The sequence below is a fragment of the Xiphophorus maculatus genome, chromosome 12 (genome assembly GCF_002775205.1).
Source record: "Xiphophorus maculatus strain JP 163 A chromosome 12, X_maculatus-5.0-male, whole genome shotgun sequence".
NCBI classification, from domain to species: domain Eukaryota; kingdom Metazoa; phylum Chordata; class Actinopteri; order Cyprinodontiformes; family Poeciliidae; genus Xiphophorus; species Xiphophorus maculatus.
The window spans coordinates 7,749,654-8,025,952 of record NC_036454.1 but is presented as its reverse complement, the minus strand read 5'-3'; the positions used below and the strand labels follow the sequence as shown (position 1 = coordinate 8,025,952).

Genomic DNA, 276,299 nt, shown 5'->3' with positions numbered 1-276,299 from the left:
ATTACACTCAAGTAAGAGTAGAAATTCCTCAACTTGTATTTATTTAAGTAAAAGTAAAAAGTAGCCGTCCAAGAAAGTGCGTAAGTATTTGGTAAAATCACTACTCAAAGTATTGAGTATCTGATCTAAACATCAATCATTTAATATTTAAGAATTGCTCAGCAAAGTAAATAAAACACATATTAAATTTTTCATTTCAAATAGTAAGAGGGTATAAGGGATATAGTAGTTTACTTTAGCATAATCACAGGTAGAGTTAAACTCACATTCAAATTCAGTCAAATTTCTTCCAGATATATAAACTATTTCCGGTTAAATTTGTTACCTTAACCGGAATCATTTAAGTTAAGTTGGAAACAGAGCAAAATTGATTATGTATGAGACAAAATTTGTAAAACAAAAATTAAGATAGTCCACAAGAAACCGCTTTTAAACTTGCACTGTGTTACATGACCACTAGGGGGAGACCAATCAAAAGTATTGCGATAGGAAAGAACCTTAAGTAGAAAATTCCTCTTTTATCACTTGATTTATTACCTCTTTGTCTTCAGACTTTTTGTTTTAACATATTTTCTGCTGTTTATTGTTGAGTCTGTGAATTGTGGTCACACTTTGAGAAAAACTGGCAATAAAGTGCAAGGTTGCACAAGTCACCACCACGATTTAGGCGTTGTCAGCTTTAACAGCAGCACATTCAGTTTGCAGACAATGTGCAATTAAAAACAAACGATACTGAAAATAGTTTGAAAACCATTGCATCACATTATCACGCGTTTAGTCTTTATGCGCTTAAATTTGATTAATTAAGACAGTGAAATATCCTCTTCTTGTTGAGGAAACAATAACTTTACAGTTTGAAACTTATGTGATTGTTCTCTGTATGTATTGTGTTCTCTGACTCCATGTGGTTTCAACAGTCTTCATTAGGGTGTTTCAGATAAAAATCACAAATAGACGTCAAACTCCACTTTAATAATCAATTTCTATTGACTTATTGTTTGGTTTGTAATATTAGTCAGACTCATCAGGAGTCAGACCTTCTAATAATATTTTCAAGCAGCCTCAAGGAATAGTTTTATCAATCTGTCAGACTACAGACACATTCAATACATTTTAATATTATTGAAAAGTTAATTTATTTCAGTAGCCTCATCACAAAGTGAGACGCATAAATTAATTAGATGGAGACAGATACCTTTATTTCTCTTACTCATGATGATTTTCTGCTAACAGATAATAAAATCACTACATTTAAAATCAGAACATTACAAAAGATCAATAAAGAACTATTTTTAAAAACTGGTCGGTGGATTAAGTGAAAAAGATTCTTAATTTTATACTTTCAATCTGACAAATGATACTCACCATGATGCATCTTCTAATTTACTAAAAAAAAACAATATTCTTTTGGGTTTTGGCTGGTTTCTCATAATATATAATTTTTTAGAGATTCTGTAAAGTTCTCTTAGCATCTTGCAGTCTGCTCTCAGGGTGAAGTTGGTTGGATGGTTAAATATTAGCATCTTAGCAGAGGTTTTTGCACGTCCTTTACTTTCAGACTGTTTCCAGTGCAATGCAGTGTCCAATTTCAGATTATTTCAAGATCTTTTTTATAACATTCACAGATTTATAGGGTGTTAAATATGAATATTTTCATTTAAGAGCACATGTTGCTAAATCAGGAAAAACTCTTTCAAAGTAATAATTTTCTAATGATGTGTAGCTGTTATGGTGTGTCTTTGTGTTTGTTTGTTTTGTTTTTTGCCATTTTAAGAGGGAATTTATGTGTGGGGTGTCCTAACTTATTCCTCACCAGATTTTTTAAATCACATTGTTTCATTTTTCCGTTGTTACTTATATATAGTAATTAAATTTCTCAGTTTTGTTAAAATGTACATTAACTAACCATATGTCCACATATGTTAGAGAAACACATCTTACAAAGTTCTAATTTGTTTGCAGAAATTGTACATACATGAACAATGAGTTAGTTCACAAAAACATAAATAAATAACGATAACATGAAAAAGATTTGATGGCCAGATTAGTTTCAGCCAAAGAGCTTTGCTGCTGCTGCCTTCCTGGTACAATAAAGCTGCCAAACGCTGAGCTGGAAGAGTTTTAATCTGAATCCAAAAGGAAATTAAACTGTTATGCCTGTAGCATTTGCGTATAAACTTCCAGTTTACAGACTAAATAGTATAATAGTTTTCCAGCTGTCTCTGTTTTTAATTTGGCTTTAGTGCCGCTCAGCTGTTGGAAGCATAAATATTAATGTTGGACCACCTGAGATTGTTTATCTGTGAACAACAAAAGAAAAGTGCTGGAATCAATGTGCAAACACTCTAAAACAATTATCCAACAGGAAATAAACTCACACAAAACACATAAAACAGGATTTCTACACTTTTCCCACAGTAAAATTCGACTGTTTTTAAGCACTTCCAATGAATTTTCAAACTTTCCCAACATCCTGGAAATAAAACAATAGAAATGAACTAAAGAAGGTAATTTCACTTCACTATTATATGACATAATTTATTACTGGTAATAATGTCCTGTGATGGTATTCTATCAGCGACAAAGTAAAGTAAAATATAGCAACATTTTATGTTTTAAAAACTCTCCCTCACTCCTTATAGACCAACGTGGTCTGAGAACAAAACACAAATTTAACAATAACGGAAAGAAAAATCCCCAGTTTAGTTAACTTTACTTAAAAACAATGTAAAACCACCTTCACTTCAGTTACACGGATCAATTAGGATTAATAAATGTTCAGGAAATCAAATCGGTTCAGATTAAATGCTGAAACACAATATAAATAATCACTTGACTTTCTTTTAGTCAGCTCTCCTAAAAGTTTATTACAACTTTACTACAAATCTGTGCTGTCAAGGACTTCGTACAGAAATCAAGCACTTTCCAAACCTTATAAACACCTTATTCAAGTATTTTCAAGGATTTCAAGCACCTGTATGAACCCTGTAAAATGTCATGCAGTAATCATTCTATATTTTCTAGTAGCTAAATGCAATTCAAGTAAGTAGCTGCTTTTTAATTTACCACACAATTGCACAATGTGACATTTTAAAAACAAATCTGTTTAATGGAAACACAATTAGCTAAATATTTAGTTTCAAACTAAATGCTTAAGTCTGAGCTAACTATTTAATTTTCAAATTTAATATTTAGCTTGCAAACTAGATATTTAGTTCAACTACATATTTAATTCACAAACTAAATATTAGCCTTTCAAACTAAATATTGAGTTTTCAAACTCAATATTTAGTTCCAAACTAAATATTTAATTCACAAACTGAATGTTTGCCTTTCAAACTAAATATTTAGTTCTAAACTAAATAATTAGTTTCGACCTTGATGTTTAAATCTGGGCTAAATATTTAGCTTTCACATTGAATATTTAGTTTTTTAAATAAATATTTAGTTCCAAACTAAATGTTTAAGTCTCAGCTAAATATTTAGTTTTCAAGCTAAATATTTAGTTCAGAACTATATTTAGTTTGAAACTCTGACATTTATAAATGTGGGTGACTTTTAGAAATGAACACCAATTTTTTTTTTTTACCTATTTGACAGACTAAATAAACCAAATATCGAAGTTAATTTTTTACAGTGGGACTTTACGAACGGTACATAAGAAATTACCCAGGATGTTCAGACATTGCTTCATTTTCTGAGAGCAGGATCTGTACGTTGGTTGCACAGATTCATCTCCAGGCTCAAACCATCCTTACCAGTTCTTCAAAGCAGCCTCTTAGTTTTGTAAAATGGATAGCATAAATCCCTTCATATCTCATATTGTTTTCATTCCTCAAAGGAGGATTTCACAAGCGCAACTTTCTAACATTCCTCCTCCATCTTTTTATTTTTTCTTCTTCCTCCAGAGAGCAGCCAATCCAGCGGCCGAGCGGGGAATCGATGCCCCGATACAAGATTCAGCCTAATGAGGATCAGAAACATCTTAATAAAGACCCATAATCCACCACTTAATCCCTCATTACAGAATCATCTGCATTTTCTGGTGGTGCTCCATAAACCGGCGCAATGATGGCGCATTCAGGCCCATTGTTCTGGCTGGCCTCATCTCTCACCCAGGGCTACGACTCCCTTTGTCTCCCCTTGGTGTCAGTTTTATTTGATCCGCTCTCATTAGACTTTCAGACTAGCTGAGCAGAAGGGCCTGAAAATAGTGCTTTTGTGTGCACTTCTATGTTATCTCTTGTCTGAAATGGAAAACCAGACATATGTTTAATGAGGATGGGATGGACTGGGACCTGCCGTCCGACAGACAGATAGAGGAGCGCGTTGTGGAGAAGGTGCTGTGACCGATTACTGTTAAAGGACACGCTTCCCAAGCAATGTCTAATTATGACTTATGAGAAATTACTCTGAAGTGGGACAGAAAGATTAATCTGGGCCGCAGAGAGATTCATAAAAGTATCACAATAAAAGTTTTACTCAAGTTTAAAGGGGATCTATTGTGCAAAATTCACATTTTGACTTTTGTGTTTCTAACAAAAGTCAAAACACTTAAAAAAAAAACAACCAATAAGTGGCAATAAGTTAAACCACTTAATAGCCTTCTTTCCTTCCTTCCTTCCTTCCTTCCTTCCTTCCTTCCTTCCTTCCTTCCTTCCTTCCTTCCTTCCTTCCTTCCTTCCTTCCTTCCTTCCTTCCTTCCTTCCTTCCTTCCTTCCTTCCTTCCTTCCTTCCTTCCTTCCTTCCTTCCTTCCTTCCTTCCTTCCTTCCTTCCTTCCTTCCTTCCTTCCTTCCTTCCTTCCTTCCTTCCTTCCTTCCTTCCTTCCTTCCTTCCTTCCTTCCATCCTTCCTTCCTTCCTTCCTTCCTTCCTTCCCCCGTCTTCCTATCTTCCTTTCTTTTGTTTCTTCTTTAATAATTTAACCTTATAAATTCATAATTCCAATATAATTTCTACTGTAACAGAATCACAGTTATACACATATGTTGATGAAGGATTATGGTTTCCTTGTTCCAACTGGGATTATGGAGGAAAATGTTTATTTAAACACTCAGCAGTAATAAGGCAGCCTGCTCTGCTTGCTAGTTTCAAGGAATAGTTAACAAATAAGATGCCAAAGAAAAATAACCACATGCAAACAGACAGACACTAACAAAGAGGGTTGAAACTGAATTATGGGAAGAGAGGGAGAGGAATCTCTTTTTCCTTTAGGTGAAGCTGAGAGACAATGCTTGATCCACAGGGTTGGATAATTAGCCCCATGAAGGAGAGGCTGGCTTTTATCCTGCACTAGCTCTGCTTCATCATTACTTGGTGCGCTAAGGTGAGTGGGAGGTGGAGGGGGATGAAACAAAACAAATAAAACTCATTAAAGGTGCCGGAGTGGATACAAATCCCCCCTCTGCAGCCTGCTCAGGCGCTGCAGAAGCTTCATTAGCTGTGGTGAAAGGAGCCATCGTTATTCTGCCTGGATATGAACACAGATCAAAGTCTGCGATAGTTCACCGTCTTTTAACCTGAGGCGGGATTCTCAAAATCACAGCTCTCTGTTTGGCAGTTTTTCCATTTTTCCTGCCTCGATTTGGCCTGTGGAGTTGAAGAAAATCACTCTACACAGAAAGAGCAAATCTTCAGATTAAGAAATATTTTACTTTTCTTCTCTCCTATCGTTCACCTATGCGAATATCCTGGCAGCAAAGAGTTCAGGTAACTTTTGAAGTTACAAATTAGATGAGGGATCATCTGAAAGGTAAAGCTAGCTACTATAAAATGACAAATTTATTACTTTGTTGGAGAATTTTCTACTTTAAAAGCATTATTTTTAGACACTATAGATATAAATACAGTCAGTGCTGTCAAATACTGATATATTTAATCTAATTAACACCTTCCATCACATTTTTTGACACTCCATGATCAGGATGAGTAAAAAAGGCTTTAAAGGGGATTTATTAAGCAAAATTTTTGTTCTTCCATTGCAAATGTTTTTTGGCAATATGTTAATGTTTTTTGGTGTCTGGAAAATTAGCCGTTTCCTCCAGAATGTAACATTGCTGTGGTTACCTAGCAACCACAGCAAAGCCCACCCCGTTACCTGGCAACCATTTGGAGCTCTAGCACGTTTTGTCGGCTGGTTTGTCCTGTACAATGGCTGCTGGAAAATTCAAGTGTTCAGTTGTTGACTTACCATCCAGAAACCACTGGATGGTTATCTGTGTTGCCGCGCACGCCGCTCTGATCTGCTCGTTACCTGGCCGCGATCCTGGAATCGAAGGCTCATGATGGCTGCCTTCTAGTGCCTTAAAACCTTTGGACTTCTTTCAACAAGAAGTCCAGCATTCTTGTTGATTTTGCAGGAGGCTCCACTTCTGCTTTTCAAAGATGTACTGTTGAATAATTGTCCATCTGTTTGCAGACATTTTCATGTGCAAGTGTAAACATTGAGTTGTGGGGAGCGTGGCCAGGAGCTGCTTATTTGAATTTAAAGTGACAAGAGACCCTAAAACAGCTCAAAATAGGCAAAATTGAGCAGACTAAAATTTCATTATCTGAGAATGATTTTGTACAAAAAATGTAATGAACATAATTTCTATAGACCATAGAACACCTTTCACATCTAAAGACCCCAACCTCCTGCATTATGTCCCTCACACTTGCATCAGTAAGTAATTGAAACTCGTTCCAGCGATCCTGGCGATCTGCTACGTCAAATAAGAGAAAGGTCTTTCTTCAGATGACCTCTGTGCTCCCTGACAACTTGATCTCTTTTCTGCAAATCAGTCCTGCTCAGAAAGGCTGTTTACACTGTAGCAGAGGCAGGTGCAGCAGTTTTCTCCTCAGGGCAGCTTAATGCTGTAACTGTTACCAAACAGAGAAACTGAGGAGGAACATGTGCCAACATATTTGCTCTTTGCTAATTGTAGTAATAATATCTCCAGCTAACAGACAGCAGACACACGTTGGAGGCCTCAGGCACTAACTGGGCAACATACTGAATGAAGAACTACATGCCTGAAAAATGTTAAAATGATTTAGGATTACCTTAAAGGTGATCTATTCTTTGAACAGCTCTGTAGGCTGTACAAAATATGTTCATTACATTTTTTGCACAAAATCATTCTTAGTTAATGAGATTTCAGTCTGCTCCCGTCAGAATGAGATGTTTTAGTGCCTCCTGTCACTTTAAATTCAAATAAACTGCTTGACACCCCCCCCACACACCTCAACGTTTACACTCACACATGAAAATTGCTGCAACCAGATCAAATAACCATATGTCATTGAAAAGCAGAAGTAGAGCCTCCTGCACAATCAACAAGAATGCAGCAAGGGATTTCTGGTTGGTAAGTCAATAACAAAACACTTGATTTTTCCAGCCGCCATTGTAAAACCATCTGACTGAACATCTTTTAGCTCCACTTGGGTTGGTAGGTAACAAGCTGGGCATGGCTGGGGTTGCTAGGTAACGACTGTGACTTAACAATTGGGAGGTTTATGAAACGGCTCATTTTCCAGACACCAACAAACGTTAATATTTCCAAAAAATGGCTGGGTGGGTTTTTTTAAGTGCTTCGGCTGTTTTTATAAATAGTTGAGACCCAACTGAAAGAATATAAATGTACAAAAAGTGAATTTTGTGCGATAGGTCCCCTTTAAAGCACAGTGTGGAATGTAAGTTAATGGAAATCATTTGTACCTTTTGACAGCTCAAAAGGTATCAGACGTTTCTGCTACAGTTCCACTCGAATGCTAACTCTGGTTCCTTTGGGTTACAGAACCATTTCCTTCACTTGTCTCAGCCATTGCTGATTAGCTTTTTAGGAGGAATGTCAGCTCTGGCGCTTTGCGTTTCCCTTTCTGTGTTTGTTCTCCGTCCTCATGTTTGTTCCAGCAGGGAGAAACAAACACTGCAGCCCACTGATGTCATCCCTCCACATGCCCGGGAAGTGGAGAGTGAATTTTGTAGTGATGGGGCAAAGCTGATACTATTGTGTGGTGTGCCACCCTCCCTTCCCCAATACAAGCACACCATGAAGCACTGGAGGTTGGTGGGGTCAGGTGGTGACCTCTGATGCGACCTTTTAGAGCCAATTGACTTACTACGGTGCAGTAATGTAATAAAATCAGGCTTCAAAATGTAACAAAATGTCATTAAAACGTGAACTACGCAAAAGAAAATCAGATTTCAGAAAAAATCTGAATTGAGTGTTTCTTCGTATTTCTTCATTTGCATATGAAGAAACGTATTTCTTCATACGTATAATTATATGACTATAAGTTATTTTTGTTTTTGGATTCTTCATTTAACCAAGAGACCTAACCTGACGTAAATCCAAATCACAAAGATAAAATATTTCTGAAGAAAAAACAAAGTTTTCCATTTTGTTACCAAATTAAACCAGATGAAATTAAACTTTTTCTGGCCTTTTAAAGTTGTTATTGTTTCCACAATCAATAGTCTCAAGTCTCCATTTCACTCTAATGAGGTTGACATGTTGGGTTTTAACTTTCTGACCCACATGCAGAATCAATAAAGTCCAAGTTAAGTAATTGGTTTTATTTTCAAAAGAATAAGCAACAATTTACAGATCTTCTTGATCTTTCTGGGAAGTGGTAAGTGTCACGCGATTGGTGGGGCTTAGGATGGCTCTGGGTGAAGCGTGGGGGAAAGGTGCCCAGGGTCCTGTGTGGAGAATGGTTGATGGTGATTCCTGAGACGAGTGTGAGGAAGGTGGTGACACAGAGAGCCAGAGGTCTGATGGAGCGGAGTGGAGAAGGGGGGAACAGCGGTAGGATCCACAGAAGGAGAAAACAGTTCAACTGATCCCTCTTGGAAAATCCAGTGACAAATGTAGAGGCAGCAAACACAAGGACTATGAACCTTCTGGTAAATGCTCAAGAGACAGATCAAAGCTTGTGGCAGCTGACTACAAGAGGAGGCCAGAGCGATGACCAGTAAACGTTAATCAACCAGCACTGAGTGAAGGCTCTGCTGCTCCTTTATCCCCAGCACTCTGATGCGGCTGATGAGCTCCACCTGTGTAGGCTGCCCAGGTTCTCCACCAAGATCTTCGCTGGAAAAGATGCATCACTCGCTCACACACACAGGAACACTGACAGAGGAGCTAGTTTACTTGAGGGGAATGCTTTTTGTCCTGGGAGCTCGCTTCAGTGGATTAACCTTTGACCTTTGCCACATTAGCCCCTGTTAGTTGAGAACAAACACTTTAAAGACCAGTACGTTTGTTAACTGGGCTTAAAAGTCAAAGTTAACCATTAACACCAGGACGTATCAATTTCAGTCTAATCTTTGAATTCTCCTTTTGAACTTTAAACTATAATTTTAACATTAAATGTGTTTTTCATGCATTTCAGTAACTGGATACAAATAAACTTTAAAGTTGCCCTCTAGCTAGTGACAGCAGACCTTTGACTTTAAGGAGCTTGTTTAATTTCTTTGTGCAGATAAACTGAGAAATTCACAGCAAAGCTTTTTGTCTGCAGTTGTGATGGGAAGAAATTTACGAGCCTCTACTGACCTTCAGTGACCTCTGACCTGGGTCCAGACCCTTTAATAAAACCAGCAGATACAATCCATATGGGGATTTAAAATAAACGCCATTTAAAGTTATTTAATTAGAGCTCCACACATTTTTGTGTGAGTAGAGGATCCAAAAAGTGAAACTTTATTAGTGTAAACATTAACTGTTCATTTCAAGAATTTGTGTGTATTATAAACTGATCTGGGATCTGGTATCTTCCCTCCGTAACACATTATAACATTATCAGTCTCTGGCGCGGGTCTTGTTGTTGACACAGCTGCCTTGTGGGTGTAAACTAACATAGCCAGGATGCACCTCCCTGCTGCCCAGCCCACCAAAAAATAATACAGCAGCTGGAAGATAACTCCTAACTTTCTTTGACTTGTAAAGAAAAATCTCACAGATTTTAGAACAGAAAAATAGCTAACGCTGCACAAATTCCCATAGGATCTTCATTAAGCATTCTCTTCTCAGTTCGGACGGCTTTATGTGACTTTTGTATTTTCTCAAGTTTACAGATGTTACAAGATGTGGATGACGTGAAATATTTAGGTGTGACAAAAAGCAAAACAGAAAAAAAATCAGTTGTAAAACTAACTGTTTGAGGAAAAATGAAAGTAGTTTTCATGCGGCTCTCTGTCTCATAATTGTTTTAGTGATAGTTTATGGTTACTTACATCATTTCTATAGATCAACATTTGCTAATAAATGAATTTAAGAACTTTATGAATAGTCAAGCAGTCATAATCCAACACTTTTAGTGAAAATCAGTGCCTCTAAAAAAAAAAGAAATGTCAGGATATACCTTGCATGGCCAGAAGGAGGCAGTAGAGTCATTACTCACTCTTTTTGATTATTTATTAATTTTTTTAAATTCTGAAGATTAGAAACAAACCTTGACATCTAAACTCAACCCTCCACTGCTGTGTGATGCTGGCAGGATTTTTCTGTCACAGTTTCAGCAGTGATGATGAAGCAGAGAGGAAGGCACCCTGGTGGGGCAAACTACCCTGTGTTTGACCCACTCACCTCCTGCTAAAGCTGCACTCATACATTCAGCCTGGTGTGACTTTACCCAGAGACAATAGTGTCAGATAGTCGCTCCACAGGGACAAGTGCTCTGAGGTCTATATTTAATGCCGTGTTTGTGCTCCAGAGGAGCGCAGCGTTGTCTGTATTGTGATGTGGAGGTCAGAGGCTGGAGGATAAGAGAACATCCTCCCTGCAATGTGTAACAGGTGCTGCAGAAAGTGGTGTTCCCCCACAGGGGCCGAAGGGGGAAAAACTCTGAGCTCTGCAGTTCACATGATTGTAAAAATGTCCATGTATGGAAGAGGATCAGTGCCACTGAGTGTTTTTCTCAGAATCAGATAGAGATGAGATTAAAGTCAGAATTCTGATAATAAAGCTTCAGTATGTAATTTTTATATACTGGTATATATATATATATATATATATATATATATATATATATATATATATATATATATATATATATCTCCTTGGAGGAGGAAATGTTCAGAAACATTGTCAAACTCACAGCTGATGGGTTTCTGTATCTTATGTTTTCTCCTACATATAATGTTGTTTTTAAGTTATTTAAGTGCCCAAAGGTCTGTATTATTATTATTATTATTATTATTATTATTATTATTATTATTATTATTATTGTTGTTGTTTTCTTTTCATATATATATATATATATATATATATATATATATATATATATATATATAATTTTTTTTACATATTTGTCGAAACTGCCACCATGTTGTGACAGTATGGTATGAGACTGATAATCTGTGAAAAAATTAGCTCCTCTGCTTTCTCTTAGTGCTTAGGTGTGTGTTAGTGCTGTCAATCACAATGTTGTATGACGCTGCTCATCCCTGTTTTGATCCCCCCCCTTGCACTTTGCTACTGCTACAGGTTTTTCCTATCAGCAAGGCAAAATAGCATGGCCACAGATGATGGCAGATTTTCTTAGCCATTAGCATTCAGCAGCAAGTACATGATAATGAGTGACAGCGTTAAGACCCTCCTCCTGGCTCTGATTGGTTGTTTTATTGCCGATAACAGTGAATTTCTTTATTAGGCAATAGTAGCTCAAGGAAGGAGATTAATCTTTTACAGATCACCTATCTCATAACAAACTGTCACAACATGATGAGAGTTTTAATAAATTCGTTAGTCAGAATTTTGATGTTAAATAAGTCTGAATTTTCAGGAAAAAGAAAGTCAGAATTTTGATACTTATCAGAATTTTGAAAAAAGTCAGAATTCTGAGGTTAAAGTCAGAATTATGAAAAAGAAAGTCAGAATAATGTCAGAATTCTGAGATTAACGCTCAAATTCTGAGAATAATCTGTTTTAATAGTAACTGTTTAAATAATTCTGAGAATAATCTCAGAATCCTGAAAATCTCATTATTCCAACGCCAGATATCTAATTTTTAAAAAAGTAAGAATTCTGATTTTACAATCAATCAGAATTCTGATTATAAAAAAGTAAGAATTCTCAGATTAAAGTCACAATTCTGAGAACGATTCAGAATCTGTTTTAGTTTTTTAAAAATCTCTAGTGGCCCTTACCTTCCTCCGTAGGCAACAGCTCTCCTGATCTCAAATGGTCCGTTTTACAGTAACCATATCTTAGGGGATCTGAGCTCATTTCCTGTTTGTTGTTCCTGATGCAATCAAGCTACAAAACGCTCTGCAGTGGTTTCCCAAAGATCCAGGAAGCCATTTCCTAATTTGTTACGCTTCCATCACCTCTTTTTCCTCTAACTCCCGGTAACAACACGGCACAAAGAGCCGGCTGGTTCTTATCAGTGTGGGACTTTAAACATGGTTATTTACAGACCGTCAGAGGCCTCGGAGGAAGACGCCCGCTGGCCTTCAGACTCTGAGAGGTAGTCCCTCGGCGAAGCGTCGGAGGCCTCGCTCCGGCTGCCATGTTTGATGGGTGTCGACAGCCACTTAACAAGACTTCAAAGAGGAATGTTGCAGATGTGTGACTGCTCTCAGGCTCCTAATCTGTTCAGAGGAGAGAGGGCATCCAGGCCGGATCTGTTTCATCCAGCCGCACAGAGGCAGGGCTTTTTTCCGAGAGTCCTGCTGTAATGTGGTGCATTAGCGAGATAAAGGCCTCTCCTCACAGCTGTCTCATGCTGACAGACTCTTGGAAAAACTGATCCCTTCCCTCTCCGCCGCCGTATCTCCTCTTCAGGTCTCTGCAGCCTCACACTTTCCTGAGCTCAGTCTTCACTTTTACCCTGAAAACTCTTTAATCATCCGACTCCTTGAGGTTTCGGGTTCATAACACAGTTCACCTCTCCGCAAGGCCTCAGCAATTTTTCAAGAGTTTCTCAGACACGAGAATTATCAAAGATGTGAGTCTTCTTTATCCGTTTGCCACATAAGGACTTATATTTAGGTTTAAAATAAAAAAAGAACTTTTACGTTCCTTTATGGAAAAGTAGAGCTGCCACCCCAACAAAATAAGAACTGATTACAAACGTTCATTGTTCAAAATACATCCTCATATTTATATAATACATCATGTTACTGCAATAGATTGCAACGTCATAAATAGCTTTTATAATTACATGAAAGGACAATAAATCCCAAAACAGTTTTCAAAAATGTTTACCTGCTAGTTAAAACAGCAACTGTTCAAGACCCTGCTTATATTTTGGATGGACAAGAATTTATTGATTCATTTACTATAAAACTACTTTGCTTTATTATAATATTGCCTATTCAGAATATGGTAAGTCTTAAGAAATAAACGTGGCGCTTGAGTGCTTTCAATTTAACATTTTTGGCCCAAATGGCAAAATGTCATTTTTCCCCAAAAGATGATTTAAGTAGTTCTACTTAAAAAGGCATTATTTTAAAAAAAAATATACCGCTGTAGTTTAATAGTTATCGGTAATATAACGATGTATTTTTAATGAGGGCACTGAGACAGATTATTTATTGTAAATATCTGGTTAAAACAGTTAAGTCAGACTTTTTAAATGTTACTCAATAAAATATTCTTATCTAACTCAAGACAATGTTCCTTCCGTGTTTTGAAGTTTACGGTTTGACTTTCCATTAGCAGAGTAAATATGTCATGTAGACATTTTTGTAGTTGTATTTAACAAATAAAAAAAACCTTGTGCAAAATATCATGTCAGAGTACTTTTAGGGAGGAATTATTGGTCAAATAGTGTCAGATGGGCTCATGGTAATCACAACCAGTTGGAGAACATGGAGGACCATCCATAATAGACAGCATGGGCCAATACCACCCAAGATGGGTTTTTTTTTCTTGTCTTAACAATTTAAATCTTACATAAATTTGACATGTTCTGCCCCACAAAATTGAAATAAACCAGTAAAAGGGAGACACAGAAGTTAAAATTCAGTCTTCTTGTGGCTCAGACACTCAGTCCATTAAACCCGGTGACATCAAAAGCTGCCTGCAGCTTGTGAGCAAACAGCTGTTTCGAAGCAAACAGTGACACAGACCCGTTTATCCACCCTGGAGCTGTTGGCTCTGACACATATTAGCTCACTTTATTATTTACTGTCCTCATATGTTCAGGGATGTAACAAGCATCATAAAGCATGTCGAAAATGATTGATAAATAACAGATCAAGTGTTAGATACCTCAAAAATAAATCCATTTGACAAATTAAATATATTTTAATGGGTTCAAACTTTTTTTGCCCATTTTGCTTCCTTGAACAGGTTAGAATAGGTCTGCTGGGTGTACAAAATGTGTTTTAACTGTGAGCTCCTTTAAGAATGATCTGTTTTAGGGCCTCTTATCTCTTTAAATCCAAATAAGCCCCTCAACTCAATGTTTACACTGGCACAAACATGGCAGCAAACAGATGCCCAATTAAACAACCGTAGATCTTTGAAAAGCAAAAATACAGCCTCGTGTACAACCAACAAGAATTCAGCAAGTGATTTCTGGATGGTAAAGTTTACAACAAAACACTTTTCTTTTTCAGCAGCCGGTAAAACCAAATGTGCTGGAATTCAGGTTAGGTTGCTAGGTAACAGGACTGGGCTTGGTTGAGGTTGCTAGGTAACGGCACCCTCAGCCCCTGGAATGTAACTTAAGAATCAGGAGAAAAACCATTAATTCATTGCCCAAAAACACTGCTAGGTCTCTTATTTAAACACTTGGGCTGTTTTCAAAAGCACTTTAGACCCAAATGGACCCAAAACCGCTCAAAATGTGAATTAAATAAATGATATTTTTCCACATGAAAAAGTCAAAGATAAGAATAAAAGAAAGCAAATATTGTTTTTATAGCACATCTATGTGCAGTTTGCACTGTTCAAAATGCTTTACATAATATCTAATACTCATTTAGTTTTGTTTTAGTATCAGCAAAGTATTTTTGAATTAAAATAATTGAAAAAAACATTACAAAAGACAACAACAAAAGAGAAAAGCAATCTGGAAAAAAAAGAAACAATAGATTAAGACTGTGTCACTGCTGGGAAGTAAACTATGAGTCTCTTCTATAGTAAAGAGCATAAAGTGATGGATTAGAAACCATTTTGATTTAGTCTGACAAACTGGGACATGGAGGAGCGATATTCAGGCTGGAGAGGAAGAGAAGCAGAGATGAAGCGAAGGAGGTTGGCCCCTAGACTTCACATCTGCCACCACTGCACCCCAGGGGCCTCCAGGGCATGGGAACCATGCTCATCCACACCCCCAGTGCTCTTACTGGTCTCTGCGCAGAAATGGGTCCCCACCACTCTCACTTGTTTCCGTGTGACACATTTCAGTCTTTGCCTCTTGTATTTGTGCTGCTGATCAGCAAAATTCTCCACGGGTCAGCCCTTCCCTCGGTCTTATCTGTCTCTTATCAAATGTTTTCAAAGTCAGGGCTTTGCCTTGGTTATTTAACCTTAGAAAACTAAAGTGCTACCTTTTAATTTCAGCTTACATTATACATCTGGATTCATTTTAGTTCTATATGATCTATGGATTTGTTGTTTAAAACCCAGCTTAGGGTTAAAAAGACAAACCAGAAGATAAGAGACAGAAAACGATCTAACTGAAGACCGGACTTAAGGGAAAAAGTGTCACAAGTTTCCCATTATTTCCACTCCTCCCAGTACCGCCTTCCCTGTTTGTGTCATGGAAAATGAAAATACTTTTTCTTTTTTCTCTTGGGAAATAGCCAACTTTGACAAAACAGCAGTATTTGACTCCATGGGAATGAAAAGTTTAATTTTATCCAAGGCTCCTTTTTCAGGAAAGAGTTACAGACAAACAAGGACATGAGATTCAAAAAGAGAAGTTGAAGCGTATTAGAGAATAGATTTAAAATTTAATGATTTTAAAACCAAAATATAAGTTAGTCATATTTAATGAGATAACTGTATGGTAAAAAGAAGCTTCTTATTCTAATGCTCTGTCCAGCTAATGCTTAGAAAAAACACAAATTATGTTTGTATTTGACTTACTCCTCTGGTGATTCAGCTATAGGATTTGAGTCATTTTCTGCTGAAAGACCCAATTATTATTCTTTTATTTTTAAATGCCAGGATTTATGATAAAGCACACTGGAACAACATTCCAAGTCCTTTAGTTTCATTTTGTGCTGTTCTCTTAGCCACAGCTGCATCACATTTCCGCTGATTAGCTCATCTGAATCTTTGTGATTTTCCACATCTGCCTATGTATTAAAGTTTTTTATTTAAGCATTTTATTATTTAAGCACTCTGTTTCAGCCATATTTTACTGTGCATTTGGGTGCTATAAACATGACAGAGTATGTGCAGGTCTCAGCCTTACCTGACCAAAATAACTGGATCCATTAAAACTGGAATAATAGAACATTAAACTCTTCATGTTAATAATCTTTGTGATACTTGGACACCAATAAGGTAGAAATTAAGGGTGTTTCCATTAAGACTCGGTTCAATTGGCGACCAAAATTGCAACATTTGTTACATTTCCAGCTGGGGTGGTGAAAAACCTGTTCACCGCCCAGCCTGTGATGGCGCTGCAACAAGAACTACTGAAGGAAATATCACGAAAAAAAACTCAGAAGAAGATACGTCTTTCTTCGTAAAATGTAAACAAAAATGGAGTAGCGTCAAATTTTAACGGTTGTAGGTTTCTCTTTTGTCTTTGTTTTTTTTTTTTTTAAATCGGAAGCCGTTTAGACTCTCGTGTTTGTTTTGGTTGTATTTACCCACAATGCCCTGCGCTACGAACCTCACTAAAGTTCACTTCAACTGAACAAAGAACTAGGTTTTTAGGTGGTTTTGGTCCACATCACAGTTCCCCAAATGAACCGCACTTTCCAGGCAAACAAACTAAAGAGGACTAAACAGGACTAGTGTGAATTTGTTGTAAGTGTTGTTTTAGATGACTTGATGAGCCAAAGAGTTTGTTCATCACTTTCAAAAACTTTTTTTTTAACCTGTGTATACCACTTTGGTACACACAAGGTAAACCTGGATGCATTTCTAGCCTTGTTAATTTAAGAAGTTAATTAAAGCTTTGTAATTATTGCTGTATTGCTGCAAGAAAACGCAGCAATACATTTTTTTGCTCTCCTTTTGTGAAAAAACTAAACCACTAACATGCATGTTTTGTTGAGAAAGAAGGAGAAACATACCTTTGTCACATCATTTGCCCCATGCTATCTTCTAGCAAACTAAAAAAGTATGTTGTGTTTGAGCATTTCCTGTCTTTTTGGTGTTATTTTCCTGCGATTTAATTTGCAAAGCAAGGATAGATAGCATTTCCTCTCACAAACACAGTATCCTTCCAAAAAAAAACTGTATAACTTTTTTTTTCACTGTGTCATTCATGATTATGTTCTTACTTGGTTACAGAGGGATTACAATGTTTTTCTTGATTTATACTTATCCCCTACAAACAAAATGAGCATTCATGCAGCATTGTTTCATTTTTTTTCACAGTTTTGACAGTCAATGTTACCACGCCACATTATCTCGCCTCCCATTGCGTGCCTAAAGTACTACAGCACTTAGATCCCTGCCAGCTGCTAACAATGGCACCCTGTGTGTGTAAAGACGTCTGTTACGGCTGTGGGCTTGCACACATGCATGCGCTGCAGCTGTCGGCAGCATGCACGGCCTGCAGTCAGTGACCACAAAACAGCAGCCAGCTGCTTGCATGGAAGCCACCTTCTTATGTTCGCAGCTAATTGCTCCAGTGGTCTGTGGCGATACTATTAGAGAAAAATTCGTTCCAGAAATCACACTTTTGCCCAATAAAGTAGTGGACGGTGACAATTTCCTTTTTTATATATCATTATTGAAGCGCAAAACACAAGGATGGAAAAGCAGCAAGATATCGGGCAGAGAAAAGATAAGATGGAAGTGTTTTCAGATTACTCAGGAGAACAGGTGAGATATTGACTCTTTTATAGTTTTCTTCTTTCAGAAAGGTGTAAAATGTTGATTATTTTGCTCATAATCATTGTTAGCTAATGAAATTTTAGTCTGATCAGTTCTGTCTATTTTGAGCTTCTTTCAGAATGAGTTGTTTTAGGGGCACTTTTCACTTAAAATCCAAATAAGCTGCTGCTGCCCATGTCAAGTTTACACCTGAGTGAAGTTGGCCCCCCCACCTTCTTCAAATTAGACAAAATTGGTGTCAATCAACTCGGCTACGTTTGTGCTGGTTTGTGCAGCAAAAATTTTCGTTTGTGCCGTTATCATTTTAAAGATATAAAGAAATGTTTTTAGAGGTCATCAAAGGTCAACCAGCCCCCCACCTTCTTCAAATCAGACGAAATTGGTGTCAATCAACTCGGCTACGTTTGTGCTGGTTTGTGCAGCAAAGATTTTTGTTTGTGCTGCTTCGGTTTTGAAGATATTAAGGAAAGGGTAAAGGTCAAAAGGTCAACCAGCCCCCCCACCTTCTTCAAATCAGACGAAATGGGTGTCAATCAACTCGGCTACATTTGTGCTGGTTTGTGCAGCAAAGATTTTCATTTGTGCAGCTATCATTTTAAAGATATTAAGAGGGCTGGTTGACCTTTGATGACCTCTAAAACATTTCTTAATATCTTCAAAACCGAAGCAGCACAAACAAAAATTTTTGCTGCACAAACCAGCACAAACGTAGCCGAGTTGATTGACACCCATTTCGTCTGATTTGAAGAAGGTGGGGGGCTGGTTGACCTTTGATGACCTCTAAAAACATTTCTTTATATCTTTAAAATGATAGCGGCACAAACGAAAATTTTTGCTGCACAAACCAGCACAAACGTAGCCGAGTTGATTGACACCAATTTTGTCTAATTTGAAGAAGGTGGGGGGGCCAACTTCACTCAGGTCAAGTTTACACTCGCATATGAAAATGGATGCAAACACTTGTACAAACTTACAGCTGCACATCTTTGAGAAGCAGAAGTGAAGCCTCCTGCACAGCCAACAATAATACAGCAAGTTGTTTCTCGATGTTAAGTCAACAACAAAGCACTCCAGCAGCCATTAGCACATACAGCAATAAAACCAGCTGACCAAATGTGCTTGAGCACAGTTTGGGTTGCAAGGTAATGGGTTTGGCTTTGCTGGGGTTGCTAGGTAATGGGCAGTGCCTGCTTATTTGGGACGTTACATTCCAGAGGTTTTTGAAACGGCTCATTTCCAGGCACCAAAAAAGTTTTTTACTTATTGCAAAAAAAAAAACAAAAAAAAAAACATCTGTGTGCTTTTTCTGTTTTTAGAAGCAAAAGAGACCTAAATGAAAATACAAAACATGAAAAAATGTAGATTTTTGAAAAATAGTTTCCCTTTAATGAGCATCTTGCGTAAGCTTAATTAAAGTGGTATATTATACCATTTTCTAGCATAATCGACTACATTACCTTCAGTTATATCAGGAATAGTTTAAAAAACTGAATGTTTTTGATGAGGAAATAACATTATGTCATGATATACAGTTTTAAAAAGTTGATTTTGCATAATACTCCCTCTTTAAAGAGGAAATCTGGTGTATGATGTTCCCTAATGATGTAGACATGTCTGTATATTAGCTTTGACACTTAAAATCTGAGAATAAATACTCAACAATATATTTGAACTTGATTATAATTTGACAGCATGGGACAGGAAACTCTGCCAGACTCAGACAAGTGCTACCCGCAACAAAACACACTCCGGCATGTGGAGAAATTCCTGTTTATCCCCCTGACAGCATCTCAGACATGCTCAGAGAAACTGGAGCATCTGTCAAATATGTCTTATGCGTTTGATGTTAATTTGTTGTGAGTCTGGCAGGAAACAGGATACCTTTATGACATCAGATGCTTCTTCCTGGCAGACAGTGGAAGATGTCAGGGACTGCAGTTTATGATGGGCGATGACCTTAACATGTTCACACAGCAAATGACAACTCTGACAGCTCAGTTTCTGTTATTCACCAAGTTTCCATGGATGATAATAAGGCAGTCACTATTTCCACCATGATGCTTTAGATTAAAATGTTTAAATTGTTATGATCTGTGGAGGTGGAGCTATAAATTTTACACAAACAAGGAAAAAATCCAATTAAAATCCCATGTGAATAAATTTGTTCACATAAGTTATTAAAAACCATGCAACGCCATAATCCTCCTACCATTTCCTGTCATCTTCTTTGTGATTTCCGCCAGTAGTTGCTTCTGTGATCCAAAAATTGTTTAGACTCCAGTTTTTAAAAAAACAACAAAAAAAACATTAATTGCACAGCTGAAAAACAAATTCACACAAGTGCAAAAACACTTCATTGAAAATTTTTATTTTTTTAAATTGTCATGTTTCCATTAAAACTGCAGTATGTAACTTTTATTTTAAAAAACTCAAAAAAACAATTAAAAACTCTGCCATTACAGGAATGTAAGGAACCCCAAACTTATTCTGTGTCTTCTGGTAGACCGACCCAGTGGACTGAATCTCAGGCAGAGATAACTGGAATAAAAACACAGCACACGGCTTTGAAATGGAATTTTTATTTCTTAAAGTTGTAGTATGTAACTTTTATAAAGAATATGTTGTTTACTGTTTTGTTTGTTGAAACTGTCACTATGCCGTGACAGGTTGTTTTAAGACAGACCATCTGTGAAAAAAATTAGCTCCTCTGCCTGCAGTGCTAACTAGAAACAACTAATCAGAGCCAGAAGGCGGGTCTTAGCGCTGTCAATCACCCTACATGTGGCACTGCTCCCTCCCCACCTTGCTCTCTGCTAAGCTGTAGCTCGCAGAGCCTGTTGTGAATGCTAGGCTAGTTAGCATGGCCATTGATAATGGCAGATACACAGTTTTCCTGTAATGGTAAGTTGTTTTTCCACCATTAGCACATTTAGCAGTGAATACATGAGCTTTATTGAGAGCACTAAGACCCTCCTCCTGACTCTGATTGGTTGTTTTTGGTCGGGAGTAGCAGATTTCTTCAGAAGGCCATAGTAGCTCAGGGAGGAGGTGGAAGAGCCTCTTCTCATAATATGGTGACGGTTTTAACCAATATGTAAAAAATAAAAAAAACATATTCTACTGTATATAAAAGCTACATACTTCAGCTTTAAGAAATACAAATTTACATTTCAAATGTGTCTTTTGTATTTATTCAGGCTTTCTTTGTCTGAGATTCAGTCCAGTGAGTCAGTCTACCAGAAGACACAGAAGTAGCATGGGGTTCCTTACATTCCTGTCATGGCAGCCATGGCTGGCGTTCAGTCAGAGGCAGACATATGCTGACAGATTAAGCCGGGTCTGAGCTCGGACATTTCTGACGTGACATAAATCACTGAGAACTCCCTCTGGAGAAAGTTAAGCAGTGTACAGTATATCCTGACTGTTCTGTAGTGCTGAGCTACTGTTAACAACAAGCCTGTCAGCTATGTTTTGGAGAAGATAAATGTACAAGATTTGGCGCCTCGTTCGTCCTGGTAGCAGGATTTTAAACATAGATAACCGCTTTATTTTACTGCAATGGTTATTGTTGTTTGGCTATTTTGTTTAAAGGTTAAACAGAAACTCTTCAGCATGATCAAAGGAATATTCTTTGAATAAAGTATGTTATTGAAGACTACTCTTTACTCTGCCCTTATTTGCTATCAGAACCTTGTAGTTTAATTTGGAGTTTAGCATTTTAAGGATGATTTATCATTCTGAGATTTAACAATAACCACTTCCTGTTTGCATAGGTTTGCTCCCTGCGTTTGATGTCCTCTCCTGATCTTACAACTTACCTCAAGCATTTCCTTTGTTCTGGGTCAGATCATCCCAAAATAAATGTTCGAGATTATTTCTAAATTTCCCTTCTTGCAACACCGTTTAAAGATATATAATCTTGTTTTTTTTCTTTCACTTAATTCACTTATAAAAAGAGAAATTATTTAGAAACATCAGAAAACATAAATCCTTTTCTAGAAAAACTCATTTATTATATAAACTGTTAAACTTTTAAAGGCAGCATTCTGTACATGCCCAGTAGCTCTGTCCTCTCTGATTAATTGTTTTGTTCACATTTCTGCAGTGAAATCAACTTTGGCTTCCTCCTGAAAGGCACCAGACTGCAAGTAGGGAACAAACTTTATACTTTCCGGAGATTTTTTATTTTTTTTTTACTCTTGAGCACAATCAAGCTTGAAATTCACCTTATCATTACAGGAACCATGACCTCAGTCAGGCTGCCAACACACAAGGAGTTGGTCCAGCAGCAACAAGCTGATGTACACACAAACTTTCACCCATAACTCTAAGCCTATTGTTTCACTTGTCTTAATGTAAAACACTAAGAAACATTGCGATTTTCATTCCAAGAAAAACAACAACTAGGCTTAAATTAAAGGGGATCTATTGTGCAAAATTCACATTTTGCATGTTTTGTACTTCCATCTGGGTTTCATCTGCTTCTGAACAAACCAGGCACTTAATGAAAACAACTGGTTGTTTTTTGGTAAAAAGTTGTTTTTTTTTTGGTGTCTGAAAAACGAGCCATTTCGAAAACCACCTCCTTGTTGAGTCACAATCAAAAGACACTGCCTGGGGGCGTGCCGTGGTGGCGTAGCGGTTAGCGCGACCCATATTTGGAGGCCTTGAGTCCTCGACGCGGCCGTCGCGGGTTTGACTCCCAGACCCGACGACATTTGCCGCATGTCTTCCCCCCTTTCCTTCCCCGTTTCCTGTCAGCCTACTGTCATATAAGGGACACTAGAGCCCACAAAAAGACCCCCTGGAGGGGAAAAAAAAAAAAAAAGACACTGCCTTGTTACCTAGCAGGGCTTGCTAGCATTACCTACCAGCCATTGTATTTGCTGTACAATGGCTGCTGGAAGAGACAAGTGTTTTGTTTTGGACTTACTAATCGAAAACCAGTTGCAGCATTTTTGTTGGTTGTGCAGGAGGCTCCGATTCTGCTTTTCAAAGGTGTACAGTTGTATAATTGTGCATGTATTTGCAGTCGTTTTCACGTGCGAGTGTAAACATTGAGTTGTGGGGGTGAGGGGTGTGGTGTGAAACTAGTGTATTTCGCAAAACTGCAACACTGCAAACACTTTTTTCGCATTACATGTGATCAGTAGCCAGATGTTAAAACTACTGGAAAAGACAAAATTATTCATGTTTTTTATTGTAATGGAAACACTGCAATTGTGAAGTTTTTTGTCGACATTAGCGGAAAATTGACAAGGTTTTACGTACATTTGTAATGGAAACGCAACTACTGTCTTTCTGAAAAACGAGTGCAGTCCTCCCTTCTGTCCACACAAAGAGTCGAAAGAAGCTATCAAGAAAATATACAATGTACTAAGACATAAGGAAGGAGAAACTGTAAAATTGTAAAATAAACTACATATCTTCTTGACAGAAAGTGACAAGTAACATTTGTCGAAAACAAGTCACTGTGTGATAGATGTTGAGTAATCTCTGTGTGGAGCTGAGGGAGCTGGGAGATTGGCCACTGTTCAATCACTAATGAGCACCAGTGGCTGTGACCCAGTGTCCTTTGCTCAATAAAAGTCTGAACCCCATCCTCGCCTCACTCCGGCCAGCTTTCAGCAATTAGCGAAGGGGCCGAACAGAGCTGCGATGAAAGGCGGAGAGCCTGTGTGGCTCTCACCGCCGCCGGTTCGACTGCGTCAGATCCAGGCGCCTGGCTGTTCTCGACCGGGGCCGTTTGTGCACAGTGAGAGCCTTTATTCTCAGCGTAGAGCAGACAACGATGGAGAAAATGACCAGTTCACCCCCATCAGGAGGTCATCTGCCCTGCAGAGGTCTGCACAGTTATCTGTACCAGTCTGGGGTGAGAGGGGAGCGCAACAAACATTACACTAAATGGGCATTTTTCAGATACTGAGGGTGGATAACATAAACCGTTGTTTATCTCTTGATCACTGGGAAACTATGATGAAGCATTAGGGTCATACTGAGAATTAAAAGAAAAAGAAAATTACGAGAATAAGGGGCGTGCTGTGGTGACGTAGCGGTTAGCGCGACCCGTATTTGGAGGCCTTGAGTCCTTGACGCGGCCATCACGGGTTCGACTCCCGGACCCGACGACATTTGCCGCATGTCTTCCCCCCTCTCCTTCCCCATTTCCTGTCAGCCTACTATCATTTAAGGGACACTAGAGCCCACAAAAGACCCCCTGGAGGGGTGTAAAAAAAAAAATTACAAGAATAAAGTCATAATATCACACAAATAAAGTAGTAATACAAGGAGGAAGTTGTAATAATATGAGAAGAATAAAGTCGTAATATTATGACTTAATTCTTGTAACACTAACATAATACTATTGCATTCTCGTAATTATGAAAGCCCATTTCCGCTATTCTGATAAAAAAAATTATAATATTATTAAATCATTATAGTGAGATAATGAGATATTTTTTAATCAAAGTTGCGGAAACGGGCTTTCATATGTAATAATATTTTTATTTATTTTTTCTTTTTCTTAGCGTGGCTATAATACTCCGTTGTATTAACTGAACGAATAAGATCACAAATTATTTATAAAAGGTTAAAACTGTTGAAAAATATAATAAATAAGACCAAAATATATGTTCAAACATAATGCTTGTAAAGAAATAACATCTGAAGATGACAAGGGGAAAAGAGGACGAGCTGTCAGTTACTGGTTGCTATGGTAACATAGCTAACTTACAGTATAGCGTAAATGTTAGGAAAAATAACTTTTTGACTAAACAAAATGAATTTTAAGAATCTTAAGTCAATTCGGGCAAACGTTACATCTATAATAATACTTAAATAATACTCTGTTACACTCATACCTACTGAACGTATCACAGGGAAACCAATTGGTCAACCTAGCATGTTTAGCAAAACCTGGTAACTTTATGTAGCTAGCAGAATATTCCTGAACATCATCACAAGACTGAAAAACACTGCGGATTATGTAAATTTTTTAATAAGGAAAGAAAAATGTTGGAAAGACAACTAAATCCTTTGGAGCTTTCCATCTTCAGCTGAAATAAATATTTTTGTTCTGTTGCTAAACTGACACAAAACATTTACACAGCTGAACTGTTTAATGAAATTCAGTTATGCAAAGTCACTCGGCGTTGGTGCAGTTTGAAGGATAATGTTCATGAAAATGATACCATCTGCTAGATTAGGTCATCAACTGTCTTCTGTTGCAGCCAAAGGTGGATCATATAGACGCCCTGATATTTATTTTTATTTTTACCCCCATTCAGAAGGGAGTTGTCAAACATGAGCTACGTAAAATGTAAAGGTGTGACTAGACTAATTAAAATCAAAACAAAGTGAAATCCAAGCCTTTTTCAAATCAAAAAGCTTGTTTGAACACAAACAGCAATATTATTTTCTCATGCAGGGTTTTTCCCAAAACGATTCCAGAAAGAAGAAAAAAAAAATTCCCACAAATCATGTGTACGGAGAGGTGGAAAGTTATGGGGGTTGGTGGGTAAACAATAGTGAAAACCCTCAGGCGTTTTTCCGTTATGCTGCAGGGATCACAAGCTGGGAAGAAACAAGATGGCAGGTGTCACCTCTGAGAGTACCTGTGGCGGGAAGCAAGAAGCGTTAACGCCTGACCTGATGCTGGCAGCAAAATAAATCATGCAGCGTAAGCATTCGCAAAACAACCGCAAACAGAGCAGGAATGTTGTGCTCAGCGGACGCAGTGTGGGAAACTGATGTCAGGCTAGATAAGAGCTGCTGGAGCTGCTGGAGGTGGGAATCTTACATTTTCTGCTGAACTTGGATGGTGAATCTGTCTACCAAAAACATTGTGATGTAGAAAAACACAATATCCTCAACAGCATGTGTGCTTATAAAGTTTCTTTTAATTGTTATTTTACACCTAACCTTGGCTGAAAATAGATGACCATTTCCTTTCCATTCAGCTCACGCCAGACATCTAATTTCCACCTTCTGCAGATGTTGATGGGAACTCAGACTCCCAGACACTGGAGGTCATCTATTTAATGAAAAGCTGGAGAGAGATGTCAATCATGTTTATTTGTATTGTGCATTTCAGCAACATGGCAGTCCAAACATAAAAAACCCCAAATATAGTCAACAGTTGTGAAAACCAGTAACAGACATTTTGTGAAGTCCCATCATTAAAATAATCAATAAATATCAAACATGTTAGTCAGTGTTATTATGAATCAAAAGCAACTCTGTGCAGGTGGGTTTTTAGTCTAGATCTAAAGGAAGTCAGTGTTTCAACTGTTTTGCAGTTTTCTGGAAGTTTGTTCCAGATTTGTGGCGCATAGAAGCTAAATGCTGCTTCTACTCGTTCGGTTCTTGTTCCTGGGATGCAGAGCAGACCAGACCCAGAAGACCTGAGAGGTCTGGAAGGTTGATACAACAGCAGCAGATCTTTAATGTATTGTGGTGCTAAGCCATTCAGTGATTTAGAAACTAACAGCAGTGTTTTAAAGTCTATTCTCTCAGTGCAAGGACTTTAGAACCGGGGTGATGTGCTCTGTTTTCCTGGTTTTAGTCAGAACTGCAGCAGCAGCGTTCTGGATCAGCTGCAGCTGGAGGATTGATTTTTTTATGCAGACCTATGAGGACACTGTTGCAGTAAGATAAGCACATGGATAAGTCTTTTTAGATCTTCCTGAACATTAGTCCTTTAATCCTGTAAATGTTTTTCAGGTGATAGAAGACTGACTTTGTAACTGTCTTTATCTGACTGAAGGTTCAGGTCTGAGTTCATCGCCACACCCAGATTTTGGTTGTCTCTCTTGATCGTTCCTCTTTAGGAATAACTTCAGTTTTCTTTCTGTTCAGCTGGAGAAAGTTATGGCAAATTCATGCATCTCTTCGATGCATGAATTGTAACTATGGTAACTGTACAATGGTTTGATGAATAACGAAACTTTCCACAGTTAAGCTAAAGTTTGTCAGCTCATATTTTGATTAAATAAGAAATTAACTTAAGCAAAACAACTTAATAAAATATTTTTCTTTTGCTAAACAAACTGATTTACTAGTTTAGCAGCATCACTCACAAGCTAAATTTTGGGTTGATTTGTTTTGCTATAAATGTGAATATGAGGAATTCATACAACTGAATAATTTTTCTTGTTAAAAAAGCTAAGTATGATGATAAAGTGTCAGTTGTTTTTAGGATTTTAAATGTACTGCCATGCATTTCTTTAACAGCATCTTTGATGAGTTTTGCACATTTTCCCTTTTAAAATGTCCTTAAGTTTCAAGCTGATAATTATGACAAGATATGAAAAAGCGGTTTGAGAAACAGAGGAGAGTTGTGTGATGATAAATGATAATACAGAATATCACATTGTGTTTTACTCCATTTTCTTACACATAGTAGCTCCTTCTGTTGACTGGAGGAATTATTGTGTTTGGTTGTGATGAAGTTATTGTCTTTTGTTTGCTGTTGAAGTCTGATGTTGGGAGACTGAGCCACATGTCACTGGGTCACTGCTGGTTTACATACCTTAATCAGTGTGTGAAAGCGTCGGCTGGCAGCTGGTGGGACAAGAGCTAAGAGGACTGCAGGCTGAATAATAGGCTTTATACTGAGATAGATTATAATTATCAGCTATTTGGTGCTATGTATGAGATAGATGGATGAATGAATGATTGGACAAACAGACAGATCTGAGCTACATCGGAAATAAATGTCTGCTCATCCAACTATTCAGCTTTTATTCAGTAAAAATCTCTAAACCTCATTGTTGAACTGCAGCAGAGTGTCATTTTAGGGTCACAAAGTTTCCATAGAGACGATTAGAAACCATTTCTGTGGCAACTGGTTGTTTGGGAGTCATGCAGGAAACAAACTATCACAGGAAACCTACTATCACAAACAAACAAATGCAGAGCTTATTAATGTATACCTTTACTTCGGCTTTGGTGAGATAAGACCAAAATTTAGCTTTTTGACAACAAAAAAAAAAAACAAAGTATGGATATGTGGAAAAGCATCCAATGCCCACTGTTGAGTATGGTGTGAGATTAGTGATGCTGTGGGCCTATTTCTCTTCCAAAGGCAATACAAACCTTTGCATCATGAGCTATTTGAAATACAATGTAATTTTTAATTTTCAAATTCTGTTGAAAACATGGAAGTAACCTATCCTCGTTTTACCTTTCATTTACTCTGTTACATTTACTTGAGATTTTTACTGCGCTATATGTTTTACTTTTACTTCAGTAATTTTATTAATATGAAGTATTGCTGTTTGTGTTAAAGTTTCATAAATGTTATATTGAAATAATCTGATTTTGTTATTTGTAATTATGCTCTTTATATTAATTACTTTCATTTTGGTCATTAAAATACCAACATTTCTATATACCTTCATATTTTAGTCCATCTGATGATGTAATTTTTAAGTATTAAATGATGAATGTTTTGATCATTTGCTCAGTACTTGAGTACCAAATACTTTTTAACTTTCACTTGAATAAAAATATGTTGAAGTAGAGCTACTCTTACTTCAGTACAATTTTTGAGCACTACGTATATTCTTCTCTGCACTGTGAAAAAAAGTCTCTAATTTATAGTAAAATACCAGCAGGTTACCATTTAAGTAATTATACAGTAAAATTTGTATAAATACGACTGGTGGTATTTTACAGTAATTAGAGACGGGGTTTTTTCTTCATAGTGTGCCTATAAGTAAATTAAAACAGAATCAGTGTTTGTCAATATTCCTCCAGTTGTAACTCTGTAGAAAAGCTGTGAGTTGAGCTAAAGATGAGGATAATCTTTAAAAATTGTGAAAAATATGGATGTTCCATCCTTCTGGTAGCCTGGTCCTATTAGCCAAAAAACATTGTACAAATTAAAAAGAAGTGGTGCCAATAAACGTGGAGGCTGCCGTGAATTTTAAAGACCTATTGCTGATGAGACAAATGAACTTTTTAAACCTGAAGAAAAACAGATGGTGAGTGATGCAAACTCTCATGCAAAGTCAGTGTTGGGAAAATGCTTAAAACTTCACAATGATGCATTGTTTTGTTGAAAAGTAATCACCATTTCACAGCTATTAGAAGTCATAAGATGAAACACAACTCTTTTATTCGGCTTAATGCTCACACAGCAGTAGTTTAAGGATTAACACCACTTTTTTATGTCTCCTGCTGGAAAAGGCATTTCCCACCATCGTGAGGTGGTCTTGTTCATGAGAGCCTTGAGGTGAAATTCAGACTGATTACAATCTTTTTCTCTTTTTTTTTTACTTTTGTTTCACCTTCATGATAACTATGCACGGAAGCTTCAAATAGTTATTTTCTTTTTGAGAGCAGGATTATGTACACCATTAACAGCTAGCTGGTCTGTAATTTACAAAAGAATTTTGTCAAGCCTCCAGCAGGTAAAAGGGGAAATTCGGAACAAAAGTCAGCCATATCTTTGATCCTGTGGATGCATTTATGAGAACGCAAAAACAAGAAGCCAAGAGCCTTAATTGCAGAAAGCAAACACTGACTTCCTGAGGAGTGTGTACGTGCAGCGCAGTGGGGGATTCTGTCATTTACATAAGGACGAGCAGGACCTGTTTCTGCACGCTAATGGTGCTTATTATCAAATTATAGATTATAAAAGATGAATAAAGTGGACGGAATAATTCACTTCTTATTTGCTTTAGATCTGACAATAATAGGTTGAAACATCTTTAAGGGATTTTTTTATGAATGCAGGAAGTTCCTCTCTCATCTTTAAATAAAAATAAAAAGTCGTCGTGAAAAGAGTGAAGATAAGGAAAACGAGACTAATACAATGATCACACAAACTTCTATTTCCTATTTTTAAAACCTGACTTTGAACACATCAAGAATTGTCCAAAAAATTATTTTTAAATGCAGTGTGTAAAGTTACACAGTGAACATCAAATCTGGGTTATTTAACATAAGATAAACAATTGGAGTTTCATTTTTCAAAGTCATTTTTTCACCATTTTATTCATTCTCATATCCAGCTTTTATTTTGATAATCCATTTCCCGTTATTGGCACGCAAGTAAGCTTTGATTAATAACTGCCCAATAATGTTTAGTTAGAGTTAGATACATAGCTTGCTAATTAAATAGTTAGTTTGAAACTCTGATATTTATAAAGGAATAAATAACTTGATGGAAGTTTTTTTGTATTTTTTTCTCTTTTATGATAGACTAAATAACCCAAATTATTGCTGTTAAAACAGAAAAAGAGGCAAAACACCGTTATAACTACATTTTTAAAACAGATATTACTATCAACACAAACTAAGTCAAAACCCAACACATATTATTATTAAACACAATAATTGTGTTCCTTTGCACAATTATTGTTATATGATCACATTGTGTTAAGCCCATCCCAAGCATCAATGGGGCAAAAAAGACATTTTGTAAGAGTTGATAGTATATTTTGAACTACTGTTAGCTGTGGGTGGTATTATAAAAAAAATTGAAAATAATAGGCCATAAAGGTCACAGGTTGGGCAAGTCGAGGGCACGTAGTACCAGAGGTGACCAATTTGAATTGAAGGAGAGACTTTGGGCCAGGCCTTCTCATCCAACATTAAAGTCTGACCTCCGGAAATGATTGTGGAAAAAAAAACATCCCATAAACATACTCCTAAATCTAATCTAAAGCCTTCCCAGAAGAGTTAATGCTGGTTCAGCTGAGAAGAGCATGCCAATATAATTTTAAATCCAATGGATTAAGAATAATATGTCAGTCAGGCAAGTAAATACATTTAGAAATATAGTGCATCTAGTGTAATATTTACTGATTTGCACTAAAGCTTGGACGCAGCTTGGACGGGTTGACTCTGTGGCCCTGTGGGATTGTGGGTAAATATCGGAGGTTCAGTCATGGGGATGAAATGTCCCCCATCTAGATCATAAGTTGATATACACTTATCCAGTTCATAGTTAATGCCTGGGCTGAGGGGCACTTTCTGTGTTTTCCCATTGCAAAACGTTTTATGACAAACATTTGCTGGAAAATAACTGGTTACATGAGACTTTGATGCTTTGAGAGTTTATTATCCTGAGACTAAACGTCTTCTCAGGGTTAGAACAATATAACTGCAAGCCCCAGTAATCTGCGTGTCTATGCGATGTTTGTTTGCAACACTAATCGCATAATTGCAGTTCATGGATGAGAAGGAAGAGTGAGGATTAGGGCACCTTTGTATGTTGCTGTGAACAGTGTGGGAGCTCATGACCCGATGCCACACAAAGAGAAAGGGAACCAGGTGGAACTGGGATAAAAACCACCTGTGAGCTTCAGGAAAATGTACACATCTCTCTACAACAAATGACAATGAGTAGAGTGCAATGTTAGACTGGTTCTCAGCAATTTTACAAGCCTTATGGTCTTTGACTACATTTAAAGCACAGTTTTCGAAACATATTGAATCTTATGCGATTTCTGTACCATACAAGCAACCTGAGAGCACACTATCTACCACATAAACTTTTCATAATGATAATATCACAACCACAGGTATGACACAATATCCCCTTCATAAACACAATCCTCCAGTTCTTTGTGATTTTTAGAATAAAAGTGAAAAGATTAACTTTGTACTATTGGCAAAGACACTTAAGCTATTGTAAGACAGTTTAATGATGGATACGTTTTTGATGGTTAAACAAAATTGTCATAGATACATAACATGTTATGTAATATTTTTGTAAATGGCCATATTAAAAATGTACAATGAATGTTTATTTTTCATAAAAATGGAGATCCATGTAATCAGATTAGATTTTACACATGCACAATTTATATTAGTGTTGTAGTTTGGCTGCCATCCAGAAGAGGGCTCCACTGGTAATCCTTAAACGGAGCCGGACAGTTGATACAGAATTAAAGATGGCGGATAATCCAGAACGGGTAAACTGAAACAGAGTCCGGTTTGGGGGTGGAAAAATGCACTTTATGCGATGCTGTTTTGAAATAGAAACACTCGACAAGTACCAGCCACTTCTCAATCAAAAAATACTGATTCGTTATGAAGGCGAAGGTGCGCTGACAGAAAAGCCGAGACTATAACGCTGAAAAATATGGGTGAAAAAATACATGACGCTAATTGATTGTCGTGAGATAATGCACTTCATGGTGCAAAGTTTTAACATTATCTAAAGCGCAACCACAAACAGTACTTCTGTATGAATATATCTCTACTCAGGCATATTTTACTCTTTTCATTCTTTATTTTTATATTCGGCGACCTAGATTCTTGTTTGGTTATATTTTATGTCTAAGTTTACTATTGTGATAAAACCTCATTTTTTTGTTTTTTTCAGCCAGTATTTAACCCAGTTAACACGAAATAATGTTGAAATTTAATGATGTGTCGTGTTGAAACAAAGTATATTAAGAAAAATGTAACCCTTCATGTTATGGAAAGACAGTTGCCCCCTTAAAACAAAAGAAAGCTATTTTTTTTAAGCGAATAGCCTCTTATCAATTCATTATTAGTCATTTGGTAAGATTGATCAACTTTAGATTAACTGATTAATTGATCATTTGCGTCCATAACTTGTATGTCTATGTGAATAAGAGTAAATTCACTATAAACTGAAATGTAGTTTTTCAAATACATCTCACTGGCTGTGTATTAAAAATTAAACATGAGAGAATCAAACATCTACTTTTTCGTAGAATTTTCTCATTAAGTTGATTTTCAGTGGTTAGCTTCTATCTTTCCAAATCATTCTCCGTGGTTAAAACTATCTTTATAGACCGCAGAGGACATTTTGTGACATTCTTACCGAACCCAGAGTAAAACTGCCTGTGAGATGCCAAAGTGGTAAAACCAGGAGGAATTTGTTTAATGTTGCCTATTCTTGTGTCTCCTTTCCAACTTTCTGCCTCCTCCCAATGCCAAAAATCTGATCAATTCCCCCCCTGACTTGGTTCAAAGATCTATACTCAGACTTACTCAGACTTCCAAGAAAAGCAGGTTTCTCACGTTCTACTTTTACTGCTTGTTTGCTCCATTTCCTCTGTCTGTTTAACGTCTCAAAAATGCATCCAGGACGAGGGCAGGGCTCTTTCAGAGTCATTAAAAGAAATGTGGGAAGTGCCAGGACTGGAGTGAAATGGACTGTGACTGGGGGAAAGTGACACACCTAACAGTAAAAATTAGGTGGTGGTTCCTATTCTGCAGGAAGTGATTCAGTGTTGGAGAATATGATGCTCTTTGGTGACTTCACCTTGTAAATGTTGGCATCCATGAATGGGCTTTTTAACTCTCAGATGTAACTCACTTTTATGTTCACAACCAAGATGAGGTCAACAGTAATCAAGACTGTATTTTTGCAGGTGTATTCAGAAAAGGCAAATTTTCCTAGCAAATGTTTAGCCAGACACAAAAATTACATATGAATTATATCTGCAGCCTGTGTTTTATATTTAACGAGAAGAGCTGTGATTAATAAAAAAAGAAAATTGTTTCAAACTTGGGAAAATGCCCTTTGGATTTCTGACACATGGCATGAAAGTTGGGTGTGTAGGAGTAAAACAGTCCTGGAAAGAGAGGAGAAGGAATAAAGCAGAGGAAAGTAAATTACATCAATATGGCAGAGGTAAAGGTAAAGCAGAATATTGGAGAGACTGGGTGTGAATGATGGAGGAAGCAGTGGAGGCAAAGTGGGATTATGCTCCATTGGGAAAATCCACATAAGGGAAAGGCCACATACTTCTCAAACTCCTTCACACACTGCAGTTCTTTTCCTGACTCACCACACTAATGTTTGGGAAACCAACATTTTAAGCAACACTTAATCCCCTTGGGAAGCCTTTTCATCCTAAAAAACAGAGCTTCTGATATTACTTTTTCCGTTAATCTACACGCTCCTCCCAAAACGGGGTTTTTACATAATGGCTGAGACTTTCCACAATGTAAACAGTCAGATGAATTCACAGCAGACAGAGCCCAGACAGTTAAAGGTGACATATTGTGCTTCTATGAACAGGTCAGGATAGCTCTATGGGCTACAAAAACATGTTCATCACATTTTTATGCACAAAATCATTCTCAGATGACGTTTCAGTCTGTTCAGTTCTGCCTATTCGGAGCTCCTTCCAGAATGAGCTGTTATAGGGCCTTGCGTCACTTTAAATCCAAATAATGTGCTGCTGGCCACGCCCCCAACTAAACCTTTACACTCACAGGTGAAAATGGAGGCAAACAGAGGCACAAATTTACAATTGTACATCTGTGAAAAGCAGAAGTAGAGCTTTCTGCACAACCAAAAAGAATGCAGCAAGTGGTTTCTTAATGGTAAGTCGACAACAAAACACTTTTCTTTTCACTTAACTCTTATCAGCTTGGGTTGTTAGGTAACAGTGCCGGTCAAATATGACTTAATGATTGGGAGGTATTTGAAACCTCTCATTTTTCAGACACCCAAAAACATTCATTTATTGCCCAAAAATGACTAGATGTTCTTTTTACGCACTTGGACTGTTTTCAGGACTCAAATAGAAGTATACAAATGTGCAAAATATGAATTTGGCATGATAGGTCCCCTTTTAACGCAGGTTGGTATGCAGAGAAAGGGATAAGCATCTCCTATAAGCATCTAATATTTAGGGAACAATAGATGGTAGATTGAGCTCATTAGACAAAATATAAATGCTTTTCTTGTGTAAATAAATCTTTTGTGTGGTTCTCTAAACTGCTTTATGTGTTAAATATTTTTTGCAGTTTCCAGAGAGGGCTGCTTGAAATCCAATGAACTGATCTTCAGGGTGAGTTTCCTTGGCTGTGTGCTCTCAAAAGAAAGTTAAGTTTTCTAACAAATCCACAAAAACAAAGTGATCCAAAATTGATTTTTAGATGAACAGTTGAAACACAAAAGCAAATTCTTTGGGATTAAAATAGCCATTTCCTTTCATTTTAGCAGTTGTAACTGCTTTGATAGCAAACACTCCAGTACAGTCATTTTAAAACTACAAACTAATTTAAACAACCAGAACTTGAAGGAAAGATAAAGTGAGAAACATTCAGAAAACAAGAACACATTGTTGGTTTGGCTCAAGGCACTTTGCAACATTTTTAAAACTATTTTAAAAAGAATGCTGAGATACAATAATGACAGAAAGTTCATCCCAGACAGACAGTGCAATTGTAAGAACTAGTTCAGTAATGTGCTGATTTTATTTTTCCTATCCCAGATTTTTAATTGACAAAATTTTGGGAGCAAAGAGTTTCAACAACGGGGGTAAAGTGAAGCTGGGGCAACAAAACACTTTGCCTTTGAGACTCTAATTCAACCCCCCTACCCGTAAACAAAGGGAGGAAGTGGCGCTGTGTGACTGGTTTGCAGTGACTTCCTGTTTGTGATTATGTGTCCAAAAACAGAACCAGGGTCTCTGGACCTCCCACGACTCTCCACTTGAGGCCAGGCAGCCGCTGACCCACTGCGTCTAGCTGTCCGCGCATTGTGCTCGGTAACCGGGGCGCCACAATACTGGGAAGCAGCTGCAGCTAACAGGAACGTGGCAAATGCATGGCATTCACCATCTATCGTTACAAGTTTAATGTGTATTATTAAACTAGTCCGGTCTTTTAACAAGCTGGCACAGACAGTGTCACTGTTGTACTGTGACCTTATTCAATGGAATATTTGGAAAGAATAGCGAAAGCAAGTGACTTTTAGTTAATTTAATTGAAGTTTTACAGAAATTTCAGGCAAAATATTAGAGAAAAACGCCCAGAAATGCAAGACTTATAACCGAATTAATAATTTTCAAAAAACATAAAAAAATTAATTCAAACATTAATTAAGGTATGACCATACACTAAAAATAATTGAAAGTTATCTAACTAACCAAATTAAATATACAAAACTGTAAATTGTAAAAATAAATAATTAAAAAAAGCCCAAAACAAATAAAAACATATTTGAACTGAACAGACTCATCAAAAGCTAACCTAAATTCCCCCCAAAACAAATCATATGATATAAAAATATAATTGTCACAATAACAAATTATGCTGGGTGAAAGATTGTCCCAGAAGCTATTTTGATAAACTATAATATTGTTGTTTTGAGATCATTTTCATATATTATAATGCTAATGGCGTCATAATTAAAGAAAACGTTGTCAAAGATCAACAAACTTTATATTCTAATGAACATTTAACACTGGAGCTGGAAGATATTTTACATGAAAATGATTAAGTTTGTTTTTATTTATCATGCGATTAATTGATTTATTCCTTATTATTTCAACAAAATCACCAGGTAAATGCAAAACTAAATTAAAACTCAGAATTTAAATAGAAAAAATCTTTTTAAACTCAAATTCTGGGAGAGTATTGCTGGGGTCTTCTTTTAATAATCACAATTATTAAAATTGTGATTATTTATAGCAATCATGCAGGTTCCTGCCTATCTCTAGGCATCTCTAGCATGACTGCTAGGCAGGAACCTGCAAGGACAAGCAGGTGTAGACAATAGATGGATGGACGGATGACTTTATTTATATACAAAAACTGTGGGAAAACTCTCGCTGCAGCAGTAACTAAGGCATTTTTTTCCAGGCTTTTAGAAGGTCAGGACTGACCTGTAGAAATCCAGCCCAGTCAATTTGAGATTTTCCAAACTTTCCCAACAAAACCTCTTTGCTTCCAGACTATCTGCTTCCCATAACCTTGCAACTGCAGGAAAACAGGAGCCAGGGACCCTCGCCTGCATTTCCTCACATTGGGAAACATAATCCACAATTCAGCTTTAAAGTCATTATCAGTCGTTAATAAGAACAATACAGCAACACCAGGATACATTAATCCCCGTTTGAAACACTAAGGAAATAATACAACTGCAATACAATGGCCAATTTTCCTTCCCTCAGCTCAGCTTTGGGCACCGTTCCTTTAAGAACTCTCTGTCCTGGATGTGAGGTGGATTTTGTTAAATGTATGGCCCTGAACATGGCAGCTTGGTTTAGTGGGAAAGAGGAAACAAGCAGCCTTTCTACGTTTCTCATACTTTGATTTTTATAGATAAAATGTGAAATGAAGCCTAGGCGCAAATTCAAACTGGAAGACTCTTTTATCCCCACCGGGACCCATTAATTGAAGCGACCTGCCCACAATCGTCGACCTATCAACGCCGGACCAAGCCACGTCACGTCCAATCATTGACCAAGTCCCAGCTGATAAGGACCTTCATTCATGGCGTCCTTCGCTCTCCAGCCGAGCTCAACCCACCACCACCCCTTCTCCTCCATTCGCCCGGTCCTGAGGCCCGCACCCTTCTTCAATCTCCACCACCAGTGCCGGGCCCTGGGGGATGACGTTCCTAACAGCATCGGGAATGCTCATCTGAAGCCTATCGCTAACGCTGCGATAACCGTTATCCCCAGCCGGGGCCCGAGCGCCAAAGACTTTAAATTCTGTTTGTCAATAAACTCTTCTAATTGTCTTCTTATCTCCGTCTCTCCAGATTGAACTAAAGTTATCCTGTTTCATCACTTTGCACAACATTGCTTCTGAAAAATTAATTTAAAAATGGTTTCTTCTTGCATTATTTAAAGGTGCTTAATTTTTTACATGTTATAAATCATTCTTAGTGGGATGTTAGTCTAAAAAGTTCTGCCTATTTTGATCTCATTTCATAATGAGCTGTTTTAGTGCGTCTTGTCACTTTAAATCCCAATAATTTGCTGATGGCCACGCCCCTCAACTCAGTGTTTACACTTGCACATGAAAATTGCTGCAAATGGATGCACAATGCTACAACTGTACATCTTTGAAAAGCAAAAGTGGAGCCTGCTGCACAACCAACAAGAATACAGCAAATGGTTTCTGTTTCGCCTGCACTCTTTTTCAGGAGGGATCGTCTCGAATAACCAAGAAACAGATTTAAAAGCAGTAATCCAATTTGTTCAAGCAAAAATAAGTAAAAATACTTTATGGAATTAACAGAGAAATAGTTCACCGTTTCCCTGTGACGTAATTTCCTTAACCTTACATATGTATGTACATGCGTGGATGAAAACAAGAACTTAACATAACAAAAACTTAAGCAAGTAAAAACCTGAACATGCAAACAAAATCCTACAACATTTTTGAAAGTCAACAACTAAATACTCGTCTCTTCCAACAGCCATTGCATATTATATACAGCGGTAAAACCAGCTGACCAAACGTCCTGTGGCTCTGCTAGGTGACAAGCTAGCTGTCACAACTGTACACAACTGTACAAGCTAGCTGTCACCTAGCTTGGGTTGCTAGGTGACAGGCTGAACTCAGCTGTGGTTGCTAGGTAACGGAGAAATGCCTGTCGAATGTGACTAAACAATCAGGATATTTTTGAAACGTCTCATTTTCCAGGCAGCAAAAAAAACATTAACTTGTTCCCAAAAACCTTCTGGGTGTTTTTTTAAAGTTGTTTTAGAAGCAGTAAAAATCCAAATAAAAGTATAAACTCAAGTCCCCTTTAAGTTTTTGCATATGTCATGATTAAAACGTTAAAAACACGAGTAAACATTTCCTTAAAATGATTCACCACTGAACCGTCTTAAATGTTTTTGGTTGGTCTAGCGAAACACATCACTTTTAAATGTGCTTTGAGCTCAGAAAAAAAACAAAACAAACTGAGCTAAGAAGTGAAAGTCCCTCAAGGACTGGGAAGTGATGAAGGTTGTACATTTTTTCCAGTCATTCACTTTTTAACAAGCCATTAAAACTGCAAGTGGTAAACAAGACTGTGTAATTAACATTAAAAACTGAGACCAACTCATTAAAAAGCATAGCTCCAGTAATTTGATGGAAAATAAACAAAATCACAATGTTCCCAATAAAGCAACAGGGAGCTTTGGACTATGAGACATCTGTGTTCTAATGGTTGACTTTATATTTAACTTTATCCAGTGGACTGTAATAGTATTCACCCTCCGTTTTTTGTGCTTATCATTGTTTAAAAGCTGATCATAACCATTTCACGACCATTCTATACATTTTTCCCCTTAATTTAGCGCGCACTGAAATGTGTTATAGCCATGACAGTTGGAAACTAGGCAAATCATTTTTTTTTTCTATTTGTTTTTTATCGCCCCTCAAGGGGTCTTTTTGTGGGCTCTAGTGTCAATTTTTCAAAGTAGGCTGACAAGAAAGGGGGAAGACATGCGGTAAACGTCGTCAAGTCCGGGAGTTGAACCCGCGACAGCCGCGTCGAGGCCACGTTGCCTCTGAATGTGGGTCGCACTAACTCCTCCGCCACCACGGCACGCCCAGCGATTAATTTTTAATATTAAAAATAAGTATTTTTGCAGATAAAGCACACTCCAACACTAAACTAACAAAATAGTTGCATACAAAATAGTTTCATATAATCAGCTTAATAGAGCTGCGATTAATCACGATTACATATGCTTAACTTTGTACGCTAGGAAATATACAAAATCCATGAAAATGTTTTTTTCTTAAACCAAACATTTCAGATTTCCAGGTTTTCATATTTTGGTAGGGTTTAAAAGAAATATATATTTTTTCAGACTTAATTTAAATACTATGAGCTGGTTGTGCTTTGGTGGACGGATAATTCACCGTTGCAATAAGTTGGCTTCATACTACATTGACTTTAACCAAACGTTTAATAATAACCATGCTTCCCTTTGGCTGAAAACGGTGTGAAGCTAATTAGCTTCACTGGTCCATACATCAGTCACCACGTCGTCCTGCTGTTGCTTTCCAATGATCACAACTCCTGATTGGTTGGCCCCTACCATTTTGTCCATTTTAATCTGTAAGTCAGGATGGTGACTCCCACTTCGACCTATAAAGGTCTGCAGTTTGTATCCCACACGGATAGTTTAGTACAATATACCAGCTGCTTTGTTCTGGGACTCCATGTTTTCCTTTCTTAGTGGCATCTTACGTGTAACTATAATATAGCACTGACAAATAGGAACTCAAATAGCCCCTTGTATTAAACCAATTTATTTAAAAGTGCCAAATTTAGATTTTTATTGCTGAACCAAAAAAATAATAATAACTTCTTTAAAAAAAAAAAAAAGAATTTTATTAGGAACAAGGAGCAGAAAGGTTGGACTGTTCAAGTTTATCTTATGACATTTATTATTTTAGCTAAAGGAGGCTAAAAGGAGGAAAATTACTGGATTGGTTTGTGGTAAAAGCCTGGAGAAAGCTTTAGTGGGGAAAGCTGCAGATGTTTGGTGAGGCCACTTACAATTAAAAGAAATTACAAGTAATTTGTACTTTTTCTCTAATCTAAAGCCTGACTTATTAAAAATTTGGATTCCTTCTAAATAATGCAGTCTTCTCAGCAGGTAAACAGATATAGAACAACTAAAATATAAACCATGTCTATTATTTATCATGCAAATCAAATATTTTTCAGTTTTTAGCAGAAATTAAGAAATATCGTTGTTGTTGCTTTGCACGACGTGGACTGAATAAGCATGACAGACTTGAGCGGATGTGCGAACATGCCCAGAATTGTCCCTTTATGCGCCACATCTGCCGCTGCAGGCCGGCGAGGAGACGGCCACCCACACTCCTCTCAAACAGAGGGCCATTTTGCAAAGCAGTATTAACTTTTTACACTCTTGGCATTAGCAGTGAATTCATATGTACAGTCAGTGCAGCCAGTTTAAATTATGTCACCAGCAGCTGCTGGGATCCTAAATGTTCAAATGCAACCATGAATCCTCCTGATGAACTGTACAATTGATTTTTGTTTAAAAAGGACCTTTTTAACACTGAACAGTCATGCAAGAGATTTTGTAAGGGTGGAATTATATTCAATAAATTAAAAAAAGTTGTTTTAATAACTAAATGAAACTCGTTACATAGATTAGTTACACGCAGAATCATGTTTTTAATACATTAATGTTTTTAATTAGGAAGATTTTCAGCTTACAGCTAATGAAAATACCACATTCAGTTTTGTGGTCTGCTTCAGAGTTTGATTACACGTTCACATCTCACCAAACAAACTGGACTTCCTGGAAATCAAAGCAGACTAAACAGGGCTGGCGTGAATGCACCCTTTTTGTGAAAATTGACAAAGACGGTTTTAGGTTTTAGTGACAAAACATTTTTGAGATTTGAGTTGTCCTGAGGTTATCAATATTATAATTTAACCAGAAAAGCTGGTTAAAATTCGGAACTATCACTTGAACTTGAAAGTATTTTGAAAGTTTGAGTTCTTCTATAAAAATCAGTAAATAAATCAAACGTTCTTGTGTAGACTACATACATAAGACGTAGATAAAGTAGCAAAACATATAAACAGATTAGTTCTCTCTTCGCCTCCTGACTATTGTCAAACAGAAAAATCATGACCATTATGTCTTTAGGACTGGCATGGATCGTAGAGCTTCTCACATGATTACATATGGATGAGGATGCAGGCCACAGCATCATCAGTCAGATTATAGTGTGTTTTCATCCAGCAATTAGCAGATGCTTGTTTTTTATGGTAATAAAGTGGAACAGGTCCTTCCATCTGTGCTGTATCAGTCGGAGGGAAAAACCTCAACCCCCCAGTTTAACACAATGAAAAGGAAATCAACACAAATCCTGTTTACTCTCCACAAAACAATGTGATGCAATAAACACATTTCCCCCATTTTCCCACAGTAAACAGAAGCACAATAGATATGTCAGTATAACACAGATTTTGTGAAGCCTGAAAAGTTTAAGAATAAATGTGAAGCTTATAAATAGCAATATTTGCGACTGTATTGTAGTGTTGTGTTACAGCGGTGCAGTTAGATCTGGCACTGGTTGAGCTTTAAGATGATAGTCACTGAAAAATGTTTTCATAATACTCATAAAATGACAAAATGACCCTGATAAACAGCTCAGTTGGACCTTGGGTCGAGCTCAGTGCTGAACAGTGTGTGTGGATCACACATCATCTGTTTATTTTTGATATTATGGTTTGTCAATATATTATTTGTAAAACTTTTCATATGAAGTACTCATAGTAACTAACCAAAGCTGATTATACACTTAATGTAACAAAGACAGTCAAACTCAACAATCTGCATTACAATGATCTTATGTGCCTCAATCAGTGTGGGTGTATATAATTTCATGTCTGCGGTTAACATCTTTCTCTTATTTTCATGTCTTCTAGCACACACTCGGTTCTGCATGCCTCTCCCCATGGTGGTTCAGTCAGGTAAAAATAATAAAACCCTGTTAAAACTAATTTTTTTAAAGAAATGTTCACATACTTATATCTCATCATTTTGCTGTTATCTTTCTGGGAAAGAAAGTGACTTAACTAGATTAGCTCCCATGACTACCTATGATACGCAGCTCTGCATTACGATGTCACCAGGTGACTCTGAACCCATCTAAGCACTGAACAGATTCTTAGAACAGATAAATGTGTGGATGTGACAAAACTTTCTCCAGCTGAACGGAAACAAAACTGAAGTTATTATTTTTGGACCTAAAGAGGAACAATTTAGAGTCAATGCACAGCTTCAGTTATTACAACTGAAAACCAGAGATCAGGGACAAAATTCATATGTAGTGTTGGATTCTGACCTGAACATTCAGAACCACATAAAGACAGTTACAAAGTCGGCCTTCTGTCACCTCAAGAACATTTAGGACTAATGTACCACCAAGATCTAGAGAAAATCATCCATGCGTTTATCTTTAGTCGCATTGATTATTGCAACAATGTTTTCACAGGTCTGCCTAAGAAAATCCATCCTCCAGCTGCAGCTGATCCAGAACGCTGCTGCTGGAGTTCTGACTAAAACCAGAAAAACAGAGCACATCACCCCATTGGCTCCCTGTAGCTCAGAGAATGGACTTAAAAATACTGTTGTTAGTTTATAAATCACTGAACGGCTTCGATACAACAGCATTAAAGATCTGCTGTTGTTGTATCGACATTCCAGACCTCTCAGGTCTTCTGGAATGTCGTTACAACATCGACATTCCATGTTGTATCGACATGGTGCATGTGGTCTGCAACAAATCTGCAACAAACACCAGAAAACTGAAAAACAGCCGAAACAGTTCCTATAAATCTAGACTAAAAACCCACCTGTTTGAAGTTGCTTTTGAAACATTATAAATGAAACAATCAACGTTCTGATGTGTAACGATGGCAAAATGTAATGTTTCAATTGTTGACTGTGTTTCTATGACTTTGTAATGTTCCTTTTTTTTACAATGTAAAGCACTTTGAAATGCCTAGTTGCTTAAATGTTCTGTACAAATAAGCCTGATTGATTGATAATTACAGGTATAAACCCCAATTAACCCTGTTTCAGTAAAAAAAAAGTGTGTTTACTAACTAAGTTGAGACGACTGACACCGATGCCCGTTGCTGCTGTTTCTAACTCATTGTGCTGCTCTTGTGGGCTCAATGTTGGTGCACAAGACGTAACCGACAGAATCCGGTTAAAGGATTTTCAAAATAAAAGATTCTCCATTTCTTGCGCGGCCCGGTACCAATTGGTCCACGGACCGGTACCGGTCTGCGGTCCGGGGGTTGGGGACCACGGGTCTAAACAGTTTTTGTGTCCAGAATGTGTGGGGTCTGCAGTGAGCTGCCATTTTTTTAGGCATGTATATCTCTTGGCTGGAAGGAAGGTCAGCTTCAAAGATGCTCTGTGCAGTAATTGTTTGTTCTAAGATAGTACTATGAGTTTTCTCTATAAAATTACTTCTCATTGGAGAAATCATTTGGATTAGTTTAATAGGTTAATAGATTCATACAAATCCCCTCCTTTGCTCCAGAGATGATATCAGATAATTACTCCAATAGAATGTAATGCCACATGCTGTAAATTTGTTATCGGTCTATTTTGTTTATGACTGTGAGGCTCCTAAAAGTGTATTCATACACCACCTGATGGGAATGTTCTCCAGCTTCTGCTGACTTTCTGAACTTACTCAGTGAAACTCGTTTTAGGCACCGTCAGCATTTATTTATCAGATCCTAACAGGTGACACAATTTCTTCCCAGCATTTGTCAGGGTGGGTGAGAGATGGGCAGATAAATGTGTGCAAACACAAGATTATTTGAATATCACTTGGATTCAAATCAGGTCATCATTTATGTTTTATTTACGTCTATCCATGTAAATACTGCTTTCTTTTTGTTATGTTGGTGCTTTTTATGGAGGAAATAATCTACAATGTTTTTGTAACAAAAGTCTAACTGATAAATATATTAATTTTACTAGATAATCATCAAATAAAAGCTTTAATAAACCTAAATCTGTTACCTATTATGGTTGCCAGTTCCTTGAAGGTGAAGATTAAATGCAGATTGAAGAATTTTTGTAACAATTCTTGTTAAAAAGGTAAAGAAATTGTATATTTCACTGACAAAAATCACAAAAAACTTCACAAAAACAACAAGAAAAGAATAAATAAATTATATGAGATGGATAATTTAAAACAAGTACGCAATAGAATTTTTAAAAAAGAAAATCAGGAGTGTTGCACAAATCTAGGAGACCTCCCTGAAGAACAACAGCATAATAATAATAGACTTGACACATATTTCTTATTCCTCTATGTGGGAATAAAATGCATTTCCCAATAAATTTGCGAGTCACTAGTAAAAGGATTTTGAGCCTTTCTCTAAAAAACACACTGTTATTATTTTGAATGCAACTGTATGCAGTTTAATCCAAAGAAAAATAATTGAAACAGAAATTGGAGAAAGAGGCTGTTTTTTATGAACTCAGTTATTGTACAAACCAAACAAATGTTTGAAAATGTATGTTTCCACATTTTGTAATGGAGTAGATAAAGTCTGTGGGTTGGTCTGGACCAAAGCTGATCCATGGCACTGGCAAGTTAAGCGGCTGCTTAGAAACTCCGCACCAACAGGGGCCCCCGAAGAGCACCAAGCTAGCATGATAGCATGATATGGGGTGCTACAAATGAAAATATAAGTAGGGTCCCAAAAGGATCAGCTGGCCCTGGGCTGGCCACTCCATGATATTATTCATGTCGCTGTGGACACAAGATTATTTGGTTACCGGTTTGGTCTGGATGATTGTCTTTTTGAAACACCTACTTAATGCTGCAGTACGTAACTTTTACAGAAATATGTTGTTTTGTCTCTTTGTTAAAATTGTCACCATGTGGCGACAGTACAATACGAGACAGATAAGATTTGAAAAGATCAAGCCGCTCCACCTTCTCTCTGCAGAAAGCAGAGCTACTATTTGCCATATGAAGAATTGCATCGTTCTTGGACAAAAACAACCAATCAGAGCATGGAGAAGCCATTTAACTCGTTGAATCATTGCTGCTAAATGTGCTAAAGGCTGCGAAAGAGCTTACCATTCCACTAAAACCGTTCATTCATCATCGGTGGCCATGCTAACTAGACTTAGCATTTCTAGCTGGCTATGCAAGAGTGATTGACAGCACTAAGACCCTCCTCCTATCTCTGGTTGTTTCTGGCTGAGTGACTTATTAATGCAGTTCCTACTAGGAAAAAAATATTATTCTAATAATTTTAACAAATGTGTCAAAAAAAGTATATATTTTAATAAAAGTGACATATTGTAGCCACATTTAAATGATAAAAGAAAGATTTGCAAAATTTAACAGTACCCTAAATTAAAAAAATATCAGATAGCCTACATTATTTTAAAAGACTACAAAAGTAATTTAGTAAACTTTGACTTCATCTGATATAAAATGGTCAAGAACATAAATGTAGAGCCTAACTTGACATTTATATTTTTACTGTTTTTATGTAGCATCTAGCCTGAGCTAGCATCTCAGCAGCTAGCATCTTGAGGAAAACCTGTGGCGCTGATGTTCCACAAGTGTCAGCTAATTAACCGTTTACTACGTGGGAAAACCGCTGGGGGACACAAAAAAACAAACTCCCTGCTATCTCTTCATCAAGCTGCACAGCTTGTGCCTGTCTGGGGAACAACTATGTGATTGTTAGCGTATCGGTGTGGAAGAAAAACGCCCCTTCAGAGCGAAGAGCAGCGGATGGAGACTTTCGTCCCTCAAATCATTTCCAACTCGGGACTTGAAGTGACGACGTCTCATGCCGGGTGTCCGCTTCACTTTCCCCCCCCAACTCTCTGTGGATATACTCTTGGGTGAACGTAAAGGGTTTGTTTTTTTCCCTGTCAAGGAGGAAGACATAATATTGGATCTATGAAAAAACCCACGTGGATTTTTATAATCTTTTTAAACCAGAAGGAATGCATATTTTTTTGTTAGTGAAACTAACTTTCCTGCTGTCGCTGATAGGAGTAACACGAGGTGAGTGACGGGAAGCTTTCGGTTCGTTAATGCCTCAAAATATATTTGAGAAAGTGTAGTTTTGTTGTAACTTCGGTACAATCTCAACCTGTTTTTTTAAACTTTCGTGTCAACCTGGGAATCTTTCTCCAACTTCCTGAACACACGCCGCAGATTTGTTAGACTGAGCTGTCAACATAGATTCTTTTAAATTCACTTTTGTGGCATGTTGCACTTGTTGTCTTATTAATATTAAAAGCACGTCTTTTCCTAAACTCACCTCTCCTGGGAAAGTTTTCGCGCTCCTTTTTTGCTCAGGCAGCTGTTCCAGACTTATCCAGCAAAAACCAAAAACTTTTTTTTTCCTCACTAGTGTGTGAATGTAAGCTTCTGCGGTTTGGTTAGTGTTTTGTTGCGATTGCACTGTTGTGTTACTCATATTTTTCAACTTCTGTCAAGCTGCGTTTTAGAGCATGCTGATGTCAAACTACACTCTAAGGTAGCAGGAGATGTCGCAGGTAGACATCACATTTAAGAAGCATTACCGGGGCAATTTCAAATATTTGTGTGAGAAGCAAATCTTCCATTGCTTTTTCTGCTACCTTAGCTCAAAACTCTGCTTTGTTAAAAATAAACTCAGGGTGTTTTGCAGAGTACACATGTGTTAAAATGTTGCTTTTGCAGGTCTGAGATGCTCCATGCCCACAGAGTCTTGTTTGAACCAGGGGAGGTGTGAAGCTACTCCAGATGGCAATGGAGAGTGCAAGTAAGTTTAATGTCCACGTCTGTCTTGTGATTGTGCAAGTTATGACGAATGCCTGCACAGAAGAGCTGGAATGTGGGATTGTGGCGACTGAAATGACTCAGAGGTTTTGGGGTTTGCATGTGAAGGAGATGAAGCGGTGTGCGCTCACACTGCTGGAGCTATTTCTGGGTGGCAAATGGTCAGAGGATGTGGAGTGAAATGAGTGGTGGACTCTGATGAGGGCAGGGGGTCACCGTGAGATACTGTGTTTGGGTATGTGTTACTGCCGCCACATTCTGTCGTCTCTCCAGCCAAACTCCTCTCCGGCCCTAAATCTTGTTTTTCTTTTCTTTCACGGAGCGACAGCTGGGTTTGCCAGAAGCTCGGCGACCATTGTTCTGCTCTGCGATTAATTCTGTGTGACTAATCTGGGAGAGGCTTCCCAGAGAGACCCTCAAACCCCGTCCCTTTGCCACCCCCCACACACCCTTCTCTTGGGAGTTTGTCCCCTCCTCAAAAGCCCTCAGTGCTCACTCTCTCTGATTGCCCAAGACAGATGGCTTGACGCTTTACAACCCATTAAAAACATGGAGAAAAGGTTTCTAGATTTGTATTTTTTAAAGTTTAAGTGTAAACCCAAACTTTCTTTTGCTTTCTTGTTTAAATGCCCACATTGGTGAGCAGCAGCAGTCAGGTTCACTCCCTACTGAATGATTGTGCCGACCGGGTCAAAGCTTCGGACAGCAACAAGTGGGCAGTCATCTTGGCCCCCCGCCACATCTTAATTTGGCCCAGTCATGTATTCACTCGTCGCTCACACACACACACACACACCACCTTCCCACTGGGCCACAAAGCCATCATTGTGCCCCTGCACTGTCCCACTCCTCAGACGTCTCCAATTATACACGGAGATGGACATTGGGTCGGGTTTGAGCGGGCACACAAGGCCAAGCGAGTGATTGTGTATTTCAGTGTTACACTCTTGTTGTGATGGTTGTTATTGTAGCAATGAATTATCAGTAAAAGGATTGTCAAAACTTGGGCAGATTTTCAAAGTTTGGATACTTTGATTATTTTAGCTGCTGATAATTTGTCCCTTTACATTTTCTCAAAGATTATTAACTAACAAGCTTAAGATCTGCTTTCATATTAATCAGCCATTCAGTGATGCCTTCTGAAGGCGGGAACTGAGCTGAAGCAGTCCAGACCAGAAATAATATCTTGCAGATTCCAGTAGTACAATGGATGACCCAAATCAAAGCAGTTCAGGGCAGAGCTTCTTTCTGTCCAGGGAGATGAGAGGTATCGGGCCAACTCGATGTAGGGCGAGGAAGGATGCTGTTGAGGGATCACATACCTCCTTTGGCACTGTGTTGATTGCAGACTGATGTGAACTGGTGATGATGGGATTGATTTGGTGCTTGAAAACCAAAGCTTCAAGTTTTGTAGGTTGTTTCATATTTCATACATTCGTACAAAACTGAAAAAGTTGTAACCCACCTTTAATATCTTTATTTTGTTAAGAATGTTAAGTTATTTAATCACTAATATCTCTTGTTTTTAAAATTTTTATGTTGATTTTGTCATATTTTTCACCATTTTATGTCCACTACCTGCACCTGAATGTGAAAACACATTTTTATCTTCCTTATCTTTGAATCTGTGATTGTTTTAACCGCTCTTGGTGATACAAACAATGAGCACCAAGTGAATGGCTCCTGGATTGGCTGCTTTGCAAGTGCTAGCCTATAGCATGTTATGTAGCTTTTCACCTATGTATTTCAGTTTTCCCAGCCACATATTCTTACAATATTTTAAATACGCTCCACATAAACATAGTCAAATTGCCCACAAATAATTGCGTTGCATTAAAAAAGAGAAATATGCAAATACTGAACCAGTGGGGCTCTACTGTATTACAGTAGATAACTCTATTGGCATTTTTAATTTGTGTAAGCTAATAGTTGATCTAAGGCTAAGCCAACCATTAGATCAACTTCATTTTATGTTTTAGACAAGAACAATGCTGGTAGCGCACTGCCTTCTGCCTATGATACGACAATATGGCTGAAAAAGGTGTCACTGCGCAAACGTTTCATACAAGTGGATGTTTCGATAATTATTGATTAGTTTTTTGTTTTAAATATTTGAAATACTGCCAAAATGATGACATTAATTTACCAGTTTTATCTGCTATTTCCTCTCGAGCTCGTGTGCTTATTTTCTCCCTTCACTCTACGAGGTTCTGTATTTTTAAGCAGTTATGAGGCACGATGGTGAAACCTGAAACTGCTCTGTAACCACTCAACAGACTGTTGCTAGGTAACCACAAGTTACTCAACAAGTTGTTGCTAGGTAACCAAAGAGTGAGTGAGTTAGTTGATACCACCAGCCTTGCTTAGCTGGCCGTGAGAGTCTGAGATTTATTTATTCTTTTCAAAATGACAAGAGTGATGAACTGCAGGAAGTTGCTAGATGCTTATGACTTTTTAAAAAAAAACCTCACCTGGAAGAAGTTAAAGAAGAAGTTAAACCTCCCCTGTAAGTTGATCATCTGCTGTTTTGCCAACTTTTTAGCCAGTAGCTCTTCAGGGATCATTTTCATGGTACTAAATGCTATTTTTTATTTTTTTTGCAAAACTGTTACATTTGGAACTGTTTAGATTTAGCTAAAAAAAAAAAGAGACAATCAGACTGTGTCCTTGTAACAAGATGTTAGTGGCAAAAGTACGTAACTCTCCGATTTAAAACTGGTTCTCTCTTAAATTGCCTTTTGTGTTGTGACAGTACCCTGGTGTATCCCTAGGGGAATCTAGCAGACTTTCTACTGCTGGATAATTCATAAGTTAAAGTGAAAATGTGAAAAATTTGGTGTGTGAAAAAGCTTCCAGTCTACAGGAAAACATTATAAAACCTTACTAAAAAACGGGCCAACGTTAGGACTTCTGCAAACTATTTTATGTAAATGTGACCTAAGCAGACACTGGAGTTCTCAGTTGTGTAAGACTCACCTCAGTTGACCTGATTGTTGAAAGCATCTGTTTGCGCCTTTCGTTTAAGTTGTCATGCATGGAAAGTATTGGAAAGTTTTCCGGAGGAAGTCACTAATTTGACACAAGATTAAGATTTCAACAAAAAAGAAATAATTTATTAAATTTTAGATAAATGAACCCTTAACTAACATAGTTCAAACTCCTGTTGCTGCAGGAGTGTCTAGCAGTCGTAGTTGTTCCTCTTTTTGGGGGGGATTTATAAGGTGGGATTTGAGGTGTCAAGAAGAGCAGGAGCCATTAAGGGTTTAAAAACCTGAGGGCTTAAATTTTACTGCTAAAACCTGTTGACTTTTTAGGGGTTTGAGCAAGTGATGCCTCCGATAACAATCTGAGCCATTAATTCCTCACTGGTATGTGTCCCTGCTACAGTATTCATTTACCTCAATGAAAGTGAGCCCTTGTCCCTCCAGTTCTGAGCATTCTTCAATGGCACCTCTGTTTGCCCCAGTCAGATGAGTCTATCTTAACTCCCCCTCACGTCCTGCGGTTCCCCCTCTGCGCTCCTATTCAGAGTCAGGAAGCAGCCTCGAAGTGGCCTGAGGGAAGAAAAGGTGGCGTATCTGATCATATCATCACACAAGCAGAAGCACATAGTGCAAGGCTTTTTATGGTCGCCGTCGCCAGTGTTAGGTTCCCTTTGGCTGTTGAGAGGAGTTTTCTGGCCGAAAGAAGCGACTTGGTGGTAGGGATCCTCTGTGCAGTGGATATTTGAGCCTTTGTGTTTGGCATATATGCCAAGACAAATCATATAAACTCTGATTGGAGTTACTGACAGTCGGCGTAAGGGTGTGTGTGTGTGTGTGTGTGTGTGTGTGTGTGTGTGGGTGTGTGTGTGTGTGTGCGTGTGTGTGTGTGTGTGTGTTTGAGAAACAAAGGTACTCCGAGCCGCACTTCCTCTTTTCTATTATTTTCCTCATCCCAGACCACCTGCTTGTGGGTTGAAGTGTAACAACCATGTGGGCCATCCACTCATTCAGACAGCAGTGTGCTCCTTAATACCCATGATTACTTGTGGTTTTTGCCCATTGGGCTCCACACAAAACGGGTTGATGATGTCTGCCAGGTGTTTTTTAGCTTTTAGTCACTCTCACTACCGGACGCAAGTCATTCTCTGAATATTTAGGAGAAAGGGATGAGATGGGCTTTTATGGAAATCAATTGTAAATTAAACAATTATTTTAATTTTACAGGATGGGATCAATCATCCAGGGTTTTACAATCTCCTCCATTATTATAAATGAGATTAACTATCCAAACGACAAGCACATTGCTTAAGGGTGCATTCACACCCACCCATTTAGTCCATTTTAACTGAACTCTAGTTTGTTTGTCTATAAAGTTTGCTTTGTTTGGGGAGGTGTGAATGCGTTATCAAACTCTGAAGCAGACCAAAAAAGCGAACTCTGGTCCACCTAAATACACAGGTCTCTGTTTTGTTGAAGTGAACTCTGGCGAATTCGAGTTAATATATGAATGCTAAGTGGACCAGAAACCACTCCAAAAGCAGGAATCGGGCTTTAGTACAGGGCATTCTGAGTAAATGCAACCAAAACAAATGCTTGTGTCTAGCGTAAAGGGAGAAATGACTCGTGGTCTTTTACCACAGACAAATCCTACAACCACTAAAATCTGATGCCACTCCACTTTTGTTTACATTTCTTGAAGAAGGAAGTCATATTCAGTGTCTTCTTTACAGGTTTTTGTGTAATTTCTTTCAGTAGTTCTTGCTGCAGCGCCCCCACAGGCGAGTGGGGAGACAAGTTTTTCAATTAATTTGGATCGTTTGACACAGTGCAGTGTGAACGTTAACCGCACCGGCTGAAAATGTAACAAATGTTTGGATTTTGCTCCAGAATCGAACAGAGTCCACTGTGACTGTGAGAATATTTTTAAAATTAGGCGGTTTGCTTAATTTAACTGTTACACTTCAGTCAGAAAACATATTAGAAAACTTGAGAAACTACAGGCAGAGGTACACCGATTGCAGTTTTCTAGCCAATCTGAAATTACTGATCTTTAAGTAGCCTTTCTTGACGATGCTGATTTTGGACAATGCTGATTGTTTTGTCTGAAATGTTGCTAAATATAGCAAAGTTGCAGAGCTGGCAGCAATAGGGTGATTATTGTTGATTATGAACGTGCAGACACGACCTTTTGGGTCTGTCAGTTAAAACTCTCTCACGGCAGAGCAAATAAAGACAGCGGCTGATTTTCAGACCTTTGCCGAGGCAGATGAGCTGAGTGGATAAGATTGGCTTCTCAAGTGTTGGTCAATCACAGATCTCTGAAAAATAAGGAATTCGAGGTCAATTCATCAGTGCATCCCTAATTACAACACTTAATGTTATTTAGGATTAGAGTTTGTACTCACACCAAGAATAGCACTACAAAACATGATCTCTAATCTGCAACTGCTGAAAATGACAGATTGTAACGAATGAGTAAAGTTTCCTCACTGTTAAAGTAACAAAAACAGATGTGGATAACTGGTAAACTGGCATAGAGATATGTAAATATCTGCCATTAAATTAACGGATGTATATTAGGGCTGAAACAATTAATTGGATTAATCAGTTACTGACAAAATCGCCAACTAATTTAGTAATTGAATAATCTTTAACTGGAGTATACAGACCCCAAAAAAGCCATTTGTTGAAAGAGCAACATACTCAGAACAGTAATTAAGCCACAAAACATACATTTTGTTGATCTGTTGATTAATTATTTGAAAAATTAATCAACAGATCATCTCTACACAGTATTGATGTTGAGTCTGAAAGGTCTGAGCTTTTCACATGTTGATATTAGGAGTATGTTTTAGCTGCAGATGTATTTGCTACAAATCGTCAAGCATGCACTAAAGAAATGCTATGTGTTGCATTATAGGTAATAAAACCCTTATTTTCTTATTTAAAAAAGGAATTTAATTATTTATTTGCCATTTTTATGTATTTTTAACAAATAACATTAAACAACAATAAGTTGTTAAATGAAAACTCTGCAGAACTTTCCAATTTTTTTATTCGATTACTCGATTAATCATCAGAATAATCAATAGGAAACTTGATTACTATGGTAATCCTTAGCTGCAACTTTAATATATATCCACTGGGAAAAAAATTGAGTCATTTAGCATAGACAAGAAGTAAAGATGGAATTTTTCTCCTCAACACATACATTAACATCCCGAGGGTTCAGTGTCACCTTTAGACTTCCGGAAGGCCTATAAGTGGTTCCCAGCCTCGTAAAACTGTGTGGCAGAAGTCATTAGGGCGACTGTGACTCTCAAAAAACACTTACTCACACACACACACAAGCTAAGTGTTTGGTCCCTGGGGGGAGCTGCTTCTTTCCCATGGGCTGCATCCCGTGTTGCGCTGAGATTCACAGGGTCACTAATGAAGGCTGCCAGATGTGGGCCGGCCAGGTCAGCTCTCCTGTACGATTACAGAGGAAGGAAAAAAGTGATGAACATAAGAAGAGGGCAAGAGCTGGAGAGTCCTGTAATTTCTGCGGCCAGTTGGGATTCAGCGGTAAATTCAGTTCCCCTAAAAACAGTCAAGGATTTTCCAACAGAACTAGTTCTGCTCAGCAAGCTATTTTTATCCCAATAGAGTCAATTTGTGCGATTGCAGCTAAATCTAACTTTCTTCTCTTGTGGTGGTAAAGTTGACACTCTGGTTGGCCATGATACACACTGCTGGGAAAGCACAAGAGAGGGCAGGAAAAGGGGAGAAAAACAGGGAGGAGAGGCCCCTCTCCCCTTGGGCGAAGCTTTTAAAACAGATCAGACAAGACTAAAGAGGACTTAGCCGAGGCACAGAAGCAAACGGCCAGGAAATGAGAAGTAGTGGGGTGGTGGTGGGGGACAGACAGGATGAAGGGAAGGGAAGTCAGAGGTACAAACATGGTCCACTAACCCAGTTTGACTCCCAGATGAAGACACCTGAGACATCAAAGAAAAAAACGCCGGGTTATTAAATCACAGCCAATGTGAGACATAAAAACCAGACTATTGACATGAGGCTGTACGGCCTAAGTACGTTTTCCAAACAGATGACAGTAACTACCATCCCTACTGCTGCTAAAAAACCTGTTGTTTATTATAACTGTAATGATGTCAAAAACCTTAATTATTATTTCTTGATTTTTATAGTTAGACTTAAGCGAAAATGTAAAAAAAAATAAGCCCCACTAAAGTTAGCAGTGGCTTTTAATTGCGCAGAACATCATTTTCTAGATACTCTGCTAACATTTGTGCTATGCAAAACTAGTAAGATAAGATTAGTAAGTTAGTCAGGTTATCTGCCACTTGCTGCTTGCTAGCTGTGGTTTAAAGCAATGCTAATTATTGGCAGCTTTTGTGGCCAATCCAGTGTCTGTGTTTTTTTGCAAAAAACATTGCCCTCTAATATATTCACGGTTCAGGATACAAGGATTTACTTATTCGCTAATTTTTCTGTGGAACGTAACTAAATTATAAGCTGAAAATTTGCCTACCTTAAAATATTCAAATGGAAATGCAGCTTGGAAAACTGGAAACCTTGGTGCAATGCTATTCGATATGCTACTAGCTGGCATTTGCAAAACAGCCAATCCAGGAGCGCCATTCATTTTCCTTGGCATTGATTGACTGAACTCCCAAGAGCAGAGATGAGGAATACCGTGGATGCTAGTTTCTACTTCTGTTAGTATACACTATGTGGACTGATGCATATTAAGGTGTATTTGATGTTTGAACAATGAAAATAGGGGGTTTTAGGCATTTTTTAGAATGTCCTTCAAGGATTTGTAGCTATTCCTGGGTAGTTGAAGTATTACACCAACCCTGTTTACTTCACTTTAATCAAACTCTTGTTTGTTTGCCAAGAAAGTCTAGTTTGTTTGGGAACGTGTGAATGCTCAATCAAACTCTTCTGCGGAACAAGAAAGGAAATTTGAAAGGAAACTCTGGTCTGTCTGCAAACCTTGGTCTTGGTTTGGTTGAAATGGACCAAATGAATTCATATGTGAACACCAAGTGAACTATAGACTGCACCAAAAGCAGGAAGCAAACTATAATGCAGGGTATTTTGGCTAAATACAACCAAAACAAACACAAGAGTTTAACTCTAGATTAAGAAATAGCTTGTGGTCTTTTACCAAAGACCAAAGAGAAATCCTACAACCACTGAATTCTCATGCCACTCCATTTCTGTTTAGATTTTGTGATGAAGGAAGTTGCGCTCTGTGTCTTCGTTAGATTGTTTTGTGACATTTCCTTCAGTAGTTCTTGGTTCAGCGCCACCACAGGCAAGAAGGGGAACAGGTTTTTCAATTAGTTTGGATTGTTTGACACAGTGCAGTGAAAAAATGAATCTCTCCTGCTGAAAATGTTACGAATGTTACAATTTTGGTTCCCAGTTGAACCGAGTTCGGACTATGAGTTGTGAAAACAGCCTGACATTTTAGTGAAAGCCCTTTAAATCTTGGGACCACCATGATTGCAGAAATGAGCATTTTGAAAGCGTTCCTTTGTGAAACCTGTTTTGGCAACCTGTTAAGATGTAATTACACCAATGAGAAAACTGGAGAATTACAGAAAACAGACCAGGTATATGTGTGAGAAAACCCAAAGACAAACAATAAAGTAATTGTATCTTGTTGGGTTGAACGTTTAAGAAATGTTCCAGTAAAACAGCGGCTTCCCTGGTTGATGTCTGGCCAGACCCATTCTTTGGCACATTTCCTGCCCAAATCTTTTCCTTTAGTTGGGCAAATTATTCTGTACATTCAGTAATTTAATATTGTAATAATCCAAATTAAAATCTAAATTACAAGACAGATTAAATAAGTTTGTTTTAACTTGAAATGTTTTCGCTTTAACTTGTCAGTGTTGTCTGAGTATTAGTCACATTTCAACAGTTATTAATAAAATTAGGGAATATTTACTGTACATGTAACCAGACGCAGACTTTGTGTCCCACAGAGCTTTACATGTCACAATAATTGAATAAATAGACAACCTAATTCACTAAGCTTCTTAAAAAGCATCCAAAGCGATCTCCATGCAGCTGCCTGAATCTGTGTACTCACTCTGGGCTTTTATTTGTGTACAGTGCACATATGTAGCCCACATATTACATCTCTCCATCTGCGTGTGACCTCAGAAAGATGGCAGATGGCAGATTGGCCCGGCAGTCAGGAAAACCCCTTTAAGAGTGACGCCAGGCCCGGGGTCAGATGTCACCACAACATCTGCTGCAGGCTCGAGCCGCCGCCCCGGCGCTCTCGTGTGTCCCGTCCGTGGCGGCGACAGACCTGTTGCCACGGGCTACCGCGGGAGCATGTGAAGAAGAGAAGTGAGCGCAGAGGAGAACAATGACGGCAGCCGGGTTCAGGGATGACAGAGGAGATAGTAACAGTATCGTCCTTACCGCGGAGATAGCTCCACTGCTGTCCTGCAGTTACATTATACCTCCCAAACACCTGATATTTGCTCAGCTTCTGATTTGTGCCTGTCTTTTCATGTCTTCTTTATTTACCTTTACCTGCCGTTGTTGAGATTATCTGGCTCTGCAGGCCACCAGATTTCTCTTGTTGAAGCAGCTGCTTTGCTCTGTTTGCTTTGAACACAGAAAGGACTCAATAAAGAAGTCTCTGAATATCTTGTATCTTGTTCACCTTTAAGACCTTCTGGAAGCAGTTGATTTTATGTCTTTGAAAGACGTTTCGAGACAAGTGTGTTTTTTTGTGGTTTTTTTACAGGTTTTTGCCAGGTTAAAGAGCAAACTGTTAGCATTCTTTGCGCAGCGTGTGCTGCAGTTGACCGACTGTTGGCGCCTCAGCTGGAGCTTGTTTGCATAGAGCTTCCATCAACCTGAGGGTGCGGTGTCTTTCTGTTTGTCTTCTCGGCCTTGTGCAAGACTTTCTCCTGTTTTGCAGTACAATTACTACATTACAGTACTTAAGTAAATTTTTTCATGCATCTGTACTTTGTTTAAGTCAATTTATTTGTGGGTACTTTCAACTTTTACTCCACTACATTTTACATTTCTATAATGTGTTACGCCCCAAGTTAGTTTAGGCCTGTCACAATAACAAATATAGCTGGATGATAAATTCTCCTTAAAGTTATTGCGATAAACAATAATATTGTTGTCATGAGACCATTTTCAAGGAGTATAATGGTAATGACATAATAATGAAGGGGTTACTTACAGCCTCTCAAAATCAATAAACTTTAACTTCTAATGAACATTTAACACTAGGAATGAATGACATTTTAAAGATCCAAAATATATAAACACATGGAACAGTAAATAAAGTGAGGTCTCTTGAAACAAAACGTCCAGGTTAATAGTTACCAGACTGAAGAATTTTGTCATCCAGTCCTTAGTGGAAAGTGGAAAGAAAAAACAAACAATAACCCAAATGAAAATTAAGTGTCTGGTTTTACTTTATTATACGATTAATTTATTGATTTATTGTGACAGGCTTAGTCACATTGCTTGTTTTTTTTATTTGTTTATGAGTTTGAAAGCAAACTCTGGTCCAAGTTTGTAATGTTGTCAGGAAATTTAAATATTGTTGACTATTGACCCTTTATTAGGCTAAACATACAGTATTTTTTAACTGAAGGACATCATCAGTTCCTATTCCTTTCTTATGTGTCTGGTGCTATTTTACTTGGACCTGTTTACTAACACATTGGTTTTGTTTTATGTTAAATAATAACCTTCAAAAGTATAATCACTTCTCTTTCTTATTTAGTTTAACTCTGCAGACGATCCCTGAAATTCTGATGCACAGTGTAAACTGTCACAAAGAGTTAACACAATAAAAACATGTATTAACTACAGGTTTGTTCATTAAAATAGCCCAACACTACTGACGTATTAAAGAAAAATATACATATGAAGGCACACGTAATCCACTGCAAAAACACAAAATCTTACCAAGTAATTTTGGTCTACTTTCTAGTGCAAATATCTTAGTACACTTGAAATAAGACAAAACTAACTTACAAGTAACTTTAATTTCTTAATATTGATTAAGAAGTCCTTGTTCTTTTGTCAGATTATTTCGCTTATAACAATAAATCTTATTAAATAATCTTATCTTATTACCCATATTATAAGTGAAATAATCTGCCAGTGAAGTAGTACTTTTTTATCAATATTAAGGAGTTATTCACTTAAAACAAGCTCCTATTACTTTCTGAAAAGTTACTTACTCTTAATTCAAGTGTACTAAGATATTTGCACTAAAAATAGACCAAAATATTTGCTACATTTTTATGTTTTTGCAATTATTGTGCTTTAACATCAACCTGCCAGTTAGACCAGAGATGGAAATTAGCCATCTAGCTTATTTCCATTTCACACTAGAAACTAAACCAAAAATACTTCAGATTTTCTGTTTTTGTCGTGTGGTACTGCGTTAGGGGATACGTTAAGCAAGTACTTTTACTTTCAATACTTTAATTATTTTTAAAAGCACATATTTGTTTACTTTCTGTTTACTTGTACTTTGAATTAAAGTGTTTGAGTACTTCACTGCTGTTTTGTAAAGTTTCAAAGCCTCTAAAATGTTTTTTTTTTCAGGAAACACGATTTGCAGCTGCTCACGAGCTTCTATTGAGGTTAAAAATCAGGCCAGGAGACTCTTTAGAGTAAAAATTCCTTCTCAACCAGCTTCCCCTTTCTCCTTTTGAGAGCCCTACCGAGCCCGTTCCAGTTGCCTTTCTTCCAGACTCTTTTGTTTCTCCCGCTGTTTGTGTGTGTTTTGGATTTTCAGCTTTGGTTTCGCTTGCTCTTGGCCCCAGACACTTAAAGAAAAGTGCAGGATCTATTCGGAGTCACTTGGACGAAAGTCTGAGGAGGGCATTTAGCATCAGTTATAAATCTGAATGTGATGTCTCACCAGTGAAAAGAGGCGGTTAGACAGGAGTGGAGCGAACTGGTTTTGGCGGGAAGGAAGGTGCACTGAGATGAAGGATTGGATGCCAGCAACTGTTCGGACTTTAAGAGAGGAAGTGAAACCAGCAGCGCGGGCCAGTTCAGGAACAGAGGACGTTTCATAGAAAGATTTTTCTGAGACACTGGGAGGAGAAAGAAGAGGGAAATGAGAGGAAAGAGGAGGTGTAACAGCTGAATACGCCGGGCCTGGAGCGAGCGTTGAATGGGGAATTGGGGGGTTGGCAATGGACCCACTTATGCTCCCACTTTTCTTGTTCCTCGTTTCGCTTAGAAGAACATACGCAAGAGGGCGGCCATTCAAATATCCACTCTACAGTGAAGGTCCCAGCTTGGATTCATTCCTTATTTGATATAAGAAGTGTAATAAAATTATTTTTTTGATATTATTAGGATGTGCACATAGAGGACAGTAGGATGCAGGAAGGAGGCAGATATGGGAGGCGAAGGGGGCGGAGTGGCGTGCGGGGGGGGCTGGCCGGGGCAGCAGCTGCTGTCTCCTCATTAACATGCGCACCTGCTCCCTGCGGCCTTTTTCCAGCAAGCTCGTGTGGCGCCTCACGACTCAAGCACTCGCCACCGCTGGGGTTTAACCGGACCGACCTCCCTCCCACCCCACAAGCAGAGAAGCCCCCCGCCTCAGATATGTAGCACACATGCCTCTACTGTTCTTCATGACACTCGATATGTGGAAGAATTTGACATGTTGCTGATTGTATTAGAGCAAGGGTGTCCAAACTGCAGCCTGTGGGCCATTTGTGGACCTTTTACTGACTTTTTTTGCGGCCCCCAAATTGCAATTCAAGATAAAAATTGGGGTTGATACAGATGGAGACATTTTAATTGTAATTAAGGTAAAATTATTCCCGACTAGCGGTGGGGGTTTATCGTATTGTTTATCATTTATCGTGAAAAATTCTTATCATGACGACAATAATTTTGATTTATTGCTATCTTGATAAATTTGCATTACTGTTAAACAATTATTGGATATGTTGTTTTTACTATTTTATCCACTAACTGAATTTGAAAATATGATAAAAAAAAATTTATTTGTGCATTTTTTGCTATAAATCAAACTTCTTTAGGTGCCGTCCTGAAGAACGTTTTTCAACGACAGCATTTGTGCTGGTGGCACTAAGAAAGCTAAAAATCCTAATAAAGATGTTTTTCACCATAATTTTTTTTATCACAATAGGACCACAAAATATAATGATAAAATTATTGATCTTTGGGAATTTGTTCTTGCGTTTCCATGCCATTACCATTACCTTACTTGAAAATGGTCTCAAAAGAACCATAATATCGTTTATCGCACATGGGTCAAACTCGAGGCCCGAGGGCCAAATCTGGCCCGCTTTAACTTTTTATGTGGCCCTCTAAGACTCCAAATTACACCAATAAGTCCCTCCAGTTTTTCACAAATATGCAATTCTTTTGTTGTTCACACAAAATCACACAAAATCAACAGATCCCCACGTTTCCTGTTTTTTTTTTACTGCTAATTTGTCTTAAAATTGGCCAAAAAAGTGACTGCTGCCTCAGCCTTACTTGATTAGCTTGATGTCAAGCTAATAATTAATGAAGTCACATTTAACATCATACATTAGTGCAAATATTTTAACAATTCCTTAGAAATATTTCTAAATTCCCCAAAAATCTGTGATTTTGATTTAAACAAAACACAAAAACAATCATGAAATCCTGGATGGACTGACCAAAGATGTTCATTATTATTTAATTTTAAGAAACACTTACTGAATGCTGAAACAAACAGCTATTTATTGGTATTTTAACAGTTTAGTGGATTTTATCAGTACATTATGGGACAGCCGGCCCTTTCAGAACATTCAGATTCAGAAAAATGAGTTTGACCTCCCTGGTTTATCGCAATAACTTCTGGTGTAATTTATCCTCCGGCAAAATTTATCACAGTTACAGGACTTTGTGTACAGTATGTTTTTGGTTTGTTGTTCTCAGATGCCTTTCGCCTCCATAGCTGTTTTCTTTGATTACATTTGACTCAGATTTGGCTTCCCCTTTGATCTTCTTGTTGACACCAATAACACGACAGTCAGACAAGGTCCCACGTTTCGATCTCTGCTTGATGACTTGCCACCGCTGGCTGCTACTGTTTATGTTGCATTGAGCCTAGCATGTGATGTTTTCTTTTCCTTGTCACAGTCCGAAGGCTGTGTAATCCCCTGAGAGGGGGACCCTGTGTAAACACACAACTGTCCCCACAGAGGGGCCGCAGCTCGGCCCCCACACACACAAAGGTGCTGGACGCCCTGGGAATGTTTGGGGACGCGTCCTGCCAGCCCCTCAGGGCTAACAGCCTCGCCGGGTTTAGTCAGGTATTTCAGAGCGACTTTGGGTTTTGATGTCGTGGGAAGGCCGCTGGACAGGATGTTTCTTTCATGATATTGTGTCTGCGAGAGGCTGAACTCACTACACTGTTCAAAAAAAATTGGTGTTTCAGAAATAGATAAAAAAGTCAATAGACATTTGTATTTATTAATAAACATGAACATGTGCCTAACTTCTATCTCCAATCTCATTTGTTGGCTCATTTTAAAGTTTAATAACTGCAAAAACATAAAATCTTAGTAAGTATTTTGGTTTAGTTTCTAGTGCAAATATCTTAGTACACTTGGATTAAGATGAAACTAACTTAGAGTAACTTTTCAGCAAGATGTAGGAGCTTGTTTTAAGTCAGTCATTCCGTAATATTGATGAAAAATGACTAGTTCCACATGCAGATTATTTCACCTGCAGCAAAACATTTCTTCCATATTTTAAGTAAATTAATTTGCCAGTGGAACTAATAATTTTTCTTTGATATTAAAGAATGATTGACTTAAAACAAACTCCTGTTGAAGTTACTTGTAAGTTAGTTTTGTCTTAATTCAAGTGAACTAAGATATTTCCACTAGAAAATAGAACATAAATACTTTTTGTGTTTTTGCAGTGTGATATTGCATTACAAAATACATTCAGCATGTACTGTTACTTTCATCACTTTAAGTATTTTTAAAAGCAAGTATTTGTTTACTTTGTCTATTCATTTGTACTTTTACTTTAGTGCAATGTTTGAGTACTTCTACACTGCTGTTTTGCAAAGTGTTTCCCATATTCTAAGTTAATTTATCTGCTAATAGGACACTTTTTCATCAATATTAAATAATTATTCACATAAAACAAGCCTCTACATCTGGCTGAAAAGTTACTGATCTCAGTACACCTGAAATAAGATAAAACTAACTTAAAAGTGAGATCTTTGCACTACAAACTAAATCAAAAATACTTGGTAAGGTTTTGTAGTGTACAGGGATAAAAACACAAAATGACACTACAGAATAAGAAATTCATTCTTCCTTCCTGAAGATTGACATTTTTTCATCGCCTGTCTGATGCTGGAGCAAATCCTCTCAGCGGAGGAAGGAATAAGAGCAGCGAGGTGGTGGTATAGCGCTTTGAAGTTACCATAATGTTGGCTCACAGCTCAGACACTGTGGCAAAGCCTTGTCCTCAGGATGAATGAGTGCTGACAAAAGGTCAGAATGAGCACTTTTCATCCCTGGGAGATGCTGGATGGTGCCGAGATGGCTGATTCTTTCCTGTGTCAGCTTTTGAAACAGAAAAATTTGGCAGAAGATCTGAAATACTGCAGTTTTATTGTGTTGTGTTTGTAATGATTGAGACTTGCTGGCAGATCTGCTTTGTTGAAACCAGAAAAACCTGCAAGGTCAAGACTAGAGGATCGTGGCTAGTTGAAAACAGAGCTGATATCGATGGATTTGCATGTAATTATAAGAACTGAACTGAATAACAATAAGATGCATGCAACTGTGCAAAGTTCCTGCACATTATCCCACAGTGTGTGTGCGCCGCTGTTCACTCAGACTTTAGGTGTGTGGCCCTTTTGTTGAGCCGTGTGCATCCTCTGGGGACGAGCCCTCAGCTCCCCTCGTTGTAATTGTGAATGTGTGAATGTGTCTGTGTGATCTGAGGCTCCTCTCTCAGCAGGCATTTGTTCGCTGGGGTCCGCGCAACGTTTATGACTCAGACACAACCTGTGAGAAACATCACAGGAGTTTGTCCCGCTCCCCTCCTCTCCCAGTTTTACAGCCTCGACACATTGTTCGCTGGGAGTGACGGCAGAGAGGCGGATGTGCCTTTTAAAGCAGAGGTTCTCTTGTGCTGCTGGATCTTTTTTGCTCCAGTCACTGATTTATAAGCGCAGTTGCTCACAAAGCGAAGGATATTTGCTTGTTTGAGGCATTAGTCTTGATTGGTTCTATAAAGATAGTGGAGTCTTTTTCTTTTGCTAATGTAATGATGAAATTATTTAAAGAAAAGTTAGACATTTACTGACCTACAGAAGTTGTGATTTGTTTTCACAAATGAGTTGATTTTCTAAATTTCTTCCCCCTCTCATCGGACTGGGGCCGCCGGACAGGATGTTTCCTGTCCATTTGTTATTCAAACTAGAGACGCAAGTCATTGATAAATGACTTCATTAATTGAGTTTAAAAAATGAGTGTTTTCCTATGGGTTGTTAGAACTGCCAGTTCAGCCTACTGTGTAGTGTTGTGTTTGATTGTTTGTTTGTAAAAGTTGAACTGCGATATTAATCTTACAAAAAATAATGTGTGATGACAAGAAATGTAATCTGATCTAATCTTATAAATCAACTAATAGTTGCTTGATAGGCGGGAATTTTCTTAAAAACTTGCATTTTTTCTTGTATGAAGAATTTTTGTCTTAATATGCTGAATTTAAAAAAGTACCTTTTATTTTAGCAATTTGTTGTGGCAGCTGTAATAAATACAAGCTAAATATTGTGGTTTTCTCACACATTGTTCACTAAGACATAAATAAAATCTATAAAAACTGTAACTTAAGTTGCTTAATAGAAAAGAAAGATTAACAGAATAAAATATATAAAACACTTACGGTAATCCTTATTGTCCCAAGAATTATTGCGATAAACGACAATAATGTTGTTTTGAGACCTTTGCCAAGTAATATAAGAGTAATGGCATAATAAAGAGAGAACACATTCTTAACGATCAAAAAACTTTAAATTATAAAGAATATTTAAAACTGGAACTGGAAGACATTTAAAATATCCAAAATACATGAATAAAACAACAAAAACAAACAAAATTAATTACGAAGTAAACAAATTGTCAGGTGTAGTTGAGATCAAATCTCCAGACTGAAGACTGTTGTCATCCAGTTTTTGATAGAAATTGAGAGAGAAAAGAGAAAAACGACAAATTATGCAAATGGAAATTATTGAGTTTGTTTAAATTTATTATGCAATTAATTGATTTGTTGCATTTTGTGTCAGGCTGTTTTGCATTACATCTTGAGCATCTAAAGTCAGACACATCTGATGAAGTTACGTCCTTTAGCATTACCACATTTTAACATGGCTGACTTTTCAGTTTCAAGTTCTGAGTCGTGATTAGGCCTGAGTCCAACACTACAATCATAACCCACCCTGTTTTCAAACTCTTATAAATCATAGTTGTTGCTGACCACACTCACTGTGTATGTCCAGATGCCTGGACGGATACGTGGGGAGCAGGTGCCAGTTTCATGATCCGTGCAACAACGTGCCATGTATGAACGGAGGCACGTGTCGGGCCGTCTCCAAGGGAAACACGGTGGACTTCAACTGCACCTGCAGGGCGGGCTACTCCGACCGCCGTTGCATGACGCCCATCAATATCGCCTGCCTCAGCTCGCCGTGCCGCAACGGAGGCACCTGTGAGCCAGATGGTCTGCTGAGGTTTAGGTGCCGCTGCCCACCTGGATGGACAGGTAAGAGACGAGGGGTCTGTTGTAACAAGCTCATCACTCACAGCTAAGAGTGAATATAATTTTCCCGCGACCTCAGGTAAAGATTGCGCGACAGCCGACCCGTGTGCCTCCAACCCATGTGCCAACGGCCATTGCTCTTCTGTCGATTCCACCTTCATCTGCACATGCACCCCGTTCTTCTTCGGACAAACCTGCAACCAAGACATCAACGAGTGCGACACCATCCCGCCACGCTGCAAAAACGGCGGGCTGTGCATCAACGAGGTCGGCGGCTACAGGTGCCAGTGTCCTCCGGAGTTCACGGGGAAGCACTGCGAGAGCCGCTACCTGCCCTGCAACCCGTCGCCCTGCCTGAATGGAGGCACCTGCATCCAGAGGGGAGAAACCAGCTACGAATGCTCCTGTGTGCCAGGTAACTTTAGAGACCTTGTATTTGAAATCAATCAGTTCTAGCTACAAGCATTAAATCTCGTTCAACCTCAGGCAAATATTAAAAATACTTAATTGGTGAAACTAATTCAAATATAAATTAAGGAGTGACTGAACACTGCAAAAAAACTAAATCTTACCAAATATTTTGGTCTAGTTTCTAGTAAAAATGTCCGAAGACACTTGAAATAAGACAAAACTAACTTACAAGTAACTTTCGGCTTATTTAAACTAGATAAAACAAGCCATGCCACTTTCTACTTATAACATGGGAAGAATGTTTTCAAATGAAATAATCTGACTGTGTTAATATTAAAGGGGACCTATTATGCAAAATTCACAGGTCGCACGTTTTTCTACTTGCCTGGTGAAAAACCACCTAGACGATTTTTGGCAATGAATTAATGTTTTTTTGGTGTTTGGAAAATGAGTCATTTCAAAAACCTTTCAAATACTAATCAGCCTGCCTGTCACCTAGCAACCCCCAGCTATAGCCTGTTACCTAGCAACCCAATCGGAGCTCCAGCATGTTTGGTCTGCTGGTTTTACCGCTGTACAGTGGCTGTTTGTTGTTGACTTACTATCCAGAAACCACTTGCTGAATTCTTGTTATTTGCGCAGGAGGCTGTACTTCTGCTTTTCAAAGATGTACGGTGGCTTAATTGCACATCTGTTGTTGTGCGTGGCCAGCAGCAGCAGCTTGTTAAAACATCTCAGCCTGAAAAGAGAAAAAAATAACCTGGGCAGATTAAGATCTCATTATCTAAGAAAGATTTTGTGCAAAAAATTAACATGTTTTGTTTAGCTCATAGGCCTATACTAACCTGCTCAAGAAATATGTCACGTTTAAGGAGTTATTGATTTAAAACAAGCTCATATATCTAACTGAAAAGTTACTTGTATTAGTGTTGTCTTATTTCAAGTGTCATAAGATATTTGCAGTAGAAATTAGACCAAAAATACTTGGGAGGATTTTGTGTTTTTGCAGTGAAGTGAGTCATTTCCTATCCCAACTGAGGAGCTAAAATGATCAGGACTCCTTCTAGCTGGTTAAGCGGTGATGTCATCTAAGGCTTGGTTTTTTCCTGCTTATGTTGTGTCCTCGGTGTGCGTGTACACTCGTGTGTTTCTGCTTTTGTGTGTGAACCAAGCGGAGCAGGAAGGCATCGGGAGCTTATCGTGAGGAAATGGCCAAGGAACAACATCCGTTTCACATGGTGGAAAGAAGGAAAGCTCAGGCCTGCACAACCCTCCGCCACACAAGAACCACTTGTTTACTCTCTTTTTCCTAGTCAGTTCAGATGTTCTTGTGAAGAATCTCTGGCAGATCTCCAATCCTTCTCAGGATTATCTTCTGTTCTTTGAAACACATGAAGGCAACTTTCTGGATTATCTGAGACGTTTGCTTCTTTAAACATTTAAAGCCCAATTTTACACGATGATGCATCTTAGAGACATTATTGTCATCCATCTGTCCGTCCGTCCATCCATCGGTTTATCCATCTTTTTATCCATCCATCTGTCCGTCCGTCCATCCACCCAGCCAGCCATCCATCGGTTTATTCATCTTTTTATCCATCCATCTGTCCATCCATCCATCCATCCATCCATCGGTTTATCCATCTTTTTATCCATCCATCCATCGGTTTATCATCCATCTGTCCATCCATCCATCAGTTCATCCATCCGTCCATCCATCCATCCATCTTTTCATCCATCCATCTTTTCATCCATCCATCTGTCCGTCCATCCATCCATCCATCGGTTTATCCATCCATTGATTTATCCATCCATTGATTTATCCATCCGTCTGTCCATCCATCCATTGGTTTATCCATCTTTTTATCCATCCACCCATCCCTACATAAATTGATACATGAATAAACATTTTCATGTTTTTTTTTGTTTAAAGTTGATTAAATTTCACAGTGCATTGTGTTCTGCGTCCTGATTGGCTAAACAGCCTCTGCACTTCTTCTCTACCTCTGTGCCAATAACGTTACGGTATTTAATTGTACATAATACATCTCGGCAAATTTCATTCAGGTAATATATGCAAATACCCATCATGTTTTCAACTGAAATACAATTTTTCAGGAATAAAAAACTGTAAGGAAGTGACAGTTATGCGTTGTGTTGGTTTTACTTTGCGGGTTATGTAATCCAACACACCACCCTTTAGGTCCAGTGGTTGCTTCTGGTGCAACTGTGAAGCAGAGGGGATGTTATTACATGGCACGCTTCCCGCAGACCTCAGAAGGGCACAGCTGCCTTCTTTCTAGGGAAGGAAAAGACAGTTGACCACATTTAACTGAACAAAAGTGTCACTGCAGTTGTTGTTTCACATCAGGAGAATGAGAAACTACATTTTTGAGGTTTGCAGTGCTTAAGAGGGCAACATTTCTCTTGTTGGGTTCAGGATTTTCAGGAAAGAACTGCAACCATAACATCGATGACTGTCCGGGTCACGAGTGCCAGAATGGGGGCACGTGTGTGGACGGAGTCAACACCTACAACTGCCAGTGTAAACCAGAATTTACAGGTTTGTACAGCAACCTGACACGGAAAGTGAAATTACTTAAGAATCCATCCATTTAAGAAAGAAATAACTCCTGTTTGTTTCCCCACAGGTCAGCTCTGCCTGGATGATGTCGATGAGTGCCAGCTCATGCCTAATGCTTGCCTGAACGGCGGCACATGCCACAACACATACGGCAGCTACCAGTGCGTGTGCGTGAACGGCTGGACCGGCGACGACTGCAGCGAGAATATTGACGACTGTGCCAGCGCGGCGTGCTACCAGGGATCCACCTGCCATGACCGCGTGGCTTCTTTCTACTGCGAATGTCCCCACGGCCGCACAGGTGTGTTGGTTTGGTTTATGGGACAACTCTCCAGCTCCCATGTTATTTTGGATGTGCTTTCTTGTGCAGTTTAAAGTGTGTTATAGAAGATTGAGAAATGATTGTTTGCTGGAGGCGTGGACTCTGTTGAAGTTTTAAATTTTACCCAATCGCTAACTTTTGCCCATGACGTATGTAATTTTCCAATTTGACGCTGTAAAGCTTACCGGAAACTGCTTGCGCTGCAAACTGCAAAGAAAGAAGTGCCAGATGGCTGTTAATGTTATTTTAATATTTGGAAGCGTTACCCACATGGACAAGAACGGCTTTGTTTACTTCCTCTGCTGCCATTGCTAAAACTACAGGCAGATTACAATTTGTTCACAACGTCTTCTTCTGTTTGCTGATTGGCCCACTAGAAATTCTTTCTGAGGGAATCCAAGTCAGTGGGAGAAAGCCTGAACTGTGCTGTGAAGGGAGATGAGAATTTTGTGGAATTGTGTAGGTCAGGCCAGGAAACAGCTGGTAAACAACTTAAACAATAAGATTTTAAAATCACACCATAGTGTTTTTTTCTTGAAAATATTGCATTCCTGTTAAAAAAGGAATGATCTTTAAGGTCACAAAACCTATGAAGATCAGATCAGTTGCAGTGACTAATGCATATTCAGTGAAAAACTGGTCACTCAGGGCCCAAATAAGCAAAGGAAGAAGTCCCTGACCTCTCTCTGTGAACCCTAAAAAACTTTCAAACACCAGACCGAAACTACAGAATGCCAGTTGTCGTAAGCTGTTTTAGCTCATTCTGTCTATTATGTAGCTAATCAGCTTGAAAGGACAGCATGTAAATACACAACTCATTCAAAGAAATTAAGAAAATAAAATCATCTATTTTTGGTCTGATGTGTATAAATGTTTTAGACTTTAAACTAGAGATGATCAAATTGAAATGAGTTAAAATAGGGCTGGACGATAAAGATGAAAAATGATATATCAGTCAATATCAATAATTATTGATTAGTTTCTTGTTTTTTATATCTGATATACTTCCAAACTGGTAGCAATAGCATGACCTTTCCTGTTTATCCACAGTTTTCACTCCATGTTGTTGTTTTTTTATTTTTAAGTAGTTATGAGGCACAGTGGTAAAACTTAAGTTACTACTGTGCAGGTTACTCAGCAGCTTGTTGCTAGGTAACCACAAGTTACTCAACAAGTTGTTTCCTGTTTTATCCATAGTTTTCACTTCACAGTGGCAGAACCTTAAACTGCTGCTGTGCAAGTTACTTAATGGGCTGTTGCTAGGTTACCAAAGAGCATGTGAGTTAGTTGATGCCACCAACCTTGCTTAGCTGCCTGTGAGAGGTTGAGTTGAGGTTGCCTTTCCTCTAACTACATCCCCCAGAATGCTGTGCGGTTCTGGATTGGAGTTCAATTAAATTATTGAATATTCTCTGGAATATATTTTCTTTTGATCTTGATATTTTATGTGTTTATCATGATATATTTTGTTGTTGACTTTTTTGCCCTCTCTTAGTGTTTTGCTTTTGTTGGCATCAGGTGACTCTCACAGGAACCTCCAGTTTGGTTGATTGATGTTTGTTTGGAAAGTGAAAGCGAATGGAAATCATTAATATTCTTCTTTTTGACGCTGCTGCAGGTCTGCTGTGCCAGCTGAAGGACGCCTGCATCAGTAACCCATGTAAAAAGGACTCCAACTGCGACACCAACCCCGTCACAGGAAATCATATTTGTACCTGCCCTTCGGGATTCATCGGTCCTTCCTGTGATAAGGACGTAGACGAATGCTCTTTGGGTAAAAACCAACTCCAAAGCCATTTATTTCCCAGTAACAAAACCAGAGTTACCAACAACATACAAGCTCAGGCTCTCCTGTTATTATGGGTGTAATTGTACCCCAAATTGCAGCAAATGACACCCTCCAGGGTATTATTCCTGTAATCACACTAATGATTTTAGCTTTTTTTTTTTTCTAACATTAAACCACCAAAATGATGTAATCTCAAAGACATTGCGCTGGCTTTACCATGAAATTGCTGCTTGTTAGCAATCACCTAAAGGAAGCGAAATGAAAGCCTGGATGTGTTTTAACAGGTTCCAACCCGTGTGAGCACGCTGGGAAGTGCTTAAACACCAAGGGCTCGTTCGAGTGTAAGTGCCAGCGGGGGTACATGGGAACGCGCTGCGAGCTGGACATCAACGAGTGCAAGTCCAACCCGTGTAAGAACGAAGCCACCTGCCTGGACCAAATAGGAGACTTCCAATGCATCTGCATGCCAGGTGAGAAGCTACATTAGAAATCTGATTTGCCAGTCCAAACTTTACCAGAATGATATCTGCTTTTTTTTAATGCAAAGAAATATAGTTTTTTATTTTGTATCTGAGATTGGAAGTACAGTATTTTGATTGTAATGTAACTTTTTAATTAATCAAATTAATCAAGCACAAAAAAGTATCAAATGACACATGAAATATGCACATTAATGATGAATAGAAGAACTAATTTGTCCTCTGAAAGCCAAAAATAAATTTTTTTGAGCCGAAGTAACCTCCATGGATACTGCTTTAAGTGTTTTTGTAGATGTTTAATTTTATTTTTCAACATTTCATTTTGACATGAAATATGTAGCTGCTTTTACACAATCCAAAATATTATTGTTTTATTTCTCTATGTAAGAGTATCAAATTTGGAGAATCAACACTGTGGCTGTGTTTCTTTTACAAATGTGTGCAAAACTTTGTCCATATTCTGCCAATGGTGAAGAAACACAATTTCATATTTGCCATTAAATATGAAATGCAATTAAAATCAATTAAGTGTGACAAAAAAGAACAAAATCAAACGAGTCAATAAAAATAATTATATTTTGAGGTAACATCATCCTAAGGCATAACATCTCTGAAATCTAAATAACACACCAGTAAAACTAAAGTGAAGTAGTTTTACTTGAACCCATTTACAAGTAAAATAAAACCTTTTTCTTATTTTTTAGCTCCTTTGTTTCTTGTATTTTGAAGTAAAATATTGGAAAGAGATTGCTGTGTAGCAATAGTTTACCTCAATATAATTTGACAAGCAATTTAATAAACCTAAGGATCATTAAATGATTACTATCTACTTATACAGAGACCAGAGCTCGCTGCACTGAACCCCATTGAAAACCTCCTGGTTATTCGACCAAATACTGATTTCTGAACTCTTACTAGTTAAAACATTAGTATTGTTGTTTCTAAATGAATATGAACTTGTTTCCTTTGCACTATTTGAGGTCTGAAAGCTCTGCATCCTTTTGCTATTTTGAAAATAAAATTCTGAAAATAAAAAATACATTTTTGCTTGGAATGTCAGACATGTTGTCAGTAGTTCGTAGAATAAAAGAACAATGTTAATTTTACTCAAACATATACCTCTGAAAAGTAAAATAAGATAAACTGATGACTTTAAATGGTCTCTTAATTTTTCCCAGAGCTTTATATCTTAATTTTTGTTAATTGGTTTAATATGATATAAATAGATCAGGAAAGATAAGAAAATGTTGCCAGTTGCTTTTTGTGCAACATTTTTAATATTAAGAAACACAAATAGCTCCATGTGTTTATTATTATAAGCTTTTGTGTAAGTTAATCTTAGCTCTTTCCGTATTTCTATTACGATTTTCATAATGAATGCTTATTTAGATAGAAAATTGCTGCATTTGGCATCATGCCTCTCTCTTTGTATTTCTCCCTCCCGCTCCTCTCCTGCTAATTGGCCAGGCTACGAGGGAGAGTTCTGCGAGATCGATACGAACGAGTGCGCCACCAGCCCCTGCCTCAACAACGGCAAGTGCATCGACAAGATCAACGCTTTCGTCTGCCAGTGCCCCACAGGTGAGGCTGCCGTAGCGCCGCAGAGGGGGAGGAGATGGGAGAAAGGAGGGCGTAAGGCCAGGGGGCACAGAGGTTGAGCTCTCTCTTTCTCCGTCTGTTTTTCTCTCTCTTCGTGTTTCTTCCCTGCTCCCTCTCTTCCGCTCTCAAACACAAACACACACAAACACCTCTCCGGACGGGCACTAATCCCAGCCCTGAGGCAGGCTTACGCAGGCCCGGGCAGCCGAGCAAGGCGATGCAGTCGAGGAGGAGAGGTTAGAAAAATCTATAGGGAGAGGCTCGAGGAAGTGTGAACTTTTTTAAACAAGTTTCTTATTCCTTTCGTCAAGACTAATGATTGAGAAAAAAACTTAGATCTGTGGTTCACTGGGTTCTGCTGATGATTAGTACGGCTGGTTTGGGCTCTTCTAAAAAGCCCTAAAGAGTTACACTGCAAAAACACAACATATTGCCAAGTTTTCTACAGAAAATGTCTTAGTACACTTAAAATAAAAGAAAACTAGCCTACAAGTAACTTTTCTAAAGGATATCTGAGCTTGTTTTAAGTAAATAATTCCTTAATGTTGATGAAAAAGTGCTAGTTAATAAAACAAAATAATCTGCCAGTGGAACTAGTACTTTTTCATTAATATTGAATGATTATTTATTAAAACTAGCTCTTATATCTTGAAAAAAGTTGCGTTTGAGTTTGTTTTGTCTTATTTCAGGAGTACTAAGATATTTGCACTAGAAACTAGAGGAAAAATACTTAGTAGGAGTTTGTGTTTCTGTTCCGCAGCCCTTTTCATATAAATGCCATTTGAGATGCAAAGATTTCACAAAATCTTACCATAAGACAAAACTAATTTACAAATAAGTTTTCAGCAAGAAATAGGAGCTTTTTTAAATTAAACTAGTAGTTATAATGAAATAATCTGCCGATGGAACAAGACATTTTCCCATATTATAAGTTGAGACACTTTTTGAAACACTTTTTCATCAATATTAAGCAATTATTGACTTAAAACAAGCTCCTAATTCTTTCTGAAAAGTCACTTGTGACTTAGTTTTGTCTTATTTTAAGTGTACAAAGATATTTTCACTAGAAACTAGATGAAAAATACTTTGTAATAGTTTGTGTTTTTGCAGCCTTTTTCATATAAATGCCATTTGAGATTCAAAGATTTTATTGCAAAACCACAAAATCCTACTAAGTATTTTTGGTCTAGTTTCTAATGCAAATACCTTAGTATGGTTGAAATAAGACACAATTAACTTACATATACCTTTTCAGCAAGAAATAGAAGCTTGTTTTAAGTTAAACTACTAGATAAATGTAAAATAATCTGCCGGTGGAACAAGACTTTTTCTCACAGTTCATTTTACTAATAACAAGTACTTTTTCAGCAATTATTGACTTAAAACACGCTTCTAATTCCTTCTGAAAAGTTACTTGTAAGTTATCTTAGTCTTATTTCAGATATTTGCACTAGAAACTAGACCAAAATACTCGTTTTTGTAGAGTTTGTTCAGAAATGAAAGAATGAAGCAAGTTCATTCAAGGTAAAATAGAGTGAGCAAAAGGACGGCATTTTTACTTTCAATTCTTTTGTTGGGATCGCCAAGGTGGAAGTGATTTTTCTTTCCTCTTTCAAAGAGGAAAATTGCAAAATTGGGTGGATCAAAGACAGAAAAGCAGGATTTCTCCTAGTGGGAGAAAAAGAAATGAAAAGGGAATGACAGAAAAAAAACCATCCCAACAAGAAAGCTTTTGATTTAAAAGAAAAGAGCCAACAGAAGAGCTTAACACCTAAAAAAAACTGTTCGGCACTGAGTGAGGGTTATGCAAGGAAGCAGCTCAAACATTGGTGGTGAAAGTGTTTTTCTATCTGTGTGTGTGTGTGTGTGTGTGTGGGGGCGGGGGGTGTTGGGGTGCACAGACCGTTATGCTGAAGCAGAAGGGGTGCAACAAGGGGGAGGGATTTTAACCGCCCTGCTTGAGATGTAAATTTGTCCCTGTTGCGAGGCCTGAGGCGAGGTCCCCCTTTTCATTCCTGTACATGAAATAGCCATGGAAACCCTGCTGAGAGCCATTGAAATGTCTCGGGATAAATTCCTCTGCAGTGCTTGTGTGTTTCTGTGCACGGCTGCACCACCTTTTGTGTGTGTAAAAAAAAAAAAAGAAAAGGAAAAAAAAAGTCCTGCAGCGGATTTTTCATTCTTGAAGCCTTTATCATTTTAGACAGATCAACATAGGGGGCGCTGTTGAAAAACCTTTACATTTGATTCTACAAGCAGGGAATGTCTCAACTAAAACTCTTTCATTAACGAAGTACTAATATTATCCATTTTATTTATCACATATTCACTGCTTTCAGTCTACTGATATGAATTCAGTGAAGCACTTACTGTATTTGTTGGTGAGATATTGAAATTGGCAAAATTATTCCTAAACTAGTTTCAGCTGGTGATCAAACCCCCCAAAAATCTCATATTATTGGATGTCAGTGCATCCTTAAAAAGTTTACAATGATTTATATAAAATTAAAGCCTTAACATGTCTTAACTTTTGGGGTGGCAGGACAGTTTAATTTCATATTCTATGCAGTTTATTTTTCTTGTGGGACTTTTCTGTCAGGCAAATGTTTGAGTCGCATACAAGCATCTTCATTGCTTCTCCTAACTAGCTGGTAGCAGCTAGCTGGCTTTTGGTGTAAATTGATTGCTGCATTCATTCTCTGCAACAAACCTTTACATTACAACAGTAAAAGATATGCAATTTACATTTCTGTTGTGATACAGGTCTTAAATTTCAAGTCAATGTTGCAACAGGAAGAGTATTTTGCTTTCTCTTACTTGTGCTGTAAATCTTCCTTGACACTGCAAGGTAACCAGACCCACTATACTGTTTGATTAAGTTTACAGACACAAACTACAAGAAACAAAAAATAGTAAAAAATTATATCATTTAGTGCTTTGGCCAAATACATTTTTATATCTTGTGTTGTTTAGGTTTTTTATCCGCTTTTAGAAAAATAATCAGAGAACACAAATGGTAGCACTTGATGTAAATGCTTTGGAAAGTGCTTTCTAATCAACATTTGTTTTTTACTTTGTCAAGACATATATTTTGTTTTTTTTATTTACTTCATTTCTCACTTTTCACATCTTTAAACCTAAAAGAAGAAATAGAAACTAAAGTTTAAATTTATTGTAATATATCTGTTTACAAATTAGATGACAAAAATCTCTTGAGTTCTTTTTAAAGATTTATTGAAAACACCTTTTAAAAAATTTGCAATCAAATTTGAGATTTTATGTTGCAAAATTCCTCTGTGTTTTTAATGTTTGAAAAGTTTAATTCCACTTCCTGCATGTAAGTTCACTGTCTGCTTGCAGCTTTAACCCCACCCCACCCCAAAAAAACAGCGCCTACAGGGAGTAATCAACTCGGTATCCGCCACACAAATACTTCCTCTCCGGATTATCTTATCGCACCTGTGGGTTTCTGTGATCTTGTGGTTCAGTGGGGGGATCTGAGCACAATATCTCTTCATCAGACAACATCCTCGGACTGGGACTGAGGGGAGACGGGAATATCCGAGACGACAATAACTCCAGGAAAAAAAGGAGGAAGCCTGCTGCTAGATTCTGAATGAACGAGGAGTTTGAAAAGTTCGATGTCAGAGGTCAAGCTGGCTCTTTTCGGAGGCGGGCGGGGAGTGGAGGGAGTGGCAGGGAGGGGGTGCGACTAAGACAGGAGAATTCACATTGTGATGGAAAAGTTTTGGGGGACAAAGAAGGCAACGCGCTCAGTTTGTTTCTGTGTTGAGCAGACAGGCCCTCCTTTGTTTCTCAGACTTTAGTCAGGAGGCCTTACAACTTTCCTTCTTTCATTCTTCCCTCCATTCTTCCCCTCTGTTCTCTCCCCCCCCACTTTTAACCGAACTTGTCCCCCAGCTCTTGCCTCTCCCTGTTTTTAGCTTTGCTGAAAGGAACAGCGAAGGATAAGGGAGCGGTTGTAGTGTTGCACAGTTGCTCATTAATATGCAGATTTTGTAATGAGTTGAGAGCTCTTTAGGATGAATCCAGGATTATTTGTCGATCTGGTTTTGAACAAATTAGTCATGTTTGCACACACATACACACATTTATTCAAAACACAATAACAGCCTCTTGTTTTGTTTTCAGGCTTTACTGGGAATCTTTGCCAGATAGACATCGATGAATGTGCCAGTACACCATGCAAAAATGGCGCCAAGTGCACAGACGGGCCCAACAAGTACACTTGCAAGTGCACCGAAGGTAAACAAGCTTCAACCAAAAGTTTTTCAGGGTGACCACGTGTCTTTAAAAAGTCTTAAATCTGTGTGACTAAAATTAAGGACTTAAAAGATCTTAAATTAAAAATGTAAGTATGTGAGTCACAGGTCTTAAGTTTCACCGTAGAATGACTATTTAATCTTATATATGTAGTTTTTTGTTCTTGAGGGACTTTTTATGTTAGACAAAAGTTTGAGTTGCACGGTTGAGGCTACCGCTAACTAGCTGCTAATATACTCTTTTTAGCTAGATAGCTTTTTCCGTTTTCAGTGCAAATTTACTGCCAAATGGCCGGAGAACCTTTGTTTTCTCCACTGGCTCACTTCTGTTGTCAACCCATACGAGGCTAGATGCAAAAAACGTATTAGCTTGGCGCTATGTGTGAGAAACACAAATCCACTGCCAAGAGTAGCAAACAAACCCCAGAAGCTTGACTGTAATTCAGCAAGATCCCCCAATCATTCTCTATATTTAAAGTGGTTTGATGTCAAATTTCATTCAAGGTGGCATTAAAAGGGGTCTTAAAAAGTCTTAAATTTGACTTGCTGAAACCTGCTGATGTCAGAAATACATCTAAAGTTGGTCCAGTTGAATTCACTGGTTCAAAAGGCAACATTTGTTTCCTTCAGGTTACACTGGGAGGCACTGTGAGACGGACATCAACGAGTGTTACTCGAACCCATGCCACTACGGCTCCTGCATCGACGGCCTGGCTTCGTTCAGCTGCAGCTGCAACCCCGGGTTCACCGGCAGGCTGTGTGAGACCAACATTAACGAGTGTCTGAGCCAGCCGTGCCGGAACGGAGGCACCTGCCTGGACCGAGAGAACGCCTACATCTGCAGCTGCCCCAAGGGAACCACAGGTGGGCATTGGCCTGCACTATAAAACAAAAACAAAACAGAAAAGGACAAGTAAATCAATCAATCAAAGCTTGAAAATGATTAAAAGTGAATGTTCTCCACAGGAGTCAATTGTGAAGTCAACATTGACGACTGCAAGGGGAATCTCTGTGACTACGGGACCTGCATTGACAAAATCAATGGCTATGAGTGTATTTGTGAACCTGGCTACACTGGTAAGTAAAATAAATATATTAAAAGTTAGCTGTGGGTGAGATATCTCAAAAATAAAATCTCCAATTTCGGATTTTAATAGATTTTTTTTCTCCTCGCTTTCTTTTCTGAAAACAGAAAAGTATTTTCAAAAAGTGGCTTTTCATGTTATTCATACGACGGACTGTTAGGGCCAGGCTACAAGAAATTTTGCTCAATTGCAAGAATAATTTCAGTTAGCAGTAAAAGATGCAATTTCACCTGAATTTTTTTTAATTACAAGAAAAGGAGTAATCAACTTCTGACATGTCCAGCCCAGTCTGTGACTGAGTTTCCCTGCATGAGTTTGTCTTCAAAGGCAGAAATGTACAGCACAGACCCAACTGCAGGTTGTTAAGGTCTGGGCAACATGCAGAAAATGTATTCTTAAAAAGTCTTAAGTTTGTGTCTAAAATCATGGTCTTAAAATGTCTTGGATTTATTTTTAAAAAGGTCAGTTGGTCTTAAATAAACTATTCACAGGTCTTAAATTTTGTCATGGCAGGACTGTTTAATGGAGTGTTTTTTTCTCATGGGACTTTTTTGTCAGGAAAAACTTTCAGTGGCACGCAAACGCCGTCATTGCATTCTGTAACTTGATGCGGTTGAGGATACCCTCGCTAGGTAGCGAGATAGCTTTTTTGCCCCATCATAGTCAAAATAATCCAGGTTCACAGTTTTTTTTCCTGTGCTTGATTGGTATGCATTAAGTTTTTATATTTATAGAAATATTTTATATTTATAGAAATATAAAAACTTATATTTATATTTTATATTTACTGACCCTAAAGCCAGTCTTAGCTACACACAGAAGTTTATTCAAACGTTTACAGCCAGGTCTAGCCTTGAAAATTGCTTTGGTGTTGCTATAGCTGCAAACAGTGACAGATGCTAACAATTTATGTTTGCATGTTCTTAAAAGACAAAGTATTGTATATATTATGCTGTCATGGCTGCCGGCTGATGAATGACTTAAAAGTTCTTTTGTTTTATGTCATTATGTCTGATTGCAGTCAGTAGAAGAGATTCAGCATTGTTCGGTTACCTTTGCTTGCCATACCTGTTTACGGTCGAATTTGATTTCCTCAAATCCTCTGTTTCTGTTCCAGTTTCTGTTTCTTGTTTTCTTTTTTCACGTGTAGGTGTAGGTATGTAAATAAAGCAGCGGTTTAAGGTACAGGAATGGAGAGTTGAAGGAACGGGCAGAGGAGCTTGATTGTGGCAGAAAGTGGGGGTGACAGATGGCGAGCGAGTGAGCGCACGCTCCTCTGAGGTTTGCCCGGTGTCGCTTTGCAGCTCCACCCTGTCCCCAACCTGCTGCTGTTAGGACATGCTAGCTGCCCGCCCCACCACAAAGAAAAGGCACACACACATACTGGCACACCGAGTCGCCGGGGATTTGTGCAGGAGAAAAGATTCCCTGAAAGATTCCTGAAAGTTGAGCTTTTAAAAGCTTGGAAGCTGCTCCGTGCTGTAAAGCTCAATGGGCTGCTTTTATGTTATGCGTGGCACCGGCCTGAATGGCGTCAATGCTTCAAGTGGCCGACAAAGACGGACTTCGGATCTGCTATGCTTCTGAAAATTGATACAATCATTGCAGTGCCATATTAGTGGCATTGTGTGGAAGCCCTGTGTGCGACTTCACTGGCTGCTGTTGTGGATTCTCAGATATGTGACCAGAAAGGTCACATAAACGGCCATCTTGTTTATTTTCTGTCAGGGTTAAACACTTACTGAATATGAGTGGGAAAATATTTATAACAGTAAAGAATACATGATGGAAAAAATCACAACTAATAGATGCATTAACTAACAAAACATTGATGTTGCCTGAAGTCCATAATACTAGTTTTTCCAAACTAATTGAAGTGCCACTCTTTCTCTCTTGGACAATGTTTTTAGGGTTTATTTTTATGTATATCAAAATTTATGAGAAAAGAAAAAAGTTTGCATGCTTCACACTTGGTGTGAAATGTTTTCAGCATTTTTAAAAAAACTGATTTTCAACGATATTAAATGGAAAACGACAGGTTTACTCATTGAATCAATACCATGTTTCCACTGACTTTGCACATTTACAGATTGACTTCGTTGCACATTTTTTGGTTATAAAACAGCTCAGTCTTCATCAGAGTGGATGCAGATCATCCATGTGAATAAACTTTACAGTCTTTTTTGTATACCTTGAAGTTTTGTTTTGGTGTCATCTGATGAGAAAACTATTACTAATGTTTTCTTGTGGCTGATTGCAAATGAGAGTTATTATGCTTTTCTCTGTGTCTCTAATAACTTAATAGCTCTGCTGTAGACAAATTTGCATTAAAGTCAAAATAAAAGAGGCTAAATATATACAAACTCTCCACCCCTCTCTCAGATTATTATATTTTAAATAAATCTTTATCAGTTATATGTTATTTTGTGTCCTTCTTTCACATAAAATCCCAATCCTTAGAGGTGTAGGTAGGTACTTCTGTGAGTACGTAGTGTTGTTTTGACTACAGTTTCCTTTTGACTTCAGGTACGATGTGTAACATCAACATCGACGAGTGTGCCATCAATCCCTGCCACAACGGTGGCACCTGCATCGACGAAGTCAACGGTTTCACCTGCGTTTGTCTGGACGGCTTCCAGGATCCCACCTGCTTCTCCCAAGTCAACGAGTGCCTCAGCAACCCCTGCATCCACGGTCACTGCGAGGACAAAATTAACGGGTAGGACGCTCATCAACGCTGCAAAATCACAAAATTTGACCAAGGATTTTTGTTTAGTTTTTTGTGCAAGTATCTTTGTTTACTTGAAGTAAGACAAAAGTAATTTAGAAGTAACCTTTCTCCAAAATGCTGCCATCAGTGTGACAGAGCAGGAGCATAGATTCAGACAAAGAGACATCTTTTGATTTATTTTCTAGTTTCATGTGTTTTGACTGTTTATAAATGCCCTAAGGAGGTCTGTACTATTAATTTCATAATAGTACAGCTTATAAATCTAATCTAGGATAAAGGAGCTTGTTTAAAGTCAATAACTCCTTAAAAATGATGAAAAAGTACTTGTTCCCTTGGTAGATTGTTTCACTTATAACATGGGGAAAATGTCTTATCTGCTAATGGTACTAGTACTTTGTCATCAATATTAAGTAATTATTTACTTAAAATAATCTCCTATGTCTTGCTAAAAAGTTACTTGTAAGTTTGTTTTTCTTATTTCAAGTGTACTAAGATGTTTGCACTACAAACCAGATCAAAAAAAAGATTTTGTGTTTTTGCAGTGAACAGTGCTAATATTCATGTTTAGCCAAAGTTTTTCAGCAGACTTTAACTGAGCTTACCGCTGTCTTCTTGTTAGCTATAAATGCCTGTGTGACTCTGGCTGGAGCGGCAAAAACTGCGACATCAACAACAACGAGTGTGAGTCCAACCCTTGTATGAACGGAGGGACCTGCAAGGATATGACCAGCGGTTACGTTTGCACCTGTCGGATGGGTTTCACGGGTCAGTATCTGTTTGTGTACTCAGACCGGTGACCTTCGTCTGAACTTTAAAGAGTGTGGAGGTGATTTATTGTCTTCTCTGACCTCAGGACCAAACTGCCAGACAAACATCAACGAATGCGCCTCCAACCCCTGCCTGAACCAGGGGACCTGCATCGACGACGTCGCCGGGTACAAGTGCAACTGTGTCCTGCCGTACACCGGTATGATGTTATTATTGAAGTTATTTAATAATACATCAATCTGTCACCATGTTATTCTGGAATTTCCTTACTGAGGGGGGCAGTTTCCAACCACTTGGGTACTTTAAGTTATTTGCCAAAGAGGAAAAATATGCTGGTGATGAAATAACTGTCGAGTAAAGTTCAGTCACAAGACTTCCTCCGACCTCAAAGACGCTAAACTTTGGATTCCTCTGTGGGTCACACTTCTCCCCAAACAGATCTGGGAAATGTTTTAATGTAATCTCTCTTATTTTTTGACCAAACAGATAATGCTGGAAAGGCTAAGGGGCCGGCTGTCTTGTATTTGCAGTGTATTTTTTGGAACCCTCCACAGGATTTTAAATAATAAAAGGCCTCTTGCTGGCGTTGGGGTGGGAACATGGTGCTTGACACATTTCCTGTTTGCCTGCTTCCTGTCTCACAGAAAAGCAAATGGCTTCACAATGGCCGGAAGCCGGAGTTGGCTTCCCGTACGAGCCGAGCGTTTGTGGAAACAGATAGAGGCGTGCGTCCCCAGGCCTCTGATACTGACAGAGCCTGGAGAAAATCCTGGGATAGCACCGTTTGGTTTGGGTTATCTCCAAGCCCTGGATGAGATCACGGAGTGAAGTTTAAAAGATCCAATGTAGTTCGCTGAAGGATGTGTTTCCATGTCTTACAGGAGAAAACTGTGAGATCTTGATGGCTCCCTGCAGCTCCAAACCCTGTAAGCATGGAGGAAAATGTCAGGAGTCGGAGGACTACCTGAGCTTTTCCTGTGTCTGTCCTGAAGGATGGCAAGGTGAGCTCCCAGCATGCATCAGTGTCCCTAAGTTATCGGCAGAGAAGTTACACAGTTCTGGATACCTTGAAAGTGCTTGTTCATTGCTTTTTGAAAGTCTGAATTATCAAAATAAGATGAATCAGATCAGAACAATCTTATTTACAGGTATTGACGGGCATTCAAATTAAAACAAAATCATAAAATTAGGAAGTTAGGAGATTAAAACTTGTTTCTAGATGTAAAAGATTGTTCCTAATGTTTTCTGTGGGAAACAGTTCTGGTGGATGTATATCTAGTGCTTGACAATACATCAATAACAATATATGCTGTGATAGACATGTGGTCAAAATCAATAGATAATATGTTTGGTAAAATATCAGTAATTTCACTGAACTCCGATTCAGAACCGCACAGCATTCTGGGAGATGTAGGCAGAGGAAAAGACTTTAGCTGCTTAACCTCTCACAGCCAGCTAAGCAAAATTGGTGGCATCAACTAACTCACTCTCTCTTTGGTTACTTAGCAACAGCCCATTAAGTAACTTGCATAGCAGCAGTTTAAGGTTTTGCCACTGTTGAGTGACAACTATGGATAAAACAGGAAAGGTTGATATTAGTTTGACAGTATTTTATTTAAAACCAAAAACTAATCAATAATTATTGAGGTCAACTGATATGAAGCGTATATATCATGATAGGCTTTTCAGCCGTCCAGCTCTACGAATATCAGATATAGAGGTCAGCGGCGGAACTGATGTTTCTGAAATCTATAAAAATTAATGTTCTGGATGTTGAAATTGCAAAACAAACAAAAAACATTTTTGGTCTAAAACACTAAACTGGCTTCACTCTGTCATATACATTCTGTGATTTTGAAAGCTTAAAAAGAATTAATTCACTGCATTTTGTATGCAGTCTTATAGATCTATTTGTTTACTAATCAGGAGATATGACATTTTCAGTCTTATTTCTGACATTTTACGTTTCTATTTTTATTTTTTGCCCCTATAAGGTCAAGCATGTGAAGTTGACATCAAAGAATGCGTGAAGAATCCTTGTCGCAACGGAGCAACATGCCAAAACACTTTGGGCAGCTACCGCTGCGGCTGCAAACCGGGCTTTACTGGACGCAACTGTGAGACCGACATCGATGACTGCAATCCCAGTGAGTTAATCTGAAGTTATATTTACAGAGTTAAACCTGAAAGTCGCTTTTCTAAGTCGAGTGATTCCTCCCTCAGACCCCTGCAGCAACGGAGGCCTTTGTAAGGACGAGGTCAACAGCTTCCTGTGTTCCTGCCTGCCTGGGTTCCGGGGACTGAAGTGCGAGGAAGACATCAACGAATGCGAGAGCAATCCGTGCAGGAATGGAGCCAACTGCACCGACTGCGTGAACAGCTACACCTGCACCTGCCCGCCTGGCTTCAGTGGGATCCACTGTGAAAATAACACACCTGACTGCACAGAGAGGTAGAGCGCTGCCCCAAACTGAAACTGCACAGCTTTGACTTTGATTTGTCTGACCAACAGGTTCATTTTCTACATCAGTGTAATCCTGGTTTTCTTGTCCACTGCTGCCCCCTGTGGTGGAATTTTGTTTTGCTACAAAGCTGCACTTCCTGCAGCTGCCCTGCAAGTAGAAGTCAGAAATGTTGTTTTCTCTCACTTTGTCAAAAAGCTTAAACATAAAGTAGGTCACTGCTGTAAGAACAAAAGTGCAGATTCAGTCCTGGCAGCTCAGATTAATAAATTATTGATTCACTTTGCTACTTCTCAACCAGTTCTGGTTCTTTTTCCTTCTCAGCTCCTGTTTTAATGGAGGAACTTGCGTAGACGGCATCAACACCTTCACCTGTTTATGTCCGCCCGGCTTCACTGGCAGCTACTGCCAGCATGACATCAACGAGTGCGACTCCAAACCCTGTCTGAACGGCGGCACATGTCAAGACAGTTATGGCACATACAAGTGCACCTGTCTACATGGTTACACAGGACTCAACTGTCAGGTAAGATGAGGGGGAATTACTATCATCAAACATGTATAATGTGCATAAATGAAATAAATTGAATGTTTTTAGTCAGCTCAATGTTAAACTTCAGCTAAATGTTAGAGTCTTTCAGCTGAGTTTGTCTTTTTTATGTGTTTCAGAACTTGGTTCATTGGTGTGACACGTCTCCCTGTAAAAATGGAGGATCTTGCCGGCAGAGAGGAACCACTTACAGCTGCGATTGTGAGACTGGCTGGACTGGCCTGTACTGCGATGTCCCGAGTGTTTCCTGTGAGGTTGCAGCCAAACAAAGAGGTAAGAGGGAGATAAAACCTCAGCAGTTTCTTGTGAAAGGAAGCTAAATTTAGCTCCATCTCACCTTTTCTGCTCAGGAGTTGCTGTTTACCAACTCTGTCAAAACTCGGGTCAGTGTCTGGATGTGGGAAACCGCCACTACTGTCGCTGTCAGGTGGGATACACTGGGAGTTACTGCGAGGAGCAGGTGGACGAGTGTACGCCGAACCCCTGCCAGAACGGAGCTACTTGCACTGACTTTCTGGGTGGATACTCCTGCAAGGTGACGACCCTAAAAACAAACATGAACAGCCGGTGATCTGCTCAGATGTTCCTTCGTATTTTGCTTGTTCCTGATTTGGCTCAGCTTATGCATATGTGAATGCAAACTGAACTGGAGATTGCTGAGAAATCAGACTACAGAGCAGGGCATTCTTGGTAAATACAAACAAGAGTCTAGTGCTACAGGGAGAAGTGGCTTCTGGTTTTTTATAAAAGACAAAAGAGAAATCTTGGAACCTCTAAAATCTGACGCTACTCCACTTTTGTTTACATTTTGTGAAGAATTAAATTGCGTTCAGCATCTTTTTCTGAGTTTTTTGTGTTTTTCCTTCTGTGGTTCTTGGTGTAGTACCACCACAGGCGAGCAGGGGAACTGGTTTTTGACCAGTGCAGTGTGAAAGTGAACCACAGCAGCTGAAAATGTAAGAACTTTTGCCCCTAATCAAACGGAGTCTACCGAACTATCAGGTGTGAAAACACCCAACATGTAGGTGTAGATTATAATTTTGTAAAATTATGCCCAATTTTAACTAGGGGTGCACCGATTTTTAATTTTAGGAGATCAGTGATTGGTCGATTTTTACATGTGCAGCCGATCTTATCCGCTGATTTTATTTACCTCGGCAAAGTTCTAAAAATCAACTACTGTCCTCTTCTGGTCTGCAGTGAAAGAGTTTTGACCGATAGACTGACCCACCAGGTCATGTCTGCATGTTTATAGTTACAATAGTTAGTCCACTGTTGCCAATTTCTTCCTATATTGAGGAACATTTCAGACAAAATCAGAGGGTCAGGGTTTTTAAAAATCGGTAATCGGCGATAGTCCAGAAAACTGCAATTGGTGCACCCTTAGTTTTAACTGTGTATGGTCTTGATGTTACTGCTAATTTTTGCTGCCTCCTAATAAAGCGTCCAGTTTAATTATAGCAAGTAAACGGCTGAGTTGTGTTATTCTTCCCTGGAGAGGAGACTCTGCTGGCCTTGGCAGGAATGAATGAAGAACAGAAAACAGCAAAGTAAACAAAACCCATCTTTGTTTCATGTAAGACATTGATCAAACTCGCCTTTCTCTTCTTCCTCTCTCTGTCCCCCAGTGCATGCCAGGATACTTGGGGCCCAACTGTTCTGAGGAGATCAATGAGTGTTTCTCCCAACCGTGCCAGAATGGGGGCACCTGCATTGACCTGATCAATACCTACAAATGCTCCTGTCCCCGAGGAACCCAAGGTCAGCAGACCCCACACACACACACACTCCTCCCACATCCTTCTGTCTCCACCCACCTCCCCTTCTGCCCCCTTCCCGTCTCCACGCTTCATTAATTAGGGCTTAACAGCACCCAGGGCATTAAAACTCCCTCCTTCAAGCCTGCCTCCAACTCTTCCTCCACTTGTCAAATTTGCCATTGATTTCTCTCTCCGACATGAAGGAGATTGTGTGTTGTAGGTCAGCTCAAATTGGCAGCCAAGTTGGGAGCGTCCCAAGGCGGCCAACAGGTTTTTAGAGCTGGCTGAGGGAGTTTGTGATTCAGCTCGGCCTTTTTGCAAACATGTTTCAGTCTGTGCTTTTGTAAGTGAGGGATCTTAAAAATTAGGCAATTAAAAATTAAAAAAATTAGGACTGGACACAACTTACTTTGTTGTGTCCAGTCCATAGTCAGATATGATTTTTAAATAGGGCTGCAACTAACGATTATTTTGATGATTAATCAGATAAAAGGATTGACACTTTCTGCAGATTTTTCATCTTTTGTACAATATTAGAGATGTATTAAAAGATTCAAATAAACAAATAATTAAATTCCTTTTACAAAAGAGAAATTTAATATTTTAGTGCCGAAAATAAAAAAAACCCATAGCATTCCTTTTGTGAACATTTGTTCATTTGTAGCAAAGGATGCATATGCATCAAAAAACTGACATCAAGATGTGAAAAGCTTAGAGCTTTCTGCTTGATTTATCATCAATACAGTGCAGGGCTGATCTGTGGTTTAGTTTAGGATTAATTGATTAATAATTGGATGGCAAAAGGAGATTTTTTTCACAGAATTTAAACCTGATACCAAAGCTAAAGCTTTGTCACTTTAGTGGTTTTGCGTAGAACATGTTTATAATCAAAGATCTATTTTTATTATGAATGCAAAATGTATGGATATTTTGTACAATTTTGACTGAATTACTTCTCTTAGTGTGTTCTTCTTTCAGCAAATGACCTTTTATTTGAGTCTGCATACTCCAGTTAACAATTAATCGATTACTAAATTATTTAGTCACAATTAATCCTATTAGTTAGTGTTATTAACTTCTAATAGTTAATAACGCTTACAGTAAGCACAGAGTAAGAAACATGACAGAACACACACTGAATGAGTGAAACCTCCCTACTTCTTCCTTCACACCCCTAGGTGTTCACTGCGAGATCAACGTGGACGACTGCAACCCGTCCACCGACCCCGTCACCAAAGAACCCAAGTGCTTCAACAACGGCAGGTGTGTGGACGGCGTGGGAGGCTACCACTGCATCTGCCCCGCGGGGTACGTGGGCGAGCGATGCGAGGGGGACGTCAACGAGTGTCTGTCCAACCCCTGCGACCCGCGGGGCACGCGCAGCTGCACCCAGCTGACCAACAATTACCGCTGCGAGTGTCGCACCGGATACACAGGTACTCATGTCTGTGGCTGGAGCTCAAAGACCGCAAAAACACAGAATCTTACCAAGTTGGTTTATTTCTAGTGCAAATATCTTAGTGCACTTCAAATAAGACAAAACTTAAGTCAGCTGTTTGCTAATATTGATGAAAATGTATAAGTTTTGCTGGCATTTTATAAAGGCCTTGTATAATCTGCCAGTGGAACTAGTAATTTTTCATTAATTTTAAGGAATGATTAATTTAAAAGAAGCTTATATTTCTTGCTGAAAGGTTAATTGTAAGTTTGTTTTGTCTTTCAACTGTAATGAGACATTTGCACTAGAAACTAAACTAAAAATACTTAAGTAAGATTTTGTGTTTTTGCAGTGAATGCAGATTAAACACTTCCATTTAGTATATTTTCATTATATTGCCCTCATTTTGCTAATTGGCTGAATATACAGACCAAAAGAGTAAACAAGATAGTCGTTTTTTTCTAAATAAAACCTAATAGAAAACTTTTTTTGCCTGACTGTGTGTGTGAATGATCTCTTCGCAGGACAGCGCTGTGACCAAGTGTTTAATGGCTGTAAGGGTAAACCTTGCCGTAATGGAGGCACCTGTGCTGTAGCCAGTAACACGCCGCATGGCTTCATCTGCAAATGTCCCCCAGTGAGTAAACAAATATGTACCATTAATCTCTAAAGATATATCTTTGACTTGATATATATGTTCAGTTTAAACACTTTAAATGTCTTCATAGTTGTTACAACAACGAGAACAAATGTTGTTTTTTACCCCAAATTGTTGCTACAGTGTTACTATTTATGCGACTCTTTAAAGCGCAGATATACCTTGCCTTCGAGTCGCGAAAGCAGGGTTTACCTGCGCATCCTAACCACTGCACATCTGGGCTGGACGTGAGCGACCAGGAATAAAATGAAGTTTTATTCTCAGCTGTAGAACCTTTAGTAGCTGAAATTAACTTAATGCAGTGTGAAAGAGAACCGCATCAGCTGAAAATGCGTTTTGAAAATGTAACAAAAACAGTTTTAGTCCCCAACTGAACCGGACTATCTGGTGTGAAAATGTCCTTTATTATGAACACTGATGTTTATGCAGTTATAGAGATATTGATGTTGTGGTAAATGTTATACTGTATATTTACTTTTAATTAGTAATTAGGCTTAAAATATTCTTCCGTTGCAACTTTTTTTTTTTCAAAAGCTGCAGTACATTCATTACAGACATTGTGTTTCTCTTTAAACTTACTTCTTTCTCATTACATTTTTTTTACCATTAACTCAATATTCATTTCTGTGTTTCTTAAATAAAGGGTTTCACTGGCTCCAGCTGTGAATATGACTCTCAGGCCTGCGGCAGCCTCCATTGTCGCAACGGGGGCACCTGCATCTCTGGCCACAACAGTCCGAAGTGTTTGTGTCTGCCGTCGTTCACCGGGCCTGAGTGTCAGTACCCCACCGACAGCCTCTGCAACTCCAGCCCCTGCTACAATGGCGGCACGTGTGAATACGCCGCCGAGGCTCCGTTCTACCGTTGCGTTTGCCCCTCCAACTTCAATGGCTTCCGCTGCCACATTTTGGACTACGGCTTCCGCGGAGGCTTCGGCCAAACCATCCCGCCGCCGACGGACTACGAGGTGGCCTGCAGCATCCCAGAGTGCGAGGAGCTGAAGCACAACAAGTTCTGTGACGAGCGCTGCAACAACCACACGTGCGGCTGGGACAACGGCGACTGCTCGCTCAACTTCGACGACCCGTGGAAGAACTGCTCAGCCGCGCTGCAGTGCTGGCGATACTTCAACAACGGGAAATGCGACTCGCAGTGTGACAACGCCGGATGTCTCTACGACGGCTTTGACTGCCAGACTTTGGAGGGACAGTGCAAGTAAGCCACTTTTCTCTAATTGTACCAATAGAAATGTTTCACAGATTTTATTTTATTATTATTTATTTATTTGTTTTTGTAAGCAACTTTTTTTTAAGGAAATGTATTTAACATCATTAGTGTGGTATACCACACTAATGAAAAACAAAAATAAACAAAATCAAATCTGTGAAACGTCTCTATGAAACAGATTTTATGATTTTAGATTGTATGGTGAATTTTCTACAAGAAGGTGAAATTTAAGGAAAAACTAGTGTCTATTAGCAGCTAAACCTACAACTTCAGCTGCTACTAACGACTATTTTAGTTATCGATTAATCTTTTTATCCAAATAATCTATTATTCTGACAATTAATTGATTAATCGGAAAAAACAATTTGCACGTTGTGTTGATTTTTTTTTTTTAATTAAGCTTGTTTTATACAACAGTAGGAATGTGTTAAAACATGAAAATTTTACTTTTTAAAATAAGAGAATAAATATTCATAGCCTAAGATACAATAACAGCATTTCTTTAGTGTATGCGTGATCATTTGTAGCAAAGGATGAATCTACAGCTAGAAAATACTTCTAACATCAACATGTAAAAAGCTCAGGCCCTTCTGCTTGACTGACATAATGTGTTGATTATTTATTTAGATTAACCAGTCAATAATTGGATAGCAAAATCTGCTTTATCAGAAATTTGAATAGGAGTTTTGAGGAGAACATATTTATTGTCAAGATTTTTTTGTTTTCATCTTAAATAAAAAATATATGTGCTTTTTTTTAATGGTTTTGGCTTAATTACTGCTCTGAGTAAGTTGTATTTTCAGACAACAGAGTCATTTACCAATGAATCAATTACTAAATTAGTTGACAATTACTTCAAAAATCGATTAATCACGATTAATCAACCCAAATTAAATCCTTAATGCTAATGCTAATGTTTGTCCTCCAGTCCTCTGTATGACCAGTACTGTAAGGACCACTACGCTGACGGCCACTGTGACCAGGGCTGCAACAATGCAGAGTGCGAGTGGGACGGCTTGGACTGCGCCAACAACATGCCTGAGAAGCTCGCCGTGGGCCAGCTGGTCGTGGTCGTCCACATCACCCCCAATCATCTCCTCAACAACTCCTTCGGCTTCCTGCGCGAGCTGAGCCGCGTCCTCCGAACCAACGTCATATTCAGGAAGGACACAAAGGGGGAGATGATGGTCTACCCGTACTACGGGAACGAACACGAGCTCAAGAAGTACAACGTCAAGCGTTCGGTGGACTCTTTGTCTGAGATTCCTGACAAGGTGCTGAGTGTGATGAAGAGGAGTCCGTATGACGTGGCAGGCAGCGGCATGAGAGCCAGGAGGGAGCTTGATCATGTGCAAGTCAAAGGGTGAGAAAACAACTATATCTCACTTAAAAGTTAAGCTTTTTTCTAACAATTTTTAACATTTTGGAGCATGAAAAAGTACTTTTAATATATTTTAGCCTGTTATTCATCCATTCAATCCATTTTTTTAAAGGGGACCTATTATAAAAAAAACCACGTTGTGCATGTTTTTATACCATTTGGGTGTCTGCTACTTCTAAAAACATTACAAGCACCTACACATCAAGCCATTTCTTGGAAATAAATTAATGTTTGTTAATTGTTAAGTCATATTGGATGGGCACTACGCCATTACCTATCAAACTAACCCAACCTGAGCTCCAGCATGTTTGGTCAGCTGGTTTTACCGCTGTACAACGGCTCCTGGAAAAAACAAGTGTTTTGTTGTTGACTTATCATTTAGAAACCAGTTGCCGCATTCTTGTTGGTTGTGCAGGAGGCTCCATTATTGCTTTTCAAAGTTGTATGGTTATACATTTGTGCATTTGTTTGCAGCTAATTTCATCTACCAGTGTAAATGTTGAGTTGGGGGGGGCGTGGCCAGCAGCAGCTTATTTGGATTTAAAGTGACAAGAGGCCCTAAAACAGCTCATACTGAAAGGAGCTCAAAATAGGCAGAAGTGAGCAGACTAAAATCTCATTAACTAAGAATAATTCTGTTCAAAAATTGTAATGAACATGTTGTGTAAAGTCCACTGACCCATCCTAATCTGTTCAAAAGAATCATAATGGGTCAACGTTAAATTACATTTGGCCCGTTAACTTTGGCCCACACAGATTGTGAAGACTTATTTCTCTGTTTTCTGTTTGTCCTGAAGATCAATCGTCCACTTGGAGATGGACAACCGTCAGTGCTTCCAGCAGTCCAACGAGTGTTTCCAGAGCTCCGATGACGCCGCTGCGTTCCTCGGAGCATTGGAGTCCAGCGGCAAACTGGATGTTCCCTTTACTATTGAAGCTGTTTACAGTGAGTATTATTCACTGAAATCTCTGATCTATTGCTACAAGATCACAGGCATTTTTGATTAGTAGGTGAAATTTTAAGAATTTCTTTTCAAAATGACATCTGGGATTATTGTAAGCAGAGATAAAAAGAGGCCTGTTTTCCTAAGGCCACCTTTGAATATGGGAAAGACTAAAGTACATACAATTCATCTAAGGCAGGAAACGGATCTTAGAAAATACCCTCTGGCTGAAATACCAAATGTAGCATTTCTACAGTCAGAGAAGTAACTAGAAACAGTAAAAACTGTGACAAAAAAACACAACTCTACCTCATCTGGATCAAATCGCTCATGCTACTGCAGTAGAGGTTGTGCTTATTTTAATTACTTTTACATGTTTTTATCAAATGTCCCAATAATGTAAGCAAACAATCAGAAAGCCTTTTGCCAAGTATTTTTTCAACACAGTAAAGGAATATAGAGAGAAAGAGAGAGAGAGATTTAGATTTAAAATAATTTTATTACAATTTTCTTTCTTCTTTTGGTCTGTGGAAGGGGATTGTTTTGACAATATTATAATTATAGAGTTTTAGAAAAACTCTAGTTTTAAAATCCCCTTAAACTTGCAGAAAATGGTACAAAATATGTAAAGAAATGATAAATTAAATTTTTTTTCCAATAATTATTACATTAATTTAGCATAAATGCTGCCTCATATCTTGTGATTTTAATTGGCAATACATTTTGTAGTGAAAATTTTTATCAGGTAATTTATTATGACTATACTCATCTGATGTTGAATATATTACTAGAGAAAATTTTCTACAACAATCCAATCTTTTTATGAGGAAAACAAGCAATATTTTTCTATTAATCCGATCAAACTTTATTTAATTTCCACAGTTTAGGTTTGTTGCAGCAGCAGAGCTGCTGGACAGTTCCTTCAGCCTTTTTCTGGTCAGAAACTTTTCAATTTCTAGATTGAGTAGCAAAGCATCTTGATACATTTAACCAGCAAATAACATTTTCCCGAACTTCCCCTCTGTGGGACAATAAAGGCTATTTCTATCTTCTATCTTCGTCATTTTTTCTTATGTTTTATAATAATTATTAAAAAATAGACTACATTAGTAAAAGAAAATGTAGTCTGCAGTTCCCACTTTGAAAAACACCAAAGATGTCCTGGATTGTAAGAACAATAAAGACACTGATTTGCAAACTGTTTAGTACTTTTGTTCTAGTTTTTAGTGCAAATATCTTAGTACACTTGAAAACTAACTTTGCAACAATATATAGAAGCTTGATTTTAGTAATTAACTAGTTAATATTGATGAAGAAATACTAGTTCCATTGCCACATTATTTCACTTATAATATGGGAAAAATATCTTGTTTAATGTCAGTGAAATAATCTGCCAATGGAACCAGAACTTTTTCATTTATCTTAAGAAATAATTGACTCAAAACAAACTCCTGTATCTTGCTGAAAAGCCACTTCTGAGTTAGTTTTGTCTTATTTCAAGTGTACTAAGATATTTTCATTACAAACTAGAATAAAAATATTAGGTAAGATTTTGTGTTTCCGCAGTGTGGGATTAATATGACGTGTATTAAGTTAGAAAAAACATGAAAAGTGAGTAAAATTGTGCATAAAGCAGAAATAGATTTAGAAACACAGGCTTTATGCTAACAGGATCGGCAGCGGCCTGTGGCCGGATCCTCCCCGCAGAACTCTTTGATTGTGTATTTGTTATGCAGTAGTGAACAAATGCAATAGTGAATCTCATGGTCGAATCAATCAATCTCTTCCTCTGTGTGCAAATCCAATGGCTTCAGGCTCCAAAATGGTTAATTGCAGCAAATCAACTCATCCACACCCCCTTCACTCACTTCATAAGGGCGTCTCTGGCTTCCTCTTTCTCAGACATGTGCACCTATACGTCCTCTGACAGCGAACTCACACACACACACACACACACCCACACACGCACACACACCCACACACACACACACACACACGCACACACACACACACACACACACACACACGCCTTATCCCACATGGCGAAGGGCTGCTGCAACCTTCACCTCGCTGAATGTAATACCAGGACTTAATGTATCTCTAAGGGTTTAGGTTGGGGGAGTTTATCATTTCAAAATCGTTAGTGAAAAAAAAAAGAAAAGGAAAAATTGATCGGGAGTGTGCTAGAAGTTGGGAGTCTTTGTTATCTCGAAAATCCTAATAAATCCTTCGTCTTTACAGCTTAAAGCGCGTGCAGTAATTTGAAGTTCATTAATCCCCTCCCTCTTTTTTTCTCTTAAAGAAGAAATGGTAAAGTTGTCTCTTGGTACCCTGAGTTGAAAAGGGAGAGAGGAGGTGGTGATGCTCTTTTCTTCCCTATTTTCTTTTTTATCACGCCCCATCCCCTTTTTTTTTTGATGAAAAGTGGTTAGCTATTCTGATTATTACTGAATAGATAGAAGCTAGCTTTACAAGCAGTGAGGATCGTCAGTCTGGCTCTGGGTGCGATTTGGAGCGACGAAGAGCCGGACAGTCAGGACCTTCGCTCTTGACGATGTCGCCCCGTTTCCTGACAGGTGGCGTTGACCTGCAGCCGTCCGACGGACTCTACGCCATGTATTTGGTGCTGGGCAGCGTCGGGATACTGGCCTTCCTGGGAGTGGGAATGGTGGCAGCCCGAAAGCGGCGCCACGAGCACGGGCGCCTCTGGCTTCCCGAGGGTTTCAAGACCACAGAGACCAGCAAGAAGAAGAGACGGGAGCCCGTCGGAGAGGACTCAGTCGGACTGAAGTGAGTTCGTCCTGTTTTGGACGTTCATATTTGGACAATTTTGAATTTTACAATGATCATAAGTGAGTCTGAGACAACTTAGACGATCATTAACCTCATCTGATAGAGAGGTGGGGTAGGAATTTAATCAGTGGTATGTTGTTTTTTGGCTTAAAAGCAGCAGATTAAGTGGATTTATCCTGAATTTTCTGCGTTCACACAGGCCACTGAAAAACACCTCTGATATTTCTCTGATGGACGACAACCTGAACGAATGGGGAGAGGACGAACCCGCGGATGTGAAACGCTTCAAAGTAAGAAAATATTCATAAACTCTTAAGTTGTTTAATATTTTTTTATCAGAAATAAAAAAAATAGAAATATCCTTAATTGTCCCGCAATGGGGAAAATGACAGAATATGAAAATATATAGAAAAACAAAAAAATGAAGAGCAAAAAATTCAACATGTAGTTATAAAAAACATCATCCAATCAAGAGTAATTTGCAGCTGAATTGGTTCATTTAAAAAATGTGCATGCCTTTTTGAGCACTAAAAAAGTCTTTACAGTTAGTGACAATAAAAAGCTAAATAAAGTTGCACAGAAACCACCAGGGATGTAAGCAGTTACTGGGTTTGTTGGGAGCAGTGGTGGTTATGGTATGCTACAATTTCCCAAAGAAATATGTGGAAATGTTGAATCCACTAAAATAAAATTTACAATATTAAATTTTATCATGTGCTTGTAGGAAAACTTCAACATTTTGCTTCTTTCTTTAATTTTAACTCCTGCTGTGTGTGATTCTTTTGCAGCTTGACGAGCAGGCGGTGCTGGACGCCGACGACCAGACGGACCACCGCCAGTGGACCCAGCAGCACCTGGACGCCGCTGATCTGCGCATCCCCTCCATCGCTCCCACTCCCCCTCAGGGGGAGATCGAAAACGACTGCATGGATGTCAACGTGCGAGGGCCAGGTAGTCAACACTGTATTTATATAATCAGTCTGTCGTATTTGTGATTTGGGAGGAAAAACGAATCAAAATTAGTTAAATAACATCCTCATTACATATTTTTATTTGGTTATCTTGTAAGATCCAGACATTAAATGTATAAATTGTCTCTCCCTTAGCAACAAAAGAATGACATGTTTTCTAAATCCTGTGAAACTGTCAAAGTTTTGACTGATTTTATGGGTTCATAAGGTAAAAAATGAGCAGAAATTTCTGAGCAGATTCTTAGTGTGTGTGTGGGTGTGTGTGTGTAATTGTGCGTGAAAGAGCTGCTGAAGCCCCGCCATGTCCTCAGGGTAAAGGATCTTCTTCAAAGCAGCCAGCTGGAAACCGAGCGCCTCGGGGAAAACACTGATTCCTGATCAGATTAATCATTTGACCAGTAATGGGACTCAGTTTTTATCTGTATTCAACATTATAATAACCAACAAGGGCATGAAATGCAAACAAAGAAAAGAAATCTACCAGAATCCCTGAAGGATTCCTCAAAAAAAATCAAAGTAGTTCATTTAACAACTCGAGAGCTCACTTTTTGCCTCCGTCATGGATCGATGCACTCGAATCGACCAAATCTGTGAGATCTTGGGCTCGCTTTTCTTTTGAAGAGGAGAAAACCTTTCCAAGTCATCTGCCTGAGCTGCCTCTCTCGGTTAGAAGCTTGGTTTTATTGGAGCAGTCTGGCTTCAGCAAACCCCCAAAGCTCTGCTTTCCTTCTGAGGCTCCTGTGCTGGCGCCTGCATCAGAATCTGCTCTTGAAAGAAAAAGCAATGATGATTCAACACAGGCATAAGCGTCAAATCCACATTCGATTTGTTTGTTGCTTTGTTTTGATCTGCTCAGGGCTTTGAAGTGGAGCACTCCTGTTTTTCTCTTGCACTCACTTGGCCCGTTTCAGAGTCGTGCTGACCGTGCAAATACAGGTTCAGCCTTTCATGCCTTTCTGCTTCCTCTCCCCTCAGATGGGTTCACCCCACTGATGATCGCGTCCTGCAGCGGAGGAGGATTGGAAACGGGCAACAGCGAGGAAGAGGAGGACGCCTCTGCCAACGTCATCAACGACTTCATCTACCAGGGCGCTAACCTGCACAACCAGACCGACCGTACCGGCGAGACGGCTCTTCACCTGGCGGCTCGGTACGCCCGCTCTGACGCTGCCAAACGGCTGCTGGAGGCCAGTGCCGACGCCAACATCCAGGACAACATGGGCCGGACGCCGCTGCATGCCGCCGTGGCCGCCGACGCCCAGGGAGTCTTTCAGGTACGCCGTTTGTCTGCATCAGCAATTTAAGAGAGAAAATAATTCAAATAGTGTTTGACTACGGTCATTTTTATACACTGCAAGAACACATAATTGTCCTTTTGTTATTAGTGAAATAATCTGCCAATGGAATAAGAACCTTTTTATCAATATTAAGGAATTATGGGCTTAAATCAAGCTCCTGTAGCTTGCAGAAAAGTTACTTCTAACTTAGTTTTTTCTTCTTTTAAGTGTAATAAAATATTTGCACTGGAAAATAGAACAACATTATATATAATAGATTTTGTGTTTTTGCACTGTATTCTCTTATAATAGGAACGAAGGATGTTGGAAACTACTTAAAGGATATATATTGCAAAATTCCATTTGGGTGTAAACTGCTTCTAAAAACAGCCCAAGCAATAAAAAACACTACCCAGCCACTTTCTGACAGTAAGATAATATGTTTCGGTGTCTGGAAAAGGAGCCATTTCAAAAACCCTCCAGATATAATTTCACAAACCAGCTGGAACAGCGCCTAGCAACTCCAGCAAAGCCTAGCCTGTTACCTAGCAACCCGATTGGAGCATCAACCTGTCACCTAGCAACCCGATTGGAGCACCAACCTGTCACCTAGCAACCCAAGCTGAGCTCCAGCATGTTTGGTCAGCTGGTTTTACTGCTGTATGCTATACAATGGCTGCTGGAAAAGACAAGGGTTTTGATGTTGACTTAGCATTTAGAAACCACTTGCTGCATTCTTGTTGGTTGTGCTTTTCAAAGAGGTATGGTTCTATGATTGCTCATCTGTTTGCAGCTATTTTCACGTGTGAGTGTAAATGTTGGGTTGGGGAGTGTGGCCATCAGCAGCTTATTTGTACTAAAAATGACAAGAGGCTCTAAAATTCTAAAGCTCAGTCAGAAAGGAGCTCAGTACTGAGCAGATAAAATCTCATTATCTAAGAATGATTTTGTGCAAAAAAATTTAATTAACATCTCTTTTTAGGCCATTGAGCCATTCTAACCTGGTGAAGGAAGCATAACAGGTCACCTTTAATCTGCTTTGTGTCCCTTTAGATTCTGATCAGGAACCGCGCCACAGATCTGGACGCCCGCATGCATGATGGCACCACACCCCTGATCTTAGCTGCCAGGCTGGCAGTGGAGGGCATGGTGGAGGAGCTCATCAACTGTCACGCAGATGTGAATGCCATCGACGACTTTGGTAAAAAAAACATTAAAAAAATCAATAACTACATATATTGTGATAGATAGATGATCAAAATCGATATATAAAAGTCTGATTGAAAATTCAATATTCATTATATAGAATATTTGCTGAACTCTGATCCAGAACCGCACGGCATTCTGGGAGATGTAGGCAGAGTAAGGACTTTAGCCGCTCAAAATCTCATGTTGGTGGAAACAACTGACTGACTCATTCTTTGGTTACCTAGCAACACACTTGTCTTTTGGTTACCTAGCAACAGCCTGTTGAGTAACTGGCACTGCAGCAGTTTAAGATTTCACCACTGCGCCTCATAACTGTTTAATACAAAAACAACGGCGTTGAGTGAAAACTGTGAATATAACTGGAAAAGTTGCCTCTCCAGTTTGGCAGTATTTCAGATAGAAAAAAACTAATCAGTAATTATCAATATGGACTGATATGAAACGCTTATATTGTTATAAGTTTTTCAGCCATACTGTCCAGCTCTGGAGAGGTACCAGAGTAAAGGATTTTATCTGGAAAAGTCAGAGTGTTTAGGTCCGTTTGCTCTCAACGGTTGAATAACTCTCTTTTTTTTTTTATCTTTTCAGGTAAATCAGCTCTACACTGGGCTGCAGCAGTAAATAATGTAGAGGCTGCTATTGTTCTACTAAAGAATGGAGCCAACAAGGACATGCAGAACAACAAGGTTAAAAAATATTTAAACTCCTTCTCTTAATGTTTTCTATTGACCCTTTCCATCACCGTATCACTCAAGGCGCCATGAGGGATGTAGGAAGTGACAGACAGATTGAACAGAGCGACTGAGATTTATCCAAGTTGTTTTTTCTTGTTCGAGTCGAGCTAATTTGTCTGTGAACGTAACACACCTGGTTGGGGCTCATAGATGGTGGTATTTACAAAAGTTGGAAATAGCTAGCTTAGAAACCGACCCGTACCTCCTCCCTCCTGACGTTTTGATGAAATTGCCAACTTTGCCTGAATTGACACCATATGATATATAAACTGCATAAACTGCATTTCCCCTAAAGTCTAGATGCTTACCAGCTTTCTCTGTACATGCTAGGCTAAGTAATTGTGGGGTAATTTTTCCATGGTTACTAATGACTAAACGCTTACCTTCTCCATAAAGAATTATCATACTTACTTATATAGTATATGAACATTAGACTTCTTACATTGTAAAATCAGTTATTATGATTGACAGCTGCTATCCATCGCTGCCATATCTTTCCTCATTAAAAGTTTTACAATAAAATGACAACTTCACTTTAAAAATGTGCGTTCAGCTGCACAAACAGACAAGGACGCAAACCAAACTTAACTAAATAGAAGCAATATTAGGGAGCGCACAGGGTTTTTTTGACGACCGTCATGGCAGAGTGGGCTAAAGGCTCAATAGAACAGTATTTTTTCAGCGGCTATTGTCTCATTTAACACGTTGTCTCCTTTATGTTTCAGGAGGAAACTCCTCTGTTCCTGGCTGCCAGAGAAGGAAGCTATGAAACTGCCAAGGTCTTACTGGAACATTTCTCGAATAGAGAAATTACGGACCACATGGACCGGCTCCCCAGGGACATCGCACAGGAGCGAATGCACCATGACATCGTGAGGCTGCTGGACGAGTACAACCTGGTACGAAGCCCCCCCATGCACGGCGGCTCCCTGAGCAGCGCCCTGTCCTCCCCGCTCTGCTCACCCAGCGGCTTTCTGGGCGGCATGAAGCAGCCACAGCCTCAAAGTCAAGGCCAGGGGAAGAAAACCCGCAAGCCCAGTCACAAAGGGATTGGCTGCAAAGACGGCAAAGACATGAAGGTGAAGAAGAAGAACTCTCAGGACGGGAAGTCTGGGACTCTCCTGGACAGCTCGGCTGTCCTGTCGCCCGTAGACTCGCTGGAGTCTCCTCACGGTTACGTTTCTGACGTGGCGTCGCCGCCGATGATGACCTCCCCATTCCAGCAGTCGCCGTCCGTGTCTCTGAACCACCTGCAGGGCATGGCGGACCCCCACCTGGCCGTGAACCACATGGTGATGCCCAACAAGCAGGAGCTGGCCCGGATGCAGTTCGACCCGCTGCCTCCCCGCCTCACCCACCTGCCGGTGTCCGGCTCGGCCGCACAAGGCGCCATGGGCGGCCAGTGCGACTGGCTGGCCAGGATGCACAGCGGCATGAGCCAGGCGGGGCAGTTCAACCCTCTGAGAGCGCCCCCCGGAGGCCAAAGCGGCCTTCACCAGGGGATGATCGCAGCGCCGCTTCACAACGGCCACCCCAACTCCAGCCTGTCGCAGATGATGACCTACCAGGGCCTGCAGAACAGCCGACTGGGCCCGCAGACCCACATGATGCAGCAGATGCAGAACCTGCAGCAGCTGCATCAGCAGCACCAGAACTCTAACCCGACCAGCAGTCAGAACTTCATCAGCGGGGATCTCAGTTCCCCTGAGCTCCAGCAGGGGGCGGCCAACTCCAGCATGCCCATACACACCATCCTCCCTCAGGAGAGCCAGATCATGCCCAGCACCCAGTTCCTAACTCCTCCCTCCCAGCATAGCTACTCCGGCCCGATGGACAATACCCCCAGCCATCAGATCCAGGTGCCGGACCACCCGTTCCTGACCCCGTCACCCGGGTCCCCCGACCAGTGGTCCAGCTCGTCCCCCCACTCCAACATGTCCGACTGGTCAGAGGGCATTTCCAGCCCACCGACGAGCATGCAGTCCCAGATCGGACACATATCAGAACAGTTCAAGTAGGAAGCTGAGAGTCTCCGCACCCCAGAGGATGAGCTGCTGTATATATTTTTTATTTTGTATTAAAAAAAAAAAGCACTCGAAAAAGGAAATCAAGCAAAGCTGTAATCGAGATGTAGGACTTTTATAAATTTTTCTACTAACAGCAACATATGTGCTTCATTTACTGTTATTTGTTTTTTTTATTTATTAAGGTTGTATTTATGTTTATTTCACTGCAAAAACTCTTATCAAGTATTTTTGGTTTAGATTTTAATGCAAATATCTTATTACACTTGAAATAGGACAAAACTAACTTATAAGTAACTTTTCAGAAAAAAGGAACTTATTTTAAGTTAATAATTTGTATTATTGCTGAAAAATTACAAGTTCCACTGGCAGATTATTTCACTTACAATATGGAAAAAATGTCTAATAATCGGTCAGTGGAACTAGTAATTTTTTTTCAATATTGTTTATTGTTTAGGATCTGAATTAACTAAGCAACTACTCTTCCTGAGATCCATCATATACAGTAATTTTTTAAAAACTGTATATTTTAAGGAAAGAATGTCCTCTTTATTGCTGTAAAATTACTTCTAAGTTAGTTTTGTCTCATTTCAAGTGTACTAAGATATTTATATTAAATATATATAGTTAGGTTATAGTTAGCTGATATATATTAAATTAAAAATAGTTGGTAATATTTTGTGTTTTTGCAGTGTTTTGGGTCATACGCAGGACAGAGAAAGTCCTTTAGAGACACTTCTTTCTTTTAGAGTTTGTTTTCTGCAGCATACACACTGGGTATTTATTTCCCTAAACACTCTTGGCCTTTGTCCTTTTTCTTCTGTTTATATTTTGTATAATCCTGTTTATAATAAAAATTGTGATTAAGCTAGAGCACATTTTAAGTTTCAGTGTTATTTCAGTTTGAAAGTGTGAAGAGATTCCTGTGAAGGCATCCAAAACATCCAGTAAATCGTAGTGACGTTTTGTACATTTCGTTAAATCGACGACGCAGCGATACGCTGTGCCTTTAAAATTCGCATTATTGTGTTTTCTTGTGGTGGGGAGGTGACATGTTGTACGGCCATCTTGGAGATTGGCGGTTAACTAACGCAGGCCTGAGTTGTTGAGAGTCCTGTGGTTTTTGGAGAACTGGCCTGTTGGCCACAATGTTTGTTGTTGTCCAGAGGGAACAGGAAAATGTATTTCCTTCTCCCTTCGATTAGTTTGAGCCTATGGCTGTGTTCTTTCTTCTGTAAATATGCTTTGCATTTCCCTCGTAAGCAAGATTTTGTTTAAGAAATCTTAAGTCTTCAGCATACATCGAATTGATCCAAAAACAAATATAAAATGTAAAACAGATCAGATTATATATTTTCTATTTTTCTGGCCCAAAGGCACAAATCAATTTGAAGTATACACAAATGAATGAAATATATTGTTAGGTATTGTTTTCACAAAATGAAGAAAAAATACATAAACATTGAGGTTTTATAAATTTATATTTATTTACTGTTCTGTAACACAAAACCTCACTGAGATAACCATTTATGTATGTGCAGAAATGTTTTTTAAGCACCGCCAACTAAGTTCTCAGTTGTATCCACTTAAATATTATGTGAGATGCACTCTGTTTTGATTTTTAAAATATTATTAGGAAAAAGAATATGTTAGATTGTGGTAGCATTTTGTTTACTTCCTCTGTAAAGTTATCATTCGCATTAAATGTATTTTTGCTGTTTATTTTCATTCTGTATAAAAGTTACCTGCTATAATAAAGGACACATTAGTGTCTTAATTTCATGAAAACGCCTCTTTTGTTCATTAAAGGCTATATTATCGAATATTTGAGATTAATTGTGTGTTTTTAAGTAACAGCAGAAAGAATTTAAACGTCTTTAGCCTGTCGCCATCTAGTGGTGGAATTGAGTAACGTTCTTATTTATGCATCACAACGACTACAAGTGTAGTCTGAAGTTTATGCCAGCTACAATTAGCTAATCAACAAAATATTTAGCATTGTTCCATCCCATCTTTATTTACAAATATTGTGTAAAGTTAAGATCCTAAAGAGAACTAACTTTAGCACCATTTGCTACATTTTTAAAGTTTCATTTTGCTCTAAATACATGGCAGATAACAAGCCTGATTTTTAAAATATTTTATTTTGTTTATTTTATAGAGACAGACACGATAAACACAGATCAAGACAATCTAATATCTGCATCAAAAGTCAGAAATTTGCTGGAAAAAACAAGGACATTTTCAGATTAATTTCTGAATTTTTTGAGAAAAATAACTTAGTTTTGAAAGTAGAAAATGTTTTTAAAAAATTAAATCTCTGAAACTCAAACATTTCTATGTTTTTTCTAGAAAATTACTGAGATTAATCTAAAATTTTCAGTTTTTAGTGGAAATTTACACCTTATGGCCCTTATTCTCCATTGCAGCACAAGTTTCATACAAAACGCATATATTCTGAAAAATATGAGGGTTTTTTAAGCAGATTTTTGACTTTTAGAACGCAAAAATCCCACGTTTTTTCCCCAGAAAATGTCTGAAATTAATCTAAATATTTTGGAATTTTTCTGTCACATTTTTGACTTTTCAAACAATGAAATTTCCAGTTTTTACCTAGAAAATCTTTACAATTTATCAAAAAAAAATTCCCTCTAATCTCTCACTTTTCTGTCTAAAATCTAAAATAAAGAGCCAATAAAACCTGAAAAAAAAAACATATTTTCGGAGTTTTTCTAAAATTTTTGTAAGCTCAGAAATTTTGTTGTCTTTTCTAGATTTTTGGGGGGTAAAAATTCACTTTTTTCTATCTACAATGGCCCTAATCCCCCGTCGTATTTTGCAGTACATAACATCTTAACAACTAAAATGTTAGCGTAGTAAACTAGTTTGACCCGTTTTTCCGTTCCGCTTACATGGGACAAGCGAAACCAACTCCAACTCCCAGAATGCCCCGCCGCGAGTACAGTTGCAGTTCACAGTTCACAACATTACAGTAAAAATAGGATATTCGCTGCCTGCCGCTTATGTGCTAAACGGCAAAACCCGGCAACTTGGCGACCGGAGAACGCGTCACTCGATTCCCACCACACCGACAACCGGGCCGGGACCCCGAAAAATGGGTCTGAGCTGAGCGGTGCACCCTTCCTTTCTTTCCTGTGTTGTCGTCGGATTTACAAGCGACGGCTGGCTGGCTGGGTGCTAACGCTAGCACGCTAGCTCTCCGAGAAGAGCAGACACGGCAACAACGGCTGTCCGCCTGCCACCGTCCCCGGGCTGGTTCTCTCCGCCGCCGCCGCAGCAGCAGCAGCAGCAGCAGCTATGTTCGTGCAGGAGGAGAAGATATTCGCCGGCAAAGTGTTGAAAATACACATCTGCACGATGGACGGCACAGAGTGGCTAGAGGAGGTCACGGAAGACACCACTGTTGAAAAACTGAAGGAGAGGTGCTTGAAACATGTAGGTTTTTTTAAAAGTGGGGGGTGTTTGTGTTTTCTTCGGCATTTTTTTGTCCTGTCACTCCTCTGCCTGAGGTGTTATGTGCCTGCCATTCACTCTCTTTAAACTGTCAGTGTCAGTGTCACTGGCTTTGTATTTATAGTAACTGGGTAGACTCTGCTATTTATAATTTAGCAGGTTGGCTACCCCTCTTCAGCTAACTAACACTGTGGCCCTTTTTTGTGTCCCCAGTCAGAGAGGCATGCTGCTTCTTAGCCTTTCTATTATTATACAGCTCAACCCCTCTCTCCTTTTTTGGCCTTTTAACGTGAAACCTCATTAATATAATAGTCAACTTAAACGCTTCTGTCTTAACTTTACTACAGTGTTTATGTATAGTTTTCTCGTCTTGTAGTTGCTAAAGTTTGATTATTTCTACTATACCCAAACTTTATTCATTCATTTATTGAAACTACTCAAAAGTATTCAATTATTTCTAGTCTTAATCTATGTTTTCTTGTTTTTGTGAATCATATGAGTTCCAATATAATTTGTGTAGCTATATATGTTTTTTTGTTTTGTTTTTTTTCTTACATTGGATTGAGCTAAGCTGCCAGTTTTACTGTTTTACACAATGAAACTAAAACTAAAATTTGTAATGTCATCTAGTTGATTTTATCTAGTTGTTTTCTCACAATATTTTGTGGTACTATTTTTATAGCAATAAAAGTGATGATAAGAAATATTTATTCTTTTTTAGGGAATTGTATGGTTCTTATTGTAATCACAGATACTTATCTTGGAATATTCACATAAAGAAGTATAATTTTGTATCTCTGATCTGCACAAATATTTTAAAATTTATCGATATTTATTTATACTTTTGTTTTACTGTGGAGAATCTAGTAACACTAACAATCCTGACAATATGGACAGTTTTGAACAGGATTAACTGAAATCAAAATTTTTATCACGATAAGAAATTTAACACAATACATGATAACTGCCCACCTTTAATTAATACTTCTGGTAAATAAAGAAACGTTTATTTATTGTAATAAACTGCACAATGCAGTAAAACAGTATTTATTCTGATTTTGCTTTTTTTCACACTTAAATCAATGTTTCAGATCATCGAATATCCGGCAAAGCAGTTTTTAAACGATTATTTAATTAATTGAGGGAAAATGTATTCACATCAGCCTTGCCTTAACTAATTAGAATTTGAATAAATAGTTTTAAAATTATTCTTTTACTTCTCAATGTTTGAATTTCAGCTCACTCTTCTCTGAAAATTGTAGATTAGCTTAGGCTGCATGGTGTGAGTTGGTGTGCTTTGATAATCTTATGAACTTATTACGAAACATTTTCTTTGAGGATTTTCTGTTCGTTTAATTAAATTACATTTAATTGAACAACTTTATTTTTTCCCAAGGGAAAGTTGAAAGTGACAGTGAAGCAGCATAAACGTAATGCCGTCACTATAAACGCAACAGTTAACATGCATTGAAGTCCCCGTGATAAAAGTCATGGTTCCAACAATTACAGCAAAGCAACCACAGATCACCACACTACCACCACCATGCTCGGCTTTAGCTTGATGTTTTATTGTTTTCTTTTTTTTTTTTTATGAGAAGCTACGTATAATAAAAGGCACATCTTCCAAAAAGTTTCAGCTATGTCACATCAAGTTTAATATTTTTTAAAAGGGTAAATGCGTTTTGGCGGAAGTCAGGCGGACCTTTGTCCTGTTTTTGGTCTGCAGTGTTTTCCTGTGATGCATTTCGCCTAGTGCTTCTTTTTTGTTGAGTCATGAACACTGACCTTAGCTGAGGCAATTAGGAAAACCTGATTTTGCGATTATATTTGTTTAATATTGCAAAGACATCATTCTGTTTAATTTAATTCAAGGATAGCACATTAAGCAACATTACAATTGTTGGTTTGTACATAAATCTTCTAGCCCAGACCTTTTTTAAAAGGCATCAAAACTAAAATTAAAGATTCCTGTCACAATTTCTGTGACTAATAATGAGAAAAACATCAAAATTTATATTAGAGAAAACAAATTCTGCACAATAAAGTCGGTTTATATGTATGTGAGCACCATATTTGTTTTTGTTTTAGCTGTTCCTTCACCTAGAAATTGACTGCAATTAACCCACACCTTCTTCACTCTTCCTCTCTCTTTCACATCATCATGATGTTCCCTTCGCTCTCTCAGTAAGCTTAACATACCGCTAATGGTCGCTAAAGTCTATATTAAGTGAGAGCATTACTGAAAGTTTTCTCAAATGGCAGGATACATTATTGGTTTGATGAGTCTGGATACATTGAACTTGCTATATAATAATAGCACAACCAATATTGTATCCAAGCAATCCTTTGAAATTATGCACTGATATGTGCTGTGTTCTATTACTTTCTGGATGAGTTCCTGATGCTCTCTGTATTTCAGGGGTGTCTAAAAATGTGGCCAAGGGGCCATTTATGGCTCCTGAGCTGATTTTGTGCGGCCCACCAGCTGCAGTTTAAGAGAGATGCAAATTTGGCCCATTCAGTACAGGTGTTTGATGCAGATGGAGACTTTTTTATAAGGGTTAAATTATTACAAACATAATTTTATTACAATAAAAAATGTTAAGTACAACACAAAATATAATTTTTTTATAACTAGGCTTTATTCTCCCAAGATGGTCGTTAACAGCTTAATGAAGACGCATTGTTGTGATAACATGCTGAAAGCGGAGTGTTGGAAAGAGTAGGAGCTTCTTAAAGAGACAGAGGTGCTAAAATGCAAAGTAAAATTTTTTAAAAGTTATGTTTGATATGTACAAAATTTTAATAACAACTGAAGATACCATATTTACTTTTTTATACTATAAAATGGAACTATGTGCCAGGAAAATGCATAATACTGTTCATTTAGTTTAGTAGTTTAGACAGCAATACTCTAAGCTTTTTATATTTGAGATCAATACCTCATGTGCAGTTTCATGGGTGTAGTTTAATGTTTTTCAGTAAAATAAAACTGGAACATTGAAGGTGCTTTGGGACACTTCTGGTTACTTTTAAAAACATATTAGTGTTGGCCAAAATCCGAATCAGAAGGTCAAGGTTTGTAAAGATCAGTGTTGTAACTAGTTTGCCTGATTTGCATCTTCCATATTTAAATCCTGACCACTGTAAAAAAAAATCTTGCATAAACACATAAATGCATTTTAAGCACTGAAATAGATTAAAAGATCTGGAAAATGGAGTCTGAAGAAGCATGAAATTTTAAATCCATATGAGTTATCTTCATATTTAGTAGCTGCAATCCCAGATTTGTCTTTTGTCTGACATATTATTTTTTCCTCTATTTTTTGCAGCATGTTCATGGAAATCTAGAAGACCCCAAAACACTTACCCATCATAAACTTATACACGCTGCTACAGAAAGAGTCCTCACCGACACCAAAACTATCGCTGATGAAAACCTTAAAGACAAAGGTAGGCATTGCTCGTGTGGCATGTTTTTAAATTCGAGCAAATATGCCTTTATTATGTTTGAATATATTTGAAATATATGGGTTTGTGTGTCATTTATGTTGGCAGATGTTTTGCTGCTCATAAAGAAAAGACCGCCGCCAACCCCTCCCAAGATGGCAGATGTTAGTTCAGATGAAAAGGTAAGCTTGATCATGTTTCACTGAGAAATAACCCTAAAGTTTTCATGTTACAAACATTTTTTTTGCTGTTTGTTACAGAAGAAACAAGATACCAAAGCTCCAGATAAAGATGCTATCCTGAAAGCTACTGCCAGCCTGTCCACACGGCACACTGAGCGCACTGTTACCCAGCACAACATCAGAGATGTAAGACGAGTTAGCTTCCCTGCAGTTATACTAAAAGCAATGGATGTCTGTGAACATGTTTGTGTTTTGATGTTTGTGTTGTTCCAGTTTCAAACGGAGCTTAGAAAAATCCTGGTTTCTCTTATTGAAGTTGCACAGAAGCTTCTTGCCTTGAACCCTGATGCTGTTGAACTCTTCAAAAAGGCCAATGGTAAGCAGGAAAGTCTAGTTATGATGAGGATGCACTGATCCACTTTCTTCACTTCTGATACCGATACAGATATCTGAGGTTTAGGATCAGCTAATACTGATCCGATACAGAAAAACAGTGCTGAATGGACTAAAACCTTTTACTTTAAACACTCACTTACAAATGTATTTGATAACTGCATCAACACAGCTTGCTTAAAGACAGCGTCACAAAATAAAACAAAAAATAAAATGGAAGTAAAACTGGATTATAAAATCTCTGTAAACAAAATTGCTCTTCACTAAATATTAAAGATCAGAATGGAAGTGATCAAGCTCATTTTAATTTATTGTGCGATTAATTGATTATTTTCTTATTGCGACAGGTTTAGATCTTAGTTTATGTTTCTGCATAAAATGGACACATTTTGAGAAATCTTTATAGAAGAAAACTAAACACTCACACATTGACCATATTGATGTAGGGAAGAGGATTAGAGCCACTGAAAAATAAAATTATTATCTTGACTTTTCTGCCTTTGATTGAAAGCATCCCAAAGGCCCCAGTCGGCTTCTTTAATAACAAAAAATGTCTATAAACTGTAGTTTTTCTTCATCTTTTCTAAACTGTGTGTGCTGTTGCTTAAAACGTCTTTATTTGTTGTGTTCTGAGATATTCTGCCTTTCTTTAATTGTTTGTGTTTTGTATCAAAGCGATGTTAGATGAAGATGAGGAGGATCGTGTGGATGAATCAGCCCTCCAGCAACTCACTGAGATGGGTTTCCCTGAGAGCAGAGCCATCAAAGCGCTTAGACTCTGCCAGTAAGGCTGATGTTTAATTGTTGTCTTTATCCATTCATTTGTTAAACGGGCAGTATTATGTAAAACCAACTTTGTTTAGTTAGACATCATTTTATAATGTTATTCATTCATCAAAAATAAACATGGAGTGTTGCCTTGATTCTTTCATGCATGTTTGAAAAAGCCTTTAATCTCCTGGGCAACCATACAGGTGTGCAAAACGACTTATTGGACCTAACTCTGCCTGTCTGGTGCAGCTCCACCCCAAGCATCTGAGCTTTGGCCTTACAGATCTTGACTCCCCCACTCAGCTCCTTCAGACTAGCAGCATCAGCTGAGCTCAATATACGAGCTACTTCTCAGTGAAGCGCTGCTAAAAACGTTGTTAAAGGTTTAATAGCGGAGTGACGCTGTGATGACTTCCTGGAGTTTCAGAAAGATCAGGAGTTTTTAAAAAGACAGAGGCCCAATTTCAAAGCGTTAAATTACAAAGTAAAATTTCTTTTAACTCGTATTTGATATATTACAGCATTTTCTAACAACTGAAGGCAATATAGCTACTTAATTCTGCTATAAAATGGTGCTATGTGCCTGGAAAATTCATAATGCTGTCCCTTTAAATAAATTTAGCCTTCAGAACAGCATTATTTTTCAGCACGCATTTTATTATTATTATTATTTTTTTACTTTTTACTTTATTTTCCTGCAGCATGTCAGTGACCCAGGCCATGGAGTGGCTGATCGAACACGTAGATGATCCCACTGTGGATGCACCACTACCGGGACAGGACTCCTCTGGGGCATCAGGGGATGGGGCAGCGACGACAACGGGCCCCCCAGCTTCAGCCTCCGCTTCAGCCAACATTCTTTCCAACCTCTCAAGGCAATCGAGCTCCGACGAGAGCAGCCGGCAGGACGAACTCACAGAGATCTTCAAGAGAATACGCAGGAAAAGGGAGTTCAGGCCAGACTCCAGGGTTAGTGGTTTTATGTAACATTTAGATTTAAAAATATAAGCTTGTGGCTTATCTCTTCTTTTCTATAGGGCTCTGTTAATGTTTCTAAAAATTGTTTGTCCAATAATTACACCAAGTCTTTGATTCTCCAGGCTGTGATTGCATTGATGGAGATGGGCTTTGATGAAAAGGAAGTGATTGATGCTCTCAGAGTGAATAATAACCAACAAGATGCAGCGGTAGGTGATTACATAAACCTTGGTGTTATCACAATCAGTGTCTGCTGTTTTGCTGGAGTGCCAACAGTGTTATTATGCAAAGTTCCCATACAAGACGAAACCTTCACTGTTATTTTTGTTCATATTTACATGATTATCTCTCAGCAAGAAACTAAAGAAGACAAAAAAATCAAGACATGATAACCACACTGTTCATGGAGCTTCTCATTCCTCTCTTTGCAGTTGTTTTAATGAAAAACAAAACATTTAAAGTTAACTGTTTCAAATGAAGATGTAAAAAATTTAAAAAAGCTAATTTGTAGAATTAAACCCCTTGTTATTTATCCTCCTTTTTATAGGTACAGTAATTTTAAATTTGCTTTGGATAGAAAATGACATCGGCATGAAACATTGTACGCATCTCTTCATAATCAGTGTGAAAATCCCTTATACTTACTGACCAGGTTTTGGCTCGTTTCCTCTGGTATTTGACAATTTATTTTTGTTAATGAGGGTGGAAAGCCTTTTTGCCGTCACCCTAATATTTAGCTGACCCCACAGATTCTCTATTAGATTGAATTCGGTCAACAGATAAAATTAAGAAATAATTTCAAACCTAAATCTACCTTGAGTAGGAATAATGTTGGACTTAATTTTATTTCACAGATTACAAATTGAGATAGCAAAAATAACACGTTTCCCTAATAGATTAACGAAATGGTTTGAGTGTGTGTGTGGATTTATTTCAATATTTACTTTTTTTATGTCATAAAAATGATGATAAAAATGATGGAATTTTATTCATAGCTAATTCATATTTTTATTACCTTGTTTTGTCAACATTTTGGGTTGTTTAATGCTCAAAATTAGTAGAGCATTAAACTACATTAGTTTAATGTAGTTTAATGCTACATTAAACTAACATTGTTATATACAATCTATAACATTTCCACAAACATTTCAATGTTTGTGGAAATGTTATAGATTCATTAATTTGAGGGCAGGGGGTTATCTTATAAAATGTCATTTTTACATATCCCATTTGCTTATGTGTTTCATTCAAATTGTTTTCAAATTAAAAAACTATTAATTTATATTTTTCTTACACACTAACGCACCAGGAACTATGGTTATGTTTATTGTTTTTACTATAGTATTCTCAGATGATTCTTGTTGAGTTAGTTCTGATATACAAGTTACCTGATCAAGATTCACAAATTATTTTAATTTAGTAATTTTATATGTTGAAATTAGTTAAGATGTTTGATCATATTTATGTGTTTCAGATCAATGCGAGAAATGACGGCTCTCTTTTCTGTGTTTTTTCATTCTGCAGTGCGAGTGGCTGCTGGGAGACAGGAAACCATCTCCAGAAGATCTAGATAAAGGCATCGATACCAACAGCCCTCTGTTTCAAGCAATTCTGGAAAACCCCGTGGTCCAGTTGGGTTTAACAAATCCCAAGACTCTGCTAGGTATATTCCAGTGTGACATTGATGAAAATCCGTTATTTAGATGAACTTTGTCTTATGGGAAATTGTGTGTGACTATCTGAACTCTTTAAGTGTGACCAAAACATAAAATATAAAGGGAATTTCTAGATTACAGTTAGAGTTGGGGACATGTACAGGAAGTTGCCCTCTAAGCACCAACTCATGATGTGGCATCTCAGTATTTGTCATAAACCATCATGACATTTTAAACTCTACTGGAGTTCAATAACCCTGTGATGTGTTTTTCTTGTTTGTTTTTGTGCAGCATTTGAAGACATGCTGGAGAATCCTCTGAACAGCACCCAGTGGATGAACGACCCCGAGACCGGCCCGGTCATGCTCCAAATATCCAGAATCTTCCAGACCCTTAATCGCACATAGAGCCTCCTGATTACCCTCGTGTGATTGTGGCAGCTTGTGTGTATGTATGATCATACCAGGAAATGTGTGTATGGATGTGACACAAATAGAGTTTACTGGGTTTTTTTTTTGTTTCTTTTTTTTTTTGCCTTGTAAAGAAATAGTCATTGGAGTTAAAAGTTTGAATTAAAATGTTACACTATTTATAACAATACAGTAAAACGCCTGTACAAAACAAAGGTTATTATTATTATTATTACAGTGATAATATAAATTGAGATTTAATATGTTGTTTTTACATATTAATAAGAACAATTTACATATATGACAGACATGATTTATTTTATATCATTTCTCCATGTAAAGAAATGACATCAGGCATCAATTTAATGTTTACACTTTAAAGAACAGTTTTTGTATGATTTGCAATATTTAAATATAACAGTCTTCTCTGTTTCTTTAAAATGTTACATTTCATTATTAATGAATGTGTGGAGGAGTTCTGGTCCCGATGATGTTTGGGTTTCTACTTCTAACGTCATCAGAAGAGCAGGTTGTTGTTCGAGTCAAGCGCTCGTGAAGCTCTTTGAAAACGAGCTTTCAGATGCGGTTCTGCTCAGACGCTTACACAATCATCACTGGCATGAATGTCAGAAAAATCTTGTGCTTTTCATAATTTTTCCTCAATGGTTTTTAACATAAAAATGCAATTATTTTAAAAACTATTTGAATTATTTGTTTATCTTCTCTCATCTAAAGAAGTTCCAAATCAAAATACATGCATTCCCTGTGGTGAATGCAGGAAACATTCACCACATGTTTCCTGCAGCTATAAAAGAAGCTTCTGGTGTAAGTCTGTGGATTTTTAACCACGTTTCTTGTCATAACTGGTTGATTTTTTTGTGTTCATTTGGTTAAATTGGTTTAGTTTGAAGACACAGCTCAGCTTTTTAAGTTTAATTCACACATTTTCACAAAGGGTTGTAGGACGTCCAATATGTAACTTTGCGTTACCTGTTTCAAAACCACTTTTAAAGTGTTCCAACTATCTAGTTGTTGAATTTAGAGTAATTTAGTCAGACAGTGAGACAGTCCCACAGCATAATTCAGCCACCACCGTATTTGACAGTTGTTAGTGTTCTTTGGTTTGAATTCCTTTAAACATCTTTTTTGTGGCCAAACAGCTGAGTCTTTGTATTATTTTACTTCACAGTGTTAAATCAGGAGACAATATGCAGGCAGCTACAAATGTGTTGAGTTTGGAGAAGGGATTTCTTTCTTACTCCACAGCAAAACTTAATTTACTGTAGTCCGTAAACTGGTTTTTCAGCTGTTTCTTGTGGCTGTTTTGCTCCTGATAAGGGAATCCTGGTGGATTCCTTTATTTTAATGGCAACATTGTGGGTCACATGGATGCAACTTGGACACAATTGGTTTTCCTAACAGCATAATGATCCCAAACATTCTACAAAAGGTTTTAAGAATATAGTTAGCTGGCTAAAATGAAGATAATTTCTAAAAACCCATCCCTCAACTATGAATACAATATTTATAGTTTCCTGTCTTTGCTTAAAAGCCAAAAAACAAACTAATTTTTAATGATTCAGAAGCTTGTTAATGATGACAAAATATTTACTGTTAGTTGAGATTTGTTTATATGTTTCAAACTGTTTAGATTACAGAAAATAAACAATAGATTAAAACTTTTCCACAGTTGGTTTTTTCTTCATCCCTCTGTGGAAAAGGAACGACAATCTTTAAAAGTCCAATATTATTAATGACATTCAGGCCAGTGATGAGTGCATGTAAACTTCTGACCGGTACTGTGTTATACATTACCTCTCCTTTGACACCCGTAAATCACTGTAAGTCGTATACGTCTCACTTATTAAGAGGAAAACTTCTGTCGTCTGCGAACATAAAATCTTTTTTGCCTTTTCAGAGAGACCTCGTACTCTAAGTTGTGTCGGTCCTGATTTTCCAACAGTATGTTACAGTAGGCCTGTGTGTTTGTTGTCAATGTGGACTTGAATGTCACTATATCTGCGCTTCTTTAGCACTTGTTCACCTCTTGGAACACTGCTCACTGCGGCACAGACGAAGTCAAATCATGGATTGTCTGGAGTCGGCCAGTAAATTAAGCTGAGCCTGATCAAAATGTGGGGTTGGGGTTTGCCTTTTAAACCTTTAATTTGAATCTTTGAATGACAATGCGTTTGAATCACGCTGCTGGGACACAAGCGTCTTTATAAACACAGTTTTTGTCTCCAGTTTTCTTCAGAGAGCAATGAACACTTCATGCTATTAACCAAACCAAAATGTTCCTGTATTTCATGCCTTGTCCCTAGTTCTACCCAGTGAAGACGGGAGAAAATCTGTATTTCTGTGCAATAGTAAAAACTTAAAGATATGTATCTGACATGAGTATTAGTGATGTTTAAACTGAAAGAATTAGAGCAGGGGTGTCAAGCTCCAGTCCTCGAGGGCCACTGTCCTGCAACTTTTAGATGTGCCTCTGCTGCACCACACCTGAATAGAATAATTAGGTCATTAGCAAGGCTGGGAGAACTGATCTACACAAGGAGGAGGTAATTAAGACATTTCATTTCAGTGTTTTGTTGCTGTGGCACATCTAAAAACTGCAGGACTGCGGCCCTCGAGGACTGGAGTTTGACACCTGTGAGTTAGAGTGTTTTACAACATTAGCCTTTGCATTGAGTACTCAAAATCTCCAGTTAAAAGTTGGAGCTATTTGCCTCTTGTAGTTCTACTAAAAAACAATATGGAGGGCAGAGTTGATTGTTTTATTTTTTATTTTTTTGCCAAGCTTTTGAGTGTTTTTATTCTCTATTTAAAATGTAGTACTGATGTGACTTTCTGCTCAGGGAGGCTTAGATTGTTGTCATGGCAAACCCCTGCTCAACCGATGTTAGTTTGGCTTTAGCAAGTCTCTTCAGAGCGCAACATCAAGACATGCAATATTTAACAAAAAAAGAAAAAAAAGAAGATATTTAAATGTTTTTGGAGGGAAGTGTTTGTTTGAACTGTGTTTTATTACATTATTTATATCAAAGCCAAACTCGTAACTTGGTCTTATTTCTAACAGTTTTAGCAAACCTCGAAGCTGCACTTCAAATGTGAAAAGAGAAATGCTTCAAAGGTTGTTTTACGTCATTTTAAAGATGTTCCTATTATGAAAATTGTTGGTGAAGGTGTGATTTCAAGTGGTGTTTGAACAGGGTGGGTTGATGTGTAGAGCTGCTGAGAACTGTACATTGAGAGATTCTGCTCTTACAGAAAACATTAAACCAAAAAAAGAGAGAACATTTCCAAACATTCATCTGGAATTTAAATGAACAAAGTAAAACGTCTTTGAGGTTTCCAGCTATTTTTGCTCTGCTATGTCATGCAAAACTGACCCACATCAACAACCTATGCAATCTATTCAGTGTCTGTTCATTCAAACAGCCACAAGGCTACTGACATCTAAATCACTCTCACATTAAAGTTAATTTGTTCTGTGGCTTTGCTCGTTGGATTCTGTTTGGAGTCGATTTATGTGGCGGCTTTGTTTTGGGGAACAATAAAGATCAGTGTTGCAGACATAATAAAGTACAAACTTAAAGTGCTGTGCCTTTCAAAATAATATGTAGCCCTTAAAAGACCTACGCAATGGAGCGCATAATTACAAAGTTTAAAAAAGATGCATTGTTTTTACATTTTCTTACAGTAAAAATAAGAAAAGTGTGGCCTGTGTGTGTATTTAGTTTGTAGGACCAGATTTATTTGCTTTTACAGACAAATTTAGGTTTCTAGAAACCTCTAATTGATTTCTGACTTTTGTTTCATTGAGTAATAAATGTGACATAGTTTGTTTTGGTCCATATGGCATTTAGAAGCTGGACACGAGGAGAAGATAATCTCCAAAACTCACTATTGTAGAAAAAACATAAATATGCGAAACTCTACTGGCACTATATGTGGTACTTTGTGCTTGCAGATGAAATTAAGATTGAGCTTCTTACCAACAAATCCTCAAGGTGAGTTTAGCAAGAAGCAAAGTGTTATATTAATATTTATTGATTGGATTATTTTTTAGTGTGAAATTATGCTACTGGAATTAAAAATGGTTTTTAAAAGGGTTTTGAGCATGGCAAGTATATCCCTACGTCTGAAGAAATATAGCATAGCACAGGGTTTAAACTTCATCAAGTAAAATGTGTCTTTTACTAATACCCAGTTTTATCCTTTTCAGTGCTGAGTTTATATTTATTAAACAATGTCCATAACTAACAGCTGAAGGATTAAATGATACTGTCATTATGTACATGTCATTATGGTATAAAACAAAGTAAATGCAGTTTTTCAAAATCATAAGCAGGGATTAGTGCTGTTTACAGAATCATCTCACTGGCTGAAGTGTACATACCACATTTCCCCACTAGATGTCAGCATTGATTAAAGTCAATGCTGACATCTTGGAAAAGTGATTTTTTTTTTTCTTTTTTCCAAAGTGAACACAATTTTAAGATAAAGGTTGACAGAACGTTTGTCCCCCACAAATTTTAATATATTTACAAATATACATATTTTTGGAAAATATAAACCGAAAGTGTTCGTTATTGTCACCGTTTTACTGTTGACAGTTTGGAAGGTAATCACGCATGCGCAGCAGTCTCATTTAGAAAAGCAGGGATGAAAATGATTTTCATGGGCAGAGCGCGAACACACCGCGGGATGCGTGTGTCTCCTCTCTACCATGAAGCGTTTAATACAGAGATAGGTTCATAATCAAGAGATTACCTGCTCTTGTTATTTATTTATTTTTTAAAATTTCAATCAGAGAGTCTCGTCGCGGTTTTACTGCTTCTGTCTGGCGTCTGCGAGTCTGCCGCGGAGCGGTTGTCACACAGGCCGAGAATCGGATTCTGTTGCTGGGAGGAGACCACACAGACTCGCCTCCCTCCCTGCTAGCATTATTATTAGCTGGCTACGATGCGTGTCTGCGGCTGTTTTATTTTCTACACAGCAGACCACGTTACAACGAGGCAGGTCTTTGGCTAATTGGTTGTGTAACCCTGCAGTATCTAAAGGGTGACTTGGAAATACGCAGCACCTTTCAAGGTAATGTTCTCTCTAGCTAACGTCATTCATGGCTCCAGTGAATGCTGGGGGGGCTGTTGTATTAGCAAGCTAACAGTTAGCTGGCGATAGTTAGCCGCTATTCATTTGCATTGTCAGCCGCTTTGCTAACCCAGTTTACAGCCAATATTAATTTTCAGCTCATGGCTGTTGCTTGTAAATTAAGGCTTTGTAACACGAACATATTCTCATTATGTTGTAATTTACATAGCAGCTACCCTGCTGTTTCAGCCAGCCATTATTGGGCCGTTAATAGTTTCATTGTGGTAAAGCAGTACTGCAGGATAACGCTACAGGTTATAAAACAAGGTAAGCTAATATTAGTTTAGTCCTTTTGCAGTTTTTCTTTAGGAAAAACATTTACCTTCAGCAATGAAATAATGTCTTTTAGGTACAGGTAAAGGTAACCACTTTGTTTTGAGTTCACCTGTTAAAAGATTGTATACCTTTATATCGCTTTTAAATTATACGTTTCAACAATTTGAAGCCACAATTTAAAAAAAAAAAGAAGAAAGAAAACTACAGGGAAATCAAACTTGCTTAGAAATTAAAACTGACATCTCTTCATTGTTGTAAACCAGAAACACAAGCATGGTGAATAACTGAATTCACAGGTGCATCTCAGCTATGCAGAAAAGACTGCACCCTACACTGTCTGCTCAGATTGTTGTATTTGAGCATATCAACAGAAAGTTGACTGGAAGGAAAAAATTGTTTAAAAAGAAGTGCACAAGCAGTCTTGACAGGCAAAAAAGGGAAAAAAAAACAAGAGACTATATTTAAGAGTTTAGGGGAGATTCACAAATTGGGCTAGGTTGAATTCATTGATGCGAAAGAGGACCACACTGTTTTTCAATTGTCCAAAAGTCTTTTTTGGTGGGTTTTTTCAAGAAAACTGAATTTGGGATATTTAACATCTGAAAAATTTACAAAAATATTAACTTGAGGTATAGTACTCTGTATGTAATGTGAGTACCGTAATTAACTTTTGTATCTGTACAGATTTTACAATTGAGAGAAAATTATTTCAATGGAAAAAAATTAATAGTTCAAGCTTTTAGTTTAAACTAAAATTGTTTGCTTTTAAATCTGTCAGAAGGATTTTTTTAGACTTACTTTAGTCCACACTTAAAACACAATTCTAGCTATTGTCTCAAATTACATACAGTTATCAGACATCGTGTGGGTTGATTAGTATTTTGATCCACAGATGCCTTCCACAGTAGACATGAATATATGCTACATTTAGAACTGTTTTTGGGATTTAGTGGTCTTACTTAAATACCATGTGCGTCATAGACAGGTGTTTACTGTATAATCAATGTTTCGCCATGTGCTAAAGTGTATGGAAACAATAAAAACTTTATTTAAAGGGAATAAAAGTTATTTGGATTCATTGATTCATTACTTAATCACACTTTTGCTATTAGAAATAGCATTTTGCACTGTCCTTCCTCAGCTCTGCTTCAGTTCATCCCTCTGCCAATTTTCACCTGCATTTCATTTATACACTTTGTCATTTAATTGTGTATTGGTTGATTTCTCCTGGCAGTTGGGCATTGTCAGAGAACTAGAAAGATAAATAAATTAAAACAATACTTGGTTCTCACGCCTTTTTGTTACACCCATTTGATATTAATACACTCTTACAAAATGACAAATTAAACCAAAATTAATTCCTTTAGTGTTAGGAAAATTATCCTCCTGTTCATTTACTCATGAGTTTATTTTACAAGTTATCTTTTCATATTATTCTTTTTATATTATTCTTTTTTATATTATTACTCTCATATTATTCTTTTATTTACTTAACTTTTCTTTCTTTTGTAGTATATTATTAACTTTGTTTAGGATGTTTGCTTAGAAGCTAAAAACGTTAAACATTCATGTGTTATTAGTTCCATATGTAACTGATTAGTTGTGGTCAGCCACATGCCCTTGTAAGGGCATGTCCATAGGAGGTTCCAGAATGTAAAGACGGTTGGTCAATTCTCTGTGTGACTGTGTGAAGAAGCCCAACCTCCTTTTTCTATACAATAAAGAGAAATGCAAAGAAAGAACTGGCAGAATTGAGTCCAGACAGTGTTTGACAGCGATTCGTCGCGTCTGTTCTCAATTCTCCTATTCTGCAGAAAAGAAATCAAAAGAAACCTAATCTCTGTCTCTGGCTGATTCTTTGCAGGTTGTGACAAAATAAACCTATCATTTAGACCTCCTGCTGGTGCTTGGTTTTATCTTAGCGTAAGATAACCACTTTCTGTTAAGAACAATGTAAGCAGATGAAAGAATATAACTTTTAATCATCAGTTGTCAGAAAGAGTACAAAATGTTCAAGTAGCAAGTACAAAGTTACCCGGTACAGATAAACCTAAACTGCAAAAGTACCAAATAATGCAGTAGGAAAATAACCAACCCCTCTTTTTTCAACATGTTCAGCTTAATTTTGATGCTATATTTATTATTATTTATTTTTAAGGATGGATGTTGACTTATGCGCCGGCGGGGACGGTACCAGAAAAAAAGTGGAGTTACCTGTGGCTGCAGATGGCACAATGGATGTAGTACCTTTGGAGATGTACGACTCTGCCAGAGCAAAAATAGCTGCAAACCTGCGGTGGCTTTTTGCCAAAGCCTATGGCATCGGTAAGTTAATTTCCAATAATCCTTCACAAACTCTCACGATTTTTGTCTTTGAGAATTACTGGCAACTGCGTTGGTCGCTTGAAATCTGTATTTTCAGTCTTACAGACTTATCAAGTGACATATTTTATACCAGAGAGCATGAAACAAAACTGTAGTAAGCATTAAATCAATTAATTGCATGATAAATTAAAACAAGCTTGATCATTCCCATTTCTTTTTACTAAAGACTGGATGACAAAAGTCTTCAGTTTGTTACGTTGGTCTCAACTAACCTCTTTTTTTCAAGGGTCATTTTGCTTACAGAGGCTTCAGTATTCATTATATTTGTTTAATTTTGTTTTGGATATTTAAAAGATCATCCAGTTCCAATGTGAACAGTTTAAAATGAAAGTTTATTGGTCTTTGAGAATGTGTACGTGCATTATATTACTTGCATTCAGTTTCTATGCACCACAAATCTGGAACAAACTTCTGGAAAATTGTATAACAGCCGAAACAACGCTTTGAACGTCCTTGTGGCTGAAATGTGCTACACAAATAAAATTTGATCGATCGATTGTCTTGGAAAAATGGTCCCCAAACAACAATAAATATTATCATTTATCTCAATAACTTTTAGGATATTTTATGATCCAGCTAAATTTGTTATTGTGACAAACCTTTTTGCAATTTATTTTTCTCATCTTAACACCAAGTATTTTGATGTTGAAACTTAACGTTCTCAACACACTCAGTCAGCAGTTTGTTTGGTGCTTCAGCAGAAAAACACAATTAAAGTAAAAGCCAGAAAGAAAGCTAAAACACACATGTACTGTATTTCTAACACTAACTCCCCAATGGCAGCTGAAACCTTGCTCACTGACTCACCAGATCTTTGCCAATGGCCAATGAGATTGAACTTAAATCAGATGGAGGGACAGTCACTGATGCTTAATCTATATTTGTTACACTGTGCTCAGTGGATGGAAAATACTCATCTGCATGTCCCGTCACTCACACTCCCAGTTGAGGCTGCCTGCGTTAGTAAGAGGACCTTTAAGTTAGATGATGTTAGTTCCACCTCAAACACACTTCAGTGGAAATCCAAGAATATTACCAGTTTTAAGGGAAGGAAAAATTTTAAGATAATAGACAATAAGTCACAATTTGTTTGAGCAGGGCACCTGGCATTCAGAAAGTGTCAGATTTAATTTAAAAGTAGTTCAGGAAAAGCTCTGTGACTCACAAGAATAACAAATTGCAATAACAAAATTGCAATAACAAATTTGCTGGATTGGTATATTTTCCCAGTAATTATTTAGATAAACAATAATGTTGTCATTTTTAGACCATTTTTAATTAATATATTGATAAATTTGTCCCTCAAATATCAACAAACTTTATAGAGAACGCTTAACTCTGGAACTGGAAGACATTTTAAATATCCAAAATAAACCACCACAACTAAAAACCACAAATAAAATGGAAGTAAAAAACAAAAACAACCGAGACCATAAATTAAATGAATTATGATGTTTCTGTAAACAAAATAACTATTCAAAAAATGTTAATAGTCAGAATGGAAATTTTTGAGATCATTTTAATTTATGATGCCATTAATCATTGCTTATTGTGACAGATTTATACAGGATATCCAGTCCATAGTGTTGCCCATTGTTAATTATCAATGTCAGCCTGAATGCTTTTCTTTTCCTTTTAAACCTGGTTTTTTGCTCAGGTTGCATTTTTTCTTTGTTATTTATGTTCGTCTCTCTGCCCCGCCTCGTTAGTTTTATTGTTGTATTGATGGCTCATATTGGTGCTGTTTGGGTCTGGGCCTTTACTCCCTCCCTCTTCTCTTTGACAGACACTTTATATTTTGATTGATGTGGATTTCATAACCTGTCTTTGACTAAAATATAAAAATGTGAAACAAGTAGTAGAACATGTAGGTTAAAACAGTTTATTTTGGCATTTTAATGAGACTATTCAGAGTTTTTAGAAAACTGCGTAGCTTTATCCTCATGAGTCATTATGTACAAAAAAAGTGAGGCTTACACAAGCACTGCACAACTCACTAATATAATTTTAGACTGTTATGGTGATGAGAGAAATAGGAGTGCTGGTGTCGTGGAAACTGGAGCAAATGTTTTGTTGACTACCTGAATTATGACACAATGTTAGGGTGTGAATTACAGTTGTCATTAGCTATTCACTAGTGTGAAAAATTAACGAAGAACAGAAGTATCATTCAGTGCTTTTAAGTCTCTCCTTACAGTGCCGGTTTGTTAGATGTCCAAGGAACATTTCTTTCTGCTTCTCCTGTTGTCACTGCAAAAAAAAAGTCATCTTACCGTAAATATTAACTTTCTTGCATCAACACAAGAAATGACAGAATTTCTGGCCTTCCAGGACTCATGGAGAACTCCAACTTTATGGCTGTTGAAGATCTTTTTTCTTTTTTTGACATTTTTGACTATTTACGGTGAATGTATTGTTGCACATATATGTTGTCATAGTAGTCTGGCTACAAACGAACAATTATGTTAGTAATCGATTTATTCTGATGATTAAACAAATGTGCCAAAAGAAATTTGTCACATTCTGCAGATTTTTCATTTAACTACTTAAGCTTTTTTAATACAGTGTTAGAAATGGATTAAGATGCAAAAAAACAGAATATTTTTTAAATAAGAATATAAACATTTTGTTGGCTAATATGCAATAATGTAGCATTCCTTTAGTGTACGCTTTTATCATTTGCAGCAGGTGATGCATCTGCAGCCAAAAAAAAGAAAAAATACTTCTAACATGTGAAAAGCTCAGCCTTTTCTGCTTGACTTAACATCAATGTAGAGCTAATCTGTTTTTTTTGGGTTTTTTTGATTAACTGATTAATGATTGGATAGCCAAACATGCTCAATATGAGATTTATTTTCGTTTTTAAGAAACTGAACTGAGTGAAGCAAAAAATTTGCCACTTGTACAGTTTTGGTTTAGTTACTGATCTGAATATGTTGCTTTCTTTCATTAAATTGCCTTTTTTAGTCTGTATTCTTCAGTTAACAATTAATTGATTCCTAAATTAGTTGAGGATTATTTACGTTTAATTGCAATTAATCCGATTAATTGTTTCAGCCCTACAGAGTAGTGCAGCTTTGTTTGCAGCCTGATGCATCAGTTCCTGAATTCAGGCTTTGCATGTCTGTTACATCAGCATCATCTCTGGTCTGATTGTATGTCATTAAGCTCTCCTTCATACTCTGTGGTTTGTTATGATCATTATACAGATTTCCAAATGCCACTGAAGCATTCACTTAAAATAATGGCAGTAGAATTTGAGTTTTTGAGGTAAACAGGGTTTGGATAGAAAACTTTTTTTGTTTTTCCTTCATTGTTCATTAAGGCTTTACTTGGTTCTGTTGTTGTCAGCCATCATGAGCTTTTGGTAATGATATAGATGGATAATAGCAGCGTCTTCCTGCAGACAAAAATGATACGCTACAGCGTAGTCTGTTGTGCTTCGGAGGCCCAGAGGGAAAACAACTCTCAGGTGTACCTGCAATTACCTTCCTCCCATGGGAACTTAATAAATTAGTCCAGTTTTCTAGTTCCCCTGCGGCTCATATGGGGTCTGCTACGATGCAAATGCTGCACGGTTGTTTGTTTGGCTTGTGCCGTTTCTGGCAGATGTGAATCCTCTGGCTGTGCCGCAGCTGATCCCGGCCTTGGAAGCTGACTCTGGCTGACAGTGAGGACCAGTCGCGCTCGCAGGCAGGTCGTTAGCCCTCCGTCTGCCTCTGCTGGTGCAGATTATGGTGTGGTATCGGTCATGGTTGGCTGTGTGTGATCTACAACATCCTGGCTGTTGTTGCCAGGCTCCATCATGATGCTTCACCCCGCCCCAGTTGGTGCATTTTTGTAGCCTGCTCTGGGTTGCAGAAAGGCGGGGTCAGCTGCCACATAACATCATCGTCTGGAGAATGAACTCCAACGACAAGACCTCTTTGTTTTCTGCCACAATAAGTCCCACTGTCATGATGTTCATTCACTCCAGGAATGACAGAAACTGTTGGGTTAATTGTTTAATCATGTGCTGCAAAACTGTTGTCGATTTTTGTATATGGGGACAGAAAAATGACCCGAGCTTAAAGGTACTATAACAGTTGCTGCTCGGCTAATTATGACGAGCTTGCCCTTTAATACCATTTGTTCTCACAACAAATCTTCTGTGCATTATAGAATTGCTTCATTAAACCAAAAGCCTTTAAGAGCTTTTTAAGTTGCGTCTACTAAGACAATACAGTGAGAAGAAGGACGGAAAGGAAAACATGTCAGAAGAGCTTTAAAACCCTGAAACCTTTCACGTTAAAATACCTTTTTAGGCATTTGTTAGTAAAAATTTTTTTATGATATAGTGTTTTGATGCAAGAAATCATTATGACTATTATCTAATTGAACACATATGGCTGTATTTTTCAGTAAACTCCTATTTTTCTGCTGAGATTATATGCATAGGGCTTGAGCAAGTTAAAATTTGGAGCAGTCGAGGACTAGTTTTCTTTTATTTGCATTTAGGTGTTCTGTTCATTATGTGGACAAAATGTACAGAGAGTAATTCTCATGCTATATTTACCGTTTTACGTGTAGTGTGCTGTGTGAACGTTGTAATTGAGTGTTATAAGCAGTGCATCGTGCAGCGGATTGGTAGTTTCCAGACGGATGTTGGTTTAAGAAGTGAGCTGTAAAAATCACTGGTTTGTTTTGCTGCTGTGTTAGAGTGAACATTTGTTTTATATAAAATTTAAAAACACACTTGGATTACCAGAGATGTAGTAGATTAGAATTTATCTGTGTTGATTATGGGATAAATACAAAAAAAACTGATTTTTCTTTCTTCTAGAACTCAGCTTTTTTGGGGTTTCTTTTTTATTTATTTATTTTAATTAATTTTTTTAATCTATAGATGCATGCATCATCAATATCATGCAGTTGATGCTTCTTCCAGTTTGGTGTCGTTTCCTTTAATGGATAAATGTGGAGAATCTTGCAGTTCCTTCAATGTTTTCTGTTGGATTCACAAGTATTGCCCGTTGAAAGAAACTCACAGCACATCTTTTCCAATCAAATTTAAAAATCGATCAAAATTAAGTCTGTATCATCCAGAAAAAGCCTAATTGGTGCATCTGTTTTTGAAAACCCAAACTCTTTAGGTCACGTCCACAAATGCTAAAAGCTGTGTGTACACAAACAATAAACTTAATTGTTGCACTTTTCTGTGGATTTCATTTTATTCATTGAATTCTATGATTTTTCTTTCTTTTCTGCAGTAACGAAACAAAAAAATATTGTTTTTGCCACAGACCATCAACACTCTAATTGTTCACAATCTAATATTGATGTATTTACCTCGAAGTTACCATCTGATAGTTCTTAGGATTTAATTATATAATTATTTTTTCCCCCTTACTTCTCTTTACTTTTGCTGCATGTTTTTAACCTTCCTGCTTGCTCTCCAGTATTTGACCTGCAGGTTGCTGATGAGAAGGTTTCTCGTCGCCTTCACAGTGTGAAAACCAGGAACCCTTCAAAACACACATGCAGCTTTCGCTGTGTTATCACATCTCTGGCAGAAATCTAAACAGGTTTAGCAGAAACAGGGTTATTTCTGCTGCCACACCATTTTATGCTGGATGTTGGAAGGATTTTTTTTTTTTTTTTAAACATGTGGCTTACCTTCCAGTATAAATCTGGTTGGTGCTGCTGCTTTGCTCTGTGCCCTTGTAAGGCAGTGGCGTCTGGTTTTGGGAATGACCTCATATTCGGAGTAACAGAACTAGTCACAGTTTTCCTCCTTGTGGCTCCAACTTTAAGTAAGCATTGGCAAAGTGTGCTGTCACCTGAGCAGCCTTGGATTAGCAGGATCTGCAGCCCAATCTACTCTTAAAGCAACACGCTCACTTATAATTACAAAGATCTCCGTTTACTCGCAATAAACAAACCTAGAACAAATATTACAGGTATCATGATTTGGAGATAGAGATGCTTTTGTGTTGCCTGGCACCAGTAATACACATTTTCCTGCTTCCTTCAGGGTTCACGCAGGTGCTTGAAATCTTTGAAAATGCTTGCAGGTGTTTTCAAAGTTTGAAAAGGGCTTGATATTCAAACTGCACAGTTTTGTAATCCAACGTTTGGGTAAGAGCCTAAATAAAAAAAACCCAAAACGTTAGTTGCAGTTGTAAACAGATATTTTTTTTGTTTTTACGCCTAAGAAAGACAGACACATCTCAAAAAACTAATTTAACTTCTCAGCCTGAAGTTAAATTAGTTTAAACTTTTCTTATTTTAGGGTAGTTAGAATTACAAAAATTATTTCTATTTGCTAAAAGTGTTTTGTTCTTGTACCAGTCAGGTGTATATACGGTGTATAAGAGAGACATTACAAAACTTCTTGTCTGTCCTGCAGATGCAGAATATTATCACTAAAAATAACTCATAAATGATCTAATAGTGAATTAAGTGAATTTGAAACTGTCTTTTTTTTCCTTTATTTTTTTTCAGTTTTTATCTCCATTATGCTGGAAAAGTTTGAAAACTTACCATGAATTTTATTGTGAGGAAAGTGTACAAACTCCGTTCCTTACAAACTATTATCTTAATTATATTAAAGTATGTGAGTAGTTGAGTTTTAAAATGGAGGACTTCACATTCCTCTTTTAGAGCTTTATTAAGAGCCACCTATGTCACCTAAGCCCAAATTCTTTCTGTTGCAGACCATATTCCAGAGGATCTGCGGGACCCGTTCTACACAGACCAGTACGACCAGGAGCACATCAAACCCCCCGTCATCCGTCTGCTTCTGTCCTGCGAGCTTTACTGCCGTGTGTGCGCTCTTATCCTGAAGACCGAGCAGGCCGCGTCACTTCAGTCCCACCTGTCTGTCATCCAGGCTCTGTCCAGAAAGGGCATTTATGTCATGGAGAGCGACGACACGCCCGTCACAGACGGGGACCTGGCCTGCATTCCTATCAAAATGGTAAGAAAGTGTCTCAAAAATTGAGCTTAACATGCTGTGGTGGAAGTATTTGCTCCAACCTATGGATTTATTCTGTTCTTGCTTTTTTAACAAATTGAAGGTGGTTTTTAAATCAGAATCTCATTCATTAAAGAAAGAACTGGCCAAACCAAACTGACACTATGTGAAAATTAGCTGCTTCATAAGCCGAACGGCTGTTTGTGCTACAAATGTAGAACAATAAATGTTGATTGATTTAAATGGTTATTAATTTCCTGTTTATGAGGGTAAAATTTTTGGAAAAGTTGGATTTTTGCCCAGGACCTGCCATCTTGTTTTATATCTTCTGTTTACTTGGACAGAAGCTGTCCAAATGAATTCAGGTCCATTTCCTGATGGGGTAAAGTTATTTGCAATTTCTTATAAAGTAAAGAAAGAGACTAATTAAAGTCAGATTTAGATCAGATTTTATTTCTAAGCCATGTTGCCCAGTCCTAATTTTAATCCCACGTTGTTTCTTTTAATTTCTAACCTAACTAACTCTGCAAAACAGAACTGACTTTATGTAATGTATGTAACTTACGGGTGTTGAAATGTTAACTGATGAGATGCAACACGCAAAGCAAAATCCTAATCACGGCTCTAACGTTGAATGGGAGTCTTTGTGCAGCTGGCATGGCAGTCAAATCCCAGATCCTTTGAATAGAAAAGATAAGATTACAGCCAAATCATCTGAAGCTTGTTCCAACAAGTCAAGCAGCAAACTGTGTCCACAACTCTTTCATGCAAAGTGCAGCTTGTTGGTTTTATGAGCAATCGTGATCAATAGATTTCATGCCCACACAAAGTTCTTCACAAAAGAGTTATTAACTAAAGCCTGGCTAAGATTGATCAAGCGTCTGATTAAGGAAACCAGCATTATTTCTACTGGTTTTACTGTCTTATGACATCAATGTAGCACAAAGTTGTTGTTTTTTTTTTTTTTACCAAAAACATGCAATTTGTACCAAAAATATTATTCCTTGACTAAAACAGCTATTTCAACACCTGCAGACTTCTACTGCATTTTGGTTCTGTTTCATGTTTTGGATTAAAAAAGATAAACAAAAGGGGCATATTCAAACAATCCTTGCTATGCTATCAGTTCTTGTTTACAATTGTCAGTTTATTGTGAAACAAGGCCGTTAATTTTCCCTCAGTCATTTTTTTGTTTTGTTGCATAAACAATATATTGCACTAGCTAAAGCCAGAAATATTCCTAATTTACTTTCTAATACTCTTTAGAGAAGGGGTGTTCAAACTTTTTGTCATGTGGGCCAAAATTATAGTAATAAAAAATGTAAAAAAAATTCAGTTGTAATAGATTAAAATAAAAATCAAGCAATTAGTTATCTGATTTTGTAGAAAAGATCCAAAACTTTAAAAAGATTTTGCACATTTTCTCTTGCAAAGGAAATTTTATTTAGTTTTCAAATTCTTTTGGGCCTGTTAGATTGAACAAATTTATTCTGCTTATAAGAAAAAGATCTGAGTCACTTTCTTTCAAAACACTTGCTATATTTAGCCAAGTTAATTAAATGAGATAAAAACTGATTTATGTGCAGCAAAGTTGATTTTTCAGTAAAAGTTTCTACATGGTTAACTTTGTGTTGTGCTTAACATTTTCTACTGTAAGAAAATTACAACGTAAAATATTACTATAGATTTACCACCAGCACCTGTGATGGACTGGCGAAATTTGTGTCATTCTTGAATTGCACTTCCTCATCCAAACAGTTTTGCAGTTTTACTCCATTTTCTGAAATTCACACAAAACAGTAACTTATTGTGCTATTCAGTTTCCTAAGCAAGTCGGGTTTTACAAACTAGAGCTGTGGACGAGCAACAGAACCTGATGAAACTCTGAGGTCACCGCAACATCTGTAAAACTTATTGGCTACTGAGACTTTTGAAAAGTGCCTCAGTCTTTATCTTATTTCTTTTCCTCTCTCAACTTTAAAATAATAATAAAAAAAAACCTCCCTGAGAGCCAAAAACATCACCACATTTGGCTGCTGCTTTTCAGTGCACCTCGTCACAGTGAGTGCAGCGTTCACTGACCTCGTGTAACCGCGACATTCTGGCTTTCAAACTCAATAATCCGCACAAGCCTGTGTGTTAGCAGCCAGACACAAAGCCTAGCTAGGAGATGGAAAAATTATGAGCTTATCTCTGATGGACTGCTGTAACCCTCCTCCCGGTTTGCTGACTTGACAGGAGGTTTCCATGGCAACCGGTTTCCCTACTATTTCAAAGCGTGTGTTTGTGTGAATGAAGGCACCGCTGCACCTGCAGACGGCCCCTCTGCGCCTCGTCTACGTTGTTTAGGGGCAAAAGCCGGAGCCTCTAAAGCCTTGAAGGGAGCCGCCCTCCTGGGTCAGTTTGGTTTAGGCGAATGTGTGCACAAAGTCTGTCAGGATGGACGCAGTGCTCGGGGCAACATGCTCCCAGTAGGACTGCTTCCTGCACCAATGAAGGCAGCACGGTGGAAAACAAAAGACTGGGAACGTAGTCAGTTCTACTCCCCTTTTTGTGCTCTTATTTTGTTGTTCTTGTTGACATACAGGTGTTACATTTGGATGTTTTTATACCGAACTACATTGAATTTATTAAATGTTTGTTTCCTGTACATCCATATATAGTTTTAAAATATACACTTTAAAAATTTTTATTTTTACAACTCCAATTGGGTGAGTTACAAAGGACGAATTTTGATTACCATCAACCTTTGTTGGGAATCTAAAATATCACCAAACATTTAGGATTTTCCAATTTCTTAAACTACAACAAATGTGATCTATTAAAACATCTACAACAAAAAACTAAATCAAAAGGAGGACAGATTCTTGTCTTTTAAAATGATGTTCTTCAGGTTATTAGACATTTTCACCAGTCTAATCTGGACAATAATAAAATAAAAATATTTTATTACAGAAACTTAAAAGAACATCAAAACGTATGTACAGAATATTCTCGTTGCTCGCCCGTTTGGCATGAATTACTGCATTAACGCTGTGTAGCATGGAGTTGAGGGGTTTATGAAACCTATTTTGCTTTAGTAGCAGTTCTCATATGGTCTGAATTTAGTCATCAGTTATTTTGACAATTTATCGGATTAAAATTTTTTACATTCTGTAGATTGTTTTTTATTTAAGCCTTTTTATTCAAAATTAGAAATACATTAAATGATGCAAAGAACCAAATAATTTAACTTTTAAAATAAGAAAACAAACATCTTTTAATGCTAATTTATTTTTCTACAATTTTGGCTTAATTGCTACTCTGAATAAGTTGTTTGTTCTGCAATTTGCCTTTTTTCTTTTTGAGTCTGTACAATCCAGGAATCAATGACTGAATTGGTTGACGATTATTTCAATAATTGATTAATCACGATTAATCAGATTGCTTCAGCCCTGGTCTGAATTGTTGGCTTTGATGTCTCTTGTCTTCCTTTTAATAATATGATATAATATATACTCCATATATATCCCATAGGCTTTTGGTCCGACTCGTTTTCTGGATAATGAAGCTCAGTGATGCTCTGGTCATTAAAGTCGATGCCTTTGGCGATGTGAGCGGGTGCCAAGTCTTGCTGGAAAATTAAATCAGCGTCTCCATAAAGTTTGTCAGCAAAAGGAAGCATAAAGTGCTTAAAAATTTCCTGTTGGGCAGCTGCGCTCACATTATACTCAACAAAACACAATAGACCAACACCCAGCAGATGTCTTCGCTCCACAAATCATGGAAACTTCACTCTGGATGCATAAAAGAAAACAGATGAACTTCTGCAATACATTTAAATTTTTATCTGTCCCTAACTTTGCCTGTTTGAAAGAACATTTTCTGTTAGTCTCCATGTAGGTTGTGCTGTAGGAAAAGCTCTGAATAACTCTCATTTTCTCATAATAAGCTTAGTTTCTGTGCTCTTCCATCAGCAATTGGATTACGCCGGGAGCGAGTTTCATTACGCGCTGACAGAAACAATGCTGTGTGTTTTTATGGATTTGTTCTGTAATGGGTTGGAGTGACATGGCCTTCTGGAGTACTGTGCAATTAGCATGATGAACTGTCGTGAATTAATATATTTTGTCACAAGTTAATGTCCAAAACATTACAAGAAAAAGGATCTAGTTTGCGTGCGTAATATCACATTCACTAAATGGCAGTAGTGTTTTTTGTGGGTATTCATATTTTGAGGTTTCTGCTTGTATATTCTGCAAACCTTTAATATTTTTGTGTGATAAAGCAATAGTTTTAACTGCCCTGGATACCTACACTTAATTCATATTTTTAGTTGCTGAGATGCTAAATCTCAGAGTGGTTTCTGTTGAAGGAAAAATCAGAAAAATGTCAGGAATTGTGTGCGAATGACGTGTTCCTGACATTGTGTGACTCTAATTAAGGCTGTTGTAACAGTAATTTTAGTAATTGATTAATCTATTGATTATTCTGACTAGTAATCAAATAAAAAATGGTCCGTTCTAGATTAGCTACTTTGGCTATTAAAAGAAATGTATGAAGTAGAAAATGCTAGTGGTCAGTTCCTTTTATTAAGTGCAATAAGATTCAAACATCACTTTTGGTCTCAAATATGAAGAATGGAGAAAACAAAAAGTGTTAGAAGTACAAAAAAAATCAATGAAGCTTATTTGCATAGAACATTTTAGCTACATGGCAGTTCAAAGTGGTTTACATCTTGAAAGCATAAACACTTATATTGCCAACAGCTGTGAAAACCAATAAGATGATACATTTTGTCAAGTGTCATCGTTAAAATCATCAATACTCATGAAATGTGTTGGTCAATGTTCCATTTAAAAACCAGAAAAACAAATGAGAATTGAAACGTATCACATTAGCTTTTAAAAATTTAAAAGCAAACTTAAATTGAAGTGTTAATACTAATACATTTTATATTCAAGTATGAAAAAGCTTTTTTATATATATGTTTGCATGATCTATTTTTTACATCATCACTTTTCTTGATTAGCAAGTACCTGTCTTGTCTGATGAATTGTTTCCTTGTACGTAAAACCAGCCAGATCCTTTGTTCTGATCTCTTCTTGCAGTGTTAGGCTAAGTTAATGTCTTTGGAGACCTGGAGGAAAAAAATCTTAATATAATTGAATTATTTTGTTTCTCTCTAACAGAGTGCACACATTTCAATGATCGATGCTCTCATGATGGCCTACACAGTTGAGATGATCAGCATCGAGAAAGTGGTGGCTTCTGTCAAGCGCTTTTCTACCTTCAGTGCCTCTAAGGAGCTGCCCTTTGACCTTGAGGACGCCATGGTCTTCTGGATTAACAAGGTTCTGACAAACTTTTAAGATATTAGAAACACAACAGGACCTATTTTACTAGCTGTCAGCTCTCTGAAACATTCAGCTTCTGTTGCATGAATAAACTTCTGCAGTTTATTTTTTTAGCATTTAGTTTGTTTTACATACTGACCTAAAGTTTAAAAAAGATGCAACAATCAGAGATTAAAATCCGCAAACTTTGATTAGTTAGCTGTAATTAAAAGTTTGAACAATCTAGTTGTCTTTTAGGATCATCTGAGTTTTATTTATTTTCCTCTTATTTTTAAGTTTATCCAAACTAAACTCCCAATATTTTACGTTTTTTATACTTGAGAACACAAATGCGGATGTTTTTAAATTCCTTTTTTCCTTGACTAATCTGTGTTGCTGCCTGTAGTTTGTATCTTGGTAACCTGACAATATTTGAGGATTATAAAAACAAAACCTGAAGTCTTGTCATGTTCAACAGTGGAGCACAACTTTCCTGGAAAGACTTTTCTAGAAGAATACTTAGTCCAGCAAAAGAATGACTGGTTTTATTTTTCTTTAAACAAACTCCTGCATGGACAGAGGAAACTACTAGGGTTAGTACAGGTACTTGAAATATTGGAAAATGCTTGAATTTTAGTAATGGTGTGCTTGATTTTTTTTCTCATAAGTGATTTATAACCGCACAGTTTTGTAGTAAATCTAATGTAACGGCTTGTTTAAAAGCCTAAATTTGGAAAATGTTTACAGTTGAAACCAGATATTTAAAGATGGTTAAAAAAAAGACATGCACACTTTTTTCATCACTGTCTGATTTTTTTAGCTCAGAATTATTAACATTTATTTCTATTTGCTGAATGCCTGAAAACTGTTTTGGGTGTGTTAGAGAGACGTTTCAAGGCATAAAATTTTGTTATATTTTATTTTACCATGTCTCTGCTGTATAATATGGAATACTATCACAAATATTAACAGTAATAAATGCTAAATAAAATAGTGACTTGAAACTGTTTGCTATTGTTTTTATCTCCAAAACGTGGTGCTAGAAAAGTTTGAAAACTTGCCTTGAAAATGTTTGAAAAGTGCTTGAATTTTACTGTGGGAAAAGTGAACGAACTTTGTATTGCTTCATGTTTGATAGTCTGATGGGAAGAATAGATAGATAGCATTTATTGTCATTGAACAGAATTCAACGAAATTTCCATTGCATGTCTGAATGTGTCAGACTATTATTTTTTATTTCTACTTTTATTTTCACTAAAAACAAAACTTTGAAAGCACTTGAGCAGGCATGCTCTAAAGGAAATGTTTTCATCCTAGATGTCTTTACAGCATAGATTTGTATTGATATTTACAATAACTGAAAATTTTTGAATTTATGACAATTAATTTCCCTTTGGGATCAATAAAGTATTTTTAAATTGCTTTGTAGCAATCATAAAGCTGTTTGAATATAAATACAGATTTAAAGTCACTTAATGCCCAGTGGGAAATTAAAATTTGATGATATGCTCTCTTTATGGGTATAAACATTAACATGTTTTGGTTTCTGTTGCAGGTGAACATGAAAATGAGGGAGATGACAGAAAGGGAACACAAAGTGAAGCATCACCCTCTGGAGTCGCCCAGCCACCAAAAGGTAATACCATTCAGTGTGACTGTACAGAATTTTATTAACTTTAAGATGAAATTCTTCTCATTTCCGGATCAAGCTGGGAAAAATTGAGGGTTGATTCAAGAAAACAGGAACTTCCTTTGTTGGCTTTGGGAATGTCTCTTTGTATTGCTGTTTTTGCAGCTCCTTTTTCTCTACTCTGGAAGCAGATCTGATCCTTTTGCTTGTAACCTCTGACTTTTTATTCCCTCTGCTCCTGTTCCTCATATCTCCCTCCTCCTCCTCTTATCCCTGCAAACTGGATAGTCTCCCTCCAAATGGTATTGGAAGCTAGTCCCTGTAAGTTGGATGCCAGCCCCCGCCCATACACCCTTTTAATCTCCCCCTTTTGCACGCATAGTTTTGTGTTGATGTGCGCACACACTCCACCATGCAAGCTCATTCAGTGGTGCTGTTTGTCACCAGTGCCTCACCAATGGGGGAGAAAGGAGACTTCTTTTCCATTGTGGCTAACATGCCAAACAGGTGTATGGCATTCCAGCCTTTAAAGCGCTCTAAACATGCTTCCTTTGCTACGCATTGTCAGGCCATGTGGATGTGGTTATTTGCTTGTACAGTGAGAGTAAAGAGCAAAACCCATGCCCACACGTCTCCTTTGCTTTGCAGACCCATCCTTGGCTACCACCTCTCACTGATCTGCTTTGTCATTCTCCCACCAGTCTCTCTTTCTCTCTCTCGTTCTCTCCTGCTTTCTCACACTAAGTAAAATGTGCCCACGGCTTCCTCTGACGGTGGCTCTGCTTTGTGTATGTCAGCCTGATGCCATGCCCGAGCTGGTCCACAGCATGCTGGAGCAGCCGGATCTCTACGAAGTGGTACAGTGCGCTGTTCTAGTCGGGAGAAGAATTATCTGTAGTGCTGTAAAAAATGTTTTCTCCCTCAGATTTATTCTGTTATGTACGTTTTCCTTGTCTAAGTTTCTCTGATCTTAAAACCGATTTTAAGACGAGACAAAAATATTGATTATTGTATCAATCATTTGAACGATTAATCGATTAATCGGATAAATCAATTTAGCATATTCTGTAGAAAAGATGCAAATGAACAAATAGTTCATTTCCATTTTAAAATGGGAAAGTAAACATTTTTATGCCTAAAATGCAATAATATAACATTCATTTTGTGTCTTTGATTGTTTATAGATTCATTGATTAACTTTTGCATTACCTATTAATAATTAGATAGCAAAAGGTGCGTAATGGGAGATTTAGTTTTTTGCAGAATTTGAACTGGGAGAAGCTAAAACTATGTGCCACTTAAAGAGTTCTTGGTAGAACATATTTACAAAGGATTTTTTTATCTTAAATGGAAATTTATATTTTTTTGTACAGTTTTGTCTTAATTACTGCTGTGAATACATCGTTCTTCCAGAAATTGGTCTTTTTGGAGTCTATTTTCCATTTAGTAATCTGCCGATTATTAAATTAGTTGGTGATTATCTAAATAATCCATTAATCACAATTAATCCAATTAATCGTTTTAGGACAGAAGAAATACAAAATGCGGTTTTAAAATGGGGGGAAAGGGAAGAATCTACCCAAGCCAGCTTTAATTGATTGTTCTTTTTCAGACATGAAGTTAGTTTTACACCAGATGTAACGGGATTCAGACCTTACAAAGAGTTTCACTTTCACTTTTTCCCCAAAGTCTTATGGGCACCATCTGGTTGGGATTTTCTCAAATGTGAAACGGACCTTTTTGTTATTTTTGGTCTTCTAGTGGATTCAGGTTTTGCCTTATTACATCACAAACACTGACTTTAATTTAAGCAAACAAGGTCTTCAGTGCTTTTGGGTTATTTTGTCATTTCCTGGACAAGTTCATGATCTACCAAAACTACCAATAGTTTTGGTAGAGGAAGGCCTCCTCAGATCCTTCACCACTTTCACTTTTATTCTATTTTTGCGCTACAGTTTCATATGTGTGTTTTAGTTGGTTTGGATTATCTTCCCCTCCATTAATAAGTTAAATCATCATTAAACTGCATTTTGTATTTTATTGGTTTGGCTTTGTCTAATCTTTCAAAATCTGCTCAGTGTGAATCATGTTGCAAAGCATTTTTACAGCACTGCATTCAGAGCCTTTAGTTTGTTAGCCTCTCTTATGACCTTAAGTACTTCCTTTAGTTTCATGAAGCCTCAAAAAGACCCAGACTTAGACGTTGGTTAATGCTTTAATCGTGTGTGTGTGTGTTTAGGTAGAGATTTTTCTTGTTTGGTTATGTTGTACCGAATGTGAGATGTGTTTAGAATAAACCTTTTTTTCTTTAGTCTTTGTGGTATTTGTGTTCTCATAGTATTGTCTTTAAATGTATATATTATTTGCATTTAAGGGTTTGATATAGTGCACTTATTTCATTTTTCTTTAAAAAACATTATTCAGATTTTAGCCAATACCAATTTTAACTTTTTGTTTGTTTGTTTTAAAAGTTACTAAATAAAGTGACGGTCATTAAGTTGGCAACTGTGGTGTGACTGTTGTTAACATGAATAAATGTGTCATAGCTTTGACTTATCAGTGCTGTGGAAAAACTCTGCCTTTGAAATCAGGAATGTATTCATTATCCAGTTTGTTTACAAGTTGCTGTGTTTAGTGTGTAAATATGTTGTCGCGGTAACCATGTCTGCAGTGCTATTGTCAAACAACAGTATTTGTTTACAACAATCAAAAGATATTCAGCCTGATTGATTAAACCTGACTCAGATGGTTTTTCCTGACATGATGAGGTTCTTTGTAACGGCAGATGAGAAATGAGGTGTAATTCAGAGTGCCACCACAATATTTATTGAAAATATCACTATTGATTAATTTTGCTGAGGTATTTACATTTTTAATTTCAGTGTAATCTACAGGGTTTTTATGGGTGCTGCTTGAATTTCAATTAGGTGTTTTCAAGGTTTGGAAAGTTCTTGATTTCTGCATAAAGTCCTTCAAAGTCCTTGATATTCTTTCTGCACAGTTTTGTAAGAAAGGGCAATGTAACGTTTGATTAAAATCCTAAATTTGTAAAGCGTGATTAATAGTTGAAACTAGATATTTAAAGATAATAATAATAAAAAAAAGACAAAAAAAAATCTTTTCTCACTGTCAGAGGTTGAATTTGACCAAACTTTTTTTGCTTAGAGTCAGTTGGAATTGCAAACATTATTTCTATTTGCTAATACTAGAAAGTCCTTGAAAAAGCTTTAATTTTACTGTGGAAAAAGTGTACAAACCCTGAATCTATTAAGTTTTATGATCTAAGCTTGGCTTTTAAATTTTTTTTAATCCCACAAATTGAGAACTGAACCGACTCACAACAATTTGATTGACTTTCAGTGCTGAATATGCTTGCTTCCTCCAAGTGGGCCACTGATTAGCCCAGTTTTCATTCCAGTCAGCTGGTTCATGCAGCACAGTTTAACTGGGTTTCATCTCTGGCCATCTGCTTCTAAACACCAGAGAGAGGTTGATTCCTCTACTCTGCTGTTCATGCTACAACTCCAACACCTTCACCTCCATCTCCTCAGTAAACCGTCTTCAGGGTTCTCCCCACTGGAACTGATTTATTGTACAATTTGATGTTTTCAGTCAGCAGCAGGCCTGTCACGATAACAAATTTTGCTGGACGACAAATTGTCCCAGAATATTATAAACGATATTGTTGTTTCTGTGTCATTTTCAAGTAATGCAATGCAAGAACACATTCTCAAAGATCAATAGACTTTCAATTCAAATTAACATTTAACGCTGGAACTGGAAGACATTTTAAATATCCAAAATAAGTAAACAAAACAAACAAAAAAAATTATTTTGAAATCTCTGTAAAAAAAAGAAAAAATACCTTCAGACTAATTGAGACCAAAGTACCAGACTGAACACTTTTGTCATCCAGCTTTTGGTAGAAAACCCCCCCCAATAATTCATGCAAATGGAAATAATTGAGCTCGTTTTAATTCATCATGCAATTAATTGACTACTGCTTATTGCGACAGGCCTAATCAGCAGTGTAATGTTTTCGAAATACACCAATAAACTGATCAGCTGAAGGGTAATAAAGTAAATCCCCCACTCTTTCAAAGTCCTGGGGGGAACCTTGACCTGCTGCCTTCATTAGTTTGAGCATTAACTGAAGGAGAACCTTCCAAGGTTAATGTGCTTTGAAGAACGCATTTCAGTATTAATTGGAAAATTGATTTATAGCTGGGGAACTGTGTTGTTGCTTTAGGGATGTTTCATGATGACATTCTTATCCTCATGAAACCCCGATGGTCTCCCCCTGCTGGTTAGGTCCGGTATCGTCGAGAGCACGCATCAGGTCGCCAGCTGCCCTTCTTCCCGCTGCTGGAAGACCTCATGAGGGATGTTTGTGATGGAGCTGCGCTGCTCACCGTGGTCCACTACTACTGCCCTCATATCATGAAGCTGGAGGGTGAGATGTAGTTTGTTCACACACTTTTACACTCTCAAAATCTCGAGCAACATCTTACTAATTATAAGTTGCCTTCACGGAATTTGTTTCTGAAAACGACAATAAACTTCCTCTGATTAAACACTTATGGGAGCTTGAAATCCTTGAATTTCAACGAGGTGTTTTCAAGGTTTGGAAAGTGTTTAACCTCTGTATAAATGCCATGAAAGTTTTTGAAATTGTATCAGAACTGTTTTGTAATAAAGTTGTAGTTATGCCTTTCTTGCTAAATTTTGTTGGACAATAAATTGTCCAAGAAGTTATTGCGATACACAATTGCATTGTTGTTTTGAAACCATTTTCAAAAGTAATGGCATAATAAAGAAGTAACATTCTCAAAGATCAATAAACTTTAAATTCTAATGAACATTTAACACTGGAACTGGAGAACATTTTAAATATTCAAAATAAATAAAACAACAAACAAAACGAATTATTAGGTCTCTAAACAAAATTGGGCTAGTTGAGACCAATGTCAAAACTATTCCCATCCAATTTTTGGCATAAAGAGAAAGGAACAAGAGAAATGATAAATCATGCAAATGGAAATGATTGAGCTTGTTTTAATTGACTTATTGCTTTTTGCGACAGGCTGTAGATGTAATTAACTTAGGAGAAAAGACTACTTACAGAAAGTAAAGTGATTATTTATATTATGCTTTGGCATTTGATTTGAGCAGAAAAGTCATTTACCTTAACACAAATCAATGTATTCAATGTGATGAATATTATTCCTAATGGATTAATGAGTTATTAATCTGTTAGAATTAAACACATATATGCATATTTTATATGTTAATTATTGAGATTTATTTAGTAAAATTTTTGTTCTCAGACCAATCAGGTGTGTAAGATTTTCAAAACAAATTTTGTTAGATTTTAGTTAATTAATAACAAAAATGTCATATTGTTATGACATGAATTAAAACTTTTTTTATTTTGGTTTTATCTTCAAGGTGTGGTGCCGGAAAAATGTAAAAACTTACCTTGAAAATGCTTGAAAAGTGATTTATTTTTCCAGTGGGAGAATGTGCAAACCCTGTGAATGTAGCATGAATGTGTGTTAAACTATTTTTGTTTTTCGCACACGACTCACAGTTCCTCTCCTCTCAGCGTGACATTTATAGTCATCCGGTCACTGAGCTGCATCCCGATGTGACCCGTTCTCTGCCTGTCTGATCAGATATTTGCCTGAAGGAAGTCCCTTCCATCGCTGATAGCCTGTACAACATCCAGCTGCTGAGAGAATTTGCCAGTGAATATCTGAATAAAAGCTGCTATCTGACAATGGAGGACATGCTCTATTCACCGCTTGTTCTCAAGGTAACCACATCTGACATATTTTAGTTTCTTTCATGGAAATCAAAGTACTCAACTTGTACTGCTGCTTTTAAATGTCACCACTTCTCTCCATTCAAGCATTTGTGATGTGCTTCTAATTCCGTCTGCAGCACAATGTTATGGTGTTCATTGCTGAGCTGTTCTGGTGGTTTGAGACGGTCAAGCCAGAGTTCGTCCAACCCAGGGACCTTCAAGAGTTTAAAGATGGTAAGCATCACAACAAACAAAACCCGTAGCGCATTGTTACTTGGTTCTTTACTTTTTTCCAAAGTTATTAAGAGCCATTCTGGAAGATCCAAAGAACCACTTGCGGCCCTGCAGGTTGCAGACTGCTGTAATTTCTTCCTTTATTTTTCATTTAGCTCGAGCCATAGCTCATCCCAAGAGTGCCCGCCCATCAGTGCCCATCTCCAACGCCACCAAGCGCAGCTTTCTGACTAGTCCTGGCGTGGCAGATAACCAGAGCAACCCCGAAGTCTGTAACAGGTACTTCCTGCACCCCGAAGGCTCTGACCCTCTGTAAGTCTTCTCTACATTCCCTTCACCTCCTTTTTTAGCAGCTGCAGTAAATTCAAACATGGGTATATATGTAGTGGTGTCTGGTGTTCCTTCTCATGGGATTCTTTGTCATGGTTGTCTAAACTCATTCTAACTGTGTGTTTTCTGTGTTGTCTTGAAATATAATGTGAGGCATTTAGGGCTGCAACTAACGATTATTCTGACGATTAATCAGATTTTTTTTAAACAACACATTCTGCAGATTTTTCATTTTATTCTTATATTATTCTGTATATAAAACACATACAGTTAATTTTTTGAACAACAAAATAAACATTTTATTGAATAAAATGCAATAAAATTGCATTCCTTCACAGTATGCTTGATCCTTTTTAGCAAAGGATGCATCTGCAACTAAAACATTTCTAACATGTGAAAAGCTCGGCCCTTTCTGCTTGATTTTACATCAGTACAGTGTAGAGCAAATTTTTGTTACAGAATTTGTACTATGTGAAGCTAAACTAAGTCATTTGAGAAGTTCTGGCAAAATGTATATATTATTTGTACAGTTTTGGTTTAATTACGACTCTGAATATGATGCTTTTCATCAAATTACCTTTTTTATGTATGTATACTCCAGTTAACAATTAATCAGTTCCTAAATTGCTAATAATTATAATAATAATATTATCGTTTCAGCCCTAGAAGCATTGGATTATATTGAAATGTACTGTTTTTATTGTTTTTTTGTCTGTATTTTACACTAAGGGTTTCTTAGAGACTTCTCACTGCGTTTGTTTTGCTTGCTCTTAGTAAGGGCGGTCCTGCCTTCAGTCCCTCTCATCCACTGCTTCCTCTTAGACAGAGGCAACAAAAGCAGCAAGGGGATGACGGCGGAGGTAAATATAAGTCTTCATATCTCTTGGGAATAAAGGTTCTGGTTCATTTTCTTGTCCTACTTCATTTTCATTTTTTCCCTCCATAGGCTTGAGAAACCGTTCAAACTCTCTCAGTCAGATGGACGGACAACAACTCAGAGGCTCTGCTGCAGCGTGGCTCGACAAAAGGCAAAGGTACATGGAAAAAAATAAAACACGACACACTTTTATTCAATCGAAGTTGTATTTACATTGGCTGTAATTACTCCCAGCCTTTGAACTTGAACACATTTTGTCACTACAACCACAAACGTCTTTTTTAATGGGATTTTATTTGATCACCACAAATTAGTGCTTGGCTTTAAAGTGGAAGGAAACTTGTTGCTATGATACCCCTAAGTAAAATTTGCAACCATGATCTGTTGTGTGGAAGCCTGTCATTCGTACCAAACTCCTGAATTATTGGTATCCAAAGTTCAACCCAGGGGCCTTGAAATGATTGAATGTCAAACACAATTAAAAAATGGTGCAAATTTCACCTCCTGCCAACTTCCTTTCTGTCCTGATCTGACCACAAAAGTGGAAAAATTATAAACTGTACATCATTCAAATTCAAAAATACTTAATTGATCCAAAGGGAAATTAAATCATAAAAACACATTTCCTTTTTCTTTTTTTTTTTTTAGACCCCTGTCCACACTGAGCCCCTTCATGCTGCATTCGGCCACTGACAGCGACGCTGACATTGCCTCTGGCGACAGCGTGAGTCTGGCTCGCTCCATTAGCAAGGACAGCCTGGCGTCGAACGTCACCAACGTCACTCCTAAACATCAAACCGTCGTCCACCAGTCGTCCCTCGCTGCCATGCGAAGAGTCAACGGCCACAACCTACTGAGTCACGTCAACATGGAGGACGGGGAAGAAACTCTCGCCGACGCTACTGTCATCCCAAAACAATCCGATGGGCCTGTGGCGTCTGCCACAGTCATACCCAAACCTTCCTCCGACTCCACGTCTGCCGCTGACGGCTTTTACCTTGAACCACTGATGCCTGCCGTTCTGAAAACGGCTAAAGAAAAATCTGTATGTCTGAACAAAGAGGAGGAGAGCGGGGAGGGGCCCCGCTCGGCAGGTAGGGGTTCCTTACGCCGTGGAGATGGGTCTTCAGCAGCCGTCCGCAGAAAAGCTCCCTCTGATCTCAACCAGACGTTTCCCGCTCCAGGCGAAGAGGAACGCTTGGTGGACAAGCGACAGCAGACGGATTTCAGACCGGTCATAACCAGCAGCGTTAACTATTCGTCCAGAGAGTCAGCCGAAGGTTTCTACCTACACTCGGACTCTGACGAGCCAAAGTGCGTGCAATGTCCGGAGGCGGAGCTGGAGGACCTGGATGAGGAAGAGGAAGATCTGGACGAAGCTCTGACCACTAAAGACTCAAGGAAAGGTTACAGTGAAGCAGACGAAGAGGAGTCAGCCAAGCTCCAGGAGGACATGAATGTCAAAGAGCACGAAGACAAAGACTTTAATGGCGGCAGCGGCCGCTCCAGCCCCTGCCTCAGCACACACTCCCAAGCTAGCAGCATGGCCAGCGGCAGCGTGCGCATGACCTCCTTTGCCGAGCGAAAAGCGCAGCAGCAGCGCTTCGGCAGCAACCATGACCTGCGCTCCAGCGCCTCCAGCTCCCAGAGGACGACCCCGGACGGGTCGGAGAGCAGCGGACCCCTGTCGTCGTCTTGGAGACTGAAGAGAGATCAGAGCCCCTCGTCCCCCTTGGGGGGGTGCAATCGTCCAGGTGACGGCGGCACCAACGTGCTGGCCTCTGAAATTGTTCAGCTCCGGATGCAGCTGGAGGAGAAGCGGCGTGCTATCGAGCACCAGAAGAAGAAGATGGAGGTGCTGGCGGCGAGGCAGAGACAGAAGTTGGGGAAAGCAGCATTTCTGCACATTGTTAAGAAAGGAGGTGGACGGAGTGACACGCTGCCCAGCTCACTCAAAGCCGACATCTCTAAAGATGATCTCAATGGGGAGAAAGGACCCTTAAGCAAAGACGATATGTGTGTCGACACGCTACGGGGTGAGAAAGAGGTAGAGGGGACGGGTGCTTTAGAAGCGGACAAGAAGGGGAACGGTGGGAGCTTTTATCTCGACGAGGAACTGGATCTGAACGAGTGCAGCCGCTCCATCGAGCTGCTGAACGAAGCCATCGGCAGCATCCAGCAGCAGATGATGCAGCTGTCACTGCAGCAGGAGATGCTGATGAAACAGAATGTGCAATCCCCACCCGGCGCAGCGCCACCTCCTCCGCACACAGGAGACAAAAACGGTGACTCGAAGGCGGGAGGCTTTCACTTCATGGAGCACCTTTCTGGGACGGGCAGCGCTCCCACCAGGAAGCCGCCCAAGCTGAGCTCAGGCCGGAGCTCCAGGTCCAAGCCGTCCGAGCTGAAGCTAGCGAAGGAGCAGAGCCGACCGGCCTCCAGGGCTCTCACCCCGTCCCAGGGCGGGTCAGAAATGTTAGCAAACCCACGGCAGTTATCTGGGGGCAGGTCCCCCAGAGGCGATCGAAACCCCACTGCTGCGGAGATGATGGACCGACCAGGATCTGGGCATATCAGAAGCGCCACCTTCCGCCTTCACGACGAGGCCAACATGCGCCTGCCAACCCGCGTCGACCTAGCGTGCGTGCCTGCATCGGAACCGTTTGGCGAGTCTGGGTCCAGCACGCAGGTAGAGGGCGACGTCAGTTCCTCAGAGAAGGAGGGAGTCCTGTCAGAAGAGGCGCAGCGAAGCAAAACCCACCTGATCGAGGTGGATCTGTCCGAACTGAAGGCCCCAGCGGAAGAGGAGGGTGCCGAGGACGGAGCGACAGAGGAGGGCGATGGAGAGCAGAAGTCAGTCATGGGCTTCTTCTTCAAGGTAATCCTTCTCTCATGTCACGTTTGTTTTTTTTTTTTCTGATTATATATTTATCACTTGAAGTAAGGCTGGACAAAATGGCTGAAAAATCTATCATGATATAAAGTTTCATATCAGTTGATATCAAGAATTGTCTATCGATTCTTGATAGAATCAAGACAATTCTTGAAGGCTTTAGCCTTTCCTCTTGGCGTTCAGTGAATATTCTATTCTAAAACATAGATCAGGGGTCTCAAACTCCAGGCCTCAAGGGCCGCTGTCCTGCAGTTTTTAGATGTGCCACAGGTACAAAACACTGGAATGAAATGGTTATACACCTGTCCAAACTGTTGGTCTATACTGTATATTGTTATGGATTTATTGCCCAGTCCCAAGTCTAAGTGATATTTTACTTGTCTACTCATCCACTTTAATTATATTATTAGTGGAGCTTATTACAAAAATTTTGTACAAACATTTTTCAAAGTTCAGATGCCTAATGGCAGATTTGAATACACCTGCTCTGTTTTTCTGGACTGTAATTCAGTTTTTTTCATCGTTTGGCTGGTGGTCCATGTTTTTTTTCCCCTTCATGTCGTATTTTTGGACTAATGCGATTTATACTCTAGAGCGACGAAAAGTTAGTACATTTAGAACTGTACTTCTCTCTTGCTTTGTTAAAAGAACAACAGTCTCCTATTTGACCTGCAATGAATCTTGGGAAAGTATGAGCTGCGAAGGATATACCAGGCCCATCCTTCAAATTCAGAAACGAAGGATGAATTTGGAGGAGCTTTGGTCACATGGCTGTGACGTAATCGGTCTCCTAATGCAGCCTTTGAATATGGACACACCCTACATTAATCTTAAACCACTTTGTAAAGGATTGTATTTTCTGTTAAGGGTGGATTGGAAAATTAGAGTTGAGTACTGGAAAAGAGAAATGGTGCATTACCACTCCAAATAGTCATAAAGTATTAATTTTATCTCTACAGTAAAATTTGGTCTAAATGTTTTGTAGTTAAATGATGTTTAACATTTTACCATATCCTAGGATGAGCAGAAAGCTGAAGATGAACTTGCGAAGAAGAGGGCAGCATTCCTGCTGAAACAACAGAAGAAAGCCGAGGAGGCTCGTATTCGCAAACAGCAACTAGAAGCTGAATCTGAACTGAAACGAGACGAAGCCAGGTAGACCAATCAGTAATGGCCAAGGGATCTTACCGTCCCACAAAATGCTAAAATTTGTATTTGGTTTGAACAAGGCGAAAGGCAGAGGAGGACCGCTTGCGTAAAGAGGAGGAGAAGACGCGGCGGGAGCTGATAAAGCAGGAGTATCTGCGGCGGAAGCAGCAGGAGATGTTTGAGGAGCAAGGCCTGGTGAAGCCCAAAACGCCCAAGCCCAAGCAGAAACACAAACACAAGGCAGTTATCAGAGAGGAATCTGCCACTGATCATTTCTCCAAGTGCTCTTCCACACGTGAGACTATTAAATCAGAACTTCCCTTCAATTTAACCTGCACTGTGTAACTTTTATTAGATATGTTTGGTGAAACTGTCACTATGTTGAAAATGTGTGTTATGAGACAGATAATCTGTGAAAAAATTTTGCTCCTCTGCCTTCTCCCAGTGATAACTAAAATCAACCAATCAGAGCCAGGAGGTGGGTCTCAGCGCTGTAAATCATAATCTCCTGTAGCGCTGCTCATTCCCTTTTCATTACCCCATTTAGCTATGCTGCAGCTAGCAAAGCCTGCAGTGAATGCTAAGGCTAGTTAGCATGTACTAGTCTTATTACACCAAACATGGTGTATAATCGGTTTTCCTGTAAAGGTGAGTTGTTTCTCCTCCATTAGCTCATTTAGCAGCAAGTACATGATGTTGATTGACAGCGCTAAGGCTCTCCTCTTGGCTCTGATTGGTTGATTTTGACAGGGAGCATTGCATTTTTTTATACGACAATAGTAGTTCAGGAAGGAGGTGAAGGAAATTGACCTTTTCATAGAATATTTGTCTCATAAGATTACGACATGTCAAAAAACATATTTTTTTATAAAAGCTTTCACACACATTCACATCTTTTCCAGTTCTTTGCTTTACTTTTGTTACATCTAAAGATATATATATATATATATATATATATATATATATATATATATATATATATATATATATATATATATTTTTTTTTTTTTTCCTTCCAAACCCCAAATTGGGTTGCATTAAACATTGAATTTCTCTTCTTTGCAGCAGACAACCTGATCAACGCCCAGTCAGGCTCCAATCTGTCTCTGGCCTCTGCGGCGACAAACGAGGCCGACAGCGTCAACTCCGGAGGGGCCGGCTCCCAGCGGTAAATTACACCCCGACTGCATTTGTAATTATAATCTTGTTAATTGTGAATCTGTTGTGTAATGAATTACGACATCCTATAATTTCTCTCGCTCTCTGTTTTTGTTGCTGTGTCCAGCTGTGACTCTGTGGAGTCGTTTCCAGGCAGTCGGAACAACAGCCGAGCCGCAGAGAGAGACTGGGACAATGGCTCCACTGCGTCTTCCATCACTTCCATGGCTGAATACACTGGTGAGAAAAAAGGCTGCAACTATCTGTTATTGATTTTAAAATGCTGGTTTTTCATCCAATCCCTTAGGTTGTTTTATACAATATTGAATGCAAACTAGAAAATTTCTGAAGAAATTTAAACGGGGCCTGCCAAAGTGTGCCTGTTGCTTGGAACCCAGCGTTCTGATGCTAAAAATTAGCATTAATGACACAGCAGAAGAAGTCAGACGGGAGAGACTTCAGAGAGGAGCAGACATCAGGCGAGAGACGCAGGCAACATGTTCGGAGAAGAACTAGAGAAAATAACAATTGTTTACTTTTTTCCGATGGGTTTTACCGTCTGATACACAGTTACAACAGCGATAAGAAGACTGTGGGACTTGTTATTTTCTGGGGAACAAAATTCAGCTCTAACCGTTTCCACCAGATCAACGGGCGGAAATTTCCCAACAAAACAGGTCAGGCAACAGGGTCCATCAGAAAACATAGAGACCCATTTAATTATAAAGTAAAGAAGAAGTGAAAACTGTTCAACACACCGGCACAAACATGGGTGGACCAGGGAAAATAAAACCGATCTAACAGAGCTGGTCCAAGCTGAGGAAGACCTGGATTCTCCACCGCCTTCTCCCAGACCATCTTGGGGTTCGATGTAACTATATTTTTGATGTTACCTGCAAAGAAATACGTCCTGCCTTCATCGTCTATGGTGGCTGCATTCAGTTTGACGTCTCTGCATTTAAGAGGTTTCCAATCTTCTTCGTGAATTGCAGTCAAACACAAAATAAAGAACAAATAAAGACATAAAAAAAAAATTGCAATAATGCTAAAATAAGCTACAATATACTCGATAGCTTGTGGACAGTCACAAGTATGCTGAGCAACATGGACTTTATTTCAGTATATTAAGCTTAGCTTAGCTAAAAGCTAAGGTAATTAGTGTAGGCTAACGTTAGCCTAAATGCTGCCAGTGGCATGTGGGGTATAATTAGCATGTTGTCTTACACTGACTTCCTCCATTCAGTGTGCTAAACATGGCTAATAAATAAATAAAATGGCTAAAAAGCTTATTTTAGGGAAAAGGCTACTGCTAATGTTTTGCTAATGTTAATGCACTCCCTTCTGATTTTTACTTTTTATTTCGTGGCACTTGGTTACCAGAAAACGCGCTCATCTCTTAGCAACAGATTAACAACAAATATTGTTATTGTTCAAAAAACAAAACATCTCTTCTGCTCTTTTGAAATACTACCTGTACTACTGAAGAACTGTGCAGTTGGTGAATTTTTCAGAAAGGTGAAAAGTTTTTTTTTTTTCTGTAATTTTGGTGAACATATTATAAAACAGACACTGAACGCAAATGTAAAAATCTGATTTATACTTTGTGGCAGTTCGTTACCAGAAAAAAATTGCTCATCTCTTAATTCCAAATTAATAACAAGTAATATTCTGTTACTTATTATGAGCTTTTGTTTATAAAACAAAAGCTCATTTGAAATACTACTTATCTGCTTGGATAGAAGAAATTTACAGTTGGTAAGTTTTGCAATGGTAAAAATCAGAGGTTAAGTTCGTGGCACTTGGTTACCAGAAAATGCGCTCATCTTTTAGGAACAGATTAACAACAAATATTGTTATTGTTCAATAAGCAAAAGATTTCCTGTGCTCTTTTGAAATACTACTTATACTACTGAAGAAGAACTGTGCAGTAGGTGAATTTTTCAGAAAGGTGAAAATGTTTGTTTTTTGTCATTGGTGGTGGACATATTATAAAACAGACATTCAATGCAAATGTAAAAATCTGATTTATACTTTGTAGCAGTTTGTTACCAGAAAAAAAATGCTCATCTCTTAACACCAAATTAATAACAAGTAATATTATTGTTTATAAAACAAAAGCTCTTTAGAAATACTACTTATCTGCTTGGATAGAAGAAATTTACAGTTGGTAAATTTTGCAAAAGTAAAAATCAGATGTTTATTTCGTGGCACTAGGTTACCAGAAAATGCGCTCATCTCTTAGCAACAGATTAACAACAAATATTGTTATTGTTCAAAAAACATAAGATTTCTTCTGGTCTTTTGAAATACTATTTATCTTACAATACTTACTACCTACCAGTTGGTGAAATTTTCAGAAAAGTGAAAGTTTTTTTTTTTTTTTTTTTTGGTCATTCTTTTTGAATACATTATAAAACAGACATTCAACGCAAATGTAAAAATCTGATTTATAACAGTTCGTTACCAGAAAAAAAAAAACGCTCATCTCTTAACATCAAATTATTAACAAGTAATATTATTGTTTATTAAACATAACGAGTATAATGTTTTGAGGTACAGCTTATCTGCTTAAACACAAGAAATTTACAGTTGATTAAATTTCGCAAAAGTAAAAATCTGATATTTACTTCGTGGCACTTGGTTACCAGAAAACGCGCTCATCTCTTAGCAACAGATTAACAACAAATGTTGTTATTGTTCAAAAAACAAAAAAATTCATTGAAATGCGTTACTTTGCAATTACTGCTTGGAGCAGTAACTAAGGGCTTTCTTCTTCAGCAAATGGCTTTTTTTGAGCCTGTATATTCTGATTAACCAATTACTCAGTTAGTTGACGATTATTTCAATAATTGATTTATCCCAATTAATCCGATTAATAGTTTCAGGTCTAGTGAGAACACAGATCAATAGTTCTGCTGGTTTTTAGTCGACACTGGTTTAATAATAGGTTGCCATTTGTTTCTTTGACTGAAAATGAAGCTAATTGTTCAGTTTCTTTGCTTTTGTTGGTCATTTTCAGAATTCAAAACTTCATGTTTAATTTTCTGACACATTACCATTTGTCTTGTTTTGCTATGTTATAATTTAATAAACCTTTTTTGCTTTGTTAGGCCCTAAACTCTTCAAGGAGCCCAGTGCCAAGTCAAATAAGCCCATCATTCACAATGCAATCTCTCATTGCTGCCTGGCGGGGAAAGTCAACGAACCCCAGAAGAATCAGATCCTGGAGGTCAGTTTTCTACCTGAACTACACCAACTTATGAGATTAGTGAATTTTCTTAGTTTAACTGTTTATACAAAGTTTACTCATTAAAGGTCCACTTGCTCTGCCTGTCAGTGTTTGCATTTTTCTAAATGTTCAAAGATGTGCCAACCCATCCTTAAACTTCTTAACTTCACTTGTCTGCCAAGCTTCTCCTAGGAAGAGTGTTATTTGTTTTGGTTTTTCTTCCTTTCAGTGTTTTGAATTGTTGCGCACAGATTTGAATTTCTTCTCTACGTTTTTCTTCCTCTCCAGGAGCTGGAGAAGTGTGAATCCAACCACCTGATGATCCTGTTTCGTGATGGCGGCTGCCAGTTCCGGGCACTCTACTCCTACTTCCCCGACACGGAAGAGATCCACAAGCTGACGGGCACCGGACCCAAGAGCATCAGCAAGAAGATGATCGACAAGCTGTACAAGTACAGCTCGGACCGCAAACAGTTCACCGTCATCCCTGCCAAGACTGTGTCGGTGAGCGTGGACGCCCTGACCATCCACAACCACCTGTGGCAGGCCAAGAGAAGCGCTGTGCCAAAGAAAACGGGGAAGTAGCGGACCGCTTTCCGATCTGCACCGTCTTATCTCGCCGCCCAGCTTGGCCTGGAAACCTGCTTGGGAGGATTGACGTCTAGGTGGAGGGACTGGTGAATCATCTCCTCCTCCCTGTGATATCGGTGTGATTGCTTCAGGTTTATTTTAGTTATTTTGAAGCAAGCATGTGGCATTGTTTCTCTAATATGTAGAGAACGTCCATTTTTACATGGAGTATTTATTAGTTCAGCACTGTCGTGGTTGAAAGCTCGGCCGCAGCACTAAATCCCCTTCTTCTCCTTCGGATAAATGTAGGCATGAAGGTGGAGAGACGTTTGTTTTAACCGTTTAGGATCATCGGACCGCTCCGTCAATCTGTTCCCATGTTGACTGTCAAATCAGGCTGGGATCGCCGACTTCTGCCTCCCCACCGATCTCCAGAATCCTGCTGCTCTGAACTTTTTTTTCTTCTTTTTGTCAGGATGGAGGAAACTCCAGACATCCTTTTGCCTTCTCTCACACATCGTGGTACTATCATCCATTTATACAGCCGCTTTTTAAACTAGACGCTGATCGTGTAGCACCAGGTAGGTGTGTTGCAAAAAAGGGAAAAAACTGATCATTTAACTACATTTTTATTTGTTGAAGCATCCCTTTTTTTTTCCCTTCAGGAGTTTTAGAAAAACGGGGAAACTACAGGCCTTGGTACAACAGTTTTTGTTTCGTTTTAGCTTTTTTAAAATCGTTTTTATTGAAGCGATGTGGTTCAAGTTTACTCAGATGTTATGTGTTTTCATCATAACGGAAATTCTCTGATGTTTAGAGCTTAGTTGTGTTTTTGTTTTTGTTTCTCTCCACCGAGCACTCTTGAATTGTCCTGTACAAAGGTGCACTCAAAATACTTGTCGACAGCTTCTTTTCATGCAATGTAACCCCTCCGCCTCTTCCTCCCCTCTGAGTATTTACATCCCGTCTTTATTCACACGAGCAGAGGACACTCTCGTCGTGAAGGGTGCTTCTCGCTTTGCTCCACTGACAGTATTTGATATCCTCACGCTGGGGGGAGGGGTTGAGGGAGGGCTTGTGGCTCAGTTGTGTACCAACATTAAAGAACATTCCTCCAAGGTGTTGACAAGCACTGCCACATCGTCTCTCTTCTTCACTGTCTTTGCAAAACTTCAAAGTGCTTCTTCTTCTTCCTTTTTTTTTTTTCTTTCTTTTTGTTAAATAAACCATTTGTTGGCCTCGAACAACCAGAAGTGTCGCACAAGCACTTTACTTTCTGTTCGGTTTCAGAGTTTGACAAACTAATCCGTAACACTGCTGTTTGTATAAAGAAAAATCAAACGCTAAAGATTTGATACTGATGGCTGCAGCTAAAGGCATCACTGAAACGTTGCTACTGCTGTCTCTCCAAAAGTTACTCAATACTTGATGAATCATTTGCTGCATTTCGATGTGCGTGTGTGTGTCTGTGTGTGTGGAGGGGTGCTTAAGTGGTGGAAAGTGGTCTTTAAATGTATGAAAGTATATTTTTATGTTAACTAAAAGATTGTATTGGCATTTGATCACCATTTTTTGTTACACTATTGTACTTTTCATCCATGTTTGATTTTATCTTTGATCCCATGTCATCTATTTATTTTAAAATTGAAGCACTGAAACAATAAATTTCCAAGTAAATAAAAGTCACTTTTTTTTCCATTTCTGTTTTGTTTGATTTGTCCATCACTCTTTCTGTTTTTCTTTTACTGGCACTGCACTGGCTTCACTCTTTTTGCTTTACTTTGTCATGCCACTGCATCTTTTTCACGGGAATGTTTGTCAGAAAACTGGTTCTCCTGTGTTTACATTGAAGTTTCTAAATTAACCACATCTCTGGGACCCCCCGGTGCAAACTGCTGCTCACTCTACCAACCAACTGGAACTGCGACTTTTAACGCCAGCTCTCGTAACCATGGCGAGACAATGTCCTCTTTGGTAACCAGTCCTGGTTGTTCAGGTGATGATCATCCAACTCCGCGGACGCTTCTTTCCAGAGTCAAACGGAGATCAGCGTTCGATCCATCTGCTCAAAATGAAAGGTGAGTTGTCAGATTTGTTGCTCCAGGAGCTTTTCCATTTAAAATGCGGAGTTTTCGTGTGATTGATGCTTTACGTTTCCACAGGCGTAGTCGCGCTCGCCGTGTTGTTGGGAAGTGTTCGTCTCGGCCGTCCCTGTGTAAAAGGGGAGTCAGTTTTGTTCTGCCTTGACGCTCTAACAAGTGAGAACTCCAGCTTTTAAACTTTGAAATGAATAAAGTTGACAGATTAAACAGCAACAGCTTTACTGAAAAATAATTAAAATGTCGTTTTTAGAGAAACTGGTATGACCTTTTATGAAACTTGTTATTGCATTTAAACACTGATGTTTACGACTGTAGTAGGAATTTGATTCTGATCCAACAGTTTGCATTTAAACTATACATCTTAAATCAAATCTTCAGCTGTATTAGGAAGATAATTTCCCTAAGATGACCTGTTTTGGTTTTATTTAACTTACTGGTTCACAAAATGCAACAGTGTTGGATTTAAATGTTCTCAATCCAACATTTAAAACTTTGGCTTGCTTTCATATTCAAGTCTTTCTTTTGGCATTCCTTCCAAACAAAACCTGATCAGTTTAATGATGCATTTTAAACCCTAGAAAGGTGTACTCATTTTTGCCATAATGTAGACAAATATATAAACTGGTATTTCATATTTATAAAACAAAGGAGACAAACGTATCATTGTGCTTCACTTTTTCTCTCAGATTTCATCCCTAACTGTACAACCATGCTTGTGGGTTTAAAGAATGTTGGAGAAATCAACTCCACGGTTCTGCAAAGCGTGAACCTCTCCTCCATCACCAAGTTCGAAAGCCAAAACTCGGGTATCACAGGAATCGCTGAGAATGCCCTCAGCTCTTTTTCACATCTGAAAATTCTCATTTTAGATGGTAACAGTTTGTCCAGCGTTAACCAGAACTGGTTCACAAACCCTGCTACTATCACTGAGCTAGATTTCTCTTCCAACCTGATTAAATATTTGAACGAGTCGAATCTGACAGGGCTCTCAAACCTCAAGAAGCTCAGTCTGAGAGGGAACAAGATCCACACCATCCATCCAGATGCCTTCAGGTCCCAGAGGAAGTTGACTGATCTGGATTTGTCAGACAACCAGTTGACGAGGCTTTCCCCGCAGATCTTCATGTCTCTAAAGTCTCTAACGTCCGTCAGACTTTACGGGAATCCCTGGAACTGCTCTTGTGATGCCCAGGTCTTTGTTGACTCTCTGAAAGGTTTGCAACTTGTGACACTAAGAGCTCCAAGTGTTTCCAGAACACTTAAAGGTTAAAACTCCTTCCTTGTCCTCAGAACTGAATACATCTGTGCTGGTGAATCCGATGAGTGTGAAATGTAAGACTCCTCCACATCTGGAAGGTCGACCAGTTTTCAACGTGTCTGTGTGTTCGACTGCTACACCACCATTGAGGAGTTCAGCAACTCCAACCAGTATATCTCTCATTTTGTTTAACTTTTTTGGTTTTGATCCAAGACTAATTCTTAGATCCTTTTTAAAAAAATCGCTTTCTATGAATAAATATCTTTTTGATCGTCAGGTAAAACTCAAACAACTCGCTCACAGCAAACATCTGGAAAGACAGACACATCTTTCAGTACCAAATCTACTATCCAAACTCGAACAACTTCTGCTCACATGGGTACGTGCGGATTATTTCTCCTCTCTGTTTTAATCTCTTAAAAGTAATGTTTCTTCATCTTCATCTCTCAGCAACACTTTCCTCTTCAGAGACTACTGAGAGAACAAAACCACCTGGTGCCACAGCGTCATCTTCATCCCCTGGTACATCTGGGCTAATTATTTAACATTAGACATATTTTTTCCTACTTGGTATGTGCAGGCTGATACTTTTAGAGTCTTTTTATATCAGTTTAAAACTAAGGGCAAACATTTGGTCAGTTTAAAGGTAAATAAAGAATATGTGGCAAGTAAGATGTATAAAAGGAGACTGGATTAAATAAATTATCAAAAATGCATATTATGGTATTTGAATTGTGAATTTGTATTAGATATAAACTCAGCTAAAAATAATTTAGACACCAGGTAAAAAGCTCTTTCTTAAATACCCAGATAATATTATACTTCTTGACTAGTATTTATATAATTGCTATATGATTTTGTAGAAATTTTTTTATGTTTACATGCATGCCTTAATTTTATACAGAAAAAAATAAGGACGACAAACACACTAGTAAAGTTTTCCTGCATCAAGGATAAAGTTAAATAGGCTTTGAGACCAATAGCACCACCAAGCGGTCATAGTTAGAAATTACATGTTTCAGATCATTCTTCATTCGGATATTATTTTTATTTATTTTTTTCCAACACCAAATTCAGCCTTTTGGCATTGAGATGATCAGCTTGTGGTTCTGCTAAGGCCTTGAGGAAGCCCAGATTGCTTTCATAGCGGCCGTATCTTTATCTTTATCTTTATTTCCGGTCTCTCTTGACTTTCTTTTGACAATATTTCTTGGGTTCTGAGTTTTAGATCAAGCCAGATTTTTGTATTGTTAGCCAGAGCCAAAGCTTGGTTTAATTAAGAAATTATGAAGTAGTCTAAAGTTTCCTGGTAGGCGTCTAAAGTAACTTCGGACTTGAAAATAGCCCAGTCGTTTATTCAGTCGTTTATTCAGACTTTATTTTCAGGATAAAACTCTGTGAGATCCAACAGTCATTGTCAGGTCGCCGCTCCATTGCAGTTGAAATATATTATTGTGATTTAATAACAAATTCAGCCAAATACTTCTGTACTTCACTGCGCTTCTCGTCGGGTCTGATGCTTCGTGAAACAGAAATTACGTGCTAGAGTTGGCATGAAATCCTGTTTCTTACCAGCAGGCGGCGCCAGTGGACCATGTAACTGCTTTCATCTCGCTTCCATGACAAAAATTGAATTGAGATTAATCTTACACCAAGAAAAGATGCTGTACGTTTCATTTTGTAGAGTTTTTATTTATTTTTTATGCTTTGTTGCTGACAGGACATTATGTGACGACATTATCATCAGTCGTCAGACCTGTAACTACACCTTCACGAGCTGTAGGTGTGTGTGATTCTTCTGAATCAGTCTCTCATATTTAAAAACAAATGTATTAATTTGTATTTCCTTCATGCTCAGGTTCATCCACAACCTCAAACACAAAGATCTGCACTCTGATTGCTGTTATTGGTATGAATCCTCTTTTTATTTGAGCATTTTTAGTTAATTTGGTTGGAAAAATCTCATCTTGATATTAGATTATGGCTTTGTTCTTGTGCAGTGGTCCTATGCGTACTGCTGCTTTTTGCCTGTTTCATGGCACTGATGCATAGGAGGAATCGCAGAAACAAAGCTGTGAGGCCTGGATGTCCAACAGAAGAAGAAAAGCGGGAAGGAGACGGCGTGTCGAGTCGGGATCTGTCTGGATGTCTGGAAGAGGCTCGGAGAAAATCCTTCACTGGCATCAGAGCAAAGTCTGCAAACGCAATCATCCTCTCATCTCCTTTCTGTGTGTCTGAGAAAGACAAAGTCACTTCTGAAAACTCTGAAAAAGAGAACCTGGGAGCTGAAATGGGAGAAGTTCATCCAGAAACGTTCACTACCATGGACTCGATGGAGGAGTGTGTGATGCAGGAAGGTGATGATGGAAATCCCTACGAAAACCGGGAGTGTGATCATGTCAACATGGACGTTGTACCGTACTTGAGTATCGGCACAAAGCAGAACAAACCAAATCCTGATGAAGAGTCTGGAGAAGGTCCAGGTTGGAGTCGACAGAGAGGAAAATTCATCAGGATCTCCACCTGGCCTCCGACTGCAGCTCAGTGGCAGGCAAGACGCAAGGCCAAAGAGGAGGAAGAGGGAGCTGATGAGTTCACTGTTTGGACTCAGATTGTAACTACAAAGCTCTCAGAAGATGTGAAGATGATGATGGAGCATCCCAGCAGCTCTAACCGGTGTGAAGACGAGGACACAAACATAAATCTGAGTCTTTCAGACAGCTTCAAACCACTGGAGACTCCTGTCTGCGCATCGGAGGGGGAAGAAACGAACTTGGATCCAGATTCTGCAACACAGACAGACATCTGGGTCAGCACCGGCGAAGAGCTGAAGTCCGAGGAACATCCGGCACAGAAGAAGAGAGAGGCAGATGTGAGGCAGGACCAGAAGCGGCCTGCGATCGTCAAACAGAGGGCAGAAAACAGAGCCGCTGCTGGGGCGAAGGCGCCCTCTGGTGGCGCTTCTCCAGATGACGAAACTCTGCTGTCAGGGAATGAATACGCCTTCATGGACCTGCTTCATGAAGTGGTTCAGAACAACGGCCGCTGGACGAGAGAGAGGTGGAAACAGAATAATGTTAACAAGCAGCGGCGATGAAATCAGATTCAACAATTCACTCTTTGCAGATTATCCTGTCAGAGTGGATTATTAGTTTAGACAACAGGAGAGACAAGAGAGCTTATTAAAGTTAAAATATTCACTTCATAATTATACAAAATGCTTTTTTTTTCTTCCATTTGGGTCTCAGCTTCCTGCCTTTTTACTGTATTTTTTTTCTGTGACTAGCAATTTATTTATTTTTTTCCATCTTTTTCTCCGAAGAGTTTTTGCGGTGCTAGTGGCTCGTATTTTTTTTAGACAGTAGGCAGACAGGAAGGAGGGAAGACATGGGGCAAAGGTCGTCGGGACCGGGAATCGAACCCGCGACGTCTGCGTCGAGGACTAAGGCCTCCAAACGTGGGGCGTGCTAACCCCCTGTGCCACCACAGCACGCCCCATGACTAGCAAATCTGATTACCACGGGCACTGCACTGTTGCTTAGCAACCCCAGCTGAGCCCAACCTGTCACCTAGCAACACAAGCAACCCGTTTGGTCAACTGGTTTTACCGCTGCTGGAAAATACAAGTGTTTGTTGTTGACTTAATGTTCTGAAAATATACAATCTTGTTGATTGTGCAGGAGGCTCTACTTCTGCTTTTCTTAAATGTACAATTGTATAATTTCGCGAGTTGAAATAAATAGATGCGACACATTCAAACTGCTGGTGATAAACTTAGTGTGAGGTCAAATAAAACCATCTTCCAGTCGGTTGATTTGGCTGCATGCAGCATTTATTTGTTCATATCTGTATGTGCACTTCTCATAAGAAATAGTACAAAATGAATCGTCCTCTGTTTGACAATGAATCAAAACCAAAGTGGAGGTAAACATAATACATTTTGATAACATCTAGACAACATGCACGTTCCATTCATATAAATACAGAGTATCAAATAATGGCTCCAACTTGCAAGCAGTTGATTCAGTTATGTTTTTTTTTAATCTAGCGACAGGACGCCACGCTAACTGTCCTGCTAACAGTAGGAAATGTTTCGTTCTTGGCAAGCGTTTTATATCAAAACATGCTTTTAAGAGATAACATGCCCCGTGTGTTAAGTCCGGACATCAGAAGACATCAAGTGAAGTCCTTCAGTGCTCTAAGGGTTTGTTGTGAGGATCCTGTAAGGTGTTACGTTAGTGGTTGCATCCTCCATCACGGTCGCTTTGACTGAACTGTTACTTCTGACTCTGTGAAACACGATTTCTGGACCATTTAAAAAAAAAAAAAAGCAATCCCTTCTCTATCACTTTAGGATTGCTTGGAATAAGAAATAAGAACAGCATACCTAAAATTAAAATCTGCAAACATCTGAAGTCATGCTAATGAATGCATGATGGGTCTTTGCTTTGCCGGTAAATATCGTCCATGTTCTACAGATTCAAATTAAAGGGTCATGCTGTAACGCTCCGCACGTCGCCACAGAGCTTAGTGCAAAAATAGTTCAAGTCCTTTTTACTTTTCATGGCTACAAAGCCATGTATACAATTCATATTTATAGTGATTAAACCAAGATACAGATGAAAATGAATGACTCGGGGATAAATACTGAAACTGCGGTGTACACAAACCACAGCACTTAGTTTTCAAAATAAATCTAAAAATGTATGACAATTAAACACTAGTTTGTTTGTGAATACCTGTGCAAAATATCCTGCTGTGCAGAACTTAAAAGGCCATTTAAAGTGTGCTAGTCATTTACAATCAAAATGATTTTATAGCTCAGATTCTTTTTGTCAAATCGGGTTTTAAGTTTTCAAAAACAGAAAAAAAGACTGTTCCACTAATGATCTAATTGAAACAGTTATAGTTGTAACTTTATATATTTATATGGTTTACAGTGCAGAGAAAAAGTGTTTGCTCTTTTTCAGATGTACAAAAATTACATGTCAACCAGTTCACTGACGTTGGCATGAATAGAGTCTGGCTATTCATGCTCAGTAGCTAAAACTTCACGCTAAACTTAGCTGAGCTAATGGTTTGCTAGTTTAAGAGTCACATGTTGCAACAAAAAAGAAAATTTCTCCCCAAATATTTTAAAAAGTTAGTATTTCAGGGTAGTGTGGAGGAGCAGGGGTAAAGCACAGCTCATGTATTAGCTGCATGTCTCTCACATCTAACTTTCCTGTCTAAAACTCTCAGACCGATAAAACATTTTTCGTAAAAGTCAGTATTTCTTTCAACTTTAGCCATGATATGGATGGACAAACACAATAAATAATAAAAATAATTAATTCTAATTTAAGTTTTTGAAAAAAATCTATGGAAAAAGATTAGGGCCACTACAAAAGTCAAAATTCTGACTTTTTCTTCAAATTCTAGGATTAAGCTCAGAATTCTGAGATTAAAATAAATAAAGTCAGAATTTTGAGATTATTTTTTTTCCAGTGGCCATAGTCAACTTCCATTAAATTAATTTTTTCTAACAAGTAACTCAAATTTGATTTAAATAGCAAGTACTATGATCAACAGTTGGTTAAATTTGGCACTGACCAGGTATAATTTGATATATTAGCCTCCTTAAAAATATGTATTTCCTTAACTGTATGTTCTTTCTTCTGTACGTTTACTTTTTGCATGGCAGCAGCAGCAGATGTTGCAGTCAGGTTTGAAAATGATACAAAAAAACCCACTGGTGACACAAAATAAATAGAAAAATGGCACAGTAATAACAGTATTTACAAATAAATAAAACGGCATAATGTGGAGCTGTCATGATTTCTAACAGGGAAATAATTTAACAATGTTCATTTTTCAACAACTGACAAAATTACAGAGAGAAATGCTAACTTGGCTAATAAAGGTGCAACTGGTGTAAACACGTAATAAATTTAAAACAATGTGCCTGTAAAGACAAAAAGTTCACAAGAATAAATGAAAGTGACATAATAAAAGAAGAAAATTGCACATGTACCTTAATTTCCTGGTAATACTTGAAAATGTAGAAAACCAACTAAATCATCAGCTCTCTTTAAAAGCAAACTGTGATGTTTAAGTTGTCGGATGTGAATGGTTTTCAGTTAGTTTCTGATTATCAGCAGAAACAGGTGAAGAAATTGGCAAAAAGCTGATAGTGGCACAAGGGCAGCTTCCCCCCACCTGAGCTAAACATGAAATTAAATTATTTTATCTATCGGCACAGAAACCGGCTTTAACCATCCGATTACGTCCAATAACCCTTCTGCTCTCTGCAGTCGGGCTGGACAGAGGAAGCTGCGTTCAGGTTCTCGGTTGCAGGGAGTTTTGTGAGGGGAATTGATGACTAGGCACTCTTCATGCATCCTCCAATGGCAGCTCTGATGAAAACGGGAATCTCAGGGCCGTCTTTTAGGATGTGGCTAATCTCTGGTCTCAGGCTGAGAGACACTTAATGCACATTCACTATGAACACCTCATCACCGCCCCTGTCTGGCCTTCGTTTGTGCGAGGTATATGAGATCTATCGACGCTCATAGAACCAAAGACTCAAAGCTTTTAAAGGTGAGTCTCATTTCTTGACTGTGCGCCAAAGTCCTGTTGGTTCTTGGTGTTTCGGGCCGCCTGTCCCATCTGTGAGTCCTCTGGCATGTGAGCCAGAGGGTCAGAGCGAATAATGTACCTGTAAGGACAAAATCATCCATGTTATTCTTCATCTGTTACTCTAAGACAATTAAAATATTATGCAACCTCCTGCTGCTTAACTTCTGTTTATACCTGCTAGCTAACATTCATACAGAAGCTAAAAAAAAATCAGCCAGTAACCAGAATCAGTGCACTGCAAAAACACAAGTATATTTTTGTGTAGTTTCTAGTGCAAATGTATTAGTATACACAAAATAAAACTAATTTACAAGTAAGATACAGGTCTCTATCATATGTTTTGTATGTTCACTAATGTTGATCTTAATGTTTGTCTCATGTTGAAAACATAAAGATATCTTAATAACCTCACATTAACCAATATGTCAGACAGAATCAATAACCTAAACATCATTTCAGATGAGCAAAATGTATCCACTAAACCCCATGAAAAAGTTATGTTTAACTTATGCAACATGAAAAATTTACATTTTTGCATTTTCTTTAAGCCAAGTTCAAACTAATTAGATTCTTAAGTTATTTTTTCGGTTTATATCTCAAAGATTACACTGCAAAACCACAAAATCTCATCAAGCATTTTTGTGTAGTTTCTAGTGAAAATATCTTATTACACTTAAAATAAGATGAAACTAACTTACAAGTACATTTTTTAGCAAGAAATAGAAGCTTATTTTAATTAAGTGATTTCTTAAGTACTAGTTCCATTTGCAGATTATTTCACTTATTGCAAGATATTTTTATGCTGTTACAAATGAAGTAATTTACTAATGGAACTGATACATTTTTCATATCAATATTAAGGAAATATTTACTTAAAATAAGCCTCTACACCTTGCACAGTTTTGTCTTATTTCAAGATATTTGCTCTAGAAACTAGATCTTACTTGGTAAGATTTTGTGTTTTTGTAGTGAACAGGTCAAGTAGAAAATATTCTGATGGCTAATAGTTGATTTCTCTGGGCTTCTCTACCTAAAAGAGAAGCACAGAAGTATCTTCTCCACTGTTAGTTTGTTAGTTTTAAGTCAGTAATTTCTTAATATTGATACAAAGTTGTCCTGATAATTTTTTGAGATTGATGCTGCAGACACCTGGATGGAGGTAAAACCAGACGAAATGCAACCAAAGCTGCCTGACAGGAAACGGCGTCCTTACACGATGTCGTTGATCTCCAGCATGGTGTCGGGAGGAGGATTGATGAGAACGTAGGACAGCGTGTTCTGGTGGTCGTTCATCTCATCTGTAAAAAGAGACAAGAGAGACCATGAGAGCCGCTCTGCAGCCCTCCCTCATCCTCCTCCATTAGACCACAAATCAGCCAAAAAACACGACCTCTAAACTCGGACACTGTAAAAACCTTAAAGTCTGCAAAGTAATTTGAGTTTAACATCTAGAATGCATTTTTTTTATTAGTGTTCTTTTATTATTTAGTGTTGAGAAGCAGACGTTAGTCATTATCAGTATTTGAATTTAGAGAATAATGATACATGATATATATATTATGCTCTAGAATAAGTGCTGCAAAGAATAAATGGAAAATCTTACATCTATAAAATGAATGAATAAGAACCATAAGTTTATATGATTATGTAAATGTATAGTCTAATTTGTTTCGTATCATCAGTCTGTTATTTATAGCAGTAATCATGTGGAAAAAATGAGACAATTTGTCACAATTCTGCTTAAACAAGTTCAGTTTAAAATTTACATTTAAACATTTGAAAGTTTCTGGTGATGAAACTTTCTTTAAGCTTAATCTGAATATCAAGCTTTTATGTAACCACAAATTTAACCTGAGCAAAAGAGATCAATTATATCTATAAGGAAATAAAATCACAAATCTGAGAGGCAAAACTATCCTCGATTTCTGAAGTTAGAGATTTTAATCTGAATAATGTGGAGAAGAAGTTTCACACTCATAATGTGTTTTACCAGATTAAATAAGAACCTTTAATAACTCATCAAACCAAACCATGATACTGCCTCCACCATGTTTTACACATAAAATAATGAATGTGTAATAGATTGAAGTTATTCCAAGCTGCAGGATGGTGGCAGTGTTCATCTTAAATTTCACCCAGTCGACTCCAAATTGAAGAGTTAAATCTAAACCAGTGTGAAAAACTCATTTTCATTTTGGACCAGTTGTGGCTGAAAGTATTGATAAAACTACCCATTAACAAATGGTTAAAATATGAATAAATAGCTGTCTTCGTTCGATGAGTACTTCTTAAAGTCATATTGTTGTAATCTGGAAGCACAGATACAAAAAATGCTTTAATTTGATTAATAAAATGAAATTTAAGAACACAACGCTTATGTGGCCCTCTTGAGTTTGAAAAATGTAATTTAAATGCGAAAGATAAGTTGTTCTAAAAAAATGCTAATAAGGTTTTAATAGGGACGAGTTGGGATTTTCTAAAAGTGAACTTGTCAGTAAATATAGAAAACATTCAGCTGCATCTACTGATGACAATCAGCACCAGAAGAAAGAAGCCAAAGATTTATGTAGGTTTACCTCATAAATTTGGGATCAGGGCCACTGAAAAAGAAATCTGGCTTTAATGTAAGAATTTTGACTTTAATTCCAGATTTTATTTACTTTTTTCTTAAAATTAGAACTTTTTTTTCTCACATTTCTAACTTTAATTTCTGAATTCTGCAGTATATTTTAGAATATTTCATTTCTTCCTCAGAATTCCAATTTTTGCTCAGAGTTCTGATTTTAATTTCAGAATTGTTACTTTTTTCAGAATTCTAACTTTTTTCTTAGAATTTTGACTTTAATTTGAGAATTTCATTTTTTCCCCTCAGAAATCTGACTCTTTTTCTTCTAATTTTGATATTAATTTCAGAATTCTGACTTTTTCCTCAAAATTTTGACTTTTATTTAAAACTCCTGAGAATTTTTTTCTCAGTGGTCCTAATCCTCTTTTGTACAAATTACTTAAAAGGAACCATGTGACATTTGTAAATCAACTACATCTTTAAGCTTTAAATATTCTTGGCGAACTTTAATTATACATCCAGATTGAGCAAAATGAACAGGTTTCATTAAATCAGGAATTGAAAGTCTCAGTATTTCTGTCAGTGTGTTGTGTTTAGGTGTGCTGGTGCTGTGCTCTCTGCCTGTGGTTCCTACTGGACTCTGTGATGGACGGAGGAAGGGAAAGGAGGGCGCGTGTGTCTCCATCACCCACCTGCTTGTGGCCCTTTACAAAGCCAGGCGGGGTGGGAAAGAGAGAAGGGCTAACCGTTACTGACAGGCCACTCCGTCGAACAAGGGGAGGCCCACATGCTGCCCGCTGACCCGAACAGAACCACCATGCGCAGCGTCAGAACGGTGCCAACATGCAGACAGAGTCCGCCACAGATATAATCCCCACCCCTCCATTGCATTCGCTGCACGTCCTGCGCATTCCACACGGGCGCAGCAGGCTGGTGGGGCCATGCCACAGGACAGCACACTCAGCTTCCCCCGCTGAAGCCCCGGAGGTGACAGGTGACAAGCCCACAGACACAGAGGACATGCTCCACCATCCGTCAGACCGGACCAAACGCAGAACGACTCAAACCAGACTGAGAGTGAAGCAGAACACATCGGGAGTGTGAGAGTGGAAGAGGTCAGGTTTGATCCACCCACTGACCGTAACGTTTGTTCACGCTGCAAAAAAACCCCTAAATCTTACCAAGAATTTTGGGTTGAGTTTCTTATGCAAATATCTCAGAAGACGTGAAATGAGATTAAAAAAAAAACTTACAAGTAACTTTTCAAAAAGATATAAGAGCTTGCTGTCAATTGATTAAAAAGTATAATCAGATTAATCACATTCTACGATTAATCACTATGCTCAACTTGAATGTGAAGATGAAAATTTTAAAAAAATGTTTAAGAAAATGTTTTATTGTCTCAGTTTTCACATTGTCACTTTCCTAAAATAGTCCCCAAGTAATTTTTTGCCAAAAGGAATTTCTATTTTTATTTTTTGACAAAATAACTTAAGCCATTATTTTAGGAAAGTGACGATATTCAGAAAGGCTTGAATATTATAAAAGAAGTCATTTGGTTAAAATGTAATTTAGAAATGTTAACTATAAACTGGCTGTGCTTCAGTGGAAGGATAATTTACTGTTGCAAAAAGTACACAGCACTTTAATTTTATTCAAATGCTGTATTTTAAAAATATTTTTTAAAATCGTGGCCTTTTAGTAATCTGACAGGAAGAGGTGGAGGGAAAGGAGGAAAGGAACCGAGGACAGGAGTCGAGCTCAGGACTGTTTTATCGACAGTATAGTTTGCTAATAGTGATGAAAAGTCATTGTTCCTCTATCAGATTATTTCATTTACAACAAGATATTTTCCCTCATATTTTAAGTGAAATAATCTGCCAGTTGAGCTAGTAATTTTTCATAAATATTAAGAAATTACTAATGTAAAACAAGCTCATATTTCTTGCTGAAAAGTTAGTTTTGTCTTATTCCAAGTGTCAAACATTTCCTCTAGAAACTAAAACAAAAATATTTGGAAAGATTTTGTGTTTTTGTTAGTTTCTCTTCTATTCCACACCTAACAACAAAATCCTCAGAGGATTAGATCAGGGTTATATACCATGGCCAACAGCTTTTTACTGACAGTTTGCCAATATTTATTGATCCAACAATGATGAATACTACACTGTAAAACATTTGAGACACTTTCAGTTGTGTCTACTAACTTCTACTCTTTAAATCAAAGAAAGTTTTAGACTTAAATGTGTGGGTTTGTGAAAGATAAACATCCAATAGTAAGTTGTGTTAACTTTTTGTTAATAGCATGTTTTCTATCATGTGTGAGTTAGTTACTTTAACATGCCTCTTGTGTGTTTTTAAGGAAAATATACATTTTGAAACTGTTAGTCGGAGATCGTCTTTAAGCCCTGTTAAAACTAAAAGTTTTAAAGCAGAATTTATTGTGATGTTTAATAAAATGCATTACCAGATTAGATATTTGTTTGAGGATTTAAATACTTCTAACTTAAACTAAGTAGTTATTCTAACTTGACAACGTGAGTGAAAATACAGAAATGTGTACCTCAGAGCAGTTATCTCACCTAATGTGAAAAAATTGTTTAAACTACAGTTTGAAGTTATAATACTTCACTATTAAAGATTAATGAGCTACCAGAACTTAAAAACTTGTCTCTTGCTAAATCAATTTGATGAATTTCAAATATGAGTTAAAACAAATACCAAGTAATTTTGGTTTAGTATCTTAGTGGACTTTAAATCAAACAAAACTAACAAGTAACTTTTCAGTAAAAAATAAGATTATTTTAAATCAATATTTCCCGAATATTGATAAAAAGTTGTAGTTCCACTGGCAGATTATCACTTATAATCATGTCAATAATCCTTCAGATGTTAAAAGTGAATTAATCAGCCAGTGAAACTAGTTTTTTTCATCAATATTAAGGAATTATTTATTTAAAACAATCTCCTATATCTTGCTGAAAAGTTACGCGTAAGTTAGTTTTGTCTGATTTCAAGTGCAATAAGATATTTGCACTAGAAACTAAACCGTAATAAGATTTTGTGTTCATGAAGTGTTTTCAGTTATATTCTGTGATTTTCCTACAGCAGATTTAACATTTCAGTGAAATGCTCTGCAGCACCAGCTTACAGAACTGATTTAATGACCATGGTAGATGGAGCTATAATTCACTCTGAGATTCACTGATGTTCAGAAAGAAACAGGCTACAGATAACAGGACACTACGGAGCAGAGCAGGACGTCGTTTCCTCCTCTAAGTTCAGAAGAAATTTTGTTTCTGAGTCTAACCTTCCATCCACAGACATAATGCACTCCACTCCACTCTTTAAGCCAAACTCTGATGCCCTGCAGGACTCTAGCCATTTGGGACGTCACCTCACAGGAACACAATGCAGCAAAGACCAGATAGACAGAGAGAGAGAGAGACAGGAGAGTGAGAGGTTGGCTGCTGATCTAACACTCATTCTTGCAGGAAACACACACACAGAGAAACACCCCCACCCCCACGCACACACACTCATGCAGTGAAGTTGCAGTATTGTGATCAACCAGCTAACCTGACGGCCTTGTCCCCTCTGTATACGGCTGCTCTGAGATATCCTGCAACTCTAAGCAACGGTATTCACTGTTAACGTCAACGTCCTCATTTCTTCTTGTCATTAACGTAATTAGATATGTAATAATACAAAACTATTTGATAATCTCTTTAATAATTCAAAGCACTGGCTTTTACCGGATGCTGGCGAAAGGACAAATTCCTTTCTCCACCTTGGACATAAGCACTCACTTTGTAAAAAATGGGTAATGAATGACATAAATTACCTTGCAAATATCCTAGATTTACTCGATTCATGACATCACTCGCAGTGAGATTAGAAACATCCTCTACAAGCCAAGAGAGGGGAGACAGAGGAGTCAGAGAAAGAAGGGGAAAAACAAAAAGAAGAAGAAGAAATAAAAAAAAGATCAGGCAGGCAGTGAAAGCTTTGGAAACTTTTTTTTTGGTGACACGTGAGAGCAAAGCAAAGAGCTCATGCATTGCTGTGTGTATGGAAACACCTCCAGATGTTTTACTTTTTAAATATCCTGCAGCAAAGGCATAAACATCCCTGGTACAATGCCCAGTTTTTGTGATTTTAGCAGCCAAGGTAAATAATTTAGGATGTTTTCCAACTCTATTGTGACAGAAAAACCGATAAACAAACAAAACGTTTAGAGGAGAGAAATAGAAAAGCTGGAATAAACTCAGATTACTTATTTGGTGAAACAACTGTCAGTCTGCAATAAAAAAGTTGAGCTTTTATAGTGAGATTTGAATTATTTAGTTGAAGCTACAGTTTATCAACAATAATCTTACTAAAACTGGATTCTTCACCATAAGTGGTAAAAAAGACCAGATGAAAACTGATCAAATATATATCAGTATTCCCCACATATGTGTTTCCCCCAAACAAATCATTAAGAGTTGTCTGAAATCTCCAAAAACCATCAGAAATGATGTGCTATGATGGTGACATTTGGTTCAAAATGAAATAAGCACCAAACCCACATTTAATATGGGGGTGGCAGCAGCATCATGATATGGGGTTACTTTTCTTCAACTGTCTTCAGGTAAAAGCTGAAGATGGAGACATTATGTGTACATCCATATTAAACATCCAATAGCTTCACCAAAACGAACTTGACTTTTGAAATGAAATCCAACATAAAATCTGTGGAGCACCACAGGGGACTGTACTCTCTCCATTCTCTTTTAGACTTCTAGCACAAGTCCGACTCCTGTCTGGGCCTGTCACAATAATCAATAAATCAGTTAATTGCATGATAAATTAAAACAAACTCAATTATTTCCATTTGCATGACTTATCATTTTTCTCGTTTCTCTACAGGAAACTGATAAAAGTCTTCAGTCTGGTGCTTTGGTCTCAACCAGCTCTTTATTTGAAGAACAATTTTGTTTACAGAAACGCTGTAATTTATTTTATTTTTTGTTTCTGTGTTGTTTATTTATTTTGGATATTTAAATTATCTTCCAGTTCCAGTGTTAAATGATTATTAGAATTTAAAGTCAATGCTCTTTGAGAATGTGTTCTTACATTATTATGCCATCAACATTATGTTAGTTGAAAATGGTCTCAAAAAACAATGCAATTGTTTTTTTAAACGACTTCTGGGACAATTTTGAAAGTAAACTAAACAAAAGAGTTGATTGTGGAAAATAAACCCATATTTAGTGGAAGATAATGGGCAAAATCATTGCATTGAAAATTTCTGAAATGATTTATCAGGGTTTAAGTTTTTTAAAATCACAAAAACATTGCATTTTTACAAAGGTGTGTATGCTTCTTATATCCACATTAAACACAAAGGCTTACATCTGCAACACATCTGGAAAGTGGTTCTGATTTTAAGCATGAAGCAGAAAGTAGAAAATGCATGAAACTGAAGGAGGAGGCAGGCAAAATGCAACTCATTCAAAGTTTAATGCTCCTGAATCATCATGCAGTATCTGCTCATGTTCACTTGTTTGTATCGCATGTGTGTGAATTATGGCTGCATGGATGTTAATGAGGTTACCAAGGAGATGGGATTTTCTGAAGGATCATGGTACTGAGTGAAATTAATGAAATCCACCATGGAGAGAAATGGGATGAGGTAAAATAGCTGTAGCACAGATTGGAGTTTTAAACACAGCTGATCCCACAACAGAATAATTTAACTGGTTGAGTTGAGCCTCAGTGGGCAAAGCATTCATTGAGACCTTGTAGACTCTTCTAACTTTTATAAGTTTAAGTAATATTACTACTGTATAACAGGTATTTTGATGGAAGTAAACAATACTTATTTTATTCAAACAATACTGATACCTGGTTTCAGACGGATCCTCTCAAGGCTTTTTGTCACATTTTTCATCAAAAAAGAAAATTTACAAACCATATGAGCCAAAAAGTGAGAGACTAACACTATTCCTCTATAAATTAAGTGAAATCACTTAAAGTGAGTTAATTTAGCAGAGAACAGGTCTCTGTCAACATCAAGTCTTGTAAAAACCCTCTTTATAGTTCTTCCACCAAAACAAATCCAGTGCCAAACAAGAATGGTGAATGAATTTGATCTTATCTGGTTTTACCAGCTTTCATCACAGCAGACATCTCTTCCAGTTCAAGTTCTGAATTTTTATGGATGATTGTAATGCAGGAAGACAGTTTAGCAATCTATTTATATGTCATATTTTAAAATTATTTATAATTTTATTGTTGTTTTCACCAACAAGTGGTCCAATGACTAATAGAAAATATGTTTTACTGATAGTTTCAAGCATCCGACATGCTGATGTGAGTGAATCTACAGTATATCAATTGAGACAGCACAGTGTAGTGTGAGACTAAGTAATGCTGCTGGGTCATTGGTGCAACATTAGTGTTGGAGCATTTGTTTACTATGGAGTTGTGTCTTCCTAGGCCACAGAATCTGATAGTCCATAGTGTGAGAGGGGTAAAAGTGTTTTAGCTTCATGTTAGCACTGGAATCAGTTTGGTGGGAACAAACCACACTTTGGCGTTTGACGAAAGATAAGGTAAAAGTTGAGACTGTGGACTAGTCAGGTTAATCATGTATAGAAAAGTGGGCTTGACGATTAAAAAATGCAAAACGCAAATCTGATGTTCAGCTTTCTCTGGAATGACCTTTAAAGTCGATTCTGCATTTTAAATAGTGTCTCAGTTGTACATCAGTAGATGCACAACTGAGACTCTTCACTCTTTTCCAGATTTCACCAATTTACAGATCTAAATGTGTGTAAAGTTTGCTCACTGAGTATAAATTCAACCAACTACATTACATCTGCCTCCAAAATTCAAATTATTTATTGAACTACCCCTCCAATCTGCAGCAAACATTCGCAGTTGCATTAATAATTTTTGAGAGGAAATGATCATCGCAATTGGATGGAAGAAAGATAAACACAAATAATTGTCAACAACTGTATTCAAGTATTTCACACAATAAATATTGTTTGAAGTTTGCATTCCTTAAACAGTCACGCTCACCGTATCCCACAGTCGGGAGGCCCAGATGCTTCATCCGGTTCTTGACCAGCTCTGACAGCTCCTGCCTCTCAGAGCGCCGGTACAGGTTGAGTCTCTGCTGCGAAATGCGCTCCGCTCTGCTCGCTGGTTTGGCGTTCTTCCTGCTCAGCCGCCGAGCCCACTGCATGCTCTTCTTCCTCAGCAGCGGATGCTCTGATTGGTCACTCGTGGTGGAGTTTCTGTGGGCTGTTTTCTCTTTCCAGGACCCTGCGCGGCCCTGATGCTCCTCCCCATGTCCGGCGTTGATGGACACTTGAGACTACAGCAGCAGGGTGAAGAGGAAACACCTTTCTATGAAACTTTGAAAGCAACAAACATTTGCCTCTGATACACATCTTTCTCTCTGTCTTACTTCTGCTAACCCGGTAGATTATCAAAACAGAGACTTACCTGCGCATTACTGTCCTTCCTCTGAAAGAGAAGGCCAAGGAGACATCCAAACAAAGAAAGATGCAATGAAAGATGAAGCATTCAAAGCAAAGGAAATCATTGAAGCTTAAAAATTGGCTTGTTAAATAGTAAATATTGTATATTTACCATTTCAAAATTCACTTACACAGTAAGAAATTAACAATAGAAATGTTAATGTTTATTTAACTCAAATTCAAGTTAGCAATTAAATTGGCTGCTGGTCTTTTCACCCCTCCACTCATTTATATTTAAATTGTTTTGGTCATTTTGTACCCAAATTTTTCAGAATCCGTAACCCACTAGAGGGTGAATTCATACACACTTTGGCAACAAAAATGATTTAAAGTAATTTTCTAAATTGTATACATAGGCTAATGTAAAGAGATATAACTTATGACTTTGAGAAAAAAGAAAAAAACTCCACTTATAGTTAATTTGGTTTGATTGGAGGTCATAACCTGTCATACTTTATAATAGGCTATAAAGTTTATATGAAATGTTACGCAATCAAATTAAATTACACCATTCATTTCAACAATGTTTTTAAATACTTTAGTATGAAAAGAAATGAACTTATTTGCAATTATTTACTTATGGGAACAAAATAGAAGCAGGAATAGACAATATGTGAAATTGTAGGTACCAAATGAAAACTACTTTACATCCTCAATATGATATATAATTGAAAAATAAATTTATAGAGGAAAATTTTTAAAGATATACAGGATGTGTAAACTAAAGGTGGAAAAATACTGAAATTAAATCTGTCCATTACTTTTATGTCTTGTGGCATTGCAGGAGGGGTGTACAAACTTTCAACATCTGAATTAGTAAAAGGATAAAATGACCTGAAACCAATTTATTAGTTTGAAATTAAATGAAATAATTCATCACCATCAAATAAAGCACAAAATAAATAGAGTTAACCAGGCAAAAAGTTAATTTTCTTCGTCTGTTTTGTATTAGTTGCTGCCAGCTTGCAACATTCATCTAATACAACAACTAATGAAGCAAACAAGGTAAGAAAATCCATTTAAAGTGAAGCAAAGTAAAAATAACAAGAAACATAATGCAAATAGAAAGAATCAGTGAGAAAGAATAAAGATATCCCAAAGTTAAGACTCCTTCTGTCTTAACAGAGCTATTTAAATAAAACTCTCTGATTTAAAAATAAGATGGAAAATAAAGCCAGATTTGATGGTTTGGTCCGGTTCTGAAATGAGGCGATTTATTAAACTTTGCTTGCCTCTGATGTAGAGAACATGTGCGACTCAGTGCGGTAGATCCCAATGGGAATTTCAGCACTGGAAGAACAAAATTTCTGGAAGAGTCGGCCGTAAGTCCTGATCCACAAATCTTCCTCCGTGATTTTCATCTGAGGACGGAGAAAAAAGCGATCGAGTTGATTCATTTCACACAAGTTTTATCTACTGAAACTCTCAGGTTCTGTGACGTACAACACACAGGTAGCCCGATCCGGGCGTGGTGTCCAGTCCGAGCAGAAGCCGCGTAATAGCAATCATGTAATCCTTAACAAACGACTGTCAAAAGAGAAGAAAAAAAAAACCCATGTGATAATTTACCTGCGGCGGTACAGCAAGAGAAATTAGGCTCTGCAACAGATCTGTAAATGCCTCAGGTCTATTATCATTTTAATCTTTTCTATAAAGGTCAACTCTGCAGGTCTGCTTTCCCACCTGGTACAGCAGAGTGTCGAGCATGCTGATGCTGAACACCCGGCCGGCAGCGAACGGCAGCCGGAACATGAAGGCCAAGTTGGAGCCCTTATCGCGCTCAATCTGAAAAATGAGGGAAAAAATGTCCAAGTAGAAATGAAAACATTTTTATCTGTTTATTCAACAGCTGTTATTTTATTTTGCACCAGCATGCTCTGCAAAAACACAAAACAATTACCAAGTGCTTTTGTGAAGTTTCTACTGCAAATATCTTAAAACCAACTTACAGGTAACTTTTCAGCAAGATTTAGGTTGGTTTTAAGTCAATAATATTAAGTCTTTAATGTTAATAAAAATCTACTAGTTTCTTTATTATTAAAAATGTCTTGTTATATTGTCACCTTCTTAAAATAACCATTTTTAATAATAGTCATTATTTTGAAGATGATTTAGGCAAAAATGTTTGGCAAAATGTTTTTAGAAAGGTGATATGTGAACAAAAATCTGCCGTTGGAATTAGCACTTTTAAAAAAATCAATATTGGGGTATTATTGACTAAAAATAGCTCCTCAATCTTTGTGAAAAGTTACTTATGAGTTAGTACACTTGGAATAAGATAAAATTTGTGGTATAAACTAAACAAAAACACTTTGTAGGATTTTGTGTGTTTGCAGTGTTGAAGGGAAAAATGTTTTGATTCAATTTTAGACTTAAATTATTAGGTTTAATAAGTTCAAATACTTTTTAAGTTTTATGTGAAATATTTGAAAAAACATTAACGAAATGAATAAGGAATCTTTACATAAAGGAAAAAAAACCCGGAATATAAGTTTTTGGTGATGCAGGGCAAGAAATTATCGGATGGACAAATATTGTTTTCTACGGAATACACTAAAGGCCAAAAGTTTGCAAGCAGTTTTGGAAGTGACTCTAAGCTTCTCTTCACAATTACCTTTTTGTCTTTAAGAAAGGTGGTAAGTACTTACTGTATATTCAGACTTTTCGTTCATTGATATACACGATTTCCCACAATTGACGTTACCAGACCATTGCTGAATGAATGTTAAAAGAAAAGAGGCTTAGTTTTATTGCTGACAAGAATGCTCAGAGTCAGTGCAAAAATAAAAAATACAGTTGCATATCGTGCAAACGTTATGCCATTATTAGTAAACTAGATGAATAAAAGCCAAGTCCATGCAAAAATAACTGGAAAATAAACAAAACACAGATTCTATTAGTGACCTTTTTTATAGCAATTTATTTTGGTCCAAGTAAACTAATGAAACCATCTGTGGAAAATGAATGTAGCTTCCAAACTTTTGGCCTGTTGTGCACATCTAGCCCAAAGTTTCTTTGTTTAGTTGTGTCTCGTTTAAAGGTAGAGCCACAGAGGGACCTACTGGTGTCATCAGCTCTGTGTTTTACAGAAATGACTCCACAGAAAGTGTTTTTCTTACCCAAAGTTTCTGTAGTCAATGTCTCTGTTCAGCTGTGTCTCCTTCCCGCCGCTTGTTTTTCAGTGACTTATCAAGTGAATAAACTTATTCACATGTGATTTATATCTAATTCCTTATTTACTAGAAACACAGCAATTACAAAATTGTGTTGTTTGAGATCAACAGAATATTGACAAAGTTTTGCACACATTTGTAATTTGAACACAGATTTCTGTTAAAGAGGAGTGGTTCCTCTCTACTGTCGCCATGTACTTGTTCAGGATGAGGGATTATTGGAAAAATAATTTTGAAACGACAGCTCAGCTTTCTTAACTAGACTTTATTGTGTTATTTTAGTATGGAATTAGATCTAACCCAATTTAAATGTGTGGATTGTTATGGAATCAACTGAAGTGATTTGAACTGGATTTGGACAAAAATATTATTTTTAGTCAAATGTAAATTGAACTTGTTTCATTTTTAAAATGTAATAAGGTTACATTTGAGCTGAACAAGAAGTTTAAAATAAACTCAATTGAAGTGAGTTTCAACAATGTATAATAACTAATTTTTACACGGTCTACACATAACTCACCAAAGCTTCACCAGGTGAATTTGTTTTATCTTTGTCCAGTGTAACTTTTATGTTAAATTTTATTATTTTTGTTTTCTTCAAAAGGTGTTATTCATTTAACACCAGACTGCTTTTATAGAACAAGTTTTTGTTAAAAACAGACATTACTGACTGATGGAAAAATACTTAAACTATTACGTTTTCTGACAGGCAAACTAGTCAAGACATATGGGTACGCACGGTCTACCAATGCAAAAAAAAAGAAGAAAAAAAAAGTAATGGTGCAATAAAGTCATATATTTGCTCACCAAGTAGCTGCAAAATAGATTTTTGTCTTTGTCAAACAGAAAAAGGATGTTCTAAGTTAAAGATCTGTCTAGAAACACCAACCTTCTCCAGTTTGGACAGAGCGAGTGAGTAGCAGTCCTTGGCTCTGAACTGCATGAACCTCATGTTGGACGGATGCGTGAGCTCCGTGATGATGCTGAGACTGGGGAACAATCTGAGTGAGGAGGAGGAAGAGGAAAGATGAAGGGCTCTTTTTTCCTTGAAATAAAAGCCTTGTACTCAGAAGACGCCCATTCAGAACAATCACGGATGTTTTTAATTCTTTTACTACATGAAAGAGTACTTTCACAGCTTAGTTGAAGTTTTAAATGAACTCATTCTGATATTTGAAGTGGTGGAAAGAGACAGAATCCATTAAGTGAATTCTGTTTTCACTAGAGCTAAAGCATTAGGCTTTGGAGTTAATATTTGTAAACAATGAGCCTCTCCATTTGTTACCTGAACATTGTCTGGACATTGACAATAGTCTTGGCGTCTGCCATGTAGTCTTCCTCAGCACTCATGGTGCTCTCCTTGTCCACAACCACCAAGTTATCAGCATAGATTATTCCACACTGGAGCAGGTTGTCCAAACTGATGCATTTGAGAAACAAGTATTTAGGAATTCTGGTATTGCTGCTTTTCTGTTTCAAATAAAATAAATAATCATCATGTCCTACTTCAGATCACTTACTTATCAATAGTTCCAGGCATGAAGTAAACCATTGGAAAGCAGCAAATGGCCTCTAAGAAGTGGTTGTCTGGTCTGCAGGAAACAGAAATTATGGAACAAAACCTCACTGACAGATTATGAGACAATTTGAATGATTTCCTGAAATTTGCGTGCTGATGAGGAATGGGAATATTTGCTAGAATTTCCCTCGAAACAGAAGTGGAATCAGTATTTAATTGAGCAAAGCAGTGGGAGGATTCGCTAAAAAATGAGCTGCTAATGGAAATTCATCGAGAAAAAGACATTTCCTGGCTCCACATTTGTGTGATTTTCTTTTTCGTTTGTGGCAAAAGTGATTGGAAATTTAAACAGAAAAAGAACTAATCCAAAAAATTAATGGAAGCTTGCATAAACAAAGTAAGGGATGTACAGATGCTATTCAAGCTTGTTTTGAAATGACTGCAAACTAACAAGTCATTAGGTGGAGTCATTAGTTCCTAATGCCATTACAGCATGCCCACTGGTTCTGCATCTTTGTACGAGTGAAACAGTCACACATGAAGCTGGAACAGAAGTTGAGGAGTCTTACGGATAGTCCAGTAGCAGCACTATTGGGTTGAGCTCCTTTCTGGGCCGATAATAAGCTCGCAGGGGAACTATGAAGTTATAGAGCCCATTTCCTGCCATCTCTGCAGACACTATAATCAGCTTATTTTTGAAGCCGTAGGCCTTAGCATCCTCAAAGCTGTTATGTGTGCAGCCCTGGGTGGAGACAGAGTTCAGCAGGAAGTCGTCAGGTTTTTAGCAGAGAAATCACCTTACTTATTGTCTCTGTAATGAGTAAGAGGAAGAAAGAAAGAGAAAGGATGTAGGGAAATGTTACGCTGCCATTTCAGCTTCACCTTATCGAGGCGAAGGCAGCAGAACGGAGCTTTCTGTGGCAGCAGGTGGCACAGAGTTGGCGAGCTGCCGATGTAGGGGGAGTTTGGAGGGTAGCCCTTCACAAAGCTAATGGACAGGAAACAAAGAAATTTAGAGGTGATTAAAACCTGTGCTAAAATACAAAGTAAATACAAAGCCTTGTAAAGAATTTTATCAATCTATTGCATATTTTGTGAAATAAACAACAAGTTTTATGTGACAGAAATAGGACTTAGTTGTTAGCGAAAGCATTCTTTGTTCAGAGTTGTTGTCCTGCTGGAAAGTTAACCTTCACCACATTTTTTGATGTTTTTTGACAGCATTAGGACAGGAAATGGGCAGAGAGAGAAGGGAGGAAGACATGAAGCATAGATGTGGGCTATCCGAGATGACACAGGAGTTCTTCAAGGAGATCAGAGTAAAGTAAGCTGAAAACAAAATTAACCTTCAGATTTTTATTTGTAAAAATAATTTGTAAGCCATGTATCCCGATAAATTACATTGAGGTTTGTGGTTGAAATGTGACAACAAATTTTCAAGATTGAGTTAGAAATATGTCCTCAAGTTGTGCAAAGAATTTATTTATTTATTTTTTTGACATCTGGTATCTGGTTTCAAAAGAAAATAAATCTCTCACCATAAATAACTGTTTTCAGAAGAAAGTTTCATGTTCCCAGCCTTTTATCAGATTCTGCTGCAGCTTTAATCAATTCACTGATAACTTGCAGCGTAAAATGCATGTTAAAGTAAAACAACTTGACTTATTTTGATTTGCATTTAAGTAGATTTATTTCATTTAATTTGTGATGCATTACCCCAATCAGTTGTATCTCGTTAAGTTGCCAGTTTGACTTTCCAGCATTAATGTAGATGAAGTTGCCACTTAATCGCCACATGATGGCACTGTGGGACCTTGAATTTCACTCTGCACTTTTTTCTTAACTTGTTTCAACACTAGCGCTGCGCCTCTGCAGTAACAGAGGCTCAGAAGACCATGTTGTGTTATGAGCAACTTTAAAAGACCTGCTTCTGTTGGGGTCAGTCAAACAGTTGCTGTTTGGGATTAGTGACTTATTCCTCACTGCATTCGAGTCCCTATTTATCGCATTTCTGTCATCACAAAGATTACTAAAGATTTTCTTGAGATGCTGTGATGTCGACTGCGTCAGGGACATTGGCAAAAAGGATCCGAGTAGCATCAGCATCACTAGAAGAAAAAAGCTGACCTTCCTGTCATGATATTAATCACTGCGTTTTCCAGCATCATGACACACCGATTATACGCCTGCTGAAACCTCATCTATCTCTCCTTCTACAGCCAATGAGGGATGACGGAGAGGAAGAAAGGTGAGATCAATCAATTTCAATACGCAGGACGCAGCTGCCTCACTAAACACCCCAAACTCCAGAAATCTCTTGCGCTCCGGTGTTTCTTCATGCACTGAAACACATCCCCGCTACTCACTCCAACCCCACGGAGCCCTCCTCATCTGATTGGTTGGTCTCGTCCTCCGATTGGTCACTGAGGAGATCGCAGGGCAAGATGGCGGAGGAGTCAGCAATTTCCAAGACGGGTGCGATGCTTGGCCTTCGACTTCCAGCTCCGTTCTCAGTGGGAAGGGTCAGTTTTCCACTTTCCTCCGGAGGATCGGGGTGCTGGAGATCTATCGCTACAGTCCCTAAAAATTACACGGGCGGCGTCAACTAAATTAGATTATTTCATAAGTGAAGCAGAAATTAGATGATGCACAACAGTTTTACAGCTCTTTGCACATAAAAACTGATCTCCATTTGTACATTTCTGACACTTTTTTTTGTCTACTCAGCATAACTTCCTGTTTCGTCTTGAGGAGAAAATGTCTTGCTTTTCAGAAAAATGCTTTGTGTACACAGAGTAGCATGCAAGCTGCAGTCACAGAAGTTTATCTATAAATACAGAAAATACTTTCTTGACATACATCATATAACTGCTCATAGTATGATGCATGAAAACTCCATAATGCATCTGTTGAGTTCAGGACTAAAACAATTAATTGAACTGATTGATTATTAAAATAACTGTCAACTATTATTTAGAAATCAATTAATTCGTCAAATAGTCAATCAATTAGTTAGCTGTGGTATAAAGAACCAAAAAAAGGCCATTCTGAGAGAAGTAAATAAGCCAAAACTGTACAAAAAATATGTATTTACATTAAATTGCATTAAATATGCACCTTTTTTTATTCAATTATTAACCGGTTAATTGAAAAATTAATCAACAGATTAGTCCTACATTGTGTAGATAAGTCAAGAAAAAACATCACATGTTGTTGTTAAAAGGATTTATTTATCTGCAGGTGCATCCTTTGCTACAAAAGATCAAGCATATCCTAAAGGAGAACTACTGTACGTTGCTGCACTTTAGGTAATAAAATGTTTCTTATTCAAAAATCTTTTTAATGTACTTCTAATATTGAACAAAAAAAGAATCAGGTGGTAAAATAAAAAAATCTGCAGAATGTTCCTTTTTTAAATCCAATTAATTAATAGGTAGAATAATTATTTACCAAAATTATCATTAGTTGCAGCCCAAATTGAGTGTATGTGCTGTACAATAATGTTTGTACAGCACATCCAGATTAAGTAAGGTATCCCTAAAACTGTAAAGAAATACATAACAACATTATGGTGTAAAAAGAAACAAGGATGCATCATGCATGAACTTACCATATGAGGTGGCCTGATCAACTTTCACAGGTCAAAAAAACAAAAACAGGCACATAACAATAAAGTCAGCCGATAAAGTAAAGGAAAGCAGGTCAGTAAAGAAATCATGCAAAAGCATCAACAAGCCAGCCACCATTCAGAAATGTACAAAATGCAGTTTTGATTAAAATAAAACATCTATTTTCTCTTTCACACCAACCTACATAACCTCCCACTGATTATTTCATGTCATTTCAGTCTTACCCATGCTGGCTATGATGCTGTGCACAGGCAGCCTGGAGGGGGCGTCGTAGAGCCCGGTGACGGGGAGACCCTTCCCATGTTTTTCCTCCTGTTTGAAGATGAAGGCCGAGTTCTCCTCCTTGGTGATGTTGATGTAGTAGCAGGTGTCGGTAGCAGCCATGATGTGACGTGGTCCGGGATTCAGGAGGATGCTCTTGTTGTCCTCCCTCTTCACCCCGATCAAACACACACCATACCTGCAGGGAAATTCAAAACGGACCTCAGATATAAGTTATTCTGTGTCATATTTGCCACTGATTAATCCAAAATTTGGCAAAGAAGAATTCACTGACTTCTTATGGGCATGAAAGGAGGCGTAGGTGAAGCTCTTTCCATCATACTCCCCAAAAAACTTGCTGTCAGCTAAATGGATGTGGTACACTTCGTTCCCAGAGCAGCGGCCATAAGTCCTCTGCCACTGCTCCGGGGATGTCTGCCCCTCCCTGGTAGAAGAGCGCTTTATTATTTACTGTTTTATTTATAGCAACAATTCATATCATCCTGTTATAGATGACTACAGACGCAATTTACACTCTATAAGGTCAACAACGTCACATTGTCCTTGTTTTTTTTTTTCAGGATTATTACAAAAAAGAATTAAATTCAATTTTAATCAGATTCAAGTTGGGATTCTGGCAGGTTGGGTATAGTAAAATATGAAAATTTAATCTGCTGGGCTTCACATTATGCATTGAGGTTTCAATACTCTTGATCACAAGTTCTGTTTTCCTTCATTACGTTCAACTTTTTTGTAGCAGAGATCAAATTGGGCCTTCTTTTAATGATTACTGACATAGTAGCATAGCTGTATAGTTAGTGAATTAATTAAAACTACATTTTCAATAGTGAGCTTTAAAAAAACAAACAAAATTTTTTGATTATCAATTAATAGTTTCAGACTACTTTTCCCTGCCAGTGAAAGTAGGGCAGGGATATTTCAACCACCAAAGAGCACCGACTGTTAAAAATAATTTTACTTTGGACTTTACAACTGCAGCAGAAAAGCTTATTCATGATGTTTTGTCTTCAGTAAGTGCAGAGGGAACGAGAAGTCCAGCGACGACCAGAACCCTGCTGGCAGATGAAGAGTACGTCAACATTTAGCTGGATGTTTATGTTCTGCAGACTGGAATGCTGTGTTTAATTTACTGAACTGCTAGAGTCGGATCCAAGGGTCTGGTTATGAATTCATTTATGGGATCCTTCACAATAAGAGTCTTCAAATGGCATCAAACTAATTAAAACCACTACTTTAAAATATGTCGGTCACTGTATGTATACGTCAGAGAAAGCAGAGAAAATACAACATATAATTCAACTTGTACACATAATTCTTACTAATCAAAAATTTGACATTGTGTGAATAGTTCAGATAAATTATTAGCAGCCCAGGTTTAGTCATGTTCTGTGTTTTTCTGTGTATTTATTTAGAGTTTTCTGTGTCCCTGAGTCTTCGTGTTGTCTGGTCCTCCCTTTGATTACTCCCAGGTGTTTCTCATTCCCTGATTACCCCCCTGTGTATTTAGTGTCACCTGTGTGTCTGTGTCGGGTCCTTGTCTAATGTGCCCTCAGTCCTTCGTGTGTCCATTGGTAAATCAGTTGCTACCGGCGTTGAGCCCTGGCAGTCGTGCTGACTGTGTTTTTGGACTAGTTTTGGACTGGGTTGACTTTATTTATCATTAAAACTACCATCAATCATCTCAACCTGGGTCTACAGCGTTTGCCTCACCGCCTTCATCACACCGTTTCTGACAGGTTTATAGCACAGCTTGTGAATGAGAATAGTAATTTATGCTTAAACTACATAATAGAACTACAACATCTTCAAGCTCTTATTTCAATTTGGTTGGAAAATATTTACAATTTAAAAAATGTAATCCCTTCCTGCTCAGTCCTCATCGTCCTCCTCAGGTCTAGTCACAATAACAAACACATGAAAGTAAGCTGGACACATACGCTATAACTTTCAATTGTGTTGACAGCGGTTAAATTAACACCTGTGGCTGAGATACTGACTTTGAGTTTTTGTCACCTTCACAGGCAGAAGCCAGTGTGAGTTTCCTTAATAGACACAGATGTGCCGTGCTTTTAATTTGGCGAGAGAAGCTGATCAAATAGACGGGCAGATTTACAGGCTAAAAGTAGAAACAGGTGATGCTCAGTGACACGATTTCTGCTGTGCTGGCAGAGCATCAGTCAGTCTGGAGTCTGTGCAGCTAAAAAGACGCTTCCACTGAATTTAATTTTGATTAAACTGTCAAGTAAAGTTAAATCTGCTCAAGTGAATAATGACCAGAATGTAAGTACAAGAAAAGAACGTGGCCAGCATGAAGTCTCTCATTTGTTTTTCAAGCTTGGCCTTTGATTGCTATTGATTGTTTGGACTCGGTAGTAACCCCAGCTGTGAAACCTTGGGAGAAACATAACGCTCAGGCCAAACACCAAATTATTACAAGAACCGACTTAAAAACTGGCAGCAAGTGGTTGCTTAAATAAATACAGCTACCAAATTGATAATTATATTGTTGCAAATAAAATGCAACAGCATGACAGAAAACAACTGCATCTATGGATGAGGACATTTATCGTTTAGAAGCAGAACCTGGAAATCCCTCACATTGATCACAGAACAGATTGGTTTCCAGGAACCGACACCCTTTCAGCAGTAATGATACCTGCTTATCTCCAACACAGAAAAGCACTTTTGCTGCAAAGATCCTCTATGCAGAAAATGGGGGTGAACTCCATGGAAGCAAAAGTTAGGGTGCATTTCTCCTCATGCATCAAAAGACAATTTCTATGTCGGCCAAAGCTTTTTTTTCCTTCAGGATTAGAGAATAATTCAAATTTGGTTTAGAAAAATTTCAGTTTTTCTGCTTTTAAGTCTGCTATCACTGACAGTTCTTCCTGCCACACAGGAGATTTAAGTATTGATACCACATCTGTGAGCCAAACTAATTTATCTTAGTACGGTGGCCGACAGGTGCAAATGCGCAGCAAAAGAGAAAACATGCAAACAAAAAAGAAGACACCCCCGAATGAAATGCAGCAAATAAAAAGAGAGACGCAAACACCCCCGAATGAAATGCAGCAAATAAAAAGAGAGACGCAAACACCCCCGAATGAAATGCAGCAAACAAAAAGAGAGACGCAAACACCCCCGAATGAAATGCAGCAAACAAAAAGTGTTGAAAACAGAAGTGCTCCAGACCACTAGGGGGAGTCAAAGAAAATAGTATTCATTTCTATGGGACCAGATGCAAGATTCAGAGAAAGAAATTTGAAAGAAAGTAAAGGTATCTCTCTGAATCTTGCATCTGGAAAGTGTGATTATTGTGAGAAGTCTGAAACAATAGAGCATGTTATTTTAGAGTGTTGTAAGTATGAAGAAGAGAGAAGATGCATGCTGAGAGAGTGTGTAGGTATTAAAGAAAGGTTTAATTTAATAGAATTTTTGAGGAGAGATTTCGGGAGTAGACATATTCAAATAATTATTCGGTATCTTAAAAAAACAAAGCTATTTCATAGGATATGAGTAGAGCAAGTTGGGTGTGAATGTGTAAAGAATATCAAAGAGGGGTATATAAAGTTATAAGCAAGTTGGATAATATAAGCAGGCGTGTATGTGTGGGGGTATGTTTAATCAGGAGTTAATGGAGGGAAAAGGTAGAAAGTGAAAGTTTATAGACCATCTCGAACCACACTCCATACTGGTAAGTGGCGGTAATGCTACTGTAAGTTTGTTGCCAACCGCCAATAAATACCAAGAAGAAGAAGAAGAAGAAGAAGAATCTTGCATCTGGTCCCATAGAAATGAATACTATTTTCTTTGACTCCCCCTAGTGGTCTGGAGCACTTCCGTTTTCAACACTTTTTGTTTGCTGCATTTCATTCGGCGGTGTTTGCGTCTCTCTTTTTGTTTGCTGCATTTCATTCGGGGGTGTTTGCATCTCTCTTTTTGTTTGCTGCATTTCATTCGGGGGTGTTTGCGTCTCTCTTTTTATTTGCTGCATTTCATTCGGGGGTGTTTGCGTCTCTCTTTTTGTTTGCTGCATTTCATTCGGGGGTGTCTTCTTTTTTGTTTGCATGTTTTCTCTTTTGCTGCGCATTTGCACCTGTCGGCCACCGTATCTTAGAGATCTAGAACAGAAATAACACAGAAATGTTATTTTTCTTCTCTCATCTGGTTCACTGCTGCAGCAGCACCTCCTTCATCTTTCTCAATCTAAGCTGAGATCCAACAAAAATGGCAAAACCAAATCTCTGAGTGTTTAAACAAAATGACATTTTAGTTGCATTGCAGCGACTTTCTTTGCCTACTTAAACATGATAGAATCATAAATACAAACATCAATATTCAAAGTAAAACACTGAATAATTCTGTAAGAAATGCTCTCCTTTGAGGAGTTAGTCATGTTCAGTAAACAAACATTTTCTTGGCTTTGTCTCAGAGAAAACATCTACAGGATAGCTCCCCTATAGATCAGTAAATCAAGATGCTACATGTTTGTTTTCTTTGTTTAACCCTATAGATTACAAATAGACATTTAAGTGACTCATTTATGTGATGTAAAAGTAGATTTTATTAGCTAGGTGCCAATGTTTTGAACTTGTTTTTACATTTTTGAATTGAAGTTGAATAATTATAAAGTAACTCTACAAAAAAAAGGTGAAGATTGTTTAAAGTTTCACAATAACAGTAGTGTTTACTCACTGTCCTCTGGAGGTGTGAACCAACAGAGTCACTAAGGTGGACGTGGCTGGACACACGCAGTTGAGAGCCAACATGGCGTACTTGAACTCCTCTTCACATACAACATGATCTGTTGAAAAGATATCATTTACAATCATTTCTAGATCTGAAAAGTGTATATACATTTTGTATTCATGAAGATATGTATATGTTTTCAATTTACCTGCAAATTTTACGTGAAACTTATTTTCCGGTTTGAGAATTTGGACGTAGAGAGGACAGTTTGGAGCGAAGTCCTTCGCAGCCCAAGCCCTCAAAATAGTTTGGTGATCCTGCAGCAGGAGAAATATCGGGTTTCTTTACCAACACAACAATTTTCAAGAATTTTACAGAGTCTCAACTTTCTCTCTATTTATTCAGGATCCTTTAAGCTGTCCATACATCAGAGATTTTATATTAGCAGCCTCATTACTTTACTTACAGCAGCAGTTCGGTCGACCTCATTCCTGCTGCTCAGGATGAAGCACGCCTCAGCATCGTCCATCCTAAATGAATCAAAGACAACCAGGCAGGGATTCAGCTGATCACACAATTTAATAATTAGATAACTTCATGCTCAGTTTGAAAATGTTCAAATGTCCCCACACAAAAGCTAAAGAAATAAAAGAAAATAATCTGCAAGATGATATTAAATGATATAGAATTGATGGAATAATTTGAAGTTAATATTATTGTTTTTATCTTTTTGCAGAACATTCGTGTTTTAATTTTGTTTGTGTATTTTAAGGCATTTCGTGACGTCCTTTTGAAATGTTTGAAAAATTTTGAAATTGTTGATTTGAATCTTCAACAATATTTTGTTGCTTAATTTAAAATAAAAAAGGGGGAGGACACAAAGGGAAGAAATGCAGCAAATCATCCAAAACTGTTAATCAAACAAAAGATACCAACATTATGGACTGTAGCCTCTACCAACAGAACCACACTCTGATCTGTGAAGCACTTTAACACCAATAAATTATGACTCGGTCGTAAAACGATATTCAACAGTATCTGGCTATAAAATTATGCAGCAAAGGATTTACTGATACAGATAAACATTGTAGGTGATAAAAAATCTGGGAAACTTATGTTTTTAATGTCTGTAGCCTTTGTTCAGTGCAGATGATAAATGTAGGGTGAAATCCTATTACATTGATGTGCAAGCAGAGGGCAGCCAAGAGGACTTGTAGCTAATGCACCGTGTAACTGCTGCCTACTGGCTTTGTGCTGCAACTTGTCCACTTTGATTTTACAACCAGCTGAGACTTTTTAAATGTTTAGATTATACTGTGGACGTGTGCAGGCTAAAACTCACTTGGCCCTCATCAGGTCCTGATCTTTGAGGGCCGACCCTTGCAGGTAGATGACCCTTTGGGACCACAGAGGAATCTGCAGGATGCGGCGAACCTGAATGTCTATTTCTGTTGGGCACAGGATCACCACATAGTAGTCCTGTGAAGCAAAACAGACAGATTTTTTCTTTTTAGGGATTCCATCACTTCCTTTAAAATCATCAAACTTTATGTGAGACTAGGACTGGGCAATAAGTCAATATTAGTATATATGGTGAAAAATATATGATTCAATACATCTGTTAGAATATTCAAGAACTTCACTGAACCCCGATCGAGATCCAAACAGCAATCTGGGAGAGGAAAGACTTTAGCTCTCTGACAGCTAGCTAAGCAAGTTTGGTGGCATCAACTAACTCCCTCACTCTTTGGTCACCTAGCAACGGCCTGTTGAGTAACTTGTGCAGCAGCAGTTTCATATACAAGGCTAAAATGTGACGCAGAGTTTCCACAACCAGTTTAAAATTAACAAACCTGTTCTGGGGAAATGTTATAACGTGTCTTAGTTTAGTGTGAACACGACTAAACTACTACTTTGTTGTACTACTACTTCCTCCTGCTAACAGAAAGAGTATCATGTAATTAAGTTTGGATGCTCCAGCAGGATTTTCTCAACATTTGCATCCACAGACCAAAGCAACAAAAATTTAAATGATCCCATTGTGCAAAAGTTTACAATAGCAAACAGACAAATTGGAAACTTGTAACTGCCAATGCTAAAGGTGTGGTGTGAATTCAGTAGGAAATATTTGTAGACAATTAAGAATAAGATGGTGGGCTAGTTGGTTCAAACTCTGGTTTTCCATGTTTTACATTGCAATGCCTTTAGGTGTCACACAGAAGAGAAAAGCGCTCTAAAAACACTGGCCTCTGTACCTGCAGCCTAGGATGAGCGTAAAACTCATTGAGAAAATCCATCAGCAGGTCGATCTTGAGCGAGCTGACACACAACACAACATGTTTCTCCGTCTGCGCCCGATGACGGCTGTAGTTCCCTCCAAGCTTCTGGCTCTCCATCCACAAGTACGCTAGCTCCTCAAACTGAAACAGTGAAACAGAAACAATGGTTAAAAAACCCATAAAGGGGACCGATTTTGTTTTTAGGCAGGGCACTTAAAAGACTTAAACTCCCACAATTAGTTTTACATAAACATCTCATTAGAAAATGTGAAGCAGTCGAGTTTTCCAGAGTTGACAGAATTGCCGGATAATGCAGCGAGCATCTAATTAGGCCGACATTTTGACTGAGATGCAAAAACTCCTCCTGTAGCCTAAAGTCTGAAAATGTAAGATCCTCATTAGTTTTTGATTTGTTGTCCGGCCACATCAGCTGCAAACAACTTCACATAAAAATTTGATAACAGACTCATAAAAAGCACATCTCTGCTTGCAGAAAGTCAAAGAATTTACAATTCTACGCGACGGTTCATATGAAGTTTGTTTCATTAATCACGTGGTGCATACCTGCAGCGGAAGGACTACCAGAGCAACACAGATGAGAATAACCACCAGCAGCTGTGAGGGCCAGATCTGTGGAGTAACGTCGCCGTAGCCCACAGTGGAGAAGGTGACGATGCAGAAATAAAAGGAGTCAAACAAGGACAGGTTTTTCCCGGCTCTCTCAAGATGTTGAATCCCACAGGCTCTGCGGAAAGATAGGATGAATTATTTACGTGCAACCAATGTCCTTCAGGAAAGGATGACTGAAATGAAAACACGATAAGGCTTGGCTATTTATGGTATACCAAGGTTTTAAAAAAGTTGCAGTTTTAAGACAACCAGAGGTTTCTCTGGTTGTTGCGCTGCCCTTTCCCCACCTGTTTCTCCGGGCTACCAGTTAGCTAGCTGAATCATGTTTGAACCCTTGGCTAAAAGAATGACAAATTTGACTGTTTGGAAATATTTCTGGTTGCCAAAGGAAACACAACAAATAAAAATGTTTACATAACATCATTTTAATGAATAATAAACTTTATAGTCAGTGGAAAAAATGTGGTTATTCAATTTCAAATGAAAGCATGTTATATATTTTTATTTTAAAGATGATCTATTATGCTTCCTTGAATAGGTTAGAATTGGTCTATCGACTATAAAAAACATTTTTATTATATGAAGAATTTTTTTATACAAAATCATTCTTAGATAATAAAATTTTAGTTTGTTCAGTTCTGCTTATTTTAAGCTGTTTTAGTGCCTCTTGTCGCTTTAAATCCAAATAAACTGCTGTTGGCTACGCCCCCAACTCGACGCTTAAACTCGGTTGCAAACAGATGGGCAGTTATACAATCATGTGCCTTTGAAAAGCAGAAGTAGAACCTCCTGCACAATCAGCAATAACCACCAAGTGGTTTTTGGTTGGTAAGTCAATAACAAAACACTTGTCTTTTCCAGCAGCCATTGCACAGCACATGCAGCTGTAAAACCAGCTGACCAAATGTGCTGGATCTCAGCACATTTAATGATTTGTGATGTTACATTCAGAAGGTTTTTCAAACAACTCACTTTCCAGACACCAAAAACCATTAATTTATTGACAAAAAATGGCTGGGTGTCTTTTTTAAAGCATTTGAGCTTTTTTTTAGAGGCAGTTGAGACTTAAATGGAAGTATAAAACCTTGCAAAAAGTAAACTTTGTACAATAGGTCACCTTTAAAAATATAAATACCATCATAGAGAGAAACTGTTCTATTTCTACTGAAATTTAAGCTCATGTCTACATGTGATGCATGTCTCACAAAGACAAGTTGCTTCAGGATCACAATTCAGTTTTCTATTTGATCAAGACCAAAGGGAACCAAAGTCAGAGCAGCTCCTGTTCGGTGTCTCATTTTGAAGTGACAACATTGATTATTCTTTTGGTAATCTCCTTCAGAGGCTGTGCTAATTAATTTGGTTATTTTCTTTCTAAGATAAATTGAAGATTTAATCAAACCCTGAGACACGGGAAATGAAGCTGCCTGAGTAGATGGGCGGTCGTCACGGCTCACAAACACCGCCAGAGAGCGATGGCCAAGGAGGAGCCCGCTTTGATTAAAATAAATTGGTGCTATAAAAGTCCAAATCGATAACACACAAAGAGAAGAACAGATGAACAATTGAATGTCCATGTGTTTTACTGGGTTAGCTGTAGATACTGCAGAACAGATACAAGACAGGGTGATTAAAGTCAGGAAAATAACTGACATAAGATGTCGCTACTTGCTTGTGCAGGAAGAGTGAATGCTGCAAGTTGATGACTCAATGAAATCTCCACAATGACTGCACAAAATGTTCCTTCTTCCCCTTCTTTCTGCAAAGTAAGGTACTTTGCAAAAAGTATGAAAATATTAGTATTGTGGGCTGCCGTTACAAATAAACTGAATTCAATTTTAGGTGGGCTTAATTTATAATCTAAAAACTACATAAAAATCTGCATATTATGCCTCCATAAATCAGACTGTTTCTAACTTGGTTGACTACAGCAGAAGTTATTTGGTTATTAATTTTAGGTAGCTATTGCTCCTTTTTACAAGGTGTATTTTATTGTTGTGAACGGAATTGAACTGAATTAAATTTTAGCTAAGTTTGGTTTATAACCAAAACTGTTTGTTATATTTGTAAATTTTCAAAGAACATTGTACTTATTGTGGGGAAAAATCTTAAAAAGGGATGATAAACAATTAAAATTGGCAGGTCAAAGCTTTACATAATGGTACAGAAAAATTCTCAATGCTGAATGTCTAATAAACACAGAGAATTAAAGTAATTATCTTTATTAACTAAATATCTTACCTTTATACTTAGGCCTTAATCAATCAGTTTTTTACTTGGTTGACTACAGTAGAAGTTACCAGGTTAATAATTTTAAGTACATATACAGCAGCTTATATTTTACTGCGGTGTATTTCAGTAGATTTATATCTTGCAGAAAAACCTACGCACATCTGGCCTCACTGGAAATGTGACAGCATGCCAGCAGATGTTTACAGAGCAGATGTTCCCTCACCCTGTGAACACCAGACACAGTAAGGTGCAGATGAGGATGAACACCTGGTTGAACATTGCGGAGTGCGTCCTCTGGATGGCACGATGGAAGTCATTCTGGGGGCAGAAGAAAAGATTATTGTCTCCATATTTTCTCCTGTGAATACTCTGTATGTCATCAGCTGAGAAATGAAATGCAGTTTCTCTAATGCCTTACAAACTACAACGTGTGCAGCGAAAGGACCAAATTTGATGCAAACCTTACAGGAAACTCTTTGGTTTATATTTACACTGTCACATATTGTAATGTTGTCTAGAATAAACGGTAACTGGGTCATTTTCTAAAAAAGCACAACACTAAACTAAACTGTACCCACAAATCGACAACATTTTTCTATATTACAGTTCTTTATGTGCACAAATCCACGCAAATTTAACATACTTTTATTATATGCAAACTACACTAGTGTGTCTACATTAGCATACTGTCCATCTTCTTATGAACAGCTAATGAGTGGTTCTCAGTTGCACCTTGTTAGCATGTCCATCCTGCCACCTCCTCCCCACTGACCCCAGGTTTTACCATCTGCTGACTGCAGCCTTGGCATGAAGCGCTCATCCTGTCATGACCTCGTCTGAATCTCAGTGATAGCACAGATCACACCAGTTACATATGATCTGACTCCTTTAAAAGTATCCAGGCAGATACAATTCTTTGCATTTGTTCCTTTCTTCTTGCATACATTTATTGGAATGTATGCAGAACACTACAAGGAAAAACAAATTACTTCTCTGCTGCAGAAACCAACTTCTAGCTGGTCGCGAATGCATTTTTTCTTCAAGCGAATCAGCCGACTGAAGCTGAATAAGTCACCGGTTTTAGCTTTAAAGGCCAACTAATTAAACAGCACACTAATATATCAAACAACCCAGAGTTTCTGTTAACAGTGTTACATGGATGCCATCAGTATTACTGCCTTCAAAAAGATGCACTGCCTTGTGGACAGATTAGATGTATTTACAACACGAGAGACGACAACTAACCCGAAAGGAAGGAACAAGCTCATCCGATTAAATTCTGTTCACTGGTAAAATCAACAGCTTCCACATCTAACAACATTAATCAGCTTTAAAAAAGCTGCTAGGAGGGTAATGATCCATCAAAACCTGCAAAAGTACAAACTGTATGAACTTAAGATTCTGCAACTGAAGTATTTTAGGTGAGCAACACATTTTAAATCAATGAACAAGATGATATTTAAAGAGGCATAAAAGAATCCATGAAAGGCTGAATCTTTGAATACATTATATTATACTTTGGTAAAACAATGTTTACTGAAAAAAAAGACTTGAAGGTATTGAGATGTTTATTCTTCCACACTGAATAAAGCTATGAATTGAAATATCAAACTGGCATAGCAAAAATGTATTTTGGGAAACTTTAATAACTAAAATAGTTACTTTATATAAATATGTCTGAAATAATTTGTGAAAAACAAAACCTCTCGTTAAGCTTGACCAGAACTGGGATCAGCCATTTTCACCTGGAGGAATCTTGGCGAAAATACTGAAAAATAAAACGTCTTTCGAAGGAACAGGACACAACTGGGATCTGCAAAAATACAAACAGGAACGTCCAAAACTTTATGGGCCGCAAACTAAAAAATCTGGCCCTATTGTGGCGTTTTTGGCTAATATCCCTCGCAGATGCATCTTAGTAAATTAGGATATTATTGGGAAGATTAATTTATTTCAGTAAGTCAATTCACAAAGAGGAGGTACATTTCAATTGTACTGTTATTTTTGGTTAACATACAACTATTGCAACACACGGTTTTGAAACCTTGTGTTTTTCACAAGAGACACAAGACCAGTGAAAAATATTCTTAATATTGAAAATGCCCTTAAAAAGTGTGTTAAAAGTAAAAGTAAAAGTAAATAGGTCCATTTATTACTAACTAGCTTCAATGCCAGAATGTCCTAAAAGTTTAATGTCAAGAGTTAAAATGGGGGAACAAAACTGGAACTATTTATTTATTTTTATTATTCAGGTCGCCTGCAAATATTTTTTTTTTGTTCATCTTTAAGCTAATACCTTTCACAGTTATAAAAAGTAGCGTTTACAGCTGATAGCTACAGAATCTTGTAATGGAAAAAGGACTTACGATCATGTTCTCCAGAGCACCTTTGGCAAGCCAGCAGTTAAGAAACACAGGGACGAATATGTTTCTCAATGGAGCCCAGAAGATCTTAAATAAGTTAAAAGTAGACAAGAAAAAGCTTAAAACTTAAGTTATGTTCTCTATACAGATTGTAGAGAAGTAGTAAAAGCATGTACTGGACAATTACTTTTAAAATAATTTCTGATTCTCTTTTTTTTTGCAAATAAAGCATTAAAACGATGAGCAGTAAAATTTCTAACATTAGAATACCTCTCAGTTTGGATATTTCAAGACACACACTGTTTTGCAGGGTAAATTAAACTTAGTAAATGTAGATGAATTACTCACTGTGATAATAAATGGTACCGTATTAATCATCTCCAATATGAAGGATATCTGGAAGATCTGCTCCCAAATGTTCCCCTAGGATGGAAATATATGGGAATTGATTGAATATTTTGTTTAGAGAGTGGATTGTTTTCAGGAGAAAAATAATGAATAAAAAAGATGAGCTTTTACTGTATGGTGTTCAACAAGAAAAACAACAACAGAGGATCCATCTACATTATCTTTAAGTTGCTTTTTCTGCTGTTTAAACATCTAATTTTAGTATTTTAATGCCAAGTTATGTGTAGCTAATATCACTCGGAAAAAGTAAATTCACAAACATATAAAAGCAGCCTCGGTACAGACACTGCTAATATAACAACAAATAATCAGTAAGATTCAACATTACATCTGAAAACAACAAAACAACGAATTAACAGGTCAGCATGTTGATCACGTGCAGCAGTGAAGGAGCAAATAAAATGTCTACAAAAATATCTAAGGCTTCAATTTAACACCAGCTAAAAACAGCACGACATTTTGACGTCGTTTCATAAATGCTTCCTAATTCCCAAACTACTCACTGGGGCAAAAAGAATATGACACGGTTGAAAATAAAAGGATTAACTAAGAATTGAGCACAAGTTTCACCGGATGACTGCAGGGGAAGAAGTTTAAACCAGCTGTACAACATGTTTACCATCCTCAGAGTGAAGCTGTTAAAGTTCTGGATGTAAATGGACTATGATGTACAGAACGTCTCCACAGTACTTATGCCTTAAACCAAAAACTTCTGTTGACATCATAAAGATTTACTAGTTACGCCAATATGGATTACTGCATAATGTTCAGCTGCAAAGAAAACAGTGCATAGTTATCAACATTTCTTGATGATAAAAAAATCTGAGTGTCGTGTGAATTTGTATTCAGTCTCCAACAGTCAATGCTTTGCAGAAGGAGAAGCACCTACAGAATCTATCTAGCATCTACAGAAGAGAGCACACCACACGAGAAATGGCGAAAAAAAAAGAGAGAAAGAAAGAGGGACATTTTTTTCCTTTTGCTGCTCAGCTCTCACTCTTTCCTTGGCTCTGCTCATGTCAGAATGCATAAAAAACATAAATATAAATGACACTTATAAGAGAAGCAGCATCTGGCTGAAGATTAAAGATATTATTTGATAACAAATTATTACTTTGGGTGTGTTTGGTAGATTTGCATGCAGCAGTACAATTAAAAGTTTATTTAAAAATATTAGACAAAAATAATGTCTGATTTAGCAACAAAACAAATACATAAAATTAAGGAAAGATAAGGATTCTCTTACAGGAAACACTGAATGCAAAAGGATTCATCATACAAAACATTCCTATTTGCAAAGTTAGATTAAAATATGAAGTTGCAGAAGATAACAAATTAAAACTTTTTGAGGCTCTCTGAAAAGAATCTAAATTCCCATCACTAATGTAAAGCATCTGCATGCATCATTTTTGAAATCTGGTCCCAGATTTTTAATTGCACATCTGTACTTTAACAAGACCAGATACTACATACAGTTCAATCTATGAAAAATGTACTGCTGCGCTGGCTAAATGTTTAGGGTTGTTGTGTGTCTCAAATCTGCAGCCTTTTCAAAACTTAAATTACATAAAATTAAATAAAAATGCACCAAAGCTGTTTTTACCTCATATAATGAATTGAGCATTTGAAGCTTTTGGTTCACAAAACACAACAAACAAAATCCCAGCTGCACCACAGCAGAAATGAGGACTGAGAAAAACTTGTGCAGGAAAGCACAAGTTTTACCTTGTATACAAGTCTTACCTTGTAGCTGAGATATGTGATAAGCATAGTCTCCAAGAAACTGATTAAGGCCACTGTCACCTGCAGCACAGAGGGAGAAGGAGATGAATGAACCTGGCATCTGCTGGCTCATCTCCTCTGGATTCTTAGCTTTCACTGAGGAAATACGATGTGCTACGGTTTGTCTAATAAATGACAGTCAGGTTTTAGGGTTGAATTACACGTTCAGCTCATGGAGAGCAATTCGATTTATGCCCCAGAATTGCCAACAGCATCACCTGTATTGCCCACACAGGCTGGAGTCTGTTCACCCAGAAAATTAGGTTCCTGAAAAAAACACACACAAAAAAAACAAACAAAGACAAAAGGAAAATAAAAATTTCTCTCAAAGTTCTTCACAACTGAGAAACAACTGAACACATAGAGCTCAATAAATGGCGTTTCACATTAAACATACCATTTGATTTCAGGTCCCTCAGTAGAATTCAGTGAACTGCTGTTTTGGCATGTTGTGCTGCAAAAATTACATACAAAAACAACAACAACAGCATCAAAGTAGGTAAATAAACTCAGGGGCAGACACATTCATGAGAAAATTCACTCATATTTATGCAGATTTATAGAAATATTTAGAAGTTAAACAGATTAAAATAAGAGCTAAAAACAGCTGAGAGGTAATTCTGGCACAACAGAAAATGTTGAGCTTCACACATTAGAGAATTAATATTTTATTCCACTGTGGGCTGTCAGATATTTTGGAAAATAAATTTCAATGTAATTAATTTACCAAATTGTATTTTTCAGCCTGTTTAATGAATCTATATAACAATCTATATAACACTTACTGAATTAAATTACTGGAAGTAATGAGCTTCTAAGTGGTAATATTTCACTTATTTTATAGTAAACTTTTTTCCTCATCAGAAATTGATTCTTTATGGAATCACTATAATGGAAAAACTCTGTACTGTCTGCCAGGAACGAACATTCATGCTTATATTTGTTTATCTGTGACTGAATTATCCAGCACGCATGCTGGTACCAGGTTTGAACTAAACCCACAAAACAAAATGTCATCATGTCTCCAAGTCAAATAGCAGAACTGCTGTTTTTGTAACAACCTCATATAAAGAAATGAAAATGCATTACTGAGGTCTGTATTGCTTTCTTAAACTGAGTACAATTAAAATGCACAGCAGGAACTGCTGAAAGTGAAGCTCACCCATTGATACTGTTGTTTTCTGTGGGATTATCCAAGCTGACTCTCAGGATGTAGAGGGCACAGGTGAGAATCTTCAATGCAAAGTTGAACAAACGGATTCTTAGGCCTGTGGAGCAGCAAAAACAAACATCTTGTCCTGACTGATGATACACTGGCTTGCATATACCTTCAGCAGCCTTTGCGGTAATCTTAGAGGAAAGTATTAGAAGGAAAAGAGGATTCCTGGTGATCCAGAAAGATTGTGCAAAGAAGATGCTTTAAATTTTGTCAAATGTGAGAGGAAAAATCCTGTCTCATTAGGAAACGTTTTGGCAGAAAGGGTTCCAACATTCTCCATTGTGAGATTATGCTGCTACACTAATTTTATTTTTATTCTACTTCCCATGTATTCTTATAAATATGGCTGGGAAAGGTTTTTGCAGAAAATAGTATATGGCAAAAAAAACAACAACTTGCTTTGAGGAAATTTTGTTTTTATTTCTTTGCCTATAACTCTGAAGAGACAAATAACACCCTGGCACTCTTAAATTATTTTCCATGACACACATTAAAATCCTCCAACAAAAACACAAACATTTTCGGGGCAAAGGGCACAATGCAGGCATATAGGGTAAGAAAGATGGGTCTGAAATTTACAGAGTTATTATCTAAATGCACAATGCCTTCTATGGAGTCAAGATTATCTGTCTGAATGAGCCCTAACACACAGTCCTCCAAAAAGTAAACACAAAACCAGCATAGCCTGGTCTGCGTAAAGCTGCAACCTGGTGCAGATGTACATGTTATCCATGGGGTGGTGCTAGCTGCAATAAACATTTCAATCAACCTCAGCAACAGCTGCTAAATTTGTCCTGATGGTTGAAGTCTGCATCAATGTCTGAACAGTTTAAAACCAAACAAAAGGTCATCGGCCTGGAGGGGATCTGTTGTTGAACTCTGTTGTGTTGTTATTTTTTTAAACTTTGGTGGCTTACAGACAACAGCAAGTTTGGAAAACGTCAGCAGAGAAGAAGATATGTTAATAGTTTGTCCTGCTGGAGGCTTTTTGCTGTGCACATTTTCACAACTAGATGTAAATGAATAAGTTGCAAAGACAAGACAGCAAAGTGTTGATGTGTGGTTGTTTTAGCAGATACTGAAGCTCTAATGAGAGAAACACTGCAGCTCAGATTCCTCTCAGTAAATGGACCATAATCTGTATATCAGGCCACAAAAAGCACAGTCAAGACAACAAATAAACAAGATAGCAAATGTAATAACAATACCCTAACCGAAACAGTAACCTGATGAGCATCACTGACTTCAGTTTCCTTCTGATGCTGTTATTTGTTCATTATCATCATGCAGCAATGATCATACCATTTTCATTACACGATGAGAGGAGAGTGGCTGATGCTTCCTGTTTGCTACTTACTTGACCTTTGGTTTTTGATGAAGAAAAGCTTCAGCCTCTCCTTGAAGGTGTTTTCATTCACATAAAACTCAACCTGCACCCTGCGGGAAGAGGAACAATCAGATCTCAGTTAAAACATGCACAGCCGAGCCTGTGGACTCCATGCATAAACAATCCACCCCATAAATGATGATGCATCTCGAAAAACAAGGTTTTTATTTACTATATATTGTGCATAAGGATTTAGAAAAAAAACGTGACAAACTCATAAATATGCAAGCTGTCCCTCCACCCCCATACAACGCATTTGTTTTAGTGTGCTGTATAATTGTGGTACTTGCTGAACATGAGCTTTGTAAGAAATTGTTATAGAGAAAATCACAGAAGGTTAATGATGCCACATCTGTAGTAAAGGAAAATGCAGCTGCCCAATATCTCCCTGCTATTTGAACATCTCACTGCTTGTATTCATCTACTGAATAAAACATGAAACATGGCTTATTTGCAGTTGCTAGTAGACTTGCTTCTTCCAGTCTACCTGTGCAGGTATGATAAGGCTGTACTTTTGTTTTTGACAGACAACCCCTCTGGTATGGGTGCACCGATTGCAGTTTTCTGGCCGATCACCGACCTTTAAAAAGCCAGATGTGTTGATTCCGATTTTGGACGGAATATTTTTCTTCTTTCTCTGAAAAGTCACTAAATATAAAAACAAAGTCTTTAAATTGGCAAAAGTGGGGTGACTATTGTTAACCGCACACATGTAGATGTGACTTTATGGGAAGATTTGTCGGTCGGTCCACTCAGCAGAGCAAAAGTAGAAAGTGTCTGATATTTAAATCTTTGCGGAGGTAGATAATATTTCCTTCACACATGTAAGCATCAATGAATCCCCAGTCTATAAAAATCAAGGAAATCAGGGCAGATTTATTAGTGAACCCCTACTCCCTGGTTCTGTAACTCAGCTTTGCATGTTGCCAGTGCTTAAAGTTAAAATCTTTTGATCCTGATAATGAAACAGTGGCTCCACTTAGATGACCAACTTGGCAGATGCTCAAAAAGGAATTAAAAACCTTCACCACATAATTTGTCAGTCATGATTAATGGATTTGGAGCATTACTTTATCTCCAATGTGAGTGTTTATGACATTTGTACTAATTACGTCAACTATTCTGACTATGGGACTGGCACAATACCAAGAACATAAAGCAAACTGGTAAAAATGTTCTAACTTTCAGAGATTAGCAAACATTAAAATATGTTTTTAACAAATTTGCAGGTTCACATGAATGGATTCAGTACTGCTAATATACCTTACAATATTATTTTCAGCACAAAGAACACATCCTTTCATACAATGAGATTACCATACTTATTATTTTATGTTTTTGTCATGGCAAGAAAAAATATTAGAAACATTTAGGATGCATTTCAAATATAATAATGTGTCATGTTTTTTTAAAAATGCAACAAGTCGCAGTGTAAGCCAGTGTAAGCATCTCAGTTTAAACATCCGTGATGTGAGTATATTATGTAACTCCTCCTTTCTAAAGGATGCTAAAGTATAAATATTGATTCATTTTGCCACACAACAACACTCTAATAACAGTGTACTCACCTTGATGTACATATTTAATCTAAAGACATGATGCTTATTGAGTTTAAAGTCAGGTAATGGTTTTAGATTTCTTCACTGAAACGTTAGTCCAGCCCGTGAAGCTCGAGCATAAATCTCCAAACAAGGTTTAATTACACCAATTTGCCCTGAATAATTAATGTGTGCTTTCACAATCCAATTGTATCACATAAAATGTATTGGCACTTTCACTCTCTTTGTGGTCCAGGCTTTGTGATTCAGGACATAAATAAATGAGAACACAACAACCTCGCTCATATTGAGCTGAAACAGAAAAGTTTTAATTAATAATTAAAAATCCTCTCTCCATAAAAACAGCTGCACATCAAGCTTTGAAACAGTCAACCTCCACATACTTTATGTATTAAAATACTTTATGTATTTTAAGAGACTCAGGAGGCCTGGTGACGTAGCCAGAGAACCGTGGGCAGGTTAGATGATTGCAGGTAATGAAGCAGCCCTATTGTTCGTTTCTTTGAGGCAGGGAGCTTGTTGTCACTAATGAGTACAGAGGGGAAGTAACAATGGCCACAAAGCGGCTTCTTGGAGCCGTCTCCATTGTATGAGAAGATGAATACAGGGAAGAAAAAAAAGACAGCGAGTTCAGGATGAAGCAACTGGATAATTATTATGGGAGGAGCCCAGCATATGTGTGTGTGTGTGTGTGTGCGTGTGTGTGTGCGTGTGAATAGAGGATACAAGAAATAATGAGGTATGATGCGGGCTTTTCCCCTCCCCCTTCATCTAGATTCATTGCCATAGAGACAACCGACTGCAGGAAATGCCCCTGTCTGGTGTTATGCTCTCGTAATTAGAAAATTAAAAGAGATGAATGCAAAAAACAATTATTTTTGCCTAGAACCCCCTTCTAACTCCAATTACTATGAATTCTATAAATGCAAACAATTTTATATGATGCAGTATGCCAGGCAAGATCCTTTTATTAATATTTCTGCCCACCGAGAGGCAGGAAAGGAATTAATGAAGGCAGCGGAGGGTTTGTGTTTACCCAGCAAGCCTACATAAGCATGACACCAATATAAACTAGTTCTGACAGTGTTATTTGGATTACTGCAGTGCACACAAAGAAGTAAACACCTACAATTCACACGGAAAGGATTCAGAGAAACATAATTTATGTCATAGCTTTTTAATTTTCCCCTATTATTATGAGAGTACAAAGTTCGAACTGTTCTTTTTTTAGGTGGCTTCCTGCAGTAGTTAGTATCTGAGCTCCAGCAGATAGCAGATTGATTCCAGATCAGGAAATCAATTTAACTAAAGGAGTCAAGCTGAAAGCTACAACCAATCAAAAATCAGATTCACACGGTGCAAACTTCAGTTGTAAAAGGAAAAAAAAAAACGGTCAGAAAACTGCAAAACAGCTGAAACATTGAGTTCCTTTAAATCCAAACTAAAAACCCATATTTAGAATCATAATAAACGGAAAATTGACCAACACATTTGATGTGTTTTGATGATTTTGATGAGGGAACTCGACAAAATGTAATGTTTGGTTTCTCAATTGGCGACTGTATGTTGATTTTATGATTATTTTTATATATTTATGTTCTAAAGCACTTTGAACTGTCTTGTTGCTAAAATGTGTCATATAAATAAACTTGATTGATTGAAAATGTTTATTGTGGGCGTGCTGTGGTAGCGTAGGGGACAGCGCGACCCACGTTTGGAGGCCTTGAGTCCTCGACGCGGCTGTCGCGGGTTCGATTCCTGGACCCGGCGACATTTGCCGCATGTCTTTCCCCCTTTCCTGTCAGCCTACTTTCATATAAGGGACACTAGAGCCCACAAAAGACCCCCTGGAGGGGTAAAAAAAATAAAATAAATGTTTACTGTGAAAGAAACGGAGGGAATATTTTTGACTTTGGCGATCACTGACAGTCGATTTAGCATTTTAACAACCAAAGACGACCTTTGAAAAATATCGAGCAGCGTCAGAATCTTATTCTGATACAAGCTCTGTCTTTTTGCCTTCTTTATTTCCATGTCATATCTGTCGACTGCTTGTGACACAATTCTGATGCAGAAGCAAAAAATTATACAAGCCGGCAACATCTATTGGATCTTGCATCATACAGTGTGAAGTGAGTTACAAACAAGCTTTTCAGAATGTTTTTCATATATTTGCAGGTTCACACAGACTGAATTTACAACATCAACTCTAGACTTTTAGAAATATTTTTTCCCAAAAACAGAAATATACCCAAGCATAATTTTTCTGTGTTTTTTTTTGTTCCTGCTCTGTACTCTCAACCTCAAGTTGGGCGCAGTAGATGGTGGCTCATACTACGCCTGGCTCTGCTGGAGAGTTTTTCCATGTTTAAAGGAAAATGTTTGTTTATCTCTACATGCTTTGTCATGATGAGACATTTCCTTCTCAATAAATTAAGCACTTGCCATGCTTCCATTGATTATTTTATGACAATTGCTTTTAACTGTATCGTGTAATTATTCAGTTTTTATTTAATTGGATCTAAATTTACCTATATAATTAGATTGTATCAACATAAAGGAAACTGACTGGATTAAATATTTCTCCAAAAAAATTGTATATGGATTAACATGTTTGTCTTGTAAAGTGCTTTGGCATCCTATTTGTTGTTTGCACCTTCTAACTTCAACACACTTGTGTTGAAAATCCAATACTACATGCTTTGAGGTTGCTAAAAGTTGTTGCAGAGCTGGCATAGAAGCACCAAAGCTTTTACGTTGAGAAAGTAAAACAAAAACCTTGTCCTGCAAAGATGTTGATGTGAAAAACATTTGAAAAAGAGTGTTTTCTTTAAACGCTGTGAAACGTCTGAGTTTGATCTATTTGGTAAAGGAAGTTATTTATCACTGAACCAGTCAATTAGTGTGAGTCCTGCAGCAATAGAGCTTCCTGGTCTCATAGACTGACCTCTGCATAACAACATCAACACAGAACAAAATGAATTATTTACTAAAAGTAATTGTTTGACTAATAAAAAATAAAAAGTATTTTTATGTGCATTGAATGAACCGTATACCATTGAATTGATTTGACTTTATTTGTGTTGTGACACATGCTGTTTCAATGGTGCCTTCGTTGTTAGTTCCTTGTTAAAAATGACAAATTTAAAGTCACAGTTTAAGTCAAATTAGGCAACTGGAAAGGCCTTTGATTTGAATTTGATTAAAGGGACCATTGTACAGTAAAACTGGTAAATCTGAGATACTCATTAATTTTTATCACAACATGTGGAAGAACTGCAAAATCCATACAATATTATTGGTGTTTATCTGAGTTTAAGTTAAAGAGTACTGATTTACAGTTTAGCAAAAAACATTTGCTTCAACAACTTTGGTTGCAATTTCTGCAAAAAAAAGAGAAAGAGAAACTTTACAAATTTCAAACACTGTTTCAGATTTTCAGGACCTAAGTAAAAGGAAACTAGTCGAAATCAAACAGACAGACCTCAGCGTGGGCGTATTTGTTCACATAATAGGCACTAGAACATAGACAATGACAAAACACCCTCCTAAGCACAGTGCCTTTCATTGTGTTTACAAGTACTGCACTTCTGACTAAGGCAACAAATATCATCAGACGACTAGTAGCAGCTAAAGAACCACAGCAAACCATTTAAGTACTCACTGTCTTTTCTGCAGCAAATCTAAAATCTGCAAACCACCACTCGCCATGTAGGGATACCAGCCACACTGTCAAACATAAACAGGAGCTGGGTGCACATTTAAGAAGTCACACAGCATCTGCAGCAGGGTGAAGAAACGCCCACTTCACTAAATTATAACAATGCCAAGCATGGGCAAGGATGTTCACACAGTCTTAATATATGCATTATAAGGCCTTGTGCCTCCATTCTGCAAGTTAATGCCACAAGTGGAGCTTCATATTAATTAAAAAATAATTTAAAAAAACAGACTAAACAAATGAAAAATAGCGGTAAAGAGATGTACCAGTTCTAATGTGAAAGATCGTACAGGTTGCAAATGTACACAAAATGCAGAACAATTTTCAGTTAATGCAGCCTTGCCTGAAGCAACCTGCTAGTCTCAGCCTAATTCAGAGTGCTGCAGGAAAAGAAAACACTGATAGTTGACAGGTGCTTTGTGCAACACAGAATATTTGTAAGAGTCAAATTCAAGAGAGCAGCAGCATTAGCTACTTGTCATTTAAAGGTTATATTATAATGAACAGTTTGTTGAGTAAAGGCAGAGCCACGTATTATTACTGCCTCTGATGAAAGCATTTTATTTACATATCCACAAACATTAACCCCAGTTTACCTCACTTAAACAGCTAAAATAACCAAAAACACTGGCTGCTGAGATTTTGTATAAATTGAGTAACAAGTTAAAGCAACCTTCCAATAAACTGGAAGCGTCTCAGTTTAACTCAAGTCCTGTTGCATGTCGACATGTCAGTGAAAACGTACACTGTTCGACTTAAAAAGAGCTTCATGTAAATTAACTCAGAACGCTTTACACTACACACACATTCATCCACCCCAACTCACGTTTGTACACCAGAGGATTGGGGTTAAATGCCTTGCCCAAGGGGACATCAACGTCTGACAGGAAACTATAATCGAACCGACAAACTTCCAATTGCAAGACAACTCCTTCAGTTGCTGAGCCACACCTTCATGTACAAATTGTTTATCATCGATTTGGAGTCTTTTAGATAGTGACTATGTAAAAAAAAACACATTATAATCAAACATGAGAACCTTAAAGTTTAAAAGCATTATATGAAGGTAAACAATTTACAGTAATGACAAATATAAAACAGTTAGTTGTTTGATAGAAACAACTAACTGGATTACAGTTTGTGATGAGACTCAGCTTTTGGTGTCAGAAACTGCAAACAGACAAAAACACAATTTTCTCAATAGGATACGGTGTTAAAAACACAACCTGAATATAATTTATTTAACAGTATTTGTATCAGGTTTGCTTCAATGCATCTCTCACAAGACAAATGGCTGAAAATAGAAGATTTCCCATGCATCATCACTTTGAGAGGTATTTGACCTAAAAGCTTCAGGGATCCAAAAATATAATACTTGAATGTTAAGCAGACACGTTGCTGCTATGTGCTGCATCCTTTGAGGAGAAGCTAAAACTTTTTATACTGAGCTGAAGAGTAAAGACCAATAGTCCGTATTGTGCAAAAATAGTTGAAAAGGCTTCAAGACAAAACTGGGCTGAAAGGACCTTGAAATGCTGAGTCTGTGAAAATGAAATATATCTGTTTTACCAACCCATTCTTGTTTTACAGGTGCTATAGGGAGCGTAAAGACTGACGAGGCCAAAATTAATGACATTTTGTTACAAAAAATTGTTAAAAGAGCAGTGCTCCTGCTGTTTTTAACAGCTTATTTTCTGGTTGATTTAAAGATTTCATCAACACAAAGAACTAAATAAATAAAACAAACCCAAACTACTGTAATAAGTATGCATTTAGTGGAAACAAGAATTAGCAATTAGAAAAAGAAATATTACTTATTTCTGGACAAAGGATGATTGATGTTGAAAGAGTCATAAACCATTTTGGTAAAACTTTATTTGACGGGTTGTGAATAAGACTGACATGACCCTGTCATTAACATGACGTAACACCTGTCATGAACATGAGCAAGTCTTCATGAATATTTATGACTGTTGTCATAAACTGTCATTCGGTAAATCATGACACTTTTAATACAAAGTTGACATTATTCAAAATGTCTTTGTTAGGACAACTTGACATTAACCAAGAAATTGTGATCTGACATAAATTTGTTATAAAAGTATTACTGATTAAACTTTTAAAAATATGTTGCTTTATGTTATTAAAGCTAAAGTGTGCTATTTTCTTACAGCTTGAGGTAAAAAAAAAGTTTTTGTGAAAGTCATTAGAGCAATACTCCTAAGTCCCGCTTAATATTCATATAAGAAATGACAACCTACCCACTGAACATATGCCTTATGCCCCCTTCTCATTGGACATAGGGCACCATGGCATTGCAAATCAGCCAGAATGTGGGTGATCTTTGCAGAGTCTTGCAAAGATCCTCTGGAGTTGAATGAGACTGAGCATAAGAGTTCCTTGAGTGCTTTAGACAAGTAAGAAAACTTCTGTGGTGAGGAATGGGATTGGTGACTGATGGTTCATTTCCAGGTGGCAGCTCATCCAGTTCCTGGATGCTGCTTGGCGGGGAATGCTAGCAGCACTGGTCCAGCTGCACCTGCATGGTTCGGTCATAAGAGAATTTGAAGCTGAAGTCATGCCAAAGCTACAACCCAATCATGCTCATGGCAGGCAGGCAGCACTCCAAATAAGTTAATTTAAAGCAATTTAACGCACAGCTGCAATGTTCACTGCATCCAGCAGCTGCTCCAGTTGCAACCAAAATGATTTCATCCTGCAACTGCAAACAACTCACAATCTCCGTACCAAGAAACACAGCTAGCTCCTTAATTAGGGTTGTTGCAAATTGAGATTGATAGGCACTCGGCTTCCCATAGAACAGGGCTGCCAGATAGGGAGAAGTGCACACACCTCCAAATTGTGCATATAGGTTAGTTGCCCGTCAGCAGCGTAGGTAAGTTGTGAGTGTTTTCAAGGTGCAGTTCTAATGCAAATGCTGCCAAAGAGAAAGTCTGGTATCATATTCAGCAATTCGGAGGGATTAGGAAGACAATCAGGAACAGCAAATAAATATAATTTCACAGCCGCAGCATAACTTCCGTCTTTACCAACCCATTCTTGTAATAATGTAGAGCGTTTCAGAATGATGCATGATTTTTTCAGACTGCACCAAAGAGAAGTACAACATTTTGTTTCAGGCTAAATTTATTCCACTAAAGGGCAACCAATTAGCCACAGTCCTGCAAGATTTGAATGATCCTGGAGGTCAAGTATAATTTATGGTCGTTTTAATCGAGTGTGAAGGAAAGTTTAGAATCAGAAACCTCAAAGGGCAATGTTGGAACAATTTAAATGCTGCTTTCCAATCCTTCTGGCAATTAAGAGAAGAAAGTAAAATGATCATCTGTTTGGATTATAAAAAAGGAAGAAAACTGTTTTGACAGCTTCAAAACATTTTCTGCTACTACAGGGAATACTTCAAGGTTGTGTAACAAATGATAAACTACTGCATCAGGAAAACAATTACCAGCACCTGAATGTGTTTCACAGTGCAGTTAATCATTGTTCCTTGAACCTGCAAGCTGAGATGTGTTGCCTTGAATTAAACGATTCCGGCTGTGAGATAAAGAACAGCTTTTCTAGTGCATAACTTTTATATTATGCCAAATATAATAGGCTCTCCATGGCTACATTTCAATTAAGATAATTAAAACAAAAAGAGGTTGAACATAATGAAGCAAATGCATAAGGGCACTGAATGTTGGCCTGTTGTATAGTTTATCCTCTCCGATTCCAATATCATTTTCAGCACTAACAACGATGAATAATAACACTCTCAGAAGCAAAAAAGGAGGTAATAAACTCAGCAGGAGGTGTGCTGCCAAGACCTAATGTCAAAACCTTTCTCATAATGTACTGATGTTTTATTTCTTATAATAATGCAGAGCGTTTCATAATGATCCAGTAGAGACACAGTCCACTGCTGTAGACAGGTGTCTCATCCCATCAAACTAAAAAGGCTGAGATAACTGCAGACCATCGCTTGTCGTGATTGTGAGCCGAGATGAAGATGATGCTTTTATTTTTAGCCTTTCTATTCGTGTGACTGAGGTGTGAGTTTGTCTGAGGCGATGTGAGATTTAACCAGTAAAAAGACGAAGCATGAGCTGGAGTCAGTTCAGAAAAACATTTTTCAGGCCAAGACAATCTGATTGTAGCATTTAAATTTGACTTTGTCCTTAAAGTAAAAATATGAACATTTAATGTACTATTTTAAAAATCTTTCAAAGCTGAAGGGCATATATTATTTGGATAATTTTAAGGAATATTCACAAGCCTCCACTGGGTAATCAGTGGAAGTACTTCAACAGGTGAATTACTTTCAGAGCTGCTAGCGACAGGTGTGAGAATCAGTAGGTGCCTTAGTCCAAACGTTTGTGCAAAATGAAGTGTCGGTATTTAGAGCAGAACCTGCATCTTTGACTCTGAAACTAGACATCTCATAGCCTTTTGATTTAGCAGTACACCAGCTACACAGCTTTTGCCATGTGTGTCAAACTGGTTGCATCTATGTGCAGTATCTATCTATCCAGACATATACTCTACAAATAGTAGCCAAAAATGTCCACGTTGGAAAATATTTAAAACCATGTGGGCAGAAGGTGCAAAAGCAGCAGAAAATATCTATTAAGGAGGTCACAGCATATCTTTCATGGTAAAAGTCTCTCTGACATCTAAATGAGAAGTTTTACCATAAACCCCTTTGTTTGGCTGTACAATGAGATGTAATTGTCATGTTAACCCAGGTATGTCTCTGATTGGTTGATCTGTCCCTCTTGAGGACTCCTTTACCAGGAAGCAGGCGTCTTCAGAGACCGAATCTTCCAATCTATGTTTGACCAGTTCAGAGAGGATTGATCAACCTTACGGATTTGATAACTTAAAATGTATTTTCAGAATTAATTTTTTCTAATGCTGAAATTTGACGGATCAAGGCTGGTTCCAAATCTATTTTTTCCATTTTTTCTCTCAGAATTTGTTTCAGATTAAAAATTACAATCTGAACTCAAAAATAAACTTCCTCTCTTTAGGTGTCTGAGAAACCACCAAACCTTTGGTAATTTTTAGATATTTTATTAGTTTAGATAGCAACATTTTTAAAGTTTATTTACAAGTAGACATTTTCCCTCACTTTATTTGTTAGTATGATTTTTTAACCAAGTAACCATTACTGGAAGAATATCAGAAAGAACCTGACTAATAAATTTAGTTCTTGATTTTATCAGTGATAACCTCTGACTGATTCATCTAATAATCTTTAACTGGATTTTAAATCAAAGTGATTAGAAAACATTTAATGGGTTTTACACATTATCTGTCTTTACTATCGATTCACAAATTCCCAACATTGCTTGGTTTTGACAAAAGTTGAAACATTTTTTTTTTCAAATCATGCAGTTGCACACAAATCCAACAGCAAAGCAGTGTACGCCTCAGAGAAGACGCCTTTCGTCTGTTAACATGGTTTATATCACGCACAAGCGAAACCACTATTGCACAGTGATAACATTGGTGATGCAACTTACAAACAGGATCCACTATAAAAATAAAAAATAAGGTTAAAATGTAGTCTGTATGAGAGTGCCTTCAAAAAGCATTCACCCTGTTGGATGTTTTACCCTGTTGAAAGCTTTTACAAATCCATCATGAGCAATAAGATGTAGCTTTTTTGATGAAAAACTAACTTCACTATCAAAGCTAAAACTAATTACTACCCCATGACAGTGAAAAACGTTTTTAGCCTGATGAAATAGCCAAAGTCAAAATGTAACATTTTTGGAAAACGAGAAAACACAAATTTTTAAGCAAAACTTCGGCAAATATTGATTTTGGGATGTAACAAGTAAAAATATGAGTTTCCTCCAGTTTGGTTTGTCTTGTGTGAAAACAAAAAGTTTGAAATCATGTGACAGTTCAATGCTGTGCTCTTAAAAAGCCAAATTCTGTTTGTCGTGATTGATCTGTTAAAGTAACAAAAAGGTTAACACATCCGAGGGGATGGGTACTGTAAAATCTGGTGACTTACTTTCATATTTAAATACCTTTATAAAACAGCTGAGCAGAACGTTTTAGTTAGAGGTGGGAACATTAAAAAACCCCTGAAACACAATGTTAACCCATTCATTTTATACTTTCATTTATTTTATGGAACTACAGTGAAAGTTTTTTTTTCTGATAGCTTCATTAGAGATTGTCAAATTCCCCAAAGTGATTGCAATAAAAATCAACAACCCAGCGAAACTAGCTGGAGGTTTTATTTATATCTCGGCTCACATGAATGAGATTTCAAGTCCATGTGTGAAAAGACTGGCGTGCACATTCAATCAATACACGAAGAGTACGCAGATAGACACTCGAGCTACCTTTTCACCTTGTACTGTAAAATAATAACATAAAAATTCTTCTGTGTGCTCCAAAATATTACCAATATGACTGGTGAAAAGGTAGCAAGGTATGATAAGTTTCCATCTTTAGTGCAAAATCTGTCACATTTATGAATAATTTGTAAACCCAATGTAAACTGCAGTCCAGTTCTCACTTCAGACACAATCCATGCCATGCAAGCATGATGCTGCCATAAACTTACTGAGCATTGGTTGAGTCCATACTGTACTCCTCTTGGTACCTGGACGCAGCACACATGAACACAGACAGGCACATGTTAGGCTGAGTCTGAGACAGCAGGCGAGGGAAGGAAAGTGTGAAAAGACAGGAGAGAAGACCACTCGGGATCCCACTTCAGTTTATTTGCATGTACTTACAGCTGCGAGGAAAACAAAACAAATTCATAACCTTCACAAACTAAAGCAGTTTATGCAGCAACAAACAACAAAGCAAGAACTGGTGCCAGAGGGGAATCTCAATAAAGTCAGGATAGCATAAAAAAGTTTATTCATTTAAGAAATGCATCTTAAAATTATAAATTAAATATCTGTTTATTTGGGGCTTTCAATAATTTACAGCTATTGAAAAGCAAAAACATAGTTTCTCAGAAAACAAGAACACAAGATGGAGCTACTAAAAATATATATATCCTCAAAGCAGACTTGTTATGTTATGGTAAACTTGTAGCTTATATTTCTCCAGAAGACAGTTACTGACATCTTGCACAAGGAGGGCAAACTACAATAAATCATCCCTAAAAATCTGGTTATTCAGATTATCGTACAGAATAATCCCAATATTACTGGAGGGTCGAGAGGAAGGAAAAAATGTGGCTGAAAAAGCCACACTGCAACTAAACCTAGAATTATTATTATTATAAAATGTTTAGACTAAAAGCCAGGTTTTCAGTTGAATGTTAATTTTTGAAAATGTAGGTCACAGACCAGAGCGACTAAAGAATAATAAAATCCAAATAGTTTAAGATCAAACTTGATATTTCCACAGTCGATGACGACGGCAACCCGTTTAAAACAAGGAACAATCAGCACATCTTACTGCACTTCATGCTTCCTTCTGCTAACCAGTAAGCCTGTCACAATACACAAGTAATCAATTAATCACATGAAAAATTAAAATTAGTTCAAAATTTCCATTCAGGTCATTAATGTTTTTTGAAGGGTAATTTTGTTGACAGAATGATTTATGGTTTTGGTTGTAAGTTTTCCATTTCTGTTTTATTTGTTTTTGCTTGTTGCATTTCATTTTGGATTTTTAAGATATCTTCCAGTTAAAGTGTTAACTTGCATTATTATTATTATGCCTTTATCGATATATTACTTGAAACAATATTATTGTTCGTTACGATAACAATTAATTGTGACATTTATCATCCAGCAAAATTTGTTATGACAGTCCTGCTATTAAGCTTTATAAGAATCTTGATTAAAATTTTCAGCAGTACTTGGCTCCTGTCCGCACTGCCAAAGGCATCAATATCTGATCTAATGATTATGTAGTCCCTGTGCCTGATTGACCATCAAACTGTTTTGACCTGAATCCTGCAGGGAATATTTGTGCTTCTGTCAGGAGGAAGATGAGAAACATCAGCTCCAACCACGCAGACTAATGGCGCTGCCCGGGTTCCTCAACACCTCAGCAGTGCCACAGCCTGATTGCCTCAGTGCCACGCAATGCTGATGCAGCAATTTAAGCAAAATGAGCCTCGACTAAATACTGAGTGCATAAACTGTATATTTCATGGGCATATTTTCAGTAGACAAATAGTTCTGTTTTTTTATTATTATTGGTCTTATGTAACAAACTAATTTTCAGAGGGACGTAAGGCTGGATATAATCAGAATTTACATAAATTAAGAATTGAAACATGTCCCTGTTTGTGTTATAAATATATGTAACATTTCCTTTTTTAATGGAATAAATAAACTTTTTTGATGAAATTCTTATTTATTGAGATGCCACTGTATATTATATAAATTATTAAAAAAAGAGTATTATAGCTAAATTCAGTCAGCTGAACATTCAATGTGCTCGGTTCATTACATTTCTGCTACTGATCCATCCCCAGCAAGGTTGTACTGAAATCAGCTTTCACAAACCAGAAATAATTACATATATTTGATTGAAAAGGCTTGCTATTTACATGTTGGCAAGAGAAATGACAGCTGATAGAAAATGCAAACCACAGGAGATCAGTAAGAAAGAAATGTGTGACAAAAGTGGAAGATATACACATATTTATGTAAAGGACTAATTAATGGACAGAGCTAACAGAAAAAGGTATAAAATTAATTTAGTCTGTACTCTGCACACATAAATTTTGCAAAAACATAAAACCAGCAAATAAATATGCTGATAAAATGAAGCAACATGCTCCACTTATGAATTGTTAAAGCCGTAGATATTTAATGCAAGCAGATTTTTATTCCCTGCAGGGCTGTAAATCATCGTCAAGAGTATTAAGCCTTGAAAGGAGGTGATACATAAAAGATCAATATTTGGCAGAGGATTTAGTTGATCCAGGTCTGAAAGAAGCATCTATATATGGAGCATCTTTTAAGTTGAATGTGGTCAAAAGGGCAGCCACTCTCAATCATTTTGTCAACCACAGAGAATAACTGATTCATGTTGTGTGGACAGATTTCAGAGAAGTGGAAAAGCTTTCAGTGGAAGCACTTTCTAAAGATTCAATGTCAATAATGCCTTCACAATGTAAACAGCCTAAGAAGAAAATGAATCATTTATCATAATGTATGTGAAAATGTTTTACAATTGTATATGTAATATATGGTTCAATAACTGATGTCAACATGAAGTATGGAGGAAAACAAAAAGAATCCTTAAAGATTATAATTATAATTCTAAAAATAATTTGTTTTATCACAACATAACAAAATAAAATCTCTATATAACTTAGTAAATAATGTAAAAAAGATATATTTGAAAAATATATTCTTATTGTTAAACTGACACTTAAAACAAATTCCTACTTTGAAAGGATGTGAAAAGATCCTTTCAAACCTGCAGAGATGAGCCTGCAGGTTTACTTAAGTATGCAGTGTTGGAATATTTACTCTTTCATGTTTCTGGCCCTTCTTCTGTCTGGATTTAATCGTCTGGCAACTAATGAGACAAAAATAAAGCAATCAGAAAGTGATTGCTCACCTACAGTATATCTGGGATATTACATAGCAACAAAAGCATTAGCTCCTTGTTTCTGCTTCAACTGACCATTTGTGGCTATTTGTCAGCACTTTGATGTGCAATAAAGCTATTAAGAGCTTAGCTAGTTCAGCTGTAAAGAGAACAGCTGAACCTATAAGCTCTGTTAGCGTGCAGCAACTATGATCAACATACAAAAAGAGCTTAAAACTAAAATATACTGAACAAACCAACATATGTAAAGAAAGTGTTACATGCTGTAGCACAAAAAATGGTCATTCTTACTATAATTAAGATAATATAGTAAAAGAGGTGAAATGATCCTTACCTCCTTCTATGAAATTTGAAATGGCACCTATGAGCTGCACCCCTGAGGACCAGCATTTTCATAGCGTGCCTTGAATTGCTTTTACTGAGAACCGCCTTAAGGGCTGAAACACTGAAAGTGGGAGGACCTCACACATGTATCTCCACATCATCTCCAAGCAAGAATCGATTTGTGGTTCTCGCTTTGTTGAAAGCTTTCTAAAAACTACATTTCCCAGACTGCACTAGAGAGAACTGCAGAGGCATTTAAAATTATTTATTTAAAATATGAAGTAAGTTCAGCCACAGAAAGTAATATCCTTTGACAATGGGAGTAGTGATTATGTTGTTTCAGCCTGTGATAAGTGTCATTACAATTTAGTTTTACTCTATGAAGTGGCTGCAACATTTTATGCTCCTGTAAACATTTAAGGAGCATTAACTGATTTAAATATTGTTTCTCTTTGCTCACTGATTCATACATCTACTATGGGGACTTTGAATGCATGCATGCTTCCTCTCAGTCTCTGCATATGTTGGACTCAGTCTATCATGACACTGACACTGAGATTTATAGTCCATTCAATAAGCTCTTAATCACCATTGTTTTTATATAGGGTGGGCTAGTCGCCCACGTCTATCAGAATAAATTACTGGCACGTCCTGTTATTCACTTCACTCCTAGAAACTTCTAGGTCATGTTCCCTGAGTGTCTGAAATGAAGAGCAGACAAGGTTTTTCAATATGCTGCGACATCTACCTCAAATCAGAATATCTTAAATCTTCATAAAATACTGGGTTTTTAATGGGGTTGGTAATGAGTATATTTGATTGTAAATGCTTTTTAAGAGTGATGCTCTGTTTTACTCTTTGCTTTTGTATTTGATTATTGAGTGTAAAATTGTTTTGGTGTTGCTGTCTTGGCCAAACCACTCATGGTAGGGCTCTTCCTGACCATTTTATTTATTTATTTATTTAGAACAGACAAAAACTAAAAACAAGAAAAAAAAAATAGAACAGATCATCATTCCCAATAATGTGCAATTTTACATTATTTATTCAAAAAAGAGCAGGTAGAATATACAAGATCTTATGTTTTCCTGCTCCTCTCATATTCATCAACCTACAAACATTTAAATCTCCAAACACTTGATATGCTCTTATTGAATGTCAATTAAACCTCACATTTCCATCCTTAAATGTACAATTATTTATACATTAATATCAACAGTAGTATTTTTGGTCTTTGAGACACCCATCCTATAAGCTCCTTTTAAAACAGTTTTTTAAGTTGGTTTATGTTTGTACTTTGTTTAAGCTCATCATCCGATCAATTCTATAAATCTACTCCACACACTGATATACAAAAACTCTTTATTGGCTTTTCAAATACATTGTTTTTTAAAATGTCCTTCTCCTCTTAAACTACAACCCCCCAGATAAAAACATTTTTCATATATTGTGTGGAAGTTGATGGTTTCCTACTTAATTTGAGTATATTTTAATCTTTTAAAAGTATGCAATTTTGAACCATAAGGTTTCTCTAAGTCCTTTTAATGAGATACCAGAGTTTTTCTGTAGCTGTAGAGAACTAAGGTCTCCATCTCCAGTCCTTGAGGGTCAATTGTCCTGCAACGTTTGAATGCATCCCTGCTCAAACACACCTGAATCAAATGGCTGCATCACTTCCTCAGCAGTAACTTCCCTTGATAATGATGCATTCATTTGATTCACGTGTTTTCAACAGGAATGTATCAAAAAGGGGCAGGATGGTGACTTTTTATGACAGGAGTTGGAGTCCCATGTCATAGAATATAGTGCTCTGAAAAAAGCTACTACGCCATTTCCAAGCTTAAAAGGAGAAAAAAAAAACAGACAAGTCCTTGTTTAGAAACTGAAAGAGATCCACCCATCCGTCTTTTTAAGGTAACATTATTTTAAAACGACAGTTGGCTGAATACAAGAGGCCTGTTTGCTGAGCAGCCAACTGCAGTCTTTCTTCAGCAGCTGATGATAGTTGATTAATGAGCTAACATCATGGCTTTGACACCAAATGTTTCATGAAATGAAAACGGTGCAACATTTAGTTCAATAAACACATTTACTTCAGTGCAGCTAGTAAATTTAGCCACAGTTTGTTTGGTTTGTTAAATGTTTGAAAATCAAAATAAATGTTATTAACTTTGTTATAAGTTTCTATTTTCTTTAAATATTGTTTCTTTCTCGTTTTAAATATTAGCAAAAGATCAATTTTAATATTTTTATTTTAAATTTACTTTTACTTAATGTTATTATTTCATGGGAATCCAACAGTGGTTCATTAATAATTAGTTATTCAACCTAAAGTTACTTTACTGACATAACGCATGTGACATGGATGATAGCATCCATATATTGCTAAAAATGTATGGTATAATATATCATATAATATACATATCAGGCATATATGTATAATAGTTACATATATGCCTGAAAACATTTTTTGTTTTTAAAGCTCTGACCTTAAAAGAGACGTTATTCTGAATGTTTATAGAACAATTATGACAGATGGCATGCATTTTACTGCAATTAAATCCCTCCATTGAGTTTGGGGTGTTTAAATCAAATTAAGCTAATTACGGCATGAAAGCTGAGAGCTATAAATAAACATGAAGATAACGGAGGAAGACCCGACCTGTCCTCGCTCTAAAAAATGAGTAACACTGAACAGTATTTTATGAAACAAGCAAGCAGTGAATTTAGAAAGGACATGAACAAGTAATTAGTTGAACATTTCTGAGTCTTTTAAAAATGTGAACAAATGTAAAAATGGTGTTGGAGTGATGATAAAACTAAATAAAAACAGCACAAAGAAAATGCAACAAAGATTCAGTTGTCTCATTTGTTTTACATCCTACAAGCTGGAGTATTTCATTCTTCTTATCCCTCCACGACCTGACATCTGTTTGTGGCTTAGTTAAAAACACATTTTCTTCCAGTTTTGCAGACAGATGAAGATGCATTACCTGAGGCGACTTGTCCTTGCAATTTTAGAATAAAGTCTAGTTAATTTTTCACTCTTAAAAACATCTATAAAACATCCTCAGTATAAAGTACCCCAAGGATAAATGTTTGAACGCTCAATAGAATGGGATAATAAAAAGGTTTAAAAAAGACTGGAGGGATCATGGGACTAGAAAAAGATTAAGGTCAGTTTAAGTATCCAAAAGAATTAAAATTAGTTAATGAGTGTCTTCAAAAATGTTGTATTTGAGCTCTACTTACTAAAGTAGAGTTTTGTTGTAAATTGGGGTTTAAAAATGCTTTATAGATTAAAATTTACCCATTATACCGAGAATTTTAACTTTAAACCTAAAACTATTAGTACCAAAAGGCAAATACTGAGACAAAAAAACAGCAGCAAGTGCTTATAGAGCATGTTAGCAACTCAGACATAGCACATATTACACATAAAAATCTCATAACAAAATTACAAAGTGCTCATTTGCATCAGCTCCATTTGACAGGTCAATTGTATAACATTGTTGAACTGTGGACCACAGACAAGAAGTCCAAGGGTTGCACTATTGACATCCATGTTAGGGCTGGTAATTATCTATGTGAGGAAAATAGATAATTGTCTGTCACTAAATAACATTTTATTAATTACCTGCCCTCTAAGTCAGTTTTTCTCAATGCCTAATCAAATTTAACAAAAAGCGTTAGACTGCAGCTGTACTCAGATTGTATGTAGGTAAATATATAAATTTCTCCCATCAACCACGTTTTGTATTACTTTGAAGGTAAAAGTGTAAAGAAGGACTGCGTTTGGGTTCCAAAGTGAGACTTTCAGCTGCTTCCATTCACTATGTGTAACACAAGTAATGCACAGCTCACAAATATAAAGTATTCTGGCTACACGGTTGCTCCTACCGACCTGCATTGAGTTGGGGACATGAGTTTGTTAATAAATGTCCAAACTTATTGTTTGGAGGCAGGAAAGATTAACACTGATACAGTTTATAGAGAGCACAAGCCAAATAGTCTAACGTGTGGCAGAGAGGCTATATAGTATCAAATAGCTGTAAATACAAATCACACAGGTGTAACTAGGAATGAGTTGTAAAACAGTGGATTTGATTTTTAGGTAAAGATAATGTGATTGTGAACTTATTATTTATGAGCGGTTGGCTGCGTGTTAGCCAGTTAGTTTGGGACATGGATATACTGCCGTCTGTAACCATCAAAACGAATAAGGCTCAATAATATGCAAAGGTAAAACATGAAGAAATGTATCTGACATGACTTAGTATGCATGGCTTTTAAAAAGATTAGTCTGTTGTTGCTTAGCTGAAGTTTAACAGGGTTCCAAAATGTTGTAAATCATGCAGATAAAAGTTTTCTATTGCGTATAATGTGATTGATTTCTTTACGGACTGCACTTCCAACGTTTCTCCAGCCATCTGAACACAAATCCCACACTGATCACATTTCTCAACCTAGGAAACTCTGAAACTCCAGACAAAATCCAACCAGGAAGCAAAACGTATAAATAAAAACTTACTAAAATATTCCAACTAAATAAATAAAATAATTATAGAGAAAACCATTATTTCCCTCTAATCTATATAATCGTCTTGCCAACGATATAAACCTTACCACAACAATGGTTGAAATCTGGTTTCCTGGGCAACCAGCCAGATGATACATTAGGTTTTAGAGCCCGAGCCATTCAAAGATATTGTGTATTAGATTAGAATACATACAGATTTATGTATGGGCAATATTACTCAGTTTCTGGGTTTACTAAGAGTCAATCTGTTCTGCTTGACTGCTGGTGGAATCGCTGGTTTTCAGAAAATAGATTTTGATCAGAAACAGATAATCACTTATCACTACAATCACCTCTATCACAGCAGCAACACCAAATCTCATTTTCACTCATGTAATCCTTGCAAATCATTTTTGGGATTTTTGAAATAGCTTATACTACCCATCCTCTAGCAATTTCATCTGTTATATATCTCTCTGCTTTCCTTTCCAAGTTCATTACCACCACTTCTATCAACATCGTCATCACAACAAGGGATACTGGTATTAAAGCTGTTGATAATTTTTTCTTAAATTGACATTACTGTCCTTTATCCAACTGTTTCCCGCTTAAAACGTAGAAAGATAAACCTGGAAATTTGCCAGCTTAAGAGTCAAACTCTGACCCAAAGTGTTCATTTTATGTTCACCTGGATGTTCAGAACATTAGACAGTTGTGCCAATTCTCCTAACAAACTGTGACACCTGACCAGCCTGCCATCAACAATGAAAGGTTTAAACAAGTGACATTTGCCCCAGGGGGTAACATGGAAATGGCATTTTCATTCAATTCCCTAGAGAGCTCTGTCTTCAGCTGACTAGAAAATATTTCTGCTCACCACAAACATCAAGGACAAATCAACTTTTGTTGAGTAAGCATTTAGAGAAGCTACTTTTTTAGAGAATTATTCAAAGAAATAATAGCATCACAATTCTCACTGAAACTATTGCTTTTAGGTATTCGATAAAACAAGATATGCATGTGTAAATATGAATGCATCACCAGCAGTTTTGGCTGTGCAGAGCAGCTTTATGCAACATTGCCAACATTGCAAAATCCTTCAGTCTTCAGCAGCCTGACGATAACAGAGACAATGTAAAGCATGAATCTCTGTCGCTCTATGTGACAAAGGATAAAAAGTCCATCGGCTGTGACACAGTGAGCCAGCCCACATGTACCACATCCAATTTGTTTACCAAATCACAGGAGAGAGCAGACTGATTCTCTGGATTCTACACATGTTAAAATAAAACATGCTAGTAGAGTATGTTAAGCATAAAGACTTGAACGATCTCTTGTGATTTGCATTTTTATTTCAACATCCATTCTGAATGTAGTTCATTAGAATATGTCCAAAAAACTGTTTAACTTTAATTAAGCAGTGTTCTAGTATATATTTGACCCAAAAAGAGAATCTCAATTCATAAAATTGTTACAGGAATGCAGCATCCACTGAATTATGTAAGCGCTATACTGCAGCCATTAAATCACAGTGATGCTGTGAAGAAAATGACTGGCAGGTGTTTGCGAAAATAAAGATCTGGACTTTAAGGCTGACGTAGAAGTTGCCCAAGATGTAATAATCTACGAGGTAGCTATATCAATTAGAAACGGAGCGTTACGCTTCGACACATTCTAATAGATTCCTATGGGAAATACAGATTTACGCATGGAAAGCGTCAGTAGTAATGCAGCGTAACTTTCAGTCTTGCATAATTACGAAATAAGTTGTAATACTTTAGGCGCTATGCGCACTCAGCGTCGAGTTATTTCGGGGTTGCTGCATTCAGAAACATGCCGCTGCGGTTTGGATATGCGGCTGCTACCTTTGGCCGACATCGCTCCCAAAAGAGCCCGTGCTCCGGAGAGGGTTGGAGGGATTGACCCAGGTGGGCTCGGGGGGTGTCTGCACGTCGGTCTTGACGTCTGGGTCGATCTCCGATGGCGAGGGTGTCAGTTTAGCGCCTGCCATGCTTGCCAAGCGATACTTCCAGCAGTGCGATTCCTCCTCCTGGTGTCAGAACAGGCTCGGTTCAGGCGCCGACCCTGCCGAGGAAAAACTGCATCCCGGTCTCACTGACGGCGCACGGAGACGGAGGGGGGACGTCTCCCTCCCTGCCGCATCACAGAGTCCTCCGATGCACTGAGGGGAATTAGCAAGACTCCTGGGTGTGTTGTGAAGTCTTCCTCCATTCCTGATGGAGATAAGAGCGCCCTGTGCAGCTCACATTCACACGTCGTCACGATCCAACGTCAAGCGCTCAACCAACCCGACGGGCTTTTCCACGGGTTACATAACCAATTGTAAAGTTAATGATCGCGTTTTTCTTCTCATACGATCAAGAAGCTATTCATTTTCTTAATGACCTGAAAACGGCATCATATGCAATTGTTCTTTTAGAATATACGAAATAATAAACGCCAAGAAAACAATGCAGCCTTCTGTTTGAATCCAATTCACAGTTCAGTCAGGAGTAATGAGAACCCGCATATACAAATGAGCAGGTGGCCCAGGTAAACACTCCACGGCATGGTCCTGCTGGTTTGCATAGAAACACAGATCACCCGGTGTGCAAACACCATCATACAATTGCAATGCATGTAGATTATTAATACAGCAGCAAACTTTTCAGTGTTTGATCTCTATTTATTTATGAAACAGCAAGCAAAGCAAATGCAGCATATGCCACTCCTATATAATTTAAATGTAATCACATTTGATTTAAACTTTAACATATGGTGCAGTAATGCTTTTAAATAAACAGTAAAAGGGCAACTTTTAAAATCAAATCTATCTATCTATCTATCTATCTATCTATCTATCTATCTATCTATCTATCTATCTATCTATCTATCTATCTATCTATCTATCTATCTATCTATCTATCTATCTATCTATCTATCTATCTATCTATCTATCTATCTATCTATCTATCTATCTATCTATCTATCTATCTATCTATCTATCTATCTATCTATCTATATACAGTATATATACTGTATATATAACCAGAGTATCTGTGGGATGTGCAGCAAACAACCTGCAACATATATGCAGAAGCTGCTTGATGCTAATAAAGCAAGCAACATTCATCGGAATGTTTCTGATACCTGCTTCTTCAGTACAAGAATATCTTTTTGTAAAACTTCATTCTTTTATGCTGAAAAACAAATTTTTGATTTTCAAGTTTGGAAAAGCAAGTTTAGTAAACAAAGTTTTCCAACTAACGGTTCACAAATGATTTGAACATTTATGATGCGTATCTAAACTGGTTTCATTATGCATCCATTTACTTATTCCTTTATATTCTATCAAATCAATCGATCTCTGAATCTTTTAAAGTGCCATTTTATTGTTAAATCGCTACATTTTGATGAGGTTTGAATATGAAATGTACAGGTGCACAGAAGATATTCTTTGAGCCTTTGTTCATGTAAAATGGGTGCGGTGATGCCTATTGGTACACATGAGAAACAAACAGCTGTCTTACTAAAGAGTAACTGATCTAATTTTCCTCACTGCAGCTGTAATAAGAGCAAAGAGCCGAGTAAAATTAAGTGTTCTGTTGTTTTTGAGGTCAACAGTGCGCTGATCTTATCAATCAGAAAAATAAAAAAATACAATACAGACTCTGCTTAAGTTGATTTGCTCTTCAGTTGACATGATTTGTGTTTGAACAGTTGAATAAACAGAAAATAAATAAAACATTCAAGCCTGGATTTGAGGAAATGCAAACAATTCACATGTGTGGCATAATACAACTGACAGTGTTAGCTAACCACCACTAATAACAATGTTTGATAAATCTAAAAAACAAAAAAGCCAACTGATAGTTCCCTAAATCTTTTTTAACACATACAATTTTTTATATTGCCCATTTCTATTCTCGATTTGTCTGCCATACTAATGACCTAGAGTTTGCTAGATGATGTTTTCTTCTTCGTAATGTTTGTTGCTAATAATATTGCATCTTCTGCACAGGCACCACTTCCACAACTAATGCATTTAGGAAGCACATGGCACACAGTATGTTCCATATCCTATGATATTTTGAGTTTTGCCTCCAGGAAACACATTACCCATCTGGTTATGTTGGGATGCAGGAGATGAGAGTGTGATTATTTAATTCCCAATTGGATGTGGGAGTCTGGAAGATGTATTGGCTGATGCAAACAAATGTGAGATCTCTTCTATCTATGAGCCGTTTATTATCTTTGAAAAAGATTGGTGTTTAATTTACATCATTATGTTTCCTGGACTGAAATGACTTTAGTTTAGTAGATTTTCTCTTACAACTCCAGGTTTTATGACAGTATTAATGCAGATTTATTATACTGCATATAGAGAGCTGCCCCAGCATCTATTAGTGAAAGTCAATGTATCATGCAGAACAACATTTAGCATTTCCCACTGGTTTTCTGACCTTCAATTTCAACAAGGCTAAATTGGGTTTGGAGTCATTCCTGGGTCATTATTCTCATTTCAGAGGTAGGTTTGCTGCCACTATCTTGTTTTTTTCTTGTTCACTTCAGTTTATGCAGGGATTCCTTGAAATATTCTCCACTGCACTTCTGTTTTCAGGGGGATTTTGTTTTTGTTCAAACACAAAACAAAATTTGTTCCATGACCTACTCAGTCTCAAGAAATGTTTTTTACACATCCCAAATCCTATATGTCTCTGTGGGCTGAGCTGAGAAGAAGAGAAAGTCTATTAGATTAACCAATGAGCTTCCTTCTCATCCTGCAATGGATTGTAAAAAGTTAAAGTAAATGACCGTGCTGCCCTGTTGCCCAACAGGTTTGTATAAAGTATTCACAACATATGTGCCAATTCTGGTGTTATTAAAAAAAGATTGAAAAAAAGATCCTCTGAAATTAAAGGGTGGGTTTTAGTCAAATTAATTCAATAAAAAGTTTAATTTTTAAAGTATAGATGTTCTCTCTGGGATTAATAGCATCAAACCTTTAAGGGTTAAGCTAACAATTTAAAATAAACAAGAGAGAACACCAGTATTAAATAATGAAAATGTTTGATCTAAGAAAGTTAATCAGAAACAAAAATGAGAAAACACTTGAGCACAGAGACACTGTGTGGCTAAGGGAAGAACTACAGACGGTGTGTTGCTGATCTCATAACAGAGCGAGAGAGAGAAAAATTAAAGTCACCGTTTGCTTCATGTGTTGTACAGCTAATGACAGATGGCAGTATAGCTCTAGGTTTTGTTTTCTGTGAGGTTGCACTCATGCACAACGCTTGGATCAGCTCCTCAAACCTGTTCTCCCTTTCCAGGCATAGCAAGAATCTACACAATAATTTACAAATTGAACACTAATGAAGCAGAATGAGAAAAAAAGAACAGATTGAACGTCGATACGAGGGAAGGTTAATGATAAGCATGATAAATCAAATATGCCGTCTCATGCTCACACTTCATATTAATACACATTATGTCAGCCCCAAGGTAAATCCTGATGCAGGGATATGGCAGATATTGACATGAAGCAGCAAGGCATATTAGCTAAAAATTGGCCACAGCTAAGGGGGGAAAAATCATCTTCAAAATGCCTGGAGTAGCTTCATGAATTCTGCAAGATCATAACTATCTTCTGACATGATGGCACAAAAAAAAAAATGGAGACACAGAAGTTTGTGAGAGCTATGATGTCTCAGAGCTGCCAAAGATCTGACATTATGAAGTATACTATGAAGTACAAAATACTGAGAATGACTGATTTAAATCAACTATAGTTGCTTTAAATAAATAGTTATACAATATAAATAAATGGGAAAAATATTTTGTTTTTGGCTCAAACCGGGGAGAATTATTTTGCTCATTAAGATGGTTGAAGATGATCGATTAGCTTGTGATCCCATCAGTGTTCAACAGTCACTGGGCACGCCTCAGCTCCTGCTTTACTGCATAAGGGCAATGAGAGCTGTGGTAATGCTTCCTCTGTCAAAACATATTAGGGCGGTGAGCTGGTGCTGCTGTGGGCGAGCTGTCTGCCTGAGCACAGTGTTGCACAGAGAGGAGGAAGAAGTCTAGCCAATGACACTGGCAGTCTTACACATATACACACTTCCAAGCTACACAGGCAGTTATTTTTTTCCCTGCTGCTTCGTGGCCTGTGGCTCATTTGTGCAAAAAGGCTAAACTAGCCATTTGTTTGCTGCAACCTTGCATAATCTTTAAGAAATGACAGGCAGTGGGAATGTTCACTTTTGTTAGACTAGTATGCTACAGACAGTGACTTCTTCAAATTTAAAAGAAAAATCTGTCTTTTTAGCAAAATGTCTCTGAGTGCTTTAGATCCTTTTGTTGAACCTTTGTTATGCCCTTTTACGCTCCTTGCATGAAGCAGAACTCTCTTTGTGCATCCATATATATAAATATATATATAAAAATATAGAAATGTATACATTTCTTGTAGATTCTGGATTTCTTTGAATCTCAATATTGTTCCCAAAAATAATGACCTAGCTTGTTTTTTTGTTCTTGTTTTTTAACCCCTAAATCATTTTTTGGCAAAAAAAGAGGTAGATTTCTTTTTCTTTGGCAAAATCTAAGGCTGTTACTTTACACAGGGTGAAGATATGCAATTTTTAAAAATAACTTTGCACTATTTTCTCTTATGCTGTAACACATAAGGTGTGAGGTTTAAACATTATATTTAAATAAAAAATTAAATATATATATATAATAAAGGCAAAGTCAGTCAAATTCCCATTTTATACTATTTCATCATGTCATCATGAAATAATAAAAAGTCCCTAACTGATACCTATTTGCATTGCATATTTTATGAACCGATGCACAGCTTATTTTGTATTGTATTATGGAATTTAATCTTTTATTTATTTTTTAAAATTGTGTTCTACATCAGGTATTTCTTGGATTTCATTTGGGTTACAGTTGTGTTTGGAAAATGTTATATAAATAAAGTTGACTTGTACCAAATTAAAGATAAATCACACCTGAGACAATCATCTGTGATACGGCGCCATCTATTGAGAACGTTTCAAACATTTTCTAACAAACACAAACCAAATCTTTTAGCCTAACACACTTCCCTCTTTTATTTCAATGGCTTGTATATATCAGGACACACTGGGCTGACATAGTAAAAGTGTCTTTTTTAAAAAAAAGACATTTCTAGAAAATAGCAAATTCATAAGGAATCTTAGAAAAGATAAATCCAAAGATCGCTTCAGAAGATTTCTTTATGTAGGAAAGATCTAACGTTTATGTATACCTAACTATGAACATGCAATCAAATAATGATTTGATTAAATGAAAGAATCTTTGACACCAAAACCATCTCTATCCCAGCGTTCCTCAGCCTGGATCTACTTCTGATTGTAGCATTATGAAACACTTCCCTCAGAGTTTCACTGCTTGCTTATGAAGTTGTCTATCGAACCACTTACTTGGCAGCATTTTAGTGCAATTAAAAATGACATCTCTTTCCATTTCTGTTTTCTTTTAATTAACCTATCTGCCTAACACACATTAACCTGCAGGAACAGGACAAGCAACACTGAGCTGAAACAACTAATGCTTAATAATTAGATACAGCAGATATCTCCCACAGTATTTGCTGAGTATTTAGCACGGCAAAAATATCTATAAACAAATGCAGTCAACTAAGAAATTCATCCTGGCTCTGACTGGTTGTTTCTGACTGGGAGCAATGTATTTCTGCAGATGGCAGTAGGACCACAGGGAGGAAGCAGAGAAGCTCAATTTAAAAGTAAAAAAAAAATCACCTACTGCAGCTTTAAGAATCAGCTGAGCATCTGGTGAGGAATTTAACACTATAATAATCAAATACGCAAATATTTCCCACCAAATTAATTCTGTCATGCTGTCAGTTTTAGGCAGGAGATTTGAATCAATTTTGTAGCAATGGTGCTTATAGTTTTGAAACAGTGCTGGTCTGAATTCATGTTGATAGAAAGTGAATTCAAAGGAAATATCTTGAGTAACATATCTGGTGAGTGCAATATAACACTAACATATCTGACATTTCCTTTTTAATGTGTTTACTTTGAATCATACTTGGGAACAGAATTGTGCTAGTGTGTATTTTTTAATTACACTTAAGAAATAAAAGGAATTTTCTCAAATTGCACAATGTGATGACTCCCAAACCCTATTTCCTGTTTTGAATTAGATGCAACTTACAGAAGCCTGCATGAGTCCAACCAAAGAATGTCAGGCTTAAAAGTGACCAGAATTTTAAATAGTGAGGACAAGAATTGCATTAAAAAGATTACGGAAAAAATGCTACAGTTATTAAACTTCGACTGTGTTTATATAGAAGATAAAAAATACATCTGACAACTGACAGGCAGCCGAGTCGTGAGTTTGAAAGGCTGCTGCTGGGCGTTTTTCTAAACTAATGCTGCAAATCCATAATCAGCAAAGCAGAATGTGACAGTGATTATGATACATTTCCCTAATTGCTTTGGACAATAAAAAAATGAGAAGCAGGCAACTGAGGACGGATTGATTGAAAACTACTTTAAAAAGCTAGAAAGAAAAGACAGTTGTAACTGACTTTAATTCTATGTTGTATGTTATACAAGAGGAAAATATTTTGGATTAATAAAGCCATTTCTTAGAGCTAGTATATCCATGGGTGAAAGCTGTACAAAACGCCACAATACCAAAATCCTCTCCAATGATCTGCCTCCATCATTACCGCCATTTAAGTCCTGACAAAATCACCTCCACTGATCTTAATTACACTGGCAAGACAAAGCAGAGGAGTTAAATGTTAAATGCATCAGAGAATTCCAGTCCAAGTGTTGTAATGGTCCAGAACATGAGCTAATTCTATGGGGTACATAAATACAGACTTTTCTCTCTTTTCAGAGCCTGTCCCCTGATGATTCTACTTTTAATTAACCTTCCCATGTGTGTTATTCTCCTGGGAAGTGCCCCGAGCCACTGAAATGTTCACACAATCCCACATGTAGACGACTAAAAGCCCCTTGGGAGACATAAATCAGAACAGAAAGTGCTAAAAATGATATTTTCACAACTTGAGTATGTCTGTAGCAAAATTCCTTCGGCCACTGTTTAGCAGATTGTTTATGTTCCCAACAACAGACTCAAAAAAACACCCTTACACAATACAAAGCATAATCTAAAAAACATTATGTGGACATATTTGGGTTTTCTGTGCCACTGCAGTAACAACAATAACCCTTGCACTAACAACATGTTTAAGACACAGCCATTAGGCTGCTGATGAGAACAAGTCTGGAGGACTTTCAGTGTCGCCCACCCACTCTGTGCTGATGGTGATGACTAATACCACCTATGGTCTGAACTGCAAGCTCTAGTAGCTCCACATAAACAGAAAAGTAGGCAGAAATAACAGCCACTTTAAAAAGCAGAACATCTTTCTGATGACATTACTAAATTGGATTCTAATATGAGTAGCTCTTATGGGTTATAAACAAATGATCAAAAGAATGATCTAGAATAATAAAAAAAAAAAAAACTCTGTTTTATCTATTTGGAGTTGATTTTTAAATGTAAGGATAAACTGTAAGAAATCAGGTGCTCAGTTATCACAAAACATATTATTTATTTAGAACTTTCAGTAGCTATTCTATCTGCTCCCCTGTTTCCTTCCTTTCTCTTATCTGTAATCGACATAATCCTTCTGTTCCTGCGGGTTTTTGGGTTTACTGCGCCTCATTTCTGTGTTTGCCTTTGTTCCTGGTCTTATCAGCCTCGTAAACATACTGAGATGGAAATAATGCAGGCATTGAGTCCCAGCAGTCCCCTCTGCTACAGAATCGGTGCAAACAAAACAGCTGCTGCCATCAGAGCATGACTATTGTCTGAGGACATTTTATTTCTGCTTATGACTCTGGATAACAGTATCTGGCTGAGTCAACCAGAACCCCCTTTAATTGAACATGTCATTTTGATTTACAGTATCACTGGAATTGGGCTGCTTTGAAAAACATCCAACAAGTTTACATCACATCATAGCTTTTGTTTCCAGTACAATTTAAACAAATTTCTATATTAAACATCCAAAAAACAAAAGAAATGCCAGAGAGAAACCAATGTCAGAGAGTAGCAGTTGCTGTCGGCATTAGTGTTTCATCTTCCTTTCAAGTGCCACGTTTTGACACTGAACATGCTATTAAGAGTTGATTAAGTGACCAATTAAAAGTGTTCACTCTGTTTACATTGTGTCAACCAACACACTGTCTTGATTAAATGAGAACCCCCCCCATATAATGACAGATATGCAGAGTTTTTATATGGATATATGTAAAATACAAGGGCATCTCAAAACATTTCTGTAATTTAACTAAAAAAAAGTTTACTTAATACCTAGATTCATCAGACAGATGTTTATCATTACCTTAAGATTATAGCTCATAGACAACACCTGAACTTCAGTTTATGAGAAAAAATAACATTCCATAAGACAAAGAAAGAGAGTCACTTTCATGCAAACATTTGTTCATTTATGGTCTAGAAAAATTATAGGGAAGACAGTAGACTATCAAAGTGTAAGAATGGTAAGTGGAAGAAAAAACTGTGTTTGTGTGTTTTATGTCATACTGCATAAAACACTAAAACACACATTGTGGCAATACTTCATGCAAAACTAGTCCCAGACGATGATTGAGCGCCTATATTGTGCAGTACAAAGATATGTTTTACTGCAGGCTGATATGTCTGCATTAAAAAATGCCTTTTATTTTCTGTTTTGTGATATTCTCATTTTCATTAGCTAAAACTTATAATCATCAAATTTAACAGGCATAAATTCACAGATTATTCTGTGCATAATTAAATTATTAGTTTAATATTTCAAGACGCAATAAAGTAAACTTTTTAGTGGCATTAAAATTTTGAGATGCGCCTGTATGAGGAGCCTAATTTCTGTTTATGACTCTGAAAAAAGATTTTCCCCCTTTCATGAATGACAGTGTGAGAAATAAGCTCACATAAAAAAGCCAAACACTCAGTAACAGATCCACAGGTGTGCACACTACTGTACCCACACTTTGAACCCCCCCTCTCTCTCACACACACACACACACACACACACGCACACACACACACACACACACACACACACACACACACACACACACACACACACACGCACGCACGCACGCACGCACGCACGCACACACACACACACACACACACACACACACACACCCCATCTGACACACTAATTGCTTGTCAGACACATAGCTTCAGCTTGATTGTTCCTCTTCAGCCCCCACACACTCAAGTTGTCATTATAGCCCTCTGACACTCAACCCTTATAATAATGACAATCTAGGAAGGATATTTCATGCATCACACACACACACACGCACACGCCTGCACAGATTCAAACTGTACTCTCATTTCCACATTGGAGAAACAAAGACAACAGCACAAGAAGTCACTGATTCTAGCAGCACAGAAGGGCATGATACTGTAAAAGTGACAAATGTCAACAAACTCTGCCAAAGCACACTCCGGCAATTTCATTCTCAGTGACAGGCGCTGATTCACACGCGATGTGGTGACATTAGAGCAAAGTAAAACTCGACTACTTTGAAGATGCAAAATGTTATCAGCCTTAGATAACTACTGTTAGCTGAACTAGGAGCATCAGCCGGACGTACAGATAAGATTAAGATTATAGCTAGTAGCTTTTTAAAGTATGGATAAGGTTACAGCTTTGCTTACAAATCTACATAAAGATAAAAACTGAATTTTATTTGAAATATTTTTATTGTGATGCTAACTTTGGGCCATGAGACATTAAAGTAGTGCATGTAGTGAAATGGAAGGGAAATTATACATGGTTTTCAAAACAGTTCATGAATAATAAAATTCAAGGTGATGCTGATATTTTTATTTGCCTGAGACAAGCAATAAAATATATTATAATACATGACTGTACAAACAAATCTGTGGTGTAGATTTGTATTCAGTCTCCTTGAGTCACTGTAAAACTCAATTTTCTTGCAATTACAACTGCAGGTCTTTTGGGTTAGTATCTTTCCACCAGCTTTAGACATATAGAATAAAAATTATGCCAATATGTTTTGCAAAGTCACTAAAGTTCAGTCTATGAACCTCAGTTATCAACTCATTTGACCACAGTTCCTGCCATTTTGTAAGAATTTACACTGCGGGATGGTGTGAACTGAAAACAACTTGCAGAACTGGATATGTTAGAATTCCTAAAATGAATTGAATATGTTTGGTCTATGAATTAATAGCTTAAGTGCACAATCACTCATATAACAAATGATTTTTTAATGTATTGTTTATTAAAAGTAAATCTTTGTGGAGCACAAATTAGCATAAAGTACAAACTGAGATTCAGTACAGACCAAAGTTAGAGGAAATGTTCGTATGGAAATGTCTGGATTTTCAGTGCCTTCTGTTATTCTCTATCACTATTTTCAGCCTTCTTCAGGTCATAGCATTTGACACACTTGAAAAAAAAACTATTACTACCCTCAGAAAACTCCTGAATATTAGGATTTTGGAAGTCAATGATGCTTTGGTCCTGGTTAACACATTCAGGCATCGAAATAGATTCTTCAACGTGTGCAAGATTTATAAAGGCAGATAAAACCAGAACAACTTTTAGAGCTTTAGCTGTTTTTCAACCCAAACTCAACTGAGCTCCTCAATCAAAGCCTGGAGTTTATTGGTAGTCTGAATAATCATGACAAGCAAAGAACAACATAACAGATGTCATAAACAAAACCCACTGAGTTATTTAAAAACTAAATACTACCAGCAATAACTGGGTTTCACCTTGTAGTCCAATTTACTCCAGACTGGATGTGAGGCAGAACTGATAGAGTTATTCTTTAAGACTTACTCATATAAAAAGGAGGATGATCATGAAGGCAAAAAGCTGCAATTTACTCCTCAACCTCACAATTAATGGCAATCGGTTCTACTAAATTCTAAGTTATTCTGAAAACTTCTGATGACAAAAACTTTTGCAGCTCAATACAAGTTTTATTGCATTTGATGTGTTGTATGGATGCACTTAACTTTTTTTTAATACAGCTGATATTAGTAACTGCTGTACTGTGGCACAGGTGGTTCAACCCGTTTGTGCACTAATCGGAGAGCCGGAGATTCAATCTCCAGCTCGTCCACATTCTGAAATGTCATTTAAGGAGGGACCGTTTCTCCTGAGGCCAGCACAGGAGATTGCATTTCTTTTCTTCACCAACGTTATGAGAGTGTCTAAGAATGGAATTACAGAGAAATAATATTAGAGGCTTTGATTCATGCTCTGGTCAAAGATTGATTCTCAAGTTGCTATTACTTTAAGAGTTGGACATTTCACATTCGAGTTAAAGGATAATGTTTGTTAAATGATACATTTTAATTCCTTGAACTTTTTTATATTTTGTCGTGTCACAACCACCAATTTCAGAGCAGCTTATTAGGAATTTTTATGTTCTATAATAACACAATATGATCTATAATTATTAAATAGAGGGCAGGGTATATAGCTGTCAATATTTTGTATTTGTAACTAACACTACACACACCCCTTTACTGGATTGTGATTTTTTTTTTTTTTACAGTAATAGGTAACAATAGGCAAGCTGGTCAGAGTTGATAGGAAAATGAAATCCTTGAAGAAAATCCTTGCAGAAAAACTTTGCAGTGGCTCCCAGTATTGCTGTCCGCCCGGGGAAGGATGATTGTAGTCAACATCCGATGGGCACAGAATATCAAACCAAGACTAAAAGAGGAATTGTTTTTCTTTCGTAACCGTGTTTTTTTTTTTTTTTACACTTTCAGAGGGAGAGTATTCTAAGAAACTAAAGCTGGAGGGAGTGTGATCAAGGTCTGCAGCATGCACTGAAGTACTTTGGAGGAGAAATTGACACATTTGCTGCATTTTCCCCTTAGCTAAACTAAATGTTAACTATATAGAGCATTAAGTATTCATATAAATGTATTTTGTATGGTCACTGCATTTTGAAAATCTCCATAGATCTGTTGAATAGAAGATCATTAAGCTATTGCAATGTCATCTGAAGATTGTTTGATCATTCTACATTAGAACAATCAAGTGTTTACATCTGTCCATCAACCTCTTGTGAATGGTCCAGCACAAAAAATTCTAATAAAATACATTGGACTATGTTTTTGGAACTTGACAAAATGTACTAACGTTCAAGAAGTTTTAAATTATGAATAAAGAGTAAAAATGGTATTGTTTTTTTTAGATGATTTGACTTACAGTCAAATCCAGAAGCCGCTCATCTTAGACGAATCTTAGATGAGTTACAAATTGGTCACTCTATGGCCTTCAACAAACTGAGAGAAGCAATGTATACATTTGTTACCGATTAAGAAAAAAAATGTGCGTCCACATGACAGGATGCAGCAGCACGAAAAATTATGTTGTTGGTATGCCGGGCCAATTGGTGGCACTGTAACACTGGCACAGAATGATACAGAAAATATTGAATGCTGCCATTTTTGTTATTTGTGAGAGTGAGGAGCCTGAGATGGAGTTATGATGTCATTGTTTTTAAATAAGACATGGCTGGCATGGCCAAACCAGCATTCTGAAATTTATCTACTCTGGAACCCAGTTTCAAAAATGATCGTTTCTGGTTTCACAAGCCACTGAATCTGTGTGGATTCACAGCCTAAACGACTAAAAACGTTTGCAGATATACCCAATATGGCCTCTGTGTGGACAGAAGCTAACATGATTAACAGGGCTGACCGCAAAGCAACGCAATCAAATCCCATGGACAATGCTGGTGTAAAATAATAATAAAAGAAGAATAAAAAGAGGTTTTAGAAGGAGACCTTCAACTATCAAGCAGTAACAACCAACTGGATGACTTTTCAAAACCAATAAAAGAACCAGATAAAGGTTTAAAACTGATGGTAAAGATAAACCATAATTACATACAATAAAACCCACGATTTACAGGTACAGTCCTCCAGTGAATGATGCCCTCAAAATCTGGATCACTGCCCCAACAGGCCCCAAGCAATTACACTGGACCTCTTTACAGGCCAGCTTGCAACCACAATAGTTCTGGGCAGATATAAATCACCTCCACCTCTGCTTAGAGGTGATCCCAGAGGACAGGTAGCTGGCAGAGCCTGACTGCTGGCACTAATTATTTCTCACCTGGCCACTGGCAGTCAGAGACATACACTGCTGCTGTACCCTCTTTACCACTGGCTGTATCAGAGATAATATATACAGGGTCATGTTGGACATTAGTGACTAAAGCGAAAGGGAATAAAACAGAGGAATTTCATAGATCATTGTATTTTCATAAGGTTGAACTTCACATCATTTTGAATTCTACTGCAAAGTTAGTTTCAGGATTCAGGATGGAATAAATATTCAATGGATTTATTGTCCTAAGAAAAGGTGGTTTCATCATTATAATTAGATTTTTATTTTTGTATTCCTTACATTTTCTTTTGCGGTTCACTTTGGTCTTTTAAGATTGATAATAATTCATAAGCATGTCGACCTGGATTTGCTATCCATGATCTAATTCTCAAAACAACCAACAATTAGTTGTTAAAAATATACAAATCAAATACATAACTAATACATTCTCAGTGATTTAAAATCAGATAATGCCGTATCAATACAGAATTTAACTATGTGTTTATCTCTATTCTTTGAGAAGAAAGAAGGGAGGAGTTGGCAAGGCAGATAAATGTGTAAGTATAAGTAGCGAGAGCCCATGTTTTCAGTTCATAATCCCCATTTTTTAAATGTTAGGTCACTGAAATGACAATATTATGTTTAAGATGACAAATATCACTTTCATGTGTTTTTTTCCTGTGTTTCTGTGAAAGGCCATTGGTTTACCTGTAAAAAGTCAGTCAGGATGTTGAAAGCAGAATTTGCATGAGACATCACAGGACTGAGGAATAGTGCTTACAGGGGTCTTTCTTTAAAGTGCAAGTAAAAAGAAACAAAAGAGCAAGAAGCCAGGAGAAGCAAAGGCAGAAGAAAAACAAACATGCACGCTTGACCTGGTTAATGCTTATATTAGCTGTGGTGTTCAATAACAAGTCTGATAATCAAGTCATTTTGCAATCCGCACTAATTTCTGCTGCCTTTCGCAAACTAAGTTAGTGATCTTCAAAATGAGAAAATTCATTTCAGCTTGAGTGAAAATGATTAGCAAAACTTTGGGATATTTCACACAAGCATAAACAGTTTAGCGGTGCTATTTTCTAATTGCGACCAGAAGCTAATTTGCAGTGGATTGTAAATCAGGGCTCTAGTGGGTGCAATTCCAACACAAATGGGCAATGCATCCTACTGGTGTTTGTCATGTAAAATGAAATGTTTTGAGAAGGCAGCTTCTTTGTTGCTAGCTTAAATGAAAATCTCAATGATACAAAACACGGATGAAACCAGAAAACTACCAAGCAGGCCCATCTTTTATTACTGTGTAAGTGTTAGTGAGTGTTAGTGACAAAGCGGAAAAAATGAACCCTATATAGGAAAAATGTAGAGAACATTTATCGGCTGGCTGCTCTTCAGTCAGTCTTTCCAATAATATGATGTGCGGCTTTATTTCTACTTAAAAAAGAAGCCATGGTTTTACCTCTCATCCCAATAGACTTGTTTAATATCTGTGTCTCTAAACACGACATTGCTGCTGCAGGCCGCGCCCCTTTCCTAACGAGTTTAGAGACTGACACAGAGTAATGGTCAATGGAAGCAGCATGGATTTTGTTACTGACTACACTTTCACATATAAGACAAGCTGTTTCCTGAGATCCATTTTTTTAAAATCACAAAACAAATTCTTTTCATTTTTAACGTGCGTGTTGTAAGATATAAACTGCCAGGATTTGAGCAATGCATAGAGAAAGCTTGGAAATTATGCAATAAGCAGTGACCATTAATGTTTTTCCACAGATTGCTGCTTTGATCTGTTAGCTATACTAACTATAGTGAGAATTGGTGGAAACAAGTGAATGTAAAGCAGGAATGTAAAGAAAGAATCTGCTTTATTTAAATTTTTTGTTGGTATTAATAATGTATTAATGTTTTGCCAACACCATTAGAGATAACGATGTGCTTAGTGAGCTAACACTTGCCCCTGATAATAACCTGGAAGCCATTATGCCTTCTACTCAACACCCAGTGTAATAAATACAAGAAAAAAAGACTAAGGCCATTAGAGCACTGGACTGCATATTCTCCTTCTTTGCATGCACTGCAATCTGACAGACAGTAAATAAACTAAAAATTAGCATCACAATTAATTAACCTCTTAATGGATAAAAAAAATTGAATAAAAAATGTTGTCTGTCAAGCTCGGTGTCATGGTTTCAAATTCCACTTCAGGAATTAGAAAACTGCCCACTCCTTCACATACGCATGTGAAACTGAGCTTATTTGATTTGAGGAAGCAAAGTCTCCGCTCTAATGCAATTTTTGGCCTTGTCCGAGAATGGTATAGGTCTGTGGTTGCATCCATCATACATACACTCACACATACACATACAGATATATGTGGATGCCAGCTTTTTCTCAACCAATCGTTTGTTGGTAGCCCAGCAACAAGCTTTAATTTCCCTTTGGAGCTAAAAAGTGATCAGCAAAAACAGGAACCAACAGGAGGAAGCGTTCATATGAGCCAAACAATCATAATATTATAATAGCTATATATACAACATGGAACAAAGCATAAATAAAACAGTCAGTTCAAATAAATGCCTGATTTTTTCAACACTTTTATGTGTATAAACTGTTGAAGGATCCACTCTACATTCAAGCCATTGATAAATTTTTCAACATTAAAGAAAAAACTGGCACGCACCACTGGAGAGAATATACCTGCCAACAGAGAAATCACTGGACCTATTGGGAAAGCAAAACGACCATTTGTGGGGGAGGGGTGGTCAAAAGCCCTGCCGTTCTAGATGCTATGTGCAGACAAAGGCCTTGCACTGATAGAAAACCTACTGGCAACAATTTACAGCAGGAAGCCCCAGAGACGCAGAGAGAGTGAACACACATAGGCATGAGAGCAGCAGAGCTGGTAAACAGAATCGTATATTTACTTATAAATGTTCTGACTCAAACTGAAATCTGATCATATTTATTTTTCATTCAGCTCAGAAAGCCTAAAATAAATCACAGTGTATTTACTGCAACATGACTTCTGTTGAGAATAAACAAACCTGATGTTCAGCTTTCACAACAAAAAATTATACATTACAGTATAGGAAGCTGAATGTATTACAGTAAAGTCCTCTGTTTTATCATTTTGAAAAGTACAATTTTGTTTGTCACAAAAAATGGTGTCAGTCTTTTGGAAATCTCAGTTAATTAAGGTAAGGGTCTACTTTAAAGAAAATACACACAAAGCTATATTTTTACTGTTGGTGATGCTTATTATGCCAAATTACTTTTGTGTTTGTTTTAATTTAATAATAATTATTATATCACCAACCAGCTCTGTAATATAAACGAATGATGGATGATTCAACAAGATCACAAAGGAGATGCAAAAGAAAGAAATCTCAGACAAACTGTAACTAAAAGTACAAAATCTGTAAAAAAAAAAAAAAAAAGCCTAAATGAGGTATTCAGTTGAGATATGTTCTCTTTAATTGTGCCTCTGGTGTACATGCAGACCTGCTCACACTGGTCCATGAGGCAACATTCTTTTATGATTATGTCATATCCAGCTAGTAGATTAAAATACAAGTTAACATGTATAAAACATGTAGCGTAGCAAGTTTATTGGACATACCAAAATAAAAACACAGCGACACAGCAGTCTTCTGTTTTCTCGCACTACGGCCAGAGAAACAGCGACTGCTGACCCTTCAGTGAAATGACTGCATTTCAGCACCATGGAGAGCTCCTAGGGTACTCAGCGGCGCGGTTCAGGCTAATTCTTCCTCTCATGGGTCATAAACAGCATCTGTTGGTCTGCCTCCCCAACAGCAGCACTGACAAAAAGTCCTCCCAGTGTTAAAAGACTCCCAGCATCCCCAACACTAGTTACTGTGGCGCAAAATAGCAAAATGTTTTTCAGCTCTAAAAGAATTCATATTAAAAAGGAAAAAAAAAAACTAGTCACAGTCTGGTTTTTCTAGCTTTTTTCAGCTAAGTCTGATCGGTTTATGGCTTTGTTGTTTCAGGGACAGATTACTTTAATACAGAATTTCTTGTGGTTAATTCTCTGTCTTTCAAGCACAAAAAAGATTTCAAAATGTAAAAAGTAATTAGAGAAGGTTTATTAAATCATCCAAAAAGTAAATTTCTCTGCTGCCATTTTACACATATTAAGTGTAAAGCAGTCAAGGTTTGAAGAATAGCAAAACCCTTTTTCCCAAAGAAACCTCTTACAGCTCTGTTTACTTTCTATGTTTTATTTTAACTACTCATAAAACCAAAATATAAGGTCCTGCTGCTGTATCTAAGGGCTCATAAGAAAAACTAATCATGGAAAATGTAGCAAAGCCATAAATAAAAAAGAAAGAACAAGTAGTGTTGTGGACCTCACTTAATATATTCGTCCTGGGAGAGAAGAATACACGCGTGCACAGAGGCCAGTCTAGAAATATCCAGTGACAAGCAATCAGACGTTATAGCACAATAAATACAAGCTTTTCCTGCTACCTGTCATCATTCTGAAACGTCTGGTCCCCAAGCAGCAGGTCCCTGAAGCGGTAGCGAGGTGGAAGAGGAGGCACCTCTGTATCCACATCTGCCATCTTAAGAGACGAGATATCCAGAATAACACCAGAGTTGCTGCTATTGTTTTTCTGCAGGGTCTCAGAGGAGGACCTGCACAACAAGAAGCAGAGCAGCACCTGTTCCATCAACATGTAAGCGTTTGTAGAGCAACTGTCACATTTTAGCATAATTTTACACTAAAACCTTATGTGCTAGTAAGATGCAAAGTTGGATATATTAGGATGATTAGAATCTTCATGTGAAAATGGAGGATTTAAAGCTTCTTGTAATCGTATTATTAGTCCTTTGACCTTTAGGCAAATACACTTCAATGTATTTTACTAGAATCTTATGTGACAGATTGGCACAAAGTAGTGCATAGTTTTAAAAATGACATGGTTTTCAAATATATGATACATATAAGCCTGAAAAGTGTTGCATGAATTTGTAGAAATCACTTTTCACTTTAATTACAGCTCCAAGTCTTTTCAGGTACAGTGTTTGTCTACCTGCTTTGCCTATTTGAAGACTGAAGTTTCTGCTCAGTCTTCACAAAATATTTCAGACTGAGTCACAGCAGATGGAGAGTATTTAGACATTTGCAGTTGAATTTAGGTCTGGCCTTCAACTGGGCCATATAAATTATTTAAACCTGTATGTTTAGGGTTGTTATACTGTTGAAGATGAACCTCCACGCTGGTCTCGTATGTTTTGCTGTCTCTGACAGGTTTTCTTCTCTGTATTTAAGTCCATCCATCTTCCTGTCAGCCCTGACCATGATGCTGTTTAACAAGTGTGCTGAGGGAGATAAGCAGCGGTTGTTTCACTTCAAACAAATTGCTGTCTCTTCTAAATAGCTTGTGTAAAAGAAAACTTACTGTTTTTGTAGGTTATCAGTTGTTCATTCCATATTACATGATGAATTGAACAGTGCTATGTGAGAAGCTGAACACTTTAGCTATAGTTTTACAACCTAAATGTTTACTTTTGTCTTCATGGTGTTTGTTCACTTACGTTCTCTAATAAACATCGGAGGCTTTTGGAAATCGACAGTATTCAGACTGAGATTAAATTACACAATTTAATTTTACTAATTGGGTGAATTCTGAAAACAGTTGTTTTGATTTTGAGAAAACAGAGTAAAGGAGATAAATACAAAGGTAGCAATTTCTTTATACTTCCCAAATTATACACTACTTTGTGTTGAACTGTCACATAAAATGTGAAAACAATACAGGTTTGTTCTTGTAACATTACATAATCTGGAAGAGTTCAAAAGGTATGAATACCTTTCCCAGAATATTACAGTGTTTTTCAAGCTAGTAAACAATCTGCAACAAAACTGAAAAATAAAGATTGAAATATATCTCGCTGTGGAAAAACGTGTTTCTGTTGGCTGTTTCTCAAGAATAGCATACTGTAGCATACTTTTTCATGAAACAACTGAATATACTGATGTAATATCAGGATTCTTTTCAAAACACCAAACCATTTTCCTACCATCAAAGTGGACAAAGTGTTAGACAGTCTACAGTTTTGACTTCAAAACAGTGCCCGTTACTGTTCCTAGCACATCAGAGAGTCACATGTTGGGAAATGCTTCAGGAAATTACCTGTCGCCATGGGAACTTGATGATCGGCGTGGAGGACTCATGATTGCCTCTTGTGGGGGGGGGGGGTTGAAGCAAGAAATTAGAGAAACAGAAGAGGGAGAAACATGAACAAGTGGATTCAAAGATGATTATTGAACTTTCACTTCTTTAGGACTTTGCAGGAATACCATATGATTACATAAACTGTTTCTCAGTTAAAGACTGCCCAGAGGTAAGCAAGCTCTCTCTCTCTGTCAGGTTGCTGCTCCTCAAACCGAGAAGAATTACACTGACACATTGTAATGCAATTATAATTATGGTGTATATTCTGATGACAAGGAAAGCAACAACGCTGGAGGGGTTAATTGGCCATTATCTACATAGAGAACATGTTTATTAAACCCACCCTAGAGTAGGATTTAATTTCTGGAAACATGGTAAGGTGGAATCCTCATATCAAGGAGATTCTAAGCCTATTTTCTGCTTATGAAGCAAATGGGGAAAAATAAGTAATTTCAAAAATAGGACACCTATTTCTGTTGTACCTAAACTCTACACCTACCCAATATATGAGCTGTCACACTGAACATATTGAGACAGATTCGTATTTGTGGAACTTTCTTTATCGCTTTTGTTTTTATTCATTGCTCAATCACTAACTAGGCAAATGGTAGGTTAATCATCCAGATCTATGCACTATGCGTGTTTGTGTTCCTGTGTGGTCATCACAGTACAGTGTGGGCTACTATCACCAGACATGATCTCCCTCATCAGTGCTGACAAAGACCCTAACAAGTCCTGACAGAGGAAGGGCAGAGTGAGATCAGCAAATAAATGTTGTGAAAAAAAATAACTGGAAAACTATAAAAAGAAATTAACATAATGTGGAAATCTCCCCTTTATTTAAGAGGGGGAAAAAAACAGCTGATTCTTTAGACGTTTACTTAATAGATGCTTTCAAGTCATACATTGACTTTTTCTGCCCTTTATGCCCACAACAAATATAACTCTTTGTAATCATGATCATAAAACTGCAGGAGACTGAAGTAAATACTGAGAAATAAAGATTATGGATCAGAATGTGGGTTAATTTTGATAAGGGATATGATAATCGTTTTCTTAATATTGTACAGCCTAATTCAATATCTGTAAAAAGCAGCAGATGTGCTTAAAATTCTGTTTTAAAAGCCGCAACTGTTTCAAACTTACTTAACTTTGTCATCATATCGAAATAAATTTGCTGCATGTTAAACAAAGCTGTTTAGCTCGTACTGTTCATTCTGAAAAGAATAGTTAAAACATTATGACACTTGTCAAATACAACATATGTGGAAAAATGCATCTTTAAGACATAATTTAGGAAAACACAACATCAAGGACTAAATATGATCAGATTAAAGAGCCAAGAAACCTAAAAATTATCAAAGTGGGATATATTAATAAATCGGCATTGTGCTTTCCATTTTTTCATGGTGGAAAGTAGTTTTAAATCACGCATTTATGACATAAAAAGAATTTCATGAGGCATGCCCATGTATGAATGATGAAGCAAATTGACAAAACAATCTTTCTTTTGGATAATTGTGGAATGAAAGTGTAGCTACACAGAAAAGGGATGCAGAAAGCCCTTTTACTACAAACACAATTAATGCTGGAAATGTAGATGAGCTCTGTGGAAGTAAACAGATGAAGATGACAGGTTTCTACTGAGCTATCAGAAAAACTCTCTCCTTTTGTAAACAAGGTTAGCACCAGGATTAAGTAACATTGGATTTAAAGGAATAGACAACCTGAAACATTTAATGCCATGGCTGAGACAGATGACTCGAGCAGGGAAGCAACAGTCAGGCCATCATGCAACTCTGTGCACGCTTGCGAATACAACAATTACCTGCAGAGGGCCACACTTTTTTTTTCTCCGTATCTGAGTAGGGAAAAGAAAAAGACAGAAAACATTTGACTGCAGAGGCCTGACCATTTTAAATTCCATTTCAGCCTCCACATATGTAGCAACAATTTGAAGCAATCATTTTGGGCCAAAGCTAACTGCAGACAGGCATGCTGTGCTGTAGAGTGTGACTGGAAAGAATGGAAAGAATCTTAATTAGCTTGTGAAGTGTTATAACAGTGCTGCATCACTTTCACCAAAATCCTAAAAAAAAAAAATACAGTTGAAATCTTTGACCAGCATTACAACTTTAGGGTAATGCTTGTGACTTCTGATAGCACTGCAACAAAACTGGCTGCCAGCAACATGAAGACACATGGATGTTGCTTCGTGCCACTTGTCAGAGCAGCATCTCAGGGACTGTTTCCAATAAAGGTTTAAACCCTTCAAATTGCCTTATTACTCAGTATGTAGTTGCTGCTATCTAAAGAAAAAACATTGGATATGAGTAGTTCATTAAATCAATGTAGTGTCATAAATTGTTGGCTTAAATAGGACCTAAAGTAGATGGTGACATTCAGTAGCGGTAGAGGTTTAATTCTCTTTATCTTCCAAATTTGCTCCCGTATTTTACAATATAATTTGATATATATGCTCACAAGTAAACACTGATTAAAGCAAAGATTGTGCAATCACTGCATGAGGAGTGCTGACGTTCAGACATATACCAGTAACAATGCTGTTCAGAATTGGAGCATAAATTGTTTCTACCTGAATAATTGAATCACATTTTTTTTAATCACCTGCAGTTATAAACTACTGCAGTCAATTACAGGCAAATTGAGCTCATCAAGAGAGTGCCTTTACACTCCTGGGTAGTATGCTTGTTTGGTAAGTCTTCAAGCTACTGTTCTCAGAGAATACTTACCTAAATTTCCTTTAAAAAGTTTCATTTTATGAACCCAAATTCAAGATATCCCTACTCTCCTTGGAGCCATTGTGCAATGCTTTGATTCCTATTCTTCAGCAAGTTTTGATTACATTTTATGTCACCTTGTCCACGTTTTTTCCCACATATTAAAAAACATTTTTTTTCTCAATTTTAGCAATGAAAATGAATGATTTTGTAAAGGTTGAAGATAACTGAAAAGAAAAAGAATTTTTTTTAAATTGTAGTCTACAAGGAAATATTCCATGCCCTACTTTCTGTAGAAAACAAGCTACGAACATCAATAAAAAAAAGAAACAAATTATATTTAGTAATACAGACGCCTATCTCAGAAATGTTGTGACAGATAAAACACCAGAAAACATGCACAATGTTCTTAGAGCAACTTTGTTTACCTAAAGGTGTCCCCGTCTTAATCCGAGGTCCCATCATCCTAAACACAGGTTCGGTTTAGATAACCTGCTTTAAATAAACTGTGCATACACCACTGCCTCCATAACGCAGCCTGTTTTCCATCAACAAATCCCAGCGAATGCTCTGCCATGTCTAAATGATGACAGTTACATGATGGTTCAGGTACGGGGGAGGAAGCCAGATCCGGAGCTCAGTCCAGCGGGGTTACCTTAAAGATTCGGTTCATTCAAATCCAGCGTTAATCCTTTTCACAAAAAGAAACGGTCAGTTTTACATATTTATATACAGGCCCGCATGGTGCATTAGCAGGTTTGGTTTTAGTTAAAAAAAATAAATAAGTAAATAATAATAATAATCCCAGCACTCAAAGCTGATTGGTTGACGCACTTCCTAAAGGGTACCGCTTTTACCTGTACACCTGACAGTTAATCTAAATATCAATACGCGACCCACCAATGCACCGCCGGGGTCAAGACTTCGCCGTCGCTTAGCAACAACTTTGTTTGCTACTGTTGACGAACTACATAACTTAGCGGAGGGACGATTCGTGTTCACCTAACGCTATTTTTAGTCCACATGCTGAAGGTTAAAACTTGATTTCTCCATTTCCCTTCTTTCCAATTAGCTCGCATTCTCTGTGTGACCGCTTTCAGCCGCGCTTATATAATAACCGCGCTTGATCTAAAAAAGCAGCTGCAAACCGAGCCGCATCTTGGCGCTTTCTCCGCTGGAGTCCTCTGCCATGTTGCCTCTGCCTCTCACACAGGGACGTCATGAAAGCGGCTTGTCCTCCCGGTTTTCATGCATCCCTGTCCGCATCCTCCCTTGAACAGTCACAGCGGGGGGACGGCTGCTGATTTCCCAACCTGAAGTCACTCACTGGAGTCTCGCCATCTACTGGACAACCTTGACGTAGTGCGTTTTCTGCTGAGGAAATTATTGCGTTTCATGTTGAGAGGGATTCTTTCATAAAAGGGCTTTTAGTGGAATGAGTTATTATTGCCGTAAATCTGTGTCCCTATTCATTTAAGTATTCATCTTGATTCTTGTATGAAAAAAACCCCTGCTTCCTCTTGTTACTGTAACAGAGTGAAATATCAGTGTTGCTCCATTAAATTCAAATGATGCCCACATCAGTCAGAGTCATCTGGTGGTAAAGATAGAAAGTGCAACTGCGGTTCTACATCAAGAAATATTACTGCGTAAATGCAACCGTAAAACATTTAAACCCAGATTTAATCAAAAGCATCCCCAAAACAGAACCAACGCACAAATTACAAGTTAGCATTTGTTTCATCTTTGTGATTCAATAATAGTTATGAAGCCACAAGTCTGCAACAACTTCTGCTTGCACACACGGCAATAAAAGTAATTTATCTCATAACATACCTGCAACAGCTCTGTCTTCTGCTATTTGTCTCACAATAGTCCCCCTCAAGTTGAAGAAAATATTCATTCTGTGCGCACAGACAGGGCGAGTGGGAGACGCCGCTGCTTCAGGAAAAAGCCGTGCCGCTCTCTGTGTGCGCCTTCCTTGTGTTCAGTCCCTCCACTTTTCAGCCCATTATTCTCCAGGGGGAAAGAGCTCTGAGCGTCATCATGTTGGAGCCCACACAACCACTCATGCTTTCACTCAGTCGCTCTATCTCGACGAGGATCTGGATTCCCACAGACTTCTGGATCACCTTTTGATCCGTCCGATTTGCTGTACGTCACAGCCCATTATGCGATTCTGCTGCCAATCAGTGGATGTTTATACAGTTAAATCAAGAACTGTGATTGAGTCATTTGTTTCCTGTAATGGTGGTTTATAGTAAAATATCCAATTTTTCCCTAAAGGGTTTAGTCTCAATCTCAATATGTTTCCCCCCAATTACTTAATCATTTCTGCACATCTTCAAAGCTCAAAGTCTACAGTAAAGCAATATTTTCTTTCACAGAAGTTTCTCGTGAGCTGTTTGAAATGCCTTTTTCATAGTTTGGACTTTTTCGTCTTGTTAATGTCATCAGTGGATATCACAGTGAAAGCACATAAACTTTTCCTATGGCTATTTTGACACACTGAGCAAAGAAATTATCAACGAGGGCGCAAAAACAGCAAGTGTTTCAGCTGCGTCGTATCTGACTGGTGGTTTGCTGAAGGCCGACTGTCTCTGTTTCTGTAGAGATCACAGCTGACGTTGGTAATAATCTGCACAGTTCTGGATTCTGACCAGGAAATACAGTTCAGTTAGTTCAGAAACATCAAAACGAGAAGAAGTTTATGATTTACATTTAAATTAAATCCAAGCTGAAGAGTTACGATTTGTTGACTTATAGTTTTATAAATTACTCAAAATTTTAAAAAAAGTATTTTAGAAAGCTGTATTATACTTTTTAAATAAACGATTTATGAATAAACTTATATTATTTAAAGATGGATGAAAAGACCCATAATCTATGGAGAGTGGAGAGTTTTAATAAATTGATGACACATTTAAATAATTATTCATAAGAGATATTGTCATTTGGCACTCTTCACTCTCCATAAGAGTCAGGACATACTGGAGCAGCAGTTTAGTATTAAGCTTAGAAAATATAAATTAATCTAAGAAAAAGCAAGTTTATCCTTATTTTAACCCGGATTAGGGTTAAGAACGTAGGGATATAGTTATATATAAATAATTTTTTACTGTTTCTCTAAATCATTTTGAAACTGTATTAGAGATGAACTGGCTTGTTCTTAGAAAAATTAACATTTTGAAAACTTAAAAAAATGATTCAGTCCTACATTATAAAAAATAAATATAAAATGTTGCTGTTTCTCTCAATTATTCTAAAACTATATTAGACATAGACTATGGATAAAACTTATAGCGCTATTAATATGAGCTTTCTTAGAGGCTGCGATTTAGACTGTTTTTTTTTTTTTTGCAGTTGGCCGGGTTTTAAGGGTTTTACCTGGGAAAATGTCAAATCTGGCAACCGTCGTGAACGGCGCCATGTTTGTCATTAATGAGCGTGAGGGGCATGCGCCGTGTTGGACAGAAATATGACGCAGCTTCCACGCAAGTGTTTTTAAAAAGGCGCGGCTGCACCTGAGCTCACGCAGTCACGAAACTGGCGGTCTGACATTCATGAATTTTGGAACCCGGATTAAAAAAAGACATTTCCTGATTTCCCAAGATGAGGAATCCGGGTGGACGCCCAGCCTAATGACTGATTCAACTAAAATCGTATCAGTCTTGATCGAGGCCTAGTTTGACAAGAAGGCCGCAGGAGCGCCATGTTTGAAATAGCTGCGTTGGTTATTCGGTAAGTTATTTTTGGGAAACCTTATTCTAAGTTGTTTGTTTGTTCCCCCGATTACATTATTGAAGCCATTTTTGTGAAACAGCAGCAAACAAGAGACCGACCATGGCCTCTCAGTGGTGGTTTGTTTGGCTGGTGGCGTCCCTGAAACATCTGAGGAGAAATAATGGCATCTGGAGCTGGCAGTTGATCTGTTATGGATATACTACAATCAAGCTGAGGATGGCTAGCAGTTGATATTCTACAACCAAGCTGAGGATGGCTAGCAGTTGATATTCTACAATCAAGCTGAGGATGGCTAGCAGTTGATCGATTATGGATATACTACTATCAAGTTGAGGATCGCTTCCGTCAAGCTGAGGATTCCCTACAAGGTGCCTGGCGGATCTGCCCAACCCATCAAAGGTTGGTTAACTCAAAGAACTGTTGCAATGGTGGGTCCAGAAGACATCTCAGGGTAGGAGCTGTTGCGGGTTTTCTACGCTGCTTCTGGTAATGTTTGTTGAAGGCCAACGCTAGGCCTCTTGGTGTGCTGGTTTGGTTTGATTCTCTGCTGAGAGTCAATGAACTGAGAAGGATTCTGCTGTTGCAAATCCTTCAGTCTTTGGGTTTTTTTAGTGCTGTTTGAAGCAGTTGCTGAGGTCTTATGACCTGTGGAGATTTAGGTGTAACTAGAATTTGATATATAATCTGAAGTTCTTGGTTTAAAGTCACTAGTGTTGTGAAAGAAAGATGGCTGCCAAGGATTTCAGTTTAAAGGCTGTAGGAAGTGATTCAGTTTAGGCTCAGCATACCTTGTTGACATACCTACTTATTAGTACTAATTTAATGTGGCCATTTTGACATTAATACAGCTGCATTAAAATATTTGTCTTTCTGATGAATATTATCAAATATTTTTGGGTGAAAATAAGGTCTTTACATTTCAACATACATAATTTTTTTTATTTTTTGTACCTACTTAATATTTAGTTTGAAATTTAATCTACATATTTCAAAGACAGGGTCCATACTTTAATAATTCAATAAGTCAAACAAATTTCATTTACGTTCAACAATTTCAATTTAAACATGAAAACCGATAAATTTTTGCACCGAAACAACACGCGATCTCGTACAATTTCATCATGCGCCTTCATTTCTTCCGGACAACGACAAACGACTGAGAGATCACCTGGAGCTGCAGGCCAGATATCACAGAGGTAATGTTCACACTGTAATCCCTTATTTGCAGGTTTTCAGCTAAAGAGAGGATCGACTGGGATCTGTCCTTCAGTATTTTAAGTCTGTATTTAACCAATTTTCTCTCCTAGAGTAAGCTACTGGCAGACCTTTTGGTGCAAATAAAGGGTTAGCTACCTTTCGGTCGGGTTTGAGTGAAAACGAACTCGACTGACGGGTAAAGATTAGTTACCCTTCGGTCGGGTTTGAGTGAAAACGAACTCGACTGACGGGTAAAGGGTTAGCTACCCTTCGGTCGGGTTTGAGTGAAAATGAACTTGACTGACGGGTAAAGGGTTAGCTACCTTTTGGTCCGGTTTGAGTGAAAATGAACTCGACTGACAGGTAAAGGGTTAGCTACCTTTCGGTCGGGTTTGAGTGAAAACGAACTCGACTGACGGGTAAAGATTAGTTACCCTTCGGTCGGGATTGAGTGAAAACGAACTCGACCGACGGGTAAAGGGTTAGCTACCCTTCGGTCGGGTTTGAGTGAAAACGAACTCTACCGACGGGTAAAGGGTTAGCTACCCTTCGTTCGGGTTTGAGTGAAAACGAATTCGACTGACGGGTAAAGGGTTAGCTACCCTTCGGTCGGGTTTGAGTGAAAATGAACTCGACTGACAGGTAAAGGGTTAGCTACCTTTCGGTCGGTGTTGAGTGAAAACGAACTCGACCGACGGGTAAAGGGTTAGCTACCCTTCGGTGGGGTTTGAGTGAAAAAGAACCCGATCGACGGGTAAAGGGTTAGCTACCCTTCGGTGGGGTTTGAGTGAAAACGAACCCGACTGACGGGTAAAGATTAGTTACCCTTCGGTCGGGATTGAGTGAAAACAAACTCGACCGACGGGTAAAGGGCCAGTTGCCATTCGGTGGGATTTGTGTGAAAACGAACCTGACCGACGGGTAAAGGGTTAGCTACCCTTCGGTGGGGTTTGAGTGAAAACGAACTCTACCGACGGGTAAAGGATTAGCTACCCTTCGGTCGGGTTTGAGTGAAAACAAACCCGACTGACGGGTAAAGATTAGTTACCCTTCGGTCGGGTTTGAGTGAAAACAAACTCGACCGACGGGTAAAGGGCCAGTTGCCATTCGGTGGGATTTGTGTGAAAACGAACCTGACCGACGGGTAAAGGATTAGTTACCCTTCGGTGGGGTTTGAGTGAAAACAAACCCGACTGACGGGTAAAGATTACCCCTAATTACCCCTAAAGATACACCCCTAATGATGGATGACCTTAGTGACCCTACCATCGGTTTCAGTATTCTTCCTCAAGAAATGCTGCAGGTATTTTGCTGCTATTTGATATTTACAAGTGTGAGTTTTTGAAGTGACCATTCATACTGAATTGTTAAAAGGTTAAACCTGCACCTGTATTTTTGTTGTCCTCCTGTCCTATTGTCCTTCAGGAATCCTCCTGGATTATCGCTCAAACGACGACGGAAAAGGCCAACATGGCCCCCCTGCTGATGGATGACCTTAGTGACCCAACCATCGGGTTCAGCATTATTCCTCAAGAAATGCTGCAGGTATTTTGCTGTTAAGTGATAGTTACAGATGTTTCTGAATAGTTACAATTTCATTCTGATTGTTAAAGGGTTTGACCTTAAACCTGCACCTGCCCTGTTGTCCTTCAGGAATCCTCCTGGATTATTTTGTTTTTGTCAAGGATTTTGCCCTTCATCGCCCCCCATCGACTGACAGAGGAAAATGGCTGAACTTGAAACATTTATCAAATTTTTTTTTATGGACGATTTTGTTTAGAGACTTAATTAATTTTATTTGTTGTTTTTATTTTAGATATTTAAAATGTCTTCCAATTTCAGTGTTAAATGTCATTATGATGCATAATGTTCTTGCATCATTATGGCATTACCATGTTTGTCATTGATTATGAAAAGACTTAGACGGGTTTGTGATCTTTCTCTGTATTTATGCTGCTGTTTGTCATTTTCTGTGTGTACTACGTTATTTATTTAAACTGTTTTTGTTTTCTAAGTTATTTTTCTCTCCATAGATTCTATACCCGGTCTGGCATTCTGATTGGCTGTGGTTTCTTCCTGGAGGAGGGCATTGGCTGACATGAGTGCATGAACATGGAAATTTATTCTGATCAGTTGACCTGTTGTTGTCTCTGCTCTGTCTTCTCTCAGCTCCAGTTGGTTCTGGCAGAAGGCTTCTGGTACTGAGCCCGGTTCTGGTTCTGCTGGAGGTTTCTTTCTGGTAGAGGGGACTATCCCCCTCTGAGCATTCACCTTCGCTACGTGCATGCTCAGAATGAGGGATTGCTGTGACATCGACTCAACACAAGCGATTTGCTGTTGCCCCCTGTTGGTCAAGAGGAGTAAATGTTGTAAGTGATAACTCCATGCAATCTGCTGGATTTTGTTTGGTACAAACTTTTTAAACTACTTTCATAATCAACTGAGCTTATTGTACTGTTAACTACTAGCAATTGGAAAACCTGTGATTGGACTAAAATTATTTCAAAGTGCATTGAAACAACATTTGTTGTGAATTGGTGATATATAAATTTTACCTTCAAACTAACAAATGAGCCCAACCAGCAAACAAAAACCCCAAAAGTAGGATACCAAAATGTTCAAAACCCCAAAAGTAGGATACCAAAACGTTCAAAACTTATAACATTAGTTCACAACAATGTTGTTGTCGAAGCATTTTGCAAAATTCTGTCATAGATTACTATTCATCCAAGTTATAAATGCATTAGGTTTGGTTTATTATTAAGTTGGTTAAAAAAGTTTGTACCAAACGAAACCCAGTAGATTGTATGGAGTAATTACTTACGGCATTCACTCCTCCTGACCAGCAGGAGGCAACAGCAAATCTATTGTGTTGTCGTTGACTTTACAGCAATTTCTCATACAGAGCATGCATGTAGCCACAGTGGAGAGGAAGAACTCTCTCTAGCAGGAAGAAACCTCCAGCAGAACCAGAACCAGGCTCGGTACCAGCAGCCATCTGCCACTACCAACTGGAGCTGAGAGACTACAGAGCAGAGACACAACAACAGATCTGATCCAGGAGAACTTTGTATGTTCATGGAAGTGAAAAATTAACAGCAGGAAAAGATAGAAAGGTTAGCTGATGGCAGCATCATGTCAGCCAATGCCCCGTCCTCCAGGATGGACCCACAGCCAATCATAACGCCAGACCAGGTGTAGCTTCTATGGAGAGAAAAATAACTGAGAAAACAAAAAGCTTTGTTTTTAACTAAACTTTTTAGTTAGAAAAGATTTGGTTTCTAACTAAACTTCTTGTTTAGTTAGAAACACCAGAGTGCCACCTTCTGGCCTCTCTCCAGATCAGTTAATAACTGTTTCTGACTTTGTTTTTCCCCTCCATGGGCTGCCACCTTATCGTGGTGGAGGGGTTTGAGTGTCCCGATGATCCTATGAGCTGTCAGAAGCTTCATTCCTCTAGTTGGGTCAGGTCCGCTGACGCAAGCAGGCCCTAGGTAAGGGATCTGACCAAGAGCAGCCCAAAGGTCACATAGAAATATAAACAGGGTATTCCTGCTCAGAGATAAAGATATAGACAGAAGTCAGAGTTTCCCCCAGAGTTTGATCAGCCTGGTGGGCCACCAGGCTTTATTTTCCCCCCACTAGGCTATGGGTTGTTAGTAGAAATCCCTACACCCCAGTAGAGTAGGGATTTCCCTACACCAGTGATGGTAAAGACAGATTAAGCTAAATGTTTATAGTTGAGTTATTGAACTGACTGAGGGGTTGTGAACCAATTGTGGCATCCCATCAGTTGCCGGTTGGTTATTTCTGAGTTATGATGCTGGACCTTTTTAACCCAAATGCACAGCAGGCCGCTGATGGACGACCCCAGCTGCTCTTCCACCAGCCTCAGCAAGTTTTCTGGAGGAAACACTGGAAGCGTTCCCAGGTGACGCTTCCTGATTGTTTTCCATCTTGACTTGAAACTTTCTTAGCAATGATGTTGTTCCTTAGGAATGATGCAGGTAATTTTGCTGTTATTTAAGAGATATTTAGAAGTGTATTTTTGAAAAGTGGTTTCATTCTGAGTTGGCCTTTTGTTTGACCTGGAACCTGCAGGTCGTTCTGTTGTCACCTTTCCAAACTCAATTTCCATCTGCATGATTTATTGTTTCTCTACCAAAAATTGGATGAATAAAGTCTTCAGTCTGGTGCTTTGTAAGCAAAATAGTGGGTAATACTTTATTTTTATGTCATGTTCATAAGACTCACATGACACTGTCAGAAACATGAAGGAGTCATGAATGTTTGACTGTTGTCATGAAGCGTCACTTGGTAAATAATGAGACTTTTAATGCAAAGTTGCTTTAAAAGTCCATTAAAAGTGCAAACTTTGCATTATTTTTGCAAATAATGACATTTTAATGCAAAGTTAGCACTTTTAATGGACTTTCAAGGCAGCTTTTAGAGCAACTTTGCAATAAAAGTCATTATTTACCTAATGACAACAGTGATAAATATTCATAAAGACTCCATCTTCAAGACAGGTGTTATGTCATGTTTGTGTCAGTGTCATGTCAGTCTTACGCACACCCCGACCATTACCAAATGGTCCTTCAGAAATAAAGGGCTTAGTTGAGACCAGACTTAATAATTCCTTTTTTTTTAAAGTTTAATTATTTTTAATATTTTAAATGTCTAGTGTTAAATGTTCATTAGAATTTAAAGTTTGAGAATGTGTTTTTGCATTATTAGCCATTACATTAATTGAAAATGGTATTAGAACATGATAATTTATTGCAATAACTTCTGGGTCAATTTATTATCCAGCCAAACTTAGCATATTGTGACAGTCATCAACATAAATTGTCCCAGAAGTTATTGAGATAATATTGCTTCAATACCATTTTCAACTAATATAATGGCAATAGCATAGTAATGCAAGAACACATTCTCAAAGATCAATACTCTTTAAATTCTAATGAGTATTTGATACTGGAACTGGAAAACATTTTAAACATCCAAAATAAAGAGAAATAAAAAATAAAATTAATTATGAAGTCTCTGTAAACAAAATTATCCTTCAAAAATGGTGCTAGTTGACACCAAAGCACCAGACTGAAGACTTTTATCATTTGCAGCAACCTGCGCCACCCACTGAATGTAGGGAGTTGGTTGGCGACGGTGCATTTTTTTTGTTCCAGAATCAAGCAGAAAATGTTTCGTAAGCGAGCAGAGTCTGAGCAGAGACCAAGTATGAACACGAGGAGAAGTTTTAAATACAAGCATTACAGGTTTTTTGAAGAAAGACATGAAATCTTGCTTTCAAATTAAAAATGTAAGCAAAAGTAATAAAGGTTTTGAGAACAAAAGACATGAAATACTGCTTTCAGACTGAAAATGTATGCTATTGGATTGTGGCAGGAAATTTTCCCCATATTGCACCAGTATGAGAAATGAATAATGGATATCTTATCTGCCACATTGCAGCTTATGGGCCACACTGTGACATGCAGTGCCTCAATATTATTTCAGTTTTAGCTCGACAGAAAGTCATGAGGATGCTGGTACGGATTATGCTTCAGAAAATGCAGGCCTAGTTCTGTTTCGGTACTGTGCATAAATGTATGTCAATTTTTCTCAATGGAAACTTAACTTATTTAAACATGGACAGAAATTTGACATTTAGTGAATTAAAAAGATATGCAATCCTTTGTTAATTCTTGTTTATTTGGTACATCAGACGATTTTATGTTGTTCCTTTTTTGATGCTTTCATTTCCCCATCATTTTCAAATGACTTCATGTATTCATCAAATGCCAACAATATTTTTTTACATTTCTATACTTGATCAGAAACATTTCACTCAATAACAGCATTTATTTTCATCACTCCATGTACAGTAATTGTTATGAAACATAAAAGCTCTTTCAAACTCTTAACATTTTGCTTGTTTTGGGTAATTAAGAACCAGTAAAGATCTACATTTGGATACTTGAAAATGTGATCCATTTATGTGAAAAATAATCCTAAATACATTTTATGCAATGTCATCTGCACAATTGGGGTTCATTTTGTGAGATAGAGAATAAAAAAACAATTATTTTTATGCTATATTGTGCTTTACTGTCACTGAAACGCCATCTGTCAGCTCTGACTAATGCAGCTTTTGCAAAGAACCCTTCAGTTATGCAGTAATTTTGCTGCTTCATTTAAATCATGCTGTCTCCTACAACTTGCATCCATTAGGCTAATAATCTCCAACATGTGTTCCCTGTTCACATTTTATGAGCATTGTTGAGTCTCAGCACAGCTCAGGCTCTCTCCCACCTGGATGCTTTCTCTTTATGCTCCCAAAGTGTCTAAAAACGGATTGAGAGGGAAACAGGCTCAGTCAGATTCAGTGAGCAGCCAAGAGGCATATATAATAGAAAAAATATATAGGAGCATTACATGAGCTTGGTGGATGAATCACAATGTAATTCTAAGCATTAGTTTACAAGCAACATTCTGTCTTCATTTAAAGCATTGTTTTGCAGCCTCTGCATCTAATGTAAGTTCACTCTATGATTATGGATTACATAAACATTCTCATGGATGTGCCAGCTAGGTACACATTGCATTGTTTGCTATATCTGGCTCCATTTATCAGATTTATTTTTTCTATGCTTTGGTTATTTATCTATGATACATTGTAACATTACATATAATAAGCTATATACTTTGTGTGGTGCTGGAACTGCTGTTACATGCTAGCTCTTGGGTTATGTAATTTCAAATTGTTTCCTTTATGGCTCTATATTACACAATGGCATGACAAAATGTTTTAAAGTTGACCTGTTATGCCTCTTTGAATAAGTTACAATAGGTTAAATTTTTACACAAAATCATTCTTAGATAATGAGGTTTTAGTCTGATCAGTTCAGTGTATTGAACTTCGTTCAGAACATTTTAGGGCTTTTTGTCACTTTAAATGCAAATAAACTGACGCCCCCCAACTTAACGTTTGCACTCACACGTGAAAATGGCTGCAAAGCAGTGAAACCAGCTGTCCAAACCTGCTGGAACTCAGTTTTGGTTGCTAGGTGATGGGCTAGACTTTGTTGGGGTTGCTGGGTAATGGGAAGTGCCTACTCATTTGTCTTACATTCCAGAGGTTTTTGAAATGGGTCAATTTTCAACCTGACTGGGTGTGTTTCTTTTTTTAAGTGCCTGGGCTGTTTCCAAAATGGAAGTACAAAAATGTGCAAAACGTACATTTTGCATACCATGTCCTCCTTTTGAGGATTTTTATTTGAAAAATTCACAATTAGCTTCTTACCGCCATGACGGTTCTGAGCTGTAAACCTGCATCATTTTTAGATTTGTGGAATCATGTCCTCCCATAGCCAACAAAGGTATTGCTGATGACTGAAGGATACCTGAAACAAAATACAGATATACAAGAAAGAGATATTCAGGAGACAATTAATAAAAACATTTCACATAGTTTGATAGTTGAGGGGAAAGTGTTACATTACCATTGTTGGAGGTTTGGTTCTTTGATCAAAATGTAGGAACACACTGAAACAACTGAGTCAGCTTTAAGGAATAATTGAATTATCCTAGAATGCCTGGAAGAAGCTTATGCTCTGAGTAGCAGACAAGGAAGTAATCTGAAGCAGAAAAGAATGAGGTTAGTGCAGCTCTGGGGAATGATGTGCTAATCTTAATCATTCAGGTTTTATTTTTCGAAGAGGTTGCTACATTCACACTTCAGATTGAAGTGACCCAAATCCAATTTTTTTTTTACCTTAATGCAACATGTATCTGATCTTTTCATGACAGTGTAAACAACACAGTTCATATTTTTTTTCAAAAATCTGAACCGTGGACCACATATCCTGACCACATCGATGGTCCTAAAACCAATACGTATCGCATCTTTTCAATGATCTGATACGTGTTGGATTTTTTTCAAAGATCCAATATCTAGACTTGAGTCTATGGCCGGGTCGCATTCATCTGACCTGAATGTCATTGATACTCGACAATTGTCACTGTTCTGCATCCTGATGTGCAACCTGGAAGCAATATCAACAACCATGGTGGGACTATACTGAGGATTAAGTAGTTAATGTGCTGGCTTTGGTCTACTTAACATGATTAATTTTAGTGGTTCTCTTAACATAAAAATATCACAGGTGTACAATGCAACCAGCAGGTGGGAACAAATTTTTAAGATGTTGTCCCACTGGGAATCTTTTAGAGAGATTCTCAAAGGAGAATATCTAACATTATACATGCTGTATGATTAACTTTCCTAACAGACACTGAAAATATTTACTCAAATGTGACCGTTATATTTATCCAAAGGAAGTGTATACACTCTTGTAAAAATGAATGAATTGTTTATGTAAATATAGTGTTTGTTTTTTGAAAAGAACCTGTGGTGACCCAGAAATACCCTTAAGTTCAGGCATGATTTAAAAGCATGGGTCATGATCTTAGTAGGAACCAAAATTAGTTGTGGGAATTTTCCTGATGTATGCTTCTCACAGACTGAAATAGTCGCAAATGGTAGCACAAAACAGTCTTTGCTTATCTTTGGCAAAGTCAAGAGGTTAGAAAGTGTGTGTGTGTGTGTGGGAGTGCAGTCATACATGGGCAAAGATCTTTATACTAGATCAGAGTGCTGGTGTGTGTGTGTGTGGCCTTGTATGTTATACATTGTAAGGACCATTTTCGTAACACATACTACGTTATGGGGACTGGCTGTTCCTTATGAGGCTCAATGCACAGCCCCATAAGAAGAAGAGGAGTTTTTGGATTAGGGTTATGTTTAGGTCTAAGTTGTGAATTGATTTTAGGCTATGTTTAGGGTAATGGCAAGGGTTAGGCTATAGAAATAAATAAAAAATTAATTAAAGTCAACGCAAGGTCCTTGTAAAAAACACACACAAAAAAAACCATGCCAAGTATGTATGTGTGTGTGCATGCTTTGAGGGTGTATAGAATAAAAAACTGAATTTTGTTTTTAAATTTACTTTAATAATTTTAAATGCTAAAGGACAATAGTACCAAAGACCTTAACATACTGGGGTTTAGCTCCTGCTTCAAAAGGAAATGCACCAAGATCATGTTTGGCACTGAACAGAGACACAAACTCATAAATGGAGAGAAAAGGGTAGGTGGGAGGCATTAGATGGCAGATTCAATTTCAATTCCTCGCTTTTCTTCTTCCTACTCAAAATTTTATGATTAGAGACACAAGGATAAAGGATATGGCATATGATTAAAATCAAATAAAAACAAAATAATGAATAACACGGTAAAGATAAGAAAACTATGAATCCATCATTCTTGATGTCACTTTGCACTGAACAAAAAACCAAGCCTGCATGATAATCTCAGAATTTTTAATCATGAAAAACAAATATTCCTAATAAATTTTTCTTAATCATTCTAACAATTTATTCTTTCACTTCGACTAAAGCCTCATTGATCTGACTTATTTGGTTATTTTGATACGAAATTAACTGAAATAGACTAACATGCAGATCTGGCAGATAAATGTTAGTCTAATGTGGAAAGAATGATAAAAAGTTACCTGATGCCAAAGAAGGTTCAAACTAGTGATGGCTTAATCTATTTACTTAGGTCCTTTAGAATGTGTCTTATGTGATCTTTATGAGTTTCCTGATAAACCACAACACCTAATACCTGTTACATTGTTTATTTTCTTCTCAGCTGCCTCCTCCAGCAGCCACAATTTTAATAATAATAAAAAAAAACCTTGAATCCTTGAATGCAGTTTGTATGGATTTCAATCTGTTTTCTTTTTTACTCATCAGTAACATTTATATTGACTCCAGATATGGGCGCCGTAGAAACGAATGTAAGAGGCAGTGTAATGCTTTGGGCAATATTCTTCTGGGAAACATTGGGTCCTGCCATCTGTGTACATGTTACTCTAACATGTATAATTTGTTAAGCATTGTTTCAAACCATCACAATCATTTTCACTGAAATTGTTTCCTGGTGACTGTATCTTGCAGCAGGATAGTGTTCCCTGTCACAATGCAAAATGTTTCAGAGGAGCACAACAAGACAAGTGAAGTATTAACATGCCCTATAAATCACCCCAAACTTTATTCAATTTGAGCATTTGTGGAATCAAAGACAAACTAGTCTTGCCCTTTGAAATACCACCTACCAGGACTTGAAGAACCTGCTGCTAAGAGAAGTAATAAATGTTTGTGGGGCTATGATTGCTGTGTCATGAAATCAGCCATAAAGTTACTTAAAAAGAAGTTATAAATAGTACTTGTCACTTTTATCCCTACTAGAATAGTACCACAGAACATTGTGATAAAATTTTAAATCCGTATCCCCCACAACTAATCCTTAGTTTATCATCATAAGAGAACAATTAAAAGTTACCAAATCCTTTGGCACTCTGACTTTCCAGAGATGTTTCACAGACTGTTCATAGCCACCATGTCCTGCAGTAGCTTACAGGTGCGTCTGCATTGCCACCAGACACAGTCTGCTGTGGGGGTGGCTAAAGGGTGCTACATCCAGCTGTCTGGGCTGAAGCTGGTCTAATGAGAGCCAAAGAGCATGTGCGAGTGGGTTAGGCTTGGGGGTGGAGGTTGGTGGTTTGCTACAGAAGCTGCTGGAAATCACAATTTAAGCAAAATCGAAAAGAGCAACAAACATGCCTTTTACAGTTAATTTACATTGATGTTTTGTACATTTACAATAGTTCTTGGGGTTGTGTTTGGCATCTATGTTTGCATAAACCATGGGGTCTTGGTGAAAAGTTTTTAAAGTTGTTTTCTCCCCGTTTAAGGCGGTTAGATGAAAATCCACATTAGAAAAAACAATGGTTCTTATTAGCAAAACTTTACTTAATGGAAATGGAAGAACAATGTAAATGCCCCTCAGAGATTAGTTGCTACAAGGTAACCACAAAGAAAACCAGCACGTTTAGGCAATTAATAGTTGACCAGTATGTTGAAAGAATCCTTCCTACTTGTCTCCAGCCAATTGGGGATGATTATTGTGATCTGTAATTTATTTAAGAAAGTGGATTTCAGTGGAAACTTAAAAAGTGATCACATTTACAAACATGATTCATGAATAACCTCCATAGGAAAAAGAAAACATTTAGTTTCATGCACAAATAAGTTCTCCTGGGTATTTTGTTTGTTTCACATAATTTCTGTGTATTCTTCCTTGCACTGGTGAAACATTTTTTCTCTGTCAGTGAACTATATCGCTCATCTGTAGGTTCTAGTCTATTAAAAAAACATATTTACTTTGTCTTTAAAGATTGCTGAGATGAAAGCCGAGTCACTAATTGTTTATGGCATTTAAGATCAGGTGGAAAACTGTTTCTGCAAGTATTCAGTAAATTTGAATATACATTCAGATGAGTCTCATGTGTCAGATTAAAAGTACCTTTTGGAAATTACAACCTGGAAGTATTACTTGTCATTAAACCTACATTTTAATTATTTAAGTAACCTTTTTCTCTTGCTCTGAGGAATTATTCTAATTTTAAATTTCATGTTTTATCTAACTCTAAGTAGAAAATCAGCATAATTAACATCAATAAAGGATGGAAAACACCAGTGTCTGTGCAGTTAATCTATATAATGTATTTCACATGGTGACAAAGATCCTGAAATAAATTGATTTTTCAATATTCTTACTTGTTGATAAGGCTCTGTACACAGTTGAGACCCATCAGTGAAAGAAGAGCTTCAAAATCGGAAAATCTAAACGTCTTTGGTCAGGCTGGTGAGACACAGTCATTAGAAAAAAGTGCTGAAATAATATTTTAGTTGAATGAATAACATACTCATTCTCAATGGAGCATTATTATGGAAACAGTCAGCTCCCCAAAGACTTCTCAGAATACAGCAGAAGAGAAATATATATGTAAAAGGTTTTCATTTGTGAAATTATTCTGCCTGCGAGCAATTAATGTAGAGATATAACTGAAGATAGCATTTGCAAGAACTTTGGATTTTTAATTATTACCTTCTTATTTTTGCCTTAACACTGACCTCTACTGTACAATGAGGGACGCAACACCAACTCTATTACATCACAAGTGGTTTGAAAACAATCAAACCCATTTACCCTTTAATATCGTTCTAATTTGGTCTCCAGTGTTTTCACAGAGTGCTGTGAGTGGAGATATTTGCGGAAACGACAAAAACACATTAATGAGAAAAACATTTCAACAGCAAATTCACAACAGTCTACACCTCAGATTTAATAACCAATATTTCTCAAGCGGCTGAATGGTAAAAAGTTTAGTTTTCACAACTTTCAGCAACTCTGGAAAGTTACATCCTGGCCAACCAAAGAAGAGGAAAAAAGCATTGGGATATATATGATATAATGACCTGCAATTAAGTCAACATCTGTCACAGCTTTGATCTTGCATCAAAAAATCTCATTACCTCCACATGTGGGAATGCATTTCAAAAAATTGAGGTTGTAATGTTTGACACTTGCCTGATAATATCAGGAATAACTGAGACAGTTCTGTTAATCATAAGTGTGAGGGGTCTTAATGTTTTTTAAAAAATGTGACCGTACTGCAACATGCTGTAAGTTTGTGATTAGACTGTTTTACATTATTTCTACTGCTTGAATTTTCAGCCTTTATGAATGGCCGATTAATGATGAAAATGATATGCTGACTATAAAGGATTTGTTTTCTATCAAACCTAATGTCCCATAAGCCAAACATGAAGAAATAACACAAATATGACAAAATGTGGTACATTTTGTCCTGATGCAATGCAATTTCTTTTACTTGAAGCCATAAACCACCATCATTTGTAGTACAAATACCATTGTTTTGAAAAGTATTGACAAAAACAAGTGCAGAGACAGTTATATGCATCAAAGCGTGGGATTTATCCTTGCAAAAATAAGAAAGGTTTGCCAAAAGGTCCTATGTTCTCAAAAGCAAAAGAAAATAAAAATCAAAACAAAAACACTTTGGAGTATTGGAAGCCCTTTGCAATAAAGACCCACAGCCAAACATTTTGACAGGAAAGCAAATGTTAGGTTTTTCAAACTACACCTTTAGTTTTTATCTTAATAATTCAAGTTATTTCTATAACTGTAAATATTAATTTGTTTTTTATCAACTTAAATGATTTGTTACTTTATAAATGAAGCTGTTTTTACTTTATGCCAAGTTACATCTAACTACAAACCCTCCTTCAGTTTTACCTTAGAGTCTTAAGGAACAAAACAGGACAGATTAGATATTGAAATTTGGAACCTTGAGCCATGAAACTCCATAGATCTTAATCCAACTAAAGGCCTTTTTAATTTTTTTAAAGTCAGTGTTCCACCAAAAGCCACCAAACTTCGATCAAATTCAAGCATTATCAAGATAAGTCTTTGGAATAATCCATCAAAGCTCCCATTTGTCTAGACTTAATTTAATGGTTCATCTCTGTTTCAGAGTGACTGCTTCCAACCTCTAATTTTAAATGGTTTAATGCAATAAGATAGTTATATAAAATTAGATACATAGCTGAACTGCCTCTTATCATGTCAGTATTAGAAATTTGCATTTAACGTTAACATAAAAGTCTTGCATCAATGTGTGAAAGAATATGCAAAGTAATTCCACGGTGTGACATTTTAGGATAACTGGAAAATAAAGTCAACATGTGCAGTTTGTTGTTGACAGATATCAACTGCCTCCCTCTTCTCAGCACATATTTGATAGAAGTAAGTGTGATAACAGCAGATTAGCAGACAAATCACAGGGAGAAAAACATTTTGAAACTGTCATTAGAAGGTGTGGAGCCTGAAGAGCAGCTTTAATGTTTTGCAGAGAAACCCAAACCTCTCCGCTGCTATGTGCTTTGCATGGGAGTGTTTTTATGTTTTTCCTCCCACAGATCTCCAGAGGACTTTCTTTTATTGTTTCCCCCCTCAAATTGAGCTTTTAAACTTTCCTCCCTTTCACAGACATTATGGCAGAAAACCAAACATTAATTAGTAACGGAGGACCCTCCCTAGCATGTATGCTATGTGGTACAGATTGGAGCAATTACAGCTAAAGATGTGAACAGTACTCTCCTGATAGTAGAGCACAAGACTGCGGTATCCGGCCTTAATGGGGTTTGTCTCTAATGAGCACTGTGCTGCATTTTGAGGTGTCACACCCCTTATAACAGCATCGTACTTGGGGATTTGGCATTGAGCAGGTGGGATCACTGTTACACACTGATAAGCTGCAAAGTACAAGCTACAATAACCAAGCAGGCACTGACTTTTCCTGTAAATCTTCAGGTGGATGTGTGCATAGGAATCCCTTGGGGCACACATAAAGGCATGGGCAAAGCATATTTTCTGAAATTTGAAATGCAACTTTATGGAATGAATTGTGGTGGTTTTGTGTAAAGAGTTCAAGCCATCATTATCTATAGTGATTCTGAAGAAACTCGGATGGTATGAATTACCACAACACTTAAGTTCCCTTTGGGATTAATAAAGATATGCATTGAATTGAATTTGAATTGAGCTTTTAAAAAAATATACAAAAAAGGTTCCAAGTAAATTACAAAAATGACTAAGAAACCTTTTGTTCCTAAAGCTGCTGGGTTGAAAACCCCCACTCTGTATAAAGGGATCTTTTTAGACGGACCTAATGAATCTGATTACAAAAGGTGAATAAACATTTAATAAAAATAAAAAGATACTCAATAAAGTCTAAGAAACACCTCAGAGTTAATATCACCTTAAATGTGTATCTGCAAGTTTTGATTAAACACAGACAAAAATAATACCAATTTTAGATAATTATCAGACTTTCTGTTTGTGGTACAGGAGCAGCTATAAGCATCCGTTCATTTTGGACATCTTTTTGGAGATTTGCCCTGATTTGTGTGAAAATCAGGACTTTTACCAGCAGATGGTCTGGCTCTGGTTCCACAACACCTGCACTATATTCTGAAATTGCACTATATTCTGAAATTATCTAAAAGAAATGTACCATATCAAATACAGATTTTTTTGTTATATTGGGGACTTGAACAAATAGTTGCTCCACAAGTTTCAACATTTAGTTTAAAACTTTACATAGACGAAATCATATTTGCACAAAGAAATTAACTGCTCCAATCATTGTAAATGTCAAACCTTGTCTGCTTTTAGCTTTGCTCAGTGTGATGTTAGAATTTTGTTTAGCAGCACCTTAGTGTAAGTCGGGTCTTTTGCATCCTTATCAGCTCACACCATGTTGTTGCCAGCTGCCTGCTTTCAATAACAACTCTTTACAGCTTTTGCCTGTAAAGGGCGATAATGTAAAAAGTCTTTCCCTTGGAAACCTGACAACTTCCCATGGTGATTCATCCACCAATCCTGCTGTCTGAAAATCAAGACTTCACTTTCACATCCGAGACGTTTCTGTCGACAACATTTGTTCCAAAGAAATTGTTCACTTGCTTAAGTGGGGTTTTATGTAGCATTGATGTTGCTCTCTGCTTTTAAATTCTCTCTGTATATTTGTAATTGGAGACAGTAGTATCACTTTACAAGACACCAGAGTGAAAGTAAACTGCTGATTGTACTTTCTATTGATAGAGAGTATTTAATGGGATGCTGCTAATGAAGATTTACAGGAGGTATGACTATAGAAACAGGATGCTTTGCGTTTTGGTGGTCTTGAGCGTGCTGGCAGGAGTTAATACATCAAGACAGAAGCAAATCAGCAATGACCTCACAGAAAAAAATACTGCTGCTCATAAAACTCAGAATTGCTACAAGGCTTTTTGCAAAAGTCTAAAGTCGCATACTAATATTAACATTTCCAGAAAACTCCCTCCAGTCATATGCAATAGTCAGAACGCAGGACTGCAGAAGTATTGTTTGCTTGGAAAGGTTGTTAGGAGAATGCCATGATAATATGGCATGACTTGTTGCATCTAAAATGAACAACAAGACCTTTGGAAGGTTTTGATTTGGACATATAAACCAGAGATGTTTGGCAAAAATCAAACAGGTAAGCAATAAACTCCTCTGTAAATTCATTGCTTGCCCAAACAGTGAAAACAATTCAAGTTAGATGATTAGTTTGCTATAAGTACAAATCTATCTAGGCACATTATCTTTTTAACAGTATTTAGACAGGAATATAGAACAATATTATGCCTTTCACTAGCTGGAATGGTGATCAAAATGAAGAAATGTAGCTAGAGTGAGCTAACAGTAGTTTGATTTCTAAAAAGTTTTTCTGTATTTGAAGCACATTTTTAAAGGCTATTAAGAGTCCTAAGATGACTTTCAATGGTATTCATGGTCCACTTGTTTGATTTAGAGAAGAAACATGCAGCTCTTTTGGCATCTTTTTGATGCTTAAAAAATAATACCGCTTTCCAAAGTAGTTTCTTAAAAACAGAATTAAAATTATTCACATTAGTAGATATTTTTTCTCTACTAATGTGAATAATTAGTTTCTATTCTTAATGTAATCTAGGAGTAGATTAAGAATATAAACTAATTATTCACATTAGTAGAGATGAGTTCCTATTAGAACCTACTCTTAGAAAGTAGTTTTTAAGAAAACAGGATTTAAATTATCCAAATAGAGATTTTTCCCCATCATGTGTCCATGAAGAAAAAAATAGAATAGGAAATGTTCAGGCTCACCTGACATCCAAATGAGTCTGTCACTTCGATGACAGCTTTCATTTGGTCACTTTGTGATCATGGCAGCACATACCAGCCTGCGGCCCCCTAAACCATTCAGCTGTAAAACTCAAAATTTATGTAAGGTCAAATGTTAGATAAAGTCAGTGGGGTTTAAAGAAAATGCTGATGGGGCTTCATGGGAAGTGTCTTTGATGCTTATTGGACCCTGTGGAGAGAGATTTTTCAAAGATGTTCCCAAACCTGTAAGAAACGGAGTTGACTTTTAGAACCTGGAAAACTGAAATTGCAGTGCAAAGGAAAAATATATATTTTTAGTTGAAATACATAAGAAAATTATTCGATGCTAATGAGCAGAAAAAAAAGGAAAAACCTTTTCACCCCTTGTTTATTTGTCCATCAATATTAACAAATCTCACCTTGCTTATTGTTAGTGTTAAATTCACTCACACGTCCCAGGTTCATTATCAACCTTACATAATGTTAACCTGGTTGCTGACTAACACAAATCTCTGTGATAAAAAAAAGTGTTTATTTGTGTTGACGGAACAAACCCTCTGCAGCTCCAACGCACATAAAAACTGACAGTCTAGACAGTTTAGATTATTGTTGCTGTCAGTGATTCAACAGTAGCCACAATATCATTGTATAACCGTCCCACACAAACTCCTAGAATAGAATATGTCAGTGTATGCTGGAAAATCCAACTATTTTGAGTTCCTACAAAGCAGAACAAACAGTTTTGAAACAGTTAAATAAATGAGAGCTAAGTCAGCTGGTGGGCGGCCATGACCCCACATGTCAGACACGATGCGAAAGGGTTGCAAAGACTTCACATGGCGCCTGCAGTTGGGATAAAGTGCTGAAATCGACACCATAGCTAAGTTGAAATGAAAATGAGATTGAGATGCTCAAGTGGATTTCTGGAATATGGATTCATTAAATGACTTCATTTAAGTTCACATGCTAAATGATCCAATAACTTTGTGCATCCTGCTGTTTCTCTGAGAGGAATCTCTGAGCACAAAATCTTATGAAAGAGCAGTCCATTGCCTTTATGTATTTATTTTCACATTTTCATTTTCACAGAAATCTCTTCCCTATTCCAGTTTGTGTAAATCACACAGAGCACATCTACCACAATTACATTTATGGCACATCTTGTAGAAATATAAAAACGTGTCTGTTTGAACGTATGTACTATGTATTAAAGTAAATTCATTTTCTATTGCAGCAGGAACGTCTCCCACTGAAACATTTTGGAACATGCAACCCTTATAATGAACACATTTAAGAAAAAAAATGTTTTTAACAAAATCAAATTGGTATAGTTGTTTAAGGCTATATTTTTATTTGAACTTTACTTTCTAAGCTGATCAGTTTTTTTGAGGAACATTTAATTTGTAATTCATAACTTTCTTTTTACTCGGGATAAAATATAAAACAACAAAGAAGCATCAACAAAATCTTAGGAGAGATCTCATTGTAGTTTTTTTTTACTGCTTTGCTTTGCTTAGTTTTACACCAGTTGGACAAACATCCACCACACATCCTCTAAAAAGTTTCACTCTTTTTTTTTTTTGTCAGTTCACAGAATGTTTTCCGAAAGTCTTGGGATCATTAAATTGTTTTTTTTTTTTTTTTTTTTTTTTGACAAATGTGAGTTGAATCTTTGTTTTCTTTTTAAACTGCAGTGCTTTTAGCCTCATCATTCTAAGACTTTTTGCCTTAGTATTCCCCCATGAATGCCAATTTCATGCAATCTCTTTCTTGTTGTTGAATCATGTATAAAACGTGAGGCCTGCAGGGTTTTAGATGTTATGTTCTTTTGATCTTGAGTTGTTGATGTGCTGCTGGAGTAATTTTGGTCAGCCAGCAGGTTCAACTCTTGCGCTTACAGATGACTTTGTGACTTCTTCCCCCCTGACAGATATCGACTTAGTATTTCTTAACATTTTGGCAGATCTTTATATTGTCGAAGACATTCTTTTCAACTACTGTCTTGATTCTACAAGCCTGGCAGTTGTCAGACACTGACTCATGACAATTATATTTTTGCACAGGTAAGTATATATTAGAGGTGGGCGGACTGATCCAAAATATCAATAATATCAATATCAGTATTGGGTCAGTGTTAGTGTGGTAAAATCAATACTTTAGTTTCAGATATCATCTTTAAATTTAATTTTATTCTTCTATTGGAGTTTCTCAAATTAGATTTCTTTACATTTTATTTAGAAGTAAAAAGAACATACATTTGTTTTGTTTTTCTATTTTGTCTGTTATTAAAGTATCTTGTAAACACCTATAAATGTCTTCCAAAATTTTGTCCTATGTATTACCAAAAATAATTCAAAGGAAAAAAACACAAAAACATAAAACAATCAGAAGCTTGATGATATGTCAAACTTAAATAATAGTATCAGTATCAGTATTGGTGGTACTGACTGAGTATTTACTTTATCGGATAGATACCAAAATGTGAAGCATAGCACACCTCTAGTTTATATAGCTTTCAAGAAATCTAAAACATCTTAAAATCAAAGGAGATGATTGTTCTTTATACATCTCACAGCCCAGTGTTATATAATGCAGGCGTTTCAAACATGCTTTCTTCAGCCTCCTACCATGCCTAATCATAACCTCCTATAAATATTCAAATTATATTTCCCACATATGAATTTGATTGCATATTATTTAAAATGAAGAAATTATTATTATGCTATAATCAGAAGTTGTCGGGAATCCAGCAACACGAAGCCAGGAGAAAGCCAGCTCACAGCTGAGCGTGGGCAGATGAAATGCTCCAGACCAGAAGCATGGGTTCAGTGGTGTAGTCCTGAAGCACAGGGGCTCGGTATTAAGATTCACATCTTTATTGAATTCTCAGACATGCCTCAGAAGAGCCTCATACATCCAACCCACACACCACTGGAAACCTGCATGGCACTCTGAGGAAGCTGACTCTACACAGGGGTATAATTTGAGTGTAGAGTCTCTCGTTGATTTATTTAACACTGTTATGTAAGTGTGTCATCAAATTATAACACTGTTTGATGAAGCAAGGAAATCCTTTCTGATGAGTTTTTTAGTTAATTTAGTAAAATAAAAAATGGAAATATAAAAAAACAAAGAAACAAACCTATATCTGAAAGGTTGCTGGTGTCATTTTACAGAACTGCTGACAGATAATCTTCCCCGTAGAGCTTTTGACGTGATGAATCACATTTGGACAAAGGCTGTAAAACTAGAGATATAGTTAAAAAAAAGAGTTCAGAAACTGAGAACATCATAATAAAAATAAAATATAATTGAAAAGTTAATTTATTTCTGTTGTCAAATTAATAAAAGTGAAACTTGGTTAATTGATTTGGCATAACTTACAAAAATAAAAAGTGAGTTTCTTAGAAAATTTTAACATGACATAAGAGCAATTAAGAAAAAATGTTAACACAGGAAGGTTGGACTACTCAGAAATATGTCTACATAAAGTACAATACATGAAGTCAGTGTCTGGATGGGACTTCATTTGCTACATCAGTGTTGCAGGTGTTGAAGAAGACCAGCTTCCTTTAATAGACCACAGGTTATTAGCATAGTTGTCTCTGGGGTCTGGGAAGAGTGAAGGCCTGTAAATGGCTGACTTTAGACTTCATAAAACCCAATGGACCACCGGCCCAGAATGTGACTATGAAACCTCCACACTAGACCTTTTACAACTTTTGTTCTGTCCTGCAGACTTTGGGAGCTTGATTTTCAAATTGAATAAAGCGTTTAATTTATTTTGGAAAGATGACAGGTTCACCTATGAGGTGGCTGTTAAAGATCAGAGTCCTACCACACTCTACACTGCCTTGCTATTGAGACCAAATTCAGAATGGGCTTTGTTTAAATCTTAATACTGTGGTTATCCATGCAAGTTTTTCTGCCGCACTTTTCCTTCCATTCAACTTTCCAATATGCTTCCCATATTTCTCTTAAGATATATTATTTGTCTTGCATAATATTATTTATGTATGTAAGCAATAGTCATCCAAACTGAATAAATGCTTAAAATATTTCACTCCCTGCAGTTTATAAAATTTTTGCACGTTTTGATTTGCAAAAAAATTATTTTTCAATGGCTTAACTCAATAATAATGTCACTTTAAGACTTGCAGCAAGCTATTTTGAACATAGTGAAAGAGAAGAATGCACTGTCACAACATAAATCATTCTTGATTATGAATCCTGTCTAGGCGGTCCAAGTGGACAGCAGGAATAAAGCAGATGGGAATAATAAAACAAACATTTTCTCTAAACAATCATGTGGGACCAGCTGATCAGGAAGTCCCACAGATGGCACATTCTTTCTACCAGAGGTCCATAACATGTCAGCGCAGCACAATAAATCAAATGGCAACACAAACCAGGCGTGTGTCATATGGAGGTAGGGTTTTAAATCAGGGTAAAAAAATACAATTTATGGCAGGATGTTTTAGAAGGAATCATTCAGTCTTAACTCACAAAGTTTTATTGTGTAATCAAAGCTTCAACTTGTCATGAAAGCAAACATTTCACATTCTAAATTTGTCATTTAAAAAGAAAAATAGTCCTTCTCCTTTTGGTCTTAATCAGAGTCCGAAGAGAAATCAGTTATTTTGATACAACAACACAATAAACAACAGGCTTCACTTCAACAGGAGGACTAAGGTCTTATGTGGAGGATCTCTCTGTGGTTAAAACTTGAAAACCTTCTAGTTTGGCTGAGTGGGTCAAAATTTCATATGTTCCACATCTGTTTGAAAAACAGCCCTCAAACAGCTGGCCTATTTTTTCCAGATGAAAGCAGAAGCTGTTGAATGTGAGTGAAATGGGTCATTCTAGACATTGTTCAGCAGAACCACATACTTTGATTAAACAATTGATTAGATTTGGGAATAAAACAGACGGAGTGCAGAAAATAAGAGGCTGTTGAACTAAACCAAATCCAGAAAGATGTGGATGAAATCGGAAAACTGCCATCAAATTGCATCAATAAACAGCAGACAAAATAATCAACTACACAATGATAAAAGCTACATGGTGATCAAAAATTTTTAATTATTATGCCAGATTTTGAGGAAATAAACTGAAGCCAATTTTCTTTTCAGATTTTCCAGAACAACTGTGTTTATCTGCCATAGCTAAGTGATGCACAACAAACAAAACAGTCTAAAATATCAGAATATTGTTTTTTTCTTATAATAGAACACATTAGCCAACAGTAAGAGTTTTTTTTTTTTAAGCTGAGCTTTCACAGTTTGCCTGCTCCATGTCCCTGTCAAGGAGGTGGCAATCTGCCACATGGCGCTCCTGGTCTCCATCTGGGACCTGCTCCTGCACCCCTGCTGCTCCTCACAGATGGACCAGGCTCTGCACAGGCCATGCTCCGACTCTAGTCAAGATCTGATCAGGCATGCGAGTATGTGTGTGTGTTAGGGTTGATCTTAATTGTAGTTTTCAAACTGCAGGGTCCCAGCAAAAACAGTTTTTACCATTTTATTTTTTGCTACTACATCAAACTAAAACAGATTTTTAAAAAATCAATTATTTAATCCATTTCTAACACCCTTGTCCCTGGTGGGGTTGGGTGCCTAGCTCCAGCTAACGTTCCGGGCGAGAGGCAGGGTCACCCTGGACAGGTCGCCAGTCTGTCGCAGGGCAACAAGGAGATGCACACACCTAAGCCGGAGTGCCCAGAGAGAACCCACTCATGCACAGGGAGAACATGCAAACTCCGGGCCGGGAATCGAAGGACCTTCTTGCTGCAAGGCAGCAGTGCTACCAACTGCGCCACTGTGCAGCCCTCAATTATTTAATTGAGTATGGAATTTAAGCTGCACTACAAAAACTTTCTTTTATGTTCATTTTGTTTGAATATGTTTGAGATATTTGAGCAAAATAATGTTACAATGTAGGGAAGAATTTCCTTAAAAATGTACAGACTTTTTTAATGTAGCAAGTAAATGCGATATTCATCAAATACTGAATTGACATTCATATGTTTTTACAACTGATATATGTTAACTATCTCCTTAATTATCTAAAACACCCATTGTCCCTAGTGTGGGTACACGTTTGAAGGGCAACGTACCGATTCTAGAATAAATACTTTACTAACAAGTACTTTCACATAAATCTTTCACACATCCATGCTCACCACATGAGCTGATGCAATAAAGGTCAGCTGTCAATGACAGAGTCCAGCCGGACTGCAGTAAGCTGTGGGGAATATGTTTTTATGGGATTGTGTGTGTGCTGGCATTCAGACTGCATTTAAAATGTGTGAAGTAATTAGGCAGGAAGCACATTGTGCAGCAAGTCTAGTGATTTTCTTTCAAAAAAATATGCTTAATGTTATTAAATTATTTGCACCGTAGCATGGATGCTGATGCTGAATGCCGGCCTGACAAAGCTGGTTCACGTCATGCTGACTAATGACAGAAGTGGTGCGTACTGCAAGGTTCAGAGCTCTGTTGAATGCATTTCGGTTCAAATAGTTTTTCTAACAGCAGGAAGAGATGAGGCAGCAGTTCCCACAGAGGAAGTTAATTAGCGCCAGAGGAACAACATCCCACCAGGAGGTTTTCAAAAAGCTGCCAGCACACTTTCTCTCAACGTGTGAGAGAAGATGAGTCAGACTGTGGTGCTGACAACCGGATGGGCTTCTTCTGCCCTCTTGTGGTGAACAACTGCAACTACACCATAATTAGCTCTGGTAGCTGATTCTGTGAAACAGGAACTATTCTTCTGTCTGTTGTTCTTCAGCATATCTAACATTTCTGAACACAGAAACTTAGAAAATGTCCTGGCATAACATGAAATCTGAGCCACAGCTTTAAATACATAATAGCAAAATAAATGTCCAGCTTTTTCCCACAGATGAGACCTGAATTGCTTATGTTATAAGTAATAACTAGTGTAATCTTAGGAGTTATTCTGATGCTACTTTAAGGTATTTTGTGTAAAAAGGAAATTGCTAAATAACAGTTAAGGGTGACACAATTATTGGAACCCCTAGAGAGCTATTTAATGTCTTTAAAGGGCAGGTTGCAGCAGAATGTTTTGATAAAAATTAATAAACTGTTAAAACATTGCCTTTGCATTCGACAAACACTTCTTGAAATTAAACCACATTCAGCATGTTTTATATTGAAATAAATAGATGGATGCAAATAAAAACCTAACTAATATTTAAGCACTCAACTGTTATCTTGGTGGTCTGTTTATGCGGCTCTCTGGACTCTAAAGGGCCACATAAATAGCTTTGGTGAGCCAGATTTGGCCCATGGGCCTTCAGTTGGACATATTTACTTTAAGCTGTATTTCAAATTGCTCAGATCTTGTGAATATTCACAATAATATATTATGACATCAATTGTACAGTACATAAAGTAGAAACATATTATTAACTTGTCGTGGGTATTTTTTTACCGGTGCAATTTGCGTATTTATCCATAGGATATTTTAAGGTTGTGTTGATCCAATCAAGAAAAAGTTCTGTTTGCTTTGTAAAACAGAAAGGTATACTAACTTCCTTTAGCTAAATAATGCAACATGTTTTTCAGTCAAATCATATTTTTTTCCTTCCAGCCTGAAGCAGAATATAAAGCAGGTTTCTTGGCATCATAAAAATGGGAACTGGGATGTGATCTGGACATGAACTCTGTTTTTGTATTTCATATTTCCTTCCCTTTTATATAAACATATATTTTTGACAGTTTTTTTAAGTTTTGTCTAACAAAGATAGTTTACTGAGAACAGTTCATTGTATCGGGTGATGCCCTGCTCACACACGGACACCCCTCCATACCTGGATCCATACCTCCAACAAAACAGCTGACTGCAGATTTACTCATTCCTCTGAGGGTTAATACTGAAGGGCACCTCGCTGGAGGTAATGAGCCAGAGGAAGTAATGCCCTTTCACTCTTCCAACTCACAGTTGTCCTGCTGGTTCCCAGACATGAATCCTCAAGTTTCTGGTTTTAGTCTGGCTTTTCTGAACTTTAGACCAGAAATCAAGTCGTGGGGTTGTTGTTGAGGCTGCTGGATTTGGCTGCAGAACAAGCCAAAAGATAAACAGGATGCACAGAACAATAACTAAAGCACAAACTAGTGAAGACAGCATGCTGGAAGACTTTTGGCGATCACAGATTCTGGCACCTCTGACAATCTCTTTAAAACAAATGTATCAAAAGCATATATTTAAATGCTTAAAAACTTTTTTAAAGCATTTTTAATTAGCACTTTCTTTAGTGTGAATACATTGTCATATAAAGGCTCATTTCTTTTAACCACAGGCCATAAGGCTGGACAAAGACCTATATTTATCTTGTCTGCATGCACACTGTGCAGGATAATGACATTTAATCTTCATGTCAAATATCCATTTAGGAGTGACACCAGAGAAAGAGTCCTCTCTCCGAAAATCAAAAATGTAAACATGTAGGTTTCTAAATGTGAGGCAAAACAGTTAACTGCTTGCAGGCCAAACATAATTTTCCTATTTTAAAACTAAAAAGATCTAAAAAGTCATTTTATTGCTAATTTCTTTCATGTTTACCTGGTCAACAATATACTAACTACAATGTCGTAATGAAACAAAGTTGTCTACAGAGATGTATCAGTCAATGACCTCTCAAAAGAAACCTGTACATTGTCCAAAATATTTAGGATCAATTACCTAATGTGGAAATATTTTTGGTATTTTACTGTTAAAAATGCTGGCTGATCCAGAGAAGCAGAAGAAGGATGGATGGATGGATGGATGGATGGATGAATGAATGAATGAATGAATGAATGAATGCTGGCTTTATTTAGCCAAATCTCATGAAAGTTCCATGCTTTTTTCTGAAAGTCGACACATTTCTATGGTGATATTTACTATGAAATTAAAAAACACATGGTAAATCAAAAATAATAATATAATTTTCCATTTTGAGGAGGTTTTAATTTCTTAGAAATAAAATCTTCTCTTAGAAATGATCTGTTCTAGTGTGCCAATTTTTGACCATTCTTGCATTGCAGCCAGGGTCTGCACAAATTATCCAGAAAGCCACACATGATCGCAGCTTGAACACATCCTGCTTGCTAAATGTTATAGCCTTTTAACAACAGTATTGTGTTTTTGTCATTTGAGGTTAACATCAGCCTTGTTTGCAACAAACACTCCAGTTTGAGTGAAACAAAAGATGAACATGTGGAGAAGCACCTCATGCTCATTGCTAGGTGTGAACTGGCAGTGCTGGGTGCTGTGGGCCAGTTTCTTGTCTGAAAGGGACTTCTAAAACCTTACTGGAGATTACTCTTTGAATTGAAATACAAAGATAATTTATATCTAAATCTGGTGGAAGAACTGAAGAGTTTATTGGGTCTTTCAAAGAACTACTTCACCAGGAGAATTATAATTTGGTCACACAGAAAAAGCTCACCAAAATCCACTATATTTCTTTATCATCTCAGTCATTTCAGCTAATGTAGGGAATCCTTTAGAAATCCTTTTGGAATGATCAGTGAAGAAGAAAACATTAGTGAGGATTGAAGGTTCGGCAAGAATGAAGGTCATAGATCCCTTTCACTGTTTGCTCCAACCTTGTGAAATGCTATAAGAAACTAAATGCTTGTCTCTTGCCAAAAGTTTTCCTTGACTAAATATTACATTTTGTTGGAGGCAATTAGTTTTTACCTTTTGAGAAAATGTGCTGAAATTAAATTCTTCATCATTCAGTGGGGCATCATGTCTTTTCAACATCATGGTCCCTGGCACTTTATATGAAAGTAAATGGCTAACAGGTCATTTTAGTATAAAAACTGGAAGACAGAAAATCCAGAAGGACTGGATTATTTATACAAAGTGCAAAGTCTATACCACACTCAAGAGTAAGATGGTGGGATCTTGAGCTGCTCCTCTCTGTGGTTTGGGCTTCTGATGCTCAGTATAGGCTATTATTACACAGAGAAGGCAGGAAAATTTGAAAATCTAAAAGACAACAATGAAAAGTGGAACACAGGATGACTGCTAAGTGATTAAACCTGCCCCCTGATAGCTGGTGATTACATAAGCTGTCTGCAAAATGCTTTGATCACTTCCAAGCTCTCGCTGCTGTCTCTCATGCGTATTTCATTGTTGCTAATTGATGACATTTACAAACCTCGACCCTCAAAGATGCCGCGCTGTGACAAAAGACAAATCGCAGCTCCTGCAAAGCTCGCCTCACATAATGCTCCCCCATTCCAGGATTGTGCAGGGCGGAGGTGTGTGACGAACCAGTAACAAACTGACACATTTCATCAGCGAACATGGCAGGGAGCAAACGTTGTGCTGCCAAGCCAAATACGCTCAGACCCCCTATCAGTTTATGAATGTAATGGATCCAGCAGGCAGGCTGAGAGCGTGGCCTCCAGAGGCTCTTTGAATGTGCCACAGCACATAAGAAACTGCATAGAGCTTGTAAGCGCTCGCAGGCCGGGCTTTTGTTTTTTAGACAGCTGAGGCCCACAGTGCACAGTACAACCATTTAGACAGCTTACAGAGGAAATGTCTTAAAAAAGAGCAGGTCTCTCTGACAAAGGGTTGAAAAGTAGCTATTATATAAATGATGATGCCAGGAAAAGCTATTTTAGACCATAAATGCTGGTGGACTTACTGCACAAAACAAAAGCTTCATATCTGAGATGTTCTTTAGGTTTTATTTTAGATAGAAAACAGCAAATAATATGCTTTGTTTTACTTAGTAACAGTGCTATTTATTGTGTCAAGGTGGAAGATTTTCTGGTGATGTTTTAAAAATGTTTCGGGCAACATTCTTAAAACTATTTCTCAAACCTTTGCCTGTTAGGAACCACAACTATACTGTTTATCATGGTCCTCTGGTATTTGCATGTAAATTTCTTCTGGAAAGCAAGCAAAACAACTCCTCAGAGACTTTAAAACAGGAAGAACCACGACATGCGAAAACCCACATAAAAATGCAAGAGACCAAGAAAAGAATAAAGTTCAAAAAGTAATTTTAACAGCCTCAAAATAACCACAAACAGGGATAACAAAAACAACATAACAAAAGAAACACAACCCACACAATAGTAATGTGCTACTCTACTGAACTGAACTGAACTAAATAACACCTATGAAGAATAGGAATACAAAGAATAAAAAAACAGAGAGAATTGACCAAAATAAAGTCTCCAAGTGACATAATAGCCAAGAAATGCAGGGCAAGGAAATTTCAGAAAAAGAGACATTTAACAGTGAACAACAGTAAAGGTGCAGAATACAGGAATGAAGGTCCAGCCAGTGTGCCATAATAACATAATGACATATAATAACATATGGGATTAAGCAGCACACCTTAACCTGACCCAGGAGAAAGATCCAGTACAATGAAAGACATTCAGTCCTGTTCCAGGACCCAGCAGTCCTTACTGACTGCAAACCTGCCGCCCAAGAATCACACACCATAAAGTAGTGGAGAGACTCTTATTGACCCATTAAGGAAACAAATAATCACCTTTTGGGATCCACTGTGGTTTGATAATCGTTATCAGGTTGTAGTTGAAGATGCCATCATACACCTGCTTCTTCAAACCCGCTGTCATCTGGACTAAGCAGGCAACACTGTGAAGATGACTGTCTTTGATTTCTAAGGTCCATCTACTACAGACAAGTCTGATTTGATACTAGCAAGACTCAGGATCTCAGTTTGCAAGACTGAAGCATTGTTTGTCTAAGCAGGCCATCAGGTGGAGCACAACAGGGCACTGTACTCTCACTCTTTACACTTTGGACATTTTGTCAGAGTCCTGTATCTGCAAAGATACTCAGATGACTCTGCAGTAGTTTGAAGTATCAGAGATTGACGAGAAGCTGCGTTAAAACAGCTGATAGCTTGGTGTAAGAACAATCATCTAATTTTAAACGCGAACAAAGCAAAGATGAGTGTAGATTTGCAGAGAAACATAAATATGTCAATGACTGTCAATTTGCATGAAGGGAATGAGGAGACTGGATTAATTGAGGAAAGTTTTGTCATTTTGCTTGCTGCAGGATGTTGCTGATCTACTACACATCTGTAGTGGGAGAGCAATTTCTACTGCAGTCATTTGTTTGGGAATCAACATCAGATCCAGTCGCTTCAGGATCTCGTCAAAGAAACTTGGAGTCAATACCACAACTAATTTACCTTCCAAATGTGTTACTCAACTAAACTGAACGAATACGCATTAGCAACAATTTTGCCTTTTTATACCAGGCTTTATTGTTCTATTCGATAAATACCTAATCCATATGAAACCACCATCAGTTAAAATTTGACATAAAACCTTTATGCTTTACAAATAAACTTTTAAAAGCAAAACGCTAAAACAAAACACTCATAATGTGATATTTATTGGATCAGACAGAATGAGAACCAGAATGTTAAATGTTATTCTTCTGTAAGTAAAAGTAGTTCTTTTTTGTTTCAAACATTTTAAGAAATGCAACTGAAGAGTAATGAACAAAGGTCAGGCGAAATTAAAGATGCATGAGCAACCAGTGTCAGGACGGCAGCGTCTCAGTGCCAAAGGTGTGCACTGCTCAGGTGTCACCGGTTGGCTGCGTGAGGAGAGCAGAGAACAGGAGATCAGCAGCTGTGCAGGTATCAGATCACCTGGTGCAAAAAGACTCTTTCAGCTCCACACTCAGACCAGGCGGCAGGTAAGGCTCCATGCTGTGTGGGTTTAACAGAAAAGCATTGAATCAAAGAAGAGATTTCACTTTTTAAACCTTAAAGTTGGTATTTTTTCTTTCTTTATAGACATGGTTCTTAAAGCTGTTTTCTACTTCTAAGTAAAGAATTTTTGCATTTCTCAGATCAAAGAATGTCATTGGTTTAAAATGATCAGTAGCCAGAGTGACTCCTCTTTTAAAATGCAGCCTGTGCCATACATAAGCAGTGGTGCTACAGAAAAGACTCCATCACCTCTGCATTCAAGCCAGGATTTAGAAATTTAGTGGAGCGACTGATTCGTTGACCTGGGTTCTCTGGCTGGAGTGTAACTGTGTTAAAAGTTCAGGCAAGTAATTCAGTTACAAGTCAGGAAGAGTTGAAAAACAAGATGGCTAACTTCATTCTAATATGCATATAAAACTACCATAGGGAGGCCAGTGCATCTGTCTTCTGAATAAAACAGGCCAATGTTTTTGTACCTTGCAGGCACAAAAATAATAATGTAAACATCATGGAATTTCATTAGTAAGTCCTGTGTCAAAGTCATGTATTAGGAGGTGGCCTGACTTTGATGGTCATTAAAAGCTGTAATAGCTTAGGTTTTCCAGCATTACAAAAGCAGTAAATACAACTAATTTAAATTTTAAATTGTTGCTATGGAGACTTGGTAACCCTAAGACACTGCATTTCTCTAAGCCTCCTTTATGAATTTCGTCATTGTGCATAGTAGAAAGAAAATCTGTAATCATCTTGCAGTCGTGTATGTCACAGTTCCAGTTTTAAGCTTATGAATTACTGTATTGCTTTTCTTCTATATATGACCACATGAAGGAAAGTGTCTATTTTTCTTGCTCTTTCCTGACAGACACACATTTGTCTGACTTAAATGGGATGTTTTCTTATCTTTTCCATGTTAAAGAGTGACCATAAGGAGAAAAACAAATTTCTATTGCATGATATTTGTACCACAAGGAATATTCCTTGTGACTCTGAATGTGACATCATGTGACTGCAATTACAAATTAATTCATTTTAGGACTTCATACGTATCTTTACCATGTGTTGGCATGGTATATGTTTGCACTGTAAATATATCTGCGCTGCCTGCTGTCTGTTTTTCCAGAAAACCTCAGTCCAGATACAATTATTAGGTTTCATGTTCCACATCTCAATGTCAGGCTGCAAAAGGAACAATGGAGGCTTGTTAGTGAGAAGTGGAAAAAAAACAAAGATCACTGTCTTCTCAATATATGCTTTCTGTGGAGTTTTTCTTTAACACATTGGGTACCAAAGAGCAACTATTGTGCTTGAATGAATTTGCTGAGCTGCAGGATCACAGCGGCCCCTCAGCTCAGGTGAGAAGAAGAAGACTAAATCAATTTTCACCCTCAAAGACTAATCTCATGACTTCACCTCATTCTGCTTGAGTGAATTACTTTCCACATCATACCCCAACCAGGAAAATCTATTCTGTCCTCTGTTGGTTCAGTGTTCATAATAGATACCAGATAATCACTTTGTCATAGGCAACAACTGTACAAATCAGCATGGTAACTCAAAAAAACAACGTTTGATAAATGTAAATGAGTAAGCATAATTTTATTCTGTCAGATAAATAAATACCTAACCAATAAGCACATTTTAATTTTTTTGTGATAATCAAAATTTAACATTTAAATGTTCTTGTAGCTCTCTGTTGCAAAAATTTACAACAATTTATTTGTTTTTAGGAAGTTCATTTATTTCTTTAAATTTTTTTCTTAATTTTTTCCATCGATTCCCCAGCTCATGCAACCATTTTAAGTCTATTTAAGATTTTTGTAATAATTTTGAATAATAATTTTGAGTGTGAAATATTTTATTTCAAAATCTCCTTCCAAATCTGACAAAGCAAAACTTGGATGTATTATTACAAATTTCTTCAGTTTTTACATTTTAGATGCTGCAAACCATCAAAATAGTTGATCATTTGTGCTAATTGACAAAACTGGTTTTATTTTAATTGAGCCGTTAAATGGTTTTAAAGCATCATGAACATGTTTAAGGATCCACTATATCATCTCCTTGAGGAGCTTTTTTCCCCATAATAAATGAATTCATCATTTACAAATAGCTTTTTTAGACTTCACTATGATATTAAAATATGTTTGTTGACTACTTTGTGTCTTTCTCATATATAAATTTCACATCTGCAGAGAACCCTTCAAAACTCTCCAGGATGTCAGTATTGACAAATGAACTATTCTATTCAATAGAAATTGATTTTAGTGTTCCAAAAAATAAAAATGTTTATATCCATCTGTCTGAGACTCAGTTTGTGATGGAGACAAATCAGAAGAAGTCAATGAGAAGAACTCGGAGGAACAGCCAGTCTCTTCTTCAGGATCCGTATTACAGGGAAGTTCCTGGAAGAGATAGAGACACTCCTGTGAGTCTTCATTAGCATGTCTCTGTACATTTCATCATCATATTTAGGAAGATGTTTCAATTTATCCTCCACTGTGTGTGGACGTGTGTGTGTGATTGTTTAATTTGTATGTGCAGATCCCAGGAAAGCCAAGAGATGCTAAAATGATTCACTCCATTGCAAGTCTGATCAGGGCAAAGAGCAAACTGCTCCTGCTCGAGAACCCTGATACTGTGGAAATCTACAAGGTAAGTAACACTCGGCAGTTATAAGTACAGTAAGTTATAAGTTGTAGACATTTTTACACTGAACGTTATATTTTCTTTTCAAGTTTAAAACTGAGTTTTAAAGGAGAAACAACATGCATTCCAAGCAATAGCTAAACATATGCCTTATGCAAAAGTCTAGAGCTACATCAGTTGTTTTATTTGTTGCAAGACTTTAATGATCCTGACTA

The 276,299-nt window shown here is 37.5% G+C and overlaps 5 protein-coding genes across 24 annotated transcripts; 4 read left to right on the top strand and 1 right to left on the bottom strand.

Moving 5' to 3' along the window:
- The first annotated feature begins 45,841 nt into the window (after positions 1–45,841).
- On the top strand, positions 45,842–100,536 carry LOC102234173 (neurogenic locus notch homolog protein 1-like). The gene is made up of 34 exons (XM_005800995.2): positions 45,842–46,258; positions 46,922–47,003; positions 64,568–64,830; positions 64,907–65,242; positions 67,679–67,801; positions 67,890–68,123; positions 69,763–69,918; positions 70,218–70,403; positions 71,880–71,993; positions 76,164–76,277; positions 76,925–77,158; positions 77,261–77,371; positions 79,906–80,098; positions 80,730–80,875; positions 80,964–81,077; positions 81,760–81,879; positions 82,873–83,025; positions 83,102–83,330; positions 83,665–83,866; positions 84,010–84,163; positions 84,241–84,425; positions 85,519–85,651; positions 86,829–87,086; positions 87,613–87,725; positions 88,390–88,961; positions 89,902–90,336; positions 91,152–91,300; positions 93,875–94,088; positions 94,291–94,381; positions 94,880–95,042; positions 96,038–96,336; positions 97,393–97,540; positions 98,137–98,234; positions 99,008–100,536. The coding sequence occupies exons 1-34, from the start codon at positions 46,198–46,200 to the stop codon at positions 100,298–100,300; spliced, it is 7,476 nt and encodes a 2,491-aa protein (XP_005801052.1). The 5' UTR covers positions 45,842–46,197; the 3' UTR covers positions 100,301–100,536.
- A 2,612-nt stretch (positions 100,537–103,148) lies between these two features.
- Positions 103,149–114,009, top strand: ubac1 (UBA domain containing 1). Its single transcript, XM_005800996.2, has 10 exons — positions 103,149–103,762; positions 107,113–107,233; positions 107,339–107,412; positions 107,491–107,598; positions 107,686–107,788; positions 108,481–108,589; positions 109,278–109,545; positions 109,677–109,763; positions 111,079–111,217; positions 111,501–114,009. The coding sequence occupies exons 1-10, from the start codon at positions 103,625–103,627 to the stop codon at positions 111,614–111,616; spliced, it is 1,263 nt and encodes a 420-aa protein (XP_005801053.1). The 5' UTR covers positions 103,149–103,624; the 3' UTR covers positions 111,617–114,009.
- A 2,270-nt stretch (positions 114,010–116,279) lies between these two features.
- LOC102234686 (calmodulin-regulated spectrin-associated protein 1-B) lies at positions 116,280–151,284 on the top strand. 3 transcript variants are annotated; one of them, XM_023343648.1, is made up of 19 exons: positions 116,280–116,719; positions 119,214–119,380; positions 126,136–126,398; positions 131,567–131,728; positions 133,266–133,346; positions 133,629–133,661; positions 137,652–137,793; positions 139,016–139,155; positions 139,284–139,380; positions 139,536–139,659; positions 140,485–140,570; positions 140,657–140,744; positions 141,236–143,465; positions 144,499–144,635; positions 144,710–144,924; positions 145,695–145,797; positions 145,915–146,027; positions 148,898–149,016; positions 149,305–151,284. In XM_023343648.1, exons 2-19 carry the CDS (start codon positions 119,215–119,217, stop codon positions 149,599–149,601), a joined length of 4,596 nt encoding a protein of 1,531 aa, XP_023199416.1. In that variant the 5' UTR covers positions 116,280–116,719; position 119,214; the 3' UTR covers positions 149,602–151,284. The 3 variants fall into 3 exon arrangements, with proteins under 3 accessions (XP_023199416.1, XP_023199415.1, XP_023199417.1); XM_023343647.1 differs by having other exon boundaries at positions 139,536–139,692; XM_023343649.1 differs by lacking the exon at positions 133,629–133,661 and having other exon boundaries at positions 139,536–139,692.
- A 322-nt stretch (positions 151,285–151,606) lies between these two features.
- Positions 151,607–156,188, top strand: LOC111610284. Of its 2 annotated transcripts, none has more exons than XM_023343348.1 (9): positions 151,607–151,664; positions 151,749–151,844; positions 152,375–152,902; positions 152,979–153,116; positions 153,224–153,325; positions 153,415–153,468; positions 154,667–154,729; positions 154,805–154,855; positions 154,947–156,188. In XM_023343348.1, exons 1-9 carry the CDS (start codon positions 151,658–151,660, stop codon positions 156,041–156,043), a joined length of 2,136 nt encoding a protein of 711 aa, XP_023199116.1. In that variant the 5' UTR covers positions 151,607–151,657; the 3' UTR covers positions 156,044–156,188. The 2 variants fall into 2 exon arrangements, with proteins under 2 accessions (XP_023199116.1, XP_023199115.1); XM_023343347.1 differs by having other exon boundaries at positions 153,397–153,468.
- Positions 156,189–158,421: 2,233 nt separating this feature from the next.
- LOC102234946 (potassium channel subfamily T member 1-like) lies at positions 158,422–241,210 on the bottom strand. Of its 17 annotated transcripts, none has more exons than XM_023343455.1 (39): positions 240,942–241,210; positions 238,193–238,225; positions 236,323–236,371; positions 234,653–234,820; positions 207,127–207,165; positions 195,228–195,307; positions 193,814–193,919; positions 193,049–193,105; positions 192,870–192,918; positions 192,613–192,672; positions 190,810–190,884; positions 190,465–190,548; positions 188,322–188,416; positions 185,801–185,981; positions 185,213–185,377; positions 184,300–184,436; positions 183,424–183,487; positions 183,166–183,274; positions 182,964–183,072; positions 178,543–178,692; positions 178,211–178,446; positions 177,968–177,988; positions 176,724–176,937; positions 175,240–175,345; positions 174,927–175,099; positions 174,359–174,430; positions 174,124–174,258; positions 173,728–173,839; positions 172,314–172,379; positions 171,349–171,450; positions 171,109–171,192; positions 170,898–171,026; positions 169,631–169,651; positions 169,202–169,499; positions 165,975–166,037; positions 165,710–165,760; positions 162,823–162,834; positions 160,778–160,862; positions 158,422–159,643 (listed from the first exon to the last, which is right to left on the bottom strand). In XM_023343455.1, the coding sequence occupies exons 1-39, from the start codon at positions 241,006–241,008 to the stop codon at positions 159,520–159,522; spliced, it is 3,981 nt and encodes a 1,326-aa protein (XP_023199223.1). In that variant the 5' UTR covers positions 241,009–241,210; the 3' UTR covers positions 158,422–159,519. The 17 variants fall into 17 exon arrangements, with proteins under 17 accessions (XP_023199223.1, XP_023199227.1, XP_023199224.1 ...); XM_023343459.1 differs by lacking the exon at positions 240,942–241,210 and adding an exon at positions 239,534–240,471; XM_023343456.1 differs by lacking the exon at positions 162,823–162,834.
- Between the last annotated feature and the right edge of the window lie 35,089 nt (positions 241,211–276,299).

Coding starts and splice junctions, on each gene's coding strand:
- LOC102234173 (XM_005800995.2), top strand. CDS start 46,198: ATGCATATTTTTTTGTTAGTGAAACTAACTTTCCTGCTGTCGCTGATA. Junction 64,831..64,906: donor CTGCCCACCTGGATGGACAG/GTAAGAGACGAG, acceptor CCGCGACCTCAG/GTAAAGATTGCGCGACAGCC. Junction 98,235..99,007: donor AGGACATGCAGAACAACAAG/GTTAAAAAATAT, acceptor TTTATGTTTCAG/GAGGAAACTCCTCTGTTCCT.
- ubac1 (XM_005800996.2), top strand. CDS start 103,625: ATGTTCGTGCAGGAGGAGAAGATATTCGCCGGCAAAGTGTTGAAAATA. Junction 107,234..107,338: donor TGAAAACCTTAAAGACAAAG/GTAGGCATTGCT, acceptor TTATGTTGGCAG/ATGTTTTGCTGCTCATAAAG. Junction 109,546..109,676: donor AGTTCAGGCCAGACTCCAGG/GTTAGTGGTTTT, acceptor TTGATTCTCCAG/GCTGTGATTGCATTGATGGA.
- LOC102234686 (XM_023343647.1), top strand. CDS start 119,215: ATGGATGTTGACTTATGCGCCGGCGGGGACGGTACCAGAAAAAAAGTG. Junction 131,729..133,265: donor TGGTCTTCTGGATTAACAAG/GTTCTGACAAAC, acceptor TTTCTGTTGCAG/GTGAACATGAAAATGAGGGA. Junction 140,571..140,656: donor GCAAGGGGATGACGGCGGAG/GTAAATATAAGT, acceptor TTCCCTCCATAG/GCTTGAGAAACCGTTCAAAC.
- LOC111610284 (XM_023343347.1), top strand. Junction 153,326..153,396: donor AACAACTTCTGCTCACATGG/GTACGTGCGGAT, acceptor TTCATCTCTCAG/CAACACTTTCCTCTTCAGAG. Junction 154,730..154,804: donor TACACCTTCACGAGCTGTAG/GTGTGTGTGATT, acceptor CTTCATGCTCAG/GTTCATCCACAACCTCAAAC.
- LOC102234946 (XM_023343455.1), bottom strand. CDS start 241,008: ATGAATATTTTCTTCAACTTGAGGGGGACTATTGTGAGACAAATAGCA. Junction 183,275..183,423: donor AGGTCGACCGAACTGCTGCT/GTAAGTAAAGTA, acceptor CTCCTGCTGCAG/GATCACCAAACTATTTTGAG. Junction 169,500..169,630: donor GGAAGGACAGTAATGCGCAG/GTAAGTCTCTGT, acceptor CTGCTGCTGTAG/TCTCAAGTGTCCATCAACGC.